Below are 288,358 nucleotides of genomic sequence, written 5' to 3' on the forward strand. Positions count from 1 at the left end.
TATATGTTTAAGTCAGTGGTGAAAGGGGAATAAGTAGCTGCTAGATCATACCTGCCAACCGTCCTGAATCTGGCAGGACAGTCCCAGATTTCGGCGACTGTCCTGCAATGGCTGAAGTATGTCCTGATTCCAACTTTACTGTGTCCTGAGGACACAGTTACAGTTGACTGCAATGGTAAAGCAAGGAGCAGTCATCTTCCTGATCCACCATTCCCCTGCAGGTGCTCACCTCAGCAGCAGACGTAATGCACTGACGACATTGTGCCTACTGAGCTTGTGGTAAAATGCACTAAACTTTGGCATAATTTGGTGCATCTAGTTTTAAAACTAGTTATAAATCAATTGCAACAAAAATAAAAATCCACTGTACTTAGCTCAAGGAGGGGACATGTCCTAGTAGGAAATGGGTGGGGCTTTAAATGCAGCCATTTGCAACATAGTGAATAGCTTGTATAAAGTTAGACAAAAAAAAAGTCTAGTCATGCACCAAATTTATTACCCAGCATGAGCTACTGTGATAACCTAGGCAAATTTTGAGAAATAAAACAGTGGGTAAATGTATTAATCCTGTAGAAAGCATAAATTTAGGCAGTTGTAAATATCATCGGTCATCATGATCGACCCTATTAAAACAGGAATATTGCCTGCTAGGGCAGGTCATGTTGACTAAAACAAACCCCTTCTCTCTGCAATCAGTATTAATGATACAGAGAATTGCTGATCCTTAGTTATATGCAGTTGAGGAGCTTGGAGCACAGAGGGGCTGGCATAGCCCCTTGGAGCACAGCTTCACCTCTGCCTCTGCCCATTGCTGCTCCAATGATTAGCACCAAAAACTTTTGCATGTGCCAACACAATTGCGATCTCATCCCCACTCTGATATCTTCACTGCACATGCGCTAATGGTATTGCTGCCAGTACATGTACGAAGTTTTGGGGCCATACAATGGAGCAGTGAAGATGTCTGGCTTTGTCAATCTAATTGGGAAAGGGAGAGGCAATGGGGAGAGGCTCCGAGCACCTCATCTGCATAAATTAAAGAGAAGAATTTCTCTGCATCAATAATTCTGACTGCAGAGAGAAAGAGCTCATTTTAGTCATCATGACCCATCCTTCCAGGAGTATGCCTTGTTTAATAGAGTTGATCATGGTGACAGATGCTCTTTAAGAGGGCACAAGTTTATGCTTTCTACAGGATTAATAAATCTGCCCCATTGTTTTCTTTCACACAGTCATACTGACAGATAAAAGCAATGTTGCAGGAGTAGTAATACCTTTCTTTAGGCTGTTAAAATGTGGAGCATTTGGAGGACTCCCTGGTTTCCTCTTACTCCACATTACAATAGGGTGAAGAAAGGTGTTCCTACATCCAAAATGTTGCTTCTGTCAGTGTAGCTGAGAGTTGAATAAAAAAAATACTATTGCATAACTACATCTTAGAGTGCTCTCTCCTTGAATTAACTGAAGCAAATAAGACATATTGAAATCAACATGACCCATCCCTTTTTCCTTTGCAAATTTGAATATCGTCTTATTCTCCAGGATTGGTCAATCTCCAGTGTATACCACTAGTTTGTTATACCTTTCTGCTGAAATGCTTAATGAGCAGCAATTTCTCAAATCTACAAAAGACATTGTCTGCAGTTCTATAGTCCTGAATAGAACTGGACTGGAGCCTGTGGCTCCTGTGCCTGCTGGACGTGCTTTCACAACTGCTGAAGAGCTACAAGTTTGGGTTTCGTATGGTTCCCTCTTTCTTTCAGCTGTACAAATCTGGCTCTGATCACACTGGCGATGAAGGTTTGATTCGGATCCAGCAGCACTCTACTAATAGGACTGTTGCCACCCACTATCCCATGGGGAATCATTTCCTTGGTGTGTGGACTTGTGATGGACATAAACCTGTAAATACCTTCTGTGTTTAGAAAGCCTGGTTGAGTTGCTTCATAACCCGAAATGACATACCTACACAAATATGAAGAAATAACTTGCGGCGTAAAAAAAAAAACCTGGGCAGCAGTCAGTACTGTAGCAGTATGTTTACTAAGCTATGGAAAAGGGCCTTGTGCCAAAAATACAACAGCATGACAGAGGCTTCAATTAATCTTGACAGGATTTTGTACCGATGTATACTATAACCTTAAAAAGAATGACTGGAATCATACAGTAGCCTATCAATTATTGTGCCTGAAATGATGGTTTAGGAACCGGTTGCCGACCTTGGGTATATTTGGAAAGAACCAGTGGAATAAAACTCCCTTTTGTTCTTTGATCTGAAAACGAAGAATGTAGAAGTCCTTTGTAATTGATAATCTTGCAATTTAAGTTTGGGCATAGCTAGAGAAAAGCAATGAAAGAGCAATTCCTGGAGTTATTGTACTGTTCATTGCTACTTTCTAGAAAATGCCAATCACATGTATTTACATGAGGAGGAAGGACTGGATTCTTCTCTAGTGTACATCTGGGGTGGTCTCATTTTAACCTGAGGAAGGGATGATCTAATCTAGGCTTCTAGTTTGATTTACCAGCAATCTATTCCACATCTTGAAGTATCTTTGTAGGGTGCTGCATAGGCGTTTTTTTATACTCTAGGGCAGTGTCACATTTACCTCACCGATTCACCGACATCTGGTTGTGAGGCTCCTTGATCAGACATGACTGACAATTCATTTTTTCATTCAGATCAGGGAATAGTTTTGGGCAGGATCAAAATACAGTTGGAACCGATTGTGGAGTCTTTGGGTCAAAGCCTTGGATGCTTCTAAAGCCTTTCTTGTGGTTCCTCCTATGCTTATGGTCAACCTTCTAGTCGTGCATGTAGTGGATTCCTAATTTGTATGTTTACAGGGCTGTATATACTTTTAATATATGTATACATGGTAATTAGATCACCTATAAAATCAGAATCAAATTAAATAATGAAATTTTGCTAATCATTCTTCCGATGGCCACCCGATGCTTCAGTTACTGCCTAATAAACTTCTTAAAAAGAGATTGTGCCACGTTCTGTAGTTATGCCCTATACACAAGATAAGGGATAACTGTTTGGTGAAGGTCCAACTGCTGGGACTCCTACTGATCCTGAGAAAGCGGTCCCCTTCCACATCCTGATGGAATGGATCGGCAAGGCCAGCAGACACCATTCACTCTCTATGGGACCGTCAGAAATAGCAGAGTGCTGTAATCGGCAGTCCCATAGGGAATGAATGAGGCACGTATGGTGCATATGACAGGAGAACAGGGCCTCACTTCTCTATGGGAGTTCCAGCAGTCCTGTTGATAGGGGATAACTTCAAAACTTGACACAATCCCTTTAAATGGGTTGTCCAGTTTAAAATATAAATGAAAAAACAGAAGAGCTGCAAATGCTATAAAATAAAGAAAGGTGCCCTGTTTTTTTATTACAAGGTACTGCACTTGACCTCTTCCATAAGGGTACATGAATAGCAAGGTTTTCAGAAATCCACATCTCAAACACAGACTCTTATTCTTATTATCATCTGTTTTATTAATCCTCAAGATCAATTACTTCGAATCAAGTGTAATATCCTGTTTTCATAAAATTCAACAGCATGTGCGATTCCAACTGTAGTTTTCTTCCCAGGTGAATGTTGTAAACTCTTGCACTTGAGAGGCAAGCCGTGTGCACTGTAGTGCTGCACTGGTCGATCCAGAAGATTATACAGAGGGTAGGAGAACTCAGGCACTACTGGTGGGGTTACCACCCCCATGATATCAGCAGCCACCATGACTGGAGGAGTGGTAAAGACACACCGTTGTCTTCAGGACTATCCAAACCCAGATTGTAAACCATTATCAAATGAATGAAGCAGTGCCAGCTTCTACAATCACACATGGACATTCAGTGGGTGGCATACCAGAGATATTCACTGTCACTTGTAAGAATTCTAATAAAATAATTATGAAATTTGAAATAAGAAAAATCAATGGAAAAAATATTCCAATCAAGCATAACACATCTTAAAAACATAACATATAGAAACACGGGCCTATAAGGATTTCCTTTCGAAAAGCTCAGTAGACTAAACTGCACCGTTATATACACTGGTTATACTAATCCGTATATTACACCCAGCACTTCGAACATGTTATTAAAGTTGAAAAAAGCAAAGCAATGAATTTCTCCATAGAGTCTTTTGCCACCACGTCTCATGGTTGCAAGGTTTTGTATATAAAGGTATACAACTTTTTCTCTGGCCTTGGTGACATACAGTTCTTGCATTCTTCAAAGTAATAGTTAAGCAGCAGCTTGTAAACGTCACCTGAAAAGGCAAAATACAGTATTAGGGTCTCAATACCGGAAAAAACACGCATCAGTTTAGTATGCATCAGGATGTCTTCCGTTCCGTCCGTTGTACGGTATTTGACCGGACAAAATACCACAGCATGCTGCAGTATTTTTTCCGGACAAAATCCCAGAACAATGCCGCACTTGCCAGATCCTGCATTACTTTCCATCGAGATGTATTAATGCGCACGTGCTGGGATATAGGAGGAGCTGGTTTCTCTTTTGATCTTTGAAAAAAAATGTAAATGCAGTTGCAAGAAAAAGTATGTAAACTCTTTGGAATGATACGGATTTCTGCACAAATTGGTCATAAAAAGTGATCTGATCTTCATCTAAGTCACAACAATAGACAATAACAGTCTGCTTAAACCAATAACACACAAAGAATTAAATGTTACCATGTTTTTATTGAATACACCATGTAAACATTCACAGTGCAGGTGGAAAAAGTATGTGAACTCCTAGACTAATGACATCTCCAAGAGCTAATTGGAGTGAGGTGTCAGCCAACCGGAGTCCAATCAATGAGATGAGATTGGAGGTGTTGGTTACAGCTGGCCTGCCCTATAAAAAACACACATCAGTTCTGGGTTTGCCTTTCACAAGAAGCATCGCCTGATGTGAATAATGCCTCGCACAAAAGAGCTCTCAGAAGACCTACGATCAAGAATTGTTGACTTGCATAAAGCTGGAAAGGGTTATAAAAGTATCTCCAAAAGCCTTGCTGTTCATCAGTCTATAGTAAGACAAATTGTCTATAAATGGAGAAAGTTCAGCACTGCTGCTACTCTCCCTAGGAGTGGCTGTCCTGTAAAGATGACTGCAAGAGCACAGCACAGACTGCTCAATGAGGTGAAGAAGAATTCTAGAGTGTCAGGTAAAGACTTACAAAAGTCTCTAGCATATGCTAACATCCCTGTTAGCGAATCTACGATACGTAAAACACTAAACAAGAATGGATTTCATGGGAGGATACCACAGAGGAAGCCATTGCTGTCCCAAAAAAACATTGCTGCACGTTTACAATTTGCACAAGAGCACCTGGATGTTCCACAGCTGTACTGGCAAAATTCTGTGGACAGATGAAACCATAGTTGAGTTGTTTGGAAGAAATACACAACACTATGTGTGGAGAAAAAGAGGCACAGCACACCAACATCAAAACCTCATCCCAACTGTGAGGTATGGTGGTGGGGGCATCATGGTTTAGGGCTGCTTTGCTGCGTCAGGGCCTGGATGGATTGCCATCATCGAAGGAAAAATGAATTCCCAAGTTTATCAAGACATTTTGCAGGAGAACTTACGGCCATCTGTCCACCAGCTAAAGCTCAACAGAAGATGGGTGTTGCAACAGGACAATGACCCAAAGCATAGAAGTAAATCAGAATGGCTTAAACAGAAGAAAATACGCCTTCTGGAGTGGCCCAGTCAGAGTCCTGACTTCAACCCGATTGAGATGCTGTGGCAAAACCTCAAGAAAGCAATTCACACCAGACATCCCAAGAATACTGCTGAACTGAAACAGTTCTGTAAAGAGGAATGGTCAAGAATTACTCCTGACCGTTGTGCACGTCTGATCTGCAACTACAGGAAACGTTTGAAGTTATTGCTGCCAAAGGAGGTTGAACCAGTTATTAAATCCAAGGGTTCACATACTTTTACCACCTGCACTGTGAACGTTTACATGGTGTGTTCAATAAAAACATGGTAACATTTAATTCTTTGTGTGTTATTAGTTTAAGCAAACTGTGATTGTCTATTGTTGTGACTTAGATGAAGATCACATCACATTTTATGACCAATTTGTGCAGAAATCCATATCATTCCAAAGGGTTCACATACCTTTTCTTGCAACTGTACCTGATCCGGTATCATCCAGAATAACGGATGAGACGGATACAGTATATTATTGTTTGTATACGGATTGCAGTTGCCGGAATTGCCTGACGGATTCTAACAACGCTAGTGTGAAAGTACCCTAACTCTAGTATAGTTAAAGCATAACTAAATAAAGCAGATTGTTGACCAAAAGTCAGCTTCAAAAGTAGATTTATTATTGCATTTGTTACTATAAGCAATTTTCTATGCAAAAGCCTAAGGCCTCTTTCACACGGGTGTCGCATGTGAGGGCCGGATAGGATGCGGGTACGAGGCGGGAAAATGCATGATTTTTCTGCGCCAGTGCAAAGCTGTTTAATGCATTTTGCACGAGCGTGAGAAAAATCGGCATGTTTGGTACCCAGACCCGAACCCGGACTTCTTCACAGTTCGGGTTTGGGTTAGGTGTTGTGTAGATCTTATTATTTTCCCTTATAACATGGTTATAAGGGAAAATAGTAGCATTCTTAATACAGAATGCTTAGCAAAATAGGGCTGAAGTGGTTAAAAAATTAATTAAAAAATTATTAAAAACTCACCTCATCCACCAAACATGCTCATGTGCACAGCCCCATAGAAATGGGGTCCGGATTCAGTGCGGGTGCAATGCGTTCACCTCACGCTATGCACCCGTGTGGAAAACTCGCCCGAGTGAAAGAGGTCTAAAAGTCTCACTTCTAATCAGGGGATCCACCGTTTCATGCAGTGGGATCATTTCCTAGCGCTATCCAGGACCTGAGCATACAGGCGGGTGCAGGAACAGCCTGCAAGAAGACATGCGCTGGATCTCTCCAGCTGTAGAAATGTGGGGTTGTGCGTTTCCAGTCCTGGCAATACCTTACTGTAATAACCATGGAGAAGGGCAACAGTAACGGCAAATACTCTCTTCTCTCCCTCATTCTGCATTTCTACCATCTAGCCACATAAAATACTTACCAACAGTTTGATTCTTCTCTATAAGAAAGCTGTGCATTTTGTGAACCTCGTGCATTAACTCTTTGTCACCAAAGGTGAAATACGCAACATCTCGTCCGGTCTCTGCAGCGGCCAGAAGCTGAATTAAGGCTGCAAAGTGGAAAAAAAAAGGGTAAAACTATTAATCTCTCTGACCATTAACATCCAGATTCTGGTATTTACAGGGAGTCCGTCACCAGGACATTCACTGTTCGGCCTCATGTGCATGACTATGTATTTTGTAGTCCGTAAACTGCGGATCCACAAAATACAGATACCTTCTGTGTTGCATCCACTTTTTTTTTTTGCGGGACCCATTAGATCTGTGGTTTGCATTTTGGGCCAAGTATAGGACATATTCCATCTTTTTTGCGGAAAGGCCATATGGCTGGTGATACCTGATATTCATAGTGCTCGCTCTCCCTTCTTTCCTTTTAGACTGATCACATCCTGTATTTATAACAATCGATTTCATCTGTAATATTGGGCTCCTTCTGTTTCTACTCGAATAGGAAGTGACGCAGCGTGTTCCACGGTGGACCGTACGCGCACCGCTTCCATGTGTGGCCGCACATACCACTTTCCCCAGCTGCTACCCTGTTAGCACTCTACACATACACCCCTTGAGGAAGCTATACTTGAAAGGCGCGTCGGGGCTGCTGATTATCACTCTGGTATTTAAGTAATTATTTATTACCTTGTCTAGTTACACTGCCATCTTTTAGCATTTTGCACTTTATATATTTATATGTACTTGGCTTAGTGTAGTTTTATGGGTCTGAGGTCAGGATTTTTTCACTTTATACCTGTTTGGGTATGTGTCACCTATATTGGTTTTTGTACCTTTATGACCCATTCATTTACTAAATGTTCTATCATGTTATCCAGATTGTGATTATCTACATATCCTGTGTGTCTTTTATCCTCTGCTGCATTGTATGTATTTTTATCTAGTCTATTGTTGAAATAAAGTATATTCATTATTAGCTGTGCTATGATTGTTTATTGGTGTTACTTTCACAGTCGCATTTTGTGCGGATCCGTCTTGTATCTGCACAAATAATGCAAACGCTTGTATCCGTTAATAACGGATCAGTTTGCATTATTCTTGACTTACATTGAAAGTCAATAGGGGGACGGATCCGTCCCCATTGACTTACATTGTAAGTCTAGACAAATCCGTTTGGCTCTGCATCGTCAGGCAGACACCAAAACGCTGCAAGCTGCGTTTTAGTGACCGTCAAAAAAACGCAACGGAGACCAAATGCAGCCAAATTGATGCATTCTGAACGGATCCTTATCCATTCAGAATGCATTGGGGCTTAAAGGATCCGTTTTTGGGCCGCTTGTGAGAGCCGTAAAACGGATCTCACAAGCGGACCCAGAAAGGCATGTGTGAAAATAGCCTAACCTGTCACCTTTGCTGATATATCTGCTGAAACATATTTTCATACAACTCTATTATTCCTACTAAACGTTTATGAATGCATTTCCAGCAGCCTAAAGTAAAGGTCCAACCAGGTGTTACAGGCACACCCAGTCGCCAGCTGCTAAGTCTGACACGGACAGCGCTAATTAGATAGCAGCTGGCGACTGGGTGTGCCTGTAAGTCTGACACTGACAGCGCTAATTAGATAGCAGCTGGCGACTGGGTGTGCCTGTAAGTCTGACACTGACGGCGCTAATTGGATAGCAGCTGGCGACTGGGTGTGCCTGTAAGTCTGACACTGACAGCGCTAATTGGATAGTAGCAGACTGACTGTGCAGGGACACATCTCAATGGTAACACCTATATTGCAAGAGGAGCGTCCCTATTCACATAGCAAGGAGCTGTCCCATAGAAGTGAATGGGGACACCATACTTGTAATTACACCTGCTCACTACTGAAAGTGCTGTGGCGAGCAGGAAAACAGAGCAGAGAAGGCAGCGCTACTTTGGCTTCAAACAGCTGATCGGCGGAGGTGCCAGGAGTCAGACCCCCACCAACCTAATATTGATGACCTATCCTGAGGATAGGTGATTAATAGTAAAAAGCTTTTTCAGACTTCACGTGTGGTCAGTCATGGATAGTTGTGCATGTGGTGTTGCAAACGTTGGATAAATGTATAAGGCTTCTTTAATACTGCCGGAATGCCTGCCAGCGTGTACGGTATTTGTCTGGCCAAATCCCGGCATATGTGCTGGGTACTGGCCCGATCTCCGCTGGACTATAATGCAGTAAAGGTAACGTCTCATATTCCCGGACCCAGATAGCTCCAGCAGGCTGTTCCTTATCAGAGTTATGCCGCATTTCGTGGCGATTGGTTCTTATTAAACACAGTGACTAGTTTTACAAGATCATTGGAAAAGGATGCAAAGATGCAGAATTTTTATACCAGATGAAATAAAGTCAATGTGCTCCGTCTCATAACTCCAGGAGCCCTGGATCAAGGCTGCAGTGAAATCGCTCCCTACAACTTGATTTGTTTTGTCTCCACTTCATTAGGTTGAGCGGCATTCTACACGGTGTCACCGCATTCTATAATCATCTAGATACAACTTCCCTGGGACGGCTCGTTGAGCAGCTTTTACCTGAAGGGCAAATCAATCATCAGCTTCTTTCCTCTGAGAAAGATGATTTACAGCGCAGGGTAGCAAATATATTTGGAGGAAAACATTACGATCTTCCTGCTCGAACTCTGCATACATATTGTGTGCACTATTTCTATGTCATACATATACACAAAAATCATGATTTCTCGGCTTACACATGCCCTAAAAAAGCCGAAAGAAACTAAAAAGGCAGGACAGGCTAATGAATAAAAAGGCTGCTTCAATCGTGTTAACTGTTAAAAATTCTATTTTGACGGCCATACTGGAGACACACTTCCTATGTATCTGTATGTGTGTATGTGCATACTGTAGTAATCAGTTGTACCAACTTCAGGCTTCTTTACACTACCCCATGTTCGGGTTGATTATCGCGTAAAAACTTTCAGATAAATGCTCGTTCACGGTAATTGGCCTGTTTAAAGGTGACGCCAATCACTTCCACGTGGAATATATCCCTGCTGGTCCCTGTGATCCCCCTTACTTTTCATGCTGCAGCTTGCAAGACACAGAAAAGCAGATGCATCTACCCGATTATCAATTAGGAGGAACACTAATATGCCAGGACGTGCACCCAGAAGTTGTCTGCAGAACCACTTTAAGATATATGTCATGTGTGTGTTTATCTAAGTAGTTTATGTGGGTATATGGATGTGTGTACTAATTGTGTGCGTGTTCTATGCAGATTGTGCATGGAGAATCTGCAAACCTTAATAAATCTCATCCAGATGCCATATTCTTGCCATATTTGCCGGGTTGCGGCTGGATCTCCAGCTGTCCCCAGTACAGTTAATGGGGCCGGACAGGGACTTTTAAGCTTCTGGCAATGCCAGAATACAGAGAGATCCCTAGCCCGTGTGAAACTAGCTAAAGAAGCACTTTATCACATACAAACAATCCCCTCAATTTCAAATCTTCACTCGCTTCTGAAAACAAGCCTACTTCACATTTCTCATATCTTCCCAGTCTCTAAACAACTCTTCTCCATCTACTGGTGCTCCCTCCCTCACCCCTCATCTCAATTGAGGACTTTGCCACAAAATTCAAAATAAAAAAAGGTTGACAACATCATACAAAGCTTAGGCCTACAGCCCTTCTACACAACTTTCCAGTTATTCCCCAAAACCTGCTTCTCCACCATTACAGTAGAAAACCCTACTCCACTATCCAGATCACATCTCACCACCTGTGCACTTGACCACATCCCACCTTATCCCCAACACAGTGTTTATCCCCATCCTAAGTCACCTCTTCAACATAATAACCACTGGTGTCTTCCCCTCCTGTTTTAAACACACAACCATCACGCATCCTCAAAAAGCCATCCCTTGACCCCTCTTTGTCTACCTAATCGCCCCATATCACTTCTCCCATACTCTTCAAAGCTACTTGAACAACATGCCTACCTTGAACTGTCCTCCCACCTATCTTCCTACTCCCACTTTGACCAGCTACAATTCAGCTTCAACCCGAACACCTGACTGAAACTGCCCTTACCAAAAGTCACCAACGACCTGCTAACTGCCAGAGCCAAACAACATTACTCCTCCTCAACCTGTCCTCAGCCTTTGACACAGTCGACCACTCCCTGCTGGTACAAAACCTCTAATCTCTTGACATCATGCACTTGGCCCTGTCTGGGATCACCTCACAGACCGGACATCTCCCATTCGCACACCACTCCTCCTCGCCCCGTCCACTCTGTTGGTGTCACTCAAGGCCCTGTCCTAGGACCCCTGCTCTTCTCCATCTATACCTTCGGCCTGGGACAGCTCATAGAGTCCCGTGGATTCCAGTATCCAATCTATGCTGATGACACTCAACTTTCGTCCCCTGCCTTGGAGTAACCTTCGATTGTGCCCTGTGCTTCAAACCGCACCGCACATCCAAGCCCTTTCCACCATCTGCCACCTTCAACTCAAATATAGCTCTTGGATCCACACATTTCTAAATCAGGTGTCTGCAAAAATATATTGTACATACCCTCATCATCTCCAGCCAAGACTACTATAAAATCCTCCTCTGTTGCCTTCAATCTAGCACCCTCACACCCCTCCAATCTATCCTCAACTCTGCTGCCCAACTAACCCACCTATTCCCTCTGCCAATCCCTTCACTGGCTACCTATTGGCCAGTGAGTTCAGTTCAAAATACTTTTCTCTGTTCTCCTCTTATCTCTTCCCACAATCACCTCCAAGATCTCTCCTGTGCATCCCCTATACAAATGGGACTCCCTACCCAAAATATCAGACTCACAACTACAGTGGAAACCTTCAAAAGAAACCTGAAAATCCACCTGTTCAGACAACCCTACAATGTACATTAATCCTGTTGCCACTATACTGACATATGACCATCTTCACTCTCAGCTACTGTGTCTTTCCCCCATCCCTTGTAGATTGTAAACTCTTGCGGGCAGGGTCCTCTCTCCTTCTGCATCAGTCTGTAACTCTTCTTGTTCATGATTACTGCAATCTTTGCATTATGTGTGTAAACCCCTTTTCATATGTATAGCACCGTGGAATTAATGGCACTTTAATAAATAATGATATTTTATTTACAGGGGTTGTTGGGGTGACTGGTTTGCTACAATTTATACTGCTTAATTTACACTGCAAACAGCGATCTGCTGCCCAGGAACAATGAATTTGCATGAGGACGAGCGATAGCAGATACAGTGGAGGGGATCGCTGCTTGTAAATGGAATGCGTTCTTCCCAATAATTGTCCGCCGGTCAGTGCAGTGTACCCGTGCCTAACTGTTTAGGATTGAGATAAATAATGTCTCATCATCAGCAAGACGGATATGTCAAGATGACACAAAAACTGTCTGAACGACTCCATTTAACCAGGCAATTAATTTAGCCAAGCTTCATCACCTTCATTTTATTGCCAATTATAATGAACTCCATGGAAATGGGAGGCAGAGGTCTGTCTATCATTCATCTTGATCAGATTACTAAAATAAGACATTCATAAAACAATTACACTTTACATCTATTCAGAATGTCTTCAGAATAAGTACTGTAAATTCAGTTTTTCATTCTTTTGTTACAGTAGTAAATTAAAATAACCAACAGCAAAAATTCTAACAATATTTGCTGATAAAAAACTGCTGAGCTACATAAATTGTGGCCAGGGACAGGAGCGGCATGCCCGCATCGACCCTTGGTTTTAGTGGACATAGTGGTGAAAAAAATAAAACTTAAAATTCAGCAGGTGCTTCTCTAGCAAGTGCACCAGAACTGCCCACCACTGAAGCACTTCTGGTGCACTTGCTGGAGCGGTGCCTGCAGAATTCTATGTTTATTTGTTTCAGCACAATGTCCATTAAACCCAAAAACTGGGGTACAAACCATCTCCTGTCCCTGGCCCCTACCTATACCTATTTCGTACTGATAAAACTGCTGACAGACTCCTTTAAAAGGCTGTAATAAGCAGGGGTGTAACTACCACCTTAAAGGGAACCCGTCACCTCCCAAAACCATCCCAAGCCGCCAGCAGCGTGTTTCTGATGATGCCTTTCTTCCTGAAGGCAGATGCAACAAGTACTGAAAACGTTGTTTTATCCCCTGCCGGCGCGCTTCCCCACATATGCCCCCTTCCCTGCCCCTTCGCTGAGACTGACAGCACTTATGAACGAGAGTTCGGCTACCTTTGCCGAACAGCCGGCTGTCAGTCACAGCGACGGGGCAGGGAAGGGGGCGTGGTCAAGGAGGCCGCTGTGAGTGGACAGCAGGGTCTGGGCATCAGGGGGCTGAGCTTCTGAGGATTGAAGTGACTAAGTCAGAGAAGTGTGTCACCGTCCTTGTCACTGTAGATGGAGCGGGCTCGCTGGTGTGTATGGCCTCATGAATAATGCCTAGTGCCTAGAGCTGCTGTGTGGGACCTATTAAGAGGTTATATTAATAAAGGGGTTGTCAACCTTATTTACCTGATCCCCACCACTGGGTTTGGATTCCGGGTCTCCCTGCATCAACATCCATTTTGATGCGAGGCATGTGACCGATGCAGTGCTAAGAGGTCACAAGTTGCACAGGAGGGGGGTAATTAAAAACCAGCCATGTATCATGGATGTTCCCGCAACAGGTGGCAGGAGATTGGCAACACGTGGTTTGATCTGACATGTTTTCCGTTTGGATCAAATGACATCTGTGTTGTTTCTGGTGCTTGCCACACCTTCTTTCCCCAGGTGTGGTTATTATGGTCATTTAACCTTCTCTATTTATAGTTGCTTCTCCCACAATGCTGTGCAGTTTATAGCTTCTGTTTGGACCTTTGGATAGATTGTGGTTGGATCTCGGCTGAGTTCCTGGTGCTTCCATTGCTCCTTTGAAGTTAAGTCTTTCCTTTCCCTTTTGTATTTTTTTGGGGTTCTGCGTGTTGCATTTCCCTATTGTTTGCATTTGGCCTGAAGTAGACTCCTGTTCGTCCTTCCTTTTGGATGAACAGGTAGTCTCGTCCCTGCCATTAGTACCAGGGTCCTATAGGACTAGATCGGACTCTAGGTATTCCTGCATATAAACTCGCCTACCTTTGGGGTCTGTTCATACTGGTAGTCAGTCAGGATTTTGGTTAGGGTTTTCACTAGGTGCTGTCCATTTTCCTTCCCTAGTTCTCAGGCCCGATTCCCTGTCCTCACCCGCCCTCCCATGCTCAGTGTGGTGTTTCCCACCCACAACGAAGCATGACACCATGGGGCCCACCAATCACTTTTATTTGCCCCTGTAAAATGGCATCATACACTGCAATCTGTGTTAACACAGCAATACCTGGTCCTCTCATGGTCCTACACAATCAAATTTGGGCTAGCATACAGCGATCTAAATTTGGTTCAGTAAAGCCATGGAAGGTACAGGTAGTCTGAACGTGCCCTAAAATTCTAGAGACACCTTTGGATCTAATTTTTCTTGATGGATATAGATGGACTAAGTGGCCTTTACGGGGCTATAATAATCAATGTTGTTGTAATAGGATCATGTAAAATGGTACTTCATTGTGTGGCTTATGTAGTTCTTATGTTTCACAATACATAGAAACCTGCAAAATGCCTTTTTTAATAAATCCTTCTGACTGGCTAGCTGATGGCTTGTTCTCTATCCACTCTATCTGATCATAAATCAGTTCAGCAGATTGATCAGGCCTCTATGCTGATTACTTGGGCCACACTACACTTCAGCCAAAGCGGACATAAAACGGAACAAAGAGCAGGTTGCTTTGCGGTTTGCAGTGATATTCTGAAAACAGATACAGGCCATGTTTGGCCTACAGTTACATACATTGGGGCTATTCTTTTGCATACATATGCAAGTTTAGATGTTTGTTGTGCACTTTGGGAGAATTTCCCAGGAATTATGCTGAACACAGCCTTAATGATATTTTATTTTACCTTTATTTAATAGTCTTTTAATGTATTTATATTTGCTAAGTTGGTTTTGTTTTATTGACCGATTTAAAATTAATTAACAATTCCAAGTAAATCTAAAGTAAACAAACTGGGCTGAAGGCTGAGCTTTTAATAATTTATCTCTTACTTGAGGATAACCACGACAAAACTGCCACCCAGTGGAAAACAGTATGTGCCAGTTTAGTATCCCAGTATTACTGTATTTAAACAGGTTTCTCAGGAATTAAATACTGAATCTTAAGAACAGGTTAGCAATATCTGATAGGTGGGGGTCCTCCTTCCGGTACCTCTGGCAATCAGCTGTTTGATGGGCCGCAGAGCTTGGACGAGTTCTGCAGCCTCTTCATATTATACCAAGACAAGGTACTTGGTATTGCAGCTCAGTGCAATTCACTTTAGTGGGAGGAAGCTGCATAAAGGCCATGTAACTGATGAACGAGGCCGCAGGGCTGGCCCAAGAGTCAGACACCCACTAATCAGATATGGTAACCTACCCTGAGGATAGGTCATCAATATGTAAAAAGAGCACCCGTTGGCAGGATGAGCCCTATTAAACCAAGCCTGGTAGGGCCGATCCTGTTGGTTAAAAAGATTCCTGTCTGTGGACAATCAGTTGCTGCATTCCCAATAAAAACATAATATGCAAATGAGGGCTTCAGTGCACCAAGGGGTGGGGCCTAGTCCCTCCTTGCACCTCAGTGCACTGAAGGCCTCATATAAAATAATAAAATATGTATTTTTTTTGGGAAACCGATTTTCCAAGACAGATATCATTTTAACCAGCAGGATCAACCCTCTAAGGTAGAATGCCTGGTTTAAGTCCTGGAAACCCCTTTACTCCACCATACATATTACATACTTTCAGAGAAACGGAGGAGAACGGCATCAGAGGCAGTCTGTGAGCTAGGTGATGATCGAGGACAAGGATCAGAGACCCCACCGACCAATGAGGTTTACTGTTGGCATGTATCCGTCATAATTGTCTTTGATCAATGGCATCATATAGAGCCAGTAGAGAAATATAATGTAGTGACAAAGACAAACCTTGGCTGCCCTGTACCTTGGCACTACATGTTTCTTTTGTACAGCTACAAGAGGTGACAAGATGTCCTTATGTCTTTAGTTATGTGTCATAATACGCTTCCCTATGTTCTGTGCCCCCGGTCTTTTATATATATATCTATATACATAGCCTTTACTGTATTGTAACTAAAGCATTAGCGGATTGACACTGGTCGGCCTGCAAACCTTGTCAGCAGAAGTCTGATCAGAATGACTCCCCTGAGACCTGTTTATAATGCACCTTATCTTCATATCTCATGACCTTATTGACTTCTCTGATCAGTCTTCAAGTTACTGCCTCCTAAATCTCCATTTTAAATTTATTTCCATCTCTTACAAAGCAAATTTCATTAGAAAAAGTTAGAGAATTCAATACAATTTTACATAATGTATTTACATGACTTATAACCCTGCATTAATTCACTTCCTTTCCCACATCGGTCCTCAGGACCACCATTATTACAATGCAACTGTAATTTAAAAATGATCAATGCTTTTAATGAAAATTCCCACCTCAAAAAACAAAACAACATAGTCCATTTCGACAGCTGTGAATAATAAGAGTAAAAAAATTTCCCTGCTTTCCTGACAGATCTGAATCCAATGGCCAAAACCAAGACAAAAACAAATGTATACATAAAAATAATGCACCAGAGAAAACAATGAAAAACTTTCTATGTGTGACTATAATGATGTATGGAGGGGATTACAATATTGGAGCGAAAGGATACGATTACTGGGGAAAATTGTACAATTGAAAGGAGGATCTAGTACCTGTTGGTCTACCACTAGCCTGGATACAAGATGAGATAAGGATGGACATGGAGGCATGCAGGTTCTATGTGGTATCCTGAAGCACATTTACCCACAGATCACAGTTGGGCCTATAGATCCTGCACACTTGTAGGTTGCCAAAGCTGGTGTCCCAGTTGCTCCTGTAAATGTCCAACTGACGATAAATCTGGTAACCGGGCAGGTCAAGACAGTCTTGCAATCTAGTGGAGACATTACTGGGAAACCCTTGTTGTGTATGGGTGAGCATTATCATAATGAAAAAATGCCAGATGGAAGCCCTGCCATAAAGAGACAACAGATGTGGCCACAAGATGTCCTGAACATATCATTAGTGTCCCTCATATCACTACTAGGGATGACTGACTGTCATATGCAATGTCTCCCCAGATCATCACACCAGCAGTTAGGGCAGTGTGTCGTTCAACAGCAAAGGCAGGACTAAAGCACTCACCAAGAGGCCTCCATACTGAAACCAGACCGACCCAAACAGGACCTGCATATGTCGCTAAAGATAAAACGGATCCAGTCCATAGCAGTCTAGTCTAGCCAAAAAAGGTGTCTGGGCAGAGACAGGTATGTGTAATTAAAGTGCCTGTGTCTGGCTGGTGGACAACAAAACTATGGGAGCTGCTCATGCTTGTTGGCAGACTAAACTATCCTCTACTCGTGGCGGTCTGTCTGGGAGCCTGTTCACTGTGAGTGAGCCCTCATGTAACCCTGCTCCCAACACCTACTATTAGATATGTCAGAATGGCCTAGATGGCAGGCAATTCGTTGAGATGGCCATCCTTCTTAGTCCAATGTCGTGCCCCCTCTTAAAGGCTATGTACACCATTGAGGGCAATTTTTTTAAATTATTGCATTGTACTCATTTTGAGCATTTTTTTCAATTGGCTTTTCTTAGGCTTGAGCGAATCGAGCTTCGGATCATAGATCCGAAAATCGATTCGTTCAAAAACTTTGTTGTTAAAAGCATTCAAATGTATTGGTTCCGTGGAGCCAAACTTCATCTCGGCCGAAGCTGTGCGAGACTTCAGTGAATTACTACTCTATTCATATCTGCGTATTTAAAAACGATTTAAAATACAAATCCGATGTGGGTTTTGGTACTGGCTGGTACCTCGGTCTTTGTGCAGCCTTGAGTTTCTCTAGTAGCAGGATCTGAATTTTCATTTTGTTATGTCAGGCAGCTTAGCTGACGGGCTCCTCATCTCTGACCTTATAAACACTCTTATCTTTCTGATAAGAATGTGGCTTAAATAAGTGTTTATGACCTTTTAGTAATTTAGAGATAAGGGTTATTAGATGACCTGCACAAAGTGAAAGTAAAATTTACATATCTGACACTTAAGGCCCCTTTAAACTGGAAGATTTATCAGACAACTGTTGGGAAGGAGCAGGAGGCTTGTCGCTGATTTCTTCCACAGTATGGGGAGGAGTGATTGCCAATACAGAATTATTGGATGAAGTGGCTGATTCTCGGCCAGTGTAAAGGGACATTTAACTGCAAGCGGAGTTTTGCAGCAATCTGACATTTCTACCTGGGTGCATTATTTGTTTTGGACCAGTAGGTTTTGGAGTATTTAGATGAATTCAAAAAGACAGCTAAGGCTCCTTTCACACCTGCGTTCAGGTGTCCGCTCGTGAGCTCAGTTTGAAGGGGCTCACAAACGGCCCTGAACGCAGCCGTCTGGCTCTAATGCATTCTCAGTGGAGGCGGATCCACTGAGAATGCATGCGCCTGCCAGCGCTCAGCCTCCGCTCCGCTCAGTGAGCGGACACCTGAACGCTGCAAGCAGCGTTCGGGTGTCCGCCTGGCCGAGCGGATCCGTCCAGACTTATAATGGAAGTCAATGGGGACGGATCCGCTTGAAGATGACACCATATGGCTCAATCTTCAAGCGGATCCGTCCCCCATTGACTTTCAATGTAAAGTCTGAACGGATCCGCTCAGGCTACTTTCACACTTAGAAATTTTGTTATAATGCAGACGGATCCATTCTGAACGGATGCAAACGTCTGCATTATAGGAGCGGATCCGTCTGATGAAACATCAGACGGACCTGCTCCGAACGCTAGTGTGAAAGTAGCCTCAAACTGCAATTTTGTTCTTAATCATAAAACATAATCCAAATTCTGTAATTTTACACTGCAAAGTATTGCCTGCACCTCCTTTCCCATGTTACCCTATGGCAGCAAGCCGTGATTTATATGACATGCAAATAAGTTGCTGAATGACACAGTTCAGCTTGTGTCTGGAAGAACGTTCATATTTCATAAGGCATTTAAAAAGGTCATAGTCAATGCTGGGGAACGCCACAGGTTGTTCCTTTAAGGTTGCAACAGATTCGCACCTGTCAATCAACAGTTGCCTGACACAATGAAAAACAAGAAAACCATATGCACATATTTTCTGTATGTAGGTATTATATTTTAGTTCTGAAACAAGCAGAAAACGTAATAATAATTATTATTATTATTCCTCTAACAAGCTGTGCCTGATACACTGGTCAGTTTTCTATGTAGAGATCATTCTTGGCTTTGTGGGCTATTATACTATTAGTAAACGAGTGTACTACTATTGTACTGCATTATTGTATTATAGGCTATTGTACTACTATAAACCTAATTTAAAAAAAACTGGCTAAACTAAGAAAAAAGAAAAAAACACTCTTTGGAGTTTCAACATTTATTTTGACAACAGCTAATATTTCATCACCCCTCAGCCATGAATTACAATAAATTGTATAGCTGGATGCTCAAAATTTAGAGGTGGCCGCGCCTTGTGCCATGGGGAGAACAAGGGGGTCAAGAGTCAGCAACTCCTGTCCACTTGTCACATGTGGAAGTTGACAGAATATAAATGTAACCTTATGACATTATCTTCTATGTACCTTTTAATCTATTATACCCGCCGAAGGCTCCACAGCCCCAGTTTCCTGTTGCGACTGCCGACAGATTCTCTGGCTGGATTCCTTCTCGGAAAAACCCACAGTATGCCTGATAAAGGAACAGAGAATATGAATTCTTACGATGCAAATACTGCAGCATGTTATTACAGGAGTGACTGTGGTTAGAGAGGACATGCAACCTCTCCTGCAAATATTTACACCCCCCTACGTAATAACAATACCAGTTTGGGGTGTCTGGTATTATCCAATCAGTGCTGTCAGTATCACCCCCCCAACTGGTAACACCCATGTGGGCTTTCAATGTAAACGGGCAGCAATTCATCCAGAACTTCTAGCAGGAATAATAACGGAATGGCACATTTTAGTGCAGTAAGAACAGATGCTCCAGAAATGTTATTACATGGGGATGCACGTAGTTGCTGAAACAGACATGTCAGGAGAGGAGACGGGTCCTTTCTAAGACTAAGATCACCTTGGTGTTGTGAATTCCGTTTTTCTGTTTCATCATAGAAGCAGAGAAATGGAAGTCAAACTGTGACAGATCTGTCTTAGGCCTCATGCACACGACCGTTGTTTCATTCCGTGTCCGCTGTTCCGTTTTTCGTGATTTTCTGCAGACCCATTGACTTTCAATGGGTCCGTTGAAAACTCGGCTAATGCACCGTTTGTCATCTGCGTCCGTGATCCGTGGTTCCAGTCCGTCAAAAAAATATAACCTGTCCTATTTTTTTTTTTCACGGAAAACGGTTCGCGGACCCATTTAGGTCAATGGGTCAGTGAAAAAACGCGGAGGCACACAAGATTGTCATCCGCTTCCACATCCGTTTTTTTCCTATCATTTGCATGGCAAACTTGAATTAGACTTTTTTTTTTACTTTCCTTCATGTCTGGTGATCCTCCAAAAATAAAGGAAGACACACGGAAACAAAAACTGAAACGGATCACGGAACAACGGAACCCCATTTTGCGGAACGGAACACAACAATGGTTGTGTGCATGAGGCCTTACGATGTACACCAACATCTCCCAACAAGGTTCCAAATGGTGTCTGACATTTTACTGTACAAAATAGTGCTGCATGCCGCGCTATTTATTTCTTCAACTGTGACAACATAAGCAGATATTACACACAAAGTGAAGGTCTACTGAAGGACACAAAAATACCACATCATTCAGAAAAGTGTTGGTTAAAAATGCAAAACAGTGTGGTAGTATACTGGTTATACCACTGCCAGGAGCAGACAGAGTGGGTGGCTGCATGGGGCGCCACAGGGGTGGGGTGCAGTTTATGAACTAAAATAAGGCAATACATAAGAGGAACTCTGACACACAAATGTAACAGGCATAACATGGATGTCGTCCAGCAGGATCAATGTCCACTAGGGATCGTGATGTACAATCATCACACGGCCGCTAAAACACACAACCAATGTCCCACAGAGACTAGTGTCAGCATGTTTCTAATGGTCTTCATTACAGAAACGTGTAGTCAGTCCGGACACCTAACCTACGCTCATAATCTTACATGGGTTTTCTGAGACTTTACTACTGACGACCTGTCCTCTGGATAGGTCATCAGTATCTGATCAGTGGGGGGCCCCCACCCATCAGCTGTTTGAGAGGGTGCTGGCGCTCACAGTAGCGCAAACGTCCTTTTCTCAGTTTAGCGTGACGTCACATGGCCTAGACGCAGCTCAGCTCCATTGAAATGCATGGGGCAGAGCTGCGATACCAAGCACAGCCGTTAACAAACGGATGGCACTGTGTTTAGTGAGCATGGAGAAGGCCACAGCGCTACTGCCTTCTCAAACAGCTGATCGGTGGGTGTCTGACCACCACCCATCAGATACCGATGACCTCCAGATAGGTCATCAGTAGTAAAGTCTCGGAAAAGCCTTTTAAAACGACGCCTTCTTTGGCTGAATTTTTGTACGAGGGGAGTGTTAGTGGGAGTCACGTTTCCTAATAAAGAAGGCCATTTGTGTGGTTAGATGTGATAACGGAGACCCATGAGAATGAGCTGAGACATTGGCCATACACTTGAGACAATCAATCTGCTGCAAATGACTTAGCCCAGCATGTCTGATCCCTTTTACCCCAATATCGGCTGTAGGGAAGGCCCACACTCATTTACACTGTTAGAAGTCGGTGGCTTCAGACCACTATTTGCTCATGTTCATGGCCATATTCACTCAGTTCAATACCAAGACGATATCACAAAAAGGCTTCATTCTCAAATACTTTTTTAAAAGGGGTCATCTGGTGGATCTATACTGATGGCCTAGCCTCCAGATCAGCGGGGGCCGTACTCGCGTCACCCGTGCCGGTAAGCTGTTTGAGGGAGTTGAGGCACTGGGGAAAGTGCTGTGGCCTCTTTCTCAGCCTGTGATGTCAGTCCCATACCAAGCACAGCCACTATACAATGCATGGCGCTGCGCTTGGCATACTATACTACACTAAATTTAGCAGGTGCCCCTTGTTGCCATAACAGGAAAGCTATTTTTCTGATGAGAACAAACAACTCAATGTACAAACACAATAGAAATCAACCATTCTCCAAACATGGAACTTAAAGGGGTTGTCCAGTTTGATGACAAAAAATGGCTTACAATAAAAAACAAAAAACAGCATACATGCGATCGCTGCCGCCAATCACTGACTATAGCAATGCACCCAGTCTATGACGAGGCTTGAGTAATGCCTTCTTGGTAGAGAAATGTTTCAGACGCCTTAACATTCCTGGTCTCACTTGAAATGTAAGTACTGTTTGTGCCTCAACTCTGCCAATTAAGCTGTCTGCGGCACTTTTAAAATGGATAAGTCGCCCATGTACGACCCTTCTCGTACGGTTTCTTTTTAGGGCCAATTTTTGGCTGATCGATGAGCTGTTATTAAAAGCAGGCAGGATCTGAAAACAAAATTTATCTTACGCAAAGCAGCAGCTAGAAAATGGAAATGTACTCCTCATTTAGAATTGCTGACTGATTACAGGGGGTTTCTACATTTTACACAGACTAATATTTTACCTGCGGAAAGAAGTAATGAAAATCAATGTTTCTGCGCGCCACGCACCAAAGCGGGATGACTGATTAAAAGGAGTCCTCAATGCCGACATAAAAGTGGAAGCAGAAGGATGCCCTGGAGTGCAGCGACGCAGATTTCCAGCCTCAAAGTTATTTAAAATAGTAATTTACAGCCAAAAGAGGTAGACAAAATCATTTGATTCCTTGTGCTGATCCATCGGCATAATAACACATTGGGATGTGACTGTATGACTACGCCACTGTTTTTACAACTCCTCTGGAGCTTCATATAGAGAACATTTTCACGACTTGTTTTACACCCGAGTAACAATGGGAATTTCGTCAAAAGATGGCATTTGAAAGAAGCACAAATTTACAGAGGCCATCCGTGTGCTGTCTGCAAATTACAGGACACATCCCATTCTGTCCATATTGTGGACAAGAACAGTCATTTCTAGTAAAGAGAGTGAGAAAAATGTTGATTGCACACTGTAGGTGTCCATATTTTGCAGATCCGTGGTTTGTGGACCGCAATACAGACACTCGTTCCGAATAATCTGTCCGAGTAAAGGTGCAAGCAATCACTCGAACGAGCGTTGATGTGGATGCCTATATCATGGTTTCTGGTAGGGCTGCAGCTATCTATTTTTGTAATCTAGTATTCTACCGATTATTCCAACGATTAATCGAGTACTCTAATAACAAAAAACAAATTAAAAGAATGTTTTCCTTTATAAAAACCCATTAGCGCACCCCCCCTCCATGCCATCAGGTTCCCCCATGCCATCAGCTGCCCCCCCCAATGCCATCAGCTTTCCCCACATGCCATGAGCTACCCCCCCCTCCCCCCCAGTGCCACCATCTCCACCTCCTAGCCATGTCCCCAGCGCCAGTGAAATAAAATACTTACCTTTCCTGTAGGGGCACTGCCAACACTCCAGAAATCTTCCATCCTCCTCTTCTTCGCGCTGCACAGCGTCAGGTCATACTGCGCACTTACATGCACTATGTCCTGACGATGTGTGTACGTCAGCTTCTAGTGCAGCGCGGTGCGGGCTGGCGGGGGGACCACGGAGCGCAAGTAACAGCAAGGGGCTACATGTAGATGCAGCTCTTCACTTCCACACTGCATTCCTGACAATTGCCTGCTCCATCTGGCTGTGTACATACATAAAGTTAACTAACCGCAGGACAAAGTGAGGGCTGACTAAGTTGGCTCAGGAACTGGTGCTGCGGGGAGAGTGGAGCAGCGCATGGCGGCCACTGGATTCAATAGGTGTCCTGGGCAGTGCTGGCTATGGCTCTGTGCTCTAGCTAACAGATCTAAGACTTACAAAAAAAAAACATTAACCATATTCAATAAAAAAAATATATCAAAGATTTGTATTTTTGGAAGTGACAGCTGTTTTCTCTACAAAAAACGCAGGTAAAGTGATCGGATCCCTGGCAATGGTTTAGCAAACGGAAGACAAATGAGAAGGAAATCGCAGACCTTGTTCAACTCTCTCTTGATCTTCTCTGGAGAAAATTGTTCAATATGACTTCGGAAGTGGAAAGCATCAATTGCAACGATTTCTGTGGTACGTCTCTGCCAGCTGTCCCTGTATAAAAGAAAGGGACGTTCAATATGGACCGGACACGAGTGCAAGCGACAGCTCTGGATATACATTCTACTGCATAAGGCTACATTCACATGACCGTAGCGTTGTGGATTCGCAAAACATGGATACCGGCTCGTGTGCGTTCCGCAATATAGGAATAGGCATAGAAAATAGGACAAGCTGTATATATTTTTTGCAGGGCCGCAGAACGGAACAACGGATGCGGACAGCACACAGTGTGCTTTCCGCATATTTTGTGGCCCCATTAAAATGAAGGTGTCCGCAGCAAAATTGAGGACCGGATGCAAACTCATTTATACGGTCGTGTGAATGAGCCCTAAACAAAATAAATTAAATCAAATTTAATTTGCAGCTACAATAGAAATCCTCCCCCAATGCATAAAAAGCCCTAACTGACTATGTAAAAAAGGCAGCTCTCTCTACAGTAAGCTAGAGGTAACATACAAGACATTAACCCATTCTGCAGTTGGCAGATGGGTATGCTGCTCCTAGATTTCTGCCTGGTGACAAGCACGGTAATACAGCATGCCACCCGCACTCCGACAGTCCAATAGAAGTGAATAGGACAGGTGCACTTCAGCTTGGAAACCTTGTTCTTGCAGGGAACCCAATGGTCGGACCCAAAGTGATGTTATTTATCATTATTGTATGAATAGGTGATAAATAGTTTTGGTGGTACAGCCTCCTCACAGATCTTCACACAGCCCAAAAAATTGTCCCGCAAAAATGACCGTTTACTACTTCTGATCATTCTTGCGCCGATGGCTTGCATTATTGTGGGTAGCAATAGATGTGATCAACCAACAAAACAGCATTTGCTTCTTGGCCTTTCACGAGGAGCAATGATCAGTTCCCACAAATGTTTGACCAATCATCATTGGTGTATGTAGAAGGCCCTGCCGCTGATTGTACATAAAAACACACAGTGACCAGCCGACATATGAGCAAACACTCATTTGTAGGTTGATCAGATCTTTTAAAGCAAGCAGAAACATGCTTGCTGGTCGGTAACATGAACAGGAGATGTGCTGCTGACACGAACGTGAAGTGTATGGAGGACAAACGATTGTAGTAAAGATGACACAATTGCCATCTACAACCAGACAGGAGACTCCTCATCGGCCAGAAACCCTTATGTTAATAAGGTGACTAATATCTACAGGGAATGGATGTTTGGTGGACAGGGAGACGCTTGTGCTGGCCATCTGTGTTATTGCTCCGCAGATAATGACCCGGCATTGAAGTATACACGTGTGTTCACTATGCACCAGACATCGACTTCCCGGAGAGGCCATCAGACTCCACAATAGGAGCCTTTCTCGTTTCTTCCTTAAACGCCTGCCCAGTATAACAACTCCGAAAGAGAATGTCACAACCATGAGCTGAACCTAACAAACTAAAAATGCATAAAACCCAGTACTAAAGCATTACCACAGTCTAGTAGCTCACTTTCCTCTTAAAGGGGTTTTCTCATTTCAGTAAATGGCATTTATCATGTAGAGGAAGTGAATACAAAGCACTTACTAATGTATTATGATTATCCATATTGCCTCCTTTGCTGGCTGGATTCATTTTTCCATTGCATTATACACTGCCTGTTTCCATACGTTAAGACTATGGATGAGCGAATCGACTCTGCAGCAATGGTCTTAACTAAAACATCCAAAGTCGATTTGCATAAAAGTTTGCTCTAATACTGTACGGAGCAGGAGCTCCGTACAGTATTAGAATATATTGGCTGTGATGAGCCGACGTTATTGCTTAGGTACAACTTGGAACCAAGCCAGAGTTTGGGAAATGGTCTTTACAGTACAAATTTATTTATGAAGAAATAACTTCGGCTCATTTGAGCCAATACATTGTAATACTGTATGGAGCTCCTGCGCCGTACAGTATTAGAACGAAGTTTTAATGCGAATCGACTTCGGAAGTTTCATCCAAAGTCGATTCGCTCATCCCTAGTTAAGACCATTGCTGCAGCGCAGATAAGAGGAGGTTAGGATGGGAGCTGCTGTGCATGTGTGCCTATGTGAGCTCCCATGCTCCCGGTCACTATAGAGGTCGGCACTTTTTTCTATAGTGTGCAAGCACGACAACCACTACTGGATTGTGGGGTGGTTGTAACCCTGGAAACAGGCAGTGTATAATGCGATGGAAAAATGAATCCAGCCAGCAAAGGAAGCAATATGGACAATCACAATACATTAGTAAATGCCTTGTACTAACTTTCTCTACATGATTAATGCCATTTGCCGAGATGAGACAACTCCTTTAAATGACTTCAGCCAGTCACAGAAAGGTTTAACGTAATGGCTGCCGATCATCACATCAAATACACGACATATACTGGGATGATCATGGAAACATACCGTGGAGCTTCATCTTCATGAGCGCGGTCCCATTTGTATGATTCGGCATAACCTTTATATTCACTGTACTGCTCTGCACCTATATATATAAAAAATATATAATAATTAAAAATCGTCCGATAACAGGCAGAATATAAAAATATTAAGATGACAATAGAAAAAATAAATAAAAACTAGATGGTTCCCGTTTGGTTACATATGCTGAGGGTACCTATCCCTGACATAATCACCGACATATAGGTATATAAAACTAGATTATTTGCTAGATATTCAGGTCTCTTCGGTGCATAGGAGATGAAACAGGGCCCTGGCTCAGTCATCCTGTGGCTGGATAACATTAGGAGGCTGACACCGGCAATCACCATTACTAAGCTGATGCTAAGCAGATGCAGTAAAAAAATCACAGTAAATTTAATTTCTTTCCAATTTCTCAAGCTCTTGCACAAATTAAAGCTGCATAGTTACATCCATTAGACTTGAGTCACGAAGCCTCCGTCGCAAGGAATGTAATTTATTGGGAAGAGAAAGTGTGGCAGAAGGAGAGGACTGGCCAGAGCGAGGAGATGGAAGGCAGCCAGCCACATAACAAGAATGATGAAATGGCCATTTCCATTAATAGGATGGAACATTGTATCATTGTAATTCATTAACAGGCACTCTAATATACTAAAGTGGTTGGAAAAAAGGACAAAAAAAACCCATCCAAAATGTAGAGTTAAAACGTAGCCGAGGAAGCAATGTCACCTAGGACAAGGTGATGGTGAATGTTCGTGAAGGAAGCGTCCTGCATCTCTGATACCGGCTGTCATCCTAATAGATTTCTGTGAGGCTGGGCCACAACCATTCATATTTCTTCTAGAAGGGAATTCAATAAACTGACCTGTTATAATGAGGCACTCATTGGCATCCAATTCCTCTGTAAAGAGGCGCGATGCTATCAGTTCAGGATTGATGATGAACCGGATCTCTTCCTGGACAAGACCCGAGCTCGTCACACCACCACCAACATAGCGATTGGCAAAGTCCACCTACCCATAGCGGAAGAAAAAGCTATTATTTTTTTTTATAAACAAAAACTGTGAAGAACAAGAAAAATATAAATCTCACTGCATTTAAAGCTAGAGATATACAGTGCTGCACTACAAGCATATTTAGAAAACCCAAAATTAAAAACCCAATTAAAGTGGTTGAAGATTCGCCCATGCAGCTTTCAGCATTGTAGGTCCTGCAGTGCCGACGTCATCTTCCTGGCTGCAGCAGTGACATACTGTGCAGCCAATCACTGGCCTCAGCAGTATATGGGACGTGCAGAGGTGACCTGTGTGCACAGAACGTCACCGCTGCAGCCTGGAAACAAACAGAGAAGAAGGAAGAAGAGTGCCAAGTACCTCTTCTACTGTTATTTGACCATATTCACAGGGGCAGCTCAAGGTTTTACCTAACTCTGACTACCCCTCAAAGCGGACCATGACTGTTTTAGTAAATATCCTATAAAATAATTTTTCTGAAACCTCTTTTCTGAGTCTAAAATCTTCTCTCTCATTTATTCCTCTGGAAGATGAATACATTGACAACTGAGGGTCATCCTTTTCCTTGTGAATACAGTGTGCCCTTACATAGTCTGGTACTGTAAGCATAGTGTGTGTAGAGACAATCCTACTGACAAGGGGAACACTAACACCCCATTGTCAATTGAGGCATACATTTCTGAAACGAGTTACAGAGGAAGGACACGATGCAGATTTCTAAGAAAATGTTGCTCCAGAATTGTGACACCAAAAATTCTCTTTAAAGATGGGAATACCCCTTTAATCCCTGCGTAATGAAAAGTGCTTCCATAGTCTAATATACATTGGGTTTACATTTTTTGGGCCTTTTTAAGATTATAGTAACTGGAAACATACATTATTTTAATTCAGAGGCTAGGAACATGTCATGACAGTGCTGAATAAAGCAGCAACTCTCCTATTCTGAAATCCAGACAAATAAAGCTTATCCTCACTGATGTGACCCATTGTAACAAACTGCAGCTGAGAGAGGACATCACATTAAAAGCAACCAGGCAAGCTGTCTGATCTGTAGGCAGTAGGTTATAGAGCAGGAGGAGCGGAACAGAACGATATATCATTTTGTGGTTTTGGGATTACCCAAGATTTTTATACTGATGACCTATCCTCCCCGCCCATCAGCTTTTTGAGAAGGCAGCGGTGCTACTGTGAGCGCCATGGCCTTATCCAGCTTTTCCTAGACTGAGTGACCACACGTTCATGTGTCACTTGGCCTAGGAGCAGCTCAGCCTCATTCAAGGGAATGAGGCTGAGCTGCAATACCAAGCACAGCCGCTATCAAATTTACGGCACTGTGTTTGGTAAGCTCAAATAGCTGATGGGCGGGGGTCCTGGGTGTCAGACCCCCACCGATCGGATACTGATGGCCTATCCAGAGGAGGACTTTCCCTAGTAATGACCCCTACAGTGCCCCCAGTAGTTTGCTCCCCAAGTGGCCAAGAAGAAAATATAAAATACCTGTGTGCGGTTCCAAGTCACCACCTCCAAAACCTGCCACAGGCCTTTCCCAGCCTACGCCTGAGAAACCTATGTACATGCGCCATTTGCACATTGCCTCGTAGAGTGGCCGGTGACCTATGATGGTGAACAGCAGGACAGGAAGCTATGGTATGCCATAACTCGCTGCAGTAGTCAACTGCTTCATCGCCCTGAGGACAGCCATACTATTTAATGTAGGAGGACATCTGTGGCCTCTGGTGAGGTGAGAGCACTAGATCATTATGTACCTGGCCAACAGTCGTGAAGGGGGCTCAGGCAACCCCCTACCTATTGGCCCACTGGGGAATTTCCCCGAATGGTCTATGGCCAGTCCACCCCTGGGGCTGTGGAACACAAAACAACCGTTTTCTCCGGAAGTAAGCCATGGCCAGAGGAGTCTGCCAGCAGCTCTCTTCCCTGTCCCTTTCAGAACAAATGGAGGTATTATTTGTATGGCCAGTCTAAAACACAAAATGCCCATGGGCTGAAGAATGTGAGAACCTATCCACACTTACTATTTAAAGGGGTATTCCCATCTAGGATTGGAATACTTGCCATACACAGCGGCCAGAGGTGTGCCATGCTGGATTAGTAACTCTCATAGAAATGAATAGGACAGTGAGATACTCTGTTTCCAGAACTGGGAAACGATGGGTATTCCAAACTCAGCCATGAATGACCATGATGGGAATACCCAATGCTAAGGAACAAAAGACCCTGCACTTTTCTTCAGATTACAAGATAGCTTGATTACCTCATCTTAGGCAACATTTACTTAAAATGTATTTGAAAGAACCTCTAGGACTACGATTACACCCCACGCACCAAATATCTCAATCTCGAGGCATTAAGGCTGGCATATATTGCCATTCGGAAATGATTTAGCGCTGGAGCTGGTTAACCGTGTCCCTACTGCAAGTCGATTTAATTCAGGAGCGAGCACCACAGCTAAACATTTAGGATGTAAGACTAAGCAAAGCGAATGAAAAGGAAACGGGGAAGACAAAGCTCTTTATCTAACAGACAGGAAAGCCTTTAGATTTCATATCACATATCTATGCCCGGATAAACACAGTTTGGCAAGACAGATCCATCAATCTCACATCAGCAACCAAACCTATTGACCTTTAGCTGTCCATGGCATATAAATCCATGTCATTTATCAGCAAAGGATCACTGGCCTACAACACACGGTGGGAAAACAGGTCCTAGGGACCATTCTGCTTCTGTCAAAACACTCCGAATGGAAATGTATTATCCACCGTTGAGATAATTTAGTAATGCCTCACAAAGAAGCAGCTCCCAATGCAAAGCTCGCTGCCAGTTCAGACATTGTGGGCATGGATCCATCAAAAACAAGTTAATTCATTGCTTTAATACTGCACCAGTCCAGAAAATATACAGATAACGTCATTACTCACTCTAGTTGCTGTCCCCAATGGGGCTCCGAAGCTAATTTCCCTCAAACTGCGCCCAATTTGTATAGGAGCCCAATTAATCTAATAGAATGTTTTTGGATTGTGTGAGGAAACTGAAGCACGCAGAGGCAACCCATCTGACTGAGAACATTCAAAAAGCATGCACTTGTTACTACTGATCTGAACATATAAACCTTACTTTTCAACTAACGCAGAAATGCTAATCGGAACAGGAATACTTCAAAAAGCCCCATCTTGAAAATTCTATATGGAAAGCAATATTCCTCCTACACTCACAGGGTTCCAGAAAGCTGAGAACCCAGATATTGTTTGATGTTGTTCTACCACAGCAGACCTACGCTTCTGTGCCTACCTGTTGCTGGGGAATACACTGTGGCCACCTATGAATGTCTTATCCAGACTATTAAAGGAACACTACACCTACTCCTAGTGCCTCCACTGTTAGATAGTCTAAAGCACTTCCAGCATGACTGCAGAGAACATAGGGGTTAATCTCCTGCTGATCTCCATCTCTGGTTGGTGGCAGCTGAAGGGCTGGAGCTTTACAATATTTTTGTCCTACTGCAGACAGGGCACACCAGGGAGGCTCCTGGCCAAGCCACATACAGGACTGTGTATGTTTGTGTGTGGTGGTGGTGAGGGGGGTGGACAATGCTATATATTTCTCAATATAAAAGAAATATGAGACTTAAAAGGCTATGTAAACAATTGGGAGCAATTTTTTTATGATTGGATTTTGTGCTAAAAGTTCTTTTTTCAATTGGTCTTTATTAAAAATATTGAGCCATTTTGTTACCAAGTGTTAACAGTTTTTCTAGCTGTGTGAATCCTACATTTCAGAGAAATGTAATCACTTAGAGGTGTTGGAGTCAGGTTTTTTGGGGAAAAAAAATATTGGTAATAGGATACTAAATCGAGTAGAATATGTATGGGGGGAAATTAAGAAGATATTGGAGATTAAAGGGTTTTTGAAGTATACACCGATATGGAAAAATATTAATTTAAAGGAATTGGAAACAATAAGAGATTATATAGATTGGGGGAAAAAAGGAATGAAATATCTAGATCAGATTTTTGAGGAAGATAAGCTGAAGGATTTTAACATAATGGTGTCGGAATTTGGGATCCCCTATAGCGATATGTATAAATATTTCCAGCTTAGGAACGTATTACGGACAGTAGTACAGGAGGATAGGTACAGAAAGGAAAAATCGGATAGGTTGGATAGGTTTGTGGTGGTAGGGGAAGGATGTGGGACAACTGCAAAGAGATATAGGCTTTTGATGGAGGGAAAGAGAAAAACGATTACAATGCTTGCTGCGAAAAAATGGGAGAAAGATCTAGATTCCTTTACAGAAGAAAAATGGAGAGATGCTCTTGGAAACTATGCGACAGTTTCGGATAGGGGTTCGCACAAGATTTCACAATTTTTTATAGTGCACAGATTACATCGATCTCCATGGATGTTGAAAAGAATGGGAGTTAGAGTAACAGATAAGTGTCCAAAATGCCGCGAGGAGAGAGCTGATTTGATACATTGTTTTTGGAGGTGTCCCAAACTTCATAGATATTGGACAGATATAATGGAAACCGTGTTTTTGCTCCTGAAGGTTCGGTTGCCCAATGATCCAGTAATTTGTATTTTAGGGGCAATTGAACATTTGAAATTAAATAAAAAAATCTGATTGGTTTTGAATAAAGTATTATTTCAGGCCAGGCTCCTTATACTTAGGAAATGGATAACGGTAGATTTACCGACGGTGGGACAGTGGAGAAGAGCAATAGATAATCTAATCAAAGAAGAATTATACTAAAAAGTCACCAAATCTCGACCAGGTTTGGAAAAATGGGCTACTTTAGTTGTGTTTTTTTTTTTCTTCTTACCACGCTCCCTCGCGTCCTTTTGCGGCTGGGAGGGAAGGACACGGGGGGTGGACGGGAGGGGGGAGGGGGAAAGAAAGGAAAAGAAAGTGAATAGTAATTATCGATTACCAATAATTGTTTTTTCACGTATTGTTGGAGCAATGTGTTGCTTTTTTATGGATGTATTTATTGTATGCAATTGAAATAAAGACATATAAAAAAATAAAAAAAAGAATCCTACTTTTTACTTTCAATTTGCGCCCAGTCATCTAATAAATCTTATCTCTAAATTACTAAAAGTTCATAAACACTTATTTAAAAGGGATTCTGTCACTAAGTTTTAGGCTATAGAGATATGGACATGCACGGCTAGATCGCCGCTAGCATGTCCGCAATATACCTGTCCTATAGGGCTGTGTGATTTTATTTCCTTTAAAAAAGGAATGAAGGGAAGAAAGGCTGGGATATTGAAAAGTTATTTTATGCATTTTCGGTGTTCAGTGTTCTTTTAAATACTGTAGTCTCTAATATTCATCAGTGACCACAGTGCTACTCCTCCATTGGAGAGGCCATGCACTATGCATTGCAGCTTAATGGGGTTGTCCAAGGGTTTCCCCCCTGGCCAGCAGAGAATTCTATAGTCATCTGCACTCTGCCAGACCGTTTTGCCTCTGTGGCTCTTTTCCAGTCCCAATCTGAAAACTTCCACACAGACAGGGCCATGTGTGCAGCTGCAGCCAATGACTGTCCTCAGCTGTGATGTGTCCCCAAACAGCTGGGTGTTCTGCTGGTTGTGGACATGCCACTACTGATGCGTCAAAGATACTGCTGGCTGGGAGGGGACAATAAATAGACCCGGACAACTCCTTGGAAAAGATTAATTGTTCTAATTTTTCCCATTTGTGAAAAAGGCTCTCGCTGAAGTCCCAGAGCAGATATCATGGATTTTGCTTTGCATTTACATTTGAATTCCTTTAGAACATGGCATGTTGCTTTTTAAGACCTTCTACCCTGCTTTATATTGTCAGACAAGTTCTATTTAAAGGGGGTTTCCAAGTTAATTAAGAACTCGGGGAGCCCCTGTACATGTGCTAAAATAACAAAAGTAGCGATACTTAACCCTTTTCTCCCTGGCCACTTCAGGTGCTACACTCTTGTCCCCCCCCCCCGTCGCAGTTTGTTTCCTGGCTACAGCTGTGATGTTCCGCGCACACAGATCACAGTGCAGCCAATCACTAACCTCAGTGGTGATGTACAATATACAGCTGAGGCTAGTGAGTGACTGCACTGTGACTTGTGTGTACAGAAAGTCCCCACTACAGCCCAAATGACGACTTCAGTGGCGGGAGAGGACCAAAGTGCATCACTGGAAAAGGGGCAAGTATCACTCCTTTTGTTATTTTATTACATGTACAGGGGCTGCCTGAGTTTTTGTTTTAACTTGAACCTTTAAGTTAAGTTTATATTCTACATGTCTGTTTAAAGTAATCAAGCCTGGGTGTAGCTACTGAATTTGGTTAACTGGTGAATGTATTAACTAAGGGGGCAATTAAGTTTCCATGAAGTGCCAGGTAGGCAAATATATATTCAAAAATAGAATAAACTGGGAGGGCGCCAAATACTTTTTCACAGCACTATAATTAGTTTCCATCAGTAATAATGTGAATGATGGAACTTCACATAAGGAATTTCAAGCCTCAAAGAAGGATACATGGGAACACTTTGGCAAAACTTCTCATGGACTAGTGCAGGGCCAGATACATACAGTTGCAAGAAAAAGTATGTGAACCCTTTGGAATGATATGGAGTTCTGCACAAATTGGTCATAAAATGTGATGTGATCTTCATCTAAGTCACAACAATAGACAATCACAGTCTGCTTAAACTAAGAACACACAAATAATTAAATGTTACCATGTTTTTATTGAACACACCATGTAAACATTCACAGTGCAGGTGGAAAAAGTATGTGAACCCTTGGATTTAATAACTGGTTGAACCTCCTTTGGCAGCAATAACTTCAACCAAACGTTTCCTGTAGTTGCAGATCAGACATGCACAACGGTCAGGAGCAATTCTTGACCATTCCTCTTTACAGAACTGTTTCAGTTCACCAATATTCTTGGGATGTCTGGTGTGAATTGCTTTCTTGAGGTCATGCCACAGCATCTCAATCAGGTTAAGGTCAGGACTCTGACTGGGCCACTCTAGAAGGCGTATTTTCTTCTGTTTAAGCCATTCTGTTGTTGATTTACTTCTATGCTTTGGGTCGTTGTCCTGTTGCAACACCCATCTTCTGTTGAGCTTTAGCTGGTGGACAGATTTCCTTAAGTTCTCCTGCAAAATGTCTTGATAAACTTGGGAATTTATTTCTCCTTCGATGATAGCAATCAGTCCAGGTCCTGACGCAGCAAAGAAGCCCCAAACCATGATGTCCCCACCACCATACTTTACAGTTGGGATAAGGTTTTGTTGGTGTGCTGTGCCTCTTTTTCTCCACACATAGTTTTGTGCGTTTCTTCCAAACAACTCAACTTTGGTTTCATCTGTCCACAGAATATTTTGCTAGTACTGCTGTGGAACATCCAGGTGCTCTTGTGCAAACTGTAAACGTGCAGCAATGTTTTTTTGGGACAGCAGTGGCTTCCTCTGTGGTATCCTCCCATGAAATCTATTCCTGTTTAGTGTTTTACGTATCGTAGATTTGCTAAACAGGGATGTTAGCATATGCCAGAGACTTTTGTAAGTCTTTAGCGGACACTCAGGATTCTTCTGCACCTCATTGAGCAGTCTGTGCTGTGCTCTTGCAGTCATCTTTACAGGACGGCCACTCCTAAGGAGAGTAGCAGCAGTGCTGAACTTTCTCCGTTTATAGACAATTTGTCTTACCGTGGACTGATCAACAGCAAGGCTTTGAAAATACTTTTATAACCCTTTCCAGCTTTATGGAAGTCAACAATTCTTAATCGTAGGTCTTCTGAGAGCTCTTTTGTGCGAGGCATCATTCACATCAGGCAATGCTTCTTGTGAAAAGCAAACCAAGAACTGGTGTGTGTTTTTTATAGGGCAGGGCAGCTGTCACCAACACCTCCAATCTCATCTCATTGATTGCACTCCGGTTGGCTGACACCTCACTCCAATTAGCTCTTGGAGATGTCATTAGTCTAGGGGTTCACATACTTTTTCCACCTGCACTGTGAATGTTTACATGGTGTGTTCAATAAAAACATAGTAACATTTAATTATGTGTGCGTTATTAGTTGAAGCAGACTGTGATTGTCTATTGTTGTGACTTAGATGAAGATCAGATCACTTTTTACGACCAATTTGTGCAGAAATCCATATCATTCCAAAGGGTTCACATACTTTTTCTTGCAACTGTAGTGCACGTCTCATGGATTCATTAAAAAATTCATAAAACACTTGTACTGGCCTCTGGCCCTGAACCAGGCATATCAGTGGAAAGTCCTAGGGCAGTCCTCACCTGCAACATTCCATGTCCATTGCCCTCGATTGTACCTTCACTTGTTATGTGGAGTCTTCTAAGCTTCTTGGTTGATCTAAATAAAACAAGCAGCAAATGATATGTGAAATACAGAAGGGATGGAAAATGTCTGCTAGAAATATAGGAACAGTATTACCTAGATGCTTAATTTCTAAGCAAGTACAAGTTAATAGGATGAGGAACTGTTCATTCTAGCACCCCAATTAAATCATCTGGTTGTAAATGCCCACAGTTATTGTTATAAGGGTATCTGTCAAGTTGAACATGGTGTCTGATCTGCAGGCAGGAGGAGCTGAGCAGATTGACTTGTAGATTTAGTATAACCGGTAATTTATTCATCTGCTCAGCTCACCCTGCTCTATAACATGCTGCCTACAGAGATGGCTGCATATATGTGACAGGTTCCCTTCATACTCTATCCACAGGACAGGGGGGGGGTCTAACAGCTGAGACACCTGTCGATCACAGGAACCTGTGTTATGTGGATGGGTGCATTGGATGTCTCTATTAAAAAGGGATAATTGACTATTTCCACCAGGTACACAGCCGAAAAAGACCAGCAGTTGTTCATATACGTTATGCTGGTACAACTATACCGACATAATGAATAGGAGACTACTTAAAGAGAACCTTTCACATCTCCAGACATGCCCGTTTTAATAAGCTTCATGCATTACCTGTTTAATAACAATTCTGGAGCATCTATCCTTATGTCCCTATGTTGTACCATTCCTTTATTATTTCTACTAGAAGTTCTGAGTGAATCGCTAGCAGTCTGCAGTAAGGGCACAGAGGGGAGGTAACCAGTTGGGGGTATGTACCTCTATCCAATCAGTGCTGCCATTTTCAGTCTGTGCAGGTACACGCCCCCAACTGGTCACCACCCCTCTGTGCCCTTACTGCAGACTGCTAGCAATTCACTCAGAACTTCTAGTAGAAATAACACAGGAATGGCACGACATTACATGGAGCCATAAAGGTAGATGCTCCAGAATTGCTAGGATATGGGAAATGCATGAAGCAATTAAAACAGGCATGTCAGGAGTGGTGGAAGGTCCTCTTTAAGAGGTACCCGACTGCTTGCTGAAACTTCTGAAAAGCAAAAGTGTCATCATTTGAAAAGGAAACCTACTTACTTCTCCCATTCTGGAAACCGGTCAATGCACTGCCGTGTAAAGGTCACCAAACCTGTGGGTCCTAAAATGGAAGAAATTAGCTTAAATCGTATAACAATCCAGTCAAGGGGCAAAAAAAAAAAAGTAGATTTTGCCAAACTTACGTTTCTCTGTCACTCTTCGAAAATAACAAAATAATGTTTTCAGCTTTTCTGCTTTCCTTGGATTTTTGCCTTCAAACAATCTGAAAAACATTTTAATGACTAAATTTAACAGAAATCTAGTTGCAGGTGATAAAAAATACAAATAAATCCAAACTGTTTCAGAGTGTATGCATCATGTACCGACGACTATACCATACAAAAAAGTCAGGTAACAGAAGTTTTGTAAGTGAATTGGTTTTTGGGTTTCACCCAGCCTTGAAGTTCAACATTTTAATAAGCACCATACAGACTCTTGGAAGATACCGATTTTCCTTGCGACGATCTAGGACACAGTATGCAAAACAGCTCTCTAGAGCACGGGTCAGCACCCCCTGGCACTCCAGCTGTAACTACAAATCCCAGCAACTTTTTATGGGAAATCCAAAAACAGCTGAACACATGTGCATGCTGGGCATTGCAGCTGGAGGGCTAGGCTATTAACTTCCCACTGGAGCAGGGGTCACCTCTAGGTGGCAACCATGTAAGTCACTGTCCGGTCATTTACAGAGCCTTCAAACATCACTCAGGGACACCTATTTGTGGGCACTTCTTATTCCAGTAAGGTCTACTCGAGAGCCTTCTTATCTTCTATGACAGCACATGCATCACCATATTTGGTTCACTCTGCTGCATCCATTTCAATGCGGTGTACTGACATTATTCCCTTATGCCTGCTGCTTCATATGTAAAGATAATATTTATCAGTTCCCTCTTTTCAGGTATTTCAAACTGTGGAGCAGCTTTACTGGGGGGTCTCAAATGAGATATGCATGAGACCTTCCTACCACAGCACAATAAATATAATGATTGCAGGGGTCTAATATATACGCCGATAAATCAGATAAACACAATACAGTGGAAAAGATATCCAAAGAGTCAACCTTATCCAATAAACATGATGTGCAGGGAGTAAAAAAGAAAAATAAGGAAATATATATATATATAGGAATAGGAAAAGAATAATTCATTATACGTTGCATCTCATGATTCAAGAAATACAAAGTGCTGGTGCAAAAATAATTATAGACGTGACATCACATGTGATCATATGAGGTCATGCTTATAATAAGTTATTCTGATTATATTCCAATGTATATTTCCTTATTATTCTTTTTTATTCCCTGCACTTTCCATGTTTATTGGATAAGGTTGACTCTTTGGATATCTTTTCCACTGTATTACATTTAATCAGATTTTTTTGGCATATATATTTTTTAGACCCCTGCTGGGGGTCTCATTTGAGACCCCCCCCGGTTTGCTGTGTGTGTTTAATAAAGCTATACTCCGTTATCATCGGCCTTGGCCCGCACTTCTGTTTGGTTTGTTACTGTCGTTTTCTTGCACTGGATTACTGACAGAGTTGAGGGAAAGGTCTTAAACGGTTATCACAGCTTTTTCACATCTTCAGTTCTGAGAAGCTTATAAAAGTATAAAATCGTTATATAAATCAGTCCTCACTACAGGGCTTTCCATGTCCATTGCGGACGGTACGTGAATGACCGGTTACTAACACGACACTGCACAAGCTGAAAAGACAGGCATTGTAAGACACAGGGATTTCTTTGGGAGTACTCTGTGACCCGCAGCCATTAAAAGGACAATGCGGCGCACCCTTGGTAAAAGGCATGTAGAGTCCATTACTTCTGTACGCTTACAGCAAGAATAAGCCATTGCATGCAAGATGTCCTGCCATTAGCAGAGGCTGCCCCAGGAACGTCAAGGGGAAGAAAGGAACGCAGCCAGCACGGGGGTCAGGCAATGATACATCTTCACTGGCTGTAAATAATGACACATGCCTGAGAGATTACTGAGGACAAAAAACCTCCGCATGTGCCCCTGCAAAACCTGGCAGAACTGCCATCTAGGAGTCCAGGCACGCAGGTTACTAGTGTGGGCAGATGGAAGTGAGCCCATCTAGGACTATAGTATGCTCTACTAATAAATAAATAAAAAACACGTCTTTTAGGTTTAAAGATGGCGTATCTATATCTGTGAACCTTTTATAAGACTACATTTTTTAGCCCAGCTTCTTGGAGATGCAGGACATACATGTTTACTGAGACACACTACCTTATTTTTCCCGCAAAGGAAATCCTACCCAAACAGTGCCAAGCCTGTGTCAATTCAGTGCGAGAAACAGGCTCCATGTGTCAGCGGCATTTCCTGCTTCTGTGACAGGAACTCATAGTATTATAATGATTTATAATGCTGTGTGTTCCTGCCTGACCGCAACTGAATTGTGCTCAGATCTGAGGGGAGCTGGAGGAAGTGCTTAGCAGCTACAGAGGTACCCAATGGCTGGGCAGCTGTTAGATGCCACACGCTAAGACCCCTTTCACACTACAGTTTTTTTTTCCTGGTTTGTGGGCCGTTTTTGGCGTTCCGTATACGGAACCATTCCTTTCAATCGTTCCTCAAAAAAAAAAAAAGAAAAAAAACACGGAATGTATTCCGTATGCATTCCATTTCTGTATTTCCGTTCCGTTGAAAGATAGAACATGTCCTATTATTGCCTACAAATCACGTTCCGTGGCTACATTCAAGTCAATGGGTCCGCAAAAAAAAAACTTAACACATACGGAAATACATCCGTATGTCTTCCGTATCGGTTCCGTTTTTGCGGAACCATCTATTGAAAATGTAATTTTTTCTATGTAATTACTGTATACTGTATATGCCATACGGAAAAACTGAACGGAATCAAAAAAACGGAACGGATACGTTAAAAACGGATTGCAAAACACTGAAATAGCCATACAGTAGTGTGAAAGAGGCCTAACAGTGAGGTCTCTCCTAGTGACAGAATCCCTTCCAAAAACACCTTAGTGTAGAAAAGCATCTAGAAGATGTGTCCTGCCACTCTGCAGGACAGGAGGTGCTACCCAGCACTTCCAAGGTCCCTGTGACTAACTATGCCCCTAGAAAGGATGGAGAGAAGCGTCAATGGCTCTCCTGTTAGCAGTGCTGAACGCTCTGAGAGGGCACTTCTGTCCAGTTTGATGGGGGAATTTTGCATCTCAACTTGTCAACGGCCATCTTGCAGATGTGTTTTTGTGTTGGACTGTGTATATTGTGTGGGCAATGACTTCAACGGGTGGCTACGGTGTTATACACCGGCGTGACAGCTTCTGCTGGCCGGTGACTATTCTCTATGAGCTGGGGAAAGCAATAGGAACAAAAATAAGACAGGACTAAACAGTTCTGAATACATTCAGAGCAGCATTTATCTCTGCAATAGGCGACTTCTACAGCACTGGAGATTGCAAACTACAAGATGAACGGGCAAGCGGCTGCCTCTAGCCTGCACGGCCATTACATTTAAGAGACGAGCCAAACGCAGCCTGCAATTAGGTCATTGCTGTACTGCACCGCTTCCAACATCTCTCTCTACAAATTGGACAGCAGCTATAATTTAAAGCTGATTGGAACTCATTACACCAATTTAAAGCCATCATTGGAGAATGTGTTTTTTCTCCTGGGTAATTGGTATCTATGTCCGTATCTGACTACTAGCATGAATGCCGTTTAGATAAACTGGAAGCCACTGTCCCGAAAGTATGTTCTTACTGTGCCTCTCCTGAACAGCAAAATGGTAAAGAGTACACATTCTTAATGGCTGCATAGTTTGTTAATAACCAAGTGGTTTTCAGCAATCAACCTGATGACATGTCTGATATAAGAAAGGGAAAACCAGACATTCACGTTCATGACATTTCCTTTCTAACCAGGCTAGAACCTGCCCTGTACCTCACATAGGTCCAGAGATCTCCACATTAATTGCTCTACTAGATTTATATCAAGCTGCCAGCTCAGGGGGCATGTCCTTTCTGCTACAGATCTCTCCCAGTATCTACCACAGCTTGGCTGGTGGCAGTTGAAGATTGATACTGAACGTGCGTGACCACCTTAATGAGGTGGACTAGAATACACATCCAGGTAACAGTTTGAAAAACGTAGAATATGTTTCGTGGCACAACTTTTGGACAGACTTTGTGTCACAGTCATGCGGTGGATGCTACGTGGGACACCAATCTATACGTTTAGTTGATTGCATAGCTATGGAAGAGACACACAAAGTTTCCCTCTCTGAGATCTCCGAGATTCCCCCACTTTTTATACTACTGCTTATAGTCCAGTGGCAGAGAGGGGTTTAGATAGTCGTGACTCTCCAGTGGTTGACCAAGCATTCCTAGGAAAAACACATGTTCCAAACTATAACTAATACGTCATGTTCAGACATGGTGCGATTGCTGAGGAAATGTGGGATGACTTTTGAACCACAAAACTGCAGAAATGTACTGTACAATAGAAATATAAGCATGCTAGGGATGCTCAAATGGACATGCTGTGGATCTGAATGCTGAATCCGCATGTAAAAAATCCACAGCATGTAGATGCAACGGGAAAATCCCATATTATACTGTACTTTGCAGTGCAGAATCGCTACTGCCAATCTCCAAGAAATCTACATTGTGTAAAATCTGGTAACGCACTTGTCTCCCAGTGCTCTGAACTGTGCAGCTACAGCCAAAAGTGGTATGAACCCAAGAGGCGGATGGTTTGCACACATTTTCAAACACCCTAAGGCCTGGTTCACACCTGAGCGTTTTACAGTGCGTTCCTACGCAAAAACCCATGTTTCCCTATGGGCATGGTACGAACGCGCTGTAAAACTCCCTACACCCAAAGAAGTACAGGAGCTACTTTGGGGCGTATTGTCGCGCTTAACACCTGTGTTTTTCATTGTACGCCTCTGTGGTCAATTGCAAGAAGGCGCGTTTCCCATTTCCAAAAACGCGCAGTGAAAACGTCCGACAAAAACGCGCGTATCAAATGTGAACTAGGCGTAATAGAGAATTTGGAATCATCTCTTGCTCTGGAGGACGTGGAAGTGTATGTCAACGGATCTCAGTAAGAACTATACAACGCTTTCTTTCCCCAAGGCCAGGCAACCTTTTTAGACGAGCCAGTTCAACATGATAAACTTCCAGCGTGTCAGGGAAGTCCTGTCCTGACCTTGCTCTTCTTGACAGGATTGCACAGCATTATACTGATTTATAATGCAGTGTAAACCTTAGGCTACCTGGGCACATAAGATCCACACACATTTCCATGTGCAGCATATCTGCACCAAAATCCGCAATGTCTAAAACATAATTGACAGGCTATCAAATTTGAAAACTGTAATGCAGGTCAATTTCCGCACGGAATAAAATCCGCAAAGCGTACGTGAGATTTGTGTATTCTAATACACTTTGCTGGCACTGTGGTTTTCCTGCATGTAAAATCCGCACGTATTCCGCCACATGTGCAGGTAGCCTTAGCGTACTGGAATCTTTGGTATTACACTGATAGCATTATGTCAGTGCACTGCAGTAGATTTCAGGACTCTCCGGGTTACACAGAATTATAAATCAGTATAAGGGCTCATGAGCATGGCCATAGCCAATTTGGAGTCCACAAATTGCAGATCAGGAAAAGATGGGTACCGGCCACGTGCGTTTTGCATTTTGCAAAATGCAGATGCAGACAAAAACTAGGGTCGTGTGCATGAGCCCCACTACTGTGCTATCCGGTCAGGATGGGACTTCTCACTGACGCACGCTGCGAGTTTATCACATTAAACTCACTCATGTGTCTCTGGCCTTAAAGGGAACCTGTCACCTCCTAAAAACATCCCAAGCTGGCACAGTACCTGAGAATAGCCAGCAGCGTGTTCGTAACAATAGTTTTTACAGCTTTTGCTTCGGCTACCTGCAGGAAGAAAATGATCGTTACAAACACGCTGCTGGTTACTCTCAGGTACTGCTGCCGGCTTGGGATGTTTTTTGGAGGTGACAGGTTCCCTTTAAAGAGGTTTTCTGGAATTACTGTGGTTCTTAACAGATATGCTCATGTAGTTTCTTACTTTGTGAACATCATCTTTATGCTATTTCTTTTCAGTTTGGGAGCTGCTGACATGTTTTCACGATGTGAACAAATCACTATGTTTTATTGCATCCTGTACATACCACTTCCAGTTGCTGTATCCAACCAAACCCATGATGCACTTCTCCTTTCCATGCCACTCCCCCATCACTGCCAGTAACACCCAGCTAGTTTATAGCTCCTCCCACCCTGCTAGTTACAAAGACACCCCCCATCACTGCCAGTAACACCCAAATAGTTTGTAGCTCCTCCCACCCTGCTAGTTACAAAGACACCCCCCTATCACTGCCAGTAACACCCAGCTAGTTTATAGCTCCTCCCACCCTGCTAGTTACAAAGACACCCCCCTATCACTGCCAGTAACACCCAGCTAGTTTGTAGCTCCTCCCACTCTGCTAGTTACAAAGACACCCCCCTATCACTGCCAGTAACACCCAGCTAGTTTGTAGCTCCTCCCACCCTGCTAGTTACAAAGACACCCCCCTATCACTGCCAGTAACACCCAGCTAGTTTGTAGCTCCTCCTACCCTGCTAGTTACAAAGACACCCCCCTATCACTGCCAGTAACACCCAGCTAGTTTGTAGCTCCTCCCACCCTGCTAGTTACAAAGACACCCCCTATCACTGCCAGTAACACCCAGCTAGTTTGTAGCTCCTCCCACCCTGCTAGTTACAAAGACACCCCCCTATCACTGCCAGTAACAGCCCAGCTAGTTTGTAGCTCCTCCCACCCTGCTAGTTACAAAGACACCCCCCTATCACTGCCAGTAACACCCAGCTAGTTTGTAGCTCCTTCCACCCTGCTAGTTACAAAGACACCCCCCTATCACTGCCAGTAACACCCAGCTAGTTTGTAGCTCCTCCCACCCTGCTAGTTACAAAAGACACCCCCCTATCACTGCCAGTAACACCCAGCTAGTTTGTAGCTCCACCCACCCTGCTAGTTACAAAGACACCCCCCTATCACTGCCAGTAACACCCAGCTAGTTTGTAGCTCCTCCCATCCTGCTAGTTACAAAGACGAAAACTAGGAGCAATAAGGCTACATTCAAACGATCGTACATGTTTTGCGAACTGGACATAGCTGGCGCTATACAGAAAATGCCTATTGATGTCCTACTCATTGCGGACAAGAATAGGACACGCTCTATATTTTTTGCAGGGCTGCGGAATGGAATGGATGCGGACAGCACACGCTGTGCTATCCGCATCTTTTGCTGTCCCATTGAAATTAACGGGTCCGCAAAATTTTGGAACAGATGCGGCCCCAGAATTACAGTCGAGTGAATGCCCCCTAGAGGTAACAATGCATGACAAAATTACAGCTAACCATAAAAGTTTATTTTAACAGTTGTTGTTGGAAACCCTGTGCAGTGAGACAAAACGGACAATGACAAGGTGCAGACCAACCCAATCATCTGAACCACTATCCACAGTCCCCGCTGGACAAGAAGCAGCTTGGTCCATTGACTCCTGTGGCAAATCACTAGCCTCAGGGTGGTCATGTGCTAGAATGGTCCGTCACTTCTAACACATGTGACTGCTGAGGCCAGTCATGTGACCAAAGCACTACCAATCCAGTGGGGATAACAAGCAAACAGGAGTGGTGGGACTGTGGACAGGCGATTTATGTGCACAGATTCAGAGCACCCGGGATGAGCCAGACTCAGCATATAGTGATCCATGATGTGCCGAATTCCAGCCTAGGTTTTCAGTCCTATACTCACATGATGTGGCGAGTACAAGACAGTAGACCAGCTAACAGACTGGTCAGCCGAGCCTCGGTCGGTCCAGCAAATGCAACCAAACCGACCACATTTCCCGGACCACTCAAAATGGTGAAAATCTGGGCTTAATCAGGATTATTTTACAAAGGTAGAATTTCCTGTCTGTAACAAGCTCAGATCAACGCCATACAAGGTCAACAGGCACTCCATTTACATGACTGTTAACGCAACAGTTTGGGCACTCGCCATGTCATTATTGCCGGAAGCAGCCCCTCTTCACATTGGATGTTAAGCGGTGGACCTTATAAAGGTTGTGATTAGTTGACAAAGGGGCACTTACTTTTTAAAGGGTGGCTGCTAAGCATGTTTACACAGTAGGAACACTTCATCAGCCCACGTGTAAGGGCCTTATGTCAGAGGAACACAGGTTACTGTAAACTCTAGGGGGTAAGAAACCAATAAATTAAACCTGCCCCAAAATGTAAAGTGGCGGCATATCGTTTCTGGGTGCAATGGCTAGATCTGTTACAGCTCGTCACCTTTCTTTAGCCTTACACCCACATGTCTGAATGAAGGCAGGAGGCATCTGCCTAGCTACAATCATAACTGAAAATATTCACAATATCTGAATTTCACAAGGTGATGCTTCTCCCGAAATTAAGTCATTGACAAATTACTTGCAGGAAAGATTTTTCCTCGGGCGAGTCAGATCTTTTAGATTTATTTCTCTCTTCTTGTAAGAGGTTCTGTCAAGCTGCCCCGAAACCCTACTACAATTAACCAGGGAGACAGATGCAGGCATCCCGACTGCCAGCCAAGGGAGGGACCGTTCTTCTGCCTCCCATCTTCCTGGGAAATCAATGGTAATCAGATTAGAGATCTTTTAATAGATATTTAGCCATGCAGAATACTGAAGTGCAGACAGAACAAAAGGTCACAGAGCCCTAACATTAGAAGCCGTAACATTTAACTCAATATAGAAAGATGTCTCAACGAGACAATGTGGACTCGGATAGTAGCATAACCCTTTAATTGGCAGGCGCTCAGCATTGAGAGAGAAGAAGCTACGGGAACCAGCCATCAGCAGAGGCGGCTATGTTACGGCACTTTATGGTTGGCACTAAACTCGGGAATAGGACCCGCTACACAACCTCTGAAGGGTGGATATATCTGGTAAAATACACAGTGGTGGCTTCTTGTCCTTCACCGTGTGTCAGGAGAAGCTATGAAGGTCACATGGCATGCTTGCAATCGGCACCAGCTGACTGGTGAACTGGGGGACCGCATAGCATACATAAACGTAGCCGACAGCTTCCCTTACCAGAGGGTTCATATATCAAACCAACTGGGAGAGAACAGTGAGCAGTATGTAAAGGGTTAAACATGACGGCACAGGAAAGCCTTATTCAAAGATATACACATTGAGAGAAGAAGTTTAGGGTCACCGGCACCTGAAAAAATATACACCAACTCCATCCAAATAAAGATGTAGTTTCAGTTTTTTTCTAATTATTTTTTGCAGGACAGAAGAAGGTACAATAAAAATAGGATTTATTTATGGAAATATATTCATTGAAAGGTCAGTGCCAGAACCAAGATGAGCACCGGAGTGGCATCAATTGCCAAGAAAGCAAAGCCTTCAGTTTTACTTTATATAAGGGTCCATTCACACGTCAGTATTTTTACCTTTCCAGATAAACGTTCCTGTTTTTTTGCGGATCCGAAAATCTGGATGACATGAGGATGCTTTTAACATGTCTTCTGCATTTTTGACGGATCCATTGACTAGAATGGCATGACGGAACGCAAAATCGGACAAATAGTAGGACAAGGTATATTTTTTTTCCTGGATCCGAATAAACGGAACGGAATCGGAGAGCACCATGAGTGCTGTCTGATTATTTGTGGATTCCATTGAAAATGAATGGATCCGCATAACGTTACGTTTTTAATCGGAACGGATGCGGAACACCAAAACGGACGTGTGAATGGACCCTTACTCCGGGCGTTTACCAACATTTTATTGGGGTTCTGAAAAAAACCTTTAGCCCTTGGATACTGGAGGTTTTTTCCATAAGTTTTTTAAATTTTTCCATTCACATAGTCGTATGATGGCTTGTTTTTTGCGGTCTAATGCCACCATTTAATACGGCATACAATGTAGTGGGAAGTAGGAAAAAAAATTCAAAATGGGGTGGAATTGGGGGGAAAAAAATAAAAATAAAATAACAATCTGACTCCCATAAATTTTTTATAGTTAGGTCTACCGAGCTATGTGGGGGATCATTTGTTTGAGGGACAATCTGTAGTTTTTGTTGGTACCATTTTGAAGTACATTTTATTCAATTTTTGTTGGGTAAGTGAAGACATGAAGAAAATGGTGAATCAGCCATATTGTTTGTTTTTTTTTTCCCCCATTTCGCCATTTGCCGTATGGGATAAATATTTTAATATTTTAACAGTACGGGCGTTTTCAGACGTGGCGATGCCCATTATGTTTTTTTTTTTTATTGTTTATGGATTTATTTTTTTATTCTAGGGAAAAGGGGTCGATTTAAATTTTAGTTTTTAAATACCGTATTTTTCGCCGTATGAGACGCACCTAGGTTTTTGAGGAGGAAAATAAGAAAAAAAATAATTTGAACCAAAAGGTGTGCTTTTGGTGGGTTTTGAACTAATTGTGGTCTGTGGATGGCACTGTTATGGGGGATCTGTGGGTGACGCACTGTTATGGGGGATCTGTGGATGACACACTGTTATGGGGGATCTGTGGGTGACGCACTGTTATGGGGGATCTGTGGGTGACGCACTGTTATGGGGGATCTGTGGGTGACACTTATGGGGGATCTGTGGGTGACACTTATGGGGGATCTGTGGGTGGCTCTTATTGGGCTCTCTGGATGGCACCGTTATGAGGATCTGTGTATGACAGTTATGGGGGGGATCTGGGGATCTTATGCTATGTGTCATCCAGAGATCCCCTCCATAAGTGTCCCTGTAGTGAATGACCCTCAATACAGGGCTGGGGGCCGGCATCTGCTTTAATAATGACAGCGGGGCCCGTGCAGTGACTGTATTCTACTACACGGGCCCCGCTCACTGTATAATCGTATCTCTAATAGTTAATTGTTATGTATGACTCACACTGCCAGCGCCCGTCCTCCCAGCCTGCCTCCTCTCTGCTACCTACCGAGCGCTTGTAGTTGTAAGTAATACACAGCGCTCATTATGCGATTATATACATAATAATTAACTATTAGAGATACGATTATACAGTGAGCGGGGCCCATGTAGTAGAATAGTCACTGCATGGGCCCCGCTGTCATTATAAAAGCAGATGCCGGCCCCCAGCCCCTCCTCCCTCACAGCTGATACACCCGCCGTGCGGCATCGCGGCGGGTGTATCATTGAAAACTCTGCAAAAATCAGCAGCATTCGCCGTATAAGACGCACTGCTATTTTCCCCCCACTTTTGGGGGGGGGGGGGGTGCGTCTTATACGGCGAAAAATACGGTATATATTTTTTTATTAAAATTTTTCTTTAAATATACCGTATTTTAGCTTATACTGTAACACAGTAACATTGTACATAAGGCCGAAAAAAGACATTTATCCATCCAGTTCGGCCTGTTAACCTGCAAGTTGATCCAGAGGAAGGCAAAAAACTAAACAAAAAAAACTCAGAGGTTTCATAGAACTACAGCATAAGCTTAATTTGCAATTATTCTATGTTGGTCTGCCATCTAAAGGCCTCCATAGGAACTGCAGCTCTAATATACTGGGTCTCTTCAGAGAGACTCAGCACATTAGAACGAAGGACCAGCTTTTCTGATTGCCACACAGGGGGACCCAGTTCTTACCTGGGTTTTTCACCATTTAGATACCGTGGTCACGCTTGACCCTGACATCTAAAAGGTTAAACGCCTGCAATCGGCAGTATTGCCGGTCGTAGACATTAGCTGCAGGCCTCTGCTGTTTGAAACAGCAGAGACCTGCTGGCTATGGCAACCGCTTAACTCGCGAGCAGGCGCCAAATTTAAAGACCCTCCCAGAGCTGTACATGTAGGTTTCTGGGAGTCTAAGGGTTAAAAGGAGTTTTCCCAGTATAGACATAGACAATATCCTATCTGTTGAGGATCTACAAGTGGGACCCCCACTGATTCTGAATACAGGAGTCCCAGTCCTGTGGGAGAGGACACTAATTCCTTTAGCAGGGGCCTGCAACCTCTGGCACTCCAGCAGTTGTGACCCTCAGTATACACATTTGCTGGGCTGTTCTCAGAACTCCCATAAAAGTGAAAGGAGCTGGAGAGCTAGAATAGATACGGAATGAAACTGCATGCCAGGTTGGGATAAGTGTACCTGTCGTTTCAGGGAATTTCTCAGCATGTGTGTACATGGGAAATAACACTATTTCGGCCCATTATATTGCTACTATTAGGCATTATTAGCAGGTTATCCCTATACAACCTGCAATTCTCAACTTTTTCAGAGCTGTTGGGTAAAGACTGGCTGATGATTATGTCCACAACACAGACATGGATAGAAAGGAACACCTACTCAATAACTTTCTGTAGCACACCTTCAGAGGCGTCAGCAGTAATGACGGCCATTACATAGTTTAGGTAAGCAGTTTAGATGTGAATCCAGTAGCAAAATTAGACAGTAAATCACCTCAATTCTCCTCCTTCCCATAGACTTCTATGTAATCTAATCCATCAGTGAACAGGCAGCCCATCTTCAATGGTGACATATCTAAGCAGTGATTTGATATTTAAAGAACAGGACGGGGAGCAGGATAAGTGGAGATTGTAGTATATCATATCAAAGGAAGATGAAACCAAGTTTCTAGTTTCTGCTATTCATTTATTAAAAAATAATTAAACAAAAGTTACTCTTTAAAAGGTAAATCAGATGTCACTTGAAAGTTCTCACATATTTACACTGTCCATCAAATAAGTCACCGCAAAATAATCAAAGGGGTGTCCCATCTTGAACATTAACTGCATATCCACAGTCCCACCTCAGGTGAGGTTCCCAATCAGGAGACTGAGGTTTTTATGACCCTCTGCCAGATCCTGAATCCTGTGGATACACCACATCAATGCTCAAGAGGGATGTACGTAAATCTTTAAAGGGGTTATACAACCATCTGGCAACTGGGGGGAGGATGATGGGGGTTTGGGAGGGGTTCTATGTAGGTGCCGGATGGGCCAGGTTTCGTGACAAAAAAAAAAAAAAAAAAGCCTCCCTTGCGTTACCCGCGATGGTAGGGAGGCTCGTCTGGATGTTTTGATACGTGCGAAGGGGAAATGCAGCGGTGGCTGTGCAGGAGGGTGGGTGTGTGTGTGTGTGTGTGTGTGTGTGTGTGTGTGTGTGTGTGTGTGTGTGTGTGTGTGTGTGTGTGTGTGTGTGTGTGTGTGTGTGTGTGTGTGTGTGTTCAGGAGCTATGCGGGTGCTAAGGTAAGTATAACCATTCGGGGCCTGGGTATTAGGGGGGACATTATAGGGATTGGATAACCCCCTTTAAAGTATGAAAATTATCTAGTGAAATTCAACTGCACTGAAGAACATTTAAAATGTAGAATATAATGCCCAGAAAAACAAAATTCTATAGTTTCCTATATTACTCTCATTAACTGGATCCCAGGGATTTACTGCGTTATTTTAAGGAATATTCTGTTCCGCTGCTAGAGCCACGCCTCCTATTAATCACTCTGACATTTTATTACTAAGTAAAGCATTGGAGCGGCTCCTGTATTGTAGGTGTGGTGCAGTAAAATCTATAAGTTGATTACATTCCTAATACCCTATACATAACTCCACACAATGACATTAATTTCTATTCCTGGTCTGAAGAAGAAAAGCCTAGGAATGGATTTTTTGCCTGTTCGGTTTTGCATCAGTGTGTTCTTAGTAGGACAAGGCAGGGCTCCAGATGGCGACCAAAATGGACCGCCGCGCTGCGCAGCCTAGTATCAGTTAAAGAACATGGCAATCACCATGTTCTCTTCACTAGCACAGTGGAAAAAGAACGAGTCTCTCCCTCTCCAATGTGACGCGTCCGCCACTGCCACAAATGGGGAGATAGCAGGGAGGAGGAGGAGGGGAGAAGCTGTGGCCACTGCGGCACCAATAAATCTAAAACATATTAATACAAGTATAGGCAGCGGTATCACAGACCCGGCCTTAATAACAGGGCATGCGATACGCGGCAATTAACCCCTCAGGTGCCACATCTGAGGGGTTAATTGCCACGGATCGCACGCCCTGTTATTGAGGCTAGGTTTCCGGGTTTGATACCGCTGCCGATACTTGTATAAATTAGTTAAATGGGACCTTTCATGGGTCCAAAAAATATGAACCAAGTAGCAGGCTACATAGAGCCGGTCCGTTCGCCCGCTGTGGCCCCCGGTATTTTCAACATTTAGAGCAAGGAGGAGGAGATGCCAGTGTCTCTCCTTCTCCCTGACAGCAGCTCTGTCCAATCGCAGCGCAGAGCTCAGAGCCAGGGAGAATAAAAACCTCCCTGGCTCTGAGATGTGATTGGTCAGCGCTGCTGTCAGGGAGAAGGGGAGACACTGGCGTCTCCTCCTACTTGCTCTGAATTTTGAAAATACTGGGGGCCACAGCGGGCGAACAGAGCAGGACCCAGGAATAATAGTAAGTGCACTTAGATCCCTGGGCACCGCTCTATGTAGCCTGCTACTTAGTTCATATTCTTTGGACCCACGAAAGGTCCTCTTTAATTACATTCATTGGTGGCGCAGTGCGCGCCCCCACCTTAGGATTAGTATCATTGGTGGTGCAGTGCGCCCTGCCCCCTCATTATTAGTATCATTGTTGGCGCAGTGGCCACAGGGTTATATGGTGGCCACAGGGTCCCCTCCCCTTCATTGGTGGCAGTGGCAGATTACACTGCTGGGGCTCCGATCGGTTACCATGGCAGCCAGGACGCTACTGAAGCCCTGGCTGCCATAGTAATCTCCCTGCTGCTGTGTGTACTATGCACAGGGAAGCAGGGAGAGTGCGAGATACAGCTCTATAACCCTAAGTTCACACTTGCGCGTTTTACAGCGCGTTCGAACGCGCTGTAAAACGCATAACCGATGCAAACCAATGCTTCCCTATGGGACTGGTTCACATTTTTGCGTTTTACAGCGCGTTCGAACACGCTGAAAAACGCCCGACGCATGAACAAGTTCTTGAGCTTCTTTGGGGCGTTTTGTCGCGCGTTCCCGTACATAGACTTTCGGGAACACGCGACAATGGGCGTTCGCTTGTCTCTGTATGCGCGATTGCAAACGCCCGTACAATCGCGCATACAGAGCGCTCCTTTCAGAACGCTCAGGTGTGAACCCAGGGTCAGGGTGAATAGGACAAGGGATGAAAAGATCCAGGTTATAGCCCCTAAGGGGGGAAATGGTTATGAATTGAAAAGTTTAAAAAAAAACACCAAAATACTAAAAGTTTAAATTGCCCTCTTTCCCAATTTTACATATAAAAAGTGGGAGCTATTAAAATATTACAAAATATTTCCGCTCTGGTGAAGGCCGTAACAGAAAAAATAAAAATAAAATCAAACCCGCCCAATTTGCCATTTTTAGTCGCCTTGTCCCCCAAAAGATGTCACTGGATGTGAGGTATGTGGTGTTGTATTCTCCTATATGTAGCGCTGGCTCACGACTGTGACCTGTGTCTCATCTTCTCCGTCAAGTCCTTTTTTTTTTTTATTATATGCATTTTAAATTTGGAGACTAAAAAATTGAATTTGGCTCCTAAATTGCTCCTGGTTATTTTTTTTTTAGTCTGGAGCACTGCAAGGTGGAGGAAGACACTGTGAGACTGCTCTGGTAGCAGCTCATCCCTGTGAGAAACAAAATGCAATAATAGAGACCTTATCTTCCCCTGAATCCGCGGTCGGTGGCAAGTTTGGAGGACCCCATGCACATTAGATAGCAAGCCGATCCCAGCAGAATTGGTGGGTTCATTCATCATAGATCCTATATGTTTGGCCAGCTTAATGAGCAAGTTCCATTAAAGGGTTTCTGTCACCTGAAAAATGGGTATTAAGCTGGCTGACATTAGTGATGTCCTAATGTCAGCTGAACATAACTATAGTAGTGCCATCTCACTGCGTGCCGCCGTTATTGAGAAAAACTAACTTTTACAATATGCAAATTAGCCTCTAGGAGCGGGGGGGGGGGGGGGGCGCTGCCCCTGCTCCTAGAGGCTTCGTTCTCCTACCTCTGGCCACGCCCTGCTACATTAGATTGACTGGAGCAAGCAGCGTTGGTCTCGTACCTCCGGCCCTGTCTGCAGTGTAAATCTCGCGCCATTCAGTATTCTGCGCAGGCGCAGTGAGGAAGCTGGCAACCGGCGAGCGTCCTTCACTCACTGCGCAGAATACTGAATGGAGCGAGATTTACACTGCAGACAGGGCCGGAGGTACGAGACCAACGCTGCTTGCTCCTGTCAATCTAGTGTAGCAGGGCGTGGCCAGAGGTGGGAGAACGCCCCCCTGCTCCTAGAGGCTCATTTGCATATTATAAAAGTTTGTTTTTCTCAATAACGGCGGCACGCAGTGAGATGGCACTAATATAGTTAGTAAATCCATACGTACCTGCAGATTTTCCATGGGAATGTACCCTACTAGTGTACCCCAAATCACATCTCCCCAATGAATCAGGTAAACTATAACTTGAAACGCATCAGATACAGTTCAGTTGGTAAGAATAGCTCTACCTGTTGAAGTTGATATCTGGGTAGGTGGAGTACTCCGATTTTCTGGCATTTCTGCGTGGGAATGTGCAGAAGAAAGCGTTGGCTAGCAGACAAGATATCTGTTCCTGTGAAATGGTGATTGAATGACCCATTTTTTTCTTCAGCAATGGAATTGGCTACAACAAAAAGAAGGGGGGGGGGGGAGGAGGTCAGAGATAATTAATTTAACAATTTTGAAAAACATGAGCAGGAGATTGACCCGAACAAATTAAAGCAGGAGTGATTTGATATTTTTAGCTGGTCCTTAAATCAAGAGCACCAAATCTCTGGAGTCATTTATCCTGAATGGTTAACGGGCTTGGCTTGACACGCTACAGATATACAATCAATAAAAATAATAGTGGGCCTTGGAGTTATAGATCAAATTGGATCATCAACATCCAAGCTGTAAACCTCAAATCAGAAGAAACCAAGCACAGGGCTATCATTATACTGCTTTAAGACACACTAAAGGGCTTTGGTCGGCATGATCAACCTTATTAAACCAGGCGTATTGTCGGTAGGGTTCATCGTGCTGATTAAAAGGATATCATTATTTTATTTTTTTAGCTTGCACCATCGAGGAGATATGTGGACTTTTATATTTATGCAAATTAGGCACTTCAAGCACCAAGGGCTGGCGTAGCTCTTGGAGCACTGCTAATGTTACACCCCTTGGTACTCCCACCATCCCTTTGATGGACCGGGCTAGACAACCCTGTGTAATAGTGCCAACATTGTGGCACACTTAGTCATTGGTGGTACAGCGTTATTATTGTGCAAAAATTGGTGTCAGTGTGTTTAAGCTAAATTCTTAGGGGAATGATTTTACTAATTTGCTTTGATTTATATGTAGCCATTCATTGGTGGCACCAGAGCCTCTGTAGAAGGGAGCGAGCACTGTGCAGGGAGGAGAGAATACCGACCTTTTCATCCTCCTAGCTGCTGTCCAGTCCACCTGGAAATGGAGGCCTTCCAACTCTCCCCAATGGTTGTTGTTAGGAGGAGAGAAGGGTTTGGCATGTTGGATTTTAATGTCTGATCCTGATCTTCTAGAGGAGGCAAGCTGCTGCCTGCGGTGTACGTATGATCCTGATCTTCTAGAGGAGACAAGCTGCTGCCTGCGGTGTACATATGTGACTTTGTCCCCTCTCCCATGCCCGAGCAGAGCTTGTCTGTGTATGAGGGGTACAAGAAGAGATAGCTTTCCGCCAGATCTCATGGGAGTGAAGCTGCAGTAACCTGGCACAACCACTGCACATTGAATGGAGATGTGCTTCTGGCACTCTTCCGAGTGGTAGTCCCAGCACCTGCAGGTGGCAGCTGATTAGTTGGGGTGCAGACTGTCCCCCAATGATCTGATCTTGATCACCTATTCCACAGAAAGGTCATCAATATCATTAGCCCAGAAAACCCAGTTAACTGTTGGTTGATGACTCTTTTGACTAACAAATATTAACTATGATCACCTTCTCAAAAAAATCTATGGACTAGATGGACATACTAATACTAGTTAGAACCAAAAAAACAAACAAAAAAAACTGGGTAAATAGCTCAGCATCTCTAATACAGGACACAAGTCGGACCAGAGGTCGCAATAACGCCTGTACAAGTGTCACAGATGTCACAGGCGTCTGAAAAAAGAAGAAGGGTGTATTTCTACACATGGAGGAGATTTATCAAAACTGGTGTAAAGTAGAACTGGCTTAGTTGCCCACAGCAACAAAATCAGATTCCACCTTTCATTTTTCAGAGTTATTTGTGTAATGGCCATGTAGTAGAGCTGTGTGTGCAATGTGCATATAACAGAGCTACATATCGAGTTATTATAGTGATTGGTAAGGAGACTGCTGATTTCTCAATTTGGGTAGGTTGTCGGGTCATTTGCTGCGCCACTCTGAGAACACTGTGGAGAATGCCTGTGCAGTGGTGCCACCATCTTCACCAATACTGCCAGTGGAGTGGTGGCCTGGTGTGGTTAGCGGCCTCTTGTAAGAGGTGCTGTGGGCAATGTGGGCACTAGTGGATCTATAAGTCCCTGGGGGCAGTGACTGGGCAGACGGCCATTTTGATGCCTGTAGGACATCTGGGTGTGTCGGGTTTTTCCCCAGACGAGAATGATGCATGACACAAGTTTCTTGACGTGGACCAATGCTCCACACCGAAAAACAGATGTGTGGCAGAAAAAAACCTGTTGTGTGAACCAGACCTTATACAATATCAGGTTCTGTAAGAGAAAACATCCGTATAAAGCTTTCATACAACGAAGCAGCAGTTTATCTGTAAAATCAAGGTTTTCTTTTGTCCTTCAATATCACAGAAGAAAATCAAAGTGAAAAGAGCAGAGGTGGGTGAATCAAAGGTCTCTAGAATAGATCATTCACCATCATGGCTGGCTATCTACCCCAATTAGACCTAATTAACCTGCCCAAGACTCCGATAAGTGTGACATGGTGAGATAGTAGGAAACTGCCCATTATACACTATAGATATGTGCTCACTATAACTGAAAAAAAGAACAGAATAAGACATTTTGGGGTCAATAGAACAGATTTTGCTTCAGATAGGGAAGTACTCCAAGTTTAACCTTATTAAAGGGAACCTGTCACCTGGATTTTGGGTATAGAGCTGAGGACATTAGTTGCTAGATGGCCGCTAGCACATCCGCAATATCCAGTCCCCATAGCTCTGTGTGCTTTTATTGTGTAAAAAAAACGATTTGATACATATGCAAATTAACCTGAGATGAGTCAGAGCTTGAAAATATGACTCTTCTCTGGTCACACAAGTAAGATATGACTCTTATGTTAATTTGCATATGTATCAAATAGTTTTTTTTTACACAATAAAACCACACAGAGCTATAGGGACTGGATATTGCGGATGTGCTAGTGGCCATCTAGCCACCCATGTCCTCAGCTCTATACCCAAAATCCCGGTGACAGGTTCCCTTTAAACAGCATCTCAGAAGTTTGTAAATAAAACTGAAGGCAAGAGAGCCACCATGAGGAAGAGAGTGGGAATTCAGACAGATTAAATCTCCCTTACGTGGGCCTACTGTGCATGTAACTATGGGGAATGATCTGCTTGTTCTTCAGCAGGGGTGAGAGCTCTACTTTCATGCAGCAACCACCTCCTCTGTATGGTGACAACCATGAAACTGTGCCCCATAGAGATTCATTGTTTCTGGGAAGCAGATTGCTGTATGCACAGTAATGATCAACTTGGAGACCAACATGGAGACCACATGAACAATGCATTCACCTGATGAAGGAACATTGGCGCATTCATTGAGTAATCAGTAGCACCGTTATATGGGGTAATTTTCAGGAAAAAGTTTTCCTAGGAATGTTCTTTCCCGATAATCATCTCACTTGCCAGCCCATGTAAAGGGGCTATAAGGGATACAAAGGTCAAGCTGCCATGAGTAAGGCCAAGTCTTACCGTGTTTGAAACACGTAGGAACGTTCCTTCCTAATAATCATCCCACTTGCAAGCGCGTGTAAAGGAGCCTTAAGGGACACTCAAGCTGCCAAGATGTGGATTCTGCATCAGGTTTTTTTTAGCACAGAAATCGGCATCTGGTCAATTTATGTTGTGGGGATCTGCCACAGATTTCACTTTTTACTATGCAGAGGGTAAAACCTGTGGCAAATCCATAGCATTTCCACACTAAAATCCACAAGAGCGCTGGTGCCTTCTCAAACAGCTGATCGGCAGGGGTCCTGGGTGTCAGACCCCCCATCGATCAGATACTGATGAACTATCCAGAGGATAGGTCATCAGTAGTGCTGAGCGAAGCACGCTTTGGATCACAGATCCAAAGTCTCTGTTCAAAATTCAAATGTATGGGCTTCGGGGAGGTGAAATTCTTCAGTGAAGATTCTACAACTTTAAAAACATTGTCAAACTGCAATCCGAAGTCGGTTTGGTACTGTGGTACCAGTAGGTACCAAAGCAGACTTCGGATCAGAGTTTCAAAATGGTTGTCAAGTTGAATAATCGAAGTCCGAAGTTATTCAACGAAGTTTTGCGACACTTCGGACAAAGAATTTCACCTCCGCGAAGCCCATACATATCCATACAGCATTCAAATAAAGCGACTTCGGATCTATGCTCCGAAGCACGCTTCACACAACACTAGTCATCCGTATATAAGTCTCAGAAAACCCTTTTAACAGAAAGAAGTGATCATGTACATAACAGTGAGATTCCAGTACACCAGCGCTGAAAACTGCACAGCTGGTGGAAGCTTCCGCTTCCAGGTCCATCCACCATACAGCTTCCAACATCAGTGGCTACTCAAAACAGCTGACTGGTATTGGACCTCCATCCATCAATATTAAGTCCTGAAACTCCTTACCTCAGCATGATCAACCCTATTACACAGGTTAACCCTGCTGATCAAAATGGTACCCGCTTTGTGGTATTTTCAAGAAAAAAGAGAGGGCTTCAGCATACCAAGGGGGCTTGGACAACACTGGAAAGCTGAGGTGCACAGAGGAACTAACGCCTCACCCCTCGGTGCAGTGAAGCCCTCATTTACATAAAGAATCAAAGTCTTTTTCTTCTCATTTTAATCAGCAGGATCAACCATTCCAGACAGTGTGCCTGGCTTAATGGGGTTGTCACTGAATTTAATGGGGAGAGTCACCGAATTTGAAGAAACTTTTCATGAGTCTAAGTGACCATATCAAAGACTTTGGTCGGTGGGGGTCTCTGCACTCGGACCGCTAGAACAAAGGGAGACCTCACGTAGCACATACTAGCCTCACTGCAGGAGATGTAAGAAAAACTCGATGGAAAGTCTACGGGCCCGTCTCAATCCCATCTCCTGCAGTGAGGAGAGGTAGTGTGCTATGTGAGTGTTTTTCTCTCCATGTTGAAGTGATCAGTGGGGGTCTCAGCACTCAGAACCCCACCGACAAACACATTTGACTTGTTGCTGTGATATATTCCAACTTTTTTTTCATAGTGTAATGACACTTAAACTGATCTGATCTGAGGCTGATGGGGTGCGATCTAGGTCTGACGTGGGTTGATCTGAGGCGGATTGGGGCTGGGGGTCTGATCACAGGCTGATGGGGGGTCTGATCATAGGAAGGGTTAAATGCATTGTGAACAGAGCTTTTTCTTACACACTCCTGACAGCATCTTTATTGCATTGTGAAGTGTGACTGAAGTCACTATTGTAACACACAGGATTCTGAGCGGATGAATATTCTCCTCGTGTCAGAATGAAATACACAGCAAATCCAGAAACCAGCAGACGGTATATTGACAAGGCCATAAATGGTAACCTAAATCAAAGGAGTCTTACGCTTCATTAGCTTGTGTCAGCCATGAGGAAACTAGTCCAGTGATCTGCGGACTAAAGGCTGCCAGCTAGGTTTCAAACTTCCCATTGTTTTTTTCTCTCCCTCTCATTCTGACAGAATTGATTTGAATAATACAATATGTATATGAACAGAAAATGGATGTGGTAGGGAGGAATGGAAATGTGAGACATTTGGAGATTCATACCTAATGCTATCACAGCAGGGGGGTGAAGTGATTTACTCAAAGTAAAAGTCAGACTGTGGGGAGATGAGGTGATATGGAGATACATTTATAGGAGAAATATCTACACTCGGCCCTGACCTGTGACTAGCGAGAACCATTTCAGCAGCGCTATCCGATTCTTATCTACATGCATCAAAGGGGTTGTCCCAAGATCCTAACCTATCCCTGTCTGGTGCATCCGAAGTCAAGTGTCTGACTGGTGTGGGTCCATCTGCTGTAATCCCCACCGATCAGGAGAATAGGCGTCCTGCAAACATCCCCCCCTCCCAAAAAATAAATGTTGAGTACATATGATCAACCGCCTTTCCATTAATGGAAAAGGGGCCCCTGTTTTTTGGTTCTCACCTACCCACAGAACAGGTGATGTGAGACCACTGGTGGCTCCCACCGATCACTGGTATAATTTATTCTTGACCAGTACAGCTGCAGCCCGAGTTATGGAAACAGTCTAGACAGAACTTTAACATTTTCAAAAGTTCTATAGGTGTATCTGGTTACCCATAGCGAGAGGTACCGGTACAGTGATGGAAAATAAACGTTTACCACTGCATTTTCTATGACGTATTCATGCGAGACGAGGTAGTACCTTCAGCTCTGCTTGGAGACTAAAGATCCTTACCTGTGGGCAGAGTTTAGGGAGCCTGAGAGTCAATGAAACCATGTCAGGAAGAAGCGAGCTGAAGAGATGTGTATGCTCATCATCATCAAGAACCTGCAGGGAATAAAGCAGAAAACCTTCACTCAATGCTCCAAAATCAATCAAGCAAAAACAAGAAGAAAAAAAAAGCCATAAACTTAAAAAATAAAATAAATATGTATATACTTTAGTGTAGCACTAGAATCCGCACAGGGGGGCCAAGATATGTCTACCAATGCCTTATCAGCGCAGCAGTTATTTCGGGGACTTAGGAGTACTCGCAAGGGGACAAGTTTCATTATTTCACTTAAAGGAGTTTTCTGACACAAAATACTTAAGCCTCCTTTACACTGCCTAAGAATCGGTCAGATAATTGCTAACAAGCGTTCGTAGGAACACTCATTAGCGATGATCTGTCGGTGTAAAGGTGCCGCGACCATCGGGTATTATGATCGTTGGTGTGATCACCTAAATCACAGTTTGCTGGCAGCAGAGCGTGCAATCTAAACAGCGGTCTGCTGTCGGCAAACAATGATTCTGTATGGGGATGACATTAACAATCGCTCCTTTCCATACTGTGGAGGAGATCACTGCTGTAAATACAGGTGTCATCTCCACTGACGAGCAGGCCATTATCGGGAAGCAACTCCTCCTTCCCGACAATCATCTGCTCAACCTAGCAATGTAAAGGGACATTATCATAGGCCATCAATATTAGATCGGCAAGGGTCTGTCTCTAGTCGCCCCTATCGAGTGGCTGAAGGGCCACAGCCCTACCTCCATTGTTTATCAAGCACAGTCCTCAGTCCCATTCACACCAACTTTGTAGTTCCAGAGACCCTCTTAAAAGTATTACCCTAATAGTTTATAGCTAAATTTGCTTTAGACTGTCCACCTCTCAAACAGATGGAAAAAGTGATGTTTCCTAATGAAAGCGCTTGCTGGTATTTCAGACCAACCACTTTGCCTTCCTTGAGTGCTCATAAGCTTTAATACACATTGTAAGTGTTAGGTTGTACAAGCCAGGCCTAGCATCGATCTGGCTGGTACACGTCAGTATACCAAGGAAGGGGGGGGGGGGGGGGCTATGGATATTAGAGTATCCATTAAAAACAACTAGAATTTTTTTTATTTATTATTATTTATCTTTTTACAATGGGACCTTATTGGTGACTGATCAAACACAATGCAACAGCACTTTGCAACACAGAATACATTAATTAAATGCTATACTCACTACATGAATAAATGTGAGGTACTTAGCAATCCACCATGGCAAGGTGACCTCTTTTGGATGGGAACCTATGGCAAAGACTACATTTCGTGCCAACCAGAGGTGTGGCTGTCTCCATTTTTGTTGTGAACTCCTGACTAACCCATGTTTCCCACAAGCGGATTTTAATTATTGTAGTATAAAGCTGAGGCCTGCTCTCCCTGTATTCACTAGAGGCCAGCTGGCACCAGGAGAGGTGGCATACAGAGTGGGTTCGTCATATACGTGGAATATGCCTTTCCTAAATTCATTGGAGGCCGGTTGGCACCAAATAAGGACACATTTAGCATAGGTACCTGTCCAAAAGAGGTCACCTTGCTGTGGTAGATTGGCACAAATGATTACGATCAAAATATATTTGCTAAGTACATCACATTTATTGGTATAGCGAGTATAGCATTAGTCCATATATTCTGTGTTTGCAGAGTGCTATTGTATTGAGTATCATTTAGTATTTTCAGCCATGGCGACGCGTACCAGCGCATTAGGATGTGCTGACTAACTTTGATGCCACTGTATGGCCCTAAAGGATATCTTAAAAGAGCCGTATACATCTTCAGATCAGCTTAGACTTCACAAAGTGGAGAACCTCCTTTCATTTCCAGGGACACCAAGCATCAACTGAAGCTATTCTTTTAAGACATGCTTACACAAATTTCCTGAAAATAAATATATTCAATCAAAGGGCGCCATATGCTGTCAAGATGTCCAGTATAACTGGACCCAGCCTTTATAACTGACACATCAATGGGAGGCTGTCATGCTTTATTGCTGCTGTATAGCACTTGTCAAAACTTATACTGTGACCCCAGACATAGAACTGTCATCTGGTCCTGACGTTCACTAGCAAAGATGCTAATGAAACTTCTATTGATAAAAAATATTATACAGAAAACTCAGTAAGGTTTAATTTGCAATGTAAATTATTATAACATCATTCCTATGCCAAATAAAAGACACAACCATGACCCCTGTAAAATACATTTAGCAGTATTGGGGAGTAGTCCTAAGACACAAGAAAAGCATTGTATAATTATTCTGCTACTCCTCCAGAAAGAGTGCCTTAAAATACAAACAGCATACATTTTGTATATTTAAACTATACATTTGCAATGCCAATCCCTTTAATATGAAATCCATGTGACCTGAGGTCTGACTACTGGACAGCCATAGAAAAGTATACAACACACATGTAAGTTAAAAGAGGTTATCTGAGACAAAAAAAAAATGCCCCCTATATGCCCGGGTCCCTCACACTTAATCTACTTATCTAGCTCACCACGCTGCTCATGGTCCCCGAACCGCCGCAGCTGCTTCTCCCCTCGTGAGGTTGAAAACATCCGTGGGGGGGGGAGGGAAGCAGCCAATGGCAGGCGTTGACAGGTATGAGCCTCCCTACTGCTCCTCCCCCCGACACCGGAAGTTTTCATCCACGCAAGGGGAGAAGCAGCAGCAGTGGAGCGAGGACCAGGAGCGGCGCAGGGCGCCAGGTAAGTATATTCAGTGTGAGGGGCCGGGCATAAGGGGCATTTTTTTGTCTCGGATAACCCTTATAAATTGTACATACACTTTGCTCAATCTTCCTCATGTGGTCCTTTGAAAGTCTACAATATGTTGCACTTCTATGCATGTGTTCAAGTGCTGGATTACAAACCCATGTTCGTATGTGAGTATTGGTCAACTAAGTAATCGACCAGTCTTGAACATTGAGATCTTGAGTAATAATCCAGATCTTGAACATTGAGAGAAGTACATCAACCATACAGTCTGACAATACATAGTCATAAGGAAGAGAATCCCTGAATATGTTTTTTAGGGTTTTAGAGGTGTGTGTACAAAAGGAACACCCAGTTTGAGTAGGAGGCTCATCGTCCGCTGCCATTTTGTGCCTTTTTGTACTACAAAAGCAATGAGTAACATACGTGGGAGTGCAGCAGGGAGCTGTAGTAGTACTAGAGCTGTGATCAGGAGGCGTAGTTCAGGCCTTCAGTGAAATACACACCTGTATGCTATAGCTTTCCCATCAGCCTGGGCAGATCTGTTCACTTTGCTATAGGTTTTACAGGCTAGTAGCTGGATCTCTTATCTGATACACTTTAAGAGATGGGGGTGGGGGAGGGAGTCAAGATAGTACATGATGGGGGTTACTTACAATTAACGTGATGCACAAGGTGTTATTACTTTAGTACCTCCATGAGTAATAGTAACTTACTGCATTCAGTACCTCTTAATGAGAACATGGGGTTAATGTGAGGTACATGATGTGGCCACGTACTATTAATTTGAGGTACATGGAGGTCCAAATTGATAAAACCATGTGTCTCACATTACCAGCAAGTAACTCCATCATGTACCTAACGCATAAACCCTATGCTGCCCAAAGTGCCTCACATTAGCAATAAGTGACCCCATCAAGTACCTCCTCACATAGTGGGCTAAATAGGGTTAATGTGTGGGTACTTTTGTTTTTTCCGTACATTACTCGGTATCGATATCGAAGTCCAAGTTCTGGCATTGTGACAACTCTTATGGCATGACTGACAGTCTATACAAGAGGCAATAGATAGCACCAGCCATGAGTTCTTTTCAGTTTTACAAAAAAAAGTCCCTGTGTGACAGCTCATCAAATCATACAAAACGAGCACATGACGCATGATCCCAGACAGGCCTATCCATCACAGAGCAGGGAACAATAATCAGGCCTGAAAATGCCGGCTGCATGCAAAGCGGGTCCAGCTTAACATTTCTCTTCTCATTGTGCTGTGTCTGGGGTTTTTCTGCTTAACCCTGTCGTATTCAGTCAAAGAAAAATATTACCGGAAAGGGCCAACCTGAAATCTAGGGATTAGTTTTCATTTGGTGTGGCTTCTGTATCCCCGTTTCTAGAGACCACATTATGTAGATGCTACATGGAGAAGATCTTTAGAAAGAGGGAACCAATGTTTAATACAAAACATCCTACAAATTAGACTAAAAGAAAGAGCAACTATATTAATACAACAAAATGCTGCTCCACAGGGTAATGTGCTCCCTTACTCGCCTCTCCACTCTTTCTAGGGGTGTATCCAATAAATAGCACTACAGAATGCAGGTTCCAGCCACTCTAGAAAGAAATACAACTGTATATTTAGTAGGGACGAATGAATGAGAGGTATTGGACCACTTCTCTTGCTTCACTAGGAGATCACTAGGTAAGGCTACTTTCACACTTGCGCTTGATCGGATCCGTTCTGAACGGATCCGATCATATTAATGTAGACGGAGGCTCCGTTCAGTACGGATCCGTCTGCATTAATAACTTAGAAAAAGTGCGCAAGATGCCTGAGCGGATCCGTTCAGACTTTCAATGTAAAGTCAGAGGGGGACGGATCCGCTTGAAGATTAAGCCATATGGTGTCATCTTCAAGCGGATCCGATCCAATTGACTTACATTGTAAGTCTGAACGGATCTGCTCGCCTCCGCACGGCCAGGCGGACAGCTGAACGCTGCAAGCAGCGTTCAGCTGTCCGCCTGGCCGTGCGGAGGCGAGCGGAGCGGAGGCTGAACGCCGCCAGACTGATGCAGTCTGAGCGGATCCGCTCCATTCAGACTGCATCAGGGCTGGACGGCTGCGTTCGGGTCCGCTCGTGAGCTCCTTCAAACGGAGCTCACGAGCGGACAGCAGAACGCTAGTGTGAAAGGAGCCTTAGTCCACCACTGAATGAAGGAAAAAGGTGGAACAGAAATTGAGGAGTTTATCTTCCAAAAGCACCACTTATTGTCATAAATGGGATTTTCTCCCTAGGATTCATATTTCTTCAGCAGAAGACCACTCAATATTTTTGTCATGCCTGTGTGGCGTATCAGCAGCTAACGACAGTGACACAACAGGTCAAGCAGTGCACAGCGACAAATGGTGGTGCAGATCTTCTCCAGAGACTGCTTTCCAAGGAGACATTTTTAGTTGTGAGGCAAGACGTTGCATTGCCATATAAATGTTAAAGTGTATATATAAATTTGCGAACAATATTTTTAATGCTAAAAGGCATTGCTGAATCAATCGTGATAAAAATATTAAAATTTTCTTCATTCAGCTCCCATTCAGTCTTATCTGTCTCCATGGTAAGGGTGTATTCACACGACCGTATATAGTTTGCAGTCCACAAAATATACGTCCATGTGTCATCTGTGTTGCAACCGTTTTTTTTTCATTGTAACAATGCCTATTCTTGTCCATAAAACGGACAAGAATAAGACATGTTCTATCTTATTTGCGAAAAATGCGTAACGGACATAAGGATGCGGAGAAAAAAAAATATGGTTGTGTGGGTGGGGCCTAACACTAAAAATCCTGCAGCCTTATTTTGTTGCATCTGCTCCTGACCAAATGTTAGCAGGAAGCTGGGGTAGACAAAAGTGAGTATGACTGAAGGATCCTCAGACTACTCAGGGTTGGTTTGTAGGCTGTAGCCAAGGAGACACAGCAGCACTGAATAGGAGCTGGGAATTTGAAATAGTAAGATGCTTTTAAAGGGATTCTGTCATCAGATTTTACCCCTCTAACCTAAACATATGCTCATGTCCGGAGTAATAAGAAGAATCCTAAGCTGGTCTTATTAAACCTCACTGTGGCTCTATTTGCCCAAAAAACAGGTTTTTATAACCTGTCAATCACTTACTTAAGGTGCCCAAGGGGAGGTCCGTTAATACAGGGTGCCTGGCAGCACCCATCGCGTCCGGTGCCGAGAGCTGCCTTCCCTGTCTTCAGCGCCGCCTTCTACAGCTAAGTTCTGCCTCCGCAATCCTCCCAGTCCCTCTGCCAGATCCCACGCCATCAGGCCGGCACATGCGCACTTCGCTCAACGAAGCCGCTGCCAGGAGTCCGCACGGGCGCATCAGGCTGAGCCTAGTGTGCAGGTGCGGGATCTGGCAGAGGGACAAGGAGGATTGCGGAGGCGGCGCTCAGCTGTAGAAGGCAGCGCTGAAGACAGGGAAGGTGACGCTGGGCACTGGACGGCGAGGGGTGCGGCCGGGCACCCTGTATTAACGGACCTCCCCTTGGGCACCTTAACCACCTCCCGACCGCATAACGCACGGATGCGTCCGGGAGGTGGTTGATTTATTCCTCCTGGACGCATCCGTGCGTCATCTCGCGAGACGCGAGATTACGTCACAGCCGGCCCGCGCATGCGCATGCGCATCGCGGGCCGGCATTTCACTATAGAGTATTTCGTCAGCAGCCTGCCGGCCACGATCATTGGCTGGCAGGTTGCTGATTTTCAAAAAAACCAATCAGCAGCCATTTAACCCCACATATTAGTAAATATGATGGGGTTATATGGCTGCTGTGCTCCTCTGCTCCTTCTTTTGGTCGGTTGGTTCCAGCAGAGGAGCACACATAACTGTGAGTACCCACTACACCACATACTAGCCCCAGATCACCCCAATTAACCCTTTGATCACCCCTTTGATCGCCCCTGTCAATCACTAGTGAAAGGAAAAAAGTGATCAGTGCAAACTGTCACTTTTTTTTTTCACTGGTATTGACCGTTAGGTTTCAGTATAGTTTAGGCCCCTTGGTTAGGTAGTTTAGGGATCGGTTAGCGACCAGCAGTCCGTTATTCGCTGATTAGCGTATCGCTAATCAGCATTTGTACTTTTATAGTATCTGGAAGTGATCAAAACTGCTCACGGTCAGATCTATAATAGTACTAGTGTCACTTTAGTTCACCCTCCACCCAAAACGCAGTGTTTGCCCGATCAGGCCTGATCGGTCGCCCACACGTGCGTTCGCCCACGCCCGCCCCACCGCAGTGACAAAAAAAAAATTTTTTTTTGATCGCTGCACATTCACTTTACACGCACTGCGGCGATAAAAAAAATCAGTTTTGATATTTTTTATCAACCGCAGCGGCCTCCGGTACTTCGCTAGCCTCCCATTTGTAAGACAGGCTTGCTTTTTTTTTCTTGGGTAGTCTCAGGGAATACCCCGAAATTTAGTTGCCCACATGTCTAACAGGGGGTATTCTTCTGAAGAGGCCTACAGGCTTCTGACCCAGTCGGATGAGGAGTGGGAACCCTCATCTGATGAATCCAGCGGGTCAGAATACGAACCTGTAGAAAGCAGTGGCTCTCTGACCCAAAGTTTGGACGAGGAGGTTGAGGTCCCTGATAGCAGCAGGCGTACCCGGCCCCGTGTCGCTAGACCGCAGGTTGCGCAGGATCCGCTTCAAGAGCAGCAGAGTGGGGCTGGTGCTGTCGGATTACGTGGTGAGGCATACACCAGCAGCCCAGCCCTTCCTGGACCTAGTACCAGCACTGCCGTAGAACATGGTGAAGTAGCGAGCACCAGAAGGGCAGTTGAAGCTGGTACGGTGGCACGTGCAGTAGTGACCCCGTCGCAGCCACCGCAAAGACGTGCCCGTAGAGCCCCTAGAATCCCAGAGGTGCTGGCAAACCCTGATTGGCAGTCCCCAACTTCCGCCGCACCTGTAGTTCCCCCTTTCACCGCCCAGTCTGGAGTTCGGGTTGAGACAGCTCAGATCGGTTCGGCCCTGGGATTTTTTGAGCTGTTCTTGACTGCGGAGCTCTTAGACTTAGTTGTGGCAGAGACAAACCGGTATGCCACACAATTTATAACCGCTAACCCGGGAAGCTTTTATGCCCAGCCTTTCCGGTGGAAACCAGTCCAAGTTTCCGAAATTAAAACTTTTCTGGGCCTCCTCCTCAACATGGGCCTGACAAAAAAGCATGAATTGCGGTCATATTGGTCCACGAACCCGATTCATCACATGCCCATGTTCTCTGCTGCTATGTCCAGGACACGATTTGAGACCATCCTGCGTTTCCTGCACTTTAGTGATAACAGCACCTCCCGTCCCAGAGGCCACCCTGCTTTTGACCGGCTCCACAAAATTCTGCCCCTCATAGACCATTTCAACCTGAAATTTGCAGATATTTATACCCCTGAGCAAAACATCTGCGTAGACGAGTCCCTTATACATTTTACCGGGCGCCTTGGCTTCAAACAATACATCCCAAGCAAGCGCGCCCGGTATGGGGTCAAATTGTATAAGCTCTGTGAAAGGGCCACAGGCTATACACACAAATTTCGAGTCTATGAGGGAAAAGATCAGACCCTGGAGCCGGTCGGTTGCCCTGACTACCTGGGGAGCAGTGGGAAGATAGTCTGGGACTTGGTGTCACCCTTATTCGGCAAGGGGTACCATCTTTATGTGGACAATTTTTACACAAGTGTGGCCCTCTTTAGGCATTTGTTTCTAGAACGGATTGGCGCCTGTGGTACCGCGCGAACTAGTCGCGCGGGCTTCCCCCAACGGCTCGTTAGCACCCGTCTTGCAAGGGGGCAGAGGGCCGCACTGTGTAACGAAGAACTGCTCGCGGTGAAATGGAGAGACAAGCGTGACGTTTACATGCTCTCCTCCATTCACGCAGACACGACAATACAAATTGAGCGAGCAACCCGTGTCATTGAAAAGCCCCTCTCAGTCCACGACTATAACCTCCACATGGGAGGGGTGGACTTCAATGACCAGATGTTGTCTCCGTATTTAGTTTCCCGCAGAACCAGACGCTGGTATAAGAAGGTGTCTGTATATTTAATTCAATTGGCTCTGTACAATAGTTTTGTTCTCTACAGTAAGGCTGGGAGAACTGGATCCTTCCTCAAATTTCAGGAAGAGATCATCGAGAACCTCCTGTATCCAGGAGGTTCCGTGGCCCCATCCACCAGTGTAGTTAGCCGTCTACACGAGCGACATTTCCCCAATGTCGTTGCTGGTACCTCAACCCACCCGTCACCCCGAAAAAGATGTCGTGTCTGTAGCAGGAGTGGAATAAGGCGTGACACCCGCTATTTCTGTCCTGACTACCCTGCCCTATGCTTAGGGGAGTGTTTCCGAAAGTACCACACACAGGTACACCTAGCATAGGGATCATCTCACCAGGATAGGCACACAGGGCTATTAGGGCCCATTCACTCACAGCTGCTGCAAACGTCTCCTTTCACATGGGACAAAGTGCATAACGCACTTCGCCACATCTTTGGGCGATTTGAGCTTTGCACATTGACCCATGGGGAAGGAGAGGTTTGTTCTATAAAGGTAAAAAAACAAAAAAAAAAAACACCAGTAAGCAAACACGTTAATGTTTAGTTCAAAAAGTTAAAGTTACATGTTCTGTTCCAAAGTTAATAAAATTATTGCGTTGTGGCCTGGTTTTTTCATATTTTTTTTTTTTTTTGTCTTTTTACCTTCCAGGTGGACCAACCGATCTACTAGCTGCAGCACCGATGTGCATTCTGACAGAAGCATTGCGCTGCTGTCAGATTACACGCAAGTCGGTGTATGCGGCGCTGCAAGACGGGATTTTCTCCTCTGCAGTGACAGATACGTTTGCCAAGGCATACGAGCTGAGGAGGAGGCGGCGTTCCTATGCTTTGGCAAACACTATATATATATATATATATATATATATATATATATATATATATATATATATATATATATATATATATATATATATATATATATATATATATATATCAAAAAATATAAAAAATCCCGGCAATGATTTATTCATCCACATCGATTGATGCGAATGGAGAAATCTGGTTTGCCAGGGCATACGAGCTAAGTGGGTATGGATGTTGGGCGGAGCTCCTATGTCCTGGCAGACGGCTTTCCCCTCCATTTTTTTTTTTTTGGCAGAGATTTTTTTCATCCACATTGATCGATGCGAATGAAGAAATCTGTGCCGTTCATTTTTTTCTTTCAGCCCAGAGGCTGAACGGAAAAAAAAATCTCATTACCTGTATGCTCAATATAAAGAGAATAGCAGAAACTCCTAATGCTGGCCATACATGTAATGATTGCGGAGACCCTCAAATGCCAGGGCAGTACAAACACCCCACAACTGACCCCATTTTGGAAAGAAGACACCCCAAGGTATTTGCTGAGGGGCATATTGAGTCCATGAAAGATTGAAATTTTTGTCCTAATTTAGCGGAAAGTGAGACTTTGTGAGAAAAAAAAAAAAAAATATCAATTTCCGCTAACTTTTGCGAAAAAAAAAAAATTTCTATGAACTTGCCAGGCCCCTCATTGGATACCTTGGGGTGTCTTCTTTCCAAAGTGGGGTCACATGTGGGGTATTTATACTGCCCTGGCTTTTTAGGGGCCCTAAAGCGTGAGAAGAAGTCTGGGATCCAAATGTCTAAAAATGCCCTCCTAAAAGGAATTTGGGCACCTTTGCGCATCTAGGCTGCAAAAAAGTGTGACACATCTGGTATCGCCGTACTCAGGAGAAGTTGGGGAATGTGTTTTGGGGTGTCATTTTACATATACCCATGCTGGGTGAGATAAATATCTTGGTCAAATGCCAACTTTGTATTAAAAAAAAATGGGAAAAGTTGTCTTTTGCCAAGATATTTCTCTCATCCAGCATGGGTATATGTAAAATGACACCCCAAAACACATTCCCCAACTTCTCCTGAGTACGGCGATACCAGATGTGTGACACTTTTTTGCTGCCAAGGTGGGCAAAGGGGCACATATTCCAAAGTGCACCTTTCGGATTTCACCGGTCATTTTTTACACATTTTGATTGCAAAGTACTTCTCACACATTTGGGCCCCTAAATTGCCAGGGCAGTATAACTACGCCACAAGTGACCCCATTTTGGAAAGAAGACACCCCAAGGTATTCCGTGAGGGGCATGGTGAGTTCCTAGAATTTTTTATTTTTTGTCGCAAGTTAGTGGAATATGAGACTTTGTAAGAAAAAAAATAAAAATAAAAAATCATCATCATTTTCCGCTAACTTGTGACAAAAAATAAAAAGTTCTATGAACTCACTATGCCCATCAGCGAATACCTTAGGGTGTCTACTTTCCGAAATGGGGTCATTTGTGGGGTGTTTCTACTGTTTGGGCATTGCAGAACCTCAGGAATCATGACAGGTGCTCAGAAAATCAGAGCTGTTTAAAAAAGCGGAAATTCACATTTTTGTACCATAGTGTGTAAACGCTATAACTTTTACCCAAACCATTTTTTTTTTGCCCAAACATTTTTTTTTTATCAAAGACATGTAGAACAATAAATTTGGCGAAAAAGTTATATATGGATGTCGTTTTTTTTGCAAAATTTTACAGCTGAAAGTGAAAAATGTCATTTTTTTTGCAAAAAAATCGTTACATTTTGATTAATAACAAAAAAAGTTAAAATGTCAGCAGCAATGAAATACCACCAAATGAAAGCTCCATTAGTGAGAAGAAAAGGAGGTAAAATTCATTTGGGTGGTAAGTTGCATGACCGAGCGATAAACGATGAAAGTAGTGTAGTGCCGAAGTGTAAAAAGTGCTCTGGTCATGAAGGGGGTTTCACCTAGCGGGGCTGAAGTGGTTAAGTAAGTGATTGATTGACAGGTTATAAAAACCAGTTTTTTGGGCAAATAGAGCCACAGTGAGGTTTAATAAGGCCAGCTTAGGATTCTTCTTATTACTCCGGACATGAGCATATGTTTAGGTTAGAAGGGTAAAATCTGATGACAGAATCCCTTTAAACCAACACTATTTACAACATTTCCTAATTTGTTTTTTGTTTTAGATACATAGAAGCAATGAAAATGGCTGCAAAGGTGGGCATACACTGTAAAATGGTCAGGTTTTGTGTTCATCTGGTGTGGTTGGCCGTGCAGTCCTAGAGAAAAATTTGGTAGGTTATCCTGTTACATTTAAGAAAAAAGTGGTTCTCCGGGATTTTAAGAGAGATGACTTATCCTAAAGGTATGCAAAGAATGTTTGGTTCTCCGTGACCTGCACCAAACAGCATAACAAAGGGTCCCTTTGCCGTTTCCATTTGTCTGTGTGGCTGTGTCTGGTACTGCGGCCCATTCCAGTCACTTGGCATGCCATGTCATCTTACAATGTCATCTTAGGTACTGGAGAGCACCAGACAGAGATGTAAGTTACAAAAAATAAGATCAAGTATTAATACAGTGAAAAGTCCACAAATCTTTTCTTTGTGGTTTCAGAAGAATTAACCATATCCCAGAATCCCACCCTCCTTAACTCATGGTAGAGTCTTCAGGGGTTTGGTGACAAATCATGGGGCTTTCTTCTGGCTTTACACATTTTGCGGATCAGGCTGGATCAGAAAAGACAGATTTGTCTTTGAGCCTAGAATAGAGAACTATGAGATGTGCTGTCAGCTGCGGATTCATATTATTGGCGAGTACAAAACATGCTACAATCCCTGGCTAATAGGATCTGCCGCGTAGACGATCTGTCATATGAGCAGAGGCCTCTAATACAGTGAGGGTCCATTTATCAACTATATGTAATTGAGTAGGACATGTGCTTAACTCTCAAATCAATCAGGTCTATGTCTACCACTCACAGACCGGCAGTCAAGGGATTCTGCCTACACAGTAGTGTCAGGACCAAGAAATGCGTCTATGGAATTGTACACTTCACAAAAAAATGTGACAAAACTGGGAATTCTACACCAATTTTTCTGGTTGTGCAGTGCCAGTATACTGATGACCTATCCTCTGGGAAGTTCACCAATATCAGATCAGCGGGGGTGCGACTCCCAACATCTCTGCCGGTTATCTGTTTGGAGAGGTTGCGGCGCTCATCCCATTCAAGTGAACTGAAGAAGAGGTTGTAGTTACACTGCACCACCTCTACAGATAGACAGCATGCCGTTAGAGGGGTATTTCAGTTGTTTGAAGCTACCCCCTACCAACAGGATAGGAAATAACTAATAGATTGGTGGGGATACCGCTGGGACCCCCATATATCACAAAAAAAAACACGTCCCCCCCCCCCCCCCCGTCAGCCTCCCTGAAATTAACGGAGCGGCCGGTTGGGCATGTGCACTGCTGCTCCATTCATTTCTATGGGAATTCCGGAGATAGTGGGGCGCTGTACTTGCCGATGTCCAGAACTTCCATAGAAATGAATGGAGCAGGCACGCACTGCTCCATTCATTTCAGGGGACCTGCAAGGGGTATGGGGCCCCTTTTCTTGTGATCGGTGGGGGCCTAAGCGGTCGTACCTCCACCAATCTAATATCCTATCCTGTAGATAGAGGATAACTTCAAACAACTGGAATACCCCGTTAAACAGCGTACAGGGCGAGCACTGCGAGCTGATCACATCTCTTGGGAGTTCTTTGAGTTAGGATTCTAGTAAAAAAGTGAAACAATGTATCTGCCCTTGACACGGCAATCTAGGGTGCACTATATATATATATATATATATATATATATATTAAATTAATTACACACGCTGCATGTACCCCATGAATAGGTGGGAACAAATGAATGACTGTCCATTAGACAGCATGCAAGGAATTAAACAAGATTTTTTTCTTTGCATAATATGGGAATGATCTCAGCTACCTTATCTTCAGTTAATAGCGCCATGCATCAATAAGGCAGTGGCACCCACTGCACAACTGAAAATTAAAACCTGCGGTGCTGCAGGCTATTTGTAGCGCTATACAGCAATCACGGGTAATTACATATAAAAGACTCTGAAGTATGCAGCAGAATGCACAAACACAACATATGCAATCTCTAAATGCAATCATTATTGACCCCAAAGCTTTCAAAGTGATTGCTTCCCATTGATCTGCAGGGATGCATTACGGATGACTGTGTATAGGGTACAAATTCTTCTGACAATGACAAAAAGCATTAGCAAGATGCAGAATAACCCCTGAGATTTAGTGTAACCACTCAAAATACCCTTCAAAAGGAAGACCTCATCATTATTACTATTAAGTCCAAAAAAGGATCTGCTTATATATTCATCCTAGGCATCGCCAGTACGTCACTTCCCACAAACCCCCATTATAGTAATGCACCGAGGCTGTGGCCTGTGTTTAATATGCGCTTTAAACCAGGCTTCTTATACCGCAGAGCACCTTTATTTTAGACGGCACCTACAGTAAATGATGCCCTGCTGAAGGGGAAGAGTGGGGGTCCTTGTACTGTATAAAGGAGGGCAGACAAGTCCTCTCAGAGCTTGTTACAGGCACAGGACGTCATGGCAGTCTCTAGAGACAGTAAGGAGAGGGGACTCTCGTGCCCTCGTCTGTATAAAGTGTGAGAGTAAGGGCAGCCCTGTGACCAAGCTGGGTATATAGCATAAAGGTGGCGCCTGTAGCTGCTATGAAGGATCCAGTATAGGGTAGTCCTATTCAACCTCCTAACACGAGGGTAGCACCAGAGCAATGGCTCTGCTATTTTTGCTGGGTATGAAGCCTGCTCAACTGTCTAATTGCACCCAAAAATGTATATAATATATTGCACTGCCAGTTAAAGCACATTAAGTATGGACACAATCATCTCGTTATTTTAGCCTGTGTGGAAGTCCATACATGCACACAACAGTGTCCGTTTTGGGTTCAACAAATCACAGATCCACAAATTATGGATGCGGTCTGTGTGCCGCATTTTTTGCTGACCCACTGGCTTCAATGGCTCCGTGGTGTGCATTCTGCAAAATACATACAGTCGTGTGTATGAGGCCTCATTCAAGGATTCTTACCCTATATTATTCACAATGTTTGGAGATTTGCAATTCGGATGTTGTTGCTTCCTAGTATGCAGTATACCTGTATTTTCTCTTATACAATACGTATCCTTGTAACCAGCCTTCTACCAAACATTAACTGAGGATATTCCACAACTTTTGCACTCAAAAGGACAGCAAGTAGTTTACAAGTATTCATAAATGGACCTCTTTCTTTTCCCCAAGGAACCCGAGTGCACAAAGATCAATGGGGAGGCATACGAATACCCGCCAATTTTTGTGGGACCAGTCGACTATCTTATGTGCATCGGGGCTTCACAGATTGGGCAAGAGATAAGTTGTCAATGATATAGGGTGCCTGGACGCGGTACAGATGTGTGCAGAAATCCGCACCAAAACCACATATAAAAGAAAAAAAAAGAAAAACACCACCACCACCACCTAAACCACACTATTGTGCTTTTGGTGTGGATTTGATGCAGATCACACTCTTCCATTGAAAAGGGTAAAAACTGTACAAGAAAAACAGTTGACATGCTGCAGATTTCAAAGTCTGCACCCAATAAAACAAGCAAAGTGTACATGAGGTCTGATCTCGCGCACTTTGCTGGTTCTGCATTACGTTAAAGGGATTCTGTCACCACCCCTAAGCCAAAAAACGATTTTAAAGCAGCCATGAAGCACAGCTTACCTGGATTAGGCTGTGCTCTTTTATCTTGTAATCCGTCCAGCAGTTACTGCAAAAAACGACTTTTATTGATATGTAAATGAGTCCTGAAGGTGCCCAGAGGGGCGTTTTGTTCCTCTTAGAGAGCCCAGTACCGCCCCTCTTACAGTGCCCAGCCCGCCTTCCTTGCACTGTCTAACCGCCGCCCCCAGCCTGCCACAGCCTCTCCTCCCTCTCCTCCCCCTCCCTCACGCCGAACGAACTTTCGCACAGGCGCAGTAACCACTGAGGGCTGCGCCTGTGCGATCAGCAGGAGACTGAGGGCAGCAGCTTCATCTTAGTCACTGGGCATGCGCTGAGCCCAGTGACGTCCGATGCTCGCTCTTCCCTGCTGACTGAGGGAAGAGCGAGCATCGGACGTCACTGGGCTCGGCGCATGCCCAGTGACGAGGATGAAGCTGCTGCCCTCAGTCTCCTGCTGATCGCACAGGCGCAGCCCTCAGTGGGTACTGCGCCTGTGCGAGAGTTCGTTTGGCGTGAGGGAGGGGGGAGGAGAGGCTGTGGCAGGCTGGGGGCGGTTAGACAGTGCAAGGAAGGCGGGCTGGGCACTGTAAGAGGGGCGGTACTGGGCTCTCTAAGAACAACAAAACGCCTCTCTGGGCACCTTCAGGACACATTTACATATCAATCAAAGTCGTTTTTTGCACTAACTGCTGGACGGATTTCAAGATAAAAGAGCACAGCCTAATCCAGGTAAGCTGTGCTTCATGGCTGCTTTCAAATCGTTTTTTGGCTTAGGGGAGGTGACAGAATCCCTTTAAGGTTTTTCTGCATGGGGGGGGGGCGACATCCTTACTTCGCTCTCCCCATATACTACACATGCACATGTATATGGAAAGACGTAGCTGAAGGACTGTTCAGCTGACTGCTAATGAAGGTATAAGGACACCTTAATGGATAATTCTATGTTTATGCGAAAAGATGAGGTTTATTACATTTACAGAGTCCTGCTATAGTACTTATATCAGGCAAATGGTGACTGGCATTACAATGTAAGTGTTTCATTGTTACTCCCCAATATATGCACAATACTTCATAAATCTGGAAGTTAGAAAATAAAATTATTACCTTCACGCAAAAGTCATTTAATGCTGTAAAGTCCCATTTCTTGGAGTACAATGTATTGTATGACAGAATTGCCTCCTGGAAGGACAAAATGTTCATATGCTTAGAACACGCAGTGAATGTCAAATAATGAGTATGTGATTCCCATGTATGTGGGAGTATATCGCCATCTGCAGGCCAGTAAAAAGAGGCGCAAGAAAAAAGCAAAACTGTAATGCAATATCATTTCGTACACTATTCTGTCAACTTCATTACTTCTTAGTTTCTGTTGCTTGCCGATAATAAAACAAAAAAAGCTAATATAAAGGGGATGTCCAAAAGAACTGACAGCAGTGAACATTAAAAAACAAACATTAATACATTTAATAAAATTGGGGTAAACAGTACCTAATGTAGGGCTGAAATGAATACTCACTTGCTATTACTTACCGCTCCGTGGTCACCCGCATCGTGCTACACTTTCTTCCTAACACAGTCAAGTCATAGTGCACGTAAGTGCGCATTATGACCCGATGCTGTGTGACGTCAGGACGACAGTGCAGCCGCAGAAAAGATGATGGAGGCTCTGTGGGGCGGCGCCCTTACAGGAAAGGTAAGTACTGTCGCTGGGGAGATGGCACTGGGGGATAACGGAGCAGATGGCACTGGGGGATAACGGAGCAGATGGCACTGGGGGATAACGGAGCTGATGGCACTGGGGGATAACGGAGCTGATGGCACTGGGGGATAACGGAGCTGATGGCACTGGGGGATAACGGAGCTGATGGCACTGGGGGATAACGGAGCTGATGGCACTGGGGGATACCGGAGCTGATGGCACTGGGGGATAACGGAGCTGATGGCACTGGGGGATAACGGAGCTGATGGCACTGGGGGATAACGGAGCTGATGGCACTGGGGGATAACGGAGCTGATGGCACTGGGGGATAACGGAGCTGATGGCACTGGGGGATAACGGAGCTGAGGCACTGGGGGATAACGGAGCTGATGGCACTGGGGGATAACGGAGCTGATGGCACTGGGGGATAACGGAGCTGATGGCACTGGGGGATACCGGAGCTGATGGCACTGGGGGATAACGGAGCTGATGGCACTGGGGGATAACGGAGCTGATGGCACTGGGGGATAACGGAGCTGATGGCACTGGGGGATAACGGAGCTGATGGCACTGGGGGATAACGGAGCTGATGGCACTGGGGGATAACGGAGCTGATGGCACTAGGGGATAACGGAGCTGATGGCACTGGGGGGAACTGATGCACTTGGGAAAGAAGATGTTGGGGACTGATGGCAGGGGGTCTGATAAGTTTATATAAAGGAAAACAGTCTATAAATAATTTTTTTCTTATTAGATTACTTAAGTGTAAAAAATAAATCAATAGAATATTTGATTTCTAAAATAATCGTTTACTGCAGCCCTAACCTAATGTAAACAGCATGGTTCTATAGCGATTCATCGCTTATTCCACACAAATTGTTTGAAGTTATCCCATCTGTAGTCAGTCGGCTGCAGAAAGCTTACTGCGTACACTCCAGTACCTACCTTCAATTCACTTGAGTTTCTTAAATTCCTACTGAGAGAGGTCTTTATGAGGTTCCATCGACTCCCAGACACCTTTCCTCCATTCTGTAAGCAAGTCAGACCATAAATGTGGGAACAACTTCAATCACTGCAGTTTATTTTGTCATAGATTTCTTACCTGGTCATCTACCGGATAAAGGTTCATTAGTGAGCAGGGCATTTTAACGTGTATGTTGTCCCATTTGTCAACGAAAGAAGTCGGATGCGGTAAGGGCACCACATTCTCTTCTAATTTGTCAAACTGTGAAAAAAAGCAATTTCCTCTATATTGTTGTGTTGTCAATTTAGCAGAAAAAAAATTGGAGAAATCTTTCCGTTAAAGGGATTGCCTCATCATAGACAAAAATGGCGTTTTGTCAGGAAAAATTACAGGCGTTCTGTTGATATCCAGTGACCATTGCAGCAGACATGTAACATAGCCACCATTTGGATGAATGGCCATCTGTGCAATACACGGGGCGCCCTATTGCATGTCAGCAGTTCTCCACCTTGGCCCATAGAAGCAAGTCTAATCAGGCAACCCTCCCAATGATCATTCATATACCGTAGTAGGGCATAGAGACTGCTGATGGGACAACCAGTTTAATATTCCTATTGATTTTAATCAGAGTTGAGCGAACCTGCCTTTTGGCAGGTTCGAGTTTGGGGTTTAACCCGTAGAATACCAGCACCGTATATGTGCTGCGCTGGGAAGTGTGCTGTATGCGCCAGCATCGTTGAAAAAAAACAATGCAGGCACATTAACCCTCGCACTGCCACGGTCAGCGTGACCGTGGCATGTGCAGTATCCTCACTGTTCCCGAGTGTCCATCGGGTCCCTGCGCTGCTGTGAAGGGGACCCAATGGCTGGGACGGCAGCCCAATGCCTTCCTTAGTCATCATGGCTGCCATCCCTGTGAGCCTGTGAGATCAGTCCCCTGGATTGCAATGGCAGGAAGGCTGTAAGTGTATTACACTGTGTAATACACTTACAGCCAATGCATTACAATACAGACGTATTTTAATGCACTGTAAAGGGGATCAGACCCCCAAAAGTTGAATGAAGTCCCAGAGTGGAACAAAAATAAAGTAAGTAAAAAATTATTATTTTTTTACAAATAATAAATTAAGTAAAAAAAAAAAAAAAGTACACATATTAGGTATCGCAGTGTCCGTATCGACCGCCTCTATAAAAATATCACATGATCCACTCCATCAGGAGAATGCTGTATATATAAAAATAAAAAATGTACCCCAAAATGGTACCAGTGAAAAAGTCACCTCATCCCTCAAAAAATGAGCCCCTACATAAGACAATTACTCCAATCCATCAAAATCTGCGCTGCAAAAGCCATGTGGCGCTCCTTCCGTTCTGAATCCTGCCATGCGCCCCCACATCAGTTTACCACCACATAAGGGGTGTTGCCGTATTCAGGAGAAAATGGGTAATAAATTATGGGGTGCTTTTTCTCCTGTTACCCCTTGTGAAAATGAAAAATTTGAGGCTAAAGCAACATTTTATTAGAAGAAATAAAACTTTTCATTTTCACAGCCAAGTGTTTCCAAATTCCGTAAAACAGTTAGGGGGTCAAAGTGCCTAGTACCCCCCCCCCTTAATATATTCTTTAAGGGGTGTAGTTTCCAAAATGGGGTCACTTTTTGAGGGTTTTCACTGAGGGGTACGTCAGCGTCTCTTAAAATACAAAAATTGTCCCTAAAAAGCATTCTAGCAAAATCTGCCTCCAAAATCCATATGGTGCTCCTTTTCCTTCTGACCACTGCCCATAGAGCAGTTAACCACATATGGGGTATTTCTCTAAACTGCAGAATCAGAGTAATATACCTTGAGGTTTATTTTGCTGCTAACCCTTACTGTGTTGCAAGAAAAAAAATAAAAATGAACAAAAAAATAAAATAAAATAAAATCTACCAAAAAAAGTAAAATTTTGAAATTTCACCTCCATTTTCCTTTAATTCTTTTGGAACACCTCAAGGGTTAAAGTTTGTAACATCAGTTTTGAATAATTTGATGGGTGTAGTTTCTAAAATGGGGTCATTTATAGGTGGTTTCCATTACGTAAGCCCTTTAAAATCACTTTATAACTGAATTGGTGCTTAAAAAATGGTTTTGGAAATGTTGTTGAAAATCTGAAAAATTTCGAAGCCTTCTAATGTCCCCAAAAAATGTAAAGACATTTACAAAATGATGCCAACATAAAGCAGACATATAGGGAATGTTGATTGATAACTATTGTATGAGGTATTACCATCTGTCTTAAAAGTAGAGAAATTCAAATTTAGAAAATTGTGATTTTTTTTCTAATCTTTGGTAAATTTTGGATTATTTTATATACAGGTCCTTCTAAAAAAATTATCATATTGTGATAAAGTTCATTATTTTCTGTAATGTACTGATAAACATTAGACTTTCATATATTTTAGATTCATTACACACCAACTGAAGTAGTTCAAGCCTTTTATTGTTTTAATATTGATGATTTTGGCATACAGCTCATGAAAACCCAAATTTCCTATCTCAAAGAATTAGCATATTTCATCCGACCAATAAAAGAAAAGTGTTTTTAATACAAAAAAAGTCAACCTTCAAATAATTATGTTCAGTTCTGCACTCAATACTTGGTCGGGAATCCTTTTGCAGAAATGACTGCTTCAATGCGGCGTGGCATGGAGGCAATCAGCCTGTGTCACTGCTGAGGTGTTATGGAGGCCCAGGATGCTTCGATAGCGGCCTTAAGCTCATCCAGAGTGTTGGGTCTTGCGTCTCTCAACTTTCTCTTCCCAATATCCCACAGATTCTCTATAGGGTTCAGGTCAGGAGAGTTGGCAGGCCAATTGAGCACAGTAATACCATGGTCAGTAAACCATTTACCAGTGGTTTTGGCACTGTGAGCAGGTGCCAGGTCGTGCTGAAAAATGAAATCTTCATCTCCATAAAGCTTTCAGCAGATGGAAGCATGAAGTGCTCCAAAATCTCCTGATAGCTAGCTGCATTGACCCTGCCCTTGATAAAACACAGTGGACCAACACCAGCAGCTGACATGGCACCCCAGACCATCACTGACTGTGGGTACTTGACACTGGACTTCAGGCATTTTGGCATTTCCCTCTCCCCAGTCTTCCTCCAGACTCTGGCACCTTGATTTCCGAATGACATGCAACAGTCCAGTGCTGCTTCTCTGTAGCCCAGGTCAGGCGCTTCTGCCGCTGTTTCTGGTTCAAAAGTGACTTGACCTGGGGAATGCGGCACCTGTAGCCCATTTCCTGCACACGCCTGTACACGGTGGCTCTGGATGTTTCTACTCCAGACTCAGTCCACTGCTTCAGCAGGTCCCCCAAGGTCTGGAATCGGTCCTTCTCCACAATCTTCCTCAGGGTCCGGTCACCTCTTCTCGTTGTGCAGCGTTTTCTGCCACACTTTTTCCTTCCCACATACTTCCCACTGAGGTGCCTTGATACAGCACTCTGGGAACAGCCTATTCGTTCAGAAATTTCTGTGTCTTACCCTCTTGCTTGAGGGTGTGAATGATGGCCTTCTGGACAGCAGTCAGGTCGGCAGTCTTACCCATGATTGCGGTTTTGAGTAATGAACCAGGCTGGGAGTTTTTAAAAGCCTCAGGAATCTTTTGCAGGTGTTTAGAGTTAATTAGTTGATTCAGATGATTAGGTTAATAGCTCGTTTAGAGAACCTTTTCATGATATGCTAATTTTTTGAGATAGGAATTTTGGGTTTTCATGAGCTGTATGCCAAAATCGTCAATATTAAAACAATAAAAGGCTTGAACTACTTCAGTTGGTGTGTAATGAATCTAAAATATATGAAAGTCTAATGTTTATCAGTACATTACAGAAAATAATGAACTTTATCACAATATGCTAATTTTTTTAGAAGGACCTGTATAAAAGGTGAAAGATATAGACTCAAATTTACCACTGTCGTGAAGTAAAATGCGTCACGAGAAAACAATCTCAGAACGGCTTGGATAAGTAAATTCAAAAAAGGACATGTCAGATTTGCAAAAATCGGCCTGGGATTTAAGATGAAGTGGCTCGGCACTGAAAGGGTTAAGTGAATTACGTAATTGTTTCCTTTCTCACGGAATCCATCACATAATTCAATGCCGGCATGCCGCATAATACAAGTGTATGGCCAGCTCTGAGGGTTCCGTTCTGCTGGTCATAGACTTGTATTATGATGCCATGCCGGCATGGAATTACCTTTTGGATTCTGCGAGAACAGAATCCATGACATAATTCACTTAAACCCCGAACCTCCCGAAAGGCAGGTTCACTCAACTCTAATGAAATTTGTGACCTCAGTTGGGTCCAGTTAGGCCCAATCCATCCTGACTTTGGCTTTAGATGAGCATAATACTGTGACGTAAAAATAACAGTAACCTCACAGATGTGAGTATCATTTCCCCTTCGATCTTACCTTCACAGTAACCGTGTGGCTTGGAGAAGGTCTCAGTGCCTGCTCTTGTATGTGACAAACAGGCATTCGGTTCATTTCTGCCAGTGGCGTCCCCAGCCATGTCACCTTGCTGTATATGCAACAGATGAGAGTTATTCAACAGTAGGCAGAGTGCCATAGGAGCACGTACAGAAAATGAAAGGATTGCAGTCCATTCACACTCACTCACACCGATTACAGAAGTTTATAGCCAAACTTTAGGCTCAATGGATTTCGGCAACTTCTGGACACCGACTCATATTTTTGGAGGACTTGAGTAAATGTCCTTTTGTATAAACGCTCGTTCTCGATAATTGGCCTGTGTAAAAGGTGCCAGCGATCAAACGCTCGCTCAACAGGTGACTGTAGTTCTGCCGGTACCAAAAATGATCGTTCCTGTGCAGCAGATCGAGCTGTCTAAAAGGCAAACTGCTTGCCAGGAATAAATAATTGACACTGCATTTTTGTAGCATCTGTCGGAAGATTCCCTGCCATACACCTCTGATGGAAGCCACCGTATAGGCACACAACGGCATCCAATTGTAGATAAAAAGATCTGGATGCCATTGTATGGAATAGCGTAGTCTGCTGCACTACACCCAAAGGTAAGAAAGCAGTCAAAAGGACTCTCTTGGCTTCTATCACATGAATGGGGGGCCTAGGGATGGTAGACCTAGAAAGAAAACCATTATCTGTGTTTTAGGACAAACACTAAAGCTCCTGACAGAAATCTGGAGAATACGGTCTTCATATTATTGTCAGGGGACAGAGTAGAACTTGCCTGGTCTCCACTGCAGACAATTGCACTAAAGGCAATTATAATAAACTGCCTCCTTGCCTAACGGTGTTCATACATACTCTATAAAAGTCATCCAATGGAGTGGCCAACTAGATAATGCATTCAGGGGTCTCAAGACTCTTCTAGGATAGCAGATGTCAAGGGAAAGAAGAATACAGCATCTTGGATTTCAGAATGCCTGATCCTCCTGCTCTTGTGGGAGGTAGCTGCTGCAAATTGTTCCGAGCCGAGCATGCATATGGCGGAGTCCAGCTGTATGGAAAGTTCAACTCCTCTAGTAGCAGCTCATCTCCCCCAGAATCAAAGGGTCGGGCACGTTGAAACCAACATGCACGATCCCCCCGCAAACCTGCCGAGAGGCGGCCGGACAAACCCGCAGCATGCAGCATTTTTGCCGTGCTGCAACCGGACCCATAGTAAATGGGGCCAGAGCGGACTTCCGGCCGCACACGTGGGCTAGCTTCAGCATGGTCCGGCAGGGGAACAGCCTGCCTGATCCGTGCTAATGTGAAACTAGCCTTAGACAGTTTTCACCAGTTGCGATCTCTTGTAGGACTGAAGTGTAAAACTAAATTGACTATACTTTCTTTTATTGATGCCCAGTACTCCAGAACACTTGATATTCTGCCATCCATTAGGCCAATGTGAGGTCAGGAATATTACTACATGTGTGCCTCATTCACAGTCAGTGTTTTGGTCAGTGATTGTGAGCCAAAACTAGGACTGGAGCCTCTACAGACATAAGGTACAGTCCTGATCAAAAGTTTCAGACCACTTGAAAAAATGGCAAAAAATGTATAAATCATATTTTACATTGTTGGATTTTAACAAGGTTCCAAGTAGAGCTTCAACATGCAACAAGAAGAAATGAGAGTGAGACAACATTTTTTGAGCATTCAATTAATTGAAAATAACGATTAAACTGAAACAGGCTGTTTTTCAGCTGATCCAAATTTCACGACCACATGCCTTTAAAAGGCCAAATCTGTGCAAAGATGTGGAATCATTGTCATTTTCTGTCAGGTAGTCAAACGTTGTGATGGCAAAGGCAAAGAAACTCTCCCTTTTTGAACGTGGTCGGGTTGTTGAACTGCATAAGCAGGGTCTCTCACAGCGCACCATCGCTGCTGAGGTGGGACGCAGTAAGACAGTCATTTGGAATTTCTTAAATGATCCTGAGGGTTATGGAACAAAAAAGTCAAGTGGAAGACCCAAAAAATGTCATCAGCACTGAGCCGGAGGATCCAATTGGCTGTCCGTCAAGACACTGGACGATCCTCGACCCAAATTAAGGCCCTTACTGGTGCCGACTGCAGCCCCAATAACCATCAGACGGCATCCGAGACTGAAGGGCTTCAAAAACAAAAAAAATGTCTTCCAAGACCTCGTCTCCTTGAACGCCACAGAACTGCTCGTTTGGACTTTGCAAGAGAGCACCAAACATGGGACATTCAAAAGGTGGAAGAAAGTTTTATTCTCCGATGAGAAAAAAATGTAACCTTGATGGTCCTGATTGTTTCCAATGTTACTGGCATGACAAGGAGATCCCACCTGAGATGTTTTCTACGCGCCACAGTGGAGGGGGCGCCATAATGGTCTGGGGTGCTTTTTTCTTCAGTGGAACAATGGAGCTTCAGGAAGTGCAGGGGTGTCAAACGGCCGCTGGCTATGTCCAGATGTTGCAGAGAGCATTCCTCATGACTGAGGGCCCTCGTCTGTGTGGTAACGACTTGGCTTTTCAACAGGACAACGCTACAGTACACAATGCCCGCAGGACAAGGGACTTCTTCCAGGAGAATAACTTCACTCTTTTGGCCCATCCTGCGTGTTCCCTTGATCTAAATCCAATTGAGAACCTTTGGGGATGGATGGCAAGGGAAGTTTACAAAAATGGACAACAGTTCCAGACAGTAGATGGCCTTCGTGCGGCTGTCTTCACCACTTGGAGAAATGTTCCCACTCACCTCACGCTTGCATCAAGCATGCCAAAATGAAATTTTTAAAATGATAAACAATAATGGCGGAGCTACTGATTACCGAGTTCATGTTTGGAAGTTGGATTTCTGCTTTTTTTGGGGGGGGGGGGGGGGTTAGTTTTTTTTGGAGGTGTGGTCCTAAACTTTTGATCAGCTGAAAAACAGCCTCTTTCGGTTTATTCGTTTTCATTAAATTGAATGCTCAAAAAATGTTTTGTCTCAACTCCCATTTCTTCTTATTGCATGTTGAAGCTCTACTTGGAACCTTGTTAAGAGCCAGCCATGCTAAATATGATTTTTTGCAATTTTTCAAGTGGTCTTAAACTTTTGATCAGGACTGTATAAGGGAAAGATCTGCTCCTGTTCTGTGTTTAGAGTCGTAACTGGTTTTGGCTGAAAATCACTGATGGAAATCACTGACCGAACACGGAGATGTGAATGAGGCATTAGAAATATAAACCTGGGCATTCACCAAAAGCAACCTGAAGATGCAGACCTGTAATAAATAAAAGGGCCTTATAACTAGAACTACATAAAGACTTTCGACTGACTGTTCAGCATTCACAGGGGACAGATAAATTAACCCTTCCAGCGGGAACTTACACATCTTTGAAGGAGCACTCGACTGTGTGAAATTCAAAATGTCTCTTCCAAATCCCACGTTTAACTTCAAGGGCAGCAAAGAATGCTAATCCACAGGGTGCAATGTACCTCATCATCTGGCCAGGACACAATACATACAAGTCACTGGAGTGAACAATTACAAGGAAAAACCTCCAGAAATTGTAGATACAAGCTAGCTAAACTTTTACTAAAGTTTGTTAGGCACAGCATCAAACATTAGATTTAAAAAATTATACTGAACTGAATCTACCCTGTGCTACATGTGCTTGACACATTGATATCTGGAGGGAAAAAATACATAAATATATAAAATGGTTCCACTAGAGGGTGCCAAGTGTTTCACTATCATGCTCCTCAAAAATTTACAGGGGTTGTCTGGACACACTCTCCAGTCTGATCTCACATTAGGCATGGAGAAACGCAGCTGAAATCTGGGCTGAACAATGGCTAAAGCAACTGGCCAATGCATCACGCATGGGTTTCCATTACACAGGATACCACCTCTGCAATCTAGTCACTGAAGTCCTTCCCAGCATTAAGTAGCGGCCATTCACCACTGATTGGGTGGATGGGTGTGTCTGCACTAGCCCTTTAAGGAGTCTGAACAACCCAGGCCTTTCTTGACTAAATTATTTGAGAAGGCCAACTGATGTAGGATTGCCAATTTTCTGCACATAAGTTTACATGTTCTTGCTGCAGCAACCGGCCAAAACCCTACCCACAAGTGGCAGCCAGTGGCCGCACAATTTTGCAGGTGAGGGTGATGTCTCACCTTAAAATTGTGTGGCCCATCCATTGGCCACTGTGGGTGCACAGGTTCTTGGGCAGCCAGAACATGTACATAATCTCAATCAATTCTGAAGTTTGTAGTGATACAGCCTTTCCAACTCTAGTTCAGGGTCTAATGGGTAAATTTAGGCTGCATCAGTTTAACCCTTTGGAAAGTTTATCTGGCATATGTCTTAATTTAGGCCTGTGCCATACGGTGACATTTGGTAACGCTCAAGCTATGGATGGTAAAATAAAATAGATGAATACTGGCTTACTGCAACTTCAAGTGACCTTGCAATTGTACCAATCCTGGAGATAACAGCCTAACATCTACACAGGGGTGCACAACTTGCAGCCTGCGATGCCATTCTGTGCAGCCCCCGACCACCTGCTCATAGGCATGCCTGTGAGTGTCTGGTGGCTGCTTACATTTATTTTTTGTGTTCCGAGAGAAATAAAGTGGCATGTAGCGTGAGAGAGTGTTGACTGGTAAGTACTGATGGCACACAGTGTGGCCACCTTGGACATACACATATATTGGCAAAATGGGGGTCTCGTGATCCCTGTACGGCACTACAGAAAGGAGTAGATGAAATGGAGAGGTGACCATGAAAGCATCTCGGATAAACTACAAAGGAGGGAGACATGGGGAGAAAAGCACTCCAATAGGCGGTAATTCGGAAAGTGGAGCCAGCATGCAGACTGACAATGTGGCTCTCAGGCAAGATGTTGTGCACCATAATCTAATGTGTAAAGAGGCCTCCCGACTCTCTCCACTGCAGATATCGAGAGGAAAAAAACTTTGGCTCTTGGATTTTAACTTGCCCAGTCCTTTCGTCGTTCGTGCAGCCACACCAATTACGATTTCTGGGCAGCAGATCGTGATGTCAAAACAGTGATCTGCTGCCCAGAAACAATGATTTCGTATGGTGACGAGCAATTGCAATAGCGATCCCTTGTCCTCATACTGTGAAGGAGATCACCTCCTTCCCAACAATCGGCTGTACATCGGAGTGTCTAAACCCGCCTTACCTAGCAGAAGCTGGCACCAGTACAGGACAAACCTGGGAAGATACTAGAGCTTAGTGGGATGGAGATTTGGGTAAACATACTTCGCTGATTTAGAAGCCATGCATCTTTTCTTCTGGGAGTTGACAGATGTAACCAGCATTAGCGCAGTGCAGATCTCAGACCCGGAAGAACCCTCTGAGATCAACTGCGCATGATTGAAGTTTCACTGGCATATGTGTAAGATATCAGGGTCAGGAATCAGAACAGTGAGGATGCCTGGCCCTATCAATCAAGCCATGAAGGGGAATGGCGACTGTTCGTTTTTTCCTCTCCATATTCCAATAGCCATAACTTTTTAAATTTTTTGCTGACAAGTTGTGTTTTTTAATGGCACCATTTAATTTACCATGTCTAGTAATGGACATTTCTTTGTGGGGTAAAATTGAAATAAAAAACGCAATTCCACTAAGGTTTTTGGGGTATTGGTATTATGACATTCACTATGTGCTAAAAACAACATGATGTTCTTATTCTGTGGGTCTATACGATTATGGCCAAACCAAATTTGTATAGCTTACTTAAAAATCTAAGTTTTCTTTGCATCACCATATTCTGACAGCCATAATTTTTTTTTGTATATATTTCTTTCTACAGAGCTGTATAAGGGTATGTTTTCTGTTGGCCGTACTGTAGTTTTTATTGGTATTATTTGTGGGGCAAGTACGACATTTTTGGGGCAAGTACACACTAAAAATGGCAAGTATCACTTTTGCTTGCACTTAAAATGGCGAATCATTTGTATTTTTTTCCCCCCACTATAGCGTCACTGTGCAGGAAAAATAGTTTTAGATTTTAATAGTTCAAACATTTACAGGTCATTTATTTTTATATGCAAAATTGGGAAAGGGGTGCGATTTGAACTTTGAATATAATATTTTTTATTTTATTATCTTACTTTTATCCCCCTTCGGGGGCTACAACCTGCGATCTTCTAATTACTTGTCCTGTAGACAATAATAGAAAACTATTGTTGTCTATGAGATTTTCATTGCATGCATGTGAAGCTGTGCCTCGTGCACAGCTTTACAGGCAGCTTACCAGGACATGCCTGGGAACCTTCAGCAGTCCCCAGGCTGTCATGTTAACCGATCAGAGCCCTGCGATTTCACTACAGGGGGTTTGATCGGAAGGCAGAGGGAGCCACTTCCCTCTGCCTAATCTCATAGATGTTGCGCGGCATCTCAGGTGTCATTGCCAATCCCGATCATTGCGCCCAGGAGCCTGCTGTATTATACCCGCCATGTCTGACCACTAGAGGCCTCAGTGATCACTACCCTGCATGTTGCTGCTCCACTCAGAGACTGCAGAAGATTGAGTAGTGAGGAACTTGGCATTCTTAGACAGTCCCATGGACTTTGAATGAGTGAGGCAGCAGTCAAGCATGCACACTGTCTTTGCAAACTGCTCCTCAGTATGGGGTGCAGTGATTAGGATCAGTAGGGGTGAGATATTCTCTATCTACAGGATAACAAAAAGTGAAATGTGGAAATAAGCCTAAAAAACACATGTACACACATTCAGACAAATTCTCAAGAAGCAAGAACAATGGACTTTACCTTACATCTTCGCCCTTGTTTACACCAGTAAAATGAGGCGCCAGCACTGCTAATCTCTGGCTTGCATTTTTTTTCAATTTTTGTTCATGGGACATTGAAGGAACATTGCCCGCTGCACCTATCTGTTCTGAAGAGTATTTATTGCTCTCTCTACTACTCCCTTGTTCTTTTTCTCCCAACACATAGCTAGAAGTCATATTCTTCTTTGACTCTATTCCCAATACAAGATCATCATCAACTTCCATCTGGGACTCAGATTCACTCTCTCTTTCTCCTGGACTTGAGACCTGCTCATCTACACACAATTTTTGGTCTTTCAAGAAGTTCTCTGATTCTTCCCCTGGACTTGTACAGATGGGAGGTGTGAGGCTTTTAGTCGGGCAATCTGTTGGGGATGCATTTGCTGTTGTGAAGTTATTTTCTTCAAGACAGATCAAGTCATTGTCATTTGAGGCAGACTTTTGTATATTGTCATCTTGTGGATTGTTTAGGTTGTGATCTTTAGCCTGAGTTCCTGAAGAGTCAACCACCTCTAAATGACTCCTGCTTTCTTCACAGACGTTGGTCTTTCTGTCGGAGCTCATCGCGCTGGCTATATGGCTGTGACTGTGTTTAGTATTACTCCTGCATAACAATAAAAATTTAGGTAAGCCCATCAGAGCAGAGCACCAAGTGGGGTTTTTCAACTAGTATAAAAGGTGGCCATATACATGAGACAGACGTAGGTTGATTTCAGCAGAAATAAGTTAACCATTTCGCAGGCATAGCCTTACACACTTCAGTCCATATCGGCTGCTCTACTTAAACTGGATATACATGTTTAATAAAACTGGGAGATGGACAAAAAATTTCTTGGTATGTTCTTTCCCTTTTTTGTCCATGAATTATCCTTTTTCAAATGCAAGATCTTTCGTCCCACTACCGGAGAAAAGGTCAAAAACGTCTGACTTCTTTTCAGATCATGTGGTCTGCCATCAGGTGTCTAAAATTATCTTTTTTGTTGAAATCCTCTGTTTTGACCAACTTTAAACTAATGGGTTGCTTTGGTATAATGCAACTCTACAAATACCAGCTCATGGTATGACTGCAAGATATTCTAACAGTAAGGGTGGGTTCACATAATGTTTTATGCCTCTGTTTGACGTACACTTTTTTTTTTTTACACAATGGAATTCTAAGGGGAACGGATGCCACTGTGTGGTATCAGTCTGAGGCATCCGTTTAACCTATACGTTAGACAGGAAAAACCTGATGTGAACCCAGCCTAAGAATGATGACAGAAATACAGCTACTGAAAGCTGTGACACAGGCTCCAGTGGCAGACAGTTTCCTTCCCCTCCATGTGTATCAGTGAATGGGCTGGCAAGCCAACCCCTTCTCTGCCCAAGTCCTAGGAACTGGAGCCAAGAGTCTGGAGATAACCGATTTTGTCTTACGATAGGTACGGATGTGAAGGTGGTTTGGAGGTCCAGAGTATTGTGGCTGTGGTGCCAGGTGATGGTGTATTAAAAGGGATTCTGTCAGCCAGATTTTCGATACAGAGCTGTTCATATCATCATATCAGTCTCCTTTATCTAAATAAAAATATACTAGTTTTACCCCCACCTATCCTTTTATTTTTGATAATGACCTTCATAAAAGGTGCCCAAGGGGCTGTCCCTCTGGCCGTTGGAGCCCAGCCGCGCCCCTTATGTTAGAGCCCAGAGTCGCCCCACCGTTAATTATTCACTCCTCTCCTCAGCTTTTTTATTTTTGCAGTGCGCCGCAATCTCACACATGCGCCAACGTTACACACGTCCGGGCCCACGCGGTGTCCTGGCAGCAGCCTCATCCAGGGGAATCGTGCATGCGCCAGCTTTCTGTGCAAAAAGCTGGCACATGCGCTATTCCCCTGGATGAGGCTGCTGCCAGGACACGGCGCAGGCCCAGACGTGAGGACGTTTTTTTTTTTTTTGCCTTCCTCAGGATCAACTTGCAGAATAACAGGCTGAACTGGATGGACAGATGTCTTTTTTTCAGCCATATAAACTATGCTACTATCAACAGCAGGGCATACATTATAACCTTGATAAAGGTTAATTTTTAAGCATGGCACAATTCCATAACATGTAACAGGCAGTAGGTCTGGACCCATTAGATCAACTAACCGGTTTGACTTTGGGCTACTCGTAAGGGCATTATCCTAGCAATCCCATGGTTTTCATCCTTTGACACCTATACAGGTATCTGGCCTTCACTGCAGGGAACAATCAGGCCGCTACCTCTTGGAATAATACCAATGTAGTTGCCAATTGGCACACGGAGGCCACAGACACCAATGGCCCGCACAAAAGGGTCAGGCAATACTTGTAGTTGGCAAACAGGCAGAAGTCAGGGCAGGCAGAGTTCATGCAATTCTGTGAAACTAATCTGAGGTCAGGGCAGATAGCAAAGGGTCAGTATGGTAGACAGGCTAAAGTCAAGGCAAGCAGCAGAGTATCAGAGTCGGTTAACAGGCAGAAGTTCAGTACACAGGCAATCAGAATAGTACACCTTCACTGGTAAGCTAAGAACCTAAAGGTCAGGCAAGGAGTGAGAGGGAAAGACCAGCATTTATAGCAGAAGGTAAATTAATAATTAGAAGTAGCCATTCAACCGAACACATAGCAAGGAGAGGAGTAGAGTGGTAGTGATGGCAAAAATGGGAGTAGTAGTAATTCAATAAATAATGCTCTTAATGGAAGTAGAGGGGCAGCAACGGACATGGGCCACCCATGTAACATGAAAAATATAACAAACTTTATAAACGTAGTATCAAAGAATAGGAGCGATTATTATATCTTATCACTACTTTGCAGATAAGTCCAGTAGGTGGCCCACAATGTGGGTATAAGGTCCACCTACGGGACTTGTATCAGCAATTTATTATATGCAACGCTTAACCTTTTTGGTGGCAGCTTATCTCCCAATAGAATAAAAGCGTTAAAATTCAACACACCCAGTCCCTCTCTCTCTCAATATCATCTGTCAGGGGAGAGTTGGGGTCTCCCTAAACACAGGCACATTTACAGCGGTCCATGGACTTGGAGTAAAAAACTGAGCGGAGTAGTTTTTCGCCAATATTTATGCTGTTTTCAGACATAGACATTGGTAAATTTGCCAGAGCTGATGTTACAGCCCCCTGCCACTCCCAAAACATCCACGGGACAAAATATTACTGTTTAAAAAGTCACTAAAAAGGGTCTTGAGACTTTTTTTGCCAAAAACTGGCATAGGGATGTTCGTAAATGGCCCCCAATGATCAAAAGCATTTAGTTAATATGACAGTTTGTGAGATTTCTTGTTGTTCCTCCTCTATTGGACATTCACAGTGTACACTGACAGACTAAAAACAGCAGCCAACAGGAGACCTGCGTATAAACATGAACTACGCATAGTAAACTATCAGTACAGATAGTTTAATGATGAATATTTCTAGCTGCATGCATAAACTGGTCAACCCCTGTAAGAAATCTAGTGAGGGGGCAGGTGGGCACAGATGGAAGTTATTACCACTGCATAAGTACTGCGATTCCAGGTCTGCTGATACTTCTAGTGCACCACAATACACTTCCCTGGCAACTGCTACAGTGATATTACCACATTGGTGTGATCACCACTTGCAGCAGTTCCAGGATACCTTGGATAACCCCTTTAATGTCAAGAAAACTCCCACATGTGCCGGGCCCCTCACGGGTAATATACTTACCCCACTCCCAGAGCCGCTCCTGGTCCCTGCACCACCGCTGCCGCTTCTCCCTGTACACGGATGAAAACATCCGGTGTTGGGGGGGGGGGGGGGTATTTGAAGCACTTCTTCACCTGCAGGGATAGTCCCCCACAGATGAAGAAGTGCTGCTGATATGACAAACTGATTAGTTAGAATTGATTCTTTCATCTCTAAAAAAAATAAAAATAAGACATAACGAGCCAAATTTACCACTAACATAAAGCAATCTCAGAATCATCCGGATAAGTAGAAGCATTACCACGTCAGATTTTCAAAACTAGGGTCCGTCAGGAAGGCGAAAACTGGCTATGTTGGGAAGGGGTTAATCAAAAGTGTCTAGCCAGTCACCAAATTTAATCAGCCATTATTAGCCACAAATTTGGTGTTATAATATATGCAAATAAGCCTCTAAGAGCAATGGGGGCGTTGCCGTTACAGCTAGAGGCGCTGCTCTCTCTGCAACTGCACTTTGATTTTAGGAGAAGTCAAGGAGAGGTGCGATGACGTTTTCACCGTCTGGTCCTGCGTCTCAAGCAATGTTCAGTCCGGTCCTCCTGCCTCCGCTTGCTTACAAACTGAAGCGGTGAGGTGTCGGTAGATGGCACGTGACCACTGCAGCCACAGTACCTCAGACATGCAGACTGGAAACAGGCAGTGGCAGGAAGACACGACTGTTGGCACAGACACCACTGAAGAAAGAGGCAAGTAGAGTACTTTTATTTTACACCATATGGGTGTCTGTCTGAAAATGCAAATTATCTTGGACCAGCCCTTCAAGTTAAGCAAGAAACACTCACCATAATGATCAGCTCAGCTGTTCTAATGTTATGTCGAATCACCGCCCAATGCAGAAGAGGAACAAAGGGTACGTCTCAAACCCCAGCCCCCGACCCCATGCAAAAACTCACTTTCAATTTCATTTATGGGAAATTTGTGCTAAACATTTCAGAGAATGAACTTTAGCACCTCTTTGCCGCACCCAGGAAAAAGGTCATGTCTGATAAGCAAAAGCTTTACACATTTAATGCAGTCTAGCCATCTCCATGAATGTTCAGCATTTAGCTTCCATCATTTCCTATGTGACACCACCTTATGTAGGTTTGGGGACCATTACCTAAGCTCTGTGCAAATCGAAATCTCAGTTAGAAGACGTGAGAACCCAAGACAGAGGCTGACCACTATTGTCCCCTTACTGTACAGACTGCCAGTTAACCCCTCAGGACCAGGCGATTCAGTTTTTTACCCTCAGCCTTTTCAAAGCTATAACTTTTTTATTTTCCATTCACACATTCCATTCCGTATTAGGGCTTGTTTTTTTTTGTGGGACCTGTTGCACTTTCTAATGGCACCATTTACGGTTGCATACAATGTAGTGGGAACCAGGAAAAAAATTACAGCATGACAACAACGTCTCATGCTGTTCACAAGTCGACTTATTGTCTGCTGAGGCATGGCATTCCACTCTTCCTGAAGGGCAGCCCTAAGGTCATTGAAGTTCTGGGGAACAGAGTTACGAGCCTCTACGCGGCGGCTCAGCTGATCCCATAGGTTTTCAATGGGACTCAGGTCTGGAGAAAGTGCAGGCCACTGCATTTGAGGTACCCCAGTCTCCAGCAGCCATTCCCTAATGAAGCGACCTCGATGAGCTGGCGCATTGTCATCCATGAAGATAAAATTAGTACTGTGTTGTCCATGCACAAGTACAATGACTAGATCAGGGGTGGCCAACCTTACATACACAAAGAGCCAAAAAAAAAAAACAACAACTTATGACTACCAGGAGCCACAAGCTATACATTTACACACGAGTCACTGTATTTTTCGCCCTATGAGATGCACCAAGGTTTTAACAAAGAAAAAGAAGATAAAAAAAATATTTTTCATTCATTGGCAGAGAGAAAAATAAAAAAATATATTTTTCATCAGACCTCAGATCAGACTCCTAAATCAGATCCCCAATCCTCATCTGACCTACAATAAGATCCCCAAATCTCATCAAACCTCCAAAACAGACCCCCAATGCTCGGCTCAGACAACACAAATCATACTCCCAGTGTCAGACCCTTCAGAGCTCAGATCTACCCCGCATGCTTAGATCCCCCCGCCCCATGCTCAGATCTCCCCCCTCCTCAGATCGGACCCCCATGCTCAGACCTGACCAACCCATGCTCAAACAAGACCCCCATGCTCAAATCTGCACCCTCATGCTCAGATCTTCCCACTCATGCCCAGATCAGACCCCCATGCTCAGTTCTATAATAAAAAAATAAATAAAAAAAATCTCTTCCCTCTCCTGATCAGGCACTGGGCTCCTGCTCGGGCACCTACTGCTCTGCAGGTCTGACACGCTCTCCACTGCGACTTGATGAGCACAACGTCAGGTCATAGTGCGTGTCTCCATGTACTACGTTCTCACCCTGTGTGCATCAGGACGTAGTGGAGAGTGAGCTGGAGCTGCAAAGTAGTAACAGTGTGCCCGATCAGGAAAAGAGATCTGAGCATGGGGTGGAGAGTGCTTCCTGGCTTCACAGCTAGAGCCTCACTTGAAGAAGCAAAGAGCCGCATGTGGCTCAAGAGCCACAGGTTGGCCACCCCTGGACCAGATTAATTATGTTATTTTAGTAGTATGGGCTCGTCACTGTACCATTCACAAAGTGTAGGGCAGTTCTGTATTGACTAGACACACCTGCCCACACTGCAACACCACCACTACTAAAGGCAAACAGTGGCTGATGCATAGCGCTCTCCTTGACGTCTCCAGTATCGTTGGCGGCCATCATTTCTGCTCAGCGTGAATTGACTTTCATTAGTGAGCAGCACTGAGGGCCACTGGTCCCTCATCCAGCGTAGATGCTCCCCGGCCCATGCAAGACGATGACGCCTGTGGTCAGGAACACTTGCAGGTCGTCTAGCACGCAGACCACGCTGATGTAAACAGTTTTGATTAGTCTGACGTGACACTTGGGTGCCTCTCGCCTTCCTTAAATGTGCCTGGAGTTGTGCGGCATTCATCATCTGGTTCCGCAGGGCATTGTTCACAAAGAAGAGGTCCTCAGTGTGGCATCCTGTTTGAAACCTTGAAATGGCGAGGTACTGTTGATCAATTGTTAGGTGTCATCTCTGTCTCATGATGTCAAAATGGGAACAGCATGATGAGGAGGACTGTAAATACCAATGCTAATTAAACCAGGAAATTTATTGGGCGATTCATGGTTCAAACACCCGTTGTGAATTTTGCCGTTAAGCTCCATATTAAAGAACGGCGAGTTGTGCAAAAAGTACTGAAACATTGAACAGTTCGACATGTGCAGTCAAAAGTTTAGAGAAGGTCACATATCATCTACTTACAGGAACTTGTATGTGAAATCACTGAAACAAGACATTTTAGCAGTTAAATCTAAATGGGAAAATGAGGTAGGACTGATCTCAGGAGAGCAGTGGAAATCGCTTTTAGCGCTCACTCCGCAATTGTCAGTTTGTGAGGGGCAGCGTATGTCCCAGTTGTTTTTAATACACCGGGTGTATTAACACATGTTCTGGGATTGTGCAGAGCTCCTGAACTTCTGGACCACGGTTCTGGCCTCAATAAAAGATGCATTTAATATTACGGTTCCGCCTGGACCGAGAGCATGTATAGTCGGGATATTGGACATCAAAATACGCCATCATCGTCTGGGAGTACAGCGTCTTATTTCAAGCTAGGAAATTGATAGCCAGATATTGGCTTAGACCTCAATCTCCGTCTAGGGAAGAATTTTTCAATAGGATGTCAGATATACTGCGCTTGGAAAAAGGTGTATGTGTTAAAAGACAATGTGCAACGAAGTTTGACAAAATATGGGAAAATTGGGAGCAATTTAGGATACAGTGCCCGGGTTAGCTTCCTTTCTTAATTGAGCTATGTGGTAGGTAGTAGCAAAGTCCTTGTTTCTTTGTGCTTTCTTTCTCCTGTATTCTGTTTAGTTCTGATGTGTGCTGTCTGAAGGTGATTAGTACGACATAGGATGGGTGTGAAGTGGCCTATTAAACAGATTGGAGAAGTACACCAATGACTATTCTTTTGAAATACTAAAAAAGTAACAGATTTTGGAGATCGGACCAGTTCCATCGCTCGGGTAGGGGGTGGGGGGAATTGGGCTTCAGTTGGGTAGGGAGGGATGGTCTTTTGTTCAAAAACGATAATGGATGGGAAATATGGTTTGTACAAGGTATACTGTGTAATGATATTACTTGATCTCATGTGCGTCTTATACTATGCTCGATGATACATAGTGTACTCATAGAATTAATTCTATGACAGATCATGTAATGCTTTGATACTACTTTTATTGAATGTTGCATGTATACTGTGCAGACTTTTCTCTGTATTTTTGAGATTAAAAAAAATAAATAAAAAAAAAACTGGTAAAAAATCTGTCAGTGTAACACTACATGAGAAACAACATTTTCTGTCTGAAATATATAATTAGCCTTCAGAGAAAGTAAACATTTGTGATGCTTCAAGCTAACTCTGCCTAAGAGCAAAGTTAAATAATAGCTTTGGGACTGGCTGGAAAAACACAGAACGAGCTATGCCGCTTCTCTAAATCCTGGAGTCACGGAAGCAGGGTAGCTTGTTCTGCCACGTTGTTGGTGTAGCTCCTATCCACTGCAATGGGAGCTACAGAAAAAGCAGAGCACCGGCTCACTTGACAGTTTCTGTAAGTCCAGCCACCTACTTACTTACCACCTCAAAGTTGCGTTGTTTGGCTACTCTGGAAATCACTCGGAAAATTATAAATCCGCTGACAAACAGATCAGTCCCCGTCCACAGCACCTCCACTGTCCTGGACTGTGGAAATGAACGCCCAGCCCATAGACCAGACCGGAAACCTGTTAAAGGACATGACGTTGGCAGATGCAAGATCTTCCGAAGAGAGGAATCACATGACCAGGTCCCAGTGTGGCTGATACATGTACGGTAAGTATATCGGAAACCACCTTCTGCAGGCAAGATCTGATGATATGATTAATTAAGGTAGGTTGCTTGGTCACCTCTGGTTCTTGAAAACCTCTTTAAAAACAACTTCTATGGTACTAACTTTGATTTATCCATAAACTATTCAGTTTGCAACCTTAACAGCATGTTGTGTTTTTACAGTGAAGGTGATGAAGAACATCAGCTTTCAAAGACCAATGGGGTAGAAGACAATGTTTGGGCTAAAATCAAGAAGAGAAAGGGAACAGGTACACCATATGAGGAGTATGCCAATGCAACAGAGATATACACATGGTAAACTGGATGCCTGGAGTTGTGTGGCATTCATCATCTGGTTCCGCAGGGCATTGTTCACAAAGAAGCGGTCATCAGTGTGGGATGTGGCTAAAAGGACCTCCACTTTTATGCCTTTCGGTGACTCTTCCAGTCTCTGTTGCAACCTGCTGATGACACTCTAAGCTCAGTGGCCACTTCCATCTGAGAAACATCCTGCATGAAGCCTTGCAATGGCGAGGTACTGTTGATAAATTGTTAGGTGTCGTCTGTCTCATAATGTCAAAATGTGAACAGCATAATGAGGAGGACTGTTTAAATACCAATGCTAATTGAACAGAGATATACACATGCGTCATCGTGCTAAACTAGGCACAACTCTAGAGAAGACATGCAATGGTTAACATCAACAGATACATGTGCAGCTGCTGTCCTGGAATCTCCGTAAAAGGTGGCCACATGAGCGCTTTCTCATATAATCACAGCACCAAATAAGTTGTGCCAAACACACCACAAATATCAATAAAGTTAACTTTTTACCCTGTCCCTATGCTGTCCATACCCCAGCTGTAGTAATAGTGATAATTATCACTAGAGAGAAATATCTAATATTTCTGACAGATGGGAAAAAAAAAAAAAAAAAAAAAAAAAAAGTCAGCAGTCACCATAATAGTTTTCAATTACCGTAGTTATTGGTTGTTTTTTAAACAAAAATATACAGCCACTTTTCAGACAGGTGCAATACAGCTTTTTTGTGCCCATACTATGGATGCCACACTCGGACCTCCTCTGAGTCATCAGAACCAGAGTTATTGCTCTCTATCTCATTTTCTGATGAACTACAGGAGGTTCAGGGGGTTGGTTCCATAATACCGGAGTAATAAAACACATATCCATCTGAAATCGGCCTTAGTTATAGCATTATACGAGGGTAAGGGGTTTATCATTGTTACTTAGTATTACAGTTTATATAGGGGATGGAAAGATGATAATTACTCTTACCAGTAATAGGATTTTCCGTATAGCCTCCACAACGGCACTAAGCAGGAGGGTACCCCGCCTCCCAGGGACAGGAAACAACGTGGAGATCGAAAATTTTAATGCCTCCTCCCCTTTACCTTCTCCAGTAAATACCTATTAATGGTCCATTCACACGTCCGTTGTTTCTTTTCTGATCTGTTCCGTTTTTTGCGGAACAGATCTGGACCCATTCATTTTCAATGGGTCCTGAAAAAATAAATAAATAAATAAATAATATCAGACATTGTGCTGTCCGATTTTTTTCAGGACCCATTGAAAATTAATGGGTCCAGATCTGTTCCGCAAAAAACGGAACAGATCAGGAAAGAAACAACGGACGTGTGAATGGACCCTTACTCAGGATGATGCTGAAAAGAATTTTAATCTGGGAGAAAACAATACAATTTAAAAATCAAACAATTCAGTCAAGATAATTAAGGCGGGGGTGGGGGTGTCCCAGTGCCGTTGTGGAGGCTATACGGAAAATAGAATTACCGGTAAGAGTAATTATCATCTTTTCCATATGCCTCTCCAATTGCACTAAGCAAGAGGATTAACAAAGGAACAAGACTAGGGAGGGACTGCTGCAGACAAGACTTTTCGTCCGAAGGACAAGTCCCTGTTGGCCAAAACATCAAGTCTATAGTGATTAAAGAAGATTGATGAGCTGGACCAGGTTGCTGCCTGGCAGATCTGGGATAAAGATGCTGAGGCACTTTCTACCCACGAACTTGACACTGCTCTAGTTGAATGTGCTCTCAAACTTGAGGGTGGACAGAGTCCTTTTCCTTTATATGCCATAGCAATTGTCATCTTTATCCAGCGAGAGATTGTAGTTTTTGAGGCCCCCTGACCCTCATTCTGTCAGATTTTTAGTGGCCTCTAGGTAAGCCAGGACACATCTCTGTATATCCAAGTGAAACTTCCTTTCAGCAGAAGATTTAGCCTGGGGGCAAAAGGTGGGCAAAGATATTTCTTGCTGACCGTGAAACTTTGAGAAAACTTTTGGAAAAAATAAATAAAAAATTAGTATTCTATCATCCAGAACATTAAGATAAGGAGGTCTACAGGACAATGCATGTATTTCTCCTATTCTTCTAGCCGAGGTGATGGCTATTAGAAAGGCTGTTTTTAAGGACAACTGCCTGAGAGAGATTTCATCAAGCGGTTCAAAGGGAGGATCCATAAGAACAGAGGACTAAGTTGAGATCCCAAGGAGGGACCGTAGACCTGAAAATAGGATGTAATCTATAAACCCCTTTAAAAAACCTTTTGATTAAATCAAACTCAGCCAACCTGACTTCCATAAAAGGCACCAAGTGCTGCTATTTGGACTTTAAGGGTGCTCACTCTTAACCCTTTATCAAAACCTTTTTTGCAAAAAGTCTAAAACTACCTTAATGTCAGGTGGTAAGGTGTGATTCCAAGAGTACCCGGCAAACTGGAGAAAAGTCTTCCATGTCCTCAGATAGATCTTAGACGTGACTAGTTTTCTGCTGGATAAAAAGGGTGTTTATGACAGCACCAGATAACCCTTTTCAGGGGAAACCACGATCTCTTTGGCCAATATGGGGCTATTAGGATTACATGAGAGCCTCCTTCTGCTATGTTCGTCAGGACCCTTGGGATCAGTTGGATTGGAGGGAAAGCGTATAGAAGCCCTGCAGGCCATGGACCCGAAAATGCATCCACTCTTGTCGGACTGATCTGTCTGCTTGTTTTTTTGGGAAGCAAAGAGATTTAGGCTTGGATGACCCCATCTTCTGCAAATTTTTTGAAATATCGACCTGTTGAGACTCCTTTCTTCTGGACTTAATTTCTTTCTGTTCAAAAAGTCAGCTAGAGTATTTTCTTCTCCTTTTAGATGGACTGAGGAGATTGATTTTATGCGAGTCTCGGCAGAGGAGAAGATTTGGGACGCAATCTGCCAGAGAATTTTGATCTTTGTGCCCCCTTGCTTGTTTAGGTACACTACCGTGGTCCTATTGTCTGACAGAACTTTAACATTTTGTGAGTGGATGGTTGGGTAAAGGGCTTTTAGTGCCAGAAATACTGCTAGCAGCTCCTTTGAATTTGAGGATATAGAGAGTTGATCTGGATCCCAGACTCCCTGTACCAGCCGATTCCCGCAGTGGGCTCCCCAACTGGAACCGCTTGCGCGCGTTGTGATGACTACTTAATTTGGTGTCTGCCATGGTACTCCCTGGTTCAGATTCTGTAGGTTCAACCACCAACCCCTAGAGAGTTCTTTACCCGGGAGGGAAGAGTCACTGTCCTGTCCAATAAAAGCGCAACTGTACATGAATTCCCGGAAAAACTGAAGAGGGGAAGAGAAGTCCAGCCTGTATCCTTGACGAATGATATCCAGGATCTAAGGAGACATTGTGATCTTTTCCCAGGCTGTGATGAACCTTTTTAATCTCCCTCCCACTGGATCTCTTGGAGTCATACATTTGACTGCTTTGAGGATTTATCCTGGTTAAAGAGAAACCCCCTGCCAAGAGCCTGAGTTGTCTTTTCTCTTCTGATCCGACCTGCCCCTTTATTGAGTCCGAAAGGAACGTCGCTGCTGAAAGAACTTGGTTTCAGAAGGGAACCCCTTTTTTCTATCAGATGCCTTTCCAAAATGTCATCTAATATGGCCCCAAATAGTCTGTCTCCCTCACAAGGGATACCACAAAGTCTGTTCTTAGAAGTGGTATCCCCAACCAGGTTCTTAACCAAACAGACCTCCTTTCGGTATTGGAAAGAGCTGCAGATCTAGCGGACAACTTGACTAGGTCTGCGGAAGCGTCAGCAACAAGTTTTGAAGCTTGTTTCAATACTGGTAGGAAGACAATATATTTTCTCTAGGGGTGCCTGAAACCAAATGTTCTTCAACTCGGACAACTATAAGGATAGAGTCCTAGCTGTGCATGTGGCTGCAATACTAGGTCTCAACATAGAAGTATTTGTCTCCCAAGATCTCTTAAAAGCGGACTCACACTTTTTGTCCATTTTATCTCTTAATAATCCCACGTCCTCAAATGGCAGGGATGCCTTTTTGGATATCCTGGCTATAGGCGCATCTACTCTGGGGGTTTTGTCCCAGTGGGCTGAGTCGGCTTCATTAAAAGGGATATTTCCTTTTAAATAATTTAGAGGTTCCTGATCTTTTTTCTGGGTCTCTCCATTCTTCTGAGATTCGTTTTTTAATGTTATCGTGGACTGGGAATACTCTCTTTTTTCTATCCCCCTTAAACATTTGATCTTGAATTGTTTGTGCTTCCTTTGACTCTTCGATGTTCATGGTAGCCAAAGCTGCTTGCAGGAGCGATTCAGTTTCTTCTATGGAACATAGTGGCCTACCCGCTTCATCTTCAGAAGAGGTGGAATCAGAATCTGAAGAATTTTTGTCTTCATCAAAATCCAAATCCATATCCATATGAGATTTCAGATTTGATCTGGATGTAGATGCTTTTTGTGGTATGGTGGCCATTCTGGCCTCAATAGCTGAGCTGACCTCCTCCTTAATAAGGGTTATGAGGCTATCCATCAAAGAAGGGGCCTCTTCTGACATAATTTTATCTGTGCACTTTTGACAGAGTGGTCTTTTACTGTGACCTGCTAACTGCCTTTTACATATCTAGCACTTCTTCTTTAGTGCATTTCTGCCCTCAAAAACACTGAAACAGAGTAAAGTAATATATTTAACATGTAATATATGATCATTCACATACTGTATGTGTTAAAATGTACACTGTCCTCAGCAAACTGCTTCTAGGTCACCAAAATCTACTTTTTCTGAGAGTACAAAACATACCGGGGGAGATTTGCCATCTCCTCTGTGACTGAAAAGTGGTGTTAAAAAGCTGCAAACTAGGTGGAGGACTGTTGGAGAATGCACAGTGGATATCAAGAAAGCGCTGGTCTTGATAAATCTCCCCCACGGGGTATAAAATATAACAGTCATTAATACACACAACCACCTTCAAATGCTAATTTGCAGCAAACATTAGCAAAATTTGGGCAAAAGTTATATTTTTTGACTAAAATGCGTATTATAGCAGAGTACTTATGCAAATAAAATATAGGGGGTCATTTATTAAGACTAGTATTCTGCCTGGAACGGCAGAATGTTACGGATTCCTGAGCCAAGGAGGAGGGGTCTTCCTGCACGTGGAGAGCGTACCTAACTGCCCTGATGGCTGCAGACAGAGCAGTGCTCTGATCTGGAATCAGAGTCAGAGGAGTCCTCCGAGGCAGCGGAAGATGCGGCAGGGGAGGATTCGTCACCAGCCTCAGACCTGTCCCGGGAATGACCTGAGGATGCAGAGGAGGAGGGGGACAGGGTTGTCACAACCCGAGGTCTTTTGCGGGACCTGGTTTCAGAACGTGAGCATGCCCCGTCCGCGGAAGAGCCCCTGGGAAGGGCAGAGGCGGCTCAAAATTGGACAAGCAAGCGGTCCAGCGACTTAACCATGGATTGGGAGAGTCGGACCAGGTTCCCTATGGCTTGGGACAGGGAAGAAGCCCATTCAGGAGGAACAGACACAGGAGGGGTGGTCAGGGTGTCCTGAGAGGGTCTGGGGGCAAGGCACTGCGCACAAATGGACTCAGGCTGACGCAAGGCAACTTTTTGATACAGTGGGCACACATATAATACGTGACAACCCCGCAAGGGGGCTGAGAGTCTTCTCTGGGCTGAGTGAGAGCCTGAAAAAAAAAAAAGAAGAAAAGAAAAGCAGCCAGCCAGAGGCTGTCCTACTAGACCCCAGGTGCTGTGTTCCCGAAGAGGTGCTGCAGCAGTCGCAGAAGAGTGCCAGGAAGGTTGCAGGAGATTGGAGAGCGTCCCTCAGGAGTGCTGGCAAGATGGAGGTGCCAGAAGAAGGCAAACTCCGCCCAGGCAAAAGCCCGCGCTAAACTGGGAAAGGAGGGGAAGGAGACCCCTCCCAGGAGCCGAGAGAAGCGGGGAGGGGCCAAGAAAAAAGCCCGGGAAGCGAGGGGAGGGGGACAAGAAGGATGCGGCCTAGGCTAGGTAAAAGACAGGGCCTCGATTAATGGAGCGGCCGGGAAAGGAGCGCCGACGGCGGGACGGAACCGTGGGAGACTGGGAGCCTTCCGGAAGGAAAAGAACAGGCTAGGGGGACTTCTGAGGAGAAGGGACGCCCAGCGAGGGAAAAACCGAGGGAAACAGAGCACTAGGGGCCCGAGGACATGGGAGGGAAGATGCTGCCCAGGCAAAAGCCGGGGATTAAAGTAAAGAAAGTATACAATAAGAACGGAATATGGCGGCACTGCTACTGTATCAGGTAAACAAAGTCAGCCCCGTCTTCTGGCTCAGCGCCAACAATGCAGTAGTTAAATCTTCATGTGTGGTGCTCAGCATTAAGAGAGGAAGCAGAATCGGATGTAACAATGTAGAGAAAGTAACCAAAAGAACATGCGGCACTCACCGAAGTAAGTGGGGTGCTGGGGCGGACAAGCTCTTGCAGGTGATCAGTGGCTACGGCCGTTTCGCGCGTACTATCGAAGAAGCGCGATAGTACGCGCAAAACGGCCGTAGCCGCTGATCACCTGCAAGAGCTTGTCCGCCCCAGCACCCCACTTACTCCGTCCTGAATGAAGGAAGAATAAAGAGATACATTTTTGCTACTTCGGTGAGTGCCGCATGTTCTTTTGGTTACTTTCTCTACATTGTTGCACTAAAGTAAAGAAATGCCAGGGAGAGGCATAGGTGGTCAGGGAAGAGAAAGATGAAGGCCCAGGTAACCAAGAGGGCCGATGTGGGGGACTCCGGAAAGAGGGTGCCCCCCCCCCCCCCCCCTCAAGTTAAGTTAACAGTGCTGGGTCAGAATCCAGGAACTTCTGGATTGCAGGCAAACACTTTAACCTGGGAAGCCACAAGTCATGCTAGAAGCCGGGGGAAAACAAGGGGAAAAGGGGGATCTGTCAGACCCCCCCGATATGAGGTGCTCCCACCCCCTGGGAAAAGATGGGAACTAATCCTAGACCCATGGGACAGGGACGCAGGAAGAATATTCACGAGCCAACGTCTTCAGGCGCCGCAGGGTCACCCCTTCGGCAAACTTGCACATATGTGGGATTACCGGTATGCCACTGCGGATTCAGTAATGGGTGACTGGCGAGGTACTGAGAGTAGACGCCCGCAGGGGGTGCAACTAAAGTGGATATCCACGATGGAGCCCCATCCTGCAGCAGGCCGATACCTGCAGGAGAAGAAAAAAAGAATAAAAAACAAAAAGTAGCAAGACGTAAAAAAAAAAAAAAAAAAAAAAAAAAAACACAAGCATGTATGCCTCCTACGGACGCTAGACTAAAACTGGTTGGTTTAGTGTCCGAGCAGAGGTTATAGCCCATCTGGGTGGAGCCAATACATTTCTAGTGTCAGCCTCCTAGTGGCAGCTGGGCATATACCCATGGTGCTGTATCCCCCAATGCCATTCATGAGAAATTATATTACATAACTCCCAATACTCGTATACAAAGGTTTTTGCATTTCAGTAACACATGCAGCATTGACTACAGACATGAGTGGAATGTATGAGCTCCTCACAGCTTAGTTTTTTGCAGACTACGTGGATCGTTTAATAACCAGAAATACGCCTATATTAACAGTTAGTTGCGCCGCAATCTGCGACTTTTCCCCACTCACACAAGGTCTAGTGTGATCGGGGAAAAAGACGGGCCAGCATCATTTTCTACTCCTGTTTTAGGCGTAGAAAATGGTCTAAATGGAAGCCAGCTAGAAAGCGGTCTTACATTTAGATTGGCACTGGATCTGCCGATGTTACGCAGAGGCCGGAGCCTCTACGTAACTTTGGTGGATACATCGCCCGATATATGTGTTATTAAGATTGGAGTCTAAAATACCGGTCTTAATAAATGACCCCTTATATTTTATTTTCATAAGTACTCTGCTATAATACGCATTTTAGTCACAAAATAGAACTTTTGCCCAAATGTTGCTAATAATTGTTTGCTGCAAATTAGCATTTAAAGGTGGTTGTGTGTGTTAATGACTATGTTATAGTTTATGCCGTGTGGGGGAGATTTATAAAGACCAGTGCTTTCTTGATATCCACTGTGCATTCTCCAGCAGTCCTCCACCTAGTTTGCGGCTTTTTAACACCACTTTTCAGGCACAGAGGAGATGGCAAATCTCCCCCGGTATGTTTTGTGCTCTCAGAAAAAGTAGATTTTGGCGACCTAGAAGCAGTTTGCTGAGGACAGTGTACATCCACATACTGTATGTGTTCAAATGATCATATATTACATATATTACTTTACTCCGTTTCAGCGTTTTAAGTGTCCAAGCTCTTGTTGAAGTATACACTTGGAGGTACATATGGGATTTAAACACCTCAATTACATTTCCATGGTTTTATTGTGCATCAAAAGGGGCATAGATGCCCATGGCCAGAAAATAGTAGGGTCTGTCGTGCCAGGGTAAGGTTTGTATGAGGCATTATATCACTTTGTTTAATTGCTGGTCTGAGTATACGATGTCTATAGATGCCCTGCACTTCATTTAGGATGTTACCTCAATGTGGGACAGGCAACAACTCTTGTGGATAGACCGATTTGTGTCGACATTTACTAGACTCTCCCACCATTCTTCCCTGTGTGTTTAGCTTTTTTATGTGGATAAAGATAGCATTTTTATTACTGCTGGGAGTGGTGGCAGTCTTTGGAGGTTTGCTGTAGACCTACTACTTTACAAAGCACGTGGGTACGGTGTACAATAAATAGGAATATGAGAAAGACATAGCAGAGTTGGCGAGGGTTTAGAGCAGGCATGTCCAAACTGCGGCCCTCCAGCTGTTGCAAAACTACAACTCCCAGCATGCCCTAATAGCTGTAAGCTATCCAGGCATGCTGGGAGTTGTAGTTTCGCAACAGCTGGAGGGCTGTAGTTTGGACATGCCTGGTTTAGAGGATGGCAACTAAACAACTGGATCGTGTGGGCTACAGTATCCAGAAAGATCATCAAAATTAGGGTTATTCAGTTTAAAAAAAAGACGACTAAGGGGAAATCTAATAACTATGTATAAATATATCAAGGGTCAGTACAGAGATCTATCCCATCAGCTATTTATCCCCAGGACTGTGACTGTGATGAGGGGACATCCTCTGCGTCTGGAGGAAAGAAGGTTTGTACACAAACATAGAAGAGGATTCTTTACGGTAAGAGCAGTGAGACTATGGAACTCTCTGCCTGAGGAGGTGGTGATGGGGAGTACAATAAAGGAATTCAAGAGGGGCCTGGATGTATTTCTGGAGCGTAATAATATTACAGGCTATAGCTACTAGAGAGGGGTCGTTGATCCAGGGAGCAGGGAGTTATTCGTATTGCCAGATTTGGAGCAGAGAAGGAATTTCCTCCCCAGGATGAGAAAAACTGGATTCTACCTGATTTGGTTAATTGATTTCCCTCCACTTAACATATTAATAGGCTGAACAAAATACTTTACTATGGTTTAATGTTAAAATGGATTTACCACCAAGTAAACATCACCTAGCCACAGGACAAGGAGTATGAGTACTGATGCTCCACTCAAACTCTGAGGGCGATGGAACTGCCATCACTATGTTGATGAGGAGGAACAGGGGAACCCCTCTACCCAACTTTCCAAAGATGATCGGGGGCTCAGTAGCAGTATGCATTTCTTACAAATGTATTAAGCCTTAAAGGGAACCTGTCACCAGGATTTTGTGCATAGAGCTGGGGACATGGGTTGCTAGATGGCCGCTAGCACATCTGCAATACCCAGTCCCCATAGCTCTCTGCGCTTTTATTGTGTTAAAAAACAGTTTTGATCCATATGCAAATGACCTGATATGAGTCCTTTATCCGGAGATGAGTTAAGCGGAAAGGAGCCCAGCGTCCTCCGAATCTCCTCCTTGCTGGCTGACGTCACAGAGCTGGAGCGCCGAAATCTCGCGATGCACGAGCTAGCGCATGCGCAGTGTTGACATCATGTTCATTCCCTGTACTGGCATCAGCACAGGGAACGAACTACGCATGCTCTAGCTCGCGCATCGCGAGATTTCGGCGCTCCAGCTCTGTGATGTCAGCCAGCAAGGAGGAGATTCGGAGGACGTGGGGCGGTGCTGGGCTCCTTTCCGCTTGACTCATCTCCGGATACAGGACTCATATCAGGTCATTTGCATATGGATCAAAACTGTTTTTTAACACAATAAAAGCGCAGAGAGCTATGGGGACTGGGTATTGCAGATGTGCTAGCGGCCATCTAGCAGCCCATGTCCTCAGCTCTATGCACAAAATCCTTTAATACCCCCCTTTCAATTTACAGGAGGGACCAGAGATTGTTTACTCTTGATTTCTGTCTGTTAAAGGAGAAAATAAGTTTATAGGGCTCTTCTACATTACACAATCATATCTTATTGCAGCCAGTAACCCAAGTAAAGGCTAATATATGAAAAAAAAAGCCCTCCAGCAGCTTTAAATGTGCTCCATCCTCCAGCTGAGGCAAGTATAGATCTACCAGTGCAACATGTATTAAAATCCACACGGAGGAGATGAATGGCTCCATTTACTTTCACCATATTGTGCATTCTGGGTGCAGGATCCGCACCAAAAACCAGCACTAGATCCGCATCTGCACCAACACACCAGAAATCGTAAAGTGAAAAATACTACACTAACATGTAACAATCTGTGATTGCTTTTAAAGTAATGGTATATTGTGACCACTGACCCCCTTTAAATTAGATTTATCAACTATACTATCATGCCTGTAACTGCACTGTGTTACCTTCTCAGATCTTCCATTAGATGTAAATGGTGGTAATATTCAGTAGATGAACGGTATGATTAGGGCAGGAGCATGGCGGAGTTCAAGTATGGTGACATACATTTTACATCAGCTATGGAGCTACAAGATGTGTGGATACTATAGATCCTAGTTTATTATTCTGTGAGTATATATATATTTGAAAAAGTATTCATACTTGTTGAACCTTTCCACATTTTTTCACATTACACTCACAATCCTAAATGTATTTTATTGGGATTTCGTTTGATAGACCAACACAAAGTACAAGTATGTGTGAAGTAAAAAGAATATTTAGCCCCCTGTACTCTGATACCCCTAAATAAAATGCACTGTGACCAATTGCCTTCAGAATCACCCATTTAGCAAATAGGGTCCAACTGCATCTGTCCTGTGAAGGCCTCAGAGGTTTGTTAGAGGACATTAGTGATCAAACAGCATCATAAAAACAAAAAGGAACACACCAGACAGGTCAGGGATAAAGTTGTGGAGAAGTATAAAGCAGGGTTAGGTTATAAAAATATCCCAAGCTCTGAATAACTCATGGAGCACTGTTCAATTTATCATCCAGAAATGGAAGGAGTATGGCACAACTGCAAACCTACCAAGACATGGCGGTCCATCTAAACTGACAGCCGAGGCAAGAGGAGCACTATTTAGAGAAGCATCCAATAGGCCCATGGTCACTCTGGAAGAGCTGCAGAGATCCACAGCTCAGGTGGAAGAATCTGTCCACAGGACAGCTATTAGTCGTGTACTCCACAAATCTGACCTTTATGGAAGAGTGGCAAGAAGACAGACATATTTAAAGCAAGCCATAAGAAGTTTGATAGAAGCCATGTAAGGGAAGGTGTCAAGGTCAGATGAGACCAAAGTTGAACTTGTTGGCCTAAATGCAAAACACTATTGGGGTCATTTATCAAACTTGTGTAAAATAGAACTGACTTAATCAGATGCCACCTTTCACTTTTGACATCTCCTTTGGAAAATGAAAGGTGGAATCTGATTGGTTGCTATGGGCAACTAAGCCAGTTTTACTTTACACCAGTATGATCATTGACCCCGTATGTGTGACAGAAAACTAACACTGCACATCACCCTGATCACACCAAGCTTGTCTTCAGCGGGGACAGGAAAGCTGGTCAGAGTTGATGGGAACATGAATGGAGCTAAATACAGGGCAATCCTGGAGGCAAACCTGGTAGAGGCTGCAGAAGACTTGAGACTGGGGTGGAGGTCTACCTTCTAGCTGGGCAACGGCACTAAACATACAGCCAGAACTACGATGGAATGGTTTAGAGCAAAGCCTATTTATGTGTTAGAATTGCCCAGTTAAAGTCCAGACCTCAATCTCTCACTGGCAAGACTTGAAAATTGCTGTTCACAGACGCTCTCCATCCAATCTGACTGAGGTTGAGCTACTTTGCAAAGAAAAATGTGCAAAGTTTGTAGAGACATACCCCAAAAGACTTGTAGCTGTAATTGCAGCAAAAGGTGGTCCTACAAAGTATTGACTCAGGAGGCTGAATACAAATGTACACTACACTTTCCAGATTTTTATATATAATTTTTTTTAAAAAACCTATGTATTTTCTTTTGTGTGGGTAAGTTTGTGGGGATAACGTCAAAAAGTTCAAGGGGTATGAATACTTTTCAAGGCACAAACAAAAATATAAACGCAACACTTTCGGTTTTGCTCCCATTTTGCATGAGCTAAACTCAAAGATCTGAAACATTTTCTACATACACAAAAGATCCATTACTCAAATATTGTTCACAAATCTATCTAAATCAGTGTTAGGCCCCATGCACAAGGCCGTGTTTCACAGCCGTGTGCGGGCCGTGGAACCGCGGCCTGGATCCCTCCTGAGAGCAGGAGCGCACGGCGTCACTGGTTGCTATGACGCCGTGCGCTCCCTGCCTGCGCCGCAATACAGTAATACACTGGTATGATCTATACCAGTGTATTACTGTACTGTGTCGGCAGCAGGGGGCGCACGGCGTCATAGCAACCAGTGACGCCGTGCGCTCCTGCTCTCAGGAGGGATCCAGGCCGCGGTTCCACGGCCCGCACACGGCTGTGAAACACGGCCGCGTGCATGGGGCCTAAGTGAGCACTTCTCCTTTGCCGAGATAATCCATCCCACCTCACAGGTGTGGCATATCGAGGTGCTGATTAGACAGCATGAATATTGCACAGGTGTGCCTTAGACTGCCCACAATAAAAGACCACTCTGAAATGTGCACAGTGTCACATAGAGTTGATCAGGTTGTTGATTGAGGCCTGTGGAATGTTGGTCCACTCCTGTTCAATAGCTGTGAGAAGTTGCAGAATATTGGCAGGAACTGGAACACGCTGTCATATACGCCGATCCAGAGCATCCCAAACATGCTCAATGGGTGACATATCTGGCGAGTATGCTGGCCATGCAAGAACTGGGATGTTTTCAGCTCCCAGGAATTGTGTACAGATCCTTGCAATATGGGGGCATGCATTACCATGCTGCAACATGAGGTGATGGTCATGGATGAATGGCACAACAATGGGCCTCAGGATCTCATCACAGTATCAATAAATGGCACCTGTGTTCATTGTCCATAACATACACCCGCCCATACCATAACCCCACCGCCACCATGGGCCACTCGATCCACAACGTTGACATCAGCAAACCGCTCACCCACACGACGCCACACGCTGTCTGCCATCTGCCCTGAACAGTGAAAACCGGGTCTCATCCGTGAACAGAACGCCTCCCCAACGCGCTGGACGCCATCGAATGTGAGCATTTTCCCACTCAAGTTGGTTACAACAACGAACTGCAGTCAGGTCCAGACCCCGATGAGGACGACAATCATGCAGATGAGCTTCCCGAGACAGTTTGTGCAGAAATTCTTTGGTTACGCAAAGTCGCAAACTGATTGTTGCTGCAGCTGTCCGGGTGGCTGGTCTCAGACAATCATGGAGGTGAACTTGCTGGATGTGGAGGTCCTGGGATGGTGTGGTTACACGTGGTCTGCGGTTGTGAGGCCGGTTGGATGTACTGCCAAAGTCTCTGAAACTCCTTTGGAGACGGCTCATGGAAGGGAAATGAACATTCATTGCACAGGGCAACAGCTCTGGTAGACATTCCTGCAGTCAGCATGACAATTGCACGCTCCCTCAAACGTTGCGACATCTGTGGCATCGTGCCGTGTGATCAAACTGCACATTTCAGAGTGGACTTTTATTGTGGGCAGTCTAAGGCACAATAAAAAATATTCAAGCTGTCTAATCAGCACCTTGATATGCCACACCTGTGAGGTGGGATGGATTATCTTGGCAAAGGAGAGGTGCTCACTAACACAGATTTAGGCCGAATGCACGCGGCCGTGAGCGGTCCGCGGAACCAAGGACTGGATTCCTGCTGAGAACAGGAGCGCACGGCGTCATTGGTTGCTATGATGCCGTGCGCTCCCTGCTGCCGCCGCAATACACTAATCCACTGGTATGATCTATACCAGTGTATTACTGTACTGTGGCGGCAGCAGGGAGCGCACGGCGTCATAGCAACCAATGACGCCGTGCTCTCCTGCTCTCAGCAGGAATCCAGCCCGTGGTTCCGCGGACCGCTCACGGCCGCGTGCATTCGGCCTAAATCTGTGTTAGTGAGCACCTCTCCTTTGCCAAGATAATCCATCCCACCTCACAGGTGTGGCATATCAAGGTGCTGATTAGACAGCTTGAATACTTTTTATTGTGCCTTAGACTGCCCACAATAAAAGTCCACTCTGAAATGTGCAGTTTGATCACACGGCACAATGCCACAGATGTGCATTCGGCCTTAGACAGATTTGTGAACAATAATTGAGAGTAATGGGTCTTTTGTGTATGTAGAAAATGTTTCAGATCTTTGAGTTGAGCTCATGCAAAATGGGAGCAAAACCGAAAGTGTAGTGTTTATATTTTTGTTCAGTGTGTATGTGTGTGTGTGTATATATATATATTTTTTTTTTAAAAGAGCGTAGTCACAGCTCACCTTTTAATCTCGTCCGCCCGTCTTCCTTTATGTCCTAACCAAGGATGGAGGGTCCTCTGTTTGAAAACTATAAAATAAGGAAATACAAGTTATATCTACCAGAAGTGTATTAGACAGCCCTGAGATCTCCACAGGAAACAACTCTAAGCACATTATTTGGTTTCTACGACCAGGACTTGGTGTACATCGATTTATCTGCCTGGATTGTACCCGCTGATATGGTGGCAGATATCTTCCATTCCTGAAAACTTACTAGGTTTAGCAAATGTAACTGGAAACTTGGAGTATCAGGTACCTATGACCTCCAATTCCAAAGGCAATTTTTTTGGGCAAGTGTGTGGGGGGCTGCAGGGTGACTCACATCTATTCCCTGTACACATCTGACATCATTTTCAGCAAGCACCACAGGGATACTGGCAGACCAACTGCAAGCTAAACTGGTATTGAAGGGGGGTGTCTGGGTGTTCAATTTTGATGACCTATCCTCAGTGCCTGATCAGTGAGGGTCCAACTCCCCGCTCCCCCACCAATTAGGTCTGGCTTCCTAAGCCATGGAAATTGGTCACTTGGTCTCAGCACAGCTCAATTCCATAGAAGTGTAATGCCAAGCACAGCTGCTATTCAATGTTCTGCACTGTGCTCAGTAGGACCACAGGACTCGGAGTGCCACATGCTCTTCAGACAGCTGACCAATGAGGGTCCCAGGAGTCAGACCCCTGCCGATTAGATATCACGGATAAGCCATCAATACTGAACCTAAAAAATTTTTAAAAAAATAAACATGGTGATATACACTCTACATGTACGGTGGAAGTCAGAGTTTGAAACATGGCATTTGCTCCAGAGCTGAGAGGGCACCATAGCAGGGCAGTGATTGCTGATTCTTCAGTCCACCACTGTGCTGGACGTGCTTCCAGAACAGATGTGCCGCTCGAGGGACACGTCACCACTGCAGCCACTCGTTGGCTGCAGCCGCACCCGTGACCCCTGTCCACTTTGGGTGTTTACAAGCTGGGACCAGAGTATGGCAAACTCAGCGGTGGTCTGAAGGAGCCAGAGCGGAGCTGCTGTATGTATGCTTGTCTCCACAGGTCTGGCATGGGGGGCTGCCCCAAAGTGTTTGGCCAAGCTGGACAATCCCCCTAAAGAAAACCTGTCACCGCAAAATGCTATGTAATCTGCAGTTCCATGTTATAGAGCAGGAGGAGCTGAGCTGATGGATATATGGTTTTGTGGGAAAAGAGGCAGGAAAAGTTGTAATTTATACATTTCTATCTCCTCTCATTCTGTGTTCAGTTGTACACGGGGAGGAGTGATCAGGGACGGCTACCCATGTACACACTGGTACAGAGAAGCCATCAGTCACTGAGAAGACCGCTCACATGGTAACAGAGCGCAGAATGAGAAGAGATTCAAAGCCTATGGACACTGGGGGCATTTACGATTGCATTTTACTCATTTGGGGCTACAAATCATTTTTTTTCAATTGGTCTTCATTAGAAAAAGAAATTGTCGGCAGATTTTCTGTTACAGGGTTAAATTTCAGCCTAGCAGCAGGTAATGTTAGTTTCAGTTCATGTTGCTGACCTGACAGCTATGTATTGCCCTTATCTCTGAACTCTTGACAACTCAAACACTCATTATAGCAAAATTCTTATTGGTTAAAAAAAAACTGTGATTTCAACTCAGCCCTAAAGGGGATTTTTGGGATTTTAATATTGACGATCTATCCTTGGAATAGGTCATCAATATCAGATCTGCAGGCGTCCGGCACCCTTGCCAATCAGCCGGCTAAAGAGAAGTCTGCGCTCCATGCCTTCCCTTCATTGTTTACCTGCTTGCCGCCAACAGCTCATCAATGAGCAGGTGTAATTACAAGAAGCCATCCCATTCACTTCAATGGGACGGCTCCTTCCTGTGCACTTGAATAGGAAGAAACCACCCACGGAATTGAATCAGATGGCCTGTAATTACACCGGCTCAACACTGTGATGTCGACAGCGAGCAGGTGAACAATGAAGAGAAGGCACGGAGCACGGCCTTCTCTTCAACCAGCTGATCAGACTGAAGAAGATAGGTAATCAATAGCAAAATCCAAAAAATCCCTTTAAGAGAGTGTTTATCAGCTGTCAGGAGTTCGGAGATAAGGGCTATACATCCAGTCATGAGAACAGCACTGAAAAACTGAAACTAAGATACTCTGCAGGTAAGGCCGAGTTCACATCAGCGTTCAGCCTTTCCGTTCTCCTGCTCCGTTATAGGAGCAGGAGAATGGAAAGGACGGAGAAGGCACATAACTGAGCCGAACGGAGCATACGGACCCCATAGACTATAATGGGGTCCGTTAGGTTTCCGCTCAGAAGATGATTTTGGAGCGGAGACAAAAGTCCGGCTATGGGGTCCTATAACGGAGCAGGAGAACGGAAAGGCTACTTTCACACTCACGTTTTGTGCGGATCCGTTCAGATAATACAACCGCCTGCATCCATTCAGAATAGATCCGTTTGTATTCTCTGAAATGTAACCCTTTAGGACAAAAACTGCAGAAATTTTTTACTCAAGGCAAAATGAGTAAATTGCAATGTGTTTTTTTTTTTAACTGCCCCCAAAACGGTCCCTGGCGCGTTTCACTGAATCTTTCTTCTCCATACTATCAATGTGCTCTGCTCCTCCTGCTCTATAACATGCTGCATTCTCAGTAGGGCAGGGTCTCCCTTAGCAGGTGTAGGCAGGGATGACATGTCACTGTATGGTACCTGATGGTCACACCAGTGGGGGAGGGGGCTGTCATCTTACCTCACAAAACAAAGGGGCTGTGGCACAGGGATAGTGGTGTGGTGCCAGGACAGAGTGGTAAGCACTGATTTGGAGGTTCTGGCTCTCCTATCACATCTGAATGGGTTCCTATGTGGTCCTGACCCCTTGTTCTGGGGGTCCCTACTTTCAGAGCTGGTACACAGTAACCCCTCCTGCCCCCATACATGAGGAGCACTGGTTCCAGGTGGTACTCTGGATGCTAGCTACATTAGGAATGGTGAGCAGACTTCACCTCTGTTCCCCACGGTGGTGCTGGGGCCCCGGCTTCCCGGGTAGCCCCTCTCTTTCTCCGACGCCCTGGTAACTGCCTCTGGTTCTCCTGTCCGGCTCCTCTTACTACAAGGTTCTTCCACTCTGTCCGCTCCAGAACCCGTACTCATAGCTCCGCACACGCCGCCGGGGAGTGTCCGCTCATCGTGAGCCGCTACTTACGCACAGAAACACAATCAGGAGCCTTTTTCTCTACGCTTCCTGCTAATCCTGAACTTTAGCGACGACCCCTAACGATCTGCGCAGACTCAGTACATCAGGTGCGCCTGCGCACTGCTCTATGGAACCAAAGGCTGTCAATGCAGACAGACACCCGGAAGAAACAACCGCGAGAAGCGAAAGAAACATCCAGGGACGTAAAGCAGGCGCACTGTCGCAAAACAGGAACTGGCTAGAGAAGAGGGAAGCCGGAAGCGCCCTCTTTTACGGCTGCGTTGGAGAGGTCAGAAAGGGGACTGCGAGACACGAGGCCGATCTCCTGAGAGATGGACACCAACAACCACCCCGGGGCCCGGGGGGGACTCGGGAGCATCTTTGGAGGATCCCCCGGGTATTCTCAGTCAGACCTGGCCGGCGTGCCGTGTAAGTAGAGGAGCAGGGGCGACTTCTGTACCGGTCACGTGTGGCCTTCACCATAGTCATCCTCCTCACGACTCGAATGCTTGTAGATTTCTTCTGAAATCTATCATCCATCTACTGTCCATCCAGTTATCAGTCCATGTTCTATCTCAGTCTATTATCTGTCCGTCCATCCATTCGTCTACTTATATATCTAATATCTGTCAGTCCATGTTCTATCTCATTCTATTATCTCTGTCCGTCTGTCCATCAGTCTACTTATATATCTAATATCTGTCAGTCCATCTGTCTACTGTCCATCCATATATCAGTCCATGTTCTATCTCAGTTATCTCTGTCCGTCCATCCGTCTACTTATATATCTAATATGTCAGTCCATGTTCTATCTCATTCTATTATGTCTGTCTGTCCGTCTAATATATCTAATCTGTCCGTCCATGTTCTATCTCATTCTATTATCTCTGTCCATCCATCCGTCTACTTATATATCTAATATGTCAGTCCATGTTCTATCTCATTATATTATGTCTGTCCATCAGTCTTATATATCTAATATCTGTCAGTCCATGTTCTCTCATTCTATTATCTCTATCTGTCCGTCCATCCGTCTACTTATATATCTAATATCTGTCAGTCCATGTTCTCTCAGTCTATTATCTCTATCCTCTGTCTGTCCATCCATCTGTCTATCTAGTCCTGGAGCAGGTTGGCATTCAGCGCTGTAATTATATATATTTTCCTATGGGTTTTTCCATCAAACCTTTCCATCCGCAGGAATTTACTGTTCTTTTTTCCAAGAAAAACACAAAATAGATTTGCTTTGTAATTGAAACGTGTCTGGTTCTTTGAGCAGCATGTTACAGAGCAGAAGGAGCTGATCACTATATAGTTTTGTGGGAAGCATAATGGAAGCACTCACTAGTATTCGCTTTATACGCATTATCAGTATATCGGCAAGGTTAGATGCCGATTCCGATAATGTACAAAATCCTGAATATCGGTACTTCCGATAATCGGTCGACCCCCTAGTACCCTCGCATATCTGGCATTGGTGGCATATCCTAGTGATCTACCAGATGAGACAACTTCTTTAAAGGTGTATGGCTAGCTTAACAGGTTTCCTGTAGCAGAATAAGAGCTCTGTAAAGCTGGCCATACAGAGCAGAGCATAAGCTTGGCCCAATATTCATGTGAGGAGAGGCAGACGAGGCACGGACTAGGTCTCTTCTCCTGTGGCAGCAAAGTGTTGGGTATGTGAAAATCAATATTCCCAATTGATGTGGGACAGTCCCCACACTCGTCAGATGTTTCCTCCTACCGACCACTGTTATAGAAATGACTTACCAGGTTTTGTTTTTACTTTTTTCCATTTCAGTAACGGGGATGAGCCAGCTTTCACCATACTTAAATGTCGATCCAAGGTATTTAGTACAGGTAAGTTCATCATGCCGTGACGCAGTAGGTCTTCCATCACACTTAAAATACTTGGGGTCATGTGGGGGATGCACATGTGCACAAATGCTCCAGTCCCATGAGGCAGTTTGCGGCACTTGGGGACCCCCATTCTGATGGGAGACTGGGTGTCCCACCAGCGATCAAACACTGATTCCCCCCCTATCTAGCAGATATGGGGGAAGTGTTATTAGTGTCACAGCCCCTTTAACCTTGGTTCCCAGCGGTAGTCAGCTGTCTAGCGCCATTCAATGCCTATGATAGTGTTACACTGCTGGGAGATGATGGCACTGCCCTTTTATACGGGATGCCACAGTCGCTGTTCTGGTGGCCAGTGGTATTAGTATCAGGCAGTGCTGTGTTTTCCTGAGAGTGCGCCAAACTGGACTGTGAGTATGGCGCTAGTCTGGGAACATACATTATCTCCTGGTGCCAATGTAAGTATCTGTTAAAACTGAGTGTGTGAAACCTGAGAAAGTTTAAAAAGATATTGAGCGCAGACTTGTGAAGAGCAACTGAAGTTGACTTCCATGTGGCTTCCCCACTCAGAGTTCAGATATTAGGGATTTTCTCAACGCCTCCACAGCGGCACGGATTCACAGGAGGTTACCCCGCCTCCCCTAGGGACAGGAAACAACGTGGAGATCTTCAAATAGACCCTCCCCTTACCTGCTCCAGTTGTTTCCTGTGCTTCTGGGATGTATGGAGACCCTCCTGTAAAGGGCACGCACCGGCAGGAGTTTTCTTGGACGCCCAGCTGAAGATTCCGAGCAGGCGGCGAACAGGGCCGCGGTGCGGCCTTTCCTGCTTCTCTGGTATGTGTCCTCCGGTGAAGGCAGCGTCTGTGTGCGTTATCACGACAGGACGGGCGGGTCACATGTTCACAGACGAGATCTCGGTGGGCTCGAGATCTCAGGAGCCGCTGTAGCTGACTTACTTCCCCTAGGCAACGAGCGCTTTAAAAAGAGAGGGAAGAAATAATTCCCAGCGTCTTTGCTGGGAGAAAAAAGCACTGGGAAGATGTCTACTCCAAAATTGTATCAGAAGAATCTCCTTCCCTTCTGGATAATATCAAACATTATCAAAGAGGAAGTGAGCAGCACTGTGGACTGTAAAATGGCATCCACATCTCCAAAACCTTCCACCTCCATGTCAGCAATGTCCGCCCCTTCAGAAATTGATCTACAGGGGGAAGATTTTGATGAAGGGGAGTTACTTTCTGGGTCCGACTCTGAAGACAAGCCCGGTCGTCCCCTTTGCTTCATTGAAGAGACAGATTCTCTCTTAAAAACCAGAAGGGCGACTAAATCTGGAAGACTCTAAACGACCAAAATCCGTAGAGGACCCTATGTTCAGAGGGGGGGGGGGGGTTCCCCTGCATTCTATTATCAGACTTATTAATAAAGAATAGACTGACCCAGAGAGAAAGCCTAGGGTCTCCAGGATTTTTAAAAGGAAGTATCCGTTTACTGAGGAGGATGCCACCCTTTGGGGTAAATGTCCTAAAGTTGATGCTTCGGTAGCAAAGCACTTTTGAGGATATAGGTCTTCTAAAAGATCCCATGGACAAAAAAAGTGAAGCTCTTTCCCCCCACATGTATCGAATATTTTGATGTTGTATTTTGTTTTATTATTTAAAAAGTAGATAAATCACATTATGTTGCATCCATTTTAGAGTTTCCCGGTTATTTACTGGAGCAGTTAGGGAGAGTTTTTTTTTAACGATATCCGCGTTTCCTGTCCTAGGGGAGTCCGGGTAACCTCCTGTGAGTCCGTGCCGCTGTGGAGGCTAGAGGAAAAACCATTGTAATCTTCTGCACTTTAGCACTGATATCCATCAATAGTCAGCCTGTGCCCAAAGAAAAAAAAAATCCAGCAAATGCATTGCCCCGTGATCTCATATAGAATTTGATATATGTGAATGCGAGCATGCTGGCAATTGCTGCAATACAGGTCCTTCTCAAAAAATTAGCATATTGTGATAAAGTTCATTATTTTCTGTAATGTACTGATAAACATTAGACTTTCATATATTTTAGATTCATTACACACCAACTGAAGTAGTTCAAGCCTTTTATTGTTTTAATATTGATGATTTTGGCATACAGCTCATGAAAACCCAAATTTCCTATCTCAAAAAATTAGCATATTTCATCTGACCAATAAAAGAAAAGTGTTTTTAATACAAAAAAAGTCAACCTTCGAATAATTATGTTCAGTTATGCACTCAATACTTGGTCGGGAATCCTTTTGCAGAAATGACTGCTTCAATGCGGCGTGGCATGGAGGCAATCAGCCTGTGGCACTGCTGAGGTGTTATGGAGGCCCAGGATGCTTCGATAGCGGCCTTAAGCTCACCCAGAGTGTTGGGTCTTGCGTCTCTCAACTTTCTCTTCCCAATATCCCACAGATTCTCTATGGGGTTCAGGTCAGGAGAGTTGGCAGGCCAATTGAGCCCAGTAATACCATGGTCAGTAAACCATTTACCAGTGGTTTTGGCACTGTGAGCAGGTGCCAGGTCGTGCTGAAGAATGAAATCTTCATCTCCATAAAGCTTTTCAGCAGATGGAAGCATGAAGTGCTCCAAAATCTCCTGATAGCTAGCTGCATTGACACTGCCCTTGATAAAACACAGTGGACCAACACCAGCAGCTGACATGGCACCCCAGACCATCACTGACTGTGGGTACTTGACACTGGACTTCAGGCATTTTGGCATTTCCCTCTCCCCAGTCTTCCTCCAGACTCTGGCACCTTGATTTCCGAATGACATGCAAAATTTGCTTTCATCCGAAAAAAGTACTTTGGACCACTGAGCAACAGTCCAGTGCTGCCTCTCTGTAGCCCAGGTCAGGCGCTTCTGCCGTTGTTTCTGGGGAATGCAGCACCTGTAGCCCATTTCCTGCACACGCCTGTACACGGTGGCTCTGGATGGTTCTACTCCAGACTCAGTCCGCAGGTCCCCCAAGGTCTGGAATCGGTCCTTCTCCACAATCTTCCTCAGGGTCCGGTCACCTCTTCTCGTTGTGCAGCGTTTTCTGACACACTTTTTCCTTCCCACAGACTTCCCACTGAGGTGCCTTGATACAGAACTCTGGGAACAGCCTATTCGTTAAGAAATTTCTTTCTGTGTCTTACCCTCTTGCTTGAGGGTGTCAATGATGGCCTTCTGGACAGCAGTCAGGTCGGCAGTCTTACCCATGATTGCGGTTTTGAGTAATGAACCAGGCTGGGAGTTTTTAAAAGCCTCAGGAATCTTTTGCAGGTGTTTAGAGTTAATTAGTTGATTCAGATGATTAGGTTAATAGCTCGTTTAGAGAACCTTTTCATGATATGCTAATTTTTTGAGATAGGAAATTTGGGTTTTCATGAGCTGTATGCCCAAATCATCAATATTAAAACAATAAAAGGCTTGAACTACTTCAGTTGGTGTGTAATGAATCTAAAATATATGAAAGTCTAATGTTTATCAGTACATTACAGAAAATAATGAACTTTATCACAATATGCTAATTTTTTGAGAAGGACCTGTATATGAGATATTTGGGGTCATTTATCAAACTGGTGTAAAGTAGAACTGGCTTAGTTGCCCATAGCAACCAATCGGCTTCCACCTTTTATTTTTGACAGCTCCTTTGGAAAATGAAAGGTGGAATCTGATTGGTTGCTATAGGCAGCTAAACCAGGTCTACGTCACACCAGTTTGATAAATGACCCCAACTGTTCTCAGATGTTGTCCACCCGACCAATCAACCAAACTAGCTAGTGATCCAAAGTTAGTGGGCAAGAGAAGTAAATCTCACTTGATCTTTCTGCATCCTGGCAACCATGTCAGGGCCCTTTAACACTGGCCGAGAAAAGATCAGCAGTTGCCCTGTGTAACCATGCCGCTGATCACCCAACAGATGAGCGCCCAATTGTTTGTCGGGTGATTGCACCTTTTATTTGGTTGTTCTTTGGCAGCACATTGGGGATGTTCCTCTAAAGATGGAAACTGTATGTGGACAAGTGGTGGTAATAATAGTTAGTCCGCAATGATTTCGGCATGTAACCTGCACATACCGAACACGGAGTGATAAGCTGTGTTGTGGATTGGCGTTTATCGACCAGGAATTTGCCATTTTGAATGGACCTTAAATAATGTGTAGCAGTGAATGTGTTGACTCAAGGTTATTTCGAATGACCTTGACTTTTAAGCGAAGCAACTTCAGATAGAGAAAAACCTTTTTCTCCACGTGACTTGAGCAAGCGTCCTTCAACTAGCTGTGTTTGTTTCCCTGTAGGAAACAGATGAATTTATTTTACCCACCGGAGCTAATAAAACCCGTGGCAGATTTGAGCTGGCGTTTTTCACTATTGGAGGCTGCTGTATAACAGGTTTGTATTGTGAAAAGTTTTATGATGGTCATCACAAATCCCAATTCTGTGGTAAGAGAATACCGGCCTAAATTGTTAAATTCAAAGATACTGTTCCAGCTCCGGCATTGACTGATTCTACCATTCACCGTCAGATCTCTATTGACTATGATGGGGTCCGGCGGTGATCCAGCCACTTTCCAGTATGGAAAGGTGGAATGGAAAGGTTTCAGCCATTTGTGCTGGATAAGGCACAGCCACAGCTGTAAATATGCCCTAAAACCAACATATCAGAGCAGCTTTCATGTTACAGTTGCTTATCTGACTAAAACTAGTTATGTCACAGCATGTTACCTGACAGAAACACCCGTGTGATGTCACAGGCTGAACTCTCCCTTCCTTGTGATGTCACAGTAGCAAACCAGGCTCAAGCCCCCTTGTGATGTCACAGTACTGATATTCCCCCTAAACCAGGCATGTCCAAACTGCAGCCCTCCAGCTGTTGCAAAACTACAACTCCCAGCATGCCTGCCCTAAACTATACGAAGCAAAACATTTTAAAAAGGCTAATTTCCCTGGGTTGAGGGCAGCATTTCAGGGCATAGACTGGGAGCAGCTACTGTCACATAATACTGAGGATAAATAGGACAGCTTTAAATCCACATTGAGTAATTGCACTAAAAAATGTATTACTTTAGGTAACAAGTATAAACACCTAAAATTAAACCCCCCATGGCTTACAACTAGGGCTGAAACGATTATTCGAATAACTCGATTAAATCGAGTCAAAAAATTCATCGATGCAGTTTCCCTGCATCGAGGAATCGTTTAAATCACGTGATCACGGAGCGGGAGTGAAATTAACCCCTTAGTGACCACCCATACGTGTTTTTACGGCGGTCACTAAGGGGCCTTAGGCTGGGCTGCCGCGTTTTTACGGCGGCCCGGTCTAAGCGCTGCACGTGAGAGCCGGGACCCTGCTCTAACAGCCCGGACCGGCAGGAGTGCCGATCCGGGCTGTTTAACCCTTTACATGCCGGGCGCAATGGCGCCCGCTGCATGTAAAGTGGTGACAGAGGGAGCGGACTCCCTCTGTCTCCCATCAGCACCCCGAAAATAAGATCGCGGGGTGCTGATGTGTTCGGAAGCTTACCTTGCTTCCGTTCAGGGCCCCGAGCCTATCTTCAGTTATTTCCAGCAGGCCGTGCCTCTCTGGCGCCACCTGCTGGTAAAGGTTTGAATAGCATCGCTATTGAAATGCTATTGAAATGTAATGCCTTATAGAGATAATGCATTACATTTTAAAAGCAATCAAAATACTGTATATTATAGTCCCCTTGTGGGACTTTTAAGTAGTAAATAAATAAATAAATACACATTTATTAAATAAAAAAAATTCCATAAAATAAAAAAATATGCTTTTTTTTTCATTGAAAATACGCTTTTCAATGAAAAAAATTGCAAAAAGAAAATATCCCCCATATGTTTGGTATTGCCGCGTCCGTAACGACCCGGACTACATAAATATTACATAAATTATCCCCTATGGTGAACGCCGTAAAAAATAAAAATAAAAAAAAAGACAGAATTTCTAATTTATTCTTAGTTTCCACCGAAAAAAACGTAATAACAAGCGATCAAAAAGCGACATTTACTCCAAAATGATACCAATGAAAAATACAAGTTGTCCCTCAAAAATCAAGCCCTCACACAACTCCATAGAAAAAGAAAAAAAAAGTTATGGGTCTTGTGAAGTGGCAATGCAAAATCATTTTTTTGGTTAATAAAAGGGGTTTTATTGGAAAAAAAAGTTGTAAAACGTAAATAAAAATTATAAGTATTTAGTATCACTGTAATCGTACTGAACCCAGAGAATAAAGATATTATGTTATTTGTACCGAAAAATGAACGCCGTAAAATTTATAATGTAAAAACGCAGTGGCAGTATTGCTATTTTCCCCATCTCCCTCCCAGAAACAGTTAATAAAAGTTAATCAGAAAGTTATGTGTACCCAAAAATGGTTCCATTAAAAACTACAACTTGTCCCGTAAAAAACAAGCCCTCATAAAGCTATATAGACGAAAAAATAAAAAAGTTATAGCTCTTGGAACGTGACGATGAAAAAAGGAAGAAAAACGCTTGGTCATAAAGGCCCAAACAGGCCTGGTCACTAAGGGGTTAAGCATCTCACTCACCGCTTCCTTGTCCTCCGGAGGCCAGAGAGGCAGGACTGAGCACAGCTGAGGGAGGAGGAGGGAGTCCCTCCCTCCCCACTGTGCGCGGCTGCCGCGGAACACCAATGAGGACAGGGTAGGAGGAGGAGGGGAGGGACTGTGGCCACTGCGCTACCAATGACTGTGCCGGCCATATCCCACAGGGTCCCCCTCCTCCCCCCCATCATTGGTGGCAGTGTCAGTTCCGATCGGAGCCCCAGCAGTGTAATGCTGGGGCTCCGATCGGTTACCATGGCAGCCAGGACGCTACTGAAGTCATGGCAGCCAGGACGCTACTGAAGTCCTGGCTGCCATGGTATGTTAGTGAGCAGAGAGCCTCGCATTATACTCACGTGCGCTGTGGCCGCCGGTCGCTCCTTCTCATAGGTCTGTGCGGCGCATTGCTAATGCTGTAAGCATTAGCAATCCGCCGCACAGACAGAAGAAGGAGCGACCGGCGGCCACAGCGCACGTGAGTATAATGCGCTGCTCTCTGCTCACTAACATACCATGGCAGCCATGGGGGGAGGCAGATCAGAGGCTGGGGGGGGGGGGGGAGGCAGATCAGAGGCTGGGGGGGGGGGGGGGAGGCAGATCAGAGGCTGGGGGGGGGGGGGGGGAGGCAGATCAGAGGCTGGGGGGGGGGGGAGAGGCAGATCAGAGGCTGGGGGGGGGGGAGGCAGATCAGAGGCTGGGGGGGGGGGGGGGAGGCAGATCAGAGGCTGGGGGGGGGGGGAGGCAGATCAGAGGCTGGGGGGGGGGGGAGGCAGATCAGAGGCTGGGGGGGGGGGGAGGCAGATCAGAGGCTGGGGGGGGGGGGAGGCAGATCAGAGGCTGGGGGGGGGGGGAGGCAGATCAGAGGCTGGGGGGGGGAGGCAGATCAGAGGCTGGGGGGGGGAGGCAGATCAGAGGCTGGGGGGGGAGGCAGATCAGAGGCTGGGGGGGGGAGGCAGATCAGAGGCTGGGGGGGGGGGGAGGCAGATCAGAGGCTGGGGGGGGGGAGGCAGATCAGAGGCTGGGGGGGGGAGGCAGATCAGAGGCTGGGGGGGGAGGCAGATCAGAGGCTGGGGGGGGAGGCAGATCAGAGGCTGGGGGGGGAGGCAGATCAGAGGCTGGGGGGGGAGGCAGATCAGAGGCTGGGGGGGGGAGGCAGATCAGAGGCTGGGGGGGGGAGGCAGATCAGAGGCTGGGGGGGGGAGGCAGATCAGAGGCTGGGGGGGGGAGGCAGATCAGAGGCTGGGGGGGGGGAGGCAGATCAGAGGCTGGGGGGGGGAGGCAGATCAGAGGCTGGGGGGGGGGAGGCAGATCAGAGGCTGGGGGGGGGAGGCAGATCAGAGGCTGGGGGGGGGGAGGCAGATCAGAGGCTGGGGGGGGGAGGCAGATCAGAGGCTGGGGGGGGGAGGCAGATCAGAGGCTGGGGGGGGAGGCAGATCAGAGGCTGGGGGGGGGAGGCAGATCAGAGGCTGGGGGGGGGAGGCAGATCAGAGGCTGGGGGGGGAGGCAGATCAGAGGCTGGGGGGCGGAGGCAGATCAGAGGCTGGGGGGAGGCAGATGGAGAGAGAGTGGTTAATGGAGGCTGCAAGCACCACCTTGGCATGTATAAAGTTATTGGTTTAGAGAGGGGTTAATGAAGGCACCTCCAAGGTGCTTTCATTAACCTCTTCAAACCAATAACTTTATACATGCCTAATGCCAAGGTGCTTCCATTAGGCATGTATAAAGTTATTAACCCCTTCAAACCAATAACTTTATACATACCTAATTACGTACGTTATTTTAAGTAGCTTTTTCTTATTAGATTACTCGTTGAATCGAGAAATATAATCGATAGAATACTCGATTACAAAAATATTCGTTTACTGCAGCCCTACTTACAACTACTGTAAAAAGGGCAATAAAAGAAAAAGGGTATTTAAAAAAATACAAATCTGAGTGGTCAGCTGTAGCGTTTGAAGATTACAATTAATAAAATCTGTAAAAATGAGATAAAACTAGCAAAAATACAAAACGAACAGCAGGTAGCAAAAAGAGCAAAACAAATGCCCCCCCCCCCCCCCCCCCCCCCCCCCGAAATGATTTAAATATGTAAAAAAACTAGGTCTGAGCAGGTAGTTCCCCTCCAGCTGTTGTAGTTTTACAACTCCCACAATGCCCTGCTGTAGGCTGATGCCTGTAGACTGTCCGGGCATGCTGGGAGTTTGTTTTGCAACAGCTGGAGGGTCGCAGTTTGAGGATGCCTGCCCTAAATAATGGTAAAGGGGGGGAGAAGAGTGTAGTCACTGAAGATAAGGAAAAGGCAGAGTTCCTAAATAGTTTTTTAAGCTCTGTATATATAAAAGAAGAGAAAGTAACTGATATCTGTGGCACCAGGGATGTTAGTACATCCAGTGATATACTCAATTAGCTGACTGTAGATATGGTCCAAGAGAAGTTAAATAGGGTGCAAATGCGACCTAGAATTGCTAAATGGCGACAAGACTTTATAGTCTTGTTGCCATTTGTGCTTAGACCTCTGCCGCTTTCACATTACTGACATGGCATGCGCTGCTGTCAGCGTGTGCCATGTTCTTCTCAACATCACAGGGGAGAAGGAGGCAGTCCCACCCCCCACACACCCCTGTACTGCTGCTGCCACCAATGGGCTGATAGCAGGGAGGGGAGGGGCTATGGTCACTGCGCCACCAATGAATATCCTTTAAGCTTAATACAAACGCAGGCTGCAGGTGCCGGACATATCCCATACCCGGCACCCAGCCTCTATGACTGGGTGCCGGGTATGGGATATGTCCGGCACCCGCAGCCTGCGTTTGTATTAAAGAGGACCTTTCATCACAATAAAAAAAAAATCTAAACTAAGTATGCTGACATGGAGAGCGGCGCCCAGGGATCTCCCTGCACTTACTATTATCCCTGGGCGCCGCTCCATTCTCCTGCTATTCCCTCCGGTATCTCAGCACTCAGCTCATACCCTGGGAGAAAAATAACTCTCAGGCTATGAGCTGAGCGCTGCGATTGGCCAGCGCTACAGCCTGGGAGAAGGAGAAGCCCAGGAGAACAAGAGCAGGCTCCTCCCAGTTAAGCTGAAAATCTGAAGATACCGGAACCTATACCGGGAGAACGGAGCGGCGCCCAGGGAGATCCCTGGGCGCCGCTCTCCATGTCAGCATACTTAGTTTTGATTTTTTTTATCATAATGAAAGGTCCCGCATAAACCACCCCCAGTATTATCAAGTAAAATCATTGGTGGTGTAGTCGGCCCTCATCCCCCAAGTATTATAATTGGTGGCAGTTCCGATTGAAGCCCCAGCAGTGTAAGCCTGGGGTTCCGATCGGTTACCATGGCTGCCAGGACGCTACTGAAGCCCTGGCTGCCATAGTCGGCTCCTTGCTGCTGTGTGCACAGAGCAGCAGGGAGAGTGTGATGTCCTATTCACCCTGATGGAGCTCTATCAGAGTGACTAGGACAAGGGATGAAAAGACCCTAGGTTCTAGCCCCTAAGGGGGTAAATAGGTACTAAATAAAAAGTAAAAAAATAAAATAAAAAAAACACCAAAATATTACGTTTAAATCAAAGTGTGAACTATTAAAATATAAAAATAAAAAAAACTTGCAACTTGCCAATTTTTTTTTGTCAACTTGTCCCATAAAAAATTGTTAGGACTGTTCTATTATGGTCCAGACGTTTCATAAAATCTGGAATGCACGCAGCTTTTTTTTTTTTTTTTTTTTTTTTTTTTTTTTTTATGTGGTATCTAGTATCGCAATACTTTTTTATGGTATAGAGTCAAAATTTTGGTATCGTGACAACCCTAGTAAGACGTGTTTTTATTATAATACTGTAATTATATGTATTTTAAGTTTGGCTCCTAAATTTTTCGGGTTAGGAGCCAATGGCTCCTTGATGATTTTTTTATTTATTTATTTTTGCCTGGAGCCCTGTGGAGTACACCCAAGAGTGCTTAAAGGGGTTGTCCAGGTTCAGAGCTGAACCTGGACAGCCCTCCATTTTCACCCCGGCAGCCCCCCTGACATGAGCATTGGAGCAGTTCATGCTCCGATGCTCTCCTTTGCCCTGCGCTAAATCGCGCAGGGCAAAGGCATTTTTCAGAGTTCCGGTGACGTACCGGGCTCTCCATAGGGCTGACAGGAACCCCGGTGACGTCACCGGCACTGATGGGAGGGATTTGGCTCTGCCCTAGCCAATAAAACGGCTAGGGCAGAGCTAAAGCCCGCCCCTCAGAGCCGGTGACGTCACCGAACACACTGCTGGGCGGAAGTTACCGCCCGGCAGTGTGTTATTGTAAACACAAGAGCCTGTGCCCTGCGCGATCTAGCGCAGGGCACTGGAGCGCATCGGAGCATGAGATGCTCCGATGCTAGGCTCAGGGGGGCTGCCGGGGTGAAAATAAGGGTATGTCCGGGTTCAGCTCTGAACCCGGACAACCCCTTTAAAGAGCTCAGTTCAGTCATTGCTGTGCCCCTGTTTATAATTTTTAAAGATTCTCTAGGTACTGGTACAGTGCCAAGTGATTGGTGCAACGTGGTACCCATATTCAAAAAAGGATCTAGGTCCTTCATAGGTAATTATAGAGCAGTTAGTTGAACTTCTGTTGTGGGAAAAATGTTTGAAGGACTCTTATGGGACTATATATAGGAGTATGTGACTATAAATAATATTATAAATGATAACCAATATGGGTTTACCGAGGACAGTAGTTGTCAGACTAACCTGATTTTGTTTTTATGAATAGGTGAGTAGTAGCCACAGGGTGGCTGTGGATGTAGTGTTTCTGGATTTTGCAAAGGCTTTTGATACTGTCCCTCATAGACGCTTCATGAGTAAAGTAAGGTCTATTGGCTTGGAAAGTATAGTTTGTAATTGGATTAAAAACTAGCTGAAGGACCATGTCCAGAGAGTTGTGATCAATGAGTCCTATTCAGAATGGTCCCGGGTTATAAGTGCTGGGCCCTCTATTATTTAATTTATTTATTAATGATATTGAGGACAAGATTAATAGCACCATATCTATTTTCGCAGATGACACCAAGCTATGTAGTACTGTACAGTCTATGGAAGATGTCCACACACACTACAAGATGACTTGAACACTCTTAGGCTGGGTTCACACTTGAGCGTTGCGCAAACGCGCGTTTTACGCGCGTTTTTGACGCGCATTTTTATGCACGTTTTTGTAATAGTAAACGCGCGTTTGACGCGCGTTTGTGTGATTCACTACAGTGTCCTATGGCCACAAACGCCCCAAAAGTCGCTCATGTACTTTTTGGAGCGTCGGGCGTTTTACAGCGCGATCGTACGCGCTGTAAAACGCCCAAGTGTGAACCATTCCCATAGGGAATCATTGGTTTCTCCTTGTTGAGCGTTTTACAGCGCGTAGGAACGCGCTGTAAAACGCTCAGGTGTGAACCCAGCCTTAGTGATTGTGCATTAACTTGGCAAATGAGGTTCAATGTGGATAAATGTAAAGTTACGCTGGGTTCACACCTGAGCGTTTTACAGCGCGTTCAAACGCGCTGTAAAACGCTCAACACATGGAAACCAATGCTTTCCTATGGCCCTGGTTCACACTTGAGTGTTTTACAGCGCATTTGAACGCGCTGAAAAACGCCCTACGCTCAAAAAAGTTCTTGAGCTTCTTTGGGGCGTTTTGTCGTGCGTTCCCGTACATAGACTTTCAGGAATGCGCGACAATGGGCGTTCGCTTGTCTCTGCGTGATTGTAAACGCCCGTACAATCGCGCATACAAAGCGCTCCTTTCAGAACGCTCAGGTGTGAACCCAGGGTTATGCATCTTGGTAGTAATAATCTCTGTCCATCATAGGTCCTAGGTGATGTAGCACTGGGAGAGTCACTTATAGAGAAGGATTTGGGTGTCCTTGTAGATGGTAGATTAAATAACAGCATACAATGTCAATCAGCTGCTTCTAAGGCCACCAGGATATTGTCATGTCAACGAGGCATGGACTCGCAGGGCAGGGATGTAATATTACCACTTTACAAAGTGTTGGTGTGGCCTCATGAAGAAAGATTTAAAAGAATTGAGTTTATTTAGTCTTGAGGAGACGTCTAAGTGGGGACATGATTAACCTATACAAGTATATAAATGGGCCATACAAAAAATACGGTGAAAAAGTGTTCCATGTAAAATGGCCTCAAAAGATAAGGGGGCACTGCCTCTGATTGGAGAAGAAAAAGTTCAGTCTCCGAAAGCGTCAAAACTTCTTTACTGTGAATCTGTGGAATAGACTTCCTCTGGACGTGGTCACAGCAGGAAGAGTGGACAGTTTCAAAAAGGGTTTAGATGAATTCTTAAAAGTAAAAAACGTTAATTCTTATGAAAACGTGTAGAAATCTCAGTCTCACTTCCTTCTGGGATTGGCGTCCCCACCTATGCCTTGGTTGAACTTGATGGACTTATGTCTTTTTTTCAACCATATTAACTATGTAATATACCAGACTGAAATTCCCTTGTTATGTCACAGTAGCAAATCACACTGAAGCCCCCTTGTCACAGGGGCATGCCAGGCTGAAGCGTACACACAGTGTCACTGAGTTTGTCCCCCTGTGTATTTGATCGGTGTTTATTTAGGCAGCACTGCATAGTCTGAATAGTTCTCCTTGCATACTGGTAATTGCAACTACACGTGGCATCCTAAGCCGAAGCCCCCTTGTGATGTCACGGTGGCATGCCAGGCTGAAGCCCCCTTGTGATGTCACGGTGGCATGCCAGGCTGAAGCCCCCTTGTGATGTCACGGTGGCATGCCAGGCTGAAGCCCCCTTGTGATGTCACGGTGGCATGCCAGGCTGAAGCCCCCTTGTGATGTCACGGTGGCATGCCAGGCCGAAGCCCCCTTGTGATGTCACGGTGGCATGCCAGGCCGAAGCCCCCTTGTGATGTCACGGTGGCATGCCAGGCCGAAGCCCCCTTGTGATGTCACGGTGGCATGCCAGGCCGAAGCCCCCTTGTGATGTCACGGTGGCATGCCAGGCCGAAGCCCCCTTGTGTTTCGTGTTCCATACAAGTAGTTTTAGGACCATTTTTTGACTAATCTAGTATATCATTAGGGTGGCTTTACTTTCTTCCCAGAACAGATCCCCATCTGACAGGTGGAAGTCTGGTTATGGGCTAGGTCGCCATTGCCGTTCACTCCTCATCTGTTCTGTTCAGGTTTCTATCTAAGGCTACATAAGAAATGTATTCTCTGTGTTCCTCTTACTTTATATGTGACCACATTACAAAGGAAGCTACAAAACCTGTTGTCACGAAGAATGGCTCCTCCAGTGGTAGTCAGCTGTCCAGTGCCGTCCATGCCTGTGACTGTGTTACACTGCTGGCAGATAAAGTCACTACTTCTTCATGCTGGTGGCCGCGGTTGCCGTTCTGGTGACGTGTCCCCCCAGCATCTAGTAGTGTTGTGATTCCTTGAGAGTGTGCCTCACAGGACCTTCTGTTTGGTGCTAGTCTGGAATTACACAGATATTTCCTGGCCTATATAGCAGGGCTTTTATACATGTAGGATGTCATTTATGTTAGAAAGTACTATTGGCAGGAACTAGATTTGGAGCTCATAGCCTATGGTTGTCATTTGTTTTCCAGGAGCATCATTTGGTGCATTTAATGGCCTGCGACTTGGTCTGAAGGAAACCCAGAACATGGTGTGGTCCAAACCCAAGAATGTTCAGTACGTAAAGCTTTTATCATTCCACCCAGGGCTCCTGCACAGAGAACAGTCACCTACTGTATTGTCATCTTGTAAAGTAAGACTTTCCAAAATCCACCCAGATCTCAGAAACCCCTTTAGTAGTCACCAGTTTTATGAGCAGACTTATTCTGCAAATATAGTGACTGCCATCGGGTGGCAGTATATACTGTGTCTTTCTATGTAGTTTGAGGACACATAGCTGATGGAAATATGTGTTCAGCGTGTTTGTTCCTTGCTCGTGATGTGCCGTCATAGGGGCGCAGCCTGGCTCATAGCTCTGTGTCCTAGTTAGGTACTTCTATATATGTGCCGTTCTGATTAAAAATAGTCACCTTTCCAATATACTTATTACGATCTATTCTTCATATTAGTGGGGATTATAAAGGATTAACAGAAAAGCTAAATCCTAGGACTATGTCATAATCTCTACGCTGAAAGTTCCCCTGTTTTCAGTCTGCGGAATAGAAACCTTTGAGATCAGCCCTAGTGTAACTGTGTAATATTGATGCCACATATGATATGCTACACCTCCATCACTGTACTTGATTATATATGATGTGAATTTACAGGTTGAGCCACTAATAACACTTATTACCTAAAGGGATAAGTGTTTGTCTGCTGGGGGGTCTGACCTATGATCCCTAGCAGTCATGAGAATGGGAGTCTGACTACTGGGTCACCCAATGATCACGGGGGAGGGGGGTTCACAAAAGTGCTGGCGAACTGCCCCATGAGAATTGAGCAGTGGTGTTCATGTGCATCCTCGGCTCCATTCACTGCTGTGAGCACGGAAGTCGATGGAGAGGGTGATGCACATGTGCATAAATGCTCCAGTCCCATGAGGCAGTTCGCGGCACTTGGGACCCCCGTTCTCGTGATCACTGGGTGGCCCACCAGCCATCAAACACTGATTCCCCCCTATCCAGCAGATGTGGAGGAAGTGTTATTAGTGTCACAGCCCCTTTAACCTTGGTTCCCAGCGGTAGTCAGCTGTCTAGCGCCATTCAATGCCTATGATAGTGTTACACTGCTGGGAGATGATGGCACTGCCCTTTTATACGGGATGCCACAGTCGCTGTTCTGGTGGCCAGTGGTATTAGTATCAGGCAGTGCTGTGTTTTCCTGAGAGTGCGCCAAACTGGACTGTGAGTATGGCGCTAGTCTGGGAACATACATTATCTCCTGGTGCCAATGTAAGTATCGATTAAGGCTACTTTCACACTAGCGTTCGTCGGTCCGCTCGTGAGCTCCGTTTGAAGGAGCTCACGAGCGGACCCGAACGCCTCCGTCCAGCCCTGATGCAGTCTGAATGGATGCGGATCCGCTCAGACTGCATCAGTCTGGCGGCGTTCAGCCTCCGCTCCGCTCGCCTCCGCACGGACAGGCGGACAGCTGAACGCTGCTTGCAGCGTTCGGGTGTCCGCCTGGCCGTGCGGAGGCGTGCGGATCTGTTCAGACTTACAATGTAAGTCAATGGGAACGGATCCGCTTGAAGATGTCACCATATGGCTCAATCTTCAAGCGGATCAGTCCCCCATTGACTTTACATTGAAAGTCTGAACGGATCCGCGCAGGCTACTTGCGCACTTGCGAAATTTTTTAAAGTTATTAATGCAGACGGATCCGTACTGAACGGAGCCTCCGTCTGCATTAATATGATCGGATCCGTTCAGAACGGATCCGATCAAGCGCAAGTGTGAAAGTAGCCTAAAACTGAGTGTGTGAAACCTGAAAATCTCAATTAGAAAGTTTAAAGGGATATTGTGTGAGGAGCCACTGAAGTTGACTTCCATGTGGCTTCCCCACTCAGAGTTCAGATATTAGGGATTTCTGCTTTTAGTACTGATATCCATCAATATTCAGCCTGTGCCCAAAGAAAAAAGAATCCAGCAAATGCATTGCCCCGTGATCTCATATGGAATCTGCTATATGTGAATGCGAGCATGCTGGCAATTGCTGCAATATATATGCATCTTTCAAGAACCAGAACCGTTGTCCCAGCATGCTAGATTATAGTTTAAAGGGCACTTGGCAGCTGAAGGCATCTGTGTTGGTCCCATGTTCATATGTGCCTGCATTGCTGAGAAAAATATGAAGTTGTAATATATGCAAATGAGCGTTTAGGAGCAACAGGGGCGTTACCTTTACACCTAGAGGATCTGTAACTGCGGCATGGGTCTGAAAAAAAGCCCACCGATGGTGGATAACCGCTAATTGCTTGTAGCTCCTTCGGGGAATATTTTGGTATATTCGGGAGTTGGGTTTTCTCTGATATTAGCGCAGGCACTTACAAACTGTGACTACTTGATTATTCTGAAGTACCATGACTTGGCTGGTTTTGGCCTCCACTTGACTCCTGTAACTTACACACTTGTCTTTTGCCTAGGATTTTGAACATGGTCACGCGGCAGGGTGCAATGTGGGCTAACACACTGGGATCTTTAGGTAAGTGACCTGATCTTGTATTCGGCCCAGCAGTAGTCAGCTGTCCGGTCATGCTCTGACTGTGACTGTGTTACACTGCTGGAAGATAAAGGCACTACCACCCCTTGCCACAAGCCGTGGTCTCCGTTTTGGTGACTCATGGTCCTGGCATAAGGCAGTGCCGTGCTTCCTCGAGAGTGCGCTTATCACCTGTCTGTAAGTGCTAGTATGGAAGCATACACAATGTAACGCACCGCAGAGTACCATCGGTTATGTTTGCATGTGATCTGCTCATGTGCTTTGCCTTGGCAGTATTCTGGCAATATGACGGCTGTGCTGTGACCCTCCCCGCCAGCTGTATTTGTTCTTGAGCTGCATTACAACATAGACACTAAATTACTACACTGCGTATTCCGGGTTTTGGTGTTCAAAGGTCCTTGTCCTAACACAAGCCAATTCTAGGACCTCTTAATTTTAGTTCCTTACCTTCCATATCTAGTTTGGATGCACGTAGGCTAAATTGGAATTACATGTTGTCCAGTTCCCTGATAATAGCAAATCCAGGCAGTGCGAGCAATTAAAGGGATATCTTTATAAGGACATGACTTAGAATGCAATTTTTTTATATATATTTTTTTTATCTAGCATTACTTTACAGTGCCTTTGGTGTGATAATAGAAAAGTCCAGAGGAGCAGAAGATGACCTTAATACTGTAGCTGCTGGTACAATGACCGGAATGCTGTACAAATCCACAGGTGCTATATTATATTATTTTAATTTTATTTTCTTAAAGGGGTTGTCCTGTCCAAAAAAAAAATGCTATTTTAAAGGGCATCTGTCAGTAGACCTGTATCTATGAAACTGGCTGACCTGTTGCATGTGGCCTTGCAGCTGAAGACATCTGTGTTGGTCCCATGTTCATATGTGTCCACATTGCGGAGAAAAATGAAGTTGTAATATATGCAAATTGGCCTCTAGGAGCAATGGGGGCGTTGCCATTACACCTAGAGGCTCTGCTCTCTCTGTAACGGACATGCCCTCTGCACTTTGGCCAGGCAGGCATGATCACGGTTACACTGCCTGAGGCTCTTGGAGAGAAAGCTGAGGCTCTAGGTGTAACTGCAATTCCCCAGTTGTTCCTAGAGGTTCCATTTCCAAATATAAAAACAGCAATACGGGCACATGTGAACATGGGGCAAACACAGATACCTTCAGCTTCCAAGCACACATGTAACGCGTCAGCCAGCGTCATAGGTACAAGTCTGCTGACAGATGCCCTTTAAGCCACATATTAGTGAATGCTGATTTAATAGATGGCGGTGTGTCCTATTCAGGAACCTCATCGAGTACCCGAGGGTCTATATAAGTAAAGGTTGTATAATAAGCTTCACAACACAGGACATATTGTGCAGAAGGTTATTTACGATCTGACGAGGAGAGGCGACTAACTGCAGCATCCCAGCGAGCTGGAGAACCCCACCGGTTAGATGTATATGGCATATCCTATAGACTTCTGGATGTACCTCTGCCTTGTATCGGACCCCAGCAGTAGTCTGCTCTGCAGGTATTTTCTGTTCTTGGGATCAGTGTCGCTCGGGTAGCACTGTGCTTCTCTGGGCTATGCGCCATTAGTCTGTGTCAGTTCATTCCATCAATACAGCGAGTTCTGCTTCTTAAGGAACTGAACCCTCATATTTGCAGATGCAGTGTTTTGGAGTCTCGCTTACTGTTCCTTATAAAAAGAGGAAATGAGATTTGATCAGTTTGGGTTACATAATGTCACTAGGTCAAAAATGTTGCTGCTGTGAATTTATAGAGGAAGTGTGGGCAACTTGTTGAAATTTTGACACCAATTAAGAAGGTTGGCATTTTGCCATCACAGATAATCCCTTTTAATATGAAAGCTGGCATGGTGATCAGTTGTGGCTCCCTGCTTGGTGATGCTTGCCACGCAGCAGCCGTTATTCAGATAGCTGTTTATTAGCTGCTCTCTTCTGACTCCTGCAAAACAATTAGGTGGTTAAGGAGTCCAGCTCGGGCAGTAGTAGCTAACTGGAGGGGGAGGGCTGCTTTACATGCTGTATCTCCTGACTGGTGGTAGCAAGAAACATGCAACTAGTCTTGTTTGAAAGCTGACATTCCAGACTTTCATAGAAAAATACAGCTAAAGTCTAAGCAACAGAGGAGAAATCGAGTCGGAATAATAGCAGGAAAAAACTGTTTTTACTTTCACTTTTAGCTGCATTCCCAGCATCCCGATTTCTATTGGCGATATCTTCCCCTGTACTGAACATATTGCTGGCATCATTCAGGAGATGGCAGCATCTAAAGCAGTCCTCCCCCCTCCAGTTAGTTACTTTTCTCACTGCTGGAGCTGGACTGGGGCAAAACAGGTGGTTAAAGGGGTACACCCCAGTATAACGTCCATATTGCCTTTATAGGGCATATGGACAAGGGTTGTTCAACGCCTTTAACATAATACTTGTGAACTATGCATTAATACTTGTATCCCTTCCACCACCTTTCTGTATTTCCTGAACTCTGCATTTTCAGTGTAGCAACCATTGTTTTTTGAGAGTAGCGCCTCAACTTTTCCATTGCACTTGTTTTGGTGTTTTTCCCCAAATGTTAAAGGGGTATTCCATAGTATATGCCATAAACATCTGTTAAATGCCAGTTCCACTTCTGTGACCCGCATCTACGTTAAGGATGGGGTCCTGTCTCACAGCCACTGTGAATGGAGAGGTGGCCACACATGTGCGGCACTCTACATGAACTTCTATGGGAGTACCAAAAATAGTTCAGCATGCTTACTCGGCTGTCCTGTGGATATGCCATAAATGTTGAGATGACAGTACTGGATGATGAACCCGTTCTAACCCCTTTTGTGGTACTTGGAAGCACATACATACTTGTAGTCAATAATTGACCCATATATACTCTGTATGACTGTAGGTGTAATACAACTGTTCTTAATTATATTATGTGTTAGATGAACAATTAGTGAAAGATTGATTGTTTTTCCATTGCCATGAACTATGTTACATTTCTTATCAAGCCATACAGAACTTTAATTTGGTTTTTACAGCTGTCTATTAAAGCCATAGGCCACAGTGTGTCATGGAAGGAGAATAGGGTGCAACATAAGCAAACGAGAAAAGTGTGAACCTTGAATTGAAGCAGTGCCGCAGTAACCAGGCTAGGGCCTTACACAGTCAACGGATCTGTGTAGTTGTGGTGCCTGGTTCTAGTGCAGCACTAGCTGATCGGTGGGGCTGGTATTGATGACTTATCCTATACATCAATCTGCTCAGCTTCTCCTGCTCTATAACATGCTGCCTGCAGATTGCACTGCATTGTGTGGTGACAGGTTCTCTTTAAAGGGATTATCCAGCTATTTGTAACCCAGGACCTATCCTCTGCGTACGTCATCAACATCTGATCGGTGGGGATCTGACACCTGGCACCTCTGCTGTTTGAGAAGGCCCTGAGCTCCTGTGAGTGCAGCAGCCTTCTTACTGCTTACCCTAGGCCAGCCCAGTCCCTTTCACTTGAATAGTTCTGATGTCACCGGCCTAGGGTAAGCAGCGAGAAGACCATTGGATAGTTCATCAGCATCTGATCATTAGGTCAAACTCCTGCCGCCTAAATGACAGTGATGGACATCTTGCCCAGCACTTGAGCTGCTGCATGTGCTCCTACACGTCCAGGTAGCGCTTCTCAGAGCAGTGTCGCAGGGGTGAGATTGTCGGTGCCAGGTGAGATGTCCGCCCTCTGTCAATCAAGTGGCAGAAGGAGCCTCCTGAGCAGCATGGACAGGCACTCCTCCTAGGTATTTTTTTAGCACAGCATACATAAATATAAGTGATGTGTGGGATAACTGGGTCTTCATCATTGTTAATGGGCCTCCAGATGTCACCTTATGCATAAGCAAAGATATATCATTACTGGTATGAACTGGAATGTTTGCTGCCTCCTGAAAATGTCCAGTCAGCAGAACGTCAGGTGAACTTTGTACAGACAGGCAGCGCTGTATACTGCCTGGTCTGCTTCTAGTAACCGAGATAAGAGAGCTGGGCTGTAAGTAGCAACAGATGCCTAGACAGACGTTATCTCCGAGAAGCAAAGCATTGGTCTGGGTGGCAATGTGTGATAATGCTGAATTTAGGGAGTTACCCTGGATTAGTGCCACAGAGATGGAAATGACTTAAAGCTAAATGTCACCTTATACCATTTCACTGTAGAAATCTTAGTAACTTGGTAGACAGGGTGTGCGGACGCAGTACAGAGGCAAATGACCAGTTCTTAAATCAAACTTCTGTGTTTTTTCACACATAAAGCAAAAACAAAATGTCACTTTGCAGTTTTGGTGTTAGTTCACACACAATGGAAAGTCCACATAGCAAAAATCACCTTGTTGGCAGTTCTGCCTCCAGCAGGCTTTTAGGGGGCCCGTTTCCCTTACCTACGGGTCTCATCCCTCCAACACGGCACAAACCTCAGATCCCAGCACACGCACCTCCTGAGCTCCACTGTCAGACTGAGGTAATCCTTCTCACCTGGCAGTGCTGGCTGTTTTTTTTAGGCCTGGCAAAAGCTGGCCTGGATTATGGGGAGTAGTCACCCACCCAGCACTTTGACTACTCTCAGTAAGATCAGCTGTACAGCCGTACTAAGTATTAAGATGTCAAACAGCAACTGCTGCTGTCACATTAAAAACCGGCTCTTACTCCACTGAGGCCAGGAACCTCGGTGACACGTACCTATCATCCACGATGATTCCTTGTACCTTCTTACAATACATAACTGTTTCTGTATCCCTTGCATATTGTGTTTGTTCAGCTTGCTATATAAAATAATTGATATTGCATGTAGGCATCATAAAAGTGGAAACAATTCTGGTAAAATTGTGGAAATCCGATGGGGTCTATAGGGCTCCCAGTGACTCATTTTGCACTGACCTCATTTTGGCTTTCCTGTTCCGAGAATGGAAATAACAGATGTAAAGATAAATTTGTGAAAAGGAGGGGCTCTCAATTATTTGAGAACTCTGGGCAGCAAATTCAATGATATAGTTTAATCATCAAAGGACACCTCATATGCATAAAATCACATCAAGTAAACCATACACATAAAATCGCATCAAGTGAATCACACAGGATAAAATCACATTAAAATCACTTAGGATAAAAACATGCGGTTGGATATATGGTAGTAGGAGAGGGTACCTCGTAGATATCAGCCTCAAATTGGACTCTCAAAAGAATAACTGGTATCTGTAAGAAGCCGAAAGTTCACAGAGCGGTGTTAACGTATTATACTAACTTATATTTTTACACTGCCAGTTTATGACCAATTTGGGAATCCATCCAACCACACTAGATGGACATATTTCAATATACAGTGACTGCCTTCATATAGGACTATCCTGGTCAAAACTGATTGCAGTCATAGCCTATCGGGATATTATTTAGAGTAACTAACTGATGCCAGTTATTCTTTTGCGAGTCCAATTTGAGGCTTATATCTATGAGGTACGCTATTGTGTGACTCATACCAGAGCATCACAGCATTACCCTCTCCTACTACCATATATCCAACCGCATGTTTTTTATCCTAAGTGATTTTAATGTGATTTTTATTTTGTGTGATTCACTTGATGTGTTTTTATGTGTATGGTTTACTTGGTGATTTTATGCATATGAGGTGTCCTTTGATGATTAAACTATATCATTGAATTTGCTGCCCAGAGTTCTGAAATAATTGAGTGCCCCTCCTTTTCACAAATGTATTACTGTTTGGAGGTGGGTGTACCCAGAGTAATGCACCTAATCCATACGGGGTTCTTGGGTGAGCCGCTTAAGTTATTTTAGTCTTTACAGATCTAAAGATAGCGTAATGCATTTAGAGAGTAGCCGTGCATGCGCAGATGCCCTCCATTTGTTTCTATGGGACTGACGAAAAATAGACAAGCACTGGCATTCCTATAGAAGTAAATAGAGCAGTGGGTGCGCTTGTGCAGTGCACTCCATTATTACTATGGGACTTTCAAAAGAAGCAAGTGTGCTTGCTCGCCTTTTTTTGGTGCTTACATACAAATGAATGGAGAGCACGCCATGCATGGTGCACTTTCACTTTCAGTGCCTGTTCTGCAGATAGATGTGGGTGCCACCTCTCTGACTTTGGCATCTCCTGGTGATCATCAGTCTGAGATGGTGCTACTTCTTTAAAGTGGAATATCCCTTTTAATGTGTTTCTGTAAACCTAGGTAGTTCCTGAACGCTATTTTGCTACAAGCTATATTCAGGAGTTGGGTTTCCCTACAGATGTAATATTCCTAATAGATGTTTGTTTCTTTTCCTCCACAGCTGGATTACGTGGCATTGCTCGCGGTGGACTTGCTGGTCTAGCTCTTACAAGTGTCTATGCTTTATATAACAACTGGGAGCATATTAAGGGCTCCTCAACGCGGCTTTCATTATAAATGGCATTTTGGACAGCACTTTACCTCTACAGTCTTTAGAACGAACTGTACTTCTACGTGTTGGAGCCCTAAACTGGATAAATGGCAGGCCCGGTTTTAGGATTTGGTCATCGGTCAGTAGATGAAGGCATAGTCAAGTGTGCGCCCCATCAAGATGTCACGTTTCGGCATAAGACACAATACATTTATGTTCTTGTCAAAATGTATTTAAAGATTCACTATATTGTAATGTTGAGATTCCTGTACTTTTAATACATAAAATATGTAAAGTGAAAATAATGTATTTTTACTTCCTCTAATTTGATGTATTTATTGTTATAGCTGTGGATGTGTACAGTCCTATTAAAGCTCTCTTCTTCATGGGCAAATTATATTGTTAGGTTCAAGATTCTGGACTCGGCATGTGCTTCCTTTAATTCTCATTGTGCCAATTGTAATGATCCTAATGCTGGACACACACATTCAATAGCTGTTGGTCAAACAGTCGTTCGGCCAATACCTCTCCCAACTACCCTAGACACATTAGGGTCGGCTGAGTGTGTATGTGTTGTCAAGGGGAGAGAGAAGTCTACAGCCAGACTATCTCCTGGGGGACCAAAAGGATCAGGCGAAAAGATCCTTTTGGTCCGAACATAATGTGTCTAGAATTCCCCATACATAATGGACTGTCGGCTGAACCTGCTGTTGTCTATGGCGACCTTAATTCAAGGTTCCACGTTTGTCTGCATGTCAACGCAACTATTCCTAAGGTAGTTTTATGAATTTAACTTTAATTCAGTATCCTACCCTTTTAAATGCAACAGTATTGTACTTTAGGGCTCAAGGACATGACTGGGATTGGCTGGGAAACACTGGACATGTGTCGAACACATCTCCTGGGCCGAGCGAGGCTCTCCTGCCCCAAAGTTTACATGATGACGTGAGTATGGTGCAATAGCCCCGTGATCAGACTGTATCCTAGATTACTATGATGGTCAGTTTAGGGGAGCCGCAGTCTGCCCGGGAGATGAGCCAGGTACAGGGACCATGTTTCCTGAGCTAATCGTGGTTATGTGGTTAGTGTTTGAGAAATTTCCCCACTAGTCTTTACAAACTGGTGTAAAGTAGAACTGGCTTAGTTGCCCATAGCAACCAATCAGATTCCACCTTTCATTTTCCGAAGAAGCTGTCAAAAAATGAAAGGTGGAATCTGATTGGTTGCCATGGGCAACTAAGCCAGTTCTACTTTACACCACTGTGATAAATCTCCCCCTAGGAGTGCAAAATACACAGAGAAAAACAATAAAGGGGACTGACACTTTATTTTGTTTTTACTTGTAAAAAAAAAAAAAAGCACCATGAAATCTGTGATCTTCCGTCATGTTTTTCTTCTGATTTTTCAGTTTTTATTTTTGCCATAGAGAAATCTATGGAAAATTGAAACAATGTGACACCAAAAGCATGCTGAAATGTTAACCACCAATAGAGCCAAAAAAGGCAAAGAGATTGTCTAAAAATGCAACTTCAACATGTGACATCTGCCATAGCATTTTTTTGCTTAAATTAAAAAAAAGTGTAAAACCACCCTATGGTAAGGGCTCATGCACACGACCGTATGTTCTTTGCAGTCTGCAAAGACGTCTGTGTGCGTTCTGTATTTTGCGGAATGGAACAGCTGGCCCCTAATAGAACAGCACTATCCTTGCCCGTGATGCGGACAATAATGGGACATGTTCTTTTTTTTGCGGACCCATTGAAATGAATGGGTCCAGAAAAAAAACTGAACGGACATGGAATGAAAATATGTTTGTGTGCACGAGGCCTAAAAGTGAGGAGAAACACCAAAAAAGTGCATGGTTTGTAGTGTGCTTAGTATTTCTGTATGTTTGAGGAGACAGACCTGAACATAGGCCGTGTGACCGCTAAATATGATATCACTGGCTGGGGGGTGCTGGGAATTGGACCTCAACTTATCCAATGTTGACTACCTATTCTGAGGATAAGCCTTCAATATCAAAGTCTTGGACAACCCCTAAAGTACAAGGAGTATTTTGGCAATACTGATGGGGGGGGGGAGCCTTTTTAACCACCTCCCGTCCGCACGTTGACTATAAATGTCCGGGAGGTGGTTCTCTATTTCTGAACGTCCGTTCAGAAACTGCAGCTGCACTCTAATCGGGTTGCCCGCTGTCGGTGACAGCAGGGCAACCCTTAGAGAAGGCAGGGACAGTGCCCAGGTGTCCCTGCCTTCTGGATCGCTGAATACACAGCGCTTCCTGTTCCGGCTGCAGAAGCTGTGTGAGGTATTTCAGAGACCTCGATCAGCCCTGTACTGAGACTGTACAGCCTCTCTGGGTGTATATGTCTCCTGTAACTGGGGCTACTAGGTCAACCCCAGTTACAAGAGAAATCAACAGTGGAAAACGGGAAGTAAATGTCCCCCAGAGGTCTTGTATGACCTTATGGGGGACGAAAAGTGTAAAATTGACCCAGTCTGCTAAACACCATTAAAAAAAAAAAAATTATATATATATATATATATATATATGTCATAACAAAAGCCATTTTTGTCACCTTACATCACAAAAAGTGATCAAAAAGGCGTATGTCCCACAAAATGGTACCAATAAAACAGTCACCTCATTCCGCAAAAAATGAGCCCCTACATAAGAAAATCTCTCAAAAAATAAAAAAAACTATAGCTCTCAACATGGACACATTAAAAAAATTTTTGTTTCAAAAATTCTATTGTGTAAAACTTAAATAAGAAAAAGTATATATATTAGGTATCGCCACGTCCGTAACAATCTGCTCTAAAAATGTCACTTGACCGAACCCCTCAGGTAAACGCTGTAAAAATAAATAAATAAAAACTGTGCTAAAACAACCAATTATTTTGGTGTTATAATGAATGATCAAAAAAATCATATGTACCCAAAAATAGTACCAATAAAACTGGCACCTTATCCCCTAGCTTCCAAAATGGGATAACTTTTTGGGAGTTTGTACTGTAAGGGTGCATCAGGGGGGCTTCAAATGGTACATGGCATCTAAAAACCATGTGGAGTTCCTTTTCTTCTGCACCCTGCCGTGTGCCCATACAGCAGTTTATGACCACATGTGGGGTGTTTCTGTAAACCGCAGAATCTGGTTAATAAATATTGAGTTTTGTTTGGCTGTTAACCATCAATGTATGAAAGAAAAAATTGGATTAAAATCTGGCAAAAAAGTGAAATTAAAAAAATTTGATCTCCATTTTCCTTTAATTCTTGTGGAACGCCTAAAGGGTTAACAAAGTTTGTAAAATCGGTTTTAAGTAACTTGAGGGGTGTAGTTTCTACAATGGGGTCATTTATGGGGGTATCTACTATGTAGGCCCCACAAAGTGACTTCAGACCTGAACTGGTCCTTAAAAAGTGGGTTTTGGCAATTTTCTTAAAAATTTGAAGAATTGCTTTTAAACTTCTAACGTCCTAAAAAAATAAAATGACATTTCCAAAATGATGCTAACATAAATTAGACATATGGGGAATGTTAAGTAATAAATATTTTATGAGGTATCACTTTCTGTTTTAAAAGCAGAGAAATAGAAATGTAGAAAATTGCTAATTTTTCTAAATTTTGGGTAAATTTGGGATTTTCTCATAAATAAAGGTGAAATATATTGACTCAAATTTATGACTAGCATGAAGTACAATGTGTCACGAGAAAATCTCTGAATGGCTTGGATAAGTAAAGGCGTTCCAAAGTTATTACCACATAAAGTGAGATATGTCAGATTTGCAAAATTAGGCCTGGTCAGGTAGGGGGGGAAAATGGCTCAGATGGGAAGTGGTTAAAAGGGCTTTTGAGCTGGTCAGGCATCGGGAAACCTACGATGACACAATTTGGGTCTGGCGTCGGGAAACCTACGATGACACAATTTGGGTCGGGCATCGGGAAACCTATGATGACACAATTTGGGATAGGCATCAGGAAACGTATGATGACACAATTTGGGACAGGCCAGGAACTGTGCCTGCAATATGGATGCTAAACTACACAGTACTTGTCTGAACGAGGCCTGAGACAGTGGGTGAACGAGATAAGGCAGCATTGTAGAGATTTTGAGGTGGCCAAAAAACATTTTAATTTATACAATGGGGGAATATTTATCACAAGAATTTTAGGGCATGTTCACACGTGAAATACACTGTCACAAATTTTCATGTGGCAAATCCATACACTACAAAAAAAAAATATCTGCTGCGTAAATTAGTCTGTGGTCCAGATTTCAAATCGGCTTGTAAGTTTAGGCTGCGAATGTATACCACAGATTTCACCTCTGTCAGAGTCAAACCCACAACCATTTATATGGCAAAATTCAAGCCAGGGCAAGTTCACATATGCATTGGAGGCAGATTCCAAGACCAGGGGTCAGTTATGTGTCCTAGTCGGCACCTCTAGGGGTAATGTGAACCCGGCCTAATTTAGGTGGTGTTTACAGCAAAATCTGCAGACTGTAGATGTGCCCTTAAAGTAAGTCTGTTACTGGAATATTTATCAAATGTTTGATAAATTTGGTACATAATTAGGCTACTTTCACACTTGCGTTTGGTGTGGATCCGTTTTCTATTGTGCCAGCGAAAACGGATCCGTCCCCATTGACTTACATTGTGTGTCTGAATGGATACGTTTGGCTTCGTTTCGTCAGATGCAAGCAGCGTTTTGGTGTCCTCCAGAGCGGAATTGAGACGGAAGGGAGGGAAACTGATGCGGATCCTTTTCCATTCAGAATGCATTAGGGCAAAACTGATCTGTTTTGGACCGCTTGTGAGAGCCCTGAACGGATCTTACAAACAGAAAGCCAAAACACCAGTGTGGAAGCAGCCTTATACACAAGATAGCAGCTGGCTCTTCTGATCCGCCCTTACATACGTATGCTTGCAATGAATGGGGAGAGGACAGAAAGCCATTACCAGATGAAATCCACGGTGCCCAATCCTTCTCGTCCAGACATTGGTTCATTATAGAGTGTGATGTCTCACTATGGTCACGTTTACTCAGTGCCAGTAAGAATGTCACTTTATGTAAAGCTGTATGTACCTACATATACTATAATTGTTGTATCTAGCGCTATGACTTTTTTGAAACTTGTAGCTGAATAAAGTGAAGCCAAGCGATCCTTCGTTCCCGTCCTCTTTATTTTAGGTAGTGCCGTCTGTAACCAGCACTTTCAGTTACCGTTACTCACTCACCACAAGGCTTATGCAACCGGCCTCTTCTATTTTAGTTCCTATTTTGCTTTCATGGAAATGTAATATTCATTTTCCTTACATAACAGCCTACGCCAGTTCTTCTTCATCAGCATTTCGTACATTACTGCACCCGTATTCTTCAACCATTGTTTTCCCGGCAGTAGTATACACCAGCAAAGGCATATTTGCACTAGATACCACGATGAAAACCATATCACTACCAAGAAACTTTTTTTGATCACATCTTAAATATTTTTCCCCTTTTAAAGGGGTGGTCTCCTCTCATTGTTACTAAGGTGAGATGAGACCAAGCCCTGACCACCAGGGGTCGGGCAGTCGCCCTTTCTGTAGCTCCCATTGCGACACATCTGTGCTATAGATACAGTGTAGGACAGCAAGCTGCTGCTTCCCTACCACAATAGGGACTACCAGACGCCTGGTGGTCGAGACAACCATATTTTCCATTTGTGTCTGATCCATATTATTTGGATAGCACACAGAGCCGTTTATAACTACAGGTCTGCAAGAAACGACAGCACACGGATGTCCTACATATGCTGTCTGCAACGCAAATTATACAGCATGTGCTATTGTCCATATTGCAGATGAGAATAGTCATTTCTAGGAATGGAAGTGAGAAAAATGTGGATTTGCACGTGGAAGGTGTCCATATTTTGCAGACCGCAATATGGACGTGGCTCACGAGTAGGGATGAGCGGATTTCTGTTACCACGGACCATGGTCGCGGAATCCATAATGGGATTCTTAGATAACCCTAACCTTGTACGCCGACCCCTACTCATGGGGGTCATTTATCAAACCGGTGTAAATTAGAACTGGCTTAGTTGCCCATAGCAACCAGATTCCACCTTTCATTTTTGACAGCTTCTTTGGAAAATAAAAGGTGGAATCTTATTGGTTGCTATTGGCAACTAAGCCAGTTTGATAAATTACCCCATTAGTGTCCAAAGAACAGGCCAAATGATAACGTAGGGAATGTAGAAGCCATTGTATGGCATTGGCAACAAGGTGTGCAGATGGGGGTTCATGCTCCAAGTGCCTAGGTTTTCAGGTCCATTGCAACAGTTTTCAGCAGTTTAACGATGATGCTCTTCAAGCAAATGTACGGGTCACACGCCCATAAGGTCAGCTGACTGGAAGCAATGGAGGGGTTTGGTGGGCGTCTCAGTCATGCCCAGGATAGAATTTTATTCACTGGAAGTGATCAATAAAAGTTTCCGAGTGATTGATTGCAAGCAAGCAGAGATAATGAAAAATGTGAGAAGCTCCTATATTCTTCACAGTACCATTGAAGTCCTCAAAATAACCGAAATTCCCTAAAAAGTCATCTCTGTAGGAGCTAAGCTTTCTAGACATCACCCACATGGTGTTGCATACTCCCATGTCAGGAAGGGTCTTGTGTCTATTGGGTGGGGGTTCCAGCGGTCAGGATCCCCTATCGATCAGACATCTAACAATCCCTCCTCACCTCATTACATACATACATTATATACTACCCAAAAATATTTTGCGCACACACACACTCTATGCCAAACAAAAAAAAGAAATTCAAAAAGCAGTCTGTATTGCTGTAACTCTTTAATGGAACATTAAATGGTAAAGTAAAAGTTTACATTGAAAACTTTTTGATAGAATAGGATGGAGGAATACGTCATTTCAAATAATAATAAAATAAAAAAATCATCACGCACTCAGAAGACAACAGATCAGGGCACTCCAGCTGATGAAATACAAGCACCTGATGTCCATGTACCCACCAGATATGCCCAAACGGCCAACTAAATAACCCGGCGGTTACGTGCTTCATATGTCCTTAGTGAAACCTAACAATGCTGCAGGTCCAACTCAACATAGGGTTAAACTAAAACGTGATGGAATGCTTCCAAAGGTAGCTAAACATAAATCAATAAAAATATATAGGTTACTCTGTAAAGTGAGATTTTTTGGAAGCAATACACTGTATTATATACTGTATATAATAGCTAAAAGTTAAAGACAGAATTAAGTGAAATTGCCTTTGTCCCATCATTCTGTGCAAAACGCTAAAATGAGAATGAGCAGAGTATTTCTCCTGCTCCGATCGCTGGATGTAAAAGAAACGTGGCTTAAACAAACCCAACTGAAAATTAAAAACGGAGCATTTTGCTACCACAACTTCACCCAAAAGAGTGCAGAGCTCCATGAAGATATTCCCCTATTTAGTAGGTCCCCCAGACTCTGAAATATATTCTGCACTCCACCCGCCCCACACAAGGTAGAGTCTGCGTGGTCACTGCGCCAGTAAGGCAGGACAAGCCGAGCATCTCTCCATCAGGGGGCGACACTGAACGCAATGGACCCAGAGGGTTGCCTGTCTAGAGATACTGAGCACCGCTGATTAGGCAGGTAAAGTTCTGGGATCACTAATGGTTTCTCGCAAGGCTTGGTGGCCTTGACACACACTTCTCATGTGAAGGATTTACATAAACTGCAAGTATTTTAAGGTAAAAGGTTTAAGAATCATCTCTGAAGTCCCATTTCAGTACATATCAATGGTTGGCAGCGTAACACTTGTGATAAGAGAATGTAAGGACAGGACAGTCGCAATCATTTCTGTGATTCTCTGTGCGCACCATTAGCGTGACGTCTGATCAGTGGTTCAGCAAGGATCCTCACATCTACAAGAAGAAAAGCAGATAAGAGTCAAGGAAAGAGGTAGCAGTCTGTCATCCGTGGTGCTGCTCAACCAACACACCGCGCTGTGCTTCCAATACACGTAAAGAGGCTAACAGAGTTATTTTTTATTAAAAGTCAGGACACCTGTTTGAATAAGACAAAACAACGTTATACTTGCCCTCCAGACCCCCTCTGTCACAGTGCTGCCCCGCTCTGTCCTTTCCCTCAGGTTTATGCTGACTGCAACGGTGACATTCCCATATACCGCATTTGACCACTGCAGCCAATCACTTGCCTCAGCGGTCACGTGCAGTATACAGACATGTCACTGCTTCAGCAGCAGGGAGGATAGGAGTGACGCCACTGGAAGGGGGGGGTAGCCCATTATTATAGGGGTTCCCTGCGTTAAAAAAAAAAAAAAAAAAAAAAAAAAAAAAACTCAGACAACCCATTTAGGTGCCCCTTTATTCTGCCTTTGGGGTCGTACCAGCATACCAGTATAGCAGCGGCCTATCCGGGACATGTGGGGGACTGGAGCAGCCGACGCACATTTTATACATCCATAATTATGGAAAATATGACATAAAAGGTAGTGGCACATGGATGCATCCCCATTGGAGAACACTACAACGATCCTCCGCTGCCAACATCATGGTAATTCCCAGTCACACCAAGTCTAGTGTAAACGGACCACCCTGGCAGCACAGAATGGACTCCTGATACTGACATAGCATCATCTACCCCCAACATCTGGAAAGACGAGGTTACCTGTAGAGGCGTGCGGTGCAGCCACTGCTCTTTGTCAGCTGCTAGTTTCATACAGGCAAAAAGGTCACAGACACTGGGAAGACCATACAATTCCTAGAAGAGAGGAAGTCACTTTATAACAGCAAGAAAATCACGGGAGCACTGGCCACATAAATCTACTGCAGCAACCATTACATTTACACTGCATGTAGGCTAGGGCCACGTAGACTTTCAGTCATAGGTAAAATTCCAATGGTTGCCCTCTCCCCCACAAGGAACATCGGCAGGGATTAGAGTTTTATAGACTGCCGTGCAGCCTTGACACCGTTCTACACTGATTATATTGTCCGCATGCTCGTCCGCAGCTGCATATACATTTCTGCCGTCTCAACATCAGCAAAAAGAAAAACCTGGTGGCAATTTCTATTCTGTAGAGTGAATTGTGCTATAGGAGATCAGCTAAACTGTCTATCAAGCGGCTGCCATTCCTAATGGCAACCAGCAGAAATCTGAATGCAGCCCTGGAGTGTAATCCATGCTGTAAGCAGCGATCAATGACCTCTATGTAGATTATAACTCCCATGTATAGAGAGTGTAATCCATGATTTCTATGTAGATTATAACTCCCGTGTATACAAGGTAATACATGATTTCTATGTAGATTATAACTCCCATGTATACAGAGTGTAATCCATGATTTCTATGCAGATAACTCCTGTGTATACCGAGTGTAACCCATGACTTCTATGTAGATTTTAACTCCCGTGTATAGTGTGTGTAATCTGTGATTTCTATGCAGATTATAACTTCTGTGTATACAGAGTGTAATCCATGATTTCTATGCAGATTATAACTCCCGTGTATACAGTGTAATCCATGATTTCTATGTAGATTAAAACTCCTGTGTATACAGTGTAACCCATGATTTCTATGTAGATTATAACTCATGTATACAGAGTGTAATCCATGATTTCTATGTAGATTTTAACTCCTGTGTATACAGAGTGTAATCCATGATTTCTATGTAGATTATAACTCCCATGTATACAGAGTGTAATCCATGACTTCTATGTAGATTATAACTACCATGTATAGTGTAACCCAGGACTTCTATGTAGATTATAACTACCATGTATACAGTGTAACCCATGACTTCTATGTAGATTTTAACTCCCGTGTAAAGAGTGTGTGATCTGTGATTTCTATGCAGATTATAACTCCCATGTATACAGAGTGTAACCCATGATTTCTATGTAGATTATAACTCCCAGCTATACAGGGTGTGAAATACTGCAGTGATGGTCAGTGAGATATGGTGTGTTTGACAGGCCTCACTTAGACTAATCTGCAGACTGCTCGTTATCTAGTTACTTACATGTGCTCTTTTACGCAGAAGCCACTTATCCTCCAGTGCAGGTTGTTCTGTCTTCTCCATGCTATCTGTCTTCGTGGAGGACAACACCCAGCTGCTGGCGTGCAGAGGCAAATGGAATGGAGATGGAGTTTCTACTAGAGGACTCAGATATTTACTGTCAGATGCTTCTTCTTCTTCCATCTTTCCCTCTGTGGTGCTGGTCTTGACAACCCAGGTGTTCAATGGGGTTTCGAGCAAATATTTAAAATGCCTAAGGGAGGGTACACATTCTTCCATCTTCTTGGTACAGCTTTGGTCTTCAAAGCCTGCTCTGCAGGGGTGTAGCCATGTGCTATTAGATGGCTTGGCCTTTTCACTCTCTTGATCTTTAGGCGTGTGCTCATGATTTAATGGAATCCCGTTCTTATCTTTTCCTTCTTTCTTTAAAAGCCACTTCCTGAGAGCCTCTTTTTCACAGCTTTCATCGCAGACACATTCAGAGAAGGTAGAGCAGGGCTCATTCGCTTTACAGACCTCTTCCATCTTAAAATGGGGCTGAGACTCCTTTAGTAGCCACATTTCATTGCTAGGGCTTGATGTCTTCTTTCCTCCAATCTGTTCATTGAGGCACTTGAGGTTCCCTAGATTTTCGATTTCTAGAGCAGCAATTTTGCCACCACAACAATTACCGCAGGACTCCACTTTATGGAGCCAATCAGTAATACTGTAGTCCTCTACAAATGGCTGGAATACGAACCTCCACTTGTCCACCACCTCAGACTGTTCAGTTTGTGCAGGGGAGATTAACCAATCTGATAGATCCATCTCTTCATCATTGGGGAGATCAAAATCATAGTCGTCAACCTTTTCAAAGGAGAAAGAGGAGCTAGAGAGCGAGTTGTCCCGAGTGCGGACTCGAGTCTTCTCAGGGGATTCCTCCTTGCTCTGTGACTGTAGCAGCCAGTTGTGCAATTCCCCCAACTTCCCCCAGACTTGCTCCATGTTAAATGTGGGAAGAACAGGGGCATCTGAACTCTATAAAATATAAATATATATCAAACACTATTAACAGAAGAAATTATGGCATTTTATGACTTTTTCAAGCTTTGTGCAAAAAACATACAGGTTTTGTATGAGATTAGAAAAACCAATCATCTTTGTGCTGGTATTGCAGTTCCATCCCATTCCCGTGAATAGGGGTGAGATGTCATACCAGACACCGTCCATGTCAAAAGGGGCGCCGTTTCTAGGCCTTGTCTCTCTAATCTCATAAAACCCTTGTAATAGTAAAGTTATGACATTTTAAATGTTTTAGATTCACAACATGACGAAAACCTACCACAGTAGGCTCCATGAGTTGGGTCTTTAACAGCCAGTCTTGAGGAGAAGAGCTGGGAATGTGCAGAGCAGGACACTGAGCAACGTTATTCACTTTGCCTTCTAGGAGCCAGCCGGACAGAGGGGTGTTCAGAAACATAGAGAGGGGTTTCTGCTGAAATAGATAAAATGGTAACATTCAGTAGATCAGTCATCTCTAATCTTGACCAAACCTGGCATTTTTGGCTGTACTGGCCGATTATCTTATGTGTATGAGGGACACCATGTCTAGATTCTAGCTTTCTCCACTCTCCAGGTTCAGGACACATGCATGCTCAGCTGAACAGTGTGTTCATGCATATGTAGGGATGAAGGGAATAATGTGTGGCCATCCTTGGAGCAATCAGAAGATACTGAACTGAATGTACCTGCTCAATTTCAGCAACATAGCAATGGTTGAGAAGCCAGGGATTCTGGGAGACAAAACTGCAGGGCGCAGGGCTTACAATTTCTGGACTCTCATCACACTTCTAGGAAAGAAATTCGGTAAGTATTACTCTGTTTTCAGAAGTACACTGTAATTATGCAGAGGGATGACTGGTGCAACCTCCACCTACCGTGGTTTTAATGGCTCCAAATGTAGTAATAGCTTTTCTGAGAGAGAAATCAGCTTCAAAGTGGATGGCAGAAGATTCCTCAGGTTTCAGGTCAAGGCTGCCCAGTCTGGAGGGAGGGAAATTGTACGTGATTCATAATCTCATTGCTCATGTACATTGATATAATGCTGGTTACTGACAAACAGGTCCTCATTAGCTATAAGATTTGGTTCATTGTTTTTGACCTTGGCCATCTGCACCAATGGCAGGTAAATCCCTGCACAGTCGCCAGCAGTAAAGCAAGGACACCGGCGAGCCTGCCTAGGACACTCAGAAAAAGCCACATCATGCAGACATATGGTTTTACTAAAGGCACGTACCTCTCCAGGCAAACCGTAATTTGATTGGCAAGATCATTACTGTGAGGGGTTTCCAGTTGGTGAATCAGGCAGTTGAACTGTCCCAACATCTACAAGCCAAGATGAGGATAGAAATAATATAAAATCACAAATGTAAAAGTCAATGGGCAGAATTTATATAAAGGTGATCATACACATTAGAGAAACGTAGGTTGAGAGGTGGTCAAGACGCCTGTACAAGCACAGAGTGTGACGCGGGTTCTTCAGCTGATTGACGGGTGCTTGCACCGATCTGATAGGTCATCAGTATCATGGCACTGCACAATGGGTGCCTGACTGATGGGATGTCCCTTCATGCTAAGAACATAAGACAAGTCCAACGTAAGCTCTCTCCTGACTCCACCACTCAGTACAGACCGGCAAATGGGGGGTGACCTACACTTTATCCTGTGCTGTGGCCCCTTTGTACAAAAATCCCATTAAATCATCAAGCAGTACAGGCGCCCTTACCCAGTAAAGTTGCTGCGCTTGCTGCTGCAGAGTCTCTTCTTTCAGCTGCTGTATAAGATCCGCTTGTTCCAAAAGCCAGATCTCACGGCTGCGCAGACACTCAAGGTGGCGACTAATACAAGACTGGATCTGGGCCTTCACCTGCAGACAGAAGAAGATTTCTAAGTGATGCTTGTTAATAAATACGTTATATGAAAAATAGGCTCCTTCACACACAGTTCTGGGCCCAAATTAATAAAATGGTTTTCTGGGATTTTTTAACTAATGTTCTATCCTCAGCTTCTGGCAGTTTTTTCTAGGCCAAGCACAGCCACTACACAATGTATGGCGCTGTGCTTGGGGAGCTGAGAAGTCCACAGCGCTAATGTGAGTGCCGCTGCATTCTCAAGTACTTGATTGACGTGGATCCCAGGTGTCGGACCCCCACAGATCAGAGGATAGATTATCAGATAAAAATATCCCAGACTCGAAAAATTGCCACTACAAAAAATAAAATAAAAATCCTTTCTGTTCTGCATTTAATATTTCCATTACTCTTTCATGCAACGTCTGGAAGTGGTGGATTCTGCCTAAAAAACATGGCAAAAAAAAACGGTGGACAGAGTTGCGGGCGCAGCTAATTACAGCAGTAAATCGCCACACGCAGACACTGAGCTCATGCACACGACTGTTCAAATTGAGGATCCACAAAACATGGATAGAGTCCGTGTGCATCCATTATAGATATGCCTACTCTTGTCTGTGATTGTGGACAAGAATGGGACATGTTCTATCTTTTTTGCGGGGCCGCGGAATGGAGCAACGGATGCAGATGGCACGCAGTGTGCTGCCCCATTGAAATAAATTGTGGAACGGATGCGGACCCATTTATAAAGTCCTGTGAATGAGCCCTTACTGTGTGAACATTTTAGCTTCGGTACTCTGGGGTACACTATTCCAAGGGAGGATGGTTTAGAAGGTTGAGGCTTCCTCTGTGTGTATTAGCACCACGTATACAATTTTATTTGTTTTTAGGCTGGCAAAGTTTTTTTTTTTGTTTGTTTTTTGAGTCATTTTGCAGTTTTTTGTGCGATTTCCTGGAGTTTTATTTTTTTTTGCGGTGTGACACTTGAGGTGCATTTGACACTTCAGATGGATGCATTTTTGGGGTCAATAATTTTTATATTTTTTTATTAAATCGCAGCATGCCCTGGGTGTGCCATTTTTACTGTCACTGTCTGGTATTTGTGTCCCATAGACCTTTATCTGCCGGCTATACCAGAGGTTCGTACATAGGAGTTTCGTATGTTGATCATATCAAGCCAACAGTGGTCACATACCCTACTGTTGAGTATATAAGTGACTCTATATGTTACCACTGGGAATAGAATCTGGAGGACCTTTAACATCTATGTGGTTTTTGATCATGCATATCAATCAACTTTAGATTATTTATTCGATCTATTACACGCTATCCGATTTTTGTCCGATCATCCACCTGATTTTCTGGTATATCTACATCCAGGTTTATACTCGATTATCTGGTATATTTACCATCTGATCATTTATTTGAATTTTCTGGTACATTAACTATCCGGGACCATCATATTATTTGCTTTTAATGTTATATCTATGTCATATGTTTTAGTATGAAGGTTTTATGTTAAATGTAGCAATTTGATGCAACTCCCTATGCTTTGAGTGCCTGTTATACACACACAGACATTTATAGTTTATTTTGTCCTGCTTGTAACAAAAACACAAGTGCCAGTGTGTGGAGCATTTTTGCACTGCATTTTTTTGTACAAAAATGTATTTTTCCACATACTGTGATATTTCCTACTGCACCCCATTTCCCCACTGTCCGTGCTGTGCCAACATAATGAAGAGGACTCCTGGACACAACAAACCACCAAAGCCAAACTCACGTATCAGGACTTTTAGTCTTTTTTTTGCTGGTCTTCATGACGTATGTATAAAATATTATATATATTCCTCTTAATTATTTCAAGTAAAAGGTTATTTAGTGCTCATTTACACAGTCTACAACAAAATACTCAATTGCCAGGTTGTAGTCTTAGAAGATCCTAGCAAGAGCCCAAAATGACATGAAAGCAAACAGACGGACAAGTCCAGACAGACAATCATGTCATGTCTGTCCACAGGGAAACATCTCAAATACTAAAAGCTTTTATTCTATGAATAAAACAAAAACATCACAGACATCATCAGAAGATTCCTTTATACACCGCCACGAGTGGTCAACCTTAGCACTAAACCTACAGATGCCATTGTCTAAGGGTGCGACCACACCGTCAGGTTTTTTATGCAATTTTTGAAGCCAAAATCAGGAGTGGATCATACAAGAAAAGAAAGTATTAAGGGCAGATACAACTTCTCTTTTTTTGAACTCACTCCTGACTTTGGCTTAAAAAACAAAACTGCATAAAAAAAACTAAACGTGTGGTCGTACCCCCAATGGAGGCCGGTCAGGTGACTATCAAGAAGAATTTGTTACCAGATTAGTGGGTGCTATAATATCTATACACTTTGGTGAATCGGGTTGTTTAGATCTAGAATTAATTCATAGATCACTCATCCATAAATAAGGTGCATGTACATAATCAATGAATAGCTCTGGTCTTAAAGGGGTTATCCAATTTCTGAACCCCACCCCATGTGCCGGGCTCCTCACAGGTAATATAATTACCCCACTCACCGCACCACCGCTTCTCGCTGTACACGGATAAAAAACATCTAGTGTTGGGAAGGGGGAACAGCCAATGGCAGGCAGGAACGAACCTCCCTATCACTCCGTGTGCTGTCCGCATCCGTTGCTCCGTGGTCCGCAAAAAAATATATAACGTTTTGCAGACAAGAATAGTTATATTAATGGTTGTCCGCTCCGTTCCACAAATTGCGGAACGCACACGGACGCCATCCGTGTTTTGCAGATCCGCAATTTGCGGACCGCAAAACACACAATGGTCGTGTGCATGAGGCCTTAGTCAGTGGAGTCTGTGTACCACTGGTGTCCAACAGAAAAATAATGCTGTACATGTACGGTATTTCTGCATCTATACCCTACAGTTCCCTTCGGATTTTCACACTATACATTACTATGGGCATATTCAACAAGTTCTTCGTACTTTTTACCAATTGTTCACACTAAAGTCCTTGCACCCACCTTCCTGTTCATGCAGACATTTACAGCCAGCAGCTAAAGAAGATTCAGGTCAATGCAAATTCAAAGCTCCATATAAATGCCCACACACAAGCTGATGGAAGGTCATGGAGAAGACCTGTAACTGCTAGCCAATGCTCATTTAAATGAAGCCCGTACCTCTCTGCCGTTGTCTTTAACCTGCTGCTCTGCCTTTAACAGTGCCTGAATAGCACTTTCCAACTCCTTCCTCGCTTGGAGGCATTTAGACAGAGGATCTCGGCCACAGGAACGGGGGTCTTGGTCCACATCCATTTCTTTTGGCACCTCTAGAAGGACAGAAGACACATATGAAGTGATATGTTCGACAGAATCGTACAGAGCTGCTCTGTGCATATTACTCGGCATCAATAATATGCTGAAAAAGATTAACATAACAGGAAACAATACATTAAAGTGTACCTAACCTTTCAATAATCGGTAGTACAGTGTGTACATGAGGAATAACGCCATTTTGGCCACTATATCACTTGCCTTTGCAGTTCTCCCATCCCCTGCACACCGAAAGTGGAGGAGAATCTGCTTCCTAACTCTCCTGCTCACTCAGAACCAGTCTCAGAATCATAGAGGTACTGACCTGTATGGATGTAAATATAGCACACACTAACTGTCTATGCAGTCTGTCTTGTGCACGTCTCTGAGGTGCTGCCCCCCCCCCCCATTGACATGTGTAATCTGACCCTTCAGTGAGATGCTGGTCCAGGAGAACTAGATATTTCTGTCTGCAAAGATAAAATTAAGTTTCTGTCCTTGTACTATTGATTTATGCAACGTTAGAGACCATTTAAGGGGACTTTTAACACTTTGGGGGAAATGTATCATTCCACCCAAGCCTATTTTCCTTTGTAAAATAGTCACGTTTGCAACCTTTAAATGCCACTGCAACAACATTTTTGTCGGAGCTGCCATAGATTTCTATTTAGGTGCATGACCTGCCCAGAGGCTGCGATTCGATTCATCATAAATTATCTGCATCCCCCGACAGCGAAGGCGATATCAAAGACAGGCATAAAACACCATTGTATGATAAATTCTCCCTTACAGTTCTTAGTGATGTTTTTCTGCACTTTGGGGTTTTAGTGCCATTTTTTTAACTTTTTATTTACTGTAAAAGTGCCAGGTCCAGATATTAACTGAAGGTTATGGCAAATATGAAAAGCAGGAAATGCTAAGTTTTTTTTTTTTGCTCCTGGCATTTTTGTTAATTACCGTATTTTTCGCCGTATAAGACGCACCGGCGTATAAGACGCACCTAGGTTTTTTGGGGAGGAAAATAAGAAAAAAAATATTTTTAACCAAAAGGTGTGCTGTGGGTTTGGAACTAGGTGGTCTGTGGATGGCACTATTACTGGGGATCTGTGGATGACGGACACTGTTATGGGGGGATCTGTGGATGACGGACACTGTTATGGGGGGGATCACCGGGATTTTGTGTATAGAGCTGAGGACATGGGCCGCTAGCACATCCGCAATACCCAGTCCCCATAGCTCTGTGTGCTTTTATTGTGTAAAAAAAAAAAAAAATTTGATACACATGCAAATTAACCCGAGATGAGTCCTGTCCTTGACTCATCTCACATACAGGACTCATCTCAGGGCAATTTACATATGTATCAAATCGGTTGTTATGCTGTAGCTAGTGGTGTTTTTTCAGGCATTTTGCCAACACTTCCTATATAGGGAAAAAAAGCCAGAAAATGATGCTAGTGTTAAGACAAAATAATAAGCAGGAGGCAAAAAAAAAAAAAAAAAAAAAAAAAAGTGTGCTTATCCTGCTATTTTTGTATTTTTTGTTTTTTTTCACAGATAAAAAAAAGCCAGAGCCAAATTCATGTGTGTGTGGACCCCAAGGCCAACTTCACACTTGTGTCAGAGCTATCCGGCAGAACGTCCTGCTGGTGTTTTCCTAATTCAGACAAGCCCCTGGTTATGGAAAAGCTGGGTGACATCCATTATGACCACCATCCATTTCCTAACCCTGGGTTCACACCTGAGCGTTTTACATCGTGTTCAAACGCGCTGTAAAACGCTCAACACATGAAAACCAATGCTTCCCTATGGCCCTGGTTCACACTTGAGCGTTTTACAGCGCGTTTGAACGCGCTGAAAAACGCCCTACGCTGAAAAAAGTTCTTGAGCTTCTTTGGGGCGTTTTGTCGCGCGTTCCCGTACATAGACTTTTGGGAATGCGCGACAATGGGCGTTCGCTTGTCTCTGTATGCGCGATTGTAAACGCCGGTACAATCGCGCATACAGAGCGCTCCTTTCAGAACGCTCAGGTGTGAACCCAGCGTAAGAGTCTGAGAAGTACAGTGTCAGACTGGGAATACTGTCTGGGGCCACACAATTCTGGCCGGCCCTGGAAAGTGGATCATGTACCACAGTAACCACAGCGTCAGTAAGGGTGGGTTCACACGCGTTTTATACCTCCGGTTGACGTACACTTTAGGAAAAAAAAAAATATACAAAAGCGCAGCACATTCTTGTATATATATTTTTTTTTACAATGGAACTCTATGGTGAACAGATGCCACTGTATGGTATCAGTCTGAGGCATCCGTTAACGGACAGGAAAAACGTGATGTGAACCCACCCTAAATATGACAGTGGTGTCATCTCCTCACATGATGGACACAAACTGCTGTCATGGTGTCCGCTATTTTTCGGATCTGCGACAGCGGCTCAGATGTGTGAACTAAATTTTTCTTGCTGTTTTGTCATGTTTATAACTGCAGAATTCACAGAGATTAATGCAGTCTATATAGTATATATCTTATACATCCCACACCAGTGGTCTCCAACCTGCCACTGCCCAGCTGCTGAGAAACTACAACTCCCTGGGCAGTGTAACAGCTGCGGTCAGGGTCAGTCCGCCAGGAGACAGCGCAGGGGGGGGGGTCAAGTTCATGTCCACTATAAGAAGCGCCTGCAGCCTTCTGACACTACAACTCCCAGCATGTCCTGGCCAGTACAACAGCTGTGGTCAGGGTCCATGTCCACTATAAGAAGCGCCTGCAGCCTTCTGACACTACAACTCCCAGCATGTCCTGGTCAGGGTCCATGTCCACTATAAGAAGCGCCTGCAGCCTTCTGACACTACAACTCCCAGCATGTCCTGGTCAGGGTCCATGTCCACTATAAGAAGCGCCTGCAGCCTTCTGACACTTCCCAGCAGAACACTGAACCATCACAATAGAACGCATCTAGACCTGGCCGCCGCCACACACACGTACGAGGTACCTGGATCACTGCACCGTTTCATCTCCCGGTAACCGGCACAACAGGAAGAAGCCCGCACCGGCCTAGCAGCAGTTTAAAGCGCTCCCGCTGACGTCACGGAAAATGGGCGGGGCGTGACAGTCTGCAGGCCGCCACTAGCAGCCAGCATCGGCTCACGTACACAGCGCTCTGGGGGGAGGGACGGCTACAGGTCCGCTAGCTGCAGGCCCAGATAAACAATTGCTGTGCCAGCAAAACCGCAGCCCCGCACCGTACAAGAACTAAGCGCTGTCATACCGTCACCCTGTCATTTCTGAGGTGAACACGGGCTTAGAGGGTTCGCCTTTCATCTTCAACACCCGAATGTTCCCGTTGTGCCGAGGCCATAGCCGGGCCCCATGGTGGGGAAGGCAGGGGGGCAGTGAGGGACCACCCTCTACAGGGGATACATAACGGTAGCCGGTCACCTGTACGTTTGCAGGTGTCGGTCACGTGTGTCCTACTGGAGGGAAGGTCAGGCACATGGATGATGTGTGAGGAGATTCCTGCCGCTAAGTAATAAGCACTGGAGCAGACCCCACTGACTATACCAGGATATGGCCGGGACCAAGGGGCTCTCTGCCAGATCCCCTTATAGTATATATATCATTTTTGATTCGGTTTCGATACCATGAAAAAGTATTGCGATATTCAATACCACGCAAAAAAAATAAACCAAAAAAGCCACGTACATTCCGCGTTTTTTTTTTAAATGGCGAATCGCGCAGTTTTTATTTATTTTTTCTGTTCCGGCGTTCACCGCATAGATTTTTTTTATATTTTAATAATTTGTACTTTTCTGACGTGGCGATATGTAATATGTTTATTATTTATACATTTTATATGTGAAATTGGGAAAAGCGGGTGATTCATACTTAATATTTTTGGTGTTTTTTTCCCCCTTTTTTTTACACTTTTTATTTAATAACTATTTCCCCCCTTAGGGGCTAGAACCTGGGATCTTTCATTCCTTGTCCTATTCACCCTAAAAGAGCTCTATCAGGGTGAATAAGGCTACTTTCACACTTGCGTTCAGAGCGGATCTGTCTGGGGTCTGCACAGACGGATCCGCTCATATAATGCAGACGATGGGATCCGTTCAGAACGGATCCATCTGCATTATATTGTAGAAAAAATTCTAAGTGTGAAAGTAGCTTCAGACGGATCCGTCCAGACTTTACATTGAAAGTCAATGGGGGACGGATCAGTTTGAAAATTGAGCCATATAGTGTCAAATTCAAACAGATCCGTCCCCATTGACTTACATTGTAAGTCTGGACGGATCCGTTTGCCTCCGCACGGCCAGGCGGACACCCGAACGCTGCAAACAGCGTTCGGGTGTCCGCCTGCTGAGCGGAGGCCAAACGACACCAGACTGATGCATTCTGAGCGGATCCGCATCCACTCAGAATGCATTAGGGCTGGACGGATGCGTTCGGGTCCGCTTGTGAGAGCCTTTAAAAATGGAACTCACAAGCGGAGCCCCGAACGCTAGTGTGAAAGTAGCCTAAGACCTCACACTCTCCCTGCTGCACACAGCATCAGGGATGTTACCATGGCAGCCAGGGCTTCAGTAGCGTCCTGGCTGCCATGGTAACCGATCGGAGCCCCAGGCTTACATAGCTGGGGCTCCGATCAGAAGCTGCCACTGCACCACCAATGAGGGGGAGGGGAGAGGACCCTGCGGGCACTGCCACCAATGATTTTAAAGGGCTTCTGTCAGTCCACTAAACATTTTTTTTTTTTGTTTACTAATAATCCCTATACTGCGAGCTCTGCATACATAAGTTAAATAATCATTTTGGTTCAGTAGAATTTGATAAAAAGCTATTTTTAAAATATGTAAATTACCTTGCTACCAGCAAGTAGGGCGGCTACTTGCTGGTAGCAGCCGCATCCTTGGATCCTAATGATGCCCCCTCCACATTGTGATTGACAGGGCCAGGGAACGGAATCGTTCTCTGCTGGCACTGCCTGTTTGCATTCAAAATCTGGCGCCTGCGCAGCGGCCGTACCCATCTTCAATCTGCGCAGGCGCACTGAGAGGCGGCCGCTCGATCCTCAATGCGCCTGCGCCGATGACGTCACATCTACACCCGGCGCAGGCGCATTGAGGATGGAGCGGCCACCTCTCAGTGCGCCTGCGCAGATTGAAGATAGGTACGGCCGCGGCGCAGGCGCCAGATATTAAATGCAAACAGGCAGGGCCAGCAGAGAACGATTCCGTTCCCTGGCCCTGTCAATCACAATGCGGAGGGGGCATCATTAGGATCAGAGGATGCGGCTGCTACCAGCAAGTAGCCGCCCTACTTGCTGGTAGCAAGGTAATTTGCATATTTTAAAAATAGCTTTTTATCAAATTCTACTGAACCAAAATGATTATTTAACTCATGTATAGGGATTATTAGTAAACAAAAAAAAAAAAAAACACGGTTTAGTGGGCTGACAGAAGCCCTTTAATAATGGGGGTTGAGAGGGGCCGGCGCACTGTGCCACCAATGATTTTAATGGGATAGAGGGTTGAGGGGGGGGGCACACTGCACCACCAATGATAATTACCCCTTAATACAGGAGGCGGGTACTGGCAGATCAGCGGCAGTTAACCCCTCAGGTGCCACACCTGAGGGGTTAACTGCCGCTGATCGCAGCTCCCTGTCAGGGGCAGGGTGCCCGCCTCCTGTATTATGTGTTAAAGTCTACTTTTCCTGGGTCCAGACTTTAAGTATTAGGCTACGCAGAGCGGCGCCCAGCGATGTCCCAGCACTCACCATTATTCCTGGCTGCCGCTCCGTTCGCCCGCAGTGCCCCATTACTGTCTCCTCTCCTGCTCCACATGCTGCTGATTACTATCGGAGCGATGGGAGGAGACATCAGCTTCACTAGTGGGCGTTCCTTCTCCCTGGCTGTAGCGCTGTCCAATCGCAGCGCAGGGAGAAGGAACGCCCACTAGTGAAGCTGATGTCTCCTCCCCATCGCTCCGATAGTAATTAGCATGTGGAGCAGGAGAGGAGACAGTAATGGGGCACTGCGGGCGAACGGAGCGGTGCCCAGGAATAATGGTGAGTGCTGGGACATCGCTGGGCACCGCTCTGTGTAGGAAAGGTCGTATCATTGGTGGCGCAGTGCGCCCGCCCCTCTCTTCTCATTAGTGGCAGTACAGGGGGAGGGAGGACAGCTTCCTTCTCCCCGTGCACCTGAGAGAACATGAGCGCGCCGACAGCAGTGCGCTCATGTTTAGAGATACTAGACTGCGCAGAAGCGCAGCCCAGTATCGAAAAAATGGAAATCCCGGTATCGATTGGGTATCGAAATTTCGATACCCGCAACAACCCTACTTTCATCTGTGTTCTGGATTCCGTTATGGCTTTCCGTTATAAAATGGTTCTAATGGAAAATAACGGAACCCATAAGATGGCAGTCAAAATGGAAGGCTTTAGAGGCATTCCGTTTTGATCCGTCTTTATAGAAGTCTATGGGAATCATAACCAGGGCCGCTGCAAGGATTTTTGCCAACACAAGCGAAGCTAAATTTTGGCCCCCAGAACTCGGGGGGGGGGGGGGGGGGGGAGAAACTGTGACGCGGAGAAACTGTGACGCGGAGTGGGGGCGGAGAAACTGTGACGCGGAGTGGGGGCGGAGAAACTGTGACGCGGAGTGGGGGCGGAGAAAATGTGACACGGAGGGGGGGGGAGAAAATGTGACACGGAGGGGGGGGGAGAAACTGTGACGCGGAGTGGGGGCGGAGAACTGTGACGCGGAGTGGGGGCGGAGAAACTGTGACGCGGAGTGGGGGCGGAGAAACTGTGACGCGGAGTGGGGGCGGAGAAACTGTGACGCGGAGTGGGGGCGGAGAAACTGTGACGCGGAGTGGGGGCGACGAAACTGTGACGCGGAGTGGGGGCGGAGAAACTGACGCGGAGTGGGGGCGGAGAAAATGTGACGCGGAGGGGGGGGGAGAAAATGTGACACGGAGGGGGGGGGGGAGAAAATGTGACACGGAGGGGGGGGGGAGAAAATGTGACACGGAGGGGGGGGGGGGAGAAAATGTGACACGGAGGGGGGGGAGAAAATGTGACACGGAGGGGGGTGGGAGAAAATGTGACACGGAGGGGGGTGGGAGAAAATGTGACACGGAGGGGGGTGGGAGAAAATGTGACACGGAGGGGGGTGGGAGAAAATGTGACACGGAGGGGGGTGGGAGAAAATGTGACACGGAGGGGGTGGGAGAAAATGTGACACGGAGGGGGGGGGGAGAAAATGTGACACGGAGGGGGGGGGGGGAGAAAATGTGACACGGAGGGGGTCCTCAAACTTGTCGGGATCCCAAAGAGAAGATACCAGGACCACACAGAGGAGAACGGCCAGGGGCCGGCGGCGCGCAAGTGATTTATAAAAAAAAAAAAAAAAAAAAAAGTTTTATTCCCCCCCTTGGCGTCTCTGCACCCTAAGGCAGCCGCTCTGTCTGCCTTATTATAGGGCCGGATCATAACGGATCCATCTGTGTCCTGTTATGCAAGATGGAAAACAAAGTCCTGTCGCACAGGACTTTTTTCTCCGTTCTGCATAACGGAAACCAGATGGATCTGTTATGCTTCCCCATAGACTTCTATTAGGACGGAATGCCTTTTAAAGGCTTCCGTTTGCATTCTGCCATAATAGAAGTCTATGGGCAGCATAACGGATCCGTCCTTCCGTCTTATGTATTCCGTTATTTTCCGTTATTACGGAGAGCCATAACGAAATCCAGAACGCAGATGTGAACCCACCCTAAGCTGTGATGGCTAACATCTGGCACTCCAGCAGTGGTAGAACTACAACTCCCAAGATGCCCCCACGCTTGGCTGTTCTCAGAACGCCATAGAAATTAATGGAGCATGCTGGGAGTCGTAGTTTCACCACAGCTGGAGTTTTGGAGTTTAGACAGTCTTCAGAACAGAACACCTTAAACACATCTTCAAGTGTCCATTCAGTGTTCTTTTAGAAGAAAGAGCCCAGTGATCTTGGTGGCCTCCGCTCCCATCTAGTCCTGATTGACATCTGTCTGCAGGGGACTCAGTAGACTTGTACCTATGAACCTGTCTGACCTGTTGTATGTGCACTTGGCAGCTGAAGACGTCGGTGTTGATCCCATGTTCATATTTACTCGTATTACTGAGAAAAATTATGTTTCAATATATGGAAATGAGCCTCTAGGAACAATGGGGGCGTTACCATTACACCTGGAGGCTCCTTACTGCATCCTCTTTACTTTGACAGAACCAGGCAGTTCAGCAAGTGGCATTTATCATGTAGAGAAATTTAATACAAGGGACTTACTATTGTATTGTTATTATCCATATCGCTTCCTTTGCTGGCTGGATTCATTTTTCTATCACATTATATACTGCTTGTTTCCATGGTTACGACCACCCTGCAATCCAACAGCAGTGGTCATGCTTACACACTATAGAAAAAAGCACCAGCCTATATGAGCTCCCTCGGTCCCGGCCACCAGAGAGTCCGCCACTTTTTCCTATGGTGTGCAAGCACGACAACTGCTGCAGGATTGCAGGGTGGTCATAACCATGGAAACGAGCAGCGTATAATGTGATGGAAAAACAAATCTAGCCAGAAAAGGAGGTAACATGGACAATCACAATACATTAGTAAGTGCCTTATATTAACGTTCTCTACATGATAAATGCCATCTGCAATACCCAGTCCTCAAAAGCACACAGAGCTACGGGGACTGGGTATTGTGGATGTGCTAGCGGCCATCTAGCACCCCATATCCTCAGCTCTATACACAAAATCCTGATGACAGGTTCCCTTTAAGTTAATATGGGCACAGCTACAACCAAGATCACAGGACACCTTCCTGCTGAAGAAACACCCAGTGGACACTTGAAGATTAATTTGCATGGGAGTTTTTATCATCAAAACTGGTGTAACGTACAACTGGCTTAGTTGTCCATAGCAACCAATCAGATTCCACCTTTCCTTTTCAGAGGATCTCATGCATTGTTTACATGGGGCTATCTACCTGCTTGGCAGCTACCGTATTTTTCGCCCTATAAAACCACACCTGCCCATAAGACGCACCTAGGTTTTGAGGAGTAAAATAAAAGAAAAATTATATTTTGAACCAAAAGATGTGCTTTTGAACTAATGGGGGAATCTGCGGCTACCCACCGTTATGGGGGAATCTGCGGCTACCCACCGTTATGGGGGAATCTGCGGCTACCCACCGTTATGGGGGAATCTGCGGCTACCCACCGTTATGGGGGAATCTGCGGCTACCCACCGTTATGGGGGAATCTGCGGCTACCCACCGTTATGGGGGAATCTGTGGATTCGCTTGCAGCGATTTGGTGTCTGTCTGACGAAACTAAGCCAAACGGATCCGTCCTGGCACACAATATAAGTCAATGGGGACGGATCCGTTTTCCATGACACAATCTGGCACAATAGAAAACGGATTCGTCCTCCATTGACTTTCAATGGTGTTTAAAACGGATCCGTCTTGGCTATGTTACAGATAATACAAACAGATCCGTTCTGAACAGATGCAGACGGATGTGTTATCAGAACGGGTCCCGCCTGTGCAGATCCATGACGGATCCGCACCAAACGAGAGTGTGAAAGTAGCCTAAAGGATAACCAAAATGTATTGTGTGGGCCATAACCTCTGCCATCAACTTTGTAAAGAGCCTGAGATATTCCAAACGGAAGTGCTCTGTGTTGTAGAGGATGGACTTGGCCTTCCATGGAAACTGCCCTGAATTGGGATGTGGTAATAGGCATCTTTTATGTCTCTGGTGGCCATAGATGTTTTATTGCAGACTGTATAGATTCCATTCAGCTTTTTTTGTATCTTAGGAACTAATTTAAGTCTCTCAGGTTTAGACCTCATGCACACGAACGTTGTTTTGGTCCGCATCCGAGCCGCAGTTTTTGCGGCTTGGATGCGGACCCATTCACTTCGTGTGCTGTCCGCATCCGTTGCTCCGTTCCGTGGTCCGCAAAAAAATAAAAAAAAATAACTAGCCCTATTCTTGTCTGTTTTGCGGACAAGAATAGGCAGTTATATTAATAGCTGTCCGTGTCATTCCGCAATCTGCGGACCGCAAAACGCACAACGGTCGTGTGCTTTGTAGCCTTTGTAACTAGAACCGTTTTCTCTAAAAGGGAAAAACGTCTTGTTTTAATGCTAGGTTTCTTGTAGAATTCTGCATAAGATTTGTAATTTGTAATCTTTCTGGTGGGGGAGAGAAACTCTAGACGGAACCAGTCTTTTATAATACCAAGAATCCAGGGGCTTGACGAGAGTCATTGTTGACTAGCCTTGGACCCTGAAGTGGACTGAGAATTAGACAGGAATCTCTTATCCTTCCTCTTTCTGTTCTCTTGTTGGAAATTCTGTCTTTTGTCTATCTTGAATTTTTTATATTTTTCCGAAAAAACTGTTGTCTTTTTGGAGGTCTGGAGACAGGAAACCCTTTTTTGTTATCAGAGGCCTTCTCTAGAAGGTCATCCAAAACTGTTCCAAAGAGATAATGTCCCTGGCACAACAGACTCTTTGAACCCGTGTCACCAGACATCCCTTAAAGGGATTCTGTCACGAGATTTGAGGCCTATAACCTAAACATATGGCCAGGTCCCTACTAATACGCGGAATCCGAAACTGACCTTATTAAATGTGCCTGTGGCTCTATTAGCATATAAAACAGGTTTTTATAACCTGTCATTCACGTACCTAATGTGCCCAAGGGGACGTCTCTTCATGCAGGGTGTCCGGCTGCAGCCATCTCCGTCTGGTGCCCAGCGCCGCCTTCCCACTAGAAATCGCCGCCCTCCCTTTCAATATATCCGCCTCCCTCACCTCAGCGCCGCTTCCGAAATCGTCCGCTCTCCTCAGCCAGATCCCGTGCGGCTGTGAGAGGATGGCTGCAATAGGGCGGTCAAGGCAGGTTTGAGCGAAGTGCGCCGGCCAGCGCATGCGCACTTCGCTCAATGAGGCCGCTGCCAGGAGTCCGCACGGGCGCATCAGGTTATACCTAGTGCGCACGCGCGGGATCTGGCTGAGGAGAGAGGACGATTTCGGAGGAGGCGCTGAGGTGAGGGAGGTGGCGATGAGGTGAGGTAGACGGATCTATTGAAAGGGAGGGCGGCGATTTCTAGTGGGAAGGCGGCGCTGGGCACCAGACGGAGATGGCTGCAGCCGGACACCCTGCATGAAGAGACGTCCCCTTGGGCACATTAGGTACGTGAATGACAGGTTATAAAAACCTGTTTTATCTGCTAATAGAGCCACAGGCACATTTAATAAGGTCAGTTTCGGATTCAGCGTATTAGTAGGGACCTGGCCATATGTTTAGGTTATAGGCCTCAAATCTCGTGAAAGAATCCCTTTAAGCCAAATAGCTCTCCTTGCCGAATTAGAGCCGCTGACCTTGCATTTCATTTTAAAGGGAGTCTTTCACCTTACGGTACTTTCACACTAGCATTATTCTTTTCCTGCACAGAGTTCCGTCCTAGGGGCTCAATACCGGAAAAGAACTGATCAGTTTCATCCCCATGCATTCTGAATGTAGAGAAATCCGTTCAGGTTGCATAAGGATGTCTTCAGTTCAGTCACTGAACGGCGTTTTGGACGGAGGAAATACCGCAGCATGCGGCGGTATTATCTCCGTCCAAAATTCTGGATCAGTTGCCAGAACGTATTAGTGTCGGATCCGGCATAAAAAATACAGGAATTGCGCAGACCGGTAAAAATGTAAAAAAATAATAAAAATAAATAGAAACGGATCCGTTTGTCCGTATGACAAACTGAGAGACGGATCCGTTCTTGCAATGCATTTGTGAGACGGATCCGCATCTGGATCCGTCTACAAATGCTGTCCATCTGCATGCAGATTGCCTGATCACTTTGCCGCAAGTAGCCTAAAATCACCCTTATAGAACACTAACCCCAGGATCTCCATTACATTCCCCATATTAGAATGCTGCCTTCCATATTGCTGTCCACCAGCGATTTTCTCAGAAAAAAACACTTGTATTCAATATGTTAATTAGCTTCTGAAGCTGCCCATGGGCGGCGTTCATGGGCCGGTGCCCAGGCCCCTCGGTGCTTTTCCTACGAAACCACTCCCCTTTCACCCCTCTGGCCCGCCCTAGGTTCTTCCGATTACGTCCTCTTAGCGAGAAATCCAAGGGGCAGCTGGCAGTACGCTGCACTAACCATTGATTTTAAAAGGTCTGTATTCACTCATCTGTGATTTTCCACTGACCACGGGTCACAGAGACACGCTGTAGTTTGGTCTGTGTTTAAGGATCCAGCACTACCATTAAAATGTAGGGGTCCAGGAAAAAACACGGACAACACGAATGGCGACTGTGTTTCACGGTTCATTGCTAGGAGATGCTCTTGAAATTAATTTTCAGCTAAGCAGTGTCTGTGGAATATGGATGACATGCGGAAAGCAAAAAACACGGACCAAACACAGATCCTTCACGGATGAACCACTACTTTGCAACGGGTGTCCTCATGAGGCTTAAATCAGCACTGTGGCCCCTTCTGAGGAATAGTGGGGGTCTAGAGTAAGGACTATATTTCCAAGCACTATACCATCATTTTATCAGATAGGAATAACCCTTTTAGGGGCAGTATGCATATATTTACATGAAGGTACCCCAAGTTGTAGTTTGTAGCACCTATATGTAAATTATCATATATATATATATATATATATATATATATATATATATATATATACACACACATTCTTTTTTACGCACTTAATTTTTTGAAGAAAGCAGACTTTTTTTTCCCTAACTAGCCATCTATGTGATCTGACCTAAATACAATGAACAACCTATGACATAGAAAGATGAAGGGCAGAAGGAATGCTCTCAGACAGCTCCTCACTAGTCTGCAGAACATCTCACTGGCTGTTGTTGCAGCTCGGCTTGTCATTCATTGTGTCAGATGTACTGTATTTTTTGCCCTATAAAGACGCATTTTTCCCCCAAAAAAGTGAGGGGAAAATGCCCCTGCGTCTTATGGGGTGAATACTAATGAGCACTTCCATTATAGTACTGGAGGACCAGGAAGCGGTAAACGCTCTGTACTCACCGCTTCCTGGTCCTCAGCTGTGCAGGGCTGCGCACAGCGTGAGGGCGCTCTGTGACCTAACCATGTGCGCGTCAGATCACAGCACAGCCAACAGCAGGAGGTAGAGGATCGCGATGTAGGTGAGGAGCGGCGGCATCCAGGAGCAGGAGAGGTAAGTGTTTTTTTATTTAATAAAACATGAGGCTGCTGGGGGCATAATGGGGGCTGAGAGGTATAAGGGCAGATATGGGTACTGATGAGAGGCATGGGGCTCTTATCAGGTCTAATTGGGGGTAATCTACATCAGGGTCTGATTTGAGGTCATTGGGGTCTTATTAACATTTGGGGTCTGATTGGGGCTGTCAGCTGAGGTCTTATTAGCATTTGGGGTCTGATCGGTGGTCTGACCTGAGGTGTAATGAAAAATATTTTTTTCTTATTGTCCTCCTCTAAAACCTTAGGTGCGCCTTATAGGGCGCAAAATACGGTAATCAGAACTTAGAAGAAGCCCAGGAAAGGTCTGCAGATAAAGCCGCCTCAGGAGGAGTAATGTCAAAAACTGAAGCAGTCAGCAACTTGACAAAAACAAAAGCTTCAAGTTACAGAAAAGATTTATGAGCAGAAATCCTGGACGTGAGCCAGGAAGAAAATGTACCGCACTCCAAAAGGCCTCATGCACACGACTGGATTTCATCCATGTGACATCTGCATTTGTTGCACACTGACCACTCATATCTATGGGACACGCATACGCCCGTATTTTGGTATTTTATCCGTGTGGCCGCTCCACGAATTATGGAAGATGTCTGGTCCGCACTGTGAATGAGACTGGCACTTTCTATTTACGGGAGTGAGAAAATGCAGAATGCAGGGAAGGTATTTTGAAGATGAAAATAAGGACACGTGTGCATGAGGACTAATGTGTCAGCACTTGTCTGGATAACCTTGGTACTGCTGAGGCCAGTGACTGGCTGCAGCAGTATCCAGTCTGCACGAGCACATAATGGCTGCAGCAGTGGAGGATCATATACATTGTTTTATGAAAGTTGCTGGCTTGGGGGAGCAGGGCTCCAGATGGCGACCAAAATGGTCGCCAATGCGACTTAGAATTTACAAATGGCGACAATACTTTTTAGTCTTGTCGCCATTTGCGACTAGACCCGCCACCGCAGCTCTGCCGTTGAATACAGCGGCGGGGCACAGGAGATGATAGCTCTCTGCCCCCCGCCGATGTTCTTCTCAGCAGCGCAGTGGTGGAGTCTCTCCTTCCCCCCTGTGCTGCTGCCGCCGCCACCTCCGCGAATAAGAAGAGAGGGGAGGGGCTGTGGCCACTGCGCCACCAATGAAGATAACTGACCTGTAATACAAATACTGGAGGCGGGTGCCGGAATCAAATAGCCGGCACCCGACCTCTATGACAGGGAGCTGCGATCAGCTGCAGTTGAGTTAACCCTTCAGGTGCGGTACCTGAGGGGTTAACTGCCGCTGATCGCAGCTCCCTGTCACAAAAGTCGGGTGCCGGCTATTTGATTCCGGCACCCGCCTCCTGTATTTGTATAAGAAACATTGGTGGCACAGTGCGCACCCCCCCCCCCCCCCCACACAAACACCCCAGTATAAGAAACATTGGTGGCTCAGTGGGAAGTGCCAATGAGGGTTAAAAAATTATTTAAAAAATTAACTCACCTCCTCCAGTTGATCGCGTAGCTGCTGGTCTCCCGTTTTTTCTTCAGGACCTGTGGTGACGTCACTGAGCTCATCACATGGTCCATTACTATGGGGATGTATCATGTGATGAGTACAGTGATGTCACCACAGGTCCTTTGACAGGTCCTGAAGAAAGAACAGGAGACGAGCAATTGGAGGCAAGATAATTTTTTATTTTTATTTTTTAACCCTCATTGGCACTGCCCACTGCGCCACCAATGTTTATTATATTGGGGGGGCGCACTGCGCCACTAATGTTTATTATATTGGGGTGTTGGGGGGGCGCACTGCGCCACCAATGTTTATTATATTGGGGTGTTGGGGGGGGGGCGCACTGCGCCACCAATGTTTATTATATTGGGGTGTTGGGGGGGCGCACTGCGCCACCAATGTTTAGTGTGTTGGGGGGGCGCACTGCGCCACTAATGTTTATTATATTGGGGTGTTGGGGGGGCGCACTGCGCCACCAATGTTTATTATATTGACCTTCTACTATGCATTTTGCATTAAAGAATGCTATTATTTTCCCTTATAACCATGTTATAAGGGAAAATAATACAGTGAATAGACTGTCACCTAGCAACCATGCGTGAAAATCGCACCGCATCCGCACTTGCTTGCGATTGCTTGCGATTTTCACGCAGCCCCATTAACTTCTATAGGGCCTGCATTGCGTGAAAAACGCACAACATAGAGCATGCTGCTATTTTCACGCAACGCACAGGTGATGTGTGAAAATCAACGCTCATGTGCACAGCCCCATAGAAGTGAATGGGTCCGGATTTAGTGCGGGTGCATTCCGGTATTTTGAATGCCAGATCCGGCACTAATACATTCCTATGGGAAAAAATGCTGGATCCGGCATTCAGGCAAATCTTCAGTATTTTTCGCCGGAGATAAAACCGTAGCATGCTGCGGGTTTATCTTTTGCCCGATCAGTCAAAATGACTGAAATGAAGACATCCTGATGCATCCTGAACGGATCGCTCTCCATTCAGAATGCATGGGGATGAAACTGATCAGTTCTTTTCTGGTATAGAGCCCCTGTGACGGAACTCTATGCCGGAAAAGAAAAACGCAAGTGTGAAAGTAGCCTAAAATATTAAGTTTAAATCCCCCCTTTCCCAATTTTACATATAAAATATATAAACAATAAATAAACATATTACATAGCGCTGCGTCCGAAAAGTCCAAACTATTAAATTATTAAAAAATATCTCCTATGCAGTGAGCATTCGCCATTTTTTAGTCACCTTGTCACCCCAAAAAATAGGATAGGACTGTTCTATTATGGGCCGAACGGTTCATAAAATGCGAAATGCATGCAGATTTTTTTATTTTATTTTTTTTGCGCGGTATTGAGTATCGCAATACTTTTTTATGGTGACATCTGATCGGCATAGCGTTGTCACGATACCAAAATTTGGATTCGGTTTCGATTTGGCGACTACATTTTTCAGTTCAGGAGCCAATGGCTACTAGGTATTTTTTTTGTCTGGAGCACTGGATTTGTTTATTACTTTGGACAACTGGATTATCAGAGATGCTGCAGAATCCTGTGCGGCCGGCACTTCTGGGATCACGTCTGAATCTCTACTAGCACTGCAGGGTCCTTTAAGGCTTTCGTCACAAGAATTTGGTTTGCCTTTTTTCACTTCAAAACCCAACCCAAAAATGCTTTTATTTCACATGACATGCAGTTTTTATTGCATTTTCTTGGGCTCTATGTAACCCCCCCCTCCGATGTCACTTCCTCTGGATCTCTATTAAAAAAAGAAAAAAAAAAAATTGAAATACACATTGACCCATGATTTTTTTTTTAAGCAGAAAAAATAAAATGGATGTCTATGGCACCAAAAAAAAAAAAAATGCCACTAAACACATTTTTGTCACATTTCATAATTTCCATGGTCTTACAAAGAAGAATGAGGTGGTGCCTGAAAAAAAATACTTTCACTCTAAGGCCTCTTTCAGACGGGCGTTGCGGGAAAATGTGCGGGTGCGTTGCGGGAATATGCGCAATTTTTCCACGCGAGTGCAAAACATTGTAATGCGTTTTGCACTCGTGTGAGAAAAATCGGCATGTTTGGTACCCAAACCCGAACTTCTTCACAGAAGTTCGGGCTTGGGATCGGTGTTCTGTAGATTGTATTATTTTCCCTTATAACATGGTTATAATAATACAATAATGAATACAGAATGAATAGTAAAATAGCGCTGGAGGGGTTACATTTTTTTTATTTTACTCACCTTAATCCACTTGATCGCACAGCCGGCATCTCTTCTGTCTTCTTTCTTTGCTTTGTGCAGGAAAAGGACCTGTGGTGACGTCACTCCGGTCATCACATGACCCATTACCATGGTAAAAGATGACCGGAGTGATGTCACCACAGGTCCTTTTCCTGCACAAAGCAAAGAAAGAAGACAGAAGAGATGCCGGCTGCGCAATCAAGTGGATTAAGGAGAGTTAAATTTATTTATTTATTTTTTTTAACCCCTCCAGCGCTATTGTACTATGCATTCTGTATTCAGAATGCTATTATTTTCCCTTATAACCATGTTGGTCTCCATCCCGATCATCTCCTAGCAACCGTGCATGAAAATCGCACCGCATCCGCACTTGCTTGCGGATGCTTGCGATTTTCACGCAACCCCATTCATTTCTATGGGGCCTGCCTTCGTGAAAAACGCACAAAATAGAGCATGCTGCGATTTTCACGCAACGCACAAGTGATGCGTGAAAAATCACCGCTCATGTGTAACAGCCCCATAGAAATGAATGGGTCGGGATTCAGTGCGTGTGCAATGTGTTCAACTCACGCATCGCGCCCGTGTGAAAGGGGCCTAAGGCCTCTCACACGAGCGCGACAGATTAGGTCCGGATGCGTTCAGTGAAACTCGCACCATTTTGCAAGTTCAGTCAGTTTTGTCTGTGATTGCGTTCAGTTTTTTCGGCGCGGGTGCAATGCGTTTTGATGTGTTTTTCACGCGTGTGATAAAAAACAGATGTTTTACAAACAACATCTCCTAGCAACCATCAGTGCAAAACGCATGGCATCTGCACTTGCTTCCGGATGCAATGTGTTTTTCACTAAAGCCCTATTTACTTCTATGGGGCCAGGGCTGCGTGAAAAATGCTGAATATAGAACATGCTGCGTTTTTCAGACAACGCAGAACTGATGCGTGAAAAAAACATGTACACGGACCCATTGAAATTAATGCGTCAGAATCCAGTGCGGGCGCTATGTGTTCACGTCACGCATTGTACCAGCGTGGAAAACTCACTTGTGTGAAAGGGGCCTAACTGCCCAAGTACTAAAGGGCAGTACTGAATAAAACTCCAGAACTCTGCCTGAGACGCCATCTCCCTTTACCGCCAATACCAGTAAGGGTATGACCAGACAGCGTGGCAGCACCGGACAGCCATATGGGACGCAGCTGGCTCCCATTAAACCAATGAGACCTCAATGTTTAGTCGTCTGCATTGTTAATGGATGCAGTAGTAAGGTGCTGCACAGCCATTAAGGCCTCACGCACAGGACTGTACTTTGTATCAGTATGTTGTTCATTTCTACTAATGGAGTGAGAGAAATGCAGATTGCACAAGGAAAGTGTCCGTAATTTACAGATCCCTGGTTGGCGGACCGCAATATGGACATGTGCATGAGGCCTTACAACGTCTAAACCGTGCAGTCTCATTAGCGTAACAATGGCCACAGTGCCGTGTGGACGTATCACACAGCTATGCCTAGACGGATGATCGCTAGCGTTAAATAGACCAGTCCTGTATAGAGACTTACTGGAAGTTCTCCATGGTATGGACACTTAGTGGGAAACGAATATGCAAAGAGGTATCTCCCAAGGAAGAGAACCATCCCGCTAGCGCCACCTCTTGGAAGTGGCTCCCTATGGAGCATTGTTTCCCATGGAACATTACCAGTAAGTCTCCAAACAGGACTGGTCTCTTCAAGAAGACTCAGCATCCTCCCCAAGTCTAAATAGAAAATGAAAAGTGTCATCTATACTGCAAGCTCCCATGTAAATCAAAAGCTGCTATTAACCCTTTCGCTACCAGCACCATACATGTACGGCGCTGGTGCAGTCTTTAAATATGGCACCAACTCGTGCATGCAGCGGGCGCCCATAGCTGGCGGGTCTCTGCTGTTTCAAACCATAAAGTACAACTTGTCCCGCAAAAACATGCCCTCATACGGATACGTGAATGGGAAAAATAAAAAAGTTATGGCTCCAGGAAGACAGGGAAGTAAAGTTGTGCAGTCCTGTTTATGACACTGTATAAAACTATATTTTTCTGAGAACATGTCACCGGCACGTACCAACTATATACAGTAGGTTATACGGCCATACCGCCTTATAAAAGTATGCTTTACTGCAGGGTCAGAATGGGCCCTCTAGTGCCATTATACACAGGCAGCCATGTACACATTAGGCTACGTTCACATCTTCACGTGCAGCGGTATTTTTCCTTCTAAAACCCGCCATTTATGCCAGAAACACAGCTAGATCCCGTTATAGTCAATAGGGGACTGGCGGTAATCTGTTGAATCCAGCAATTGACCGGAAGCAGGGGGGGGGGGGGGGGGGGGGAGTAAGTGAGATCCACAGCCTGTCAGCTGTGTGTGCGGATTTTCAGTGCAGATCCCACCCTTTGCATTGCACAAGGTAACACATGGGAATTCTGCTGCAGAAACGCAGGGAAATCTGCCCGAATATGACATAAACTACACTGCCGAGTGCACGGTGGCTTTAGGCCTGATTCGCGAGACCGTCGGCCGTATCTCCTGGACCTGAACCGCCGGCATCATAGTAAGGGTCCATTCACACGTCCGTTGTTTGTTTCCTGATCTGTTCCGTTTTTTGCTGAACAGATCTGGACCAGATCTGGACCCATTCATTTTCAATGGGTCCTGAAAAAAAACAGACAGCACAATGTCAGATTTTTTTTTCAGGACCCATTGAAAATGAATGGGTCCAGATCTGGTCCAGATCTGTTCAGCAAAAAACGGAACAGATCAGGAAAGAAACAACGGACGTGTGAATGGACCCTTAGGCGGAGGATCTGAAAACCAGGCCAATACGGTTCCGTTTCGTCCCCATTCATTGTCAATGGGAACAAAACTGATCAGGATGCTTTCCGTTCCATTTTTTGACCGGACACAAAACCACTGCAGGCGAGCATCGCTGACTTATATTGATTTTGCGTCTGGATCCGGTTTGTTCCGTTTCAGTGTAACACAAGCACGTCCTAATACATACAGATGTGTTAAAGGGAACCTGTCACCGGGATTTTGGGTATAGAGCTGAGGACATGGGTTGCTAGATGGCCGCGAGCACATCCACAATACCCAGTCCCCCTGTAGCTCTGTGTGCTTTTATTGTGAGAAATAAATTATTTGATACATATGCAAATTAACCTGAGATGTCCCTGACTCATCTTACGTACAGGACTCCTCTCATGGTTGTGTGAATCAGGCCTTAGTTTTCACTGAGTGAAGCTAATAATCCGATACCAAGCCCTCCCATGAGCGTCTTGCCTCTCAGCCCAACCTACAACCCGGACTCTAGGGCTCTGCACATACTGTGTGTGTGTGTGTGTGTGGTACCAGAACCGAGATGGTCACTAACAGGGAACTGCCAATGCTCTACAGCAGGCATGTCCAAACTGCGGCCCTCCAGCTGTTGCAAAACTACAACTCCCAGCATGCCTGGATAGCTTACAGCTATTAGGGCATGCTGGGAGTTGTAGTTTTGCAACAGCTGGAGGGCCGCAGTTTGGACATGCCTGCTCTACAGGAACGGGTGCCATATAAGACATTCACCACATGAACTGTGCTGATGGAGCCTGACCCTCAGGTTCTGTTCATGTCTGGTTTCTGAAGTCTGTAAGCATTCAGCAGTCCGCAATCCACAACATACGGCCAAAGATAAAACATGTTCTATGTGCACCCGAAAGCCCACAGAGGTGCTTCCGATCCGAGGTTTAGGCTACATTCACACGACCGTGCCACAAAACATGGATACCGGTGTTCTGCCAGATTACTACCTCATCAGAATGCTATACCCTCGTCACTTCCGGTGACACGGCCGCACTGGAAGTGATGAGAATCAGCTGGAGGAAGGGGTGTGCGGTGCTGCGCAAGCGCAGATCCACGAGTAAGTCGAAATTGTAGCACCGCTGTGGGAGAAGCGCCAACTTAATGCACACACTGTGCCTGCGCACTCAGGGGTAGGGAGATCTGATGGAACATTTTGCACTGACAAAGCTACCTCCCCTGAGTGCGCACGCGCGGTGTAATCCTGATGTGTGTGGCCGACGGGAGTATATAGCCGTGCGTGCGCACCCTCTCCTACCCAGCCGTGACTCCAGGCACAGTGTGTCCCGGCCGGTTTTGCGCATGCGCATTAAGTGGGTGCTTATCCCGCGGCGGTGCTATAGTTTTGACTTACCTGTGGTTCTGCGCTTACACAGCACCGCACACCCCTTCCTCCAGCGGATTCTCATCACTTCCGGTGCAGCCGCGTCACTTGACGAGGGTATAGCATTCTGATAAGGTATAGTAATCTGTCAGAACACCGCCGTGTACGTTCCACATTTTGCAGAGCGCACAGAACTGGCGCTATATAGAAAATGCTTAGTCTTGTCCGCGATTGCACTGAAGAATAGGACACTGTATTTTTTGGGGCTGCAGAACGGAACTACAGATGGCACACGGTGTGCTGTCCGCATCTTCTGCGGCACCATTGAAATAAATCCATAGGAAGTCCTATCAGTGCCTGTTTATGGTCCATTCACACGTCCGCAAAATGGGTCCGCATCCGTTCCGCAATTTTGCGGAACGGTTGCAGTCCCATTAATTTTCGATAGGGCCTGAATGTGCTGTCCGCATCCGTATTTGCGGATCCGCGCTTCCGCATCTGTGCTTCCGTTTCCGCAAAAAATAGAACATGTCCTATTCTTGTCCACAATTGCGGACAAGATTAGGCATTCTCTATCATAGTGCCTGCAAATTGCGGAATGCACATTGCCAGTATCCGTGTTTTGCGGACGTGTGAATGGACCTGGTCCACAATACAGGCCCCGAGTCAGTACCGCCGTGTGTGTGACGACCATATGTCCGGGGATACAGGTCCAGTCGTTACTCACAAACCCCTTAGGGCCCACCCACTACAGCCGGCACGCATGCGCAGATGCGATCTTGCTCCAAAGGGCAGACACACAACGCCAACATAGGGCATTTGGGCCGGTGACGCTCACATACAGTAGAGGACGGTTGACATATCACTCACCGTTTGATGTCAGTGACACACTGGCCCTTTAGTTACACAACAAACCGCCCCGGGGACCGGAACCCGGTGCTTCGGTACCGTACAGAGAGCCCACAAGCCAGCTGGAGAAAAGAAAGGGAGGGCAGAAACCTCGCGAGATGAGATCTCGTCCTTAGCCTAGAGATATTAGTGATTCCGTGCTGCCTCCTGGTGGTTGGGAGAAGTTTTACAGGAGCTCCAGTCACAGAACTCTCAATATGATAATATTTGTAGGGGAGGCTATATCCCCCCACCTTGTGTGTAAAGGGCTGGTGTACACTGACGCTGGGCAGTGCGTGGAGGATGGGAGTGGTAGTTGTGCCATTGGCAATCTCTCCCTCTGGCGCTCCCGGGGGCTGTGGAGTGACTGGAGGGCACACCCTTTGTACCCTCAGGGCAGACCCTGGTGTTGGGGCTTCTGGCTGATGGTAGTTGGGCTACCCCTGTTGTGAGATGTTGGTCTGAGTGCAAGGCAGGACAGCAGGTGCAATGGGCAGCAAATGGTGGACTCTGCAACTAGGGACCACTATGGGGGACATTATTACTGCTGGGGGCATCTATGGGGGACATTATTACTGCTGGGGGCATCTGTGGGGGACATTATTACTGCTGGGGGCCACTATTACTGCTGGGGGCATCTATGGGGGACATTATTACTGCTGGGGGCAACAATGGGGGACATTATAACTGCTGGGGGGGAGGATGGGGGGCATTACTGCTGGGGGCAACTATGGGGACATTATTACTGCTGGGAGCATCTATGGGGGACATTATTACTGATGGGAGCATCTATGGGGGACATTATAACTGCTGGGGGCTAGTATGGGGGACATTACTGCTGGGGGCAACAATGGGGGACATTATTACTGCTGGGGCAAGAATGGGGGGCATTATAACTGCTGGGGGCCACTATGGGGTACATTATTACAGCTGGGGGCAACAATGGGGGGCATTATAACTGCTGGGGGCGAGTATGGGGGCATTATTACTGCTGGGGGCAACAATGGGGGACATTATTACTGCTGGGGGGCAACAATGGGGGACATTATAACTGCTGGGGGCGAGTATGGGGGACATTACTGCTGGGGGCCAGTATAGGAGACATTACTTTTGGGGGTGACTGGGGGACATTACTACTGCTGTGGGCCACTATAGGGGACATTACTACTGCTGGGGGGCCACTACAGGGTACATTATTACTGCTGGGGGCCACTATAGGAGACATTATTACTTTTGGGAGTGACTATGGGGGACATTATTACTGCTGGGGGCAACTATGGAGGACATCATGTATAGTGTAGGGATTAGAATTTTATTTTAAAAAAAGTCAATGCTAATCATCCATTTCTAATGTCCGTTTTTAACTGCTGTTGGCCAGAAAATGGATGCAAAACTAATTAAACAACTAAATGATTTTCCTATTTCATGACGTAAAGTCATAGTTTTATTAAAGACACGGAGGCGAGTATTGCTTTCTCCTTCTTTACTGTCCACCAATAGCAGCAAAGAGAAAAAATTAACATACAGGAAACCATAGCAACCAATGTCCCTCCCCTATGGCCCCTATAATAGGCCGCTCCTCCTATGGCTCTTCCTCTTTCTTTGGGGACCTGGTGCCAACATCTCGAACCATCCAACGAAACTCTGAAACTTGACCGTAACGAAGAAATCCAGTCTCAACGAAGCAGGAACCAGCAGTCGCCAACCTGGCCAACCACCGAAGAACATTAAACCGGAACACGGCATCCAATCCTGGAAGAAGCTTCATCCTGAAAGAGAGAACAGACCATGGGCCTAGGTGAAACCGGCATGTCAGAACAAGAGCGTCCGCAAACCATCTGCTCAAACAGAACCAAAAGGATTCGAATGACCAACGGCAATAAAGTGCATTAAACAAACACAACAATGGCAATAAAATAACCAACAGGACAATAAATACAATGGCATTAAATAAATAACAGGACAAAAAAACATAGCAAAAGAATAAACATAAGCGAGCCCTGAAATAAAACAACCCACCCAACAGACCCAAGGGAGGGAATCCAGGGGGGGCAATACTCGCCTCCGTGTCTTTAATAAAACTATGACTTTACGTCAAGAAATAGGAAAATCATTTAGTTTTACAGCAAGACACGGAGGCTCCTATTGCAAGTTCAAAGCCTGTCAATAATAGAAGCAAACAAATTAGCTGGAGGACGGAAATAGAACTCCCTGAACGTGGTAACATTAGACCAGTCGGCCAGACGCATAACATCCTCCAATCTGGCCCCCGAAACCGCAAGGGCGGTGGCAGAGGCCCCACGCGCAGAATGGGCCGTGAAGACAGAAGTGTCAACACCCGCCAAGGACATAATCCATTTAAGCCAACGTGCTAACGTAGGGCTAGACACCGGCCCAAACGGATGCCGAATAGAAACGAACAGCTGCGGCCTGGTCGGAGACCTGTGTGCCAGAGTCCTGGACTCGTATTCCCGAAGGCATGCCACGGGGCATAAGATCGGAGAAGAGGGAAAACTAGGGTAGGACACGAACCGGATGCTAGTCTTGGTGCGACGCGAGATGTGAAAGGTAACCCCCTCCGGGGTAAACGAACGCGCGTCGTAATCAAGGGCCCGCACGTCCGAGACTCTTTTACAAGAAATGAGGGAAAACAAAGCCAACAATTTAGCGGACAACTGCCTAAGTGATAGATCCGAATTCTCGGGCCAAGAGGCCAAGAAAGCGAAAACCAGGGAAACATCCCAAGTAGTGGAAAAACGAGGCCGAGGGGACGAGACAACCGAACCCCCTAAGAAGGTGAGACACCGAAGGATGTTGACCGGCAGCGACAACTGCGAAGCCCTCGTGGGTAGAAGAAATAGCAGACCTGAAAAGGTTAATGGTCCGATACGCCTTCCCCGCCTCAAAGAGAGAGGTGAGAAATTGCAGCAGGTCAGCTACAGGTGCCGAAACGGGATCCAAGTCCCGTTCCACGCACCAGTTAGCCCAAGTTCTCCAGGCTGCCCGGTAAGATTTTCTGGTGTCGGGAGCCCATGCGCTGTCCAATAGTCGTCGAGTCGCCGCCGAAATCCCCTCGAAAGATCCAGGTGTCCGGAGATCCGGCACGCCAGCAGCCGCAGGGATCCATCGAGGAGAAGGGGATGGTGTAGATCCTGAGGGTTGCGTAGGAGATCCAACCGGCTCGGGAGAAGAACAGGGATCTCCACCAGAATCTTCAACAATGAAGGGAACCAGACCTGGGACCCCCAGAACGGAACCACCAGAACCAGATCCGCCCGATGGCGGAGAACCTGCAGGAGTGTCCTCGGGATCATCGAGAATGGAGGAAACGCGTACAGGCGGGACACCGACCAGTCCTGGAGGAATGCATCCACCGCCATCGCCTCCGGGTCCGGACGCCAACTGAAGAACCAGGTGAGCTGTCTGTTGAGCCGAGAGGCGAAGAGATCGACGGACATCGGACCCCACAAATCCGAAATCGCCGCGAACACCTGCGGATCCAACTGCCAATCGCTGCAATCCGATAGGTAGCGAGAGTTCCAATCCGCCTGAACGTTGCTCAACCCCGGCAAATACTCCGCCTGCACCATGATGTCCCTGGACAGGCAAAATGACCAAAAATCTTTGGCCAAACGAGCCAAGGTGGCCGAGCGAGTACCCCCCAAACGGTTGACATACCGGACCGCCGACACGTTGTCCATCCGCAGCCTGATACACGCGTTGGCGATCCCGTTGGAGAAACTCTTCACCGCGAAAGACCCCGCCAAGAGTTCCAACGCATTGATGTGTAGGAGGGACTCCTCCGCCGACCAGGGACCCCCAGTGGAGACCCCGTTGCAATGGGCACCCCAGCCCTGGAGGCTCGCGTCCAATTCGATTGTCAACTCCGGTAGGGAACCAAAGATCGCTCTCCCGTTCCACGCTTCTAGGTTGGCAATCCACCAACTCAACTCCTCCCGGGCTTCCGAATCCAGAACCACCGCGTCCGCAAAGGAGGCACCGGTCCGAAGATGGGCGATCTTCAGTCGCTGGAGCGCCCGGTAATGCAGTGGGGCTGGGAACACTGCCTGAATTGACGAGGCCAACAGGCCGATAATGCGGGCCAGGTGACGTAACGAGAGATGGGGAGCGAGGAGCGCATGTCTCAACTCCTTGCGGATCGCCCGCAACTTCGCCACCGGCAGACTGAGGGACTCCGAGAGTGAATCCACCGTGAATCCCAAGAATTCCATCCTCTGGGCCGGAACAAGGCAGGACTTCTCCCAATTGAGGAGGAAACCGAGACCCGACAATAGGTCCGACGTCCAGCGTAGATGTACCAGCAATCCCGCTCTGGACTCGTGCATCAGAAGGATGTCGTCCAGGTAGATGATGAGGTGCACACCCCGAGTCCTCAACCACGACACGACCGGACGCAGCAACTTGGTGAAACACCAGGGAGCTGAAGACAGCCCGAACGGCAGACAGGTGAACCTCCAGACCTCTCCTTCCCACCTGAAACGAAGCAGGTCCCTGGAACGAGTGGCTACCGGCACTGTCAGGTAGGCATCCTTCAGGTCCACCGTCACCATCCAGTCCCCAGGGACTAACAAGTCCCGAAGGAGATGGATCCCTTCCATCTTGAAATGACGGTAACGTACTACCGCATTCAAAGAGCGAAGGTTGTTTACCGGTCTCATCTGCCCATCTTCCTTTTGCACGAGAAAGATATTGCTGATCACACCCGCCAATGCCGGGGGCGCCGACTCTATCGCTAGCTTTTGTCTGAGAGACTAATTCCGCGTCCACCAACGATCCGTTCGCGATAGGGGAACGAGCGGAGGGGAAGGAATCAGATAAGGGGACCCCGTGAGCTCTATGTGAAATCCCCTGACCATGGCGAGCACCCACGGATCTGCGGTAATGAGGCTCCAAGCGTGGGAAAAAAGCAGGAGTCTGCCCCCTACACAAGGTACCATAGGATCCCCAATCCGGGGGGCACTTACCCAAGGGTCTGCGGTGGTTCGGGTTGCCCCGGAAGGAGCGAGAACGCCATTGATGTCCTCTTGTGGCGAAGAACGGAGAAGCGTTGCGTTGGTCCTGGAACTGAGGACGATGTCCACCGGAACCTCTGTTTGATCCACGGGCCTGGAAATTTGCACGGCCGGACAGGCGGCCCCTACCACTGCCGGCCCGATGAGAGACCCGTCCCTGGAAGACCCTGCGCATAGAGGCCTGGGCCTTGTCCAGCGCAGTAAAAGTGCCCACGAACCGGCTCATGTCCTTGATGAAGGACTCGCCGAAGAGGAGGCCCTGGGCATCCTTCCCTGCCTCAGTGAGCGCCAAATTGGCCAATTTGGGGTCGATCTTAAACAAGATCGCCTTGCGCCTCAATCGCCACGGCCGTATTAGCGTTGCCAGCAAGGCATATGGCCCTCTGGGCCCAGCCCCTCAATTCCACCGGATTAATAGGGGTACCCTCAATTCTAGCCGCCTCTGCCATCTCCAAGATCCTGGTCAATGGACCAAACACGTCCAAAATCTTGTCCTGGCAGCTGCGGAGCGCTGAATCCAGGCCCTTTTTAGGGTTCCAACCCGTTTTGGCCAAGAATTGCAACATCTTGGGGTCCACCAACGGGGTGTCACAAACTTTATTGGGGACCACTGGCCGGGGACATTCGGCCCTAAGCTTGTTGCGTGACGCACCCAGTGCTCCAGATACGCCCCCACATGAGGGGAGGGGAGCCATTCCGCCGAACGAGGGTGATGTAACGACTCGGGGTCGAACATGGGTTCGCCCGAATCATCCAACACGACCTCAGAACGGGTAGCAGCGGAAGTCGACGCCACCTCCTTGGTAGAGGAGGCCGCCGCAGCGGAGGTCGAGGGGCCCTGAACTGGGGGGGTGAGATCCTCCTCCGTGCCGTAATCAAAATCCGCTAACGCCTCCTCGTCTGAAGTTCTATCCGAGTCAGACAGGTCCGGTGATTGCGCTCTAGCGCATTTCCATGTCCGCGCCCGTTCTGCCTGGCGGGAAGAGGCCCTTTTCCATGAACTAAGCACGGTCTCTGGGGTGGCAAGATGCGCACCAGTCAAAGTCCCCTGTAATACAGGGGGATCAATAGAGGTAGGCTGCGGTGCGGCAATGGGGTCTTGCAAGGGAGCGCTAGCGGGATGTGTGGACAGAGCCTGGACAATAGTCTGTGACAAGACTGACGACATGGAGCCCATGGCTGCCATAATCGCGTCAGACACTGAGCGCTGCAGCGCCAGCGCATGCGCATCTGCATCATTGGGGTTAAGTCCCTCAGGGGAGGAGGGGGGGCGACTGGCAGCAGGAGGTGGAGTGGGAGCAGACATGACTAGACAGATGCCTAAATGGGGTCAGCGCTGGGACTAAAAGAATAAGCCAGGGACAAAGGCCGAAGGTCACCTGAGACGCAAGGGCAGGAGAGCAGGAGCCGCCGACCGTGCAGGGAGCCAGACGAGTGACCGGAAGCAGGAAGCTGAAGGACCGCCCCCAGAAGCCCGCGAAATGCGGCCGTCCTCACTAAGATGGCCGCCGAGATCTCGCGAGATCTCGCGACCGGCGATCACAGAGGGTTTCCAAGATGGCCGCCGAGATCACAAGAGATCTCGCGGCCACCCCGATCGGAGAAGCGCCGGGAAATGGCGCCGCCGAAAATCGAAGAGGGAGGACCCGCCCCTAAACCTCCGGGCAGCGCGGACGCAAGTGCAGGTAAAATCTGTAGAGAGGGGCGGGAGAAAAGGCCAGCGAAACAAAGGCCAGAGCCAAGGCAAGCCCAGCAGGAAACCGCAACAAGGGGGGGGGGGGAGAGCCCGAGGGCGCCGACCGAATATCCCCAAAGCGCAGGGATAAGCGCAGCAATACAAACCACCCACCTGCACCGCAAGCGGTAGGGAAGCAAAAGCAAGGGGAGCGCTGTACAGCAAACAGGGTTAGTCACCCAGTGTACGCAGCGCAAACCAAAAAAGACACCAGCACAAAGCTAAAAACAGCAGAGAATAAAAGGTGTACTTAGCTTGGCAGCAGCAAAGAAAGAGGAAGAGCCATAGGAGGAGCGGCCTATTATAGGGGCCATAGGGGAGGGACATTGGTTGCTATGGTTTCCTGTATGTTAATTTTTTCTCTTTGCTGCTATTGGTGGACAGTAAAGAAGGAGAAAGCAATAGGAGCCTCTGTGTCTTGCTGTAAAACTGACATTGTGTCACTTTTTTATGGCTGTTTTTTCACTGTTGTGTGAATGTAGCCTTAGGAATGCAGTGAGGTTCTTGTTAAATGCTCCTGCAGATTCCCGGGCTGAGGTGTGCAGATTAAGGGCTTGTTCACATGATCGTTGCCCCTCCGTGCCCGTGCTGTGGACCGCAAATTGTGGTCCGCAATGCACGGGCATCGATCGTGGGGCTGCCGCATGCAGATCGCGACCCCATTCACTTGAATGGGGTCTGCAATCCATCCGTTCCGCAAAAAGATAAAGCAAGTTCTATCTTTTTGCGGTGCGGAGGCACGGAACGGAACCCACGGAAGCACTCCGCAGTGCTTCCGTAGGCTTCAGTTCCATGGTTCCGTTCCGCACCGCATCTCCGGATTTGCGGACCCATTCAAGTGAATGGGTCCATATCCGTGATGCGGAATGCACACGGCCGGTGACCCGTGTATTGCGGACCCGCCATATGCGGGCCGCAATATGACAACGGTCGTGTGAACAAGCCCTAAGGGCTCATGCCCACGAACGTAAGGGCTCTATGCACGTGCTGCGGACCGCAAATTGCTGTCCGTAATTCACGGGCACTGACTGTGGGGCAGCCGCATGCGGATCGCGGACCTATTCACTTGAATGGGGTTAGCGATCCGCATCCGACAGTCCGCACTGCAAAAAAGTAGTGCATGCACTACTTTTTTGCGGTGCGGAGGCACGGCCAGAAACCCCACGGAAGCACTCCGTAGTGATTCCGTGGGGTTCCAATCCGTGCCTCCGTTCCGCATATCCGTGATTGCGGACCCATTCAAGTAAATGGGTCCGTGATGCGGGCCGCAATACGGCCACGAGGGCACACGGTCGTGTGCATGAGCCCTAGAGATATGGTTGACCAAACGGTCTCAAAATGTGGAAGGCTGCATTAGCAATGTTTCCTTTCACAGCAGAAAAGTCTGTCTGCCATGAAAAGCACAGCAGAAAGGGGCACATCAAGTATAAAAATAAAGTAGGTATGAGGCAAGAGTAGGATGCAAGGATAACAGCTACTAGTCGGGTAGCTCGGGGAGGGGGACACTATAACAAGCACCTGCGGGGTGTAACCACATCCCTAATATCAACCCAGTGGGGTTTCTTTTCAGGTGGGGGGGCTTGTAGAGCACCTGAAGGCCAAATAAAAGCCATCAGGAGGGGGAATCAAAACGGGTTATCAGACTGGCCATAACCCTATTATAGATTATACTGGTATACCATTATTAGAACAAACAAAGAACTAAAAAGTACACTAAACCATGGTGATGGTGATGATGGTCCGTCCCGCGGGGAAATTGCCCCCGGGCCCCCGACTGCTTAGGGGCCCCCAGCGCCGGCCCGGCCGCAACTACTACTATATTATCTATAATTCTATTGTGTTCTCCAGTTGGACTGGAGAAATGTGCATGGGGGGGGGACGGGGGCAGTTATTGGTACTACCAGTAACTGCCCCCCCCCCCCCAAATGCACATTTCTCCAGTCCAACTGTCCAAACAGAACCAGGGGGACTAGTATACTGGCACTGGGACGGGTGAGATGGTGCCTGGGATGGATCCGACCCAGTTTAATCAACCAACCTACCAGTAACTGGTTGGTTGATTAAACTGGATCGGGATCCATCCCAGTCTGGTAGGTTGATTGATTAAACTGGATCGGATCCATCCCAGGCACCATCTCACCCATCCCAGTGCCAGTATACTAGCCCGCCCTGGTTCTGTTTGGACAGTTGGACTGGAGAAATGTGCATGGGGGGGGGGGGGGGCAGTTGTGCAGAAATAACGTCAAAGTCAGCAAGTGTCATGTGGGGGGGGGCCTTTTCCATTTTACCTGGGGAGACCAGGTGCCATGTTTCCTGCTGTGGAGGTGAAGGGCTCAGATCTTCCGGGGACATCCAGGACGGGAGGTCTATGGGGGAGATGCCTAGAGGATCCCAGGCTGCGCGCAGGTCTGAGGGGGATCTGATGATGATCTGTTTGCCATTCTTTGAAATGGCTAGGCTGAATGGGTACAGCCAGCGGAAAGGGGTGTTAGAGGCTCTCAGTGCTTCTAAGAGGGGCCGCAACAATCTGCGCTTCGCCAACATAGAAGCCGCTAGATCTTGGAATATCCGCAAATCGGACTCTTCATACCTGAGCTGGGGGGCTTCTCTGCTGCTTTTCAACAGGGCCGCGGTGTCCACAAAGCTAAGCTAACAGTGAAAAAACGGCCACAGACGACGTCTCTTGGCTGCTCGTTTGTCTTGGCTTTCGGGGGCGGAGGGCTCTGTGGATTCTCTCGATCACGATTGAGGCAGCTCTGTCTGGACCCAGCAGCAAGCTAAAGATTTCTCTTGCGGCGCCTGGTAGTGTTTCTGGGGCCACTGATTCAGGTAAGCCCCTCAGCCGCAGGTTCCGCGTGCGACTGCAGTTTTCTTGGTCTTCTAGCCGTAAGAGGGCTTCATTAAGAAGATATTTGTGAGACTGTAGCGCCGCTTTGGTCTCTGCCCCAAATTATAGGATTTCTTCTTGGGTGTTTTCAAGCGCCACAACTCTATGCCCCAAGTGCTTCAAGTCCTCTTTGATCTCGGACAAATCCAGTTTCAGGGGCGACAGCGCAGACACCAGAAGATCTTTTTGAGTATGATTTCCCTCCGAGACATCGGACACACTACCCGTCTCTGAGAGATCGTCAGCGGGCTCTTTCCGGCACCATCTTGGCCGCAGCTTCCTGCGACAGAGCTGTCCCTCTAAGGAATTTCTCCAAGTCAGGTTGCTTAGTCGGGGCTGGGGTGATATCTCCAGTGTCCCTGGACTTTTCTCTATTAGTTTTCCCCATATTGAGCCGGAGGGAGAGCAATAGTTAGGGTTAGGTGGCCAGATCTTTCAGGAGCTCAGACACATGCGGACATTCAGCGGCTCGGTCAAGCTCCGCCCCCTCCACTAGGCGTATTCTGCAATCATCAAGCGCATCATCCCACTGTTGTGAAGGAAATAGAAGTTTCTGTTTCACACAACAAATGGCTGGCTTACTTCACAAACGGAAACCCTCTGGCATTTTCTTTTTCTTTTGAAAAGATTACCATCAAAAAGAGTGAATATTAGATTCTGTAAGTGGTTGTGGTGCTTGACCGTTCTCCTGTGTTACATTAGCACTTACTGTTGGTGCTCACTCCTCGACCTTGTACACACTTCTATATAACATTAAATATGGATCAGAAAAGTGCTCCTGTATACCCATTAGTTGATTCTATGTTTGGATCTACTGAGGAGAGGACGATGATATCAATGCAAGCATGGTTTTTATCTATTGATTGTGGGTTTTATTATGGGGGTCATGCAGCATCTGGAGGGCATTCTTTCAATCTCCTTGGGACATACACTGGAATACTACAAGTGAGTGCACATACATCTTGTGTGTTGTGTACTGTATATGGTTGCACTGTTGAGAAAGTAGCTCAGCCATTAGGATCATGGATCAGGAACTTCTTAGTTGATCAGAACTGGTCACATATTTGATAACCTGGCATCAGAGTAGAATCCATTGATCACTCTATATTGTAATCTAAAGATCATTTGTACTTGGACATGTGATAGATGAGCTTTCTGCTGATGAATTTCATGTTATGTTCCAGCTTCTGGGTTGTCACCATGCTTGATCCGTAGTGATCAGATCAAGATATACCTATTTTTATTCATGTTGAACGTCTTATTTAAAGGGGCTGCCTCGTGAAGACAATGCCTGTTTATATATGAACTTTTAGGACATATAGGCATCATATAGGGGTTTTCACTTGTCTATGAACCAAAGAGTAAAGTCACTAAAGGGAATCTGACAGTCCCCAAACTAGAGTAAGTTGTGTATAGTGTGAGGCCTCCTTCACACGAGCGAGATTTCAGTCCTGGAGCGATGCGTGAAGCAAATGCATAGCATCCGGACTGAATCCTCACCCATTCATTTCAGTGGGTTTGTGCACGAGAGTTGTTTTTCTTTGCGTTCAGGAAAAATCGCAGCATGTTCTATATTGTGCGTTTTTCACACAGCTCTGGCGCCATAGAAGAGAAAGGGGCCTGCATGAAAAACTGATGCAATCCAGATGCAATGTGTTTTTCACTGATGGTTGCTAGGAGATGTAGATTGTTATTATTCAGTTTTTTTTTTACGTGCTTGAAAAACACATCCAATCCAGATGCAATCCGGACGAAAAAACACACACACTGAACGCAATTGCAGACAAAACGGGTTAAACTTGCATGCAAAACTATCAGTTTTCTCCGGAACAGATCCTGACACAATCCGTATCGCTCGTGTTAAAAATGCCTAAGTGGTGCTGAGTCTGACCTAGGCTACTTGCACACCAGCATTTTCCTTTTCCACTATTGAGATCCGTCATAGGCTGCATTAATGGTCAATGGGGACAAAACTGAACGAAACAGAGTGCACCAAAATGCATTCCGTTCCATTTGGTTGCGTCCCCATCGTGGACAAAATAACGCTGCAAGTGACCGTTTTTCTGTCCACGATGTGGTCCGGAGCAAGACGGATCCGTAATGACTCACAATGTAAGTCAATGGGGACGGATCAGTTTTCTCTGACATAATAGAAAGCGTCAATGTTATGGTAAAGATAGTACAACCGGATCTGTTCATAACGGATGCAGGCGGTTGTATTATCAGAACAGGTCCATGACGGACCCAGCAAAAAAGCTGGTGTAGAAGTAGCCTTATGTAGTTTTTTTCTTCATGCTAACCTGCAGTCCGACTCTGGGCTCCCACATACCAGCAGTAAAATGCACTGAGAGGACTCCTCTTTGAGTCCTCCCCATTATGTGTGTGAGCTCTGGAGTCCTCACAGTGCATTTTACTGCAGGTTAATGGGATACAGTGTCAGAATGTGAGTGTGAAGATAAAAATTACATAACCGGACTCGGCATCACTTACACTATACACCACTTACTCTAGTGTGGGGGATATTTCGGAGCTGACAGATTCCCTTTAAAGGGGTTGTCCCGCAAAAAATATTCTACACTTTTCAAACCAGCACCTGGATCTGCGTACTTTTGTAATTGCATGTAATTAAAAATTTAGCATAGCCACTGAGTTATTTAATAAAATGTATCTGTATAGCGCCACCTACAGTTTTTTTTCTAATTTCTTTGACCTGCTCACTGAGAAGGCCGCACATGCTCAGTTTCATCCTTCAACTGCCTCCTGAGCTGTGATAGGGAGAGCTGAGACACACCTCCTGAACTGTGATAGGGAGAGCTGAGACACGCCTCCTGAGCTGTGATAGGGAGAGCTGAGACACAGCTTTCTAAGCTGTGATAGGGAGAGCTGAGACACACCTCCTGAGCTGTGATACGGAGAGCTGAGACACACCTGAGCTGTGATAGGGAGAACTGAGACACACCTCCTGAGCTGTGATAGGGAGAGCTGAGACACACCTCCTGAGCTGTGATACGGAGAGCTGAGACACACCTTCTGAGCTGCGATAAGGAGAGCTGAGACACACCTCCTGAGCTGTGATAGGGAGAGCTGAGACACACCTCCTGAGCTGTAATAGGGAGAGCTGAGACACACCTCCTGAGCTGTGATAAGGAGAGCTGAGACACGCCTCCTGAGCTGTGATACGGAGAGCTGAGACACACCTTCTGAGCTGCGATAAGGAGAGCTGAGACACCCCTCCTGAGCTGTGATACGGAGAGCTGAGACACACCTCCTGAGCTGCGATAAGGAGAGCTGAGACACACCTCCTGAGCTGTGATAGGGAGAGCTGAGACACACCTCCTGAGCTGTAATAGGGAGAGCTGAGACACACCTCCAGAGCGGTGATACGGTGAGCTGAGACACACCTCCTGAGCTGCGATAAGGAGAGCTGAGACACACCTCCTGAGCTGTAATAGGGAGAGCTGAGACACACCTCCTGAGCTGTGATACGGAGAGCTGAGACACACCTTCTGAGCTGCGATAAGGAGAGCTGAGACACACCTCCTGAGCTGTGATAGGGAGAGCTGAGACACACCTCCTGAGCTGTGATGGGGAGAGCTGAGACACACCTCCTGAGCTGTGATAAGGAGAGCTGAGACACGCCTCCTGAGCTGTGATACGGAGAGCTGAGACACACCTTCTGAGCTGCGATAAGGAGAGCTGAGACACCCCTCCTGAGCTGTGATACGGAGAGCTGAGACACACCTCCTGAGCTGCGATAAGGAGAGCTGAGACACACCTCCTGAGCTGTGATAGGGAGAGCTGAGACACACCTCCTGAGCTGTAATAGGGAGAGCTGAGACACACCTCCTGAGCGGTGATACGGTGAGCTGAGACACACCTCCTGAGCTGCGATAAGGAGAGCTGAGACACACCTCCTGAGCTGTAATAGGGAGAGCTGAGACACACCTCCTGAGCTGTGATAAGGAGAGCTGAGACACGCCTCCTGAGCTGTGATAGGGAGAGCTGAGACACACAACCTAAGCTTTGATAGGGAAAGCTGAGAGGCATCCTGAGCTGTGATAGGGAGAGCTGAGGCACACCTCCTGAACTGCGATAGGGAGAGCTGAGACACACCTCCTGAGCGGCGATAGGGAGAGCTGAGACACACCTCCTGAGCTGTAATAGGGAGAGCTGAGACACACCTCCTGAGCGGTGATACGGTGAGCTGAGACACACCTCCTGAGCTGCGATAAGGAGAGCTGAGACACAGCTCCTGAGCTGTAATAGGGAGAGCTGAGACACACCTCCTGAGCTGTGATAAGGAGAGCTGAGACACGCCTCCTGAGCTGTGATAGGGAGAGCTGAGACACACAACCTAAGCTTTGATAGGGAAAGCTGAGAGGCATCCTGAGCTGTGATAGGGAGAGCTGAGGCACACCTCCTGAACTGCGATAGGGAGAGCTGAGACACACCTCCTGAGCGGCGATAGGGAGAGCTGAGACACACCTCCTGAGCTGCGATAGGGAGAGCTGAGACACACCTCCTGAGCTGCGATAGGGAGAGATGAGACACACCTCCTGAGCTGTGATAGGGAAAGCTGTAACACACCTCCTGAGCTGCGATAGGGAAAGATGAGACACGCCCCCTTAGCTGCAGCAGAAAAGACACTCCCCTCTGAGCTAGAAAGGAAGATGGCTTCGGCAGCATGTAGCAATATCAAAATTTCTTTATTCGTACCTCCAGACACAAATGGCAACGTTTCGACTGTTCACCAGTCTTTATCAAGCCTAATGACACCAATGCTGGTAGGCATATATATACCCCCCCACATTAAAAAACACACCCCACATTACATCAACATAGCCAATCAATACATAATGGAGAGTGTCTGTGCAAGTTGCTACTTACTGCAGCTGACATGGCCACCATCTCCGTCATGTGCGCCACGGCGTGCTGTCACCCCCAATGCGCAGTCGCAGCTCACCGGCTTTGCATACCGGAAGTGTCATCCGTCGCCATGACTCCGGCCGGCACTGGCGCCTTCAACCAATGAGCTACTAGGAGCAATCACTGTCGTCATCGCCTGCGCGACTATCACGTGACATCCAGTACGGTGCGCACAGCCGTGCGTCAATCTCGTGGGTCACATGGACAGCACAACAAATGGAGACACAGTGCAAACACCGGAGTCATGGTAACGGCGACGCCGTGATCAGTGCAACTTATCATAGAGAGATGTGCATTATCCATATAGAAAAATGGATAAAATGTACATAGTCCATATACAAGAATGGATAGATCGATATTATTAGATCACAGATCACAATAGTGATCGCCACACTATCAATAGACAATCAGAGTATGTACATGCACATATCTACGGAGATGGAGGCAATGTACAGCGCAGCATCAAGCAATCATGCAAGATCATCATATAAAGAATACATTCTCCAAAATGCCAAACATCGAATGCTATGAAGGGCATTTTAACATATAAATCTAAAAATCCCTATGCTAGGGATGTGTATCACATATATAAAATTATGATGTCCCTATACTGAAGAGGGCGATCAAGCGACTAATGTCAATCGACGGATGTGACGTTAAACTCCAAATTTAAACCGTAAGGTTGAAGGGATCTAAGGGTGTGGATCCACTTAAGTTCCTTTTTCCTAAGTATGCCCTTCCTGTCCCCACCCCTTCTCAGATACCCAACGCTATCGATTGCTCGAAATCTTAATTGATTAATAGCATGTTTGCAATCAATAAAATGTTTTGCAACCGGTTTGTCAATAGCTCCTGTTCTTATAGTGCTTTTATGCTTATTGATTCTTTCCCTCAGTTCCATTGTGGTTTCACCCACATATATTAGGCTACATGGACACTGTATCATGTAAACCACATCTGTGGATTTGCATGTATAATGTCCCTTAATCTTAAACCGTTTGCCACTATAAGGATGCGTAAAACCATCACCTCTCATGATGCAACTGCAGTTGCAGCAGGAGAGGCAAGGGAAATTACCATTCTTGAGTGGTGCTAATCTTTTCTGTTTGTCTATATCCTTACCCCCTATATCCGCTTTAACCAATCTATCGCGTAAGTTGCGGGTCCGTTTGTATGCCATCATTGGGGGGACAGAGAATTCCTTGACTGTTGGTAATCCTTTCTGAAGGATCTGCCAATCCTGACGTAGGATGGTGGCAATATTGCTACTGTCACCCCCAAAGATGGACACAAATGGGATACGGACAGTCTCTTGTTTCTGTGGTTTCCTCACCAATGTGGACCCACGTTTCATGGATACAATCCTATGTTTGGTACGGTTAATTAATTTATTAGGGTAGCCTCTCTTTGAAAATTTTATGCACATCTCATCCATTCTATAATCAAATTGGGTATCATCAGATACGATGCGACGTACCCTGAGTAGTTGGCTCCACGGGAGAGAGTTCACCATGGTCTGAGGGTGATTGCTATCGTACATTAGTAGGGTATTCCTGTCTGTAGGTTTCTGGAACAGATCAGTGCTGATCCTTCCATTGTGCACCTGAACTCGGACATCAAGGAACCGCAGCTCACGGGCAGAATGCATCACGGTGAACTGTAGGTCCCGGACCCCAGAGTTCAGGTGCACATGGAAATCATCCAGCTCAGGTATAGTGCCTGTCCATATCAGGAAAATGTCGTCGATGTAGCGCCACCAGCACAGAACTCTCTCAGAGAACGTGGAGCGATACACCAGCCGATCCTCGACCTCCGCCATGAAGATGTTTGCGTAGGTGGGGGCCACATTGGACCCCATCGCCACACCACGCTTTTGTTGGTAGAAGGTGTCCCTGAAGAGAAAGTAATTTCTCCTCAGGACCACCTCCAGGAGGGCGAGGATCAGCCGGCGCGCCCCAGGAGAGAGCTCCGTGCTGGCCAGGGCCACATCGACGACATTTAAACCATAAGAGTGATCGATGGATGTATACAACGATACAACATCAAAACTTACAAGTAAAAATTCCGCCGGCAAAACAAGTGAATTCAACTTAGTCAAGAATGGCCAGTATCTCTGACATAGGAGGGGGCCGTGGTCGCATGGATCCGCAATACCCTATCCAAAAAAATGGATATGGGATTAAAGATGGAACCCCTGCCCGACACAATATATCGATCTATCCATTCTTGTATATGGACTATGTACATTTTATCCATTTTTCTATATGGATTATGCACATCTCTCTATGATAAGTTGCGCTGATCACGGCGTCGCCGTTACCATGACTCCGGTGTTTGCACTGTGTCTCCATTTGTTGTGCTGTCCATGTGACCCACGAGATTGACGCACGGCTGTGCGCACCGTACTGGATGTCACGTGATAGTCGCGCAGGCGATGACGACAGTGATTGCTCCTAGTAGCTCATTGGTTGAAGGCGCCAGTGCCGGCCGGAGTCATGGCGACGTATGACACTTCCGGTATGCAAAGCCGGTGAGCTGCGACTGCGCATTGGGGGTGACAGCACGCCGTGGCGCACATGACGGAGATGGTGGCCATGTCAGCTGCAGTAAGTAGCAACTTGCACAGACACTCTCCATTATGTATTGATTGGCTATGTTGATGTAATGTGGGGTGTGTTTTTTAATGTGGGGGGGTATATATATGCCTACCAGCATTGGTGTCATTAGGCTTGATAAAGACTGGTGAACAGTCGAAACGTTGCCATTTGTGTCTGGAGGTACGAATAAAGAAATTTTGATATTGCTACATGCTGCCGAAGCCATCTTCCTTTCTACATATGTATTCCAAGGCCTGATGGATCAAGGGCCTACGGCTAGGCTGCTGCATCGACCAACGCATTATCTTGAGACCACAAGGTGCTGCTTCTACACTTTCATGTTTAACTCCCCTCTGAGCTGTCAGCTTGATATAAAGCTATCAGAGCAATGAATGGGGAGATCTCTGGATCCATGTGAGCTACAGGGCTGGTTCTAGCTTTGTTAGAAATAAATTGTCGTGTACTTTATGATGTCTGATTTTCATTTTTTACATTAGTTATGGGTTAAACCCTTTAACTAAGAGGCTCTTGCTTTGGCAGACCTGGCTTATCCATGTGCTACATGGTTAGGCCTTATTCACACTGAATCACGGACGTGTGCTGTCCATGTTCTCCGCGAACAGCACACATACATACCCATTGAATTTTAATGTATTTGTTTACACATCAGTGGTTTTCCACTGACTGTGGGTCAGTAGAAAAACCATGGAGACATGCGCTACTTTGGTCCGTGATGCAGACCAAAGCAAGCCCATTGAAGTCTATAGGGCTGTGGAAAACCATTGACATAACACAGATGGCATCCGAATTCTGTCAGTGATTTTCAAGGACCACAGTTTCTACATGGATGAAACATGGACGAATTTTCAACGGACGTCGAATGGACACGAAAATGTGAACAAGGTCTTAGACCATTTGTACAGCCATTGTGTAATTCTTCATTTCCGCATGTTGCAGTGGAGATGAAAGACCAGTTGTATCTTCTGGTAAACACAGCAGAGCAACATGCATTTCTGAATCTAGACACAGCAATTACCAGGCTGGCTTCAAACTGCAAGCCGGGATCGGAGCTTCATGATGTAGCAGGAGCCTGCACTCAGAACCACTGGTGTTAGTAACCGCTGACTCTTAGCACTGCAGACTGAGACCCTGCACTTCCAGCCATCAAAAGACAGTGGGTGGTCTTTAAGGGGTTAAAATAATACTTAAATAAATTATGTTATTAATTTGGATTTTGTGTGGATATTATATATATTTACACTCTTCTTTAACCCCTTTTACCCTGGGCCAGTTTTCACCCTTCTGCCCAGCCCTTTTTTTTGCAAATCTTACATGTCACTTTATATTGTAATAGCTATGGAACACTTTTATTTATCCAAACCATTCTGAGATTCTGTTTTCTTGTGACACATTGTACTTTATGATAGTCATAATTTGAGTCAATATATTTCACCTTTATTTATGAAAAAAATATTTTTTTTTGATCATTCATTATTACACTTTATGGGTTAAGGTGACAAAAAAATGGTGGGGGGGGGGGGGGGGGGGGGCGTGGCTTGCTCATGGCTGAGTAGGACGTGTGTCGCTGCAACTCTCCCGCCACTCCGGCTTAAACAGCTATTTTCAGGCTATAAACCCTGCTATTACCTGATCAAAATGGGTAGGAAAACAGCAAAGGGCAATGCGGATACCGACCAGCAAGGTGACGGAGCCGGCATTCAGAAATTTTTCGGATCCCAGCCGAACACAGTGGGACAGCAGGGAGCTCCCAAAGATGGCCGCCGGCACCTCCACGCCGCTTCCCGATCACGGCTCCCGCTCGGATACAGACTCCAGGAGTCCCTCTTCATGCACCTCCGATATCAGCTGGGACCTACAAGCTCAGCTGCGAGAGCTGCCTACAAAGGAGGACTTAGAATATTCGGTCTCCCGACTCGAGCAGACCTACAAATCAGAGATGGAGGTACTGAAGTGGGAAATCATTCACTTGGGACACTGGGTGGAGGCCTCTGAAAAAACACAGGAGGCCGTATTTGAGAACCTTGCAGACCACCAGCAAGTGCTTTCTGCACACTCCATGCAGATCTCGCAGATATTATCCCACATTGACGACATTGATAATCGTCACCGGAGAAACAACCTCCGGATAAGGGGGCTAGCAGAAACCGTTACGCCGTCTGACCTGGAAGCCACCGTTCAGGCGCTATTTAGCTCTCAGTTGAAAAGGTCAAATGATACCCCCATTGAGCTGGATCGAGTATACAGGGCTTTAGGGCCCAAATCAGCCGACCCCAACAGACCGTGGGACATTGTGTGCCCCGTGCACTTTTTCAAAATCAAGGAGGACATTATGAAGGCCGCACGGCAGTCCGAGGACTTGTCCTATCGGGGGCTCATATTCAGATCCTACCAGATCTATCTAAAAGAACATTTCAACTGCGCAGAGCGGTACGCCCTATTCTTGCCCTACTGTCATGGAACCATGAACCAGACGTACAACAAGAGATAAGTGGAAAATAAGAAGGTTTTATTGAAGAGCAAGCCGTAGCAAAGTCCGAACGGATGGCTAAACCGAAGCAGGGTCTTGCGGAGACAGAGGTCAGGAACCAGAAGGGTAGTCAGACGAAGCCAGGAACAGGAACCAACGGGGTAGTCAGACGAAGCCGGAATCAGGAACCAACGGGGTAGTCAGACGAAGCCGGAATCAGGAACCAACGGGGTAGTCAGACGAGGCCAGGATCAGGAACCAGAAGCAGCAGCAGTCTTGGAAGCATGTGAACACAGGAGGACCAAGCAAGGAACTGAAGCCACAGACCTCCTATATATATGAGCTAGGCATCCAGCTCCTCCCAGTGGGAAGGAGGAGCCGCAGGGTGGGAGGCTACAAGAAAACCCAGAAACCAAGATGGCCGCCAGCACATGTCAAACGAAGGGAACAGCAAGGAGGTAAGACCATGACAGTACCTCCCCCTCAAGGGCCCCTCCTCCGCGGAGTAAGGAACGGTTTCTGAGGGAAGCGTGCGTGGAAGGCTCGGAGCAAGACAGGAGCATGGACATCTGCGGAGGGAACCCAGGAACGCTCCTCTGGACCATAACCACGCCAATGGACCAAAAACTGCACCCGGCCGCGGACCAGGCGTGAGTCCAGGATATTGCTCACCTCATACTCCTCACGATTGCCCACTTGGACCGGACGAGGCCGAGGAATCGAGGAAGTGAAACGATTACACACCAGTGGCTTCAACAGGGAGACATGAAACACGTTGGAGATCCGCATGCCAGGAGGAAGCGCAAGGGCATAGGCTACCGGGTTTACCCTGCGAAGCACTCGGAAGGGACCAACAAAGCGAGGCGCCAGCTTGGGAGTGGGCACTCGAAGGTTGAGGTTGCGGGTGGACAACCATACGCGGTCTCCGACCTGGTAGGAAGGAGCGGGCGCTCGTCTGCGATCAGCCTGGAGTTTCTGGCGCTGCGCAGAGACCTCAAGGGACCTCTGGATCTGTACCCAAGAAGCACGTAGGACGGAAAGGTGATCCTCCACAGCCGGAATATCCTGGGGAGAGAATACCTCCGGTAACACGGCAGGTTGGAACCCATAATTGGCCATGAAGGGAGACGTCCCAGAGGAAGAGTTCACCGCCGTGTTCCTGGCAAACTCAGCCCAAGGCAGGAGGTCAACCCAATTGTCTTGGTGATCGGAGACATAGCAACGAAGGAATTGCTCCAAGGCCTGATTGGATCGTTCTGCGGCCCCATTGGACTGAGGGTGGTAGGCCGAGGAGAAAGAGAGATGAATCCCCAACTGGGAGCAAAAGGCGCGCCAGAACCTGGACACAAACTGACTCCCCCGATCCGACACAATCTCCTTGGGCAAACCGTGCAACCGGAAGACCTCCCTGGCAAAAATCGAGGCCAACTCTTGTGCAGAGGGTAACTTCTTGAGAGGAACACAGTGGCACATTTTGGAAAACCGATCCACAATCATGAGAATGACCGTATGGCCTCGGGATGCAGGGAGGTCCACAATGAAATCCATCCCCAGGTGTGACCATGGACGCTCCCCGGTGGCTATGGGTTGCAAAAGGCCCAACGGAAGGTGCCGAGGGGACTTACTCTGGGCACAAACGGAGCATGCCGCTACATATGCGGCGATGTCGGAACGTAGAGAAGGCCACCAGAACAGACGTGAAACCGCCCAGGACAGCTGATTCTTTCCAGGGTGCCCCGCGGCCTTGGAGTTATGGTAGGTTCGCAACAACCGAGTGCGCAACTCCTCAGGCACAAAACATCTGCCGTTGGGTCTCCCAGAGGGAGCACCAGATTGAGCCGCCAAAATCTGCTCACCCAGAGGAGAAGTCAGGCTGGTGCGAATAGCGGCCAGGATCTGATTCGGGGGTATGACCGTAGTCGGAATCGACTCCTCCCCGGACAGCTCGGAGTACTGCCGTGATAAGGCATCCGCTCTGATGTTCTTGGAGCCGGGTAGGTAGGAGACCACGTAATTAAAACGTGACAAGAACAGAGCCCATCTGGCCTGACGTGGTGTCAATCTCTTGGCCTCAGAGAGGTAGGTCAGATTCTTGTGGTCCGTCAGGATGAGAACCGGAACCACCGAGCCCTCGAGCAAGTGCCTCCATTCTTTAAGGGCCTGCACGATGGCCAATAACTCCCTGTCACCAATCTGATAGTTGCACTCCGCGGAAGACAGTTTCCGGGAGTAAAACCCACAAGGAAGCAGAGGACCCTCTGGTGTTCTACGCTGAGACAGGAGGGCGCCTACTCCCGTCTCAGACGCGTCCACCTCGAGGACAAAAGGCAACCCAGGGTTGGGATGCGACAGAATCGGAGCCGACACAAAGGCGGACTTTAGAGCCTCAAAAGCTCGGATGGCCTCGAGCGGCCAGACCTGAGGATTACTGCCCTTCCTGGTCAGATCCGTGAGAGGCTTGGCTAGCATGGAAAAGTCCCTGATGAACTTCCGATAATAATTGGCGAAGCCCAAAAAGCGCTGCAGGGCACGAAGCCCACTGGGCTGGGGCCACTGTAAGACAGCCGAAACCTTCTCAGGATCCATGGAGAACCCCTCAGCGGAAATGATGTAACCTAAGAAGGTTACCTGGGATCGGTGAAATTCGCATTTCTCAAGCTTACCGAACAGCTTGTTCTCTCGTAAGCGTTGCAACACTCGTCTGACATCCAGAATGTGGGCCTCCATGGATGCAGAATATACCAAGATGTCATCCAAATAGACCACCACACACTGCTGCAACAGGTCACGGAAAACATCGTTGATGAATTCCTGGAAGACTGCGGGCGCATTGCACAACCCAAAGGGCATAACCAAGGATTCATAATGACCGGTCCTGGTGTTAAACGCGGTCTTCCACTCATCGCCCGCCTTGATCCTTACCAGGTTATATGCCGCCCTCAGGTCGAGTTTGGTAAAGACCGTGGCCCCTTTGAGGCGATCGAACAGCTCGGAAATCAAGGGTATCGGGTAAGCGTTCTTGATCGTGATGCGATTGAGACCCCTGTAATCGATGCAAGGCCTCAACTCGCCGCCCTTCTTTTTCACAAAGAAAAATCCAGCCCCTGCCGGGGACGAGGATTTGCGAATGTGTCCGCGTGAAAGCGCCTCCCTCACGTACTCCTCCATGGCCTCATTCTCCGCTACCGACAGTGGATAGACTTTGCCACGAGGAGGAACGGCACCGGATTGTAACTCTATGGCACAATCGTATGGGCGGTGCGGAGGTAGGGCAACCGCGCGCACCTTATCGAATACATCCCGGTACTCTTCGTATTCAGGAGGCAACAGAGAGTCCGAGGAAGTACACAGCAACTTGACAGGCCCATGGATGCAACTAGCCCCACACTGCGGTGACCACGAGAGGATCTCGACCGATCTCCAATCGAAAGTCGGATTATGCTTCTGGAGCCAGGGGTACCCCAAGACCACCGAGTAGTGTGGAGACGAAATAACCTGGAGACAGACCGACTCTCTGTGAACGGCACCAATGGCCATCCCCACTGGAAGGGTCTCATGAGTCACGTGTGGCGGCAGAAGGGGTCTGCCGTCTATCGCCTCAAGAGCCAGTGGGGAACCTCGAGGCTGCAGAGGAATGGAATTGGCGGCAACGAACACTCTATCAATGAACAAACCACCAGCACCAGAGTCCACCAACGCCTGGGTCGTCACCGAGCCCCCGACCCAGGAGAGGACAACCGTGATCAGTGGTTTGTCAACACGGGAAACCGGGGACGAGGAGACTCCACCCAAGATCTGCCCCCGACAGGACCTCAGGTGCGAGCGTTCTCCCGGACGGTTCGGACATGCCAACCGAAAATGCCCACCGAGACCACAGTACATGCATCGGCCCTCGCGTCTCCGGAGTACCCTCTCCCCCTCAGACAGGCGAGCAAACCCCCGCTGCATGGGTTCACCCCCAGACAAGTCATCCCCAGGAGGCGTGGGAGGAGAGGGAGGCACGGGTGGGACAGCAAACGTAGGCGCCAATCTGTTAGGAGACCTCCGCAGGCTCTCCTTAAAGGAAGGTCTCTCCCTGAGTCTGGTGTCAATCAAAATCAGGAAAGAAATAAGAGACTCGAGCTCCACTGGTAGGTCCTTAGCTGCAACCTCATCCTTCAAGGCATCCGAGAGACCATGAGAGAAAGCAGCGACCAGAGCCTCATTATTCCAGCCCACCTCTGCTGCCAGGGTACGAAACTCAATGGCGTATTCAGCTACGGATCGTGAACCCTGTCTGATGGACATAAGGAGCTTCGCAGCAGAGGCAGCACGAGCCGGCACATCGAATACCTTCCGAAGAGAAGCAACAAAACCGGAAAACTCGGCAACCACCGGATTGTTGTTCTCCCATAAAGGGCTGGCCCAGGCCAAGGCCTTGTCCGAGAGCAGCGAGATCAAGAAGCCCACCCTTGATCTCTCAGTAGGAAAGGCATGTGGCAGCAACTCGAAGTAAATGCCCACCTGGTTAAGGAAACCTCGGCACTGAGTTGGCTCTCCCCCAAAGCGCTGTGGAAGGGGGGCAGAACCGGTCATACCCTGAAACACCACAGGCGCAGCAACAGGTGTCAGGGTAGACTCTGGCGCAACAACCGGAGCGGCAGTAGGAGCGGGCCCAGGAGCGACAACCGACCCATCGGCAACGGAAGCTAAATGAGCCGTGCGTTCAAGCAGGGTTTGCAACGCCACAGCGAACCGACCCAACAGGTGATCCTGCTGATCAAGTCTGGCAACCAGCGTAGGTAGCGAGGGTGGCCCTGTACCGTCAGAATTCATGGCTTGGTCCTAATGTCATGGAACCATGAACCAGACGTACAACAAGAGATAAGTGGAAAATAAGAAGGTTTTATTGAAGAGCAAGCCGTAGCAAAGTCCGAACGGATGGCTAAACCGAAGCAGGGTCTTGCGGAGACAGAGGTCAGGAACCAGAAGGGTAGTCAGACGAAGCCAGGAACAGGAACCAACGGGGTAGTCAGACGAAGCCGGAATCAGGAACCAACGGGGTAGTCAGACGAAGCCGGAATCAGGAACCAACGGGGTAGTCAGACGAGGCCAGGATCAGGAACCAGAAGCAGCAGCAGTCTTGGAAGCATGTGAACACAGGAGGACCAAGCAAGGAACTGAAGCCACAGACCTCCTATATATATGAGCTAGGCATCCAGCTCCTCCCAGTGGGAAGGAGGAGCCGCAGGGTGGGAGGCTACAAGAAAACCCAGAAACCAAGATGGCCGCCAGCACATGTCAAACGAAGGGAACAGCAAGGAGGTAAGACCATGACAGTGTCCCATTTAAGTGGCCAATACTCGGCCAGTAGAATATAAGCCAAGGAGGGTGAAATAACGGATCCCATCAAGGTGCCCAATACTGGCACGTTACAAACCCAAACACCTAACATATGCCTTGCCACCCAGAGCCCACAAACAGTCTCATTCTAAAAAGTACACAATATCAATAACAACTTAGGATTCAAATCCCTCAACCCAAACTTAGGCCTTCATTTCAAAATGCCACTACATTTGCGGATTGAAAGAGTGCAGTCTGGCACAAGATAGTGGAACCACTGCAAATTGATCATACTGCCCCATTGCATTGTACCAGAATGTGGGGGAGGGTGAACCAGGACAGTACTACAAACTAAAGGGGCGAGGGGACACTATTACAACATGTAATGTGCACATTATTCTTTGTAAACTAAGGCCACTGAGTGCCCATATACAAGAACAGGGATGGTGATGCTGCGTCCCTCTAGCTGTTGCTAAAAAATCCCACTCCATGCATGCCTGCACAGGCTCCAGCAAGTAAAATACAGGGCAGCATTTGTGGAGGTGGCGTTTGACAACAGCTGGAGGGCTGCAGGTAGAGCTGGCCAGGGCTATTACATATAGTTGGTACACCACTGCACACAAGGAGTTTACTTTTCACATTAGAACACACATTGAAATACCTTTTCCCTGTTTCACTGTCTTGGTTAAACTGCTCCAATCTGGCCAGATGCTTTTGGCAATATCCTCCCAGGCCTGCTGCCTGCTCCTCCTATTTTTGTAGTTGGCATCCTGTGTGTCATACAGGCAGCGTTTGGCTTGCACCAGCCTGATGAGGTTCTCGGTGTGACAGAGAGACTCCTCCATGCTGGATTCTCTCCAAAACTGTGCTTTGCACCTGGTGTTGTGCCTTTTCCAACATGTTGCAAAATCCAAGACGCGCGTTCGAACGCGCGTTTTATGTGTCAAAAACGCGCTAAAATCAAGCGTTGCGCGTTCCCATTGAAGTCTATGGGCCAAAACGCGCGACAAACGCCCAAAAAAAAGCTCAAGCACTTGTTTGAGCGTCGGGCGTTTTACAGCGTGTAGGAACGCGCTGTAAAACGCCCAGGTGTGAACCCTTCCCATAGGGAAGCATTGGATTTCATGTCTTGAGCGTTTTACAGCGCGTTTAAACGCGCTGTAAAACGCTCAGGTGTGAACCCAGGGTTAGGCCCTGCTCACATGGAGTTTTATCTTTGCTGATTTCTCCAATATCCACAGCTGGGTTGCCAACCATCTAGAAATTCCTGGACAGTCTGTAAAAATATTTTCGTGAAAAAAATTACATGTTTGAGTGAAAAAAAAGAGATTTTTTTTTGAGGTTGGTGCTACTTGACTAGATTATTTTGGAGGTAATTATCATCATTTTACAGCTTATAGAAAATGGTGGTAATGAGGTGTTATCAGTATGTTGAGCTATAGACATTTATTAATTATAATATGTATTATTCATTATGGTTTTCCAAAATGTCTGTCCGTGATTGTGGGATACATTTTCCAGAAAAATGAAAAATTCTGGTTGGCAACTCTGATCCACAGGTTGGGGTCCGACCACTGGGGACCCCACCAACCATGCGAATTGGGATACAGACCCCCTGAATGAATGCCACTCTATTTACCATGGGACTATTGGAGATTTCCAAGTACAGCAGTCAGACCCCCAGCAATCATGTGCATACAGGGTATGTTTGTAGTGTTGGGAAAACTTCTTTAACCACCTCCGGACCGCCTAACGCAGATGTGCGGTCCGGAGGCGGCAGCGCTACGCACAGTCACGCATATACGCGTCATCTCGCGAGACGCGAGATGACGCGAATATGCGGCCGCGCATGCGCAGTTCGCGCCGGCATTTCGTAGAGGGGGGTCGGGTCACCAGCCTGCCAGCCAATGATCGTGGCTGGCAGGCTGGCGATTTAAAAAAAAAACAATCAGAGGCCATATATCAGATCATATTAGTAAATATGATCTGATATATGGCTGCCTGCTCCTCTGCTGGTCCTTTTCGTCGGTTGGATCCAGCAGAGGAGCAGGCTACACAGTGAGTACACCAACACTACACATACTAGCCCCAGATCACCCCCCTGAACCCTAATTAACCCTTTGATCACCCCTTTGATCGCCCCTGTCAATCACTAGTGAAAGGAAAAAAGTGATCAGTGTAAACTGTCACTTTTTTTTTTCACTGGTATTGACCGGTAGGTTTTAGGTATAGTTTAGGCCCCTTGGTTAGGTAGTTAGCGATCAGTTAGCGCCCAGCCCACCGCACCGCAGTCCGTTATTCGCTGATTAGCGTATCGCTAATCAGCATTTGTACTTTTATAGTATCTGGAAGTGATCAAAACTGATCACGGTCAGATCTAAAATAGTACTAGTGTCACTTTAGTTCGCCCTCCACCCAAAACGCAGTGTTTGCCCGATCAGGCCTGATGGGTCGCCCACACATGCGTTCGCCCACACCCGCCCCACCGCAGTGACAAAAGTGCACAATCACTTTACACGCACTGCGGCGATAAAAAAATCTGTTTTGATATTTTTTATCAACCGCAGCGGCCTCCAGTACTTCGCTAGCCTCCCCTTTGTAAGACAGGCTTGCTTTTTTTTTCTTGGGTAGTCTGAGGGAATACCCCTAAATTTAGTCGCCCAAAATGTCAAACAGGGGGTATTCCTCTGAAGAGGCCTACAGGCTTCTCACCCAGTCGGATGAGGAGTGGGAACCCTCATCTGATGAATCCAGCGGGTCAGAATACGAACCTGTAGAAAGCAGTGGCTCTCTGACCCAAAGTTCGGACGAGGAGGCTGAGGTCCCTGATACCACCAGGTGTACCCGGCCCCGTGTCACTAGACCACAGGTTGCGCAGGATCCGCTTCAAGAGCAGCAGAGTGGGGCTGGTGCTGTCGGATTACGTGGTGAGGCATACACCAGCAGCCCAGCCCTCCCTGGACCTAGTACCAGCACTGCCGTACAACCTGGTGAAGTAGCGAGCACCAGAAGGGCAGTTGAAGCTGGTACGGTGGCACGTGCAGTAGTGACCCCGTCGCAGCCACCGCAAAGACGTGCCCGTAGAGCCCCTAGAATCCCAGAGGTGCTGGCAAACCCTGATTGGCAGTCCCCAACTTCAGCCGCACCTGTAGTTTTCCCTTTCACTGCCCAGTCTGCACAGCTCAGATCGGTTCGGCCCTGGGATTTTTTGAGCTGTTCTTGACTGCGGAGCTCTTAGACATAGTTGTGGCCGAAACAAACAGGTATGCCACACAATTTATCACCGCTAACCCGGGAAGCTTTTATTCCCAGCCTTTCCGGTGGAAACCAGTCCAAGTTTCCGAAATTAAAACTTTTCTGGGCCTCCTCCTCAACATGGGCCTGACAAAAAAGCATGAATTGCGGTCATATTGGTCCACGAACCCGATTCATCACATGCCCATGTTCTCTGCTGCTATGTCCAGGGCACGTTTTGAGGCCATCCTGCGTTTCCTGCACTTTAGTGACAACACCGCCTCCTGTCCCAGAGGCCACCCTGCTTTTGACCGGCTCCACAAAATTCGGCCCCTCATAGACCATTTCAACCAGAAATTTGCAGATTTGTATACCCCAGAGCAAAACATCTGCGTAGACGAGTCCCTGATACATTTTACCGGGCGCCTTGGCTTCAAACAATACATCCCAAGCAAGCGCGCCCGGTATGGGGTCAAATTGTATAAGCTCTGTGAAAGGGCCACAGGCTATACCCACAAATTTCGGATCTATGAGGGAAAAGATCAGACCCTGGAGCCGGTCGGTTGCCCTGACTACCTGGGGAGCAGTGGGAAGACAGTTTGGGACTTGGTGTCACCCTTATTCGGCAAGGGGTACCATCTTTATGTGGACAATTTTTACACAAGTGTGGCCCTCTTTAGGCATTTGTTTCTAGAACGGATTGGCGCCTGTGGTACCGCGCGAACTAGTCGCGCGGGCTTCCCCCAACGGCTCGTTACCACCCGTCTTGCAAGGGGGCAGAGGGCCGCACTGTGTAACGAAGAACTGCTCGCGGTGAAATGGAGAGACAAGCGTGACGTTTACATGCTCTCCTCCATTCACGCAGACACGACAATACAAATTGAGCGAGCAACCCGTGTCATTGAAAAGCCCCTCTCAGTCAACGACTATAACCTTCACATGGGAGGGGTGGACTTCAATGACCAGATGTTGTCTCCGTATTTAGTTTCCCGCAGAACCAGACGCTGGTATAAGAAGGTGTCTGTATATTTAATTCAATTGGCTCTGTACAATAGTTTTGTTCTCTACAGTAAGGCTGGGAGAACTGGATCCTTCCTCAAATTTCAGGAAGAGATCATCGAGAACCTCCTGTACCCAGGAGGTTCCGTGGCCCCATCCACCAGTGTAGTTAGCCGTTTACATGAGCGACATTTCCCCAATGTCGTTCCTGGTACCTCAACCCAACCGTCACCCCGAAAAAGATGTCGTGTCTGTAGCAGGAGTGGAATAAGGCGTGACACCCGCTATTTCTGTCCTGACTGTCCTGACCACCCTGCCCTATGCTTTGGAGAGTGTTTCCGGAAGTACCACACACAGGTACACTTAGCATAGGGATTGCATCTCACAGGACAGGCACACAGGGCTATTAGGGCCCATTTACTCACTGCTGCTGCAAACGTCTCCTTTCACATGGGACAAAGTGCATAACGCACTTCGCCACATCTTTGGGCGATTTGCGCTTTGCACATTGACCCATGGGGAAGGAGAGGTTTGTTCTATAAAGGTAAAAAAAAAAAAAAAAAAACACCAGTAAGCAAAAAGGTTAATGTTCAGTTAAAAAAGTTAAAGTTTATATGTTCTGTTGCAAAGTTAATAAAATTATTGCGTTGCGGCCTGGTTTTTTATTTTTTGTTTTTTTACCTTCCAGGTGGACCAACCGATCGATTAGCTGCAGCACTGATGTGCATTCTGACAGAAGCATTGCGCTGCTGTCAGATTACACGCAAGTCGGTGTATGCGGAGCTGCAAGACGAGATTTTCTCCTCTGCAGTAACAGATACGTTTGCCGAGGCATACGAGCTGAGGAGGAGGCGGCGTTCCTATGCTTTGGCAAACACTTTGTATATATATAAAAAAATAAAAATCCCGGCAATGATTTATTCATCCACATCGATTGATGTGAATGGAGAAATCTGGTTTGCCAGGGCATACGAGCTAAGTGGGTATGGATGTAGGGCGGAGCTCCTATGTCCTGGCAGACGCCTTTCCCCTCCATTTTTTTTTTTTGGCAGAGATTTTTTCATCCACATTGATAGATGCGAATGAAGAAATCTGTGCAATTCATTTTTTTCTTTCAGCCCAGAGGCTGAACGGAAAAAAAAATCTCACCTGTATGCTCAATATAAGGAGAATAGCAGAAACTCCTAATGCTGGCCATACATGTAATGATTGCGGAGACCCTCAAATGCCAGGGCAGTACAAACACCCCACAACTGACCCCATTTTGGAAAGAAGACACCCCAAGGTATTCGCTGAGGGGCATATTGAGTCCATGAAAGATTTAAATTTTTGTCCTAAGTTAGCGGAAAGTGAGACTTTGTGAGAAAAAAAAAAAAAATCAATTTCCGCTAAATTATGCGAAAAATAAATAAATTATATGAACTTGCCAGGCCCCTCATTGGATACCTTGGGGTGTCTTCTTTCCAAAGTGGGGTCACATGTGGGGTATTTATACTGCCCTGGCTTTTTAGGGGCCCTAAAGCGTGAGAAGAAGTCTGGGATCCAAATGTCTAAAAATGCCCTCCTAAAAGGAATTTGGGCACCTTTGCGCATCTAGGCTGCAAAAAAGTGTCACACATCTGGTATCGCCGTACTCAGGAGAAGTTGGGGAATGTGTTTTGGGGTGTCATTTTACATATACCCATGCTGGGTGAAAAAAATATCTTGGTCAAATGCCAACTTTGTATAAAAAAAATGGGAAAAGTTGTCTTTTGCCAAGATATTTCTCTCACCCAGCATGGGTATATGTAAAATGACACCCCAAAACACATTCCCCAACTTCTCCTGAGTACGGCGATACCAGGTGTGTGACACTATTTTGATGCCAAGGTGGGCAAAGGGGCACATATTCCAAAGTGCACCTTTCGGATTTCACCGGTCATTTTTTACAGATTTTGATTGCAAAGTACTTCTCACACATATGGGCCCCTAAATTGCCAGGGCAGTATAACTACGCCACAAGTGACCCCATTTTGGAAAGAAGACACCCCAAGGTATTCCGTGAGGGGCATGGCGAGTTCCTAGAATTTTTTATTTTTTGTCGCAAGTTAGTGGAATATGAGACTTTGTAAGGAAAAAAGAGAAAAAAAAAATCATCATTTTTCGCTAACTTGTGACAAAAAAATAAAAATTCTAGGAACTCGCAGTGCCCCTCACGGAATACCTTGGGGTGTCTTCTTTCCAAAATGGGGTCACTTGTGGCGTAGTTATACTGCCCTGGCAATTTAGGGGCCCAAATGTGTGAGAAGTACCTTGCAATCAAAATGTGTAAAAAATGGCCTGCAAAATCCGAAAGGTGCACTTTGGAATATGTGCCCCTTTGCCCACCTTGGCAGCAAAAAAGTGTGACACATCTGGTATCGCCGTACTCAGGAGAAGTTGGGGAATGTGTTTTGGGGTGTCATTTTACATATACCCATGCTGGGTGAGAAAAATATCTTGGTCAAATGCCAACTTTGTATAAAAAAATGGGAAAAGTTGTCTTTTGCCAAGATATTTCTCTCACCCAGCATGGATATATGTAAAATGACACCCCAAAACACATTCCCCAACTTCTCCTGAGTACGGCGATACCAGATGTGTGACACTTTTTTGCTGCCAAGGTGGGCAAAGGGGCACATATTCCAAAGTGCACCTTTCGGATTTCACCGGTCATTTTTTTACACATTTTGATTGCAAAGTTCTTCTCACACATTTGGGCCCCTAAATTGCCAGGGCAGTATAACTACCCCACAAGTGACCCCATTTTGGAAAGAAGACACCCCAAGGTATTCTGTGAGGGGCATGGTGAGTTCCTAGAATTTTTTATTTTTTGTCGCAAGTTAGTGGAATATGAGACTTTGTAAGAAAAAAAAAAAAAATCATCATAATTTTCCGCTAACTTGTGACAAAAAATAAAAAGTTCTATGAACTCACTATGCCCATCAGCGAATACCTTAGGGTGTCTACTTTCCGAAATGGGGTCATTTGTGGGGTTTTTCTACTGTTTGGGCATTGTAGAACCTCAGGAATCATGACAGGTGCTCAGAAAATCAGAGCTGTTTCAAAAAGTGGAAATTCACATTTTTATACCATAGTGTGTAAACGCTATAACTTTTACCCAAACCATTTTTTTTTGCCCAAACATTTTTTTTTATCAAAGACATGTAGAACAATAAATTTGGCAAAAAATTTATTTATGGATGTCGTTTTTTTTGCAAAATTTTACAGCTGAAAGTGAAAAATGTCATTTTTTTGCAAAAAAATCGTTACATTTTGATTAATAACAAAAAAAGTAAAAATGTCAGCAGCAATAAAATACCACCAAATGAAAGCTCTATTAGTGAGAAGAAAAGGAGGTAAAATTCATTTGGGTGGTAAGTTGCATGACCGAGCAATAAACGGTGAAAGAAGCCGAAGTGTAAAAAGTGCTCTGGTCATGAAGGGGGTTTCAGCTAGCGGGGCTGAAGTGGTTAAGTGAGACTATTGAATCAGTAAAGTTCTCTGGATTTCCCCTCTTAGGAAATGTGTCATGAATATGTCACAGTAACCATACACACAAGTAATGCATATAATGAGTAAAGTAAACATGACATAAATAAGTTACAGTAACCATAAACATAAGTGAGGGATGTATTGAATAAAGTAAAATACATTGAAGATGTTATTGTAAAAAGCAATGAACATATATTGTAATAACAACCGGTATTTTCTCAGTACAAATACGGGACAGTGAATAAAGTTGACAGTATCTAGCTTATTGAAAAGAAAGTAATAAGGCGGCTCAACTGCTCAATAGAATGGCAGGGGTGCTGAGCTGCTGGTTTGACTCACCCAGTCAAAGAAGGAGCAGTTTAAAGTAGAGAAGTAGCAGGCACACTCATAAATGAGATTAGATAAAATAGTTTTATTTTAAAATACTTGATTAAAAATTTGTAGTTTTTTTTATTTATTTAAAGCATAAGGTGAGTGAGTGAAGAACTTTGGGCACTGATTGTGTGTGCCAGATAAAAGGATAGGTAGATGGCTGGTACCAGGCTTTTGAAATCTTTTGTGAGAAAGTTAGTGAATCAAGTCCATTTGGATAAATGGTAAAGTAAAAATATAATTGTAATAATAAAAAATTTGAAAAATTGAAAAAATTTAGAAAAAAAGAACGAAAGTGGTAAAAATTGGTGTTTGGCTGTATATGCCGTGCAATGTTAGTGCTATCAACCATATATTAGTTCCTTTGTAATTGGCTCCTGTGGATGTGATATCCTTTTCCAGCGGTTGGTAAATAGTCTATATACCTTTGTTTATGGGTGTATATACTTGCGCTGCAGAGTGTTAATAATACATAGTCATATATAATATATTGTAGGTCTTTTGCTTGTAAAGAAAAATGCTGTGGGGGAATTGGTGTTCTGAACCTCAGTACGGCGCCCCGTACTGTCTTGGGTTCAGAATTCACTTACCCACCACGCGATGATATCCTCTGTCAGTGTTCCAAACGGGTGCTTCTTGCGGCTCTGCTCTTCGTCTGCAAGCGCCCCAAGTGGTATCCAAGCGTATGACGTGAAATGTGCACGTGACCTTTTGTTAACCTTGTGATCGGGATCCTCCGGTCCGTTTAAGTGAAGCGATTAAATCAGTGGAGCGCTCCTAAATGGAATTCCTACTTCTGGATTCTTGATTGTACGATGTTACTGGTGTATTAGCAGTGGTCCTCCATACTCTTAAACGCGTTTCGGGACTCCACTTGGTCCCTTCATCACTTACTGACATTACGTATTGCAAGAATGACAAGATTTGAAGGAAAATATCCCCAGAACCCCCAAGGCATAGCAGAGATGGAGATTGATTCTGTAACTAGTGCCAGAGCCGGGACAATGGGCAGGCAAGGGTAGGCGCCCATCTTGGGTGCCACCTTGCTAACCATAAGAGGGAGCACAATCATGACCACATCTGTGGCCATTCAGTCTAATAGGCTTTAGGCTGCTAGAATAGAGCGGCATAAGTGGTAGAGATAACCACCTGCGATGATCACCTTGACCTCCTTCACTGGGTCCCACATGATCATGTCATTGTGTGAGACCCGGCACAGGTGGTCCACATGACATCACCACTCCTGTGTCGGGTCTCACTATAGGCACAGGGGAGTTATATCTGTGGGGGCATAAGAGCTACAGGAGGCACTGCAGGAGGGGCATTATAAATATTGGGGGCACTATGGTGGCATTATTACTAGAGTTGAGCGAACACCTGGATGTTCGGGTTCGAGAAGTTCGGCCGAACATCCCGGAAATGTTCGGGTTCGGGATCCGAACCCGATCCGAACTTCGTCCCGAACCCGAACCCCATTGAAGTCAATGGGGACCCGAACTTTTCGGCACTAAAAAGGCTGTAAAACAGCCCAGGAAAGAGCTAGAGGGCTGCAAAAGGCAGCAACATGTAGGTAAATCCCCTGCAAACAAATGTGGATAGGGAAATGAATTAAAATAAAAATTAAATAAATAAAAATTAACCAAAATCAATTGGAGAGAGGTTCCATAGCAGAGAATCTGGCTTCCCGTCACCCACCACTGGAACAGTCCATTCTCAGATATTTAGGCCCCGGCACCCAGGCAGAGGAGAGAGGTCCCGTAACAGAGAATCTGTCTTCATGTCAGCAGAGAATTAGTCTGCATGTCATAGCAGAGAATGAGGCTTCACGTCAGCCACCACTGCAACAGTCCATTGGCATATATTTAGGCCCAGCACACACACAGGCAGAGGAGAGAGGTCCCGTAACAGAGAATCTGGCTTCATGTCAGCAGAGAATCAGTCTGCATGTCATAGCAGAGAATCAGGCTTCACGTCAGCCACCACTGCAACAGTCCATTGTCATAAATTTAGGCCCAGCACCCAGGCAGAGGAGAGAGGTCCCGTAACAGAGAATCTGGCTTCATGTCAGCAGAGAATCAGTCTTCATATCATAGCAGAGAATCAGGCTTCACGTCACCCACCACTGTAAGAGTCAATTTTCATAAATTTAGGCCCAGAACCCAGGCAGAGGAGAAAGGTCCCGTAACAGACAATCTGGCTTCATGTCAGCAGAGAATCAGTCTTCATATCATAGCAGAGAATCAGGCTTCACGTCACCCACCACTGTAAGAGTCAATTTTCATAAATTTAGGCCCAGAACCCAGGCAGAGGAGAAAGGTCCCGTAACAGACAATCTGGCTTCATGTCAGCAGAGAATCAGTCTTCATATCATAGCAGAGAATCAGGCTTCACGTCACCCACCACTGTAAGAGTCAATTTTCATAAATTTAGGCCCAGAACCCAGGCAGAGGAGAAAGGTCCCGTAACAGACAATCTGGCTTCATGTCAGCAGAGAATCAGTCTTCATATCATAGCAGAGAATCAGGCTTCACGTCACCCACCACTGTAAGAGTCAATTTTCATAAATTTAGGCCCAGAACCCAGGCAGAGGAGAAAGGTCCCGTAACAGACAATCTGGCTTCATGTCAGCAGAGAATCAGTCTTCATATCATAGCAGAGAATCAGGCTTCACGTCACCCACCACTGTAAGAGTCAATTTTCATAAATTTAGGCCCAGAACCCAGGCAGAGGAGAAAGGTCCCGTAACAGACAATCTGGCTTCATGTCAGCAGAGAATCAGTCTTCATATCATAGCAGAGAATCAGGCTTCACGTCACCCACCACTGTAAGAGTCAATTTTCATAAATTTAGGCCCAGAACCCAGGTAGAGGAGAAAGGTCCCGTAACAGACAATCTGGCTTCATGACAGCAGAGAATCAGTCTGCATGTCATAGCAGAGAATCAGGCTTCACGTCAGCCACCACTGCAACAGTCCATTGTCATAAATTTAGGCCCAGCACCCAGGCAGAGGAGAGAGGTCCCGTAACAGAGGATCTGGCTTCATGTCAGCAGAGAATCAGTCTGCATGTCATAGCAGAGAATGAGGCTTCACGTCAGCCACCACTGCAACAGTCCATTGGCATATATTTAGGCCCAGCACACACACAGGCAGAGGAGAGAGGTCCCGTAACAGACAATCTGGCTTCATGTCAGCAGAGAATTAGTCTGCATGTCATAGCAGAGAATGAGGCTTCACGTCACCCACCACTGCAACAGTCCATTGGCATATATTCAGGCCCAGCACCCAGGCAGAGGAGAGAGGTCCCGTAACAGAGGATCTGGCTTCATGTCAGCAGAGAATCAGTCTGCATGTCATAGCAGAGAATGAGGCTTCACGTCAGCCACCACTGCAACAGTCCATTGTCATAAATTTAGGCCCAGCACCCAGGCAGAGGAGAGAGGTCCCGTAAAAGAGGATCTGGCTTCATGTCAGCAGAGAATCAGTCTGCATGTCATAGCAGAGAATCAGGCTTCACGTCAGCCACCACTGCAACAGTCCATTGTCATAAATTTAGGCCCAGCACCCAGGCAGAGGAGAGAGGTCCCGTAACAGAGGATCTGGCTTCATGTCAGCAGAGAATCAGTCTGCATGTCATAGCAGAGAATCAGGCTTCACGTCAGCCACCACTGCAACAGTCCATTGTCATAAATTTAGGCCCAGCACCCAGGCAGAGGAGAGAGGTCCCGTAACAGAGGATCTGGCTTCATGTCAGCAGAGAATCAGTCTGCATGTCATAGCAGAGAATCAGGCTTCACGTCAGCCACCACTGCAACAGTCCATTGTCATAAATTTAGGCCCAGCACCCAGGCAGAGGAGAGAGGTCCCGTAACAGACAATCTGGCTTCATGTCAGCAGAGAATTAGTCTGCATGTCATAGCAGAGAATCAGGCTTCATGTCAGCCACCACTGCAACAGTCCATTGGCATATATTTAGGCCTAGCACACAGGCAGAGGAGAGGTTCATTCAACTTTGGGTAGCATCGCAATATAATGGTAAAATGAAAATAAAAATAGGATTGAATGAGGAAGTGCCCTGGAGTCCAATAATATATGGTTATGGGGAGGTAGTTAATGTCTAATCTGGACAAGGGACGGACAGGTCCTGTGGGATCCATGCCTGGTTCATTTTTATGAACGTCAGCTTGTCCACATTGGCTGTAGACAGGCGGCTGCGTTTGTCTGTAATGACGCCCCCTGCCGTGCTGAATACACGTTCAGACAAAACGCTGGCTGCCGGGCAGGCCAGCACCTCCAAGGCATAAAAGGCTAGCTCTGGCCACGTGGACAATTTAGAGACCCAGAAGTTGAATGGGGCCGAACCATCAGTCAGTACGTGGAGGGGTGTGCACACGTACTGTTCCACCATGTTAGTGAAATGTTGCCTCCTGCTAACACGTTGCGTATCAGGTGGTGGTGCAGTTAGCTGTGGCGTGTTGACAAAAGTTTTCCACATCTCTGCCATGCTAACCCTGCCCTCAGAGGAGCTGGCCGTGACACAGCTGCCTTGGCGACCTCTTGCTCCTCCTCTGCCTTGGCCTTGGGCTTCCACTTGTTCCCCTGTGACATTTGGGAATGCTCTCAGTAGCGCGTCTACCAACGTGCGCTTGTACTCGCGCATCTTCCTATCACGCTCCAGTGCAGGAAGTAAGGTGGGCACATTGTCTTTGTAGCGTGGATCCAGCAGGGTGGCAACCCAGTAGTCCGCACAGGTTAAAATGTGGGCAACTCTGCTGTCGTTGCGCAGGCACTGCAGCATGTAGTCGCTCATGTGTGCCAGGCTGCCCAGGGGTAAGGACAAGCTGTCCTCTGTGGGAGGCGTATCGTCATCGTCCTGCCTTTCCCCCCAGCCACGCACCAGTGATGGACCCGAGCTGCGTTGGGTGCCACCCCGCTGTGACCATGCTTCATCCTCATCCTCCTCCACCTCCTCCTCATCCTCGTCCTCCTCGTCCTCCAGTAGTGGGCCCTGGCTGGCCACATTTGTACCTGGCCTCTGCTGTTGCAAAAAACCTCCCTCTGAGTCACTTCGAAGAGACTGGCCTGAAAGTGCTAAAAATTACCCCTCTTCCTCATCCTCCTCCTCCTCCTGGGCCACCTCCTGTTCCATCATCGCCCTAAGTGTTTTCTCAAGGAGACATAGAAGTGGTATTGTAACGCTGATAACGGTGTCATCGCCACTGGCCATGTTGGTGGAGTACTCGAAACAGCGCAACAGGGCACACAGGTCTCGCATGGAGGCCCAGTCATTGGTGGTGAAGTGGTGCTGTTCTGTAGTGCGACTGACCCGTGCGTGCTGCAGCTGAAACTCCACTATGGCCTGCTGCTGCTCGCACAGTCTGTCCAGCATGTGCAAGGTGGAGTTCCACCTGGTGGGCACGTCGCATATGAGGCGGTGAGCGGGAAGGCCGAAGTTACGCTGTAGCGCAGACAGGCGAGCAGCGGCAGGATGTGAACGCCGGAAGCGCGAACAGACGGCCCGCACTTTATGCAGCAGCTCTGACATGTCGGGGTAGTTGTGAATGAACTTCTGCACCACCAAATTCAGCACATGCGCCAAGCAAGGGATGTGCGTCAAATTGGCTAGTCCCAGAGCTGCAACGAGATTTCGCCCATTATCACACACCACCAGGCCGGGCTTGAGGCTCACCGGCAGCAACCACTCGTCGGTCTGTTGTTCAATACCCCGCCACAACTCCTGTGCGGTGTGGGGCCTGTCCCCCAAACATATGAGTTTCAGAATGGCCTGCTGACGTTTACCCCGGGCTGTGCTGAAGTTGGTGGTGAAGGTGTGTGGCTGACTGGATGAGCAGGTGGAAGAAGAGGAGGAGGAAGCCGAGAAGGAGGAGGTGGCAACAGGAGGCAAAGAATGTTGCCCTGCGATCCTTGGCGGCGGCAGGACGTGCGCCAAACAGCTCTCCGCCTGGGGCCCAGCTGCCACTACATTTACCCAGTGTGCAGTTAGGGAGATATAGCGTCCCTGGCCGTGCTTACTGGTCCACGTATCTGTGGTTAGGTGGACCTTGCTACAGATGGCGTTGCGCAGTGCACACTTGATTTTATCGGATACTTGGTTGTGCAGGGAAGGCACGGCTCTCTTGGAGAAGTAGTGCCGGCTGGGAACAACATACTGTGGGACAGCAAGCGACATGAGCTGTTTGAAGCTGTCTGTGTCCACCAGCCTAAATGACAGCATTTCATAGGCCAGTAGTTTAGAAATGCTGGCATTCAGGGCCAGGGATCGAGGGTGGCTAGGTGGGAATTTACGCTTTCTATCAAATGTTTGTGAGATGGAGAGCTGAACGCTGGCGTGTGACATGGTTGAGACGCTTGGTGACGGAGGTGGTGGTGGTGGTGTTGGTGGTACATCCCCTGTTTGCTGGGCGGCAGGTGCCAACGTTCCTCCAGAGGCGGAGGAAGAGGCCGAGGCGGCAGCAGCAGAATAGGCCGAGGCGGCAGCAGCAGAAGAGGTAGCAGGGGGAGCCTGAGTGACTTCCTTGGTTTTAAGGTGTTTACTCCACTGCAGTTCATGCTTTGCATGCAGGTGCCTGGTCATGCAGGTTGTGCTCAGGTTCAGAACGTTAATGCCTCGCTTCAGGCTCTGATGGCACAGCGTGCAAACCACTCGGGTCTTGTCGTCAGCACATTGTTTGAAGAAGTGCCATGCCAGGGAACTCCTTGAAGCTGCCTTTGGGGTGCTCGGTCCCAGATGGCGGCGGTCAGTAGCAGGCGGAGTCTCTTGGCGGCGGGTGTTCTGCTTTTGCCCACTGCTCCCTCTTTTGCTACGCTGTTGGCTCGGTCTCACCACTGCCTCTTCCTCCGAACTGTGAAAGTCAGTGGCACGACCTTCATTCCATGTGGGGTCTAGGACCTCATCGTCCCCTGCATCGTCTTCCACCCAGTCTTGATCCCTGACCTCCTGTTCAGTCTGCACACTGCAGAAAGACGCAGCAGTTGGCACCTGTGTTTCGTCATCATCAGAGACATGCTGAGGTGGTATTCCCATGTCCTCATCATCAGGAAACATAAGTGGTTGTGCGTCAGTGCATTCTATGTCTTTCACCGCTGGGGAAGGGCTAGGTGGATGCCCTTGGGAAACCCTGCCAGCGGAGTCTTCAAACAGCATAAGAGACTGCTGCATAACTTGAGGCTGAGACAGTTTCCCTGGTATGCATGGGGGTGATGTGACAGACTGATGGGGTTGGTTTTCAGGCGCCATCTGTGCGCTTTCTGCAGAAGACTGGGTGGGAGATAATGTGAACGTGCTGGATCCACTGTCGGCCACCCAATTGACTAATGCCTGTACCTGCTCAGGCCTTACCATCCTTAGAACGGCATTGGGCCCCACCATATATCGCTGTAAATTCTGGCGGCTACTGGGACCTGAGGTAGTTGGTACACTAGGACGTGTGGATGTGGCAGAACGGCCACGTCCTCTCCCAGCACCAGAGGGTCCACTAACACCACCACGACCATGTCCACGTCCGCGTCCCTTACTAGATGTTTTTCTCATTGTTATGGTTCACCACAACAACAAATATATTATTTGGCCCAATGTATTGTATTCAAATTCAGCGGGATATAAATTTGAGGCCTAGTATTTAGGCGCTGGGTGACCGGTATGGATTTAGTGACAGAATTAGACTTGGAAATGCACAGAAGCGTGTGTGTGAAGTTATTCTGAATGACCCAATGTGCACCTTGAATATTATATACCCTTTTTGGGATAGATTTCAAATAGCTCTGATATAGCAGGAACCACTAAATTATGAAATTGCTAAATTGGGAATTGTACTTCAACCCAGAACAAAAAATGTGCTTTGACGGGCACTAAATAACTTTCCCAGCTACAACAGGACAGCGGTAACGAGAGATTTAGAGGGATTTAAATTTGAGGCCTAGTATTTAGGCGCTGGGTCACCGGTATGGATTTAGTGACAGAATTAGACTTGGAAATGCACAGAAGCGTGTGTGTGAAGTTATTCTGAATGACCCTATGTGCACCTTCAATATTATATACCCTTTTAGGGATAGATTTCAAATAGCTCTGATATAGCAGAAACCACTAAATTATGAAATTGCTAAATTGGGAATTGTACTTCAACCCAGAACAAAAAATGTGCTTTGACGGACACTAAATATCTTGCCCAGCAACAACAGTACAGCGGTGGGTAACGAGAGATTTAGAGGGATTTAAATTTGAGGCCTAGTATTTAGGCGCTGGGTCACCGGTATGGATTTAGTGACAGAATTAGACTTGGAAATGCACAGAAGCGTGTGTGTGAAGTTATTCTGAATGACCCAATGTGCACCTTGAATATTATATACCCTTTTTGGGATAGATTTCAAATAGCTCTGATATAGCAGGAACCACTAAATTATGAAATTGCTAAATTGGGAATTGTACTTCAACCCAGAACAAAAAATGTGCTTTGACGGGCACTAAATAACTTTCCCAGCTACAACAGGACAGCGGTAACGAGAGATTTAGAGGGATTTAAATTTGAGGCCTAGTATTTAGGCGCTGGGTCACCGGTATGGATTTAGTGACAGAATTAGACTTGGAAATGCACAGAAGCGTGTGTGTGAAGTTATTCTGAATGACCCTATGTGCACCTTCAATATTATATACCCTTTTAGGGATAGATTTCAAATAGCTCTGATATAGCAGAAACCACTAAATTATGAAATTGCTAAATTGGGAATTGTACTTCAACCCAGAACAAAAAATGTGCTTTGACGGACACTAAATATCTTGCCCAGCAACAACAGTACAGCGGTGGGTAACGAGAGATTTAGAGGGATTTAAATTTGAGGCCTAGTATTTAGGCGCTGGGTCACCGGTATGGATTTAGTGACAGAATTAGACTTGGAAATGCACAGAAGCGTGTGTGTGAAGTTATTCTGAATGACCCAATGTGCACCTTCAATATTATATACCCTTTTAGGGATAGATTTCAAATAGCTCTGATATAGCAGAAACCACTAAATTATGAAATTGCTAAATTGGGAATTGTACTTCAACCCAGAACAAAAAATGTGCTTTGACGGACACTAAATATCTTGCCCAGCAACAACAGTACAGCGGTAACGAGAGATTTAGAGGGATTTAAATTTGAGGCCTAGTATTTAGGCGCTGGGTGACAGGTATGGGTTTAGTGACAGAATTAGACTTGGAAATGCACAGAAGCGTGTGTGTGAAGTTATTCTGAATGACCCAATGTGCACCTTCAATATTATATACCCTTTTAGGGATAGATTTCAAATAGCTCTGATATAGCAGAAACCACTAAATTATGAAATTGCTAAATTGGGAATTGTACTTCAACCCAGAACAAAAAATGTGCTTTGACGGACACTAAATATCTTGCCCAGCAACAACAGTACAGCGGTAACGAGAGATTTAGAGGGATTTAAATTTGAGGCCTAGTATTTAGGCGCTGGGTGACAGGTATGGGTTTAGTGACAGAATTAGACTTGGAAATACACAGTAGCGGGTGTGTGTGAAGTTATTCTGAATGACCCAATGTGCACCTTCAATATTATATACCCTTTTTGGGATAGATTTCAAATAGCTCTGATATAGCAGGAACCACTAAATTATGAAATTGCTAAATTGGGAATTGTACTTCAACCCAGAACAAAAAATGTGCTTTGACGGACACTAAATATCTTGCCCAGCAACAACAGTACAGCGGTAACGAGAGATTTAGCGGGATATAAATTTGAGGCCTAGTATTTAGGCGCTGGGTCACCGGTATGGATTTAGTGACAGAATTAGACTTGGAAATGCACAGAAGCGTGTGTGTGAAGTTATTCTGAATGACCCTATGTGCACCTTCAATATTATATACCCTTTTAGGGATAGATTTCAAATAGCTCTGATATAGCAGAAACCACTAAATTATGAAATTGCTAAATTGGGAATTGTACTTCAACCCAGAACAAAAAATGTGCTTTGACGGACACTAAATATCTTGCCCAGCAACAACAGTACAGCGGTGGGTAACGAGAGATTTAGAGGGATTTAAATTTGAGGCCTAGTATTTAGGCGCTGGGTCACCGGTATGGATTTAGTGACAGAATTAGACTTGGAAATGCACAGAAGCGTGTGTGTGAAGTTATTCTGAATGACCCTATGTGCACCTTCAATATTATATACCCTTTTAGGGATAGATTTCAAATAGCTCTGATATAGCAGAAACCACTAAATTATGAAATTGCTAAATTGGGAATTGTACTTCAACCCAGAACAAAAAATGTGCTTTGACGGACACTAAATATCTTGCCCAGCAACAACAGTACAGCGGTGGGTAACGAGAGATTTAGAGGGATTTAAATTTGAGGCCTAGTATTTAGGCGCTGGGTCACCGGTATGGATTTAGTGACAGAATTAGACTTGGAAATGCACAGAAGCGTGTGTGTGAAGTTATTCTGAATGACCCAATGTGCACCTTCAATATTATATACCCTTTTAGGGATAGATTTCAAATAGCTCTGATATAGCAGAAACCACTAAATTATGAAATTGCTAAATTGGGAATTGTACTTCAACCCAGAACAAAAAATGTGCTTTGACGGACACTAAATATCTTGCCCAGCAACAACAGTACAGCGGTAACGAGAGATTTAGAGGGATTTAAATTTGAGGCCTAGTATTTAGGCGCTGGGTGACAGGTATGGGTTTAGTGACAGAATTAGACTTGGAAATACACAGTAGCGGGTGTGTGTGAAGTTATTCTGAATGACCCAATGTGCACCTTCAATATTATATACCCTTTTAGGGATAGATTCCAAATAGCTCTGATATAGCAGGAACCACTAAATTATGAAATTGCTAAATTGGGAATTGTACTTCAACCCAGAACAAAAAATGTGCTTTGACGGACACTAAATATCTTGCCCAGCAACAACAGTACAGCGGTAACGAGAGATTTAGAGGGATTTAAATTTGAGGCCTAGTATTTAGGCGCTGGGTGACAGGTATGGGTTTAGTGACAGAATTAGACTTGGAAATACACAGTAGCGGGTGTGTGTGAAGTTATTCTGAATGACCCAATGTGCACCTTCAATATTATATACCCTTTTTGGGATAGATTTCAAATAGCTCTGATATAGCAGGAACCACTAAATTATGAAATTGCTAAATTGGGAATTGTATTTCAACCCAGAACAAGAAATGTGCTTGAACGGACACTAAATAACTCGCCCAGCTACAGCACTAGGGACAGATTTAGCTGGATATAAATTTGAGGCCTAGTATTTAGGCGCTGGGTGACCGGTATGGATTTAGTGACAGAATTAGACTGGGATATGGCCAAAAAATAAACAGACTATTGCTGGTTAAATGCACTTGGTGTGACAGCTTCACCCTGATGTAGGCTTTAGCCAAAAAACAACCACACCATTGAGGGTTAAATGCACTTGGTCGCAGCTTGTGCTGGCGCACCACAAGACACAAAATGGCCGCCGATCACCCCAGAAAAATGAGACTGACAAACGGTCTGTGCAGCCTAAAAACAGTGAGCAATTGAGGATCAGCAGCTCAATGATCCACAGCTGCAGATCGATCAGTTAATCAAGTCCTTTGGAGGAGTTAATCTGCCTAATCTCGCCCTACTGTCGCAGCCGCAACCTCTCCCTACGCTAATCAGAGCAGAGTGACGGGCGGCGCTATGTGACTCCAGCTTAAATAGAGGCTGGGTCACATGGTGCTCTGGCCAATCACAGCCATGCCAATAGTAGGCATGGCTGTGATGGCCTCTTGGGGCAAGTAGTATGACGCTTGTTGATTGGCTGCTTTGCAGCCTTTCAAAAAGCGCCAAGAAAGCGTCACAAAAGCGCCAAGAAAGCGACGAACACCGAACCCGAACCCGGACTTTTACGAAAATGTCCGGGTTCGGGTCCGTGTCACGGACACCCCAAAATTCGGTACGAACCCGAACTATACAGTTCGAGTTCGCTCATCCCTAATTATTACTATTGGTACTGTGGGGAAATTATTATTATTGACCCTGAGAGGCCTGCGGGTACAAGTATATCCTTCCTTTCCACTAGATGATGATCTACTTAAACAAAGATGGGAAGATGCGTGCAAATTGTGTTTGCACACTTTTATCGAATTACTCATAGGATATCTGAAGAAGCACCTTGAGGAAATTGAGAAATCAGTTGGTCCGTTACAAGAGAAGATGCGTGAGGTGGCAGATTCTGAAGGATGGGCACGATTTCAACAGGAATTAAATATTAAACATTCCAGATGGGATAAGGAGATCCAGGAAATAAAATCAAGGAAATTTCAAAGAGATATCCAGGATTACCAACAAAATAGGATCTTCAAATGGCAACATCGGCGTAAGACATACAGGTCAGGGGCCAGTTAAATAACTTCATTCAACAGTAATGCTTATAACAGCCACAGGTGCCACGGATGGCTGGATATCCACTACCACAAGCACGTACACCCATGAAAAGAAAATATAACCACTCTAGCGACTCTGGAAACAGTGACCTTAAGGTAATATATTTATTCAGACTACAGTTAACTAAGTTTTGTCTCTGGGGCTGTCTTTCAGTCCAGTATTGGCCTATGATATTTTTTTTAGCTATCAAGGATACTTTTCTGTTTGCTAGGAAATTGATTTTCAAAAATCATTTTTCTAAAACTGTGACTGATTATATATTTTCAGCCCCAGAGGAGTCAGAAGCACTCAGGACGTTAGAATATTTATTAGCCAAACAAGAGGTAGGTGCCTCCAAATTTCCACCATTTATTCGGAGCCGGTCATCCACATTCCCACCCCTGTCTCTCAGTCCGCCTATTGAGATGTTTGTCAGAATGGTGGTGGCGGAATTGTACAAGCTTCCCGGCGGACGAAAGTATGATAATCTAACGAAAGATCACAGATATATGTTGAAACTACTACGAGAGAAGAAGGAGGTGGTTCTTAAGCCGGCTGACAAGGGTGGGAATGTGGTTGTATGGCCAATTGACATGTATGAGGCTGAGGCCTCTCGCCAACTCAGTGATGAGGAGTGTTACCAACTACTTCTTGACAATCCCACCACCAATTTCAAAACCCAATTGGACCTTATTCTCAAGGAAGCTGTGGCAACAGGTATCATCACCAAGAGTGTTTATGAGGGGCTTATAGTTAAACATCTGGTAACCCCCACTTTATATATGTTGCCTAAGGTGCACAAATCCCTATCACGACCACCGGGCAGGCCTATTGTCTCAGGTCGTGGATGGCTTTGTGAAGCAGTATGTCGCTCTTAGGATTATTATTTGAAATCCTGTGTTGAATGTTTACCCTCTTATGTACGGGACTCCACAGATGTACTTAAACAACTTGAGGACATAAAGATGGAGAGTAACATGGTCTTGGTGTCCTGTGATGTTGAATCTCTGTACACGTGTATCCATCACAATTTGGGCTTGAGAGTGTCTCGTTTTTTTTACAGACGAGTAATTTAACACCTGAATTGGTAGACCTCCTACTGGAACTGATGTATTTTGTTTTTACTCACAATTATTTCCTTTTCAAAGATTATAATTATTTACAGTTATGAAGGGGTGGCAATGGGTGCAACATACGCACCCTCGTATGCAAACCTTTTTCTTGGGTACTGGGAACGTGAGTTTGTTCAGGTTGCCATGGCTGAGGCCCAGGGACAAGTGTTGTCATGGATGCGTTTTATCGACGACATGTCGTGTGGCAGGGTTTACAGAATGCTCTTGACTTGTTTCTTAAGGTTATAAACACCAATGACTGGAATATAGTCCTGACTCAAACCGTGTCCCTGAAACAAATAGATTTCTTGGACATCAGGATTAATGTGTCTGAAGATGGACAGTTACAGACATCTGTGCTTCGTAAGGAAACTGACGTTAACACCCTACTTCATGCCTCTTCCATTCACCCTAGGCACCAGAAGGCATCCATACCTACTGGACAATTCTTATGGGCCAAACGGATTTGTACCTCTAGTGGCGATTTTGAGAGAGAATCTGACATTTTAAAACAACGGTTCCAACAAAGGGGATGGACAAGACATTCAGCGGGGATACCAACGTGCAAAGAATACAAAACTGGAAACATTACTTACTCCCAGATACAGGGACGCTTCTTCATCTTCCCAAGTGGTCCGTATGATCACCAATTATAATACACAGTGGCACAGCATAAGACAGATCTTTACTAAATTCTGTCCTATCCTGAGATCGGATTTGGATCTAGAACGGTTGCTTCCATTGGCTCCAGCCTTTGTAGCTAAACGTAGCAAAAATCTATTAGTGCAGAGTCATTATGTGCCACCTAAATCACGCTTCCTATTTAATTCTCGTGGCCCGAAATGAGTGTTCGATTCAGTGTGGTCATTGCAGTGCGTGCAAAGTTATGATGAAACCGGACAGTTTTTGTGACTCAACAAGTCTCCAACATAGTACATTTCATTAATTGCAGCACATCTGGCACGATTTGAAGTTTCGAGGTATCAACAAGGTTTTGCTTGGCTCTTGAGGAGGTGATTTGGTCAGACGCCTGGAACAAGTGGAAAGTAGGTGGATTGTCAAATTGAAAACGCAGACACCACAATGGCCTTAACGATAAGATTCCTTTTGCTTCCTTTCTGTAATCCATATTTTTTATCATGTTTGTAAATGTTATTGTTTTAGCTATGGGGTGATGCTGGATGTGTGTGGGAGTGGTGACTTTATATATATGTTTCTATCTTGTAGGTCTTCATGTTGTTGGTCCCTAGGGATTTTATGTAGATCACCTATTCCTTTGGATGCGTGGTGTATTTGGTTTCATAGTGAAGGAAGTACAGATAATGTCTTTGAATGGCTTGGGCACAAGAATGATCTATTTATTGGTTAAAATTGTGATTATGTCCTTACTGAGATTAGGGTCATCATTTGTGCTCTATGTACTATGTTGCATATATGAATTTTTCTCACATATTCCATGTCGCTTGTAGTCCTGATGTGATGTGGTATCTTTTGAAGTGATTTTTTTTATGTATTTATATTTTATTTGTTAATTGCTGTAAAAAAATACTTTTTAGATTTATTGCATTCACTTATTAATCCCAACTGTCATCCATTTATTCACCTTTACATTCATCATATTTATTTTTATCTCCCTCAGTCGACTTTTTTCTAAAGTGAATAACCCTAATTTTGATAATACAGTACCCTGAAAGATTATCAAAATTAGGGTTATTCACTTTAAAAAAAAGACGACTGAGGGGAGATCTAATAACTATGTATAAATATATCAGGGGTCTGTCAGGATTCGAACCCATGACCGGCCATGTCCCAGGCGGTAGCTCTAGCCACTAGACTACCAACCCTTCTGGACTCTTCCTTCTACTGAACTCTTTGATCTACCTTGTTCTAGCCTTGCCTTGTTAATCTCTGTGATGTGATTCCTTGCACCTGCTACTTCCTCTTTATAAGCCCAGCCTCTTGCACCAGATCCCTGCTGGTTATTGTTCTTCTGGACTTGATCCTGCTGCATCTACTGCTGTTGCTCTGTTGCTACTGCTACCAACTCGACTGCTGCCGACCTCGGAATTGTCCCCGACTACTCTTCTGCTTGTCCCTACCAACTGAACTGCTACCACCATACCCGATCCGGATTGTCTGACCACGCTCACTGCCGCCTGCCCTGACCCACTGCCTGCCAACCGATTACGCCTCTGCCTGACTTCCTGCAACTACAACCTGCCTGCGGTCCTTGCCACTGGGCTCCCACCTCCAGCCAGCTGTCCTCTGACTCAGGTGAGCCTGTAGGATTGTAACAGGGTCAGTACAGAGATCTATCCCATCATCTATTTATCCCCAGGACTGTGACGAGGGGACATCCTCTGCGTCTGGAGGAAAGAAGGTTTGTACACAAACATAGAAGAGGATTCTTTACGGTAAGAGCAGTGAGACTATGGAACTCTCTGCCTGAGGAGGTGGTGATGGTGAGTACAATAAAGGAATTCAAGAGAGGCCTGGAAGTATTTCTGGAGCGTAATAATATTACAGGCTATAGCTACTAGAAAGGGGTCATTGATCCAGGGAGTTTTTCTGATTGCCTGATTGGTCGGGAAGGAATTTTTTATTCCCCTAAAGTGGGGAAATTTGGCTTCTACCTCACAGGGTTTTTTTTTGCCTTCCTCTGGATCAACTTGCGGGTTAACAGGCCGAACTGGATGGACAAATGTCTTTTTTCGGCCTTATGTACTATGTTACTATGTATGTTACACCATACACGCTACATTTAAAAAAAAAAAAATCTAAAATTGTTTTCACACTTTATTTTATATTTAAAAAAATTATTTTTCATAGATTTTGTTCTTTATGCAACTTTCACTCTTAGCACAAGGATATTAATATTTAGGTACAATATATTACCTCCATCTAAGGTACTATACATGTCAACACATTGACACTATTGACAGCCTTACAGCCTTTTTGGCACTGCATATACTGATATAGTAAAACTATTGCCAGCCTTGTTGCCCTCACCAAATATGGTGTTTGTCGTGCGCTTGGATTCTTAGCGCATGCATTGGGATTGCGACGTTGCTCCGGGCTCCGTGAGGACGGGCATCGCCCGTACACTCGCGCAATTCCCCTTCTCCAGACCTCAGGGGTGGCGTGCGCTCCCTGCTCACATGGCGAGAGATCCATGCGCCATATAGTGAACGGCGCCAGTTATTTTTTCAAACACAGGTGAGGCATGGCGTCTAAATTAAAGATAAATAGATTGTTGGAGGGCACTCAATTAACTGAAAACATCCAGTATAGGGTGTCAAATTAACCTATTTATTACACATAAAATACTGACATAAAAGGCTGTCATAAAAACATATATACATAAAGAGTGCACCTGTTGGACCCTATTACAATGTAACGTACAAATACACGAATGTCAATGCACATATAACCGCCGATCCAAACTATGGACTGGATCCCAATGTGGGTAGTCTGAATCTAGCAGCAGTGCTATTATCGAGACGTGCGATCTTATATGGTCGAATCCGTGGCCACACTCAATCGCTGTGTGTGGCGTGTATATGACCGCATTCAATCGCCAAGTGTGGCGTATGCACTTGATGGAAATCGCATAAGTTGATGCATCAATATAGCCCCATGGGGCAAAGTACGTTACCCCTCTTGTGAGTCTAAGTGGCTGATTAAGGATTTTCGTACGGTGACACATCGGCGTCCCGTGTGGTCTGAAGGTCTCGAACGCGGCGTTCCACGAGACCTGGCTGCGTCCCACGTGATTCACGCGGCTCTTTGGAAGACTGGTGAGTGAGTTAGGTCCTAGAGTCCGGACGGTGTGCCTGTATTCGCACAAAAGTTCACTTGAGAACAGAATTATGTTCTGCTTGTTCTGCAAGGGCATTTCCCTGCCTGCTGCGGCACCAATTAGCTCATCTAGGCTGTCTGTTGACCTGGGAGGGTCATGAGTATTTTCTTCTTCCTCCATTATGCTTTTTCCTGCTGACATTTGCAGTAAAATGGTGTTGCAAGCCGTTTTACTGGATTCCTCTGAAATAAACCTGGAAAGCTTTGGGTTCATCTGCCTCATCTGTAAGACACTCCCAGCCTCCCTTTATTCCTAACTCCCTGCTGAAAGCTTTCCCTGCCTTTCACTATTCTATCCAGTTCTTCCTTCTAGCCTTTCCTAAACTGTCCCTCACCCTAGAATAGAAGCTTGATTGTGACTGCACATTGTACCTAAGATCGTCTTCTGTCAGACACTGCATAGACCTATCCACAGCCCAATACAGAATGATGTTCTGCTCTTCTGTAAGGGCACCCCTCTTCTTGCTGCAGCATTGATAGGTTGCTGCGCACAGCTTTACTGGATTCATACAAAGTGACCTTGGAAGGCTTCGGGTTCGTCTTGTGGACACATTTTTGGAAAGTTCGTAATAAACCCAGTTAGTTACGAACTGATTCACTTATCTCTACTTGAGCCCTGTGATATCTCTTTTACGGTATTTTTTTGCTTGTCACTCCCTCGTGTTGTTTCTCATGGTTTATTATGGGCCTTTACCATCTTAGTCCCTGAGCCCATGGAGTTATAAATGACTCAGATCTGTCTTTTCTTGTACACCTTTAATCTATTGCCATATTCTGTTCATCGAAAGAATAAAGCTGGTTGTTATTATTTTACTTTGAAAATACTACCAGGAATGGCTACAAAAAGTGAGCTTGTGTATGGTCAAAATAGATCTACGTGTAAATCCTATGGAGGTATTTAGGGGACTTGAAATGAGCTGTGCATATAAGAAACTCCTCAAACATCGTGGAGCTGAAATCAGGGCCCCATAGTTAAACTTTGTACGGGCCTCACTCCCTGTGAGACTTTTTGTCAAATGTATGCATTTTTATCATTCAGTATAAAAGTTGCTCTTTTCCTCACTCGCATTATTTCACTTCTATGGAATAGATGCTTTATAAATATAGCACTCTTTTTTAACACCACGGAGGTAATTTATGACCAAATCTATGTCACTTTTGTGGCGTATATCTGGCGCAGATTCAGTCACAAGCCATGGTGTGCAAGAATCTGCAACTTATTCCCAGCTCACACCAGGTCTAAAAAAGTTGGCATGGCGTGGGTGGCTTAAGGGGCCCGTCTCATTCAACATTGTGTACGCCTGGTTCAGGCATTGAAAATGCTGTAAATGTAAGACAGCAAGGAAGCGGTCTTACATTTAGAATCGGCTGCGCCTCTACATAACTTCGGCAATCCTCCGCCAGCGCAGGGGCTTCTTAAGACCAGTGTCTAAAATGTCGGCCTTAATAAATGTGCCCCCATATTTTTCAATGTACATACATCACACAACTGGCATACATACATTGATGAATATCTCCCATACAGCTCTATGTCTCCACCTTCTCTTCATACAGTATATCGTAAAACTGTTTACAGCTATAATATCTCTTTTACCGAGATCCCCCTAGGGGGCAGAAGTGAGAAAATGCTTTTAATCTGTGTTGGAAACGGGAGAAATCAAGGGCTGGGCGACTTCTCATAATGGGCCCACAGCAGCCACAGGATCTGCCTCTATGGTGAGTACACTGGCTGAAATCCATGGAGATGTGGAAAATATTTTTAGCGGGTAGCGGTTGATGTCAGAAACTGGTAACCATTTAAAATGCCTGCTACAGGTTTCTTTCTGCAGAACGGGTCATACTAATTCCACAGAAGTAATTGGCATGTCTGAATTTTTGCCGTCTTTTTGTTTGTTCAGTATATCACTTTTATCTTATATACTGTTTGAATAAACATCACGTATTGTGTTCACATTCTAAGATAAAAAAAAATTACATGGGGTGTTCTTACTGATTTACATGACTGTACCAAAACCCTAATTAAGGGTGCATTCACACGATCATACAAAACGTGGATCAGTAAAAAATATGTGTGATGTCCGTGCTGCATGTGTTTTTTCTGCGGACCCAATGTAATAATACCTATTCTTGTCCGCAAAGTGGACAAGAATAGGACATGTTCTATCTGATATGCGGGACTGCAACATACATACAGATGCGGACAGCACACGGTGGGCTGTTCAAATTGAAATGAATGGGTCTGCATCCAATCCAAAAAAATGTGGACCAAAAATACGGTTGTTAGAATGGGGTCTAATACTTATTACGTTACTGCATGCTTACATAACATTACAAGCATTCATTTTTTTTAGACATTGCTCAAACTGCTGGTTTCTTTCAAAAGATAAAAAAAATACAGACCACATACTGAATATAAGATGTATTCATAATATTTAATAATTGGTTTTCATAAAATATACATTTAAGATAATGGTATAACCATTATAAACTGAATAAAACATCTGAGCATGTTCACACTTGGGGATACACTGCAGATTTATATTATTATAATAGAAACAAAGTAAATAAGATTTAAAAAAAAATCTCAGCCACACCCTGCTGAAACAGTCCCCAGCAAAACTTGACCTGTGGTACATATGTAATCATCTCTATTCAGTACTCCAAACACTTTATATTTTTGCCTCAAGTACCTGTTTTTCATGTCTGTGCTTTCCTTGCTTTCAGCATAAGTTCATCTGGACAGAATGTTTACATGCAGAACTTCCTGTTCTCCTCAGCTAACCAAACCCAGCATGCTTTGCTCTCTGATGTTTGTAATTGTTTCACCTAACAGGAAGTTCTGCAGGTAAACATCCTACTCAGATGAAATGATGCAAATAACAAGGGACGGAATGCCAAGGCATGAAAAACAGGCACCTGGTGCAAAAAATATGCTTTTTTTTTTTTTGCGTACAGAATGAAGATTAAAAATAATAATTAGGGTCCATTCACACGTCTGTTGTTTCTTTCCTGATCTGTTACGTTTTTTGCGGAACAGATCTGGACCAGTTCTGTACCCATTCATTTTCAATGGGTCCTGAAAAAAATCAGACAGCTCAATGTCAGATTTTTTTTCAGGACCCATTGAAAATGAATGGGTACAGAACTGGTCCAGATCTGTTCCGCAAAAAACGGAACAGATGAGGAAAGAAACAACGGACGTGTGAATGGACCCTTAAACCGGAGAATCACCTTAAAATTTGCAGCATGTCAATTAATGCTGCGGTGTTCACCTTGGATTACATTTTTTGCACACTGCAGAGAGTGAAATCCACAGCAATCTGCAACAAATCTTCATGTAAGTGGAGTGTGATGTAGAGTATTCTTGGACTTTTCAGCACAAGTGTGACAAAATCTGCACAGAAATTCCACTATGGAAAAATCTGCCCTATGTGGCCATACTATAAGAGATTTATTCAGTAATTCAGTTTTTTTGTAATATACAGTACAATTAAACGGCCATGTAACCAGATAAAAGTGCAAATCATCACTGCAATAATGTGTACGGATACTGATCTGATAAACAGAAAAAATAAATATTTTGTGTAAATGGCAAATTCCACCTTGGACAACAGAGAGGACAGGTATGTGTAAGCCAAAACCAGAAATAGAAATTAAAGGGGTTCTCCAGGATATCTGTTTTGATGGCTTATCCTGGACAAATGCTCGAAACAAAGAAAAAGTATCTTAGAAAGATCTGTGTACTGGAACCATAAGTAGTTTTGTCTTATAAACACTAATGCAAAACAATAATGCTGCGTGAAAGAGACCTATAAGGTCAATCACAGAGGGGCGACTTATCAAAACTGGTGTGACGGAAAACTGGCTTAGTTGCCCATAGCAATTTCAGTCAATTCATCAATTGTCACTTTGCACAAGCCACAGTGGGTCGTTTTTTTGTTTTTTAAACAGTCTCTCTGACCGGGCAGTGTAGTCCCTCATCTTGCTTGTAGGATTAGCAGTCTCACTGCCGATCATTATCTTATGCATTTGGCTAGCTTCAGTATAAGGGCTCATGCACACAAACGTATTTTTTATATGTGGAGCCATTCACTTCAATGGGGCCGCTAAAAAAACTGCAATTACTCCACGTGCATTCTGCGTCTGTATGTCTGCATGGCCGTTCTGCAAAAAATAGAACATGTCCTATTATTGTTGGCATTACGGACAAGGATAGAACTTTCCTATTAGGGGACGGACATTCTGTTCCACAAAATGCAGAATACATGTGGCTGTTATCGGTGTTTTGCGGATCCGCAATTTGTGGACCGCAAAACATCCATTGGTCGTGTGAATGAGCGCTAACACTGGTAGCATTTATCAAAGGTGTAACAAGCTTTGTGTTCTAATAAGTAAGTATGCCAGCCCTGATGGACATTTAATCTTACATTTTAAGAATGAAAGTGTAAAACTCAAAGTGAACTGTTGTAGAGGGGACATCATTACAGCTGCAGAATCAACAACAGTAAATATATTTGTACAGAAGATCAGCGCAGGAGTTCAAGGGACTTCATTTTTGCATCTTGGAGGTTTCCATGGGATTATTGTATCTGTAATGAAGACAAATACAGATAAATATAAAATACAGTTATAGAAACTGATTGTGATTAAAGATGAGTAAATCAATTCTATACAATCAAATTTCAATCTAACTTTGACAAGACATAGCTTTTCATCACAACTGAAGCACTTTCAATTCTGGTTGAATCGATTCGGGTCCAAATTGAATGCCCAATTTGGTCAAATTGGACACAAATTGCCGTAAGTTTGCTCATCACTAATTATGATACATATACAGTGAAATATACCAGCTCTCCAAGAACTGCTAATCATTGCTGATAGGTTTTCCCCTCACCAAACTTTCCCCTCTGTAATCTATTCTGAATGGAGCAACCGAGTTTATCTTTCTGGACAAACGCTATAAGAGTACATCCAACCCTGTGCCAACTACTACATTGGTTGATCACTTTCTTTAGATTGAATGCAAAGTTCTAACTTACAACCTTAATGTTCTCCACAATGCTGCACCTTCAAACATCTCTTCCCTCCTCTCCATAACCATGCTATATGTTCTTTCCAATGACATAGGACATCATGAAAACCATTGAATCCAGTCTCTAATATTGTGCTGCCCCTATTCTCTTGAATGCACTACCCTGGACACCCAGATAAATGCCAAATATTCACAGTTTTAAGCATGCCATTAGGTATCATCCATAACATTATATCATTCTTAACATGTACTATTCTGACATGATTTGGACCCGCACCTATTGAATCAGCACAGTGTCTGTATCTATAATCTATACGTTGGATCATTAATAGAATCCATTAAGAGTCATCCTAAACAAATGGCTGTCTCCTGCTCATATAATTTATTTTATTATATATTTTTTTTGTTTTATTGTTGTATTAACGTGTACTTACCATCAGTGATCTAAGCTTTCCAAGGACTTAGGTCCATTGTTGGGAATTTGCAACAGTCAATGAAATCTGCTGGGAAGTTATTGGCCAAAAAGACCTTTTTAGGAACTCGTTTAATATTGGTATTAGCACATATGATATGTGCCAGTGTCACTTCCGATATTGATTTTTTTTGTTGCAGGCTGAATACTGAAGGATTTTCATAAAAAAACCTAAAAAGGTATAGAGAGATTCAGTGGCAGAGATATTTGACCAAGAGCTGATGTCTCCATTATTGTTTGCATGGCTTAGTTTACAGGCACACAGGTAATACAGTCATTCATGTCAAGGGGAAGAAGTCGAAATATCCTACCACAGGCAGGGTGGCAGACCCATGTAAACAATTAACAGGTTGTGACACAATCACTGCAGACCCTTTACACAGCTGACCAGTGGGGGTGCAGAGAGTCAGACCCACATAAACCTATATGATCTTAACTACTAAGTAAAATAAAAAATATTGGGTAGACTTATACATGGCAGATTTGTTGCAGAGATTTCTGCCAATGAAAATCAGTTCCACTCATCTTAATGGAGTTTTGTTTGTGTCAAGCACATGACGTTCTGCGATTCAGATGAATGGGGAAGACTGCAACAAATCTGCTGCTTGTGAATGTACCCTAACTGCTTCACAGTTAGACACTTGCCTGCTATATGCACAACAATTACTATATGAATATTTATTTTGGAACCTGATCATTTATTCTTGTGTGGGTTTTTTTTCAAACAGAAACTTATATATGTTCATGTTGTATTAATAATTGGCACATACCTATCTCCATTTCTAGCCCTACGAAACTGGTTTCCAATCAAACAAGATAGCAACGGCCCAGTTCTTCCATTGGGAACTAATGGCTCAGAGACTCCACCAAGCCAGATGTCAATATTTTCCGGAGTTCCATACAAATCAATGAGCTTTTTGGCAACTTCCCGATTATTCAGCACAGCGGCTAATTCATCGACATCACGTGGTGCAGAAAGACCACAGAACCTTCTCCAAGCATTGTATCCTAGGAGGTAAAGAAATGTAGAATTACTTCACTACCATCAGAGAAATATTATGGGATTGTGTGTCCAGTTTATTTACTGACTGTTTTTAAATAGTAATTGAAAAAGATCAATTTAATCAAAAAGACTGCATTTTTTTCTCTATGTGTGGACATAAGGGGTAAGGGGCTAATGTGTTCCCACCTACCTGGTAAGCCATGGTCTCTACCCCGTTGTATGTTAAAAGACGCTAGATCACGGCCAATGAAATTGACCACTGGAAAAAGACGTTCCCTCAATTCATCAACCATTATCTGATCCTGGCGGTTCAGTTTCGCTTTATTGACCATCGTACCCCTGAGTAAAGGATCAACTCCACCTGCGGGCGTAATATAGGGTTGTCAGAAAAGCAGAGTAAGCCTAAAAGGATTACATATACTGTACTATGCTGCACTATATTAATACTATAAATTCTACATAGTATGCAAAATGACAGAAATAGGTCATGATAGGAAAAATAATTAATAGAGAAGTAGAAGTTACCTTGTCTCACTATTCTCCACGGAGCGAAAAATGTTTCATGAAGTGGGACAACTGGCTCGGGGCTGTATGGAGAGAAATCATTTGCCAATCTGTAAATGAATGGCTGTACCATCGTGTGACCCATTCTGAAGGCAATAGTGAAGACATTTGATAATCTTGGGTCCTCATCTTCGTCATAACATGTATAAGGAGGTAGAACTTTTGACATCTCATCGCCCAATAGTAGAGGCAGCCAGTCTTTATATGCTATTTTCTGTTTAAAAATAATATGCTTTAGTAAAAGGAAAATTCTCTGGCAACATAATCTACGGTATTTGATGGTATAATACTCAAAAATCATACTGCACCTGCAGGACTGCTCCTATTATCTTGCGGGTTTCTTGGTATAGCGTCTCTCCTGACCAACGTGGGTTTAACTTGCGCAACTGTGTAGCAATGCGGTTGTGCTCTCTCAAGAAAAGTGTGTGGAATGTCGTCAGCATGGGTTGCTCGTTAGAACGGCTATCCCCTGAAAAGGGAAGATGAAGAAATGTCACCAGATATATGGGGAGGACATTGATGACCTGTTCTCAGGATAGTGGGAGTCGGACTCTCAGGACTATTGCTTCAGACGCAGTGGCACATCTGTACATATGGTGTGGCTGTGGTACTGCGGCTTATCCTGAGCTCATCTCTATTCACTTTAATGTTCAGGGGCAGAGCCGGGCACAGTCACTAGTTCTAGAACTGCAGCGATGGGACCACAATGTTCCATCAGGACCAAACCTTCAAAACAACAACCTAACACCCATAAACAGAATAACATGGAGACAGGGAGGAATGGAGAGGAGAATGGTGCTGCAGCATCTCTCTCTCTCTCTTTGTGGTGTGAGACTGCATACTGTGAGAGGAGAGGGGGCACTGAAGAGGGGGGCCTCTGAGTGGCTTATAGTTTGCATATTTAAAAGGTATAAAGGGTAGTTTTACACAACCCGAAAACTCTGGTTAAACACAATACAGTTCTGCCTGCACTACATAAAATATACATTGTGGGGATTTTCTCTGGTAGACAGGCTAGCGGACGCAGTACAGAGGCAACCACAAAGTCTTTAACTTAAACAGTTCAGTGTATTATTCACACATAAGGAAAAACAAAAAGTAACGGTTTGCAGTCCTGGTGTTTGTCCGCACCATAAAAAGTCCACAGAATAAAAGCCTTTACCTGGTCAGCAGTTTTTCCACCCGCAGTCCACAGCAGGCTTTAGGGCCTGTTTCCCAGTAGGCATCTCTCAGCCCTTTAGCACAGCACAAGTTCTCAGTTCCCAAACACACAGAGACTGACAGCGCTCCACTGTCAGAGAGGAGTAATCCACACTCAGCTGAGACTGCTGCCGGGTTTGATATAGGCCAGTAAAGACCCGGCCTGGAACGTGGGGAGAAGCCACCCACCCAGCACTTTGGCTACTCCCAGTAAGAGCTGGCCCAGATCGGCTTTACAGCCATACTAACAGCAAACAGTGTCAATCAACACTAGCTTCCGCTGACCCTTGAAATTACATCGGGGATTCATCTGTAGCCCTGTGGGCCAGTCCAATCCTGGGTACACTTAGAAATGCCACAAGCACTACAAAAAAAACTTTTATAAACTCACCTGCCACAAAACACGGTACTCCCAATGTTAGGTTGGTCCTAGAACATTGGTCAGGTCCATTCCCACTAAAAGGCAGGTAGGAAAATCCATTGTCGGTGAAGTTCTGATTAACAGCCAAAAGACCCAGTTGGTTTGTGTTATTTCGAAGCAAGGTGGCGAGATTCTGGTCACTTCCATACACATGGCTTCCATCAATGAATGAAGTCAGGCCATTGATCTGCTCACGCACAGGACTTATCAGACTGCACACTGATGCAGTGCGAATCATAGATATACATTCACTGCCATTGACATATCGAGGGTCGGTTGGTGGAATCTGGAAATATAAGAAACAGATGAAAAATAGTCAATGTAGAAATACTTTTATAACAAATTGATGGAATTTTTTAAATATTGATTTTATTATATTGATTAAACATGCTGACAAATTGCATCTTAGAAGCTAAGGCTTCATGCATAGGATTCCTATTCAAACTGCATGTGGCCTTTACTGTACCCGCAGAAACGTATGGAGGCAAACAGAGAATTCATTCTGTCAGATTCCATACAAATCTGATGACACATTATGGAGCTATTACCTTTAGATGCATTGCTGTCTATATGGCAGTACACAGATGGGGGCCGTAGGAGATGAGCGCTTCCATTGTGGAAGCGCTCATCTCCATATCTAATGCATCTGTATCACTGTCCTTAGGACAGGGATACAGATGCCTGTGCTGCGGCAGGGGAGGGAGAGGTGTGTCCCTCCCCTGTTCTTCTGATAGGCCGCAGGCACTAATGCCTGCAGCCTATCAGAGGCCGGCTCAGGTGGCGCAATGACGTCATCATCGCGCCGCCTGAGCCGGGCAGCACACAGCAGGGACACAGGCCTGAAGAGGCCTGCATCGCATTGCTGCTGATGGAGGTAAGTATCAATGTATTTTTTATTTTATTTTTTGGAGGGGGGGAGCTGGCACTATGGGGGCACTAAAGGAGAACGGCACTATGGGGCATCTGGTGGTACTTTTTTTTTGGGTGGCACTTTTTTTTGGCACATTATGGGGGGGCACCATGGGGGAGAGGAGCACTATGGGGGCTCTAAAGGGGCTTTTTTTTTTACACATTATGGGGGGCGCTATAGGGGAGAACGGCACTATGGGGCATCTGGTGGCACTATAGGGGCATTATTCAGGGGGCACTATGGGGAAGTGGGGGTTCTAAAGGGGCCTTTTTTTCTTATTGGCACATGGGGCATTATGGCATCTGGTGGCACTAAGGGGGCATTTTTTACTGGCACATTATGGGAGGCACTATAGGGGAGGGCGGCACTATGGAGGAGTGGAGCACTATTGGGGCATATGGTGGCACTTTGAAGCGGCATTTTTTACTGGCACAATATGGGGCGGCACCATGGGGGAGAGGAGCACTATGGGGGCATCTGGGGGGTCTAAAGGGGCTTTTTTTTATTGACACATTATGGGGGCACTATAGGGGAGAATGGCACTATGGGGCATCTGGTGGCACTATAGGGGCATTATTTGAGGGCACTAAGGGGAAGTGGGTGCTCTAAAGGGGCCTTTATTCTTATTGGCACATTATGGGGGCATTATGGCATCTGGTGGCACTAAGGGGGCATTTTTTTACTGGCACGTTATGGTAGGCACTATGGGGGAGAGGAGCACTATTTGGGCATATGGTGGCACTTAGAAGGGGCATTTTTTTACTGGCATATTATGGGGGACACTATGGGGAAGGGGGAGAGGAGCATTATGAGGGCATTTACTGGGGCACCATATAGGGGTATTTTATACTGGCATACATTATGGGGACATTAGCTCAACAGCGGGCACTAAGCGGGGGTATTTCATGTACTGTCATATTGTAGAGAGAATTATTAGTACTAGGAGGTATTATGCGGAGCTTTGCTAATACTGGGGGGCTATGAGGAACATGATTACTAGTATGGGCACTATAGGGACATTATTACTACTAAGTGTGCTCTGGCAGAGAATTATTTCTGTTTTGGGGAGCCCTGTTACTTTGGGGGCACCCTGCCACGTTTTTGGGGGACATTATCTTTATACTATTAGTGTCTGGGCGCAGTTATTTTTTTAGAGCACTGTGTGCCAATAATTGTTGAAGGGGGCACTATCTGTGTGGTAGTAGTATTTTCAGGGGGACTGTTTCTGCAGTATAGTATTGGGGGCACAGTGGGCACAGTATTGGGGCACTATCTGTGTGGTAGCAGTATTTCCAGGGGGACTGTTTCTGCAGTATAGTATTGGGGGCACAGCGGGCACAGTATTGGGGGTGGCAGGAAAGGGTGTTCAGAAGATGTGAAGATGATGGAAATGTGGGAAACTAATGTCTGTTTGTTAATCTCTGCAGAGACGGGAGATGGCTGAAAAATCATCATGGCGGTCTGGTCTGAATGGAGAAGATGAGGAAAGAGAACGTCTACAACAAAGGTGACATCACTGGATGTAAGAGGTATGTGGCGCTATGTAGGAGAGGAGATGCTCCGGCTCCTCCCCTGCCATTTGCAGAAGGAGGATTCAGAGCTGGGTGAGGACAGCCAAAGGGGGCAGCAGGCAGATGGTGGGGGGAACCACAGGCCTTGAGCAGGATCTGGGGAGGGAGGAGAGCGGAGGATCTTCCTGGCTGCAGCCTGCTGTCTATTGTATGATGTGAAGCAGGCAGTGCAGCCAGGACAGACCTCCCCCTCTCTCCGTATGATGTGTAGAGACAGGCCGCAACTATAGAATGTCAGCTGTACAGTGTTTGTTGGGAGTGGCCTATTATATGTAGGAGGGGCTTTTAATAACGGAGCTTTTAGAATCAGCAAGGAAAAGAATCAGCGCAACACACTACACCCCGTCCCTGCAGTTTTAAATATAAAGGGGTTTTGAAAAATTTAATTAGCACAGCGCACTACACATGCCACATTTTTTTGCCTTTCGAACCCCCCCCTAGACAAAATTCCTGGGTGCTCCCCTGCCCCCCCCACCACCACCACCGCTACCGCAAATGCCCGCAATTACATCCAGGGCCGCGCCGCCTGTGGTGATCGGCGGTGCGGCCCTGAAGGATAAAAAAAAAAAAAATTGGGCTGGTTGTTCTGGGGGGGGGGGGGGGTCCAGACCCGCTGGACCCCCCCTGTAGGTGCGCCACTGCACAGACTCCATGTGACTCAGTGCTAGGAGCAGTATGGCCTCCATGCACATCTGTACCGGCTCCGTACACATGGCTCTGATGAGAGTGTATGGGGTCTGTGTCAAACATGAAAAACTTGTCACTTTTTGAAAAATGTCCAGCACAAAAAGACAGATATATGTTAAAATCTGAAATATGTTTATATTATAATCTTACAATTTCCTCAGTAAAATAACCTGAGCATTGATATGTGAATACGTCAATGAAAAAAGTCTTACCATCAAAGGGAAACAAGGGTATGTGTTGACGCAGCTCTTAGCACAATTCACATTTTGCAAAAACGATGAAGTTGTTGGTGTAGCAACAGAGAGGTCAAGGTCATGATCCAAAAACTGACCCCATTGCATGAACATAAGAGATCGACCGTCATCCAGTTTCAATGATTCCGTAGATAATTTAACAATTTCATTTGATACTTTACGTGCCTGTTGCAAAAAAAAAAGGCATTATGTTACAAGCATCCCAAATAGTGATGAAGTGAAGTGAACTTTGATACGAATTTCAGGGAAAATTCAATTTGCTGCGAAGCCGAATTTCCTTGTGCTTCATGGTAACGAATCAATTTTCCCTGAAATGGTGGTAAAAAATAAATAAAAATCATGCTCGCCTCGAAATCTCATGCGCGATGACTTATGATGTCACCATGCCGGCCAGCATTATAATGTAATCATATGCCACGTGAGATTTCGTGCAAGGTCTTCAATCAAGATGGCCACGGCGGCCTCTTCGCATTTAAATGGATAAGGCGAGTATGATTTTTTTTCCCACTGATTAAGCCCTGAAAGCCCTAATTTTCGTTCTCAGATGCCGCGATCAGTGATGAACCCGGCATCTGCGGTATTCAATGATGGGGGCGTCACAATTGTCGTTCCCCGTCAATGCACCTGCTATTCACAAGGGAACTAGTTAAGTGACAAAGCAATTCATCATGAAGCGAATTTCTTTGTGAAATTAAGTTTTCTAAACTTCGCTCAACTCTAATGTCATGGAATAATTCTTACCTCAATAACATCAACCCATATGTTGCCCAGTGTCATCAGGATAGGTCATCATTATCAGATTGGTGGGGGACCCACAGCTGTTCAGGAGAAGCTCTGTCACTGGACATTGGCATGAGAACTGCACAGCTCCATCCGTTGTATAGTGTATGGAGCTGGTTACTGCCATTGAAGTGACTTGGAGCAGCGCTGCAGTAACCAGCAATATCTACTAGTTCCAGCGCTGGAGCCACTACAGAACAGCTGATATCTCAGGGATAGGCCATGGATATAAAATGCTAGACAGCCCCTTTAGTAGACAAATCTCATGTTTCTGCAAATCATGGGCCGCAGCTGGCAAGCGGAAGGGGGGGGGGGCACAGCACGTCCTCCTACATAATGCCATTACATTCACTTCACTGTGACAAATCGGCTGTTTCCAGCAAACTACATAAGCTTTAAAGGCATATTATGGGTTCAATAGAAATGATGGACCTCTCAAACTGTGTATATAATGGCTAGCCAGAAACAATGTAGTTGTAGAAGTAGTAACCCCCAAATTACTATGCAAGTTACTGAAAACACCCCAAGCCCTAATTCCATTCTTTTACCCCTGCATGGAAGATTGTTAGAAAAGCATGGATTCATAAGGGATTGGATCTGTCAAGGTAATCTTACCTCCATGAGGAGATACGTTCTGGACTGTACCAGGGTAATGTTGTGGAAGGTTGGTACATAAAATAAGAATGCTGGGACTAGGTGAGACTATGTGTACATGGGTTAACTACTGTCTCAGAGGGTGGCTATTAATGGTCCATCTTCAGACTGGGTCACAGTCACCAGTGGGGTGCCACAGGGGTCAATATTGAACCCTGTACTTTTTAATATGTTTATTAATGGCCTTGCTGGGGGGTTTTTGCAGCAAATTTTCAGTATTTGCAGATAAAACAAAATTCCTGCAAAGTGATCCACAAAGAGGATGATAATATAGTATTGCAGAATATTTTGGGGAAGCTGGAGGCTTGAGAAGAGGGATGGAAATTTGAAGCGGTTTTTCAAGTTCTCCAACAGCCAGCGCATGTACTTACCCCGCTCTCGGCGCCACTCCCGGTCACCGCACCGCCGCTGCTGCTTCTCCCTGTACACGTATGAAAACATCCGTGATGCTATCCCCATCCACACCTGCTATTGGGTGCTTCCCCCTCTGACACCGGCTGTTTTCATCCGTGTACAGGGAAAATCTGCAGTGGCGGTGCGGGGACCAGGAGCGGCGCGGGGAGCGGGGTAAGTATATTACATGTGAGTGACTCGGCACATAGGGGGGCTGTTGGAGAACTTGGAAAACCCCTTTAAGTTCAATATGGTCATGCATGTAGGCCGAGAAACAGAAAGTACATTTATGTAGCAAATAGTAGAGCACTGACTAAAACTCCCACTGAGACTTAGAGATATTGGTAGACATTGCCACTGCCACTTGAGCTACCAATGCTAAGTCATGGGATGCATGAAAAGAGGAATAGATACTCATGAGAAGAACATAGATTTGCCTCTATATAAATCACAGAGCACACGTGGAATATTGTGTACTATTTAGCACAGTTGTATATAACAAGAACATGACTGAACTAGAGCGGGTGCAAAGGATGGTGACCAAGGTAATAAAGAAGGTCACCTGTAGTATCGACACAGTTTGCTTAGTCTTAAAAAAAGATGGGGAGATCTAATTACAGTGTAAAATATATGACTGGACAGTACAGAGATCTGTATAATGACCTTTTTATATCTAGGCCTGTAACCATGACAAGTGGGCATCCTTTATGTCTAGAAGAAAGAAGGTCTCACCATCATCTTAGATGGGGTTATTTACTAAGATTATTGCTTTGTGGGAGGTGCTGGGCATTGTGGGTAGTGCAAGGCATTGTGGGAAGGAGAAGCCAGTCTCCACTCTACATACAGACTACAGGACATCCGCAGAGCTGTTCCATGCAGTCCTTCTTAAATTCCACCATCTTTGTGCAAGTCTATCTGGTTAGGGGCATCTACCTTTGTTTCAGGGACAGTATTTTATGCAGAGCCGTTCAAGTAGTTTTAGTGTTACTTAGGGAGTTATTTCTGTTAGCTAGCCATGCAATCTATGTATAGGCAGCCATTTTGGACATATGCTCAGTGTTATGAAAATGTTATAATACATGCTGTTCTATGCTTTCTGCTGATACCTGTTATACTTATACAAGCCATTTGTTTTCTTGTAGTTTTACCAATTCAAAATCCTGTTGACCAATAAACAAGTTAGACTACAGAAAAGAGTCCTCTTATTTGGAAGCCCGGAATGGTTTATGCTGAATGTCAGACTGCACACTGTGTGACGTGTATGAAGACAGAACATACAGTATATAAGATATTCTTACCAATGGTAGAGTAAACCCATTGATGGGACGGCTTTGAGTCCAGCCTCGTGGCAGGGATATACCATCCTCATATTCTGGCTTGAGAAGGCGTTTGTACGCAGTGCTGGATGCACCGAGAATAGCTTTCTTTCTGTAAAAAACAAATATATACATATATTTCTACATATCAGTGAACAGAAAGAAATACATTCTTAAAAAGGTTGTTCACAATTAGAAAAAACATGGCTATTTTTTCTCTAGAAACACCTGTTCATGGATTGTATCTGGGATTGCAGCATAGGTGCAGTGATGGCCAGTTCGCAGTGTTCGCCAGCGAACACATGCGGGCTGCCATCTTAACTCACAAGTCCGGCAATGCACAGGTAAGCCCGTACCTGTGCCTGTGACGCGAGCCGGTCTGAAACAAATGCGGTCACCGGGAGCAGGCAATTCCAAGAAACAGCCTGCTCCCGGTGAACGCATTTGTTTTAGACCGGGTCCCGGCACAGGTAAGGGCCTAACTGTGCATCGCCGGACTTGTGAGTTAAGATGGCAGCCTGCATGTGTTCTCAGGCGAACTGGCCATCACTGCATAGGTGCAATATGTTGAAGTCAATAGGGCTATGGTGCAATACACTACCTGTGGATAGGTGCTGTTTTTGCTTAAAAGCTGTTTTTATTTTCTAACCCTAGGCAGCTTATTTAACCCCTTCAGGACCAGTCTTTAACCATGGCACCCATTCACACATGCATAGCAGCCATGGCGCCATAGCAGCCGGCTTTCTGCTATTTTAAATAGCAGAGACTTGTGGCACATGTAAGCGATCAGACACAAATAAGGCTGATCGCATACATTTTCCCTTTCAGATGCTGTGGTCAAATGTGTTCATGGCATCAGAGCAGTCTGGAAGTGGAAGCCACGCGCCTCAAGAAGGCTTCGAAGTCTATTAGAGGAATATACTAAAACAGGCCAGTAGGTGGCAGCACTGTATTGTTATATTGAAAATTAAGTGTTTAATGATGGCTATATAGCAATCAATGAACACAATGGGCAATCTAATGATTGCCAGTTATAGTCACCCAGGATAACTTAAAAAAAGTGAAAAGAAGTTTTTACAAATATAAAAAAATATAAAACTTCAAATCACCCCCCTTTCCTTAAAATAGTTAACCAATGAAAAAAATAAACATCATGGGCATCTCCACGTGCGAAAATACCCATATAAAATATAACAATATTTATGGCATACAGTAAATGGCAAAAAAAATAAAAACAGCTAATTTTCTATATATTTTTTTTCACTTGAACTCCCCAATATTTTTTTTAAATAAAAAGTTATCAAAAAGTCACACATACTTCAAATTGATATCACTGAAAAGTACAGATCGTCCCCGCAAAAATGAGCCCTTACACAGCCCCGTACACATAACTACAAAAAAGATCAGAATATGGTGATATTTTTTTCTCAAAGATTTAAATTTTTTCAGTATTAAAATGCAAGAAAAATTATAGGTTTAATATATAAGTTTGCTATCACTGTAACCGTACTGACCTGAATAATGAAGATAACAGGCCAATTTTACCGCATAGTGTACGGAGTAAAAAAAAAACCTTTGGCAGAATTGCGTCTTTTCCCAATTCTACCCTAATTGGAATGTTTTTTTTCCGCCCCCACTATATAATATGCAACCATAAATGGCACCATTAGAAAGTACAACTTGTCCCGCAAAAAACAAGTCCTCATGAGGCTATGTGAACGGAAAAATAAAAAGTTAGGGCTATGGGAACGCGGGGAGTGAAAACCGAAAACGCATTAATGGAAAATCTCAAGGTCCTCTAAGGGTTAAGTTTACAACGCCTGGCTTTCTGTGTCTAAAAGGGGTACTGATTTTAATGTTTATAAATTATCATGAACATCATTCCTGTATGTTCAATCAAATAATTTACCCTACAGTAGACAGAATTAGTGTTGAGCGCGAATATTCGAATTGCAAATTTTTTTCTCGAATATCGCAATTTCGAGATTTCGCGAATATTTAGAATATCGTTCTATATATTCGCGAAATCGAATATTCGTGTTTTTTTTAATTTATTTTTTATTATTATATTTTTTTCTTTCCCACTTCCCTAAAGTTGTTCTTACCTGTCCTTTGGATTCCTGGCTTCCTGGCTGCTCCAGTCAGTGGTGTTTTCAACTTACTGCTATATTCCATATTAGCTAAATTACAATCTAATCTATATGTGTATTTTACGAAATTTCGCAAAAGTCGAGATTGCGATGCGAGTAATATAACACGAAATAATCGCATGAAGATTTCAACTTAGCACTGCTATATTCCATATTAGGCTAGAATATGGAATATAGCAGTGCAAAGTTGAAATCTTCATGCGATTATTTCGTGTTATATTACTCGCATCGCAATTTCGACTTTTGCAAATGTTCTTAATATTGCTCTAACTTCGTCTTTTAGAATATTCTTAATATTCTGAAAGACGAAGTTAGAGCAATATTACGAATATTCTAAAAGACGAAGTTAGAGCAATATTACGAAATTTCGTAAAATACACATATAGATTATAATTTAGCTAATATAGTGCTATAATCCCTTTTTTTTCCTCAAATTTTTTTTTTGCCTCTTCTGAACTTAAGTTTTGTAAAATATGTACACTATTAAAAAATATTACTATAGCAGTATATTAGCTTAAATACAATCTATGTGTATTTTATGAAATTTCGGAATATTGCTCTAACTTCGTCTTTTAGAATATTACGAATATTCTAAAAGACGAAGTTAGAGCAGTATTAAGAACATTTGCAAAAGTCTAAATTGCGATGCGAGTAATATAACACGAAATAATCGCAAGAAGATTTCAACTTAGCACAGCTATATTCCATATCAAGATAAATAATCGCAATACGCGAAAAATAAATCGCATATTATTCGCGATAATTGGAATAATTACGAATATTCGATTTCGACGAATATAACACGAATATTCATTTGAATATTCGCGAAATATCGCGAAATCGAATATGGCACCTCCCGCTCATCACTAGACAGAATGTGACAGCTCTGCATCGCTATCTGGTGGCCACACATTCCATTATTCTTGAAACCTACAGTAGATGTCTAGTTTTTTTTATTCTCCATGTTCTTCATTGCTGGAAACTGGCATCGGAAGAACTGCACAGCTCCATCCGTTGTATAGTGTATGGAGCTGGTTACTGCCATTGAAGTGACTTGGAGCAGCGCTGCAGTAACCAGCAATATCTACTAGTTCCAGCGCTGGAGCCACTACAGAACAGCTGATATCTCAGGGATAGGCCATGGATGTAAAATGCTAGACAGCCCCTTTAATAGACAAATCTGATGTTTCTGCAAATCATGGGCTGCAGCTGGCGAGCGGAGGGGGGGGGGGGTTACAGCACGTCCTCCTACATAATGCCATTACATTCACTTCACTGTGACAAATCGGCTGTTTCCAGCAAACTACATAAGCTTTAAAGGCATGTTATGGGTTCAATAGAAATGATGGGCCTCTCAAACTGTGTATATAATGGCCAGCCAGAAAATGATTATTATTCTTCCATTAATCATTTTCAGTAACACTGTCGCTAGCGCATGAGCGATTGCAATGGCGGCGACTGTGCGGTAAAGGGCTTTATAGGGCTGTGACATGGCTATCTGCAGATTGGCTGACTGCATGGCCTTACGGGTGATCTTGCATTCTCAGGCTTTTTATTTTCACTTTGTAACACGTGCAGCTGCCATTTTAGGAAAAACTGATTCGTTACCACAAAGCACGAGGAAATTCAGATTAGTTTCAAATCGATGTTTTCCTAAACTTCAGACCGAATTCCACTTTGAATACTTCACTTAACACTTAAATGTGTATATATCCATATATATATATAGATCCAGAAAAATGAGCGGCACTCCGGTAGATAAAAGCAAGTGAAACCTTTATTCACCCAGGTGGTGCAACGTTTCGGCTCCAAACATGAGCCGTTTTTCAAGCGTTTTCAGGGCTTGAAAAAGGCTCATGTTTGGAGCCGAAACGTTGCACCACCTGGGTGAATAAAGGTTTCACTTGCTTTTATCTACCGGAGTGCCGCTCATTTTTCTGGATCCATTTATTGGGGTAAGAAGTCTATTCCCTGGAACGTGCACCCGAACCTTTCCTCTTCAGCCAGTGCCGCCATTTTTATACATACACACAAATCATTATTTTACAGGTTGGAGTATTGAATACAATTAATTCTTATATCTCAGTATGATTATTTAATACTATGATATTGACAGCTTCTTCATATAAGGCAGGTCATTACTCCTCTGCTGAGATTTTCCTTACCTATTATTACACTCTCCAGTGATGCTGCGGTACGGTGAAGGGTCACACACTTTTGGTAAGAACTGATAGGCGCATCCAGTTAGCTGAGAAATTATTTGATTTTGTTCCTCTGTTAGAGCAGCTACCAAGAAACATGTGCACATTAATAACAGCATGATATTGTATTGTATTGTATTACTAGTATAGCATCCAAATGTACATTGTAGATGTGTGAAATCAGTGCGGGAACATAGTATTTTCTGTGCTTTCCAGTAAGGGTCACCTATACAGAGGAGGTGGATGAAGAATGCTGCACACGTGTAACGGTGCATACAATTGTCCTTTTCAGATCTGTGTTGTATGGATTTGCAATAGACGCCAAGGGGCCTGTACTATACCTCTGTCAACCTCTGATTTCCTAAGGGGGTATACAGAGATTTAAGGGTATATTAGACTGCCCGATGATTGGTTCCTATGAACACTTGTTTACTGATCATCTAGCAGTCTAAAGCTCAAGTCCGGGCGCAAATCCGTGAGCACGTGGTCAGTGATGCATCCATGAAGCTGTCCATGAAGGATCCGTGTTGGGTCCGTGTGTCATTTTTTGCTGTCCGTGTTGCATCCGTGTTTCACTGACATTGAACAGTTGAAAATGTATTTTCAAAGCATCTCTTCCTAAGGATCCGTGAAACACGGACTCAACATGGACGGCATCCGTGTTGCATCCATGGTTTTAACGGACCCATAGACTATAATGGACGTGATGGATCCGTGAACACGGACAAAATAGAGCATGCATCCGTGCTAAAAACACTGACCAACGGACCGTGCCAAAACACTGATGTCTGAATACACATATTAATATGAATGGGGACGTGTGCTGTCTGTGGAGAACACGTACAGCACACTGACGTGTGAATGAGGCTTAATACTGCCCGATGAACTAGAAAACGTTCGTTGTGCAGTCCAGATCTTTCAGCATGCCGGCACTCCGCTGTCCTGCATGGGGATGAGCGATAGCATAGCGATCCCTCCCCCCCCCCATGTGTGGAAGACATTGCTGCATGCAATAGCAGCGGTCTCCTCTGCCAGCTATCTGCTGATTGCCAGCAGGGAACGCTTATCTCCCGACAATCGCTAGTAGCATCTGGTATGGGCACATACATGCAGGTTTCCTGATGCAGTTGTGGAAACCAAAATCAGGAATTGATCATAAAAAGCAGAGAAAGTGTAAAGGACAGACACAAACTCTCTTTTTTAAATTCACTCCTGATTTTGGCTTCCAAAACTGCATCAGCAAACCCGAGTTTGTGGTCGCACCAAGCCTCACAGATTCATACAGATCCTATCAGAAGAAACAATCATAGCGTGTTCCATCACTTTGCTGTATTACAAACATTTTCCCCTCTATAAATTAATATATAGTCTTATATAGTTAATGGTGTTAGCCGAGACAAAAAAATGTCCCCCATATGCCCTGGCCTCTCACGCCAAATTTACTTACCTGGCTCCCCACGCCACTACTGGTCCCCGCACCGCCGCTGCTGCTTCTCCCTGTGCGTGAATGAAAACATCCGGTGTCGGGGGAGGGGAGGAGGGACAGCCAATATTAGACGGTGACAGGGACGAGCCTCCCTAGCATTGTGGGTGACCTTAGGGAGGTTCGTCACCGCCTGCCATTGGCTGCTCCCCGACGACAACGGATGTTTTCATCCGCGCACGGAGAGATTCAGCAGCGGTGGTGCGGGGACCAGAGTGATCTGAATGGTTACTGAGACAACACAAATTTTTGGCAATAGTTTCAAAAATATCCCTTTATTGCCTTCTCAACAGCACTTCATCACAGCAATACGGTTAATGATATTCTAATGCACATAAGAGCGCTGTTCATTTTTAATACCTGAAACATTTAAGGAATTGGGGTAGAGGATTTTCAGCTTTTCATTTATGAGCCCACGAGTGACATCCAAGTAATCTGCTGATCGGATGATATTTCTAGTTGCTCCTACTGCTTGTTTGAAGAATGCCATAATATCTGAAAGTCTTGGAGCTTCCCTTTTGGATCGTTCCTTTAAACTGAAAACATATCGAAATCGAAACAATATTAAACAAAAAAATTTGAATTATCTAAGGCAATTTAGAAAAGAGGGATGAAAGGACAAATTAATATTCCTGGACCTTTACATGGGGGCATCACAAATACTTGCCTATACTCTAGACTAAATAAACCTGTCAAGGATGATCTACTGATCAACATTGTGATCTCTGTGGGGATTTGACATTAGTGATTAGCGAGTCCAGGAGTTGGATGGATGGATTGGGCCTTTATGTTTTAGGCCTACTGTAGAAATTTCATTGAAGACTCAACCCCACCCCCCACCTTGTCATGATGTTTTTATGATTTCACATAATGTCCAGACCATCAATAGGATTATTAATATGACATAACCAAAACATTTTTCACTTTACTGTTTGCCCTATGTTGAACCTCTATTCCTTTTTGCAATCTCAGGTCATCTGGTGGGCCAATTCTAACCTGAGAAAGTTGTGAAAAAAATCACCCTACTAAACAGTGGTCCTCAACGACTGTCTGAATCTGACTGGTGATGCCACCTGTCTGAACCCTACAGACCTGCCATCATAAATGTAGTGGAGGAAGGCAATGTCTTCTCCAATGCATTAATGATGGAAATATGCCATAATTAGTGGAGCAATCACCAGCATCCAACACACAAGGTCTTGACTCTGGCTGTTCTAGGATGACCTGTGCAGTTACACCTAAAAGTGAGGAACCCCTCGGAGTGGTATTTTTTTTTTCAGTGTGGTATAAGGGTCTAAATAAATTTTTGGGATGTGGTCATAGGTTTGATTAATTTAAGGAATCTGATCTGGTGTATGATTAATTTGAGGACCTGGCCTGGGTTTTAATTGATGTTAAAGCATCACTACCTTTTCAAAAAACCTTTGATATGAAAATCAGAAATATCAAAAGTTTTAATCAGTGGAGGTTTGAGACCCTCACCAATCTCTAGAATAAAGGGAGAAAAGTGAGCGCATATTGTTATTAAATTACATTTTGGGGTTTCCCATTAACAAATAATAAATTGGGAAGAAATTAGTTCTACATTAATTACTACAGTAATTTACACTGATGAGGACAGTATACTACTACAGAGGGATCTGGATAGATTGGAGGCTTGGGCAGATAAGTGGCAGATGAGGTTTAACACTGACAAATGTAAAGTTATGCACATGGGAAGGAATAATTCAAGTCACCCGTACATACTAAATGGTAAAACACTCACTACAGAGATCTATCCCATCATCTATTTGTCCCCAGGACTGTGACTGTGAAGAGGGGACATCCTCTGCGTCTGGAGGAAAGAAGGTTTGTACACAAACATAGAAGAGGATTCTTTACGGTAAGAGCAGTGAGACTCTGGAACTCTCTGCCTGAGGAGGTGGTGATGGTGAGTACAATAAAGGAATTCAAGAGGGACCTGGATGTATTTCTGGAGCGTAATAATATTACAGACTATAGCTACTAGAGAGGGATCATTGATCCAGGGAGTTATTCTGATTGCCTGATTCGAGTTGGGAAGGAATTTTTTATTCCCCTAAAGTGGGGAAAATTGGCTTCTACCTCACAGGTTTTTTTTTTGCCTTCCTCTGGATCAACTTGCAGGATAACAGGCCGAACTGGATGGACAAATGTCTTTTTTCGGCCTTATGTACTAAGTTACTATGTTACATCTTTACATTTAAATTGCAGCTCAGACCTTCACCTGATCGCAAATGGCCCTTTGCTAAAACTAGTTGAGTATCCTTGCTACCTAAGGACCTACATTACACTAGGGTAATAACATAGTACCACATACAGGTGCTCTTTAACCCCTTCTACCCTGGGCCAGTTTTCGCCCTACTGTCCAGGCCATTTCTTGCAAATCTGACATGTGTCACTTTATGTGGTAATAACTTTGGAATACTGTTATTTATCTAAGCCATTCTGCGATTTTTATATTTTTTTCTCTCGTGATACATTGTGCTTCATGATAGTCATAAATTTGAGTCAATATAATCACCTTTATTTATGAAAAAATCTCAAATTTATCAAAAATTTTGAAAAATTTGCAATTTTCTGAATTTAAATTTCTCTTTTTTTAAAACAGAAAGTGATACCCCATAAAATATTTATTACTTAATATTCCTCATATGCCTACTTTATGTTGGCCTCATTTTGTAAATGTCCTTTTATTTTTTTAGGATGTTAGAAGGCTTAGAATTTTAGAAGCAATTCTTAAAATGTTTTTACAAATTTCCAAAACCCACTTTTTAAGGACCATTTCAGGTCTGAAGTCACTTTGTGGGGCTTACAGGGAGTGCAGAATTATTAGACAAATGAGTATTTTGACCACATCATCCTCTTTATGCATGTTGTCTTACTCCAAGCTGTATAGGCTCGAAAGCCTACTACCAATTAAGCTATTTGGTGATGTGCATCTCTGTAATGAGAAGGGGTGTGGTCTAATGACATCAACACCCTATATCAGGTGTGCATAATTAATAGGCAACTTCCTTTCCTTTGGCAAAATGGGTCAAAAGAAGGACTTGACAGGCTCAGAAAAGTCAAAAATAGTGAGATATCTTGCAGAGGGATGCAGCACTCTTAAAATTGCAAAGCTTCTGAAGCGTGATCATTGAACAATCAAGCGTTTCATTCAAAATAGTCAACAGGGTCGCAAGAAGCGTGTGGAAAAACCAAGGCGCAAAATAACTGCCCATGAACTGAGAAAAGTCAAGCGTGCAGCTGCCAAAATGCCACTTGCCACCAGTTTGGCCATATTTCAGAGCTGCAACATCACTGGAGTGCCCAAAAGCACAAGGTGTGCAATACTCAGAGACATGGCCAAGGTAAGAAAGGCTGAAAGACGACCACCACTGAACAAGACACACAAGCTGAAACGTCAAGACTGGGCCAAGAAATATCTCAAGACTGATTTTTCAAAGGTTTTATGGACTGATGAAAAGAGAGTGAGTCTTGATGGGCCAGATGGATGGGCCCGTGGCTGGATTGGTAAAGGGCAGAGAGCTCCAGTCCGACTCAGACGCCAGCAAGGTGGAGGTGGAGTACTGGTTTGGGCTGGTATCATCAAAGATGAGCTTGTGGGGCCTTTTCGGGTTGAGGATGGAGTCAAGCTCAACTCCCAGTCCTACTGCCAGTTTCTGGAAGACACCTTCTTCAAGCAGTGGTACAGGAAGAAGTCTGCATCCTTCAAGAAAAACATGATTTTCATGCAGGACAATGCTCCATCACACGCGTCCAAGTACTCCACAGCGTGGCTGGCAAGAAAGGGTATAAAAGAAGAAAATCTAATGACATGGCCTCCTTGTTCACCTGATTTGAACCCCATTGAGAACCTGTGGTCCATCATCAAATGTGAGATTTACAAGGAGGGAAAACAGTACACCTCTCTGAACAGTGTCTGGGAGGCTGTGGTTGCTGCTGCACGCAATGTTTATGGTGAACAGATCAAAACACTGACAGAATCCATGGATGGCAGGCTTTTGAGTGGCCTTGCAAAGAAAGGTGGCTATATTGGTCACTGATTTGTTTTTGTTTTGTTTTTGAATGTCAGAAATGTATATTTGTGAATGTTGAGATGTTATATTGGTTTCACTGGTAAAAATAAATAATTGAAATGGGTATATATTTGTTTTTTGTTAAGTTGCCTAATAATTATGCACAGTAATAGTCACCTGCACACACAGATATCCCCCTAAAATAGCTAAAACTAAAAACAAACTAAAAACTACTTCCAAAAATATTAAGCTTTGATATTAATGAGTTTTTTGGGTTCATTGAGAACATGGTTGTTGTTCAATAATAAAATTAATCCTCAAAAATACAACTTGCCTAATAATTCTGCACTCCCTGTACATACTGGAAACCCCCCATAAATGACCCCATTGTAGAAACTACACCCCCCAAGTTACTCAAAACCCATGTTACACACTTTGTTAACCTTTTTAGGTGTTCCACAAAAATGGAGATGAAAATTCTAAATTTAACTTTTTTGGCAGATTTTTCATTTTAATCCATTTTTTTTCTTTAACACATCGAGGGTTAACAGCTAAAAAATAACTCAATATTTATTACCCTGATTCTGCGGTCTACAAAAACACCCCACATGTGGTCGTAAAACTGACAATAAGAAAAGGAGCGCCATATGGTTTTTGGAAGGCAGATTTTGCTGGACTGGTTTTTAGATGCCATGTCCCATTTGAAGCCCCCCTGATGCACCCTTACAGTAGAAACTCCCAATAAGTGACCCTATTTTGGAAACTAGGGGATAAGCTGTCAGTTTTATTGGTACTATTTTGGGGTACATATGATTTTTAATTGCTCTATATTGCGTTTTTTGTGAGGCAAGGTAACAAAACAATGGCACCGTTTTAATTTTTTACAACATTCATCTGACAGAGTAGATCATGTGCTAATTTTATAGAGCAGGTCCATATTTTTTTTTATTATTCTGCCGATCGTCTTTTGCAGGGGATTGTTTTTTGCAGTAAGAGTTGACGTTTTCATTGGTATCATTTTTGGGTACATATGATTTTTTGATCATTCATTATTACACTTTATGTGGCAAGGTGACCAAAAAATTGGTTGTTTTGGCACAGTTTTTATTTATTTATTTTTACAGAGTTCACCTGAGGGGTTAGGTCATGTGAAAGTTTTATAGAGCAGATCGTTATGGACGTGGCAATACCTAATATGTATACTTTTTCTTACTTATTTAAGTTGTACACAATAATAGCATTTTTGAAACCCAAAAAATTATGTTTTAGTGTCTCCATAGTCTGAGAGCCAAAGCTTTTTTATTTTTTGACTGATTGTCTTAGGTAGGGTCTCATTTTGCAGGATTAGGTGACTGTTTCATTGGTACTATTTTGGGGGGCATACACCTTTATGATCGCTTGGTGTTGCACTTTATGTGATGTTAGGTAACAAAAAAATTGCTTTTTGGCACTGTTTTTATTTTTTATTTTCTTTACGATGTTCACCTGAAGGGTCATGTGATATTATTATAGAGTAGGTTGTTATGGATGCGGCAATACCTAATAAGTCTACTTTTTTTTATTTATTTCACTTTAACAACTTAATAGCAGTTTTGACGCAAAAAATCATATTTACTGTCTCCATAGTCTAAGAGTCATATTTATTTATTTTTTTGACCGATTGTCTTAGGTATAGTTTCATTTTTTGAGGGATGAAGTGACGGTTTTATTAGTACCATTTTGTGGGACATACATCTTTTTGATCACTTGATGTTGCACTTTTTGTGATGTAAGGTGTGTAGGAAGTCGCAAGGGTCCGTCATTGATGGAAGGTACATGTCACCAAGGTTCCTGGCCTCGGTGAGATAGGAACCAGTAATTTTGTGTGTCAGCGGCAACTAGTGCTCGCTGACACTGTTTTACTTAGTGTGGCTGTAATGCCAATCTGGGCCGGCTCTTATTAAGAGCAGCCAAAGAGCAGGGTGGGTGGCTGTTCCACACGTTCTAGGCCAGGTTTTGGGCTGGGTTTAAAAACCCAGTCAGCAGCTCAGCTGGGTGTGGTATGATCCTCCAAGTGATAGTGGAGCTGTGGAAGCTCTGTGTTTCTGGGAGCTGAAGAGTTCTGCCATGCTGCAAGGCTGAGAGATGCATGAGAGCCGCCTGCTGGGAGTCAGGTGCCCTAAAGCCTGCTATGTTCTGCCAGGTGATTTATGTTGTTCTGGGGACTCTTGCAGTGTGAATTAACACCAGGACCCTGTAAAGCATTGTTTTTAATTTTCTGCCTTTTCTGTGTGACTAAGCACTGGACTTACCCTGCCTACCAGAGCAAATCCCTACAGGTGACTTTTTTTTACAGGTTTTTTTTTTAATGTTTATCGGGAGGGGTGGATCATGTGATATATTTATAGAGCCGGTGATACCTAATATGTGTGTTTTTTCTTCATTTTTTAAAAAATATTTTTTATTATAAAATCAGGGAAAAGGGGCGTTTTTTTTTTTTTTTTACTTGAAACTTTTTTCTTTATTAAAAACACTTTTTTTTTTTTGCTTTTTTTTTTTTACTTTATTTCTGTCCCACTATGGGACTTCAACTTTTGAGGATCTGATCCCCTCTGAAATGCATTACAATGCATCTGTATTGTAATACATTGCCTGTTAGTGTATTACACTAACAGGTTGCCTAGGAGACCCAGCCTGGGGATGGATCTCCTTGGCCCCCGTAGAAGGCAGGTCCTGATGCTATGCAAGGCATTGGGCAGCTTGTGCATGGCATCGAGCTGCCTTGTCACCCATCGAGTCCATGCCACAGCAACGCAGGGATCCGATGGGCTCCCTGACCCACCGCATGCACCTTCTATGCCGCTGCCAGCACTGACCGCGGCATAGAAGGGGTTAATCTGCCGGCTTTTACAGCGATGCCGGTGGATACAGCAGGGGCCCGGCTATCAGGGACTGCCGGGCCCCTGCAGTGATCGGGCGCGCACCGCTCCAGTGCCGCCCGATCACCATGACGTAATAGTGCGTCAAAATGCGGCAAGTCACTTGCCGCCATGATGTACTATTATGCCATATGTCAGGAAGGGGTTAAGCGCTCATACATCAATAGTTGTCTTGTGGTACATTTCTCAACCCAGTCTGCAGTTATCTTACTCTTTCCTAGTCTGGACATATGCCGAATCCACCCTCTTCTTCGCTTCTTCAACAGATGCTCGAATAACACTGTCATCAAGTTGGATCTTTTCCCCATCTTAGAAAATAAAGATCAATTTATTAATACTATACACAATGACAAAACCATATCCTTATGCCTTCTAATACTTGAAAATGCATTAATATAATTTGAACAAATAAGTACAATGTACAAATCCAACTATTACTTTTGTCTGGCAAGTTGGCATGACAAGTCCTTGGCAATATACAGCATATTTCTATTGCTATTGCCACGTGCAATGACTGATCAGCTATTGGAAAGCTATTAAGCATCAATCTGCCATAAGAATGGATTAACACAGGATTTTTTTTACCGTGCTGTAAAATGCGCAGTGACCCATTGGTTCATGGCTAAAATGTCCAAAACTACTGAGATTACTTATGCATGCTAGCTATGCACTTTCAATGGTAGATATTGTTAATGTGGCTTATTATGCACTTACATATTGAAGGTCTACACATGGGAAGGGAATAGTTAACTGGCAGACATTAGAGACCGTTTCCAGGTGGTGGGCTGGCCCCAACTGTCTGGTTAGTGAGTTGCTGCCAAGTAAGCCAGAGAGAAGATGTGTATGGTTCTTGCTGGTGTTTTAAGCCCACATCCTGGGTATGTGTAACTTTATTAGAAGTCAAGGTTAAATCCGTATCCAGGGAAACACCATCCCTGTGAGAAAAAAGCTACCTGAAAAGCCACTGTGTCCGCACTCCCCTCCGAGGGAGAGAAGCAATGAACCTCTACAGAAGGTTGAGCACCATTAAAAGGAACAGTGGTGCATGGACACAGAAGCCAGTAAAGGTAACGCACATTTATGGCTATAGACTTCACTCTATGTGGTTTGGCTTATTTTGCTTCAGGAGCCCGCCACTTTACTAAGACAGATTGGCCATCTGTTATAGGACTACATCCCACAATTGGGCCTTGTAGTACATGTGACTGATAGAAAATTGCACGTCTTTGGTCATTTGGGAAGATTGTTTGCAGGAGAAAGAGATTCAGAGGGGACTGTTATCATTTCCACCCCCTATACTCAGCCTATGGGGAACACTGTGTGATATATCGGAGGACAGTGCCCATTACTTATACTGTGCCACCCATCATCCACTCAGTAAAAGAGAGACAGTATTTTGCTTTAACCAGGCCAGCCTGGTCATTTCTCTTCCCCTGTTCTCCTGCCTTTCACCCTGCAATCTAACACAAAGGGAACCCCAGTCACCACCAGACAGGAGCTCCCAAATTCAGGGTGTGCCCCGCAGGGAAAAAAGTGTGTGTTTTCTTAACACTGCATTCACAGCCTGGGGCAGTGCTAAAGCAGGGTTAACCACATTGAGGACTACATCCATCCTCATTGTTACCACCACCATTCCCATCCTCTGGAGCCCACACCTCCCCTGTGGGTCCGTGTGCTGCACATCAAAAACTGCTGCCACACAGCATATGGTTTTACTGTGAGCTGCAATTCAGTTTGGGGCCATGTATAGCGAAGCTCGTGATTTCAATGTGCTTGCTTCACCTGTACAAAATTGTGACAATTCACTTTAAAATCAAGTGCTATTTTGTCACGGTTTCTATGTGTTTTTTACTGCACTATCCAAAATCGTCATGTGTACATATGCCCTAATGGAGGATTCATTATAGCATTGGTTGACTGGCATTGGTTGACTGGTTGACTGGCACCATACACTAACATCTACCATTATATCTGGTTTATTCTATGTACTATTGATATATAGCTCATCCATAGAAATGTATACATTTCTTTAAATTTATTTCAGGTCCCTTTCTAATGAATTTGTAAGAAGATTGCATTTATTCGTAGCCAAATCAAATCAGTTTGAAAGTGCTCATATTGCCCTGAAAAGTTGTGTATGTAATTCTTTGGTATCGTAGGACTGTATACAACTACTTTCTAGCTCTTTAATACCTAGACACAATTGGTAACCTTAAAGTGACTGCAACAGTATCTAGCTGTAAGTAAGCGCATGGTCTAATAACACACTACACCGTCAGATTTCTTATGCTTTTAAAAATAAAAAATTGGTTCAAAAACCATCCCTTATTGTGGGCAAATGCCTGGCGGTGTTTGTATACACATGGTAGTATTGGCAAAAGCAATGGAAAATTATACATTTATTAAGGGGGTTGTCTTTCTTCAGCAAATGTATCATGTAGCAAAAGTTATTACAAGGCACTTGTGATTGCCCATATTGCCTCCTTTGCTGGCATGATTCATTTTTCCATCACATTATGCCCTGCGCATATCCAGGAGTTATGACCACCCTAAAATCCAGCAGCAGTGGCTGTGCTTGCTTACTATAGGAAAAAGCTAATCAAACTAAACTTAGACCCTTAAAAACTTTCAATCTTTATGCGATTCAATTAAAAGACCTATAGACACAGGTCAGGATGTATAAATATGTAAATTATGGTCAGTAAGTCAATTCACAGGTTACCAAATATAAAAAAAATATATAATAAACCCCTTTGTGGTATAAGGGAAATTGGAACTCATTAGGGTTCACTAGGGTGTTTTAGGGTAGGTACGAGGACGGAGAGTCTCCACCTTTAGGAGACATCTCCGGGTTGAGGGGTATATAGGGTCTCTATAGGGAAAGACATCCCTCTCTATCTTTTTTTCCCTCCCCAACCTCGCCATCCCCACTGTTTATTTATTTTTTGGGATATTTGGTAACCTGTGAATTGACTTACTGACCATGATTTACAGATTTATATATCCTGACCTGTGTCGTTTAATTGAATCGAATAAAGATTGAGAGTTTTTAAGGGTCTATGTTTAGTTTGATTAGTTTTTTAGAATTTGTGGGACTCAGAATTGACATTGATTGTATCATCCTATAAGCCTTATCTATAGGAAAGAGCAACGGCCTCTCTATGGGAGCGGGCATAGGCACACATGAGCAGAAGCTCTCATGCTGGCCACATTGTATCTGCGCTGCAGCAGTGGTCCTGACTATGAGCAGTGTATAATGTGATTCTGAGTCTCCTGCAGGGAGGGCTAAGTAAAGCTTGGCTATTTTCGGCGCTCCCATAGAAACGAATGGAGGGTGGCTGCGCACACACTGTGCGTCCTCCTATACTTTGCAGGCTCAGTTCTAAAGATATCAGAAATTAGGGGCATATTGCCCTTCAGTCCAGTATTGCACGTTAATAAATTTGGTGCATTCTAAACTGTGTACAGATTACTCCAGTGTTTATACTCCAGTTTGAAATTGCGTCATTTTGTGTAAAAAGTCGTAGTAAAAAATCTGGAGTGCACCTAATTAGCATAGCTACCCTTGTCCATTTCCCATTCACTTTTCAAAATAGAGCAAAAAAATATATTAAAAAAAAATTATATCACAATTAACTGAAAAAAAAATGACACTTTCAAAATTTTTAACCTTTTTAAAACTCATTTGATAAATTTTCCCCTCAGTGCACAATTTATTAGTATTATTTAGATAGAATACAAATAAGTCACGGAGCAATACGAATGCTTGTAAAAATTACATTGTACAGAAAAGTAATACAATTTCTTACAAAAAAAATAAAAAATCTTATTGTTCAATTAGATTGCATTATAATGTAACACAATGAAATGAAAAAAATAATTACCTTGAATGGAAGCTGTATTTGACTGTGCCAGGAAACATGCTAGCAGAAATACAGCACAGATATGTTGATTCATTTTAAGACTCCTGGAAAAAAATACTTTATATTAAAACAGTCATTCATTTATGAGTGATATATGTAGAAGATAGTGTGTTTAAAAAAATAAAGAAATGATATACACACACTGTGTGTGTATAGATCTATACAGTGTGTGTGTGTGCGTGTGTGTGTGTATATATATATATAATTATTGTAAGTATGTAGAAGATTCTCAGCATCTCTTACCTCCCTCCTAAAAGGTAAAAGCTGTTACTGGACAGCCACAATTTATAGTAATGGCTGAGTACTTTCCCTGGACACAGATACACCCCATGGGCAGGCCTAGTAATGTTGCAGCAACTGTTGATGAGATCCTGTCAATCACTAAATACTGTAGGAAATTGTAAAAAAAAAAAGAAGAGGAAGAAATACCTAAGAAACCTTACAATGCTTTTTGTAACCTGTTCACTGTACTAACAAATTTCAAAAATAGAATGTTTTATGTTGCAATATTTGATTTACAGAAGGAAGTATTTGTATAAATAGAAAAATATACATCTCAGCCCAGACACACACACACACTAGGGCTGGGATAGTTGTTAACCCCTTAGGGACACAGCCTTATTTCACCTTAAGGACCAGGCCATTTTTTGCAAATCTGACCAGTGTCACTTTAAGTGCTGATAACTTTAAAACACTTATCCAGGCCATTCTGAGATTGTTTTTTCATCACATATTGCACTTCATGACACAATGAAGTAAAAAAAATTATATTTTTTGCACAAAAAATTACCAAATTTACCCAAAATTTGGAAAAATTTGCAAATTTCAAAGTTTCCGTTTCTCTACTTCTGTAATACATAGTAATACCCCCAAAAATTGTGATGACTTTACATTCCCCATATGTCTACTTCATGTTTGAATTATTTTGGGAATGATATTTTATTTTTTGGGGCTCTTACAAGGCTTAGAAGTTTAGAAGCAAATCTTGAAATTTTTCAGAAATTTACAAAAACTCAATTTTTAGGGACCAGTTCAGGTCTGAAGTCACTTTGCGAGGCTTACATAATAGAAACCACCCAAAAATTACCCCATCTAAGAATCTACACCCCTCAAGGTATTCAAAACTGATTTTACATACGTCGTTAACCCTTTAGGTGTTGCACAAGAGTTATTGGCAAATGGGGATGAAATTTGAGAATTTCATTTTTTTTGCCTAATTTTCCATTTTAACCCATTATTTCCACTAACAAAGCAAGGGTTAACAGCCAAACAAGACTGTATCTTTATTGCCCTGACTCTGCCGTTTACAAAAACACCCAATATGTGGCCGTAAACAACTGTACGGCCACACAGCGGGGCGTAGAGTGAAAGGTGCGCCGTTTGGTTTTTGGAGGGCTGATTTTTATGGACCGGTTTATTTACACCGTGTCCTGTTTCAACCCCCCTGATGCCCCCCTGGAGTAGAAACTCCCTAAAAGTGACCCCATTTTGGAAACTACGGGATAAGGTGGCATTTTTTGGGGGACTATTTTTAGAGTAAATATGATTTTTGGTTGCTCCATATTACATTTTTGTGAGGTAAGGTTACCAAAAATTGAAATTCTGAAATTATATCTCCATTTGCCATAAACTGTTGAGGAACACCTAAAGGGTTATTAAAGTTTGTATAATCAGTTTTGAATACCTTGAGGGGTGTAGTTTCTTAGATGGGGTCACTTTTAGGGAGTTTTTACTCTAGGGGGGCATCAGGGGGGCTTCAAAAGGGACATGGTGTCAATAAAAAAGGCCATCAAAATCGGCCTTCCAGAAACCACGTCGGTCCTTTCCTTTTGCTGCCTCCCTTTTACTGACACAGCAGTTTACGACCACAAATGTGGCATTTCTGTAAACTGCAGTATCAGGGTAATAAATTTTAACTTTTGTTTGGTTGTTAACCCTTGCTTTGTTACCGGGAAAAATGGATTGAAATGGAAAAGTGCCCAAAGTAGCGGGTTTTGGCAGTTATTTTTAATTTTTTTTTGACCATGTTAATCTGGGGGGTTGGGTCATGGGGTATTTTTATAGAGGAGATTCTTACGGACGTGGCGATACCTAATAAGTATTCCAATAGTCTGCTGACTATAATTCCTGTTTCTGGTCTTATATTAAAATATAACTTTTATTTTCCTTTTATTAAATACTATATTTAACATACAAAAAACAAAAAAACACACTCTTTTAAAATGTATATGGAGGGCTTGGACCTGTGGGCTCAGTATTCGTATTGGCTGATTAATCAGAGGGACATTCTCTCATAGATATCATGGACTTCTCTGTATTTAATTGTGTAATGACACTTCAGTGTCAAGACGGAATGAATATAGTAACTGTGTAATCAGCAGTGAGGGACACAATAGATACATAGTTGCGGACGTAACACTATTACCAAGTACGGCGTATGCCTGGTGTCGGGGTGACACCTACTGGCATTGAAGTGTCATTACACAATTAAATACAGAGAAGTCCATGATATCTATGAGAGAATGTCCCTCTGATTAATCAGCCAATACGAATACTGAGCCCACAGGTCCAAGCCCTCCATATACATTTTAAAAGTGTGTTATTTTAGTTTTTTGTATGTTAAATATAGTATTTAATAAAAGGAAAATAAAAGTTATATTTTAATATAAGACCAGAAACAGGAATTATAGTCAGCAGACTATTGGAATATTGATTTGACCTCCTGGGTTTAGTGGGTCATCTGAAGTAGCGGATACCTATAAGTCTACTCTAAAGTCTAAGTGTCATTTATTTTTTTTTTTTATCTTATGTGGGGGCTCATTTTTTGCGGGATGAGATGACGTTTTTTTTGGCACTATTTTGGGGGCTAAATGACTTTTCGATCGCTTGCTATTAAACTTTTTATTATGTAAGGTGACAAAAAAAACTTTATATAACAGTGCTAAATTGGGAAACAAACTCAGGATCGCTGGATGGTGATTGGTGGGGTGAAATCACCCCACCATCACCATCCTGTTCCGGGTTATCGGGTCTTCAGAGGCCCGAATAACCCGGAAACGCAGAAAACCACAGGTCTGAATTGACCTGCGGTTTTCTGCGATCGCATACATGGGGGGGGGGGTCACCGGACCCCCCGGCGCATTTGCCCCAAGTGCCTGCTCAATGATTTGAGCAGGCACGGGGTTCCGATCGCCGCCGGCCGCGCGGCGGTGATCAAAAATACACAGGGCGTACAGGTATGCCCTGTGTCCTTAAGTCCCAGGACATCAGGGTGTACCTGTACGCCCTGTGTCCCTAAGAGGTTAAAGGGGTTCTGCAGTTTTTTTAAACCGATGATCTATCCTCTGGATAGATCATTAGCATCTGATCCGACACCCGGGACCCCTGCTGATCAGCGGTTTAAGAAGGCAGCGGCACTGGCAGTAGTGCTGCGGCCTTCTCGCTGTTTACCACAGGCCCAGTGACGTCACGACTAGTATCAATGGCTTGGTCTGGGCTAAGCTCTGTTCACTTGAATGGAGCTTAGCCCCGCCCAGGCCATTGATACTAGTCGTGACGTCACTGGGCCTGCGGTTACCAGCAAGAAGGCCACGGCACTACTGCCAGCGCCAATGCCTTCTCAAACAGCTGATCGGCAGGGGTCCGGGTGTCGGATCAGATGCTGATGATCTATCCAGAGGAACTGAAAAACTGCAGAACCCCTTTAAACCTTTAATGAACCCTGGTAAAATTTGTGCCATGCTTTCCAAGACATTGATGGGGCAGTAGATAATGTCCCTAGGACTTCTAAAATTCCTGCCATTAGAAAATTTGACTGTCCATGGAAGGAATAACGCAATTGTCATTGTCATTCCAGTAAAGTTAAAATCCACAATAGTCCTTAGTTTTATGAGATGTTTAACCAGCATCTACTTCACCTACAGCAGAACATTTACATAAGGGCGTAAAAGGAAAAAAGGTTGTGAGGGGCTCGACTATTTGATGACAGAAAATAAAGACATGCACTGGTTTTCTGCCATGAAAAAGTAAGAAATTCTGGTGCACATTGTTTGTGCCCAAAACTTTGCAACTTCTTGTGATTTTGAAAAATATCATAGAAAACAGATAATAGTGCACTAACAAAATAAATGCAAGCATTATATATCGACTAGGCCCTCACTCTGATATGATAAAATCCGAGACTCTCAACCAATATACTTTGATCAAAACAAATCTGTGCCCGCCTACCTGTGCTAAAGTGGTCTCAGTACAGGCAGGTATTTATGATCAGGAGAGCAGACCCTGCACATATAGTGTGCTGCTCCTAGTTACCAGTGTGTGCACCAAGCAACCAATGATAGGAGCCCCCCACACAGTTAAATGTACCACCTAATCAAGGTCACCTGTGGGCTTGGTGGGGCGAAAGTGCACAAGAATGCTACTTCCAGGATAAAATAGAAGCGCATTCACACTTAAAGGTGCCACTCCTCCAAGTGTATACTACAAACTAAACTAAATCACAGAAAAAAAAAGATAATAATGCACTAACATAATAGACACAAGCATTATATATGGACTAGGCCCTCACTCTGATATGATAAAATCTGAGACTCTCAGCAAATATATTTTGATCAAAACACCTCTGTGCCCGCCTACCCGCGCCAAGGTGGTCTTAGTCAGGCAGGTCCTACTCTTAGGCTGGTTTTAGAAAAGCAAGGGTCATGCTGCGGACTCGTAGCGCTGCACCCGTCCTGAACTTCCAGCACTGCTGCGGTCGGATAGCATTATATTGATTTATGATGCTATGTAACCCTTACAGTTCTGGAATGTATTGGATAACACTGACATTATCCAGTACATTCCAGACCTATAAGGGTTACATAGCATCATAAATCAATATTATGCTATGCGACCCTGGCAGTGCTAGAAGTTCTGCAAGGGTGCAGTGTTGCGAGTCCGCAGCGTGACACTTGCTCGTCTGAAAGGAGCCTAAACTTACCTATGGCGTTGGGCATTTATGTTCAGGAGAGCAGTATAGTGTGCTGCTCCTAGTTACCTCTGTGTGCATCCAGCAACCAATGAGAGGAGGAGCACGTACACCTATATGTACTACCTAATCAAGGTCGCCTGTTAGATAGGCGGGGTGAAAGTGCACAAGAATGCTGTTCCCAGGATAAAATAAAAGCACATTCAAGTGTATACTACAAACTAAACAAAAATCATAAAAAAACGCAAAAATAAAAATATCCTGCACGATGTGAAAAATAAATATGCGGATGTCCATGGATAGATTTTTTATAAAAACATACACATACAATAGGAAAAAGAAATTATGAAAAAAGTAGTAACATAGTTTATAGGGTTGAAAAAAGACATTTGTCCATCCAGTTATGCCTGTTATCCTGCAAGATGATCCAGAGGAAGACAAAAAAATAAAGTGAGGTAGCCAATTTTCCTCACTTTAGGGGGAAATACATTTCTTCCCGACTCCAATCAGGAAATCAGAATACACTCCAGAAATACATCCAGGCCCCTCTTGAACTCTTTTAGTGAATTCACCACCACCACCTCCTCAGGATAAGAGTTCCATAGTCTCATTGCTCTTACCGTAAAAAATCCTCTTCTATGGCCTCATGCACATGACCGTTGTGTGTTTTGCGGTCCGCATACTGCGGATCCGCAAAACATGGATGGCGTCCGTGTGCGTTCCGCAATTTTGCGGAACGGCACGGGCAGCCTTTAATATAACTGCCTATTCTTGTCCGCAAAGCACGGACAAGAATAGGACATGTTATAGTTTTTTTGCGGGCCTCGGAACGGAGCAACGGATGCGGACAGCACACAGAGTGCTGTCCGCATCTTTTGGATGCGGACCAAAACAACGGCCGTGTGCATGAGGCCTATGTTTGTGTACAAACCTTCTTTCCTCCAGACGCAGAGGATGTCCCCTCGTCACAGTCCTGGGTATAAATAGATGATGGGAGAGATCTCTGTACTGACCCCTGATATATTTATACATAGTTATTAGATCTCCCCTTAGTCATCTAAAGTGAAATAACACTAATTTTAATAATCTTTCTGGGTACTGTAGTCCACCCATTCCAGTTATTACTTTAGTTGCCCCTCTCTGAACCCTCTCGAACTCTCCTATGTCTGCCTTGTTCAAAGTAGCACAGAACTGTACACAATACTCCATGTGTGGTCTGACTAGTGATTTGTAAAGTGGCAGGACTATGTTCTCATCACGGGCATCTATGCCTCTTTTGATGCACCCATTATCTTATTGGCCTTGGCAGAAGCTGCCTGACACTAGTCCTACAGCTTAGTTTGCTGTTCACTAAAATTCCTTGGTCCTTTTCCATGTCAATGTTGCCCAGTGTTTTACCATTTAGTATGTACTGGTGACTTGTATTTTCCCTTCCCATGTGCATAACCTTACATTTGTCAGTGTTAAACCTCATCTACCACTTTTCTTTCCAAGCCTCCAAATTGATATTTTACTGTTCAAGCCTTCTACAACATCATTAATAAATATATTGAAGAGGATAGGGCCCAATACTGACCCCTGTGGTACCCCACTAGTGACAGTGACCCAATCTGAGTGTGTACCATTAATAACCACCCTCTGTTTTATCACTGAGCCAGTTACCCCCATACAGACATTTTCCCCCAGTCCATGCATTCTCCTTTTATATACTAACCCTTTATGTGGTACAGTATCAAATGGTTTGGAGAAGTCAAGATATATACAACATCCATTGATTCGCCGTGGTCAAGTCTAGAACTTTCCTCATAGAAATGAATAAATTAGTTTGACATGACCGATCCCTCATGAAGCCATGCTGATATGGCGTTATTTGCTTATTTTCATTCATCTCTTAGAAAACTTCCAAGCAGTTTACCCACAACAGATGTTAAACTTACCAGTTTCCGGGCTCTGTTTTTGGACCCTTTTTGAATATTGCCACCACATTTGCTATGTGCCAATCCCGTGGAACACTCCCTGTCAGTATAGAGTCCTCAAATATTAGAAATAAGGGTCTGGCTATGGTATTACTTAATTCTCTTAAGATACTGGCATTTATGCCATCTGGTTCCGGCGATTTGTCTATTTTAATCTTTTTAAGATGCCAAATACAATACAAAAGTGTAGTCTGATTTGTACAAAAACAGCAAGGCAATCAATGACATTGTCAGATGAGAAACATAGGACATACTATTAGGGATGAAATTGCCCACAAAGCATGCATTCAAGGTTATGCAGAGATCTGCAAAGTCATATAAAAGGATAAAGATATAATGAAATGAGAATCTGATTTGTTCACCAAAAAGAACAATAAATCAGTAGCCTATTTGAAGGTTTTTCCTAGTTTACAGAGGTAGAGAAACCATTTAAAATCACCATTCTGCAAACAGAACGCTAATAAATATTCATTGTAGGACATGTGAGAAGAAAAGAGAGAGTGAAGATTAGGCAAGCAAATGAAAAGAAGGTGGACTACAACAGGACATGACATGAGAGGGATGACAAACAGGGATGGGGGTAGTATAACCTCTAAAGGTGTGTACAAGAATAATGATCCCATAATTGCCAAACGCGATCAAACCGGTCAACTTGATTATTCATAATGGCCATGAGATGTTCAAGTCTCCTAATGTCCATAACCTTAGTGATGAGGTCAAGTTGTGTGGGTGCTTTAGTACTCTTCCAAAAGCTGGCAACAAGGCATCTAGCGGCTGTGAAAATACAGTATGTAATATCAATGCCAAAGAGCGTTTTCTATGAGGTATGGAAGGCATGTTCACTAGGTAAAAGAAAGGATCCAAAGGAAACCTAGTGTCCAGGAGTTGGAAGAGGATACCCTGAACCAGTCTCCAAAAAGGACATATCAATGGGCATTCCCAAAAAATATGTATAAAGGATCCTACTCCTGTTCCGCACCTCCAGCACCTATTCGAGACATTTAAGGTTGAGCTGCCTCAACAGTTGTAGGGTGTGGTACCAAAACATCAAAATCTTATACGAGTTCTCCCTGTGGGAGACACAAGTAGAAGTCAAGGCAGCTCTCCTCCAAATCAGTTTCCATTCTTTGGGGAGATTGCACTGTTCAAGATTGTATCCCATTTAGTCATATATGAGTGTCGGACAGGGGCGGAGGAAGGAGGAGAGGAGAGAATAACGTAGATCTCGAAAATGAGTCCCTTGGTCGAATCTGAAAGTTTGCATAATTTCTCGAACGAGGTTGGAATAGATACCTATGGTGATTTAAATAGACTGTTGAGGAAGTGTTGTATTTGTAGATACTGGTATCTAGAGGAGTCTGGGAGCTGGAAGGCAGATCTAAGAGTATCAAGCGGAAAGAGCCACAGGGTTTTGTAGTCTACTAAACGGAATAACTTATTAGAAAATCATGGTATAAAAAAGGAAGGGAGCTTACCCTCGGAAATATAGAGTTGAATAGAAAAGGAGTCATAGGGGACTTATTGAAGACTAAAGCGAATCCTTATCTGCATGTCCGCCAGATGTTATATGTAAAGGACATCGGGCCTAGTAAATGGGACTGTTTTGCGGGCAGTGTGGGTGACCATAGAAGGGAATTCGGATGTATGGGTGCTAACCATAGTTTTTCTATTTCCATCCATCTAGAGTAGGCATAAAGGGAGGACCAGGTTGGGAGTCGTCTTAGATGTGTGGCTCAATAGTATCTAGTAATATCTGGGACTGACAGTCCTTTCTGCATTTTAAGAGCCGTAAGGACCCCACAGGCTATTCTATGTCTTTTTCCGTTCCATAGGAACCGTAGGATAGTGGATTGGATAGCTCGTAATTCGTTAACACGTACAGGAACAGGAAGGGTTGCAAACAAGTATAGCAGTTTGGGAAGAATGGACATTATAACTGTTGCTATATGGCCAAAGAAGGATATCGGTAAGGTCATCCATTAGCCATTAGGGTTTTAAGATCATGGAGGAGAGTTGGGAAATGCTGGGCATACAGGAAGGAGTATGAGGCATTTTGATAGTGACTGTGGGTCGGGCGTAAAGCGCGTGTAATGTGGTTAGAAAAGGAACAGTGATACAAAAAGCCTGCAGGGCGGAGAACATGAAAGGCCAACTTAGATGGTCTAATGCTTTTTCTGCGTCCAAGCTTAATAATAGAGCTTGTTGCTTACGTTTATTAACAACATCAATCAAGCTTATAGTTCTCCTCATGTTGTCTCCACCCTGCCGGCAAGGAACAAAGCCTACTTGGTCCTTATGTATCAATTGGGGGAGCCAATGTGAGAAGCAATTAGCAAGGATTGTAGTAAATATTTTAAAGTCAGAATTAAGGAGAGCTATGGGTCGATAATTTGACCAATCTAATGGGTCCTTGTCTGATTTTGGAATGAGGGTTATATAAGAGTGAAGAGTCGACTCAGGTATCGGGGCTCCCTGTAAGAAGGAGTTAAATAAGGTTAACATATGCACAAGGAGGAGAGGAAAAAATGATTTGTAATAGATCCCATTGGATCCAGGGGATTTGTTGTTAGGGAGCTGTTTGATTACCCCCTCAAGCTCTACCACCATAATCTGAGTATTAAGCGATGCTAATGCCGTGTTCGACATCTTTGGCAGATTACATTTATTAAGAAAAGAGGAGAAAAGGTTCTGTCTGGTTGGATGGAAGTTGTTGCGGGAGGGAGTATAGAGACGTGTAGTACTCTTGAAAAAGGGTGGAAATAGCATTAGGGTCATATATCGTAGTGCCGTTGGGGTTCCTGTTACATTGGATTCAGAAAATTGACATGCTAACATAGTGTGGGGCTTATTACCCCATGCATTGATACATTGCCTCCAATACAGTAGCAACTTTTCTGTTTTCGCAATGGCCAGTTCCTGCAGTCTAGCGTGCAAAAGTACTATACGGCATAGTAGATGGCATGATCGACATGTTTCTAGCCGAGATTCTAAATCTGAGCTGAGTAGTGACTGTGGCCTTTAGCAAAGTAGTTTCCCAGTTTGGAGCCCAGGGCAATAAAGAGACAGGGCACTTTTAATGGGGCATTTCATCTGACGGTTTATTTTCCTCAGTGAATACAGTGGAGAAAAAAATCTTTAGTAGTTTTGCTATCGCCTCGTTGCTGTCAGCAACTCCCCCCTCATCACTCTGTAAAGGGCCAACACCTTCAGATTTATACTTTTTACCATTTATATAGTTGAAGAATATTTTAGGGTTAGTTTTACTCTTTGGCAATGAATGTCTCTGTCTCTAGTTTGTCTGCTTTTAGCTGTCTTTTACATATTCTATTTTGTTCCTTATAGTTTTTCAATGCTTCCTCACTTCCCTCCTGTTTTACTAATTTTAAATGCTTTCTTTTTGTCATTTATTGCTTATTTATTTATTCACATAGTTTTTTTCTTGTTTCTTAACCTTATATTCCCATAAGGTATGTACCTCTCACAATTAGATTTTAGGATTCTTTTAAAAATATTGCATTTTGTGGCTGTATTTTTATTTTTGAGGACTTTGGCCCAGTTAGGCCTCTCTTAGTTGGCGAAATTTAGCTTTTTTAAAGTTTGGTATTTTTGTTCCTCCCTGAAGAAACACTCTTTTGAATGACAGTCGGGTCCTGAACCAGTTGGGAAAGTTGATTGTCTTTGGTTATTGCCAAGAACCTGTTTCCTTTATGAAATGTACAGGTTTCAGTTTCCTAGTATATATCTGGGTAGTTGAAGTCCCCCATAATAATGACCTCATGATTTGTCGCCTCATCTATCTCATTTAGTAGTAGATTTTTTGTGGACTCTGGTCTATTCGGTGGCTTATAATAAACTCCTATTAGTATTTTATTATTGTTTTTGGCTCCATGTATTTCTACCCACAGTGACTCCACATGTTCATGTCCCCTTACTTAAATCTTCCCGGACTGTGGGCTTTAGGCAGGACTTTCCATGAAGGCAATCCCCTCCCCCTCTCCGGTTTTGATGATCCTTTCTAAAAAGACTGTAAGGCCTCTTGCACACGACCGTACGCCCTCCGAGACATATGGTCCATGAGCGGGCCATATGTCCCAGAGCCGTATTGATTATGCGCATGGGAGTACACAGCATCATAGATTAAAATGATGCTCTGCACGTCGGGCCGCCCGCGGGGCTATTGTGCCCGCACTCATAAGATCATATGAGTGCTGGACAATAGCCCCGCAAGCAGCCTGACGTGCACAGCATCTTTGTAATATATGATGCTGTGTACTCCTGTGCGCACGATCAATGCCACTCCAGGACATATGGCCCGCTCACGGACCGTATGTCTCAGAGGGCATACGGTTGTGTGCAAAAGGCCTAACCCTGTACATTATTCGCCCAGTCATAACTATCATCCAGCCAAGTCTCAGTTATTCCCACGGTATGTCATGGGCCTCCTCATACATCAATGATTCCGGTCCCCGAGTTTTATTAGTCAGACTTCTGGCTTTAGTATACATACAATTGAGAGGTTTATGTATATTTTTTACCCTACACCTTTCCTTATGAACTGTTCTAGTCCCTACTTCCATTCCTCCCCCAGTTCCATTACCTTGCCTCAGTTCTCTATCTGCACTATCTTCACCTCCTATAACACAATTACCCTCCCCCAGTCCCTAGTTTAAACTCTCCTCCTTCTAGCCATCTTCTCCCCCAAAACAGCCGCACCTTCCCCATTGAGGTGCAGCCCATCCCTATGATAGAGCCTGTAGCTGACAAAGAAGTCGCCCCAATTCTCCAGGAAGTCGACCCAGTTCTCCAGCCCAAGAGTAAATACAAATCATAATCCTGACAAAAAATGCCAAGTTGCCATGTCCACATACTAGATGAAGAAAACTTTTTTTTTTTTTTTTTTTATTATATCTAAAAACAGAATGGAAGTACTTGACACTATAATTTTAGATGCATTGCAGCAATAAAACTGTTTTGCAAAGGTTGACTTTTGGCCGACTTTTATTTAGGTTTTTACTTCCTACTTCCTTATGATGTCAATGTTGCTTGTAAGACCTTAGAGCTGACACCTGTCAGCAGACACCTGTCAGCAGATATGTACCAATTAGGGCTGAAGCACACAAACTTTATTTTTTTTCCACATCCGTTTTGAGGCCTGTGTGCAGAACCATTCACTTCAATCGAGCACCGAAAAAAAATGGAAGTGACTTCCGTTTCCGTATGTCCGTTCTGCAAAAAAAAAATAGAACATGTCCTATTATTTTCCACATTACGGACAAGTATAGGACTGTTCTATTAGGGGCCAGCTGTTCTATTCCGCAAAATACGTAATGCACACGGCTAGTATCCGTGTTTTGCGGACCGCAAAACATCAAACAATCGTGTACATTGGTATCTGAAGGCATCTGTGTTAGTCCCATGTTCATATGTGCCTGCACTGCTGAGAAAAATGGGGTCATTTCCATTGCTTCTAGAGGCTTTGCTCTCTCTGCAACTGCTGCGTCCTCTGCACTATGATTGACAGGACCAGGTGTGATGACATTTTCACTGCCTTCCCTACATGTACGGTGCACCGATTGGGCGGGCGCAGATCAGTTGCTGACAGCTGGGCCCCTGCTGTATTACCCAGCATAACTGGAAATGCCAATGCCGGCACATTAACCATTTATATGCCACTGTCAATGCTGACTGTGGCATGTAATGGGTTTGCAGAGAAAGGAGGCGCTTTTTGACTCTTCACGGTCCCCCCAGTGCTGCGATGACAGGGGGCCAATGGTTGCAATGGCAGCCCAAGGCTTCACACAAGCCCCTGGGCCAGCCAGCTATAGAAGCCTATGAGGTCCAACCCTCAGGCTGGGTCTCAGTAGTACACTGACTGACAATCAATGCAGTACAATACAGCATGTATTGTACTGCACTGAAACAGGGATCAGACCCTGGAAAGTTAAAGTCCCATACTGGGACCAAAGTAAAAAGTGGGAAAATTTTAATAAAACCAGTCAGTATCTGGTGTGGCCACCATTTCCCTCACGCAGTGCAACACCTCTCCATCGCATAGAGTTGATCAGGTTGTTGATTGTGGCCTGTGGCATGTTGGTCCACTCGTCTTCAATAGCTGTGCAAAGTTTCAGAATATTGGCAGGAACGAACACGCTGTCATATACGCCAATCCAGAGCATCCCAAACATGCTCAATGGGTGACATGTCCGGTGAATATGCTGGCCATGCAAGATCTGGGATGTTTTCAGCTTCCAGGAATTGTGTACAGATCCTTGCAATATGGGGCCGTGCATTATCATGCTGCAACATGAGGTGATGGTCGTGGATGAATGTGAGGTGATGGTCGTGGATGAATGGCACAACAATAGACCTCAGGATCTCGTCACGGTATCTCTGTGCATTCAAAATGCCATTAATAAAATGCACCTGTGTTCGTTGTCCATAACATACACCTGCCCATATCATGACCGCACGACACCACACACGCTGTCTGCCATTTGCCCTGAACAGTGAAAACCGAGACTCATCTGTGAACAGAACGCCTCTCCAACGTGCCAGACACCATTGAATGTGAGCATTTGCCCACTAAAGTCAGTTACGACGACGAACTGCAGTCTGGTCCAGACCCCGATGAGGAAGACGAGCATGCAGATGAGCTTCTCTGAGACGGCTTCTAACAGTTTGTGCAGAAATTATTTGGTTATGCAAACCTATTGTTGCTGCAGCTGTCCGGGTGGCTGGTCTCAGACTATGATGGAGGTGAACATGCTGGATGTGGAGGTCCTGGGCTGGTATGGTTACACGTGGTCTGCGGTTGTGAGGCCAGTTGAATGTACTGCCAAATTCTCTGAAACGCCTTTGGAGACGGCTTATGGTGGAGAAATTAACATTCATTGCATGGGCAACAGCTCTGGTAGACATTCCTGCAGTCAGCATGCCAATTGCACACTCCTTCACTGCGACATCTGTGGCATTGTGCTGTGTGATCAAACTGCACATTTCAGAGTGGCCTTTTATTGTGGGCAGTCTAAGGCACGCCTGTGCAATATTCATGCTGTCTAATCAGCACCTTGATATGCCACACCTGTGAGGTGGAATGGATTATCTTGGCAAAGGAGAGAAGTGCTCACTAACACAGATTTAGACAGATTTGTGAACAATATTTGAGAGTAATGGGTCTTTTGTGTATGTAGAAAATGTTTCAGATCTTTGAGTTCAGCTCATGCCAAATGGGATAAAAACTGAAAGTGTTGCGTTTATATTTTTGTTCGGTGTATACACTCACCTTAAAAATTATTAGGAACACCTGTTCTATTTCTCATTAATGCGATTATCTAGTCAACCAATCACATGGCAGTTGCTTCAATGCATGTAGGGTTGTGGTCCTGGTCAAGACAATCTCCTGAACTCCAAACTGAATGTCAGAATGGGAAAGAAAGGTGGGCTACAACAGCAGAAGACCCCACCGGGTACCACTCATCTCCACTACAAATAGGAAAAAGAGGCTACAATTTGCACAAGCTCACCAAAATTGGACTGTTGAAGACTGGAAAAATGTTGCCTGGTCTGATGAGTCTCGATTTCTGTTGAGACATTCAAATGGTAGAGTCCGAATTTGGCATAAACAGAATGAGAACATGTATCCATCATGCCTTATTACCACTGTGCAGGCTGGTGGTGGTGGTGTAATGGTGTGGGGGATGTTTTCTGGGCACACTTTAGGCCCCTTAGTGCCAATTGGCCATCGTTTAAATGCCACGGGCTACCTGAGCATTGTTTCTGACCATGTCCATCCCTTCATGACCACCATGTACCCATCCTCTGATGGCTACTTCCACAGGATAATGCACCATGTCACAAAGCTCGAATCATTTCAAATTGGTTTCTTGAACATGACAGTGAGTTCACTGTACTAAAATGGCCCCCACAGTCACCAGATCTCAATCCAATAGAGCATCTTTGGGATGTGGTGGAACGGGACCTTCGTGCCCTGGATGTGCATCCCTCAAATCTCCATCAACTGCAAGATGCTATCCTATCAATATGGGCCAACATTTCTAAAGAATGCTATCAGCACCTTGTTGAATCAATGCCACGTAGAATTAAGGCAGTTCTGAAGGCAAAAGGGGGTCCAACACCGTATTAGTATGGTGCTCCTAATAATTCTTTAGATGAGTGTATATAACTGGTATCACTGTTATCGCGCTGACCAGCAGAATAAAGATAATGTGTCACTTTTCCCACACAGTGGATGCTGCAATTGCAGAGTTGCCGCCTTTCCTTTATCCTGTTTTCCAAAAAAGCAAAATAAAAAGTTATCAAAAAATCGTACGTACCGCAAAATAGTACCAATGATAATGGCAATTCATCCTGCAAAAAATAAGCCTTCATACAGCTCCATTGAGAGAAAAATAAAAGTATGTTTGTCAAAAAGTAGCTGTACTGGTCCCCAGAGGCTGTTCAATAGCAGCAAGGTGCCCGTAAGCCAATCCATCAAAATCTGCACTGCAAAAGCCAAGTGGCGGTCTTTCCCTTCTGAACCCTGGGGTGTACCCAAACAGCAGTTTACATCAACATTTATGGCATATCAGTAGCCAGCTGAACCCACCTAACAATTTAAAGGGCTGAATGTGTCTCAGATGGCACGCGCTGGGCCCAACTAATTGGGCACTCAAATGCCATATCTGTGAAAAATGTACAATTTTCACTTTGCACAGTCCACTTTATTATTTATTCATTTCTGCGAAATACCTGCGGCATCAAATTTCTCACTCGACCGCTCAATGCTTTGATAGGTGGAGTTTCCAAAATGTGACTTCTCAAGGGTTCTATTTATTATTTCCCTCCCAGAGCCTCTTCAGTTGTCAGCACAAGATGCGTAAATCACCATATCGAGCCTTATATACGCATGGTGCCCTTTTACTCCTGAGCCATGTTGTATATCCAGGCAAAAGATGAGGGCATCACATAGGGTGTTACTAAAACCAGGAAGCACGGCATAATAATAACAGGGCCAAGTTTTACTCCACATGTTCTGCTGTGAATTCAACTTTGCAAAACATCTGTAGGGTTAAATGCTAACTACACACCTTGATAAATTCTGTGAGGAGTTTCTAAAATGGGGTCACTTCTTGGGGGTTTCTTTTTGTTACTTTGCCTGAGAGCAGTCGTCGGCCAGTGCTGTATAAATCCCCAAAGTAGGCCTTAAATGGTGCCCTTTCTCTTCTGAACTTTGTTGTATGCCCAAACAGCAGTTTACCACCACATATGGAGTGTTGCTGTATTCAGGAGAAAATGGATAACAAACTGTGGGGTCATTTTCTCCTATCACCCCTTGTGAAAATGAAAAATTTGTGCCTAAATTGATTTGATATTTATTGTAAAAAAAAAAATCACTTTCATCTCCCAGTGTTTCTAAATTCTACGATGCGCTTGTTGGGTCAAAGTGCTCACTGCATCCTTAAAAAATTACTTAGGGGGTGTAGTTTCCATAATGGGGTCACTGCAGAATCTGGGTAATAAATATAGAGGTTTGTTTTGTTGTTAACTAGAGATGAGTGAATTTTTCAAAAATTCGATTCGCCGTTTCACCAATTTTTTGGGGGGAATAATTCCGGTCGATACGAATATATTCGTGTCGAATCGCATTAAACAACGGCTATTTCCTGGCTGCAGAGAGCCTTTATAGTGGTGTAGAACACTGTGCCGCGCAGTAACACGCATAGGGAGTCTGCTGTGGTAGTGAAATAATACTGTGAGTCCGTATGACATGCAGATGACAGGGGTCGCTCTTAGAATCACTGCACACTTCACGTATTAGAGCAGTCACAGGGCCAAAACTGACCAAATAACTCAAGTATGAACTCAGCCTTACAGGTCTATGTTAGCGCCAAGAAGAAGCACACTCCTTTTACACCCTTGTCCGCTGATTCCACATAGATGTCTACAGAACCTGTTCTATTAAATATACAAGTAGAGCCCCCCGACAGAGTGGAGAGGGTGTCAACAATAAGTTTGTGTTGACATCACTGATTATTTTGCCCTTCCTCTGATCCGTCAGAACAATAACCCACAAACGGATCCTGCCTGTTGAGCATACTCTTCACTCGGTCAGCATTTGGTCAGTAATCCATCAGTATTGCTAATGCCAAAAAAACAGGAGTGCATCGAAAACAGAGATTACACATGAATAGAATATGTGCATGTCTTCTGTGTTTTGTATCCACTTATTTAAAATAAGCCTTGGTATGTACAGAATGGTAAGAAGCGGTATAAAATGTAGTAAGCACTGCAAGGATCATACCTAAGACATGTAAGACGTCCGGGGGTCCCGAACATTGTGGACAAGGTCTGAGATGAGAGTCGTCCATGTGTTCAATACTGGATGTTATTGATGGCTAGCTCTGTGATGAATCCCAGCATTTGGATTAGGTAGTCCTCAGGCTCGGACTAGCCCACAGGGATACAGGGTAATCCCCCGGTGGGCCCCTGAGCAAGGTGGGCCCCTATTCTCCCACCCCCTGCACAAGTGGCACATAACACGTTAGACTCACTGCACTACATACATATATTCAATGTACAGAACCTCAACCAGCCTATGTTCATCAAAAAAATTTTTTTTGCATTTTAAAAACATATTAGATTATTTATTATATTTGAATGTATCCGTATGGTGGGCCCCCATAATAAATTTTACTGGTGGGTCCTAGGTACCCTAGTCCAACACTGGTAGTCCTTACTGAGGAACTTCACTTTTCCTTCACAATGCGCTAATGCAACAGATGCCGTCACCTTGACTAGCTAGGTTGCTGATAAGTGGATTCTAAAGTGTCTAAAGAAATGAGAGTAAAGACATTGGAATAAATTGTCCACTTCCTCTAAAGTGACCTCGTCCTTTCATTTATGAATATCACGCCATAAAATCTTGAAGTCCTTTGTGTGGATGGCATAAGAAATGTCCATGCGAGGTTCGACAGCCACAGAGAAAACACACACTGTGGCTGACACTGATCCAGACACGTCATACCCGGTCCACATCTGTGCTATCCACGTAAGGTCCTGAGAACTGATCACCAGCTTACCGAAAGAACAGTTAAAGTTTCTCTGGAACCACGTCCCTACGATAGTCGTAAGCACCTCGTAGCCGTTATACAGGAAGAGCGGGAGGCAAGTAAATGTCTCTACTAACACCTCTAATAGATTGTCCTCTTTGTTCGTCCTGCAGAACCACCCTGTCCACACAATCCAATCCTCTGTGCTTGCCTTGGTGAGTGGAGGCTTGGATGAAATATGTATGAGCACAGCCAGTAGATCTCTGTCCTTTCCTTTTTTGAGTCCAGGTAAACAGGAAAATTTGGCTTTTAGGTTCAGCTCTGAGCTCACTTCATTGGCAAGACCCTTCTGCTTCTCGGCAGCTATGTGGGCAGGCAGACAAGTGCTCAGAATACTCTGTCAGTTTGGTGTATGAGAAATTATACATAGGTGTCACACTGTACAGAGTCCATTGTTTTCGAAGGAGCAGAGCAGCCTGTGCCGGATCAAGAGTTTCCACCAAGCGGGTGCACTGCAGGATTTTTCTTTTAGACAAGCTTCGCAATGCAGACCTTCGACGTGCAGAGGTCAAGATTCCGGGAGGATACCTCGAGCTGTGAAAATGACTGCTCCTTTGTGCCGATGACCTACTTCTGGCAGTTAACACCCCATCGGTTGGTGTTTGCATATCCTTGCAATAAATGATGTTCCCGTTCACTGACTGTAAACATAGATCTTGACAGACAAATGTATCAAACTCCGCCGCTATCTTTCTAGGCGTCACGTCTCTAGTCCCCAGACCAGACAGATTTACAGATTCCAGGGCATGAAACAGTGGAATGACGCTCATCCTGTAGTCCTGGTGACTGACAAATAACGTGGCCTCCTCCAAGGGCCTGAGTAAACGGCAGGTGTCACGCATGAGCTGCCATTGTCTGACATCGAAGTTACACAGGGAAGTACTCCTGTCCGCTTGGATCATCAAGAAACCATTGATAGCCTTTCTCTGTTCATATCGTCGGTCCAACATATGGAGGGTGGAACTCCAACAGGTGGAAAAATCGCATATCAGAGTATGTTGGGGGATGCCTTTCTGCCGCTGCAGCTCAAGGAGGGTGTGCTTTGCGGTGTACGAGTGGCTGAAGTGCATGCAAAGTTTCCTGGCCATTTTTAGGATGTTTTGCAGATGGGTGGAAGACTTCAGGAACCGCTTGACAACCAGATTGAACACATGTGCCATGCAGGGCACATTGCCCAGCCCTCCTTGACGCAGCGCTGACGCCATGTCCTTCCCGCTGTCGGTCACCATGGTTTTGATTTTGAGTTGTCGCGGAGAAAGCCAGAATTCCATTTCTTGCTGAAGGACACTGAGCAGATCCTCCCCTGTGTGACACTGGTCGCCCAGGCAAACCAGAGGTGTGGAGCAGCACCTGTCCAGGATGTAGCTGCCATTTTAGCCCCTTGGCTATGGCCAGGCTGAGGTACCATGGAAACCAGCCTTACAGCTACCTAGCACAGACCAGAGTTCCTTATGGATATAGAGAGAGTCTAGTGGAGATAGAAGCAGCATTTGCTCATGGGCTCCACAAGCACCAGTGACCGGGAGAAGCCTAAAATTTTGGGGCCCCTTACACAGCTCAAGGCCTGGGCCCCCCCTCCTACCCCGCGCCTTTAGAATCCGTCCTGACTCCGCCTCCCCTCCATCCCCAAGGACCTACCCCCAATTTAATTATTTTTTTACAACTACAAAGACAGTAAAAAGTGATAATCAGTGATTTCAGTAAGGAATTATTTTTTGACCAAATAATATGAAGCCTGCTACCACGACAAGGTAGACTCTTTTAAGCAGGATCCTACACTAACACTAACTACACTACCTGTTGTAATCTGCCCTAGCAATCTTTCCCTGGCACATTTAAGAAAAAACACCTTAAAAGCACAAGGTTTACTGTTAGTGTTATGGGGGGATCTGTGGATGACGTACTGTTATGGGGGGGATCTGTGGAGGACTTACTGTTATGGGGGTAATCTGTGGAGGACGTACTGTTATGGGGGTAATCTGTGGATGACTTACTGTTATAGGGGGAATCTGTGGAGGACTTACTGTTATGGGGGGAATCTGTGGAGGAATTACTGTTATGGGGGGAATCTGTGGATGACTTACTGTTATGGGGGGAATCTGTGGATGACTTACTGTTATGGGGGGAATCTGTGGATGACTTACTGTTATGGGGGGAATCTGTGGATGACTTACTGTTATGGGGGGAATCTGTGGATGACACACTGTTATGGGGGATCTGTGGATGACACACTGTTATGGGGGATCTGTGGATGAGACACTGTTAGTGGGGATCTGTGGATAACACTTTCATGGGGGACCTGTGGATGACACTTTCATGGGGGACCTGTGGATGACACACTGTTAGTGGGGACCTGTGGATGACACACTGTTAGTGGGGACCTGTGGATGACACACTGTTACTGGGGACCGGTGGATGACACACTGTTACTGGGGACCTGTGGATGACACTTTCATGGGGGATCTGTGGATGACACTCAACCACTCTCAAACCAAACTGGTCAAACTTGTTAAATGGATCCCAAACACAATATGCACAATAACACCCCCCACCCCCTCCAACACTTAATCAACCCCTTCATGGTCTAAACATTTTTTTCAAAGTAGAACACACAGCTAAATAGGGCTGGGTGGGCTGGCAAGGGAAGGGTTAATAACAATAAGTGATGGAGGATCCTGGCCCTGTGGGATAATCCAGAAAACAGCTTTGCATTTTACCCCCGAGCAAAGACCACACAACATAGAGCTGCCTAGCCAAGTAGACAACATAAGGATCAATATGAAAAGAAATAATTTGGAGCCTTTGAAATAGCTCAGCTCAGTATGCGGCATAGGCTACTTTCACACTGCCGTTTCTGGGTCCGCCTGTGATGTCTGTTTCAGGGATCTCACAAGCGGCCCCACTCGGATCGGTTTTACCCCAATGCATTCTGAATGGATAAGGATCCGCTCAGAATGCATCAGTTTGGCTCCGTTCCGCCTCCATTCCGCTCTGGAGGCGGACACCAAACCGCTGCTTGTAGCCTGGCCGTGCGGAGCCAAACTGATCCGTCCTGACTTACAATGTAAGTCAATGGGGACGGATCTGTTTACATTGACACAAATATGGTGCAATTGCAAACGGATCCGTCCCCCATTGACTTTCAATATAAAGTCATGACGGATCCGTATGACCTACACTCAGACTTAGACTTTTTTTTTACTGAGTTATGCAGACGGATATGGATACCAACATTTGCATTATAGGTGCAGATCCGTCTGTGCAGATACCAGACGGATCCGCACCTAAATGCAGGTGTGAAAGTAGCCTTACTGAGCTGAGCTATTTCAAAGGCTCCAAATTATTTCTTTTCATATTGACCCTTATGTTGTCTACTTGGCTCGGCAGCTCTATGTTGTGTGGTCTTTGCTTGGGGGTAAAATGCAAAGCTGTTTTCTGGATTATCCCACAGGGCCAGGATCCTCCATCACTTATTGTTATTATCAGATCTTCGGTTCACTTGCTGAGTCTACTGACTGAAGAGCTTAGGTGGTGCGCATGCGCGGATGCTTTGATTCACTTGCTGACTCGCTGAGTCGGCTCTTGGTGCATTGTCTGAGCTCTGACTGAGTCAGGAAGTGAAGGGAAGCGGACAGGAGGACTCAGGAGCTGTGTGCTGTGCATTGTTACCCACAGTGACAGCAGTCTGACAGTAGTCCAGCCAAGTGAAGTGGATGCACAGGGAAAACTGGATGTGCTAAGTTGATAACAGTAACACTGGCTGATAATAAAAATAGTCCCCACAGTCCACACAGACATCACTCAGGAAAATAACTAGTGTGCAATTTGTGCACGATTTTCTAATAAACCTGAAGAGAGATTGTCACCCTGTCAGATCCGTCCTGCCGCCGCACCGTCCCCATTGACTATAATGGGGATGAGGGTGGGGCTCCGGCGCAGCATGGCAGTTCGCGGTGAGAGGCAGCTGGATGAAAAAGTTGGACAGGCAGTACTTTTAGTCTGGCGGCCTTTCGCCACGCAATGCCGTGCGGCGCCAGAGCTCCACCCCCGTCCCCATTATAGTCAATGGGGACAGAGCGGCGGTCCGGCGAAATAATGGCAGGAGGGATCCGACAGGGTGAACAGCGTGTCGGATCCGTCCTGCTGCTAGTGTGAAAGTAGCCTTACAAACTCATGGCTTTGGAGCAACAGATCGCGTGGTCTTCACAGTCATCTGTCACTTCTCTTATCTCTCTGCTCCTGTCCCTTAATCTTATCACTGCTGCAGCAAAAGCATCAGCCTCAGTGTAAACTGTTCTAGTGACTGACAGCTCTTTTAACTCAAAGAATCGAATGAGTCTCTAACTTAGTCGGATCTTTAGATTCTTTTAACCTGAGACTCATTCGATTCTTAGACTCCCTGTACAGTGTGTGACTCAGACTCAGAGCTGCTAGTGCTTGCCTGAGCTCTGATTGGTTGGTGGGCGGGGAGGGGAGGGGCTGGCAGAAGCAGCTTGCACTCTAGGATCAGATTACACTCCTCCCTGTACAGTGTGTGACTCAGACTCAGAGCTGCTAGTGCTTGCATTGCCTGAGCTCTGAAGGGTTGGTGGGCGGGGAGGGGAGGGGCTGGCAGAAGCAGCTTCCACTCTAGGATCAGATTACACTCCTCCCTGTACAGTGTGTGACTCAGACTCAGAGCTGCTAGTGCTTGCATTGCCTGAGCTCTGAAGGGTTGGTGGGCGGGGAGGGGAGGGGCTGGCAGAAGCAGCTTGCACTCTAGGATCAGATTACACTCCTCCCTTTACAGTGTGTGACTCAGAGCTGCTAGTGCTTGCCTCAGCTCTGATTGGTTGGTGGGCGGGGAGGGGAGGGGCTGGCAGAAGCCCGCTTCCCCTATAGAATCAGATTGTATTCCTCCCGAGTCCCTCTCTGCTGCTAGCGGCTTTGCTATTGTGTGCTGTGTGACTCACTGACTCAGACTGAGCGGCTTCACACGGATCAGCTCAGTCAGAGGAATCGACTCCTCCGGTTCAGTGAACTGAATCGATTCAAAAGAACGATTCGTTCATAAACCGGACATCACCAGCAAGGAATAATCAATTGCCCCCCTCTAGCAACGCAATAAAGTTCAACTCAAGTCACTGACAAATGGGAGGAAAAAAATAAAAAAAACTTTTTTTTTTTATTGGAACTGGCTGGCCCCCCCCCAGGGTCCGGGCCCCATACTGGGGTATCGGCCGTACCCCCCTGATCGCGGCCGTGCATTCCTCTATGGACATTGTGGAACAGAGTTTAGGAAAGCATCCTGTACAAAGAATGGAGCAGAAGTTTTTGCCTGCCATTAGGCCGGGAGACCACCCTGTGGATTGCTAATTACAAATAAGAAGTTATTATATCCAGTACTTGGCTGCTAGAGTGTGGACATAGCATTGGCGGATCCGGGGGGGGGGGGGGGGAGAATCCGAGAATATAGTTTTGCGGATTCCCCTGCCCTAACACTGGCCATGCCTGTCCCATCCCACACTGCAATACCTGTGCCGCAGGTGCCGGCTAAGTTCACTGTACATAGGGGGACGGAGCTGGAGCGGAGGCAGAGACGTGCATGCAGGTGCACACAGTGCAACCAGGACAGGAGAGGGAGTGGTCCCGCCTGGGCGGCAGAGTAAGGAAGAAGAACCTGCCTGAAGCTACTGCGTGCCATCCTGCACGCCTACTAAGTGAGGTGAGGGCTGCGGCGTCATCGTGGCCTGGCCGAGACCCTATAAATTATATACAATACACACTACGCGTATTAAGTATGTACCCTGCACCCCTCCTCAGCTCAGTTATATTACCCCCCTGTATAATGTCTCCTGATACCTTCAGTTATATAGCTGAGGGGTATTAGGGTACATTATACAGGGGGGTAATATAACTGAGGGGTATCAGGGTACATTATACAGTGGTAATATAACTGAGGGATATCGGGGGACATTATACAGTGGTAATATAACTGAGGGGTATCAGGGGACATTATGCAGTGGTAATATAACTGAGGGGTATCAGGGGACATTATGCAGTGGTAATATAACTTATATTACCCCTGTATAAGGTCCCTGATAGCCCTCCTCAGTTATATTCCCCTTGTATAATTTACCCTGATACCCCTCAATCATATTACCCCCTGTATAATGTACCCTAATACCTCTCCGCAGTTATATTACACTTTGTATAATTTACCCTAATACCCCTCAGTTATATTACCCCTGTATAATGTCCCTTGATATCCCTCAGTTATATTACCCCTTGTATAATTTTCCTTGATACCCCTCAGTTATACAGTCCTGATCAAAAGTTTAAGACCACTTGAAAAATGGCAAAAGATCATATTTTACATGGCTGGATCTTAACAAGGTTACAAGTAGAGCTTCAACATGCAACAAGAAGAAATGAGAATGAGACAAAACATTTTTTTGAGCATTCAATGAATTGAAAATAACGATTAAACTGAAACAGGCTGTATTTCAGCTGATCCAAATTTCAGGACCACATGCCTTTAAAAGGCCAAATCTGTGCAAAGATGTGGATTCATTGTCATTTTCTGTCAGGTAGTCACACGTTGTGATGGCAAAGGCAAAAAAAACTCTCCCTTTTTGAACGTGGTCGGGTTGTTGAACTGCATAAGCAGGGTCTCTCACAGCGCGCCATCGCTGCTGAGGTGGGACGCAGTAAGACAGTCATTTGGAATTTCTTAAATGATCCTGAGGGTTATGGAACAAAAAAGTCAAGTGGAAGACCCAAATTTTTTTTTATCAGCACTGAGCCGGAGGATCCAATTGGCTGTCCGTCAAGACACTGGACGATCCTCGACCCAAATAAAAGCCCTTACTGCTTACTGGTGCTGACTGCAGCCCCATAACCATCAGATGGCATCTGAGACTGAAGGGCTTTAACCACTTTAGCCCCGCTAGCTGAAACCCCCTTCATGACCAGAGCACTTTTTACACTTCGGCACTACACTACTTTCACCGTTTATCGCTCGGTCATGCAACTTACCACCCAAATGAATTTTACCTCCTTTTCTTCTCACTAATAGAGCTTTCATTTGGTGGTATTTTATTGCTGCTGACATTTTTACTTTTTTTGTTATTAATCGAAATGTAACGATTTTTTTGCAAAAAAATGACATCCATATATAAATTTTTCGCTAAATTTATAGTTCTACATGTCTTTGATAAAAAAGAAATGTTTGGGCAAAAAAAAAAAAATGGTTTGGGTAAAAGTTATAGCGTTTACAAACTATGGTACAAAAATGTGAATTTCCGCTTTTTGAAGCAGCTCGGACTTTCTGAGCACCTGTCATGTTTCCTGAGGTTCTACAATGCCCAAACAGTAGAAAAACCCCACAAATGACCCCATTTCGGAAAGTAGACACCCTAAGGTATTCGCTGATGGGCATAGTGAGTTCATAGAACTTTTTATTTTTTGTCACAAGTTAGCGGAAAATGATGATGATTTTTAATTTTTATTTTTTTTCTTACAAAGTCTCATATTCCACTAACTTACGACAAAAAATAAAAAATTCTAGGAACTCGCCATGCCCCTCACGGAGTACCTTGGGGTGTCTTCTTTCCAAAATGGGGTCACTTGTGGGGTAGTTATACTGCCCTGGCAATTTAGGGGCCCAAATGTGTGAGA

General features: G+C 44.8%; 3 protein-coding genes, 4 non-coding genes and 1 pseudogene across 15 annotated transcripts; 5 read left to right on the plus strand and 3 right to left on the minus strand.

Moving 5' to 3' along the window:
• Positions 1–3,482: 3,482 nt before the first annotated feature.
• On the minus strand, positions 3,483–116,791 carry PARG (poly(ADP-ribose) glycohydrolase). Of its 6 annotated transcripts, none has more exons than XM_044296739.1 (18): positions 116,730–116,791; positions 113,481–113,547; positions 89,646–90,269; positions 82,831–82,939; positions 78,517–78,639; positions 78,360–78,443; positions 76,820–76,894; positions 60,191–60,283; positions 53,992–54,146; positions 37,553–37,632; positions 37,410–37,470; positions 36,253–36,328; positions 27,801–27,948; positions 26,921–26,999; positions 24,422–24,530; positions 19,889–19,994; positions 7,124–7,252; positions 3,483–4,283 (listed from the first exon to the last, which is right to left on the minus strand). In XM_044296739.1, the coding sequence occupies exons 3-18, from the start codon at positions 90,227–90,229 to the stop codon at positions 4,171–4,173; spliced, it is 2,124 nt and encodes a 707-aa protein (XP_044152674.1). In that variant the 5' UTR covers positions 90,230–90,269; positions 113,481–113,547; positions 116,730–116,791; the 3' UTR covers positions 3,483–4,170. The 6 variants fall into 6 exon arrangements, with proteins under 6 accessions (XP_044152674.1, XP_044152677.1, XP_044152671.1 ...); XM_044296742.1 differs by lacking the exon at positions 89,646–90,269 and adding an exon at positions 86,227–86,342 and having other exon boundaries at positions 116,730–116,747; XM_044296736.1 differs by lacking the exon at positions 116,730–116,791 and adding an exon at positions 116,530–116,723.
• A 181-nt stretch (positions 116,792–116,972) lies between these two features.
• Positions 116,973–142,189, plus strand: TIMM23B (translocase of inner mitochondrial membrane 23 homolog B). The gene is made up of 7 exons (XM_044297738.1): positions 116,973–117,149; positions 118,522–118,580; positions 122,882–122,975; positions 132,787–132,871; positions 135,279–135,337; positions 135,962–136,072; positions 141,686–142,189. Exons 1-7 carry the CDS (start codon positions 117,053–117,055, stop codon positions 141,799–141,801), a joined length of 621 nt encoding a protein of 206 aa, XP_044153673.1. The 5' UTR covers positions 116,973–117,052; the 3' UTR covers positions 141,802–142,189.
• On the plus strand, positions 118,818–119,019 carry LOC122942925. The gene has a single exon (XR_006390763.1). It is a non-coding gene; the product is annotated as a small nucleolar RNA SNORA74 (small nucleolar RNA).
• On the plus strand, positions 132,467–132,667 carry LOC122942928. The gene has a single exon (XR_006390766.1). It is a non-coding gene; the product is annotated as a small nucleolar RNA SNORA74 (small nucleolar RNA).
• Positions 133,868–134,069, plus strand: LOC122942926. The gene has a single exon (XR_006390764.1). It is a non-coding gene; the product is annotated as a small nucleolar RNA SNORA74 (small nucleolar RNA).
• Positions 135,363–135,559, plus strand: LOC122942927. Its single transcript, XR_006390765.1, has one exon. It is a non-coding gene; the product is annotated as a small nucleolar RNA SNORA74 (small nucleolar RNA).
• A 6,412-nt stretch (positions 142,190–148,601) lies between the features above and the next one.
• Positions 148,602–180,286, minus strand: LOC122940285 (nuclear receptor coactivator 4-like). Of its 4 annotated transcripts, none has more exons than XM_044296868.1 (10): positions 180,146–180,286; positions 157,899–158,047; positions 154,577–154,717; positions 154,088–154,176; positions 153,729–153,834; positions 153,540–153,641; positions 153,134–153,286; positions 151,816–152,829; positions 150,462–150,554; positions 148,602–149,695 (listed from the first exon to the last, which is right to left on the minus strand). In XM_044296868.1, exons 2-10 carry the CDS (start codon positions 158,031–158,033, stop codon positions 149,690–149,692), a joined length of 1,839 nt encoding a protein of 612 aa, XP_044152803.1. In that variant the 5' UTR covers positions 158,034–158,047; positions 180,146–180,286; the 3' UTR covers positions 148,602–149,689. The 4 variants fall into 4 exon arrangements, with proteins under 4 accessions (XP_044152803.1, XP_044152802.1, XP_044152801.1 ...); XM_044296867.1 differs by lacking the exon at positions 180,146–180,286 and adding an exon at positions 161,019–161,175 and having other exon boundaries at positions 153,134–153,283; XM_044296866.1 differs by lacking the exon at positions 180,146–180,286 and adding an exon at positions 161,019–161,175.
• A 55,867-nt stretch (positions 180,287–236,153) lies between these two features.
• Positions 236,154–272,237, minus strand: LOC122942080 (annotated as a pseudogene).
• Positions 272,238–288,358: the final 16,121 nt, after the last annotated feature.

The sequence above is a fragment of the Bufo gargarizans genome, chromosome 6 (genome assembly GCF_014858855.1).
Source record: "Bufo gargarizans isolate SCDJY-AF-19 chromosome 6, ASM1485885v1, whole genome shotgun sequence".
Taxonomy (NCBI): Eukaryota; Metazoa; Chordata; class Amphibia; order Anura; family Bufonidae; genus Bufo; species Bufo gargarizans.

Bases quoted from the DNA above. Each gene is read 5' to 3' on its own strand.
- PARG (XM_044296736.1), bottom strand. From the start codon at position 116,677: ATGAGTACGGGTTCTGGAGCGGACAGAGTGGAAGAACCTTGTAGTAAG. The intron at 78,444-78,516 runs GTAAGAAATCTA...ACTTGCTTACAG, and splicing joins TTTATCCGGTAGATGACCAG to AATGGAGGAAAGGTGTCTGG. The intron at 4,284-7,123 runs GTAAGTATTTTA...TTGCCTTTTCAG, and splicing joins AGAGAAGAATCAAACTGTTG to GTGACGTTTACAAGCTGCTG.
- LOC122940285 (XM_044296866.1), bottom strand. From the start codon at position 161,040: ATGAAACGGTGCAGTGATCCAG. The intron at 158,048-161,018 runs GTACCTCGTACG...CTGTCCTTCTAG, and splicing joins GAAACGGTGCAGTGATCCAG to AGGTGCCAAAAGAAATGGAT. The intron at 152,830-153,133 runs GTAGGTTTTCGT...TATATTTTATAG, and splicing joins AACTCATGGAGCCTACTGTG to AGTTCAGATGCCCCTGTTCT.
- TIMM23B (XM_044297738.1), top strand. From the start codon at position 117,053: ATGGACACCAACAACCACCCCGGGGCCCGGGGGGGACTCGGGAGCATC. The intron at 122,976-132,786 runs GTTTGTATTGTG...TTTGTTTTCCAG, and splicing joins TGGAGGCTGCTGTATAACAG to GAGCATCATTTGGTGCATTT. The intron at 135,338-135,961 runs GTAAGTGACCTG...TTTTTTATCTAG, and splicing joins TAACACACTGGGATCTTTAG to CATTACTTTACAGTGCCTTT.